General features: G+C 43.6%; 5 protein-coding genes across 7 annotated transcripts; 3 read left to right on the top strand and 2 right to left on the bottom strand.

Annotated features, from left to right (window-relative positions):
• Positions 1-80,681: 80,681 nt before the first annotated feature.
• TRNP1 (TMF1 regulated nuclear protein 1) lies at positions 80,682-82,548 on the bottom strand. Its single transcript, XM_082248577.1, has one exon. The coding sequence runs from the start codon at positions 81,976-81,978 to the stop codon at positions 80,776-80,778; it is 1,203 nt and encodes a 400-aa protein (XP_082104703.1). The 5' UTR covers positions 81,979-82,548; the 3' UTR covers positions 80,682-80,775.
• Positions 82,549-82,735: 187 nt separating this feature from the next.
• Positions 82,736-110,344, top strand: KDF1 (keratinocyte differentiation factor 1). 2 transcript variants are annotated; one of them, XM_082247408.1, is made up of 4 exons: positions 82,736-82,946; positions 88,310-89,263; positions 89,404-89,478; positions 110,054-110,344. In XM_082247408.1, exons 2-4 carry the CDS (start codon positions 88,327-88,329, stop codon positions 110,134-110,136), a joined length of 1,095 nt encoding a protein of 364 aa, XP_082103534.1. In that variant the 5' UTR covers positions 82,736-82,946; positions 88,310-88,326; the 3' UTR covers positions 110,137-110,344. The 2 variants fall into 2 exon arrangements, with proteins under 2 accessions (XP_082103534.1, XP_082103533.1); XM_082247407.1 differs by lacking the exon at positions 82,736-82,946 and adding an exon at positions 82,956-83,075.
• Positions 110,345-121,897: 11,553 nt separating this feature from the next.
• NUDC (nuclear distribution C, dynein complex regulator) lies at positions 121,898-180,038 on the bottom strand. 2 transcript variants are annotated; one of them, XM_082244700.1, is made up of 9 exons: positions 179,796-180,038; positions 164,592-164,669; positions 155,458-155,652; positions 150,957-151,037; positions 144,835-144,948; positions 130,979-131,173; positions 129,496-129,579; positions 129,234-129,352; positions 121,898-122,050 (listed from the first exon to the last, which is right to left on the bottom strand). In XM_082244700.1, the coding sequence occupies exons 1-9, from the start codon at positions 179,880-179,882 to the stop codon at positions 121,999-122,001; spliced, it is 1,005 nt and encodes a 334-aa protein (XP_082100826.1). In that variant the 5' UTR covers positions 179,883-180,038; the 3' UTR covers positions 121,898-121,998. The 2 variants fall into 2 exon arrangements, with proteins under 2 accessions (XP_082100826.1, XP_082100825.1); XM_082244699.1 differs by having other exon boundaries at positions 150,951-151,037; positions 179,796-180,037.
• Positions 180,039-180,280: 242 nt separating this feature from the next.
• On the top strand, positions 180,281-206,319 carry GPATCH3 (G-patch domain containing 3). Its single transcript, XM_082244701.1, is given in 7 exon segments — positions 180,281-180,376; positions 180,380-180,695; positions 189,877-190,304; positions 193,649-193,823; positions 196,022-196,207; positions 202,295-202,418; positions 206,103-206,319. Coding segments are annotated over 7 exon segments (1,464 nt in total). The 5' UTR covers positions 180,281-180,295; the 3' UTR covers positions 206,257-206,319.
• A 25,634-nt stretch (positions 206,320-231,953) lies between these two features.
• GPN2 (GPN-loop GTPase 2) lies at positions 231,954-245,724 on the top strand. The gene is made up of 5 exons (XM_082246535.1): positions 231,954-232,411; positions 235,916-236,072; positions 242,094-242,254; positions 245,123-245,250; positions 245,448-245,724. The coding sequence occupies exons 1-5, from the start codon at positions 231,989-231,991 to the stop codon at positions 245,518-245,520; spliced, it is 942 nt and encodes a 313-aa protein (XP_082102661.1). The 5' UTR covers positions 231,954-231,988; the 3' UTR covers positions 245,521-245,724.
• Positions 245,725-288,358: the final 42,634 nt, after the last annotated feature.

Raw genomic sequence — 288,358 nt, 5'->3', positions numbered from 1 at the left:
AAATAAACCTGTCTAACATAATAGGTTAAAAACAGGGGTTTAGTTAACACACATTTGCAAACGCATGTATAAGCTGCAGGCCACTCCACGGCACCCTGTGTATCCTGCAGTCCTAACACTTCCTAACACTACTCAACCTGAGTGTCTCAAACATGGAAGTACATGAATGCTGATGGATGGGAAACAGGTGAGCTTGGAGATGGCCCAATCCTCCCCCAACCTGCTCCCCTTCATGACTGGTATTGAAAAACGAATGGCTATGTAAAAGCCATAGGGTGCAAACTAAAAAATGACCAGCTGGGGAAACACACACCCCCAGCCCAACAGTATAGATGGCAAAGGCAAATTGGGACTTTATATGAGACACCAGCCTGTAAAGCAAGAGTCTCCATCCCTGATAACAAAGAAAATTTGGGCAGTTTTGGGACTTTAGATGAGACACCGGCGAGCACTGCTCAGCGTCTCCATCCCTGTATATAACAAAACTGAAGAGAAAAAGGGGATTAAAGAAGGTGTGTGTGTGTGTGTGTGTGTGTGTGTGGAAACCAACCGGCCTTTAGTTTGCTATACTTACCCACCAGTCTGCTGACAAACCAAATAATCCTGTCTAACATAATAGGTTAAAAACAGGGGTTTAGTTAACACACATTTGCAAACGCATGAATAAGCTGCAGGCCACTCCACAGGCACCCTGTGCATCCTGCAGTCCTAACACTTCCTAACACTACTCAACCTGAGTGTCTCTAACATTGAAAGTACATGAATGCTAATGGATGGATGGGAAACAGGTGAGCTTGGAGATGGCCCAATCCTCCCCCAACCTGCTCCCCTCTATGACTATTAACCAAATAATGCTGTCTAAGATAAAAGGTTAAAAACAGGGGTTTAGTTAACACACATTTGTATAAAGCTGGTGGTGCATTGGTGCACATGTAAATGGGCCCTAAAAGCAACCATTCAGAAATTGTATATTTCACTCTGGGTTTTTTTTTTTGTGCACAAATGACAATTAAAATTGATTTAAAAAAAAAAAACTGCATTATTTGGTATTAACCAAATAATGCTGTCTAAGATAAAAGGTTAAAAACAGGGGTTTAGTTAACACACATTTGTATAAAGCTGGTGGTGCATTGGTGCACATGTAAATGGGCCCTAAAAGCAACCATTCAGAAATTGTATATTTCACTCTGGTTTTTTTTTTTTTGTGCACAAATGACAATTAAAATTGATTAAAAAAAAAAAAACTGTATATTTCATAAATTAAAAAAAAAAGATGCAAATATTTTCTGTTATACATAATAGTGTCATGCTCTAGGTAAAAGGCGCTTTAAGAAAAAAAAAAGTTAACTTACTAAAAAGGATATTCCTAACCTCTCCCCCTTCAGGATTCCTTGCGTAGTATGTTAGTGAGTAAGACGATTATTATTGCATATGCAGTGGTGACAGGAGGAGAGTGTTTATATTCTGCAGAATGAACCTTATATGGCTGCTCACAGATCAAATGAACAATGCCAAAGTTTGGATTGGTATTTACTTTGCAAATTTTATATTACTGTAGATACAACTGTAAAAGTTTAGAAACACTCCTGTTTTAACAGATTGGTATATACGGTATATTTTAGCTAAAGTATTGTAATTCAGTGTCCGCTTTTATTCTTTGACAGTTCTTAATCACCGCCAGATAGACATTTAGGACGTCGTCACTCCAAACCGGTTGTAATACTGGTTTAATCAAAACTGATACACCCATTTGAAATGTGCAAGAACATGTTAACTACTTCCTCCTGCGCAAGATTGACAGGCATCTGACTGACAACAGTCTTGCTCATTAATATGTGCTATTAGGACCGGGTTTATCATTTCCCCAGGTCCACCTGTCTTGTGCCCCACCCCTCATACATTTCCCATACATATATGTTCTTAGTGCACAATGTGATTAATGGTGCTTTACAAAAGCACACCCCCAGGCTAGGCCATGCATTTTCACCTGCCAGTATGGGCCCTTTTCACAAAGGCTTAAATCAGGGGGCTTCAAACTATGGCCCTCCAGTTGTTCCGGAACCACGATTCCCATCATCCCTAGTCATGTCTGTGAATGTCAGTTTTACAATGCCTCATGCGATGTGTAGTTTTGCAACAGCTGGAGGGCCGTAGTTTCAAGATCCCTGGTTTAAATGCCTAAATTTGCCATTTCTGCATTCCATTTCACAAGTTGAGATATGAATGGTCTTATAAAAGACCAAATACAGCGCTTGCTGAAAATAGTAAATGCCAATATCTATACCACTCTCTGTGTTAAATGTACAATCTCAGTAAAACATAATACCTTTAAAGAATCGATTCAACATAAAATCATCAAAAAAACATAAAAAAATCTCCCAATGGTAATTAGTTGTGCAAATTAGTGCATAGTGAAAAAGCATATAGATATATAAAAACAAATCCAATAAAAATAGGAGGAATATAGAAAATTACTAAAAATATTAAAAATATTAATGGTATCAAAATAGTCCAAAATATATGGTGACTTCAGTGCTCAAAAATAGTAGTTAACGTCCTTAGTGACAGTGAATCTTCGAACTCGAAGGTGCAAGTGCTCTGACGTGATTGTCCGTGACATCAATTCCTTTGTAAGTAAGTAGATTGGATCACTTACCAGATCAAGTGGGTTCTATATGCCGTACAGCATTAGAACCATTTGTGCTTAGAAAGCACCCTGGGCTTAATGGGTTCCCCCTTTAAGTGGTCCTATGGGCTGCTGATGGCTCCTTTAGGCTCCGGGGTAATCGGCCATGCCTCTTACTAAATACTCTGGAATGTCTGCTTTCCAAAAAGGGGTAATTTGGGGGGTATTTTTACTGTCACAAGTTGACTTAGTTATAGGAAGTTGCTTTAGGAAAGGAGCGTCCAACCTGCGACCCACTGGTTGCTTGTGGCCCAAGACGGCTATGAATGTGGCCCAACACAAAATCGTAAACTTACTTGAATGTGGATTATTTTTTTGGAATTCTTTGTAAAAATGCATTTACACTTAGCGAACACATGCAGCCCAAGAACAATTTGACAGTGTCTGTTTACTGGACATTTATAAGTTTTAGCTTCCCAAAGAAATATCTCCCACTGTTCACAATCACGCCTTATTCATGTCATCAGTTTTCAGCAGCACCTATATTTGTGAGCAACTATTTTCAAGGGTGAAGCTCACAAAGAGCAAAATTTGAACCAAAACATCAGATGAGCACCCTGAGAATTCAATAGGAATTGCTAGTACATCCATCGAGCCAGATATTTATGTCTTAGTTTATCAAAAACAGTGTCAAATATCGCACTCGTTTTCTGTTGCCCTCCTTTACTTTTATAATAAAAAATATAAAAAAGAAAAAAATGAAGTTTTATTCCACAGATAAGTACATTATATCAGTGATCGTTACTTGTGGTCTGCCCGACTTTTTCTGCTCATCAGCTATCTCTATTGTTAGTATATTTTATGTGTGGCCCAAGACAATTCTTCTTCTTCCAATATGGCCCAGGAAGGTCAAAAGGTTGGAAAGCGCTGCTTTAGGAGGTCACAAATAATACTGTCAGGATCAGCAGGCCACTACATCAGGCATAAGGGATGAAATACACTATATTGTCAAAAGTATTGGGACACCTGCCTTTTACAAGCACATGAACTTTATTGGCATTCCAGTCTTAGTCCGTAGCAATCAATAATGAGTTTGCCCACCCATTGCAGCTATAATAGCTTTAAGTCTTCTGGGATGGCTGTTCACAAGTTTTATGAGTGTGTCTTTGGGAAGGGTTGACTATTCTTCCAGAAGTGCATTTGTGAGGTCGAGAGCAGAGATTGTGAGACAGGCCTTCTCGTCCTGACCTCACAAATGTGCTTCTGGAAGAATGGTCAAACATTCCTGTAGCCCTACTCCTAAACCTTGTGGAAAGCCTTCCCTGAAGAGTCGAAGCTGTTATTACTGCAAACGGTGGGCCATCTCAATATTGGACCCTACGGACTAAGACTGGGATGCCATTAAAGTTCATGTGCATGTAAAGGCAGATATGCCGTTTTCCACACCCTGTAGCTGTGGTTAAGCAGGGGCTATCATTGTCTTACATGTTAGCTACTATAGAAATATGCATGCCCTCTCTGTTGAAAGGTGGTATTTGTTCCTTGTTGTCTCCATGTTTCCATCTACAGGGGAGGCTATTTTTTTCTGCTTGAACTCTTGGCAGTATCATCTAAATGGCTCTCAAGTTACCATGTCTGCATGTGTATCATATTTAAGGGGTTTGTAAGTTGTGCTTACTAATACAGTACATTTTGGGCTGAACTGCATCCTATATCAAATATTTCAGTATCAAAATATCCAGTAAACAACCTTCCTTTAATTGCATTTAATCTGGGTAACTGCCAAATCCTTTGCAAAGAACCTGTCTTGAGTGACTAGGCAATGATGCCCATCTGCTAAAGGGTGTCTGTGTCAGCTCTTCTAATTATCCAGAGACACCCTGTGCAACACCCTTATCCATCATTTGTACAAGTGGATGTTTTAAAAAAATTGTAAACTCTTAATTACTTTTACCTATTTTATTTCTAACACAAATAAAATAAATAAATCAAATGTATATAAATATAAATTACGTGACAATTCATAACCAAATCGACTACATATACACATAAAGATGTGTGAATTCATCTAATTTCTAATCTATCTAATTCATAAGTGCACACACCAAGCAGCTATGGTGCTGTGTTTGCAGCATGGCCCAATTTTTTGCTGTTTTGCACAATTGTTAATTAGTCCCATTGATTGGTAAACTTTAAACCATGATATAAAAGTACAGTGCATTTGGAAAGTATTTATAGCGCTTCACTTTTTCCACATTTTGTTATGTTACAGCCTTATTCCAAAGTGGATTAAAGTCATTCTTTTCTTAAAAATTTTACAAACAATACCCCATAATGACAGTTTGTTTAAATCTTTGCAAATTTATTAAAAATAAAAAACGGAAAAAATAACATGTAATTACAGCCTTTGCTCAATACTTTGTTAATAGCACCTTTGGCACCGATTACACCTATTTTTAGACAGCTTCTCCCATTCTTCTTTGCAGTACCTCTCAAGCTCTATCCGGTTGGATGGGGAGTGTCAGTGCACAGCCATTTTCAGATCTCTCCAGAGATGTCCAATTGGGTTCAAGTCTGGGCTCTGGCTGGGCCACTCAAGGACATTGACAGAGTTGTCCAGTAGCTACTCCTTTGTTATCTTGGCTGTGTGCTTTGGTTCATTGTCCTGTTGGAAGATGAACCTTCCCCCAGTCTGAGATCCAGAGCACTCTGGAGCAGGTTTTCATCAAGGATGTCTCTGTACATTGCTGCATTCATCTTTCCCTCGATCCTGACTAGTCTCCCAGTTCCTGCCGCTGAAAAACATCCCCACAGCATGATGCTGCCACCACCATGCTTCACTGTAGGGATAGTATTGGCCAGGTGATGAGTAGTGCCTGTTTTAATCCAGGCATGATGCTTGCCATTCAGACCAAAGAGTTCAATCTTTATTTCATCAGACCAGGGAATTTTGTTTCTCATGGTCTCAGAGTACTTCAGGTGTCTTTTGGAAAACTCCAGACGGGCTGTCATGTAGCTTTTACTGAGGAGTGGCTTCCGTCTGGCCACTCTACCATTCAGGCCTTATTGGTGGAGTGCTTCAGAGATGGCTGTTCTTCTGGAAGGTTCTCCTCGCTCCACAGAGAAAGACTGGAGCTCTGTCTGGCCTGGCCCACGCTCTAGGAAGAGTCCTGGTGGTTCTAAATGTCTTCCATTTACAGATGATGGAGGTCACTGTGCTCATTGGGACCTTCAATGCAGCATACATTTTTCTGTACCCTTCCCCAGATCTGTGCCTCAATACAATCCTGTCTCAGAGGTCTACAGACAATTCCTTGGACTTCATGGCTTGGTTTGTGCTCTGACATGCACAGTTAACTGTGGGACCCCATATAGACAGGTGTGTGCCTTTCCAAATCATATCCAATCAACTGAATTTACCACAGGTGGACTCCAGTTAGGTTTTAGAAACATCTCAAGGATGATCAGTGGAAACAGAATGTACCTGAGCTAAATATGGTGTCATGGCAAAGGCTCTGAATACTTATGTACATGTGATTTTTTCGTTTTTTATTTTTAATAAATTTGCAAAAATTTCAAACAAACTTCTTTCACGTTGTCATTGTTTGTAGAATTTTGAGGAAAATAATGAATTTAATCAATTTTGGAATAAGGCTGTAACGTAATAAAATATAGAAAAAGTAAAGTGCTGTGAATACTTTCCGGATGCACTGTATGCATATATAAATTCCACTTCAGCATGGCCTCTGTAACCAGTACAGACTAAGTGCTTTAGGGTAAACACAAACATCTCCTACTGCTAGGAAAATTCAGCCATTAGTTCTACCATACATGCTCTCCACTCCAAAAGGACCTCAGACTTTGAAGGGTCACAATATTATCAAATGCACAGAGACACAAGAAGTCTTTAGCTGTGTCTTGCAAGTTGGTTGGTGTTTTATTCAAGCATAGAAGCACAGTATGCAGCCAGCATAATTTGAATATGCTAGACGCGTTTCGTACCCTTAGTGTTTACTCAGAATACCTTATGAGTAAAGGCTGAAGACTCCTCGTGTCTGTGTGCATTTTGCAGACTAATTCAGTGTTTCGCAACCTTATTCCAGAGAAGGCACCCTTTAACCACATAACGACCGCCCACCGCAGATATACTGCAGCAGGCAGCCGCTGCTGGGCAAAGTGATGTAGGGGTGCGTCACTCACTCAGCCGCCTGTGAGGGGGGGGGGGGGCGAGCGCGCGCCACCGCTCGTTCACCGAGATCCCTTTGTGAGTGACTGGCGGCTTCGATGTCTGCTGGTCACTCGCGATCTCCCACAGGAGAGGGAGAAAGACAGACGGCTGATGTAAACACAGTCGTCTGTCATTCTCCCTGATGTAAGTGCAGAGACTATACGATTCTGCTATGTAGGATCGTATGTCTCTGTGGTTACATCACAAGCCACGCCCCCCCCACAGTTAGAATCACACCCCTAGGGATACATTTAACCCACTGATCACCAATAAAATTAACCCCTTCCCTGCCAGTGTCATTTTTACAGTAACAGTGCATATTTATAGCACTGATTGCTGTAGTAATGTCACTGGTACTCCCCAAAGTGTCAAAAATGTCAGTCAGGGGTCCGATCTGTCCGCCGCAATGTCGCAGTCCCGCAAAAAAAAAAAAAAAATCGCAGATCGCCGCCATTACTAGTAAAAAAACAATAAAAATGACATAAATCTTTCCCGTAGTTACCAAAAATATGTAGCAGAAAACAAATTGGCCTAAAATGTTAAAAAAATTTGATTTTTACATTTTTTTTTGAGAATTTCATATAAATAAAGTGAAAAATATTGTTATTTTTTTCAAAATTGTCGCTCTTTTTTTGTTTATAGCGCAAAAAATAAAAATCGCACAGGTGATCAAATACCACCAAAAGAAAGCTCTGTTTGTGGGAAAAAAGGACGTCAATTGTCCGTTAAAGTCACGCAGTGCCGAATCGCAAAATAAGGCCTGGTCTTTGAGCAGCCAAACCCAATCTCGAGGCACCCCATTTTAAAAGGTAAAAAATGAAATGAACGGTATTACATTTGACAGCAGCATCCCTGTACATAGGATTCCCAACATTAGAGGTGATTTATTTTTACAATGCATACTGGTATTGACTAGTATCTCAGCATTTCTCCCCTCCCTCACTCAGCTAATGTGACCCCCAGTGCTGACAGAAAGGTGCAGGGAAGGGGGAAACAAAAATTCTGTACAGACGCCCGACATCCCCCTTATTCACCAATTACGTCATCAGTTTTGAGGATGCTGATGACTGGGCCACATGGTTCCCAAGGTTGTAATGCTGAGCAATAAAAAAATGTGGCTTTGTGCAACAATAAGGCAGATGTAATCCACCTGCAGGCTTGTTGACAATTTTTGGGCAATATATAGGCATTTTGCCAGGCACCCCTGAAGAACCCAAAAGGCGCCCTGGTTAAAAAAGGCTGGATTAACTGCTCTTAAGGTAGAAACATATTTTTATTTCCATTGCCTTGTATTCTTTGTTTACTGATGTGCAAACACGTTTTTTTCTGTAAGGCCTCTGGCTCTTTATACATGTCGTACAGCCAGCTGCGCATTCCTTCATTTTTTTTATTTTACCTCCTACCAACAACAAATTGAAAACCAAAAAGCTTTTAAACCTAAATGGTGTGTGTCAGTTCTACTTCTTCAATAGCACAGTCCAATCTTCTGGTCAGTTCAGTCACTTGCACTCATATGTAGGTATAACCAGCACTCAGGCTGTACACCTTGCTCCAGGGCCAGGACAAGGGGTGGGTAGGAGGGGGAGCTGCTCTGGGCGCAATGGTTTACTGGGGGCGCTTTCCTTCTGTTACATGGCTGACAGGTGTAGTGACAGAGGCAGTGGTTTTAACAAGTGAGTGACTGTTGTGTGTAGGATCCCCTAAGCTGGCACATAATGAATGGAGGAGGGGGGGTGCATTTTGGCATCTTTGCCCTTGGCGCTGGATGACCTTTAACCCCTTCACGCCTAAGGGTAAAACCAATGTTAATGCCTAAGCACAATTTTGACGTGTTAGTAAAACTGTACACATCATCACAACTACTTTGTGCATCCAGGTGGATTATACTTTTTTTTTTTTTTAAGGACAAATTGGGTAATTATTTGGTGATAAATGGTAACGGATATCTCTTGATTTTTTTATTATCAAAGGAAAACTGGCACAAAATAGTAAAAAAATAATAATCATTTCTTTCATATGTAGCTGTATATTTCTTGTTGCTACTATAACCTACAACCAAAGAACAACCTAAATTAGCATCTTCAGCTCCGGACGATCGCAATGATACCACATATGTGTATATTAGTTGTTGTATGTACCCGTAGTACAGCCCAAAATCAATGGTGACACTTATATTGATTTAAAAAATGCTCTTAAAAAAAAAATCCTGCCTAAAATATGCTGACCATGACCTTTGACCCTTACTTGATCCAAACACTAACTCTGGCACTGACCTAGATCAAATTTTCATCTAGCTATTTTTTAGTTTTATTTTTTTTTATTGTTATTTTTTTTTATTTTTTACACAGTTTTGTTTTTTTCTCTCTGCAAGGAGATAGAGAGGTACAATGTATCTTTCCTCTCTACTAACAGACAGAGTAACACAGGGGTGGGCTTCACAGTGACTGATCACTGTGATAGCCAATCAGAGGCTATCACAGCGATTAGGTGACCCAGAATCGGGAGTTCCAGGTACCGATCCTTGGGGGATTCCAATCTCTGTAAGATACACATATATGCGGTTCCCATGGAATAAAGCCCAGTCTAGTGGGGCCACATATGTATCACCTCTGTTGCCTCTAACACCCTAGGCTAGTGATGGTGAACCCTGGCACCCCAGATGTTTTGGAACTACATTTCCCATGACGCTCATGCACTCTGCAGTGTTGTCCTTTAGGTTTATTTCCTGTGCAAAATATATTGTGGAAAAATGTCTCATCTATCAGTATTATTAGCCATACGCATGGTTAAAAAAAAAAAAATTTTATATATACAGTGCTTTGCGAAAGTATTCGGCCCCCTTGAACTTTGCTACCTTTTGCCACATTTCAGGCTTCAAACATAAAGATATAAAACTGTAATTTTTTGTGAAGAATCAACAAGTGGGACACAATCATGAAGTGGAACGAAATTTATTGTATATTTCAAACTTTTTTAACAAATAAAAAGCTGAAAAATTGGGCGTGCAAAATTATTCAGCCCCCCTAAGTTAATACTTTGTAGCGCCACCTTTTGCTGCGATTCCAGCGGTATCAGGACAATATCACCCCGAACATTATCCCCCGGGACAATATCCCCACGGAAAACATCCCCCTGGACATAATCCCTCCGGGACAACATCCCCCCGGATAATATCCTCCCGGAAAACATCCCCCTGGACATAGGGTTAGGGTTAAAGGGGGGATATTGTCTAGGGGGATATTGTCCGGGGGGATGTTGTCCAGGGGGATGTTGTCCAGGGGGGATTATGTCCAGGGGGGATGTTTCCGGGGGGATATTGTCCGGGGGGATATTGTCCTAGAATCAATTACAGCTGTAAGTCGCTTGGGGTATGTCTCTATCAGTTTTGCACATCGAGAGACTGAAATTTTTGCCCATTCCTCCTTGCAAAACAGCTCAAGCTCAGTGAGGTTGGATGGAGAGCGTTTGTGAACAGCAGTTTTCAGTTCTTTCCACAGATTCTCGATTGGATTCAGGTCTGGACTTTGACTTGGCCATTCTAGCACCTGGATATGTTTATTTGTGAACCATTCCATTGTAGATTTTGCTTTAGGTTTTGGATCATTGTCTTGTTGGAAGACAAATCTCCATCCCAGTCTCAGGTCTTTTGCAGACTCCATCAGGTTTTCTTCCAGAATGGTCCTGTATTTGGCTCCATCCATCTTGCCATAAATTTTAACCATATTCCCTGTCCCTGCTGAAGAAAAGCAGGCACAAACCATGATGCTGCCACCACCATGTTTGACAGTGGGGAGGGTGTGTTCAGGGTGATGAGCTGTGTTGCTTTTACGCCAAACATAACATTTTGCATTGTTGCCAAAAAGTTTGATTTTGGTTTCATCTGACCAGAGCACCTTCTTCCACATGTTTGGTGTGTCTCCCAGGTGGCTTGTGGCAAACTTTAAACAACACTTTTTAGGGATATCTTTAAGAAATGGCTTTCTTCTTGCTACTCTTCCATAAAGGCCAGATTTGTGCAGTATACGACTGATTGTTGTCCTATGGACAGAGTCTCCCACCTCAGCTGTAGATCTCTGCAGTTCATCCAGAGTGATCATGGGCCTCTTGGCTGCATCTCTGATCAGTCTTCTCCTTGTATGAGCTGAAAGTTTAAAGGTCTTCGTAGATTTGCAGTGATCTGATACTCCTTCCATTTCAATATTATCACTTACACAGTGCTCCTTGGGATGTTTAAAGCTTGGGAAATCTTTTTGTATCCAAATCCGGCTTTAAACTTCTCCACAACAGTATCTTGGACCTGCCTGGTGTGTTCCTTGTTCTTCATGATGCTCTCTGTGCTTTAAACGGACCTCTGAGACTATCACAGTGCAGGTACTGAGACTGGATTACACACAGGGGGATTCTATTTATCATCATTAGTCATTTAGGTCAACATTGGATCATTCAGAGATCCTCACGGAACTTCTGGAGAGAGTTTGCTGCACTGAAAGTAAAGGGGCTGAATAATTTTGCACGCCCAATTTTTCAGTTTTTTATTTGTTAACAAAGTTTGAAATATCCAATACATTTCGTTCCACTGATTGTGTCCCACTTGTTGTTGATTCTTCACAATAAATTACAGTTTTATATCTTTATGTTTGAAGCCTGAAATGTGGCAGAAGGTCACAAAGTTCAAGGGGCCGAATACTTTCGCAAGGCACTGTATAGGGCAACAATTCTGCATACCCAACACAGACCAGGATCTGTGCCCGCATGGCTGCCAGGGTGGTAAACATCCACCTACACGTCATATTACCAACTGACAATAAAATATTTTTGTATATAAGAAAATATCCCAGACTGCCATTGTCCCTTCCAGTAGCAGTCGATCCAGCTGCTTGTGAGCAGACTGCCCTGCTCGTTCTCCATATGTGTGACCAGCACATGCAGCAGGGCCCACTTATAGACAGAGCTTCAGGCCAATAATTGGTTGGAGGCATGTTTTTTAACTTTGACTTAGAGTCGGGGTGTCCAACTCAATTCAATTGTGGGCCGCATCAGCGTTATGATTGCCCTCAATGGCCTGGTTGTATCTGCCATGGTGCTGTTTCTGAGCAGACTCTAACAAAGTTTCTTGTGGATGATATCAGCTTTGTGCGACCCTCCTTTTCAACTGGTATAGAGCCGTATACTAATATTAATTATAAGCAGATGTCCGGAGCAACTTCCCCTCTAGTATTAAACGAAACAACACCCAAATTAAAACACTTCTAAGGCAACAGCAGAGCCAAAAGGCTTCACCTTCTGGTCCCTGCAAATACCTATGTTAGTCCTAAAGCATATCCAAAGAACCTTTTCAGCAAGTACAGAAAATACCAATTGATCCTGTCAGAAATGCAGTTTCCTTGACACTTCCGAAGAAGTTTCTTAAAAGAAAACACGAATACCTTTATAATATTTTTTGTAAACTACTAATCTTATCATTGTAATAGAGATTAAAGCTGGGTACATACGGGCTGAAAATCATCCAAAAACGATTGTTTCGTCAGGAACGGGCCGACTTTCTGCCTATGTGTACAGCTCCCTTTCTGAGCAGAAAAAAAGTAAACTTTATGCAGCCACCATATTAAGGGTCCATTGGTCAGGTGGAATTACCACACTGTTCCCTTTTTATTTTTAAACAAATTTTATTAAATTGTCACACAGACATTTTATAAAGTTCAATTGGACACTGTGTGGTGCCTCGCACTGCGATGAAAGAAAGTAGTGCATGCATTATTTTTTTTTAGCACAACTTGCCTGCACACCACCACAATGCAGTGGTGTGAACGGGGTATACAGGAGATAAGGCATTTTGGCCTTGTCATGCGGTGGGACTGTGCTGGTGCAACAGTGTGTACACTACAATACAGAGCCCTGGAGTGGGTATCCAACATAATACTCGCAATGGTAAGTGCTCATTGGTGATCACAGCCATGTGACCATACTGACCAATGAGAGGTGCATCTGAGGCTTCTTCTTCTGATAAGGTGTCCAACAAAAAAAGGGGTATTCTCATTAGTCAGTGAAGTCATTGGTCGCACTGACCAATGAGTGTTTGCCATTAAGAGCATTATGACACCCGGAGTGGATCGTAAGGGCAGTGAGATTAAAAAACAGTGCAGAAAATGCACGCAGATTGCTGTTTTTCCCACACCTCATTACTGTGAGCCTAGCCTTAAAGTTTTACTAAACCCAGGAGTATATAGCAGTCTTGTGACTTCTATGAGTGTCTGGTTAAAGCTTGTAGGCAAAGTTTTCATTATGCACTGACTGCCCTATCAGGACGCAAGACCCCTGACCCTCTATGTGGACAGTATTGATTGGCCCTGTGCTGATCACGTGAACCCTCCGAGGAAAGAAAAAGAACTCTCTAGCAATACACACCAAACTGAGCATGTGCGGGGGTGGGGAGGGAGGGGATGTGAGATGTAGAAGACGCACCTGTGCTCTGTTCCTACTTCCTCTACTTCCTACTTCTATCCTGTAAGTTATCTGGGCTTCTTCTCTTCCTCCTCGGCATCTCATCTTGGTCACCCTTAGTTCCAGAAAGACGTGCGGCACCCCGCGGGCTTCTCCGTTGTCACCTGGAAAGCTGCGCTCTTCCAGAAATCACAGAGTATCTCCAACCCCCCCCCCCCCAGTCCCAGCGGCACCGCCGCAACCTTTTCTCCTCAAGTTGCTTAACTACCAGGATCGGGACACCTGGTAGCTGCTCGAGCGAATCAAGAGCTCAGATATGACAATGCCAATATCCTTTTCTTCCCCGATTTTTCGCCGGTGATCCAACAACGCTCCTTCACAAACGTTCACGAGCGGCTTCGGGATCAAGACCTCAAGTTTAGTCTCCTCTTCCCTATAATCTCCGGGTGGTGGATAGCAACCGCACCAAGTTCTTTGATACTCCAGGGTCTGCGGCCTCTTGGCTGGATGGCCGCTTAGTCTTCACAATGGTGGGTCCCTCGGGTGAGGTGTATCTCTGTTTCCCGAGGCACAGCAATTATCAGGGCCTAGAACCTTTTGGTTCCAAGTTTTTCCTGTTTTGATAAAAAAAATGTTATGTTTTTGTTTACCAGTTTTACACTCCCTCGAGAGACTGAGGTCTCAACGTACATGTTTGACTAAACCATCCTTCTGCCAAACTCAGTTTACAGTCTTGGACTCAAAATGTCCACTGTTTGGAGCCAGGCGGAGTAGTCACCCAATGCTAGTGTTTTTCAGCTCCCCTTTGCTGACTACTTACATGCGAGACTGTTCTCCTTTTCAAGGTATAACTTACCCCCCCTCCTATACAGGTTTTCTATGCCTGCACGAATTGCAGCTACCTGCTGCCAACTGGATTTTCCCATGTATCCCCCCTCTCCCTCTACTTATTGACCTATATGTATAGAGGGTTTACCTGCGCATTAAATGGCTGCGTGGTGGACTACTTGGACATCTAGCATTTAACACAGTGACCTGTCTCTCCAGGTTTAGCTTATAAATAATGGTTCTGTTTTTGGGTACAGACCGTTTCTTGACCCTCCCGATAAGTTTTTGGGGGGCGCCAGGTAATGGTAGGATAAGCACGTTGTGCTTGGGACGTTCAGTTAAAGTTCTGTTTTTGTTTTGGTTTTTCTTCTTATTTTTTGTTACATGTACATTGGCTCGTGCCCCGCTGCTACCCACCAGATGCTGTCCACCCTGGTGTCTACACTTTTCTTCAAAACTTTTTGTCACCAGGACCAAGGCATCACATAACCTATATACCCTTTCTGTGGTCTCCTGGAACGTGAGAGGCCTCAACCTAGATACCCTTTTTCTGTGGTCTCCTGGAACGTGAGAGGCCTCAATTCTAAGTTCAAGAGAGCACTCTTTTTCCAATACATCAAAACGTGTAACCCCTCTATCTTGATTCTACAGGAAACACATCTGGTGGGCAGTAAATTACTGGCTCTTAAAAAGCCTTAGGTACAAAAAAGCTTTTCATGCCTCCTATTCAACATACGCTAGAGGAGTCTCAGTATTAATACACAAATCTCTTCCATGTGTTATTAAGGCAGTCCATACAGACCCCCATGGCAGATATGTGCTATTGGTGCTCACATTATGGCAGCAGCGATATAATTTAGCTGGTATATACTGTATTCCCCCACCTTTTAAATCTGAGTTGTTGTACACTATTTTGGAGAGGATCACCCTCTATTGTCCTGCTAAAATATTATTACTGGGCGACTTTAACGTTATTCTCTTCCCGGAGTTGGATAAACCAACGCCACCCAAGTCCTTTACTTAGGAGTTAGCCAACTTGGCGCTCTCAGCTGGAGTGACAGAGGTCTAGAGGTGGAAGCATCCTTCCACGAAAACCTTTTCATGCTTTTCTACCTCCTACAAAACATTATCTAGAATTAACTATGCATTTGCTAATCACTCTATGCTAGCTTATGTTGTGGATGCTGCCTATTTACCTAGTGGTCTCTCCAACCACAGTCCCTTTACCATCAAGCTGCTCACTCACTCTTCCCGTAGCAGCTCCATGTGGCGTCTTGGCACCCGATGGATGTCTAAAAATTTATATTTCGGAGCAAACTTCACAAATCCTACGTGATTATTGGGAATCTAATATGGGGTCATCCTCTCCTTCTATAGTTTGGGATAGAAGGAGAGGAGAGGAAGGCATTTACAAGAGGCCATTACATCTCCGCAATTGAAGCAGTCAAAGTACAACAAACTGCCACCACTACCGAACTAAAGAGAGAGAAAGAGATGGCTTCTGACCGACATGGGTCAGACCCCTCTGTCTTGAACTTTGATGCACTGCAAGCATGCAAGCGTAACTTACATCTTCACTTAACTGAGGTCACAAGACTAGAACTTTATAACACAAAGCAAGGATTATTTGAGCAGGGGGACCGGAATAGAAAGCTGTTGGAAATGATGTCCCGCCATGATGCCCCTCTCACATTGATCCTTGTACTCATCTCTTCCAAAGGAGAACCCATCACTTCCCCAGAGGCAATATTACATGAATTCCAGAGCTCTTACCAAACCTTGTACACCACCACACTCCCATCCAGACAGTGCCCTGAGGGTTTGAAATCTCTCCTGGATCCAATAGCCTGTGGTTGGCTCTCTGATTCGGAAAGGTCTCATCTGGTCCGCCCGATCACCACCGAAGAGGTCCTCACTGTGATTCCACCGGTAAGGCTCCTGGACCCGATGGTCTGCCAGTAGAATTTTATAAAGCACATGCTGACCTACTGGCCTCTTTATATACCCACTGCCTTGAAGATGGTGCTCTCCCCTCCCCCCTCTATGGCGGAGGCACATGTTATACTCATTCATAAAGCCACTAAAGACCCAAAATGATGTGCCTCTTTTAGGCCTATGGCACTTCTTACTAACGACCTCAAAATACTGACCAAACTTCTAACCTCTAGATCTAATTCCATACTTCCTTCCATTATAGATCCACATCAGGGCCGCTGATAGGGCAGTACAGCCGATCTGTTGTACCAGGCCCAGCCCCATCAACTCTGCAGGAGGGCCAGTGCAGCTTTAGGTTTAATTTCATATTTAAAAAAAATAGAACTTTCTACACCTCACCCCCGCTTCTATAGGCTTAGAGAGAGGTGGGTGTAATTACATTTTACTGGGCCCCATCAGGTCAACAGAGGGGCCCAGGAGATGAGCGCTGTGGATGAACTATTTCTTCTTTTTCGGGGCGCATGTACATTATACTGCACCACATATTCCTGCTGCTTAATTAGTCCCTGCTGCCGCTGCGCACTGCCTTCACTGGCGGAGTGATACTACAATGCTCCTCTCAGCTCCTGCCTTTCGTCCCCAGATGCAGACTGCTGTGACTGACGTGAGGGCGACAGGCGGCTCAGCGGCTGGCAGGGAGAAGCATGGCTGCACTGAGGAGGATAGCATGGCTTCAAAGCACACAGTGAGTGGAGAAAAAAGTATAGAATCCTGTTAGCTCGTTCACGTCAGGAGGCAGTTGCAAGAGGATTTTGCATTTAGGTCCCGGACCTAAGACCCTTCAGTTCTGACTCCCTCGTGTAGTGAATTTTCCTTCTCTGGCCAGGAGATGTAAAAACATACAGCACTTAACCTTGATGAGAATACATCTGATTTATTTCATTTCAGCTCACATATTTATGGGCCATTTGAGCAGGAAAAAAATGTTTAAACTGGTGTACAATCCATGGGTCAGTTTAACAATAGAATATATCTACTAAAACAATACATGAAAAGGTTTTGTTATCCCTAACACATTGATGTAAATGTGAGATGTCTTCTGTCTGAAGTTGCTTTTGTGGATGGGCCTCCCCGTCTATGCTCAGCTGTCTGATGTGTTAATATGTAAGTAACTTATCAATGTGTTCAGGTGTCGTCCGTAATCTATATGCAAAAGTCTAACTGTTAAGTGTCCAGAAGGTATGAATGAGATGTGTTAATATGTCTGTACCTATCAATATATGACTTGTTAATGTAGAGACCACATTCCATTGTGGGTTGGGCACTAGCTGAAATGTATGTCTCTGGCACCGTGGGGTATCAATATTTAATTAAGGCACATTGATACACTCTTTCAAATCCTCACTGTCTGACTTATGCTTACACACAGCATAGCAGGTTATGATCATCAGCATTATAATCACACAGGCAGCACAGTCAGCATGTGCTCTGTCATGGATCTGTCACAGTGTGTCATATTGCTGTTCGGTGCTTGCTTTGTTATGGCTGTACTGGGTTACAGTTTGTAACACACAGTACAGCCATAAGGTAACAAAGTCAGCACACAAAAGCCATGTGACATTGTGACATATCCATGACAGAGCACATGCTGACTGTGCTGCCTGTGTAATTATCATAATGCTGATGATCATAAAACACACTGCAATGCGACTTTCCACTTGCGTTTGGGGATGGATTGGGGGGGGTGGTAAACATGTGCATCTGGGCAGTGCTCATCTCCAACCATTCTACTTTATCCACTTTATGCCATTTGCTGGATTGGAAGAGTGATATCTCTCTCGGTCATCTCTGCAGCAAAATTCGAGGTATTATTTTTTAGCCCCAGCAAATCTGCACAATGTAAAAGTAATCCTAGGGGCTAAGAAGCCCTTGGATTACTTTTACAGGCAGTAAGAGGGGGGTTCCACCACCACCTTTACTGGGCTCTCCTGTGCAATCAGGGAGCCTGGTAAGGATGTGAACAGCAGCATCAAGTTCCTGGGATACAGTGAGAGGAAATTATGTTGTTCCTCCCACTGTGACATCAAAAACTAGAAGTGATGAGAATTTCACCCCATTTTAGTCTCATGTAAACAGGCTGTTACTGGCTTAAACAAGCATCTGATCAAATCGATCACGGCTAGAGGATAGATATGGGGTCTAATACACCCCAGATCTGTCCATAAAGGGGACCTGTCAAGGCCCATGCTATTACAAGGGATGTTGTTCATCCCTTCTAATAACAATAAAAGAGATAAAAAAAATTAAATATACAGTGTAAATTTTTTTTTTTTATAAAATTGAAAAAATGTTTAAACTGCCTCATGTCCCTCTGTTCTCATGCACATTCATAAATGTGCACGTCGGTCCCATACGCATATGTAAACGGTGACAAATCTGCATTTTGTTTCAAAGTTGGGGCAGGGGAGGGGCCAGGGGTGGGGTCAAGGGCAGGATTAAAGGGGGCCCGTCAGGTAGGTTGTACAGGGCCCCATGATTTCTAACAGCAGCCTTGATCCAGATCAAACTGGCTTCATGGCCCACAAGCTAACGGACATTAACCTCCGCAGGTTATTTACCAATCTTCACGCGCAGCATGATAACCAAGGCACTAGAGTGATCGCCTCTCTCGATATCAAGAAGGCTTTCGATTCAATCGAATGGCCTTTCCTGTGGGAGATCCATAGGAGGATGGGATTTCCCCTGCTATTTATTCAGTGGCTAAAAACAATATACTATTTGCCAACAGCTGCCATCCACTTGGGAGGTCGTTTATCTCCTCCTTCCTTTCATGTTGTCGAGGGGTACACAGCAGGGCTTCCCTCTCTCTCCAGCACTTTTTGCCATAGCAATGGATCTGTGGCAGAAGCACTTCGGGTCTCGCCACATATTAAAGGGCTCAGACTAGCCTGGCTGAAGGAGAGGGTAGCCCTGCACGCAGACAATCTTTTGCTTTTTCTTGAATAATGCTGATTCCTCGTTGCAAGGAGAGTTATTGATCCTACGCTCTCTCTAGAGGTGCTTAATGAACTTCCTCTTGCTTTGCAGGAGACTCTACAGGTTCTATCCATGTAAATGCCCCCTTCATAGCCTTGACTAGAGGCGTCACAAGGGCAAAGTGACTCTCATCTCCCTCTGCCTCACTGTCAGACGTCTTCATAGATAGATGGCTTAGTTGGGACGGTTCCAGTTCTTCCTGGCCGACCTAGTGGGAGAATATGCCGTAACAGCTGTTAGACTTTGCTTGTGGCTTGTACCACACTCTTTAAGGGATTCTTGCACCACGCACCTCACCAGAGATTCCATTGCTGGAAATCACCATCCCCTTTTCCAACCGTCTGGGCTTAGCATAGCTCACACAGAGACTTGCCCTCTGGGACCTGAGTCCCGCATCCCCAGTAGGCTCCCTCCTTGGAGCGGCTGACATGGCAGTGGTTGCGGTGCCTAGAGGAAGATTTAAAGCCTCTGATATGAAAGGTGGGACTTGACGGTTACCTATGACGACTAAGTCTGGAAGATGAATGTTTATGTTTTGCCGGGTATTGTCAATCTGACCTAGAAGGACTCGCAAAAAAACCCAAAATAGGGTAGAAAGGAAAGGGTTAAAAACCCCACAAAAGTGCCCAGGCAATCGAGGAAAGGGTTAAACACACTCTCTCATACCTGCTACACAAGGGCTGGCCACAAGGTGGGGCGCAGTGATACATCCATAGTGTGGAAACTGCACAGACAGCCAACCTGCACAGGTAAAAGAACCATCAGGATCACATACACAGGCAGCACACAAGGCTGTTAATGCAGAGCATATACTGTGGATGTAAAAAGTCTAAACACCCCTGTTAAAATGTCAGGTTTCTGTGATGTAAAAAAATGAGATAGCATTGAGGACGGGATTATTAGCTCAATCTCAGTTTTTGCAAATATCACAAAATTGAGCAGGGTAATAACTTCACATCGTGAGGCAGAAATCTTACAGACTGACCTGAACAAACTAACAGAGTGGGCAACTACATGGCAAATGAGGTTTAATGTGGAGAAGTGTAAGGTATTGCACTTGGGGACTAAAAACATAAACACACAATACAATTTAGGGGGGGAACTTCTGGGGGAATCAAAAATGGAGAAAGATCTGGGAGTCTTAGTAGAAGAGAGACTTAGCAATAGCATGCGATGTCAAGCTGCCAAAACCGGCAGAATATTAGCATGCATAAAGAAAGGGATGTATTCCAGAGATAAAACTATAATCCTACCACTTTATAAAACTCTGGTCCGACCACATCTGGAGTATTCTGTCCAGTTCTGGTCGCCAATCCTCAGAAAAGATGTGTTGGAGCTGGAGAGAGTCCAGAGAAGAGCAACTAAACTAATTAGGGGATTGGAGGACCTCAATTATAAAGAGCGCTTACAAGCGCTTCATTTATTCTCCCTGGAAAGGAGACGCCTTAGAGGGGACATGATGGCGATTTACAAATACCTCAACGGTGATCTCAGCAAAGAAAAAAAACTATTCAGTCGCAACGAATGCATGAGGACACGAGGCCATACAATGCGATTAGAGGAGAAGCGATTTAACCTCAGGCTACGCAGGGGTTTTTTTTACAGTAAGGGCTACAAGACTGTGGAATTCTCTACCGCAAGTGGTAGTAACTGCAGGGAGTATGGCTACTTTTAAAAGACTCTTGGATGTATATCTCAAAGATCAAAACATTCAGGGGCATGTGAAATGATTACGTACACACACACACACACACACCCATACACAGGTTGAACTGGATGGACTATCGTCTTTATTCAACCTCAACTACTATGTAACTATGTAACTATGTAACAAAGATAAATAATTTCAGAACTTTTTCCACCTTAAAGTGACCTGACAAATTTAAATCTTTTAGGTAGAAGGAAGTAAAAATAAAAACTAAAATACTATGGTTGCATACGTGTGCACACCCTTAGACTTATACTTTGTTGAAGCACCTTTTGATTTTATTACAGCACTCTTTTTAGGTATGAGTCTATCAGCATGGCACATCTTGATTTGGCAATATTTGCCCACTCTTCTTTGCAAAAACCACTCCAATCTGTCAGATTGCGAGAGCATCTCCTGTACGCAGCCCTCTTCAGGTCACCCCACAGATTTACAATCCGATTCAGGTATGGACTCTGGCTGGGTCATTCCAAAACTTTAATCTTTTTCTGGTGAAGCCATTGCTCCAGCCGCCATAAGCTGGAAGACACTAGAGCAGGGAAGAAAACAGGCAAACACACAAAAACTGCTGCCATGGAATATGCAATATAAAAGTATATATCACTGCACACACGAATATACAGGGGCGCATAATGAGCTAGTGGATGCCCACTCTGAGGTGGAGGAGGAATTAAAATTGCTAAAGTTTAAATTGGCAGATATCGAGGACAGGTCCCGCAGAAATAATATCAAATTCAGGGGGATCCCAGAATCTATTAAGCCTGCTGACCTCACAACATTTCTGCAACAACAGATGATTAAAACCATCCCAGAGCTTACTCCAGCTGATGTGATTATTGGTCGGGCTCACCGGTTACCAAAACAAGCACATATTCCTGATACGGTCCCAAGGGATGTTATCGCAAGAATTCATTTTTACCACATCAAAGACCGGCTCATGCGTTACGCCAGACAAAATGCGGCCCTTCCTGATCCATATGCAGGCATTTCCCTCCATGCTGACTTATCACAAGCCACGCTCTCTGCACAGAAAAATATGGAAAATTTCAAGGGGAATTTAAAGTGGTATGAATACTTTTTCAAGGCATTGTACGGTCAATAAATGGAAGGATTTAGGCAATTAATTAATGCAGACACAATAATGCACAATAGAACACATTTTAACCTATTTTTGTTTTGTTAACCAGTTTTCCTGAAACACTAGCAAAAAAAAACAAAAAACATTTTTTGGTAATACAGTATAAACAATCTTTAAATACGTACATATGTACAGGTACAAAAAGTAACGCACGAAAACAACACACCAACTGTTCAGTAATTTTCAGACTTCATTAATTTTTGTAAACATAAACAGGACAAGAAAGAAACTCTCCAAAATCTCTTCATTCATCCCTATCACTTCCATTTCCATTTTCTGACCCTTGATGACTAGGGCCTCTTTCACACGGTCCGCCTCCGTAGGCGGATCCGTGTTGCTCAGCGGGGATCGATCCGCGATCCCCGCTGAGACGGCGGATGACAGTTCCGTCTCCGCTTGCAGAGCGGAGAGGGAGGTGTCTCAGCCCCCGCTGCCCTCTATGGGGGATCGGATGAGAGCGGACCGCCTGTCCGCTCTCATTCGATCCGATCCGATCACTGAACGGATGGAAAAATAGGGTTTCCATCCGTCCAGATTTCACGCACAGGATCGGATGCGGATGGCAGCGGGTGTCAGCGGAGGTGTCTCCGCTGACACCCGCTGCCCCATAGAGCTGCATGGAGGATCCGATGAAAAAGATGATCAGATCCTAAAAAACTGACAGGCGGATCTGATCGGATCGCCCGTGTAAAAGAGCCCTAACAGTCCGAAATACAATTTTATTCTGCTGCATTTTTTAATTGGCCAAATCATCCTGAACCACAAATATTCAAAATGCACCTTAGCCTACATAAACCAATCTTATTGTACTTAAAGTAGACCTAAACCCAATCATTAAAAGCTCATATTAGCTTTAACATGGTAATCACTTCCCGCCCAACCCCAACATCCCTTTAAGTGGGTCTTTAAGTGGTCACGTGCTCTTGACCATAACTATAAACCATAAGCTGTCTATGACAGCTCAGTCACTGTGCTGGGAGTGTGCATTAAGTATGGTCTCAGCACAGAAACCTTGGCTGTCCATGGATGCGTATGGGCAGCCTTTGAGTGTTACTAAAGCTGGATACACACTATACAATTTTCTTTAGATTTTTTCCTTTAGATTTACCAAAACCATATAATAGGTAAAACCTAAACACTTTCAATTTGTATGCAATCAGGCAGGCCCATGCACTACATAGTTGAAGGTAAATCTAAAGGAAATCTACCAACAAAAAGTTGTATAGTGTGTATCCAGCCTTAAGCCCCGTACACAAGCAATGATTATCGGCTGACCGATCGTCCGTCTTTTGTCCAGAGTGGTGTTTTGTTGGTTGGAATGTGCCTAGACTGCACACAAATATTCTCGCCCAACAAAAATCTGCTTCAGAAGTGATGTCATGTGTTGGTTTGCTTTCTTTGTGTTCTTTCTTCTCTGAGCATGCCCAGACTTGCTCATTAGATTTTTCCCTGTCGAAATCTGTACTGACTGCACGAAAATCAGCCGTGTTTTGACGGCGGACAAAAATTTTATAGCCTGCACACCAGATTTTTTTCGGCCGAAAAGTCGGAGTCGGTTGTCGGAAGCACCATACTAACAATCCGAAAATAGGCAGATCGGACGTTGGACGAAAATTCCCTGCCAATTTTCGACGCGTGTGTATTGGGCTTTAGGCAGCAAGAGGTTAATGTGGTTTCAAAAGTAGTTTTCAGTCTTTCAAAATCTGCAGTTTACATTAAATGAAATTCTTGTGATAGCTGGTGATCCTGCCATTAGGGTCCATGTTCAGTCACTGTCTCCTAAGTGTGCTCCTGCATTGTCTCCCTATGACATGCACCCCAGGTGGATACTATTGGAAACCATACTGACAAACATTGTTCAGGCGAGATCCACTGTTGCCATGATCAGAAGCTGGCCAAGAGCAATGATGTTCAGCTGATGGTGGATCAAATGCATGTAGACACGATGTGGCTGTAAACGAAAGGGGGAGATTAGCAGCACTGGGATGGAAAAAAGGATCTAACTTAAGAAAAAAAAAAGTAAATTTGGATTTTTTTAAACAAGGAGGTGGTTTATGATAATTCTTGTCCTGTGCAACTTTTGCTGATGAAAATACTGCCTTTGCATGCACTGTATCGAGAAGCAGCATGGTCACCCTTCTATGTGCACTTAATCAAGTCACTTTGCACTGTTTACCGCACCTGTGACTGGCTGTGGATATTGCTATGCAGTGGCACAAACTGGTACAGGAAATCATTGGAACTGTGCTGCAATACACTATTGGTGCTAGAACTGAGGTTTTTAAATCGTTTTTTGGAAAATGCAGTAGTCTTAAGGCCCGTACACACGATATGAAAATCGGAAGTAAAATTTTGTCCGACGAACGATCTGCCAATTTTTGGATTGTTAGAATGGTGCTTTCGACAGCCGATTATGAATTTTTGGATTACAAAATCTGGATGTGCAGGCTATAAAATTTTTATCGTACGTCAACACAATGTTGATTTTCGTTTAATTAGTACAGTTTTCGTCTGAACAAAAATCGTAAGAGCAAGACTAGGCATGCTCAGAAACAAAAGAACACATACAAAACAATTCAACGCATGACATCACTTCTGAAGTTGAATTCAACTTACGGGGAATTACGGTCGTACAGGAATATTCGTATGAAAGTAACCTCTTCACTTTCGATATGAGGCTAGCATACAACAAAAATCGGACGCAAGATCGTTCAATAATCTGATCGTGTGTACGAGGCTTTACATTTGGATGAAATAATAATTTTGTTCGTTTTCGTTTGGCGAAATGTTTTTTTTTTGGGCGAAATGCATCAGAGGGCGTGATCTGGCAGAGACTTATAGGCTGACTTTACTGTTAATTTACATGGGCTGTTCGGGAGTAGCGGAAATCCTTTCACTTACACTTGTTTGCTCTCCGGATTGGTATCAGGGCATGTCTGCACCCTGTCTTCTGGGATCCAGGGATACATTCCTACCTCTGCCTAGTATCATTCTTGGTCCGATTACTTGCTTGGGATTTAGTAATGATTTAAAGCTTCTTTCTAGGATAAAAATGTCCCCAAATCCAGTGTTGTCAACCTACCAGATTGAAATTAAGTCCCAGTTCACACTTATGTGATGCGGGAACCCTGCAAATCTACTGCGGGTTCCCGCATCGCATTCCCAGCGCAGGCAGTTCACACTGCCATATGCGAATCGCTGGGGGAGTCAATTCAAAGTTAACGACACCCCCAAATCAGTTCACATATCACAGTGCGAACTGACATTCAGACATGAATCGGATCGCATAAGTGTGAACCACCATGCGATCCGATTCTGGTGCAGACCCTGAAAGGGTCCTGTGCGTGTTTGTGCCGAATAAGATGTAAATTCAGCCATACTATCTGTATGACTCTCGTAGTGACACTGACAGCAATGTGCAGCACCTCACCGACTCAACATGTCCCCTCCTGTGTCACAGTGACTGTCTCTCTCCACGCCAGGTGGTCCCATCAGTCCTCTTCAGAACAAAGGCTCTTTTGCACCATGATATCACACAACATGTTTAGGCATTGTCTCTGCCAAACTTGTCCCCCGCTGTAGCAGGCACCTGGGTGCTCCCGGCCAGCTCCGGAGCCGAGCATTACAGCCATATTTTTTACTGGAAAACTTTTCTTGTCACTGGCATTTACTGACAGCAGAAAAGTGCCAGTAAAAATACTGACGGTTGCCAACACTGCCCCAATCCCGATTGTCCCTTCCAACTTCCCTGCTAAGTGCCCTTTTTAACTTGCCTGAAGCCATATTTACATGACAAAGCTGGCCTGAGTCTTCTCCTCCTCTGTTTATTTCTTGGAGGTGTCCTTCTTCAGATGTCCTTGTTACTACCTGTGAGACATTGACACTTCCTACTGCATGGCTTTCAGTGGGGTTCTCGCAGGGGAGAGAAGAGGACAATGTCATCAGGGGGAACAGCAAGGGAACATTGCAGAGCGGTCCCCCAGAACCAGGGGCAGTGAGGTGTCTATCAGGATGGGTTAAGCCCCGTACATGTTTTCCAGACCCACATACACATGGGCCGTATGTTGACCGTTCTTTTTTTCTGAACCCGACAATTCGGTCTGTGTGTATGTCTGTCTGGAAAACCAGCAGCCGACCAACTCCTGATCAGCGCACTCAGTCAATGGCAGAAAGCACTGATCGGAGTGTTCTGCCCCGGGGGGGGGGGGGGGCAGGGGCTGTCCATCTCTCAGAACTCAGAACACAACAGCTCAGCGGGGGAGATCGCTGCACTATCGGAGCTGTCAGTTTTCTTTCGGTCAACCTGCTTGGTTGACCATAAAAAAAAACTTGTAGTGTGTACTAGGCTTTAGAGGGAGTGGGAGGGAAGTAGAGCGATAAAATAGCTTTTCCCCAGAGTGGAGCTTTAATTATTTAATGCATGAGGGAATGATCACGTCAGCTTTTAAGGGCCAGGAGGGCAGTTTACAATGCTTTTCTTGACATCTTCCAGAAATGTCCCTGGGAAAGGATGATGACTGAGTAAGAGGTAATGCAATTTTTTACAGCATTTTTAGTTTCAGATATTCGGAAGAAATAACAGAAAATAATAAAGTAAAGTCAGCGCCTTACAAATATAGAACAGCAGCTAGCAAACAGTGTGAATATACAAACACCAAAATAACATGTAAAAAAAGGTTGCAGCGCTAAAAACGGTGATAAAGGTAACAAATAATCCAAAAATGTAAAATATTGTATGTGTGCAATTAAGTTGCAGCGTTAAGTTACAGCATTTAAACAAACAGTGATTTAAAGTGACAAAATAATAATAATTCAGTATATAGGAAGTCTTTTAAAAAAAAATCTACAATTGTGCCGATATTCAGTGCCGGTATAGCTAAATAAACACTCCTCCACCAGTGATTCTTCACCAAAAATAGGAATGCACACTCACCAGACCGATAATGCACACTCAACAGACCGATATGCTGCCTTATCAAGAGAGCTACTGCGTTTTAGTGTAATATTAGGTCTTGATTGGAGCCAGACATAAGGGGGATCACACCAGAGGATATCTCCTCCAATACAGCAGGTGTAAATCAGCAGACATAGGTGAACAAATCTTCCCATACTGTAGTATTTATTTAAAACAAAGGCATGACAACCATCTTTAAAACTTGGTAAAAACATCTGGTAATGATCCAAATAGTGCAAACATCTGAAGAGCACTTACATGAAAAGCCACCAGACTCACAATAGAACTGGTGGCCACGGACCTCTGTCATGTAGAACTGCTCTACGGCCGTTTCGCGTTGTACCAATGCTGCTCCTGAGGAAGCGTTCTAACGCAAAACGGCCTTAGAGCATTAATGTCACATTTATCACTGTTTTTAACTCTGCAACCTTTTTACATGAAGAAATAACAGGTTTACCTTAAATGCAGAAAATTGGTATATTCTGTAAGAAGGTCAAACATTTGACTTACAGAATAGAGGTAATTGCGTAATTTTGGATTATGTTTGGTTTCTTTAAAAAAAAAAAAAAGGCCATGACTATTCATGCTTATATTATTTAATATCATGCAACAGCAACTTTGCAGTATAAATAGTAAGAATCACTCTATTAGATAAAGCCAGGCGGTTTTGTGGTTACTAGGACAATGATGCGGTTGGACTTTTCATTTTCCATTATGAACTAATATATTTGGTAACAAAACATCACAGCACCAGACAGGTCGATCAGATGTTGAGGAAGGTGTCTGGTATTCAACAGCATCTGAAAGACAGGTTGATAGAATTATTTAATTACGTCCATCCTTTTATATCATAAAAAGAATGTCAGAGACCATCCTAATGATCTAATCTTAAATGTAGGTTTAGAAAACAAAGCAAAAAAAGCTGTTTAAGCAGTGTGATGCTAAAAGGCAATCTATTACATAACTGAGCAAAAAACGTACTTGATAACTTCAGTATTTGGTTAATTGGAGACTGGGTAGCTGGAGCCCCCTAGTGGTTATGGCTGGAAAAAGGCCAGATACAAGGAAGGCCACATTAAAGGAAAAGTAACAACTTCACCGCCATTCTGCAGCATCTGTGTGATGCTGCAGTTGTCCCACAGTGGCTCTAAGACCAAGAACTAATCGATCATATAACCGTTGAACGCTCAGTTCTCCATCTGCTCCAAGTGGATAGTGGTGATTTCAGCCACCACACTCCGCTCTGCTCCTGCAGTGTCCACTGGAGCCTCAGGCTGGGGTGGGGACAGGCTGGCTCAGGCTCTCAGCCACGCTCCGCAAGGTGGAACCCCCTGTCAATCAGGTAGCTAAGTGGATTCCAACTATTTTGTTGGGATCCATCCTGAGTCTGGTGTGTCTCTACCATGTCAGCTGACAGTGGACAGAAGCCAGCTATAAACTGACTCTAGTTCTCAGAGGAACAAAAGTAAATGTACTGTGAATAATAACAATAACAGTGAACCAGGCGGTAACCTTTGACTCCAGGTACAAGAGAGGGGAAGAAAATACTTTTTGCCAGTCAGCTACCTCCAAGCCCTAATGGCACAGATACAAGATATAACAAACACAATATGTGAAACCGGAGTACAAGCTCCCCTTTAAGATAAAAAGGTGTTGTAAACTGATTCCTTCGGGTGGAGGAGTCCTTGACGTAAAGGTGTCTGAGATCTTCAGCTAGCTATGAAGGGGTCCAAGATGTTGCTGTGCAATGGCGACTAGCAAAGGTGAATAGAACAAACAAGGTGTCTCTCTGTGAAAGGCCTTTAATGTAGGAAGTAGGAGAGTAAAGGTGTCTGCACGCAGTGTCTCTGAATGTAATGTTAAGGGTGGGCTTGTGCCCACTCACCAATCCTGAAGATGCAAAGGCTAGGGGAGAAAGGATATTCAGAACATGCTCTTGAAGGACCTGCAGTCAGATGAAAGATGCCCAACTAGCCACCTGAGGACCCAGGGATTCAACGACGTCTGTATGGACATAGGTGAAAGTGGCCCCTAATAGCCACTCCTGCCAATGGGAGGCAGGTAGCTGAGGATCTGCCTCCAGGGATAAGGCTCACTCACGGAAAGGCCCTCCATGCCGTCAAAGGGCGTGGCGCCCCCGCTCACACTAACCAGGGGATCCTAGCCTCTCGCTCCTGCAATCGTAGGTTTCCATGTCCCAGGAGGGCGAGCCCCTCCCTAGACCGTTCTATTTATTTGCTAACTCAGAATTCTTTCTCTCTCAAGCCAGCTGCAACCAGTAGTTTGCAGCAGCATTGGATCGATTGGAATCCTGGCTTTCCAGATTACATGTCCCACAATCCACTGCTTTCAGTATAGGACTCTCTCCCTCTGCAGTCAGGAAGTGATGGAATAGTCCCCATGTTGGGGATCTGAGAAAAGAAACTCAATGTGATCTTCGATAAAGAGTGTCCCATAATGGCAAAAGCGATATAGCCAGTACTTGGCTACAAAAGTAAAACCCTTCTGCTTGTCCGCAGCAGGAATAAATGTAAAAAAAAAAACACCAGCCAGGCGCCCAGAACTGCATGTCCCAGGCGTTGAGCAATATGATTTTATGATTTTCTAATCTCTGCTACTCTGTGCAATGGTTTTTCACAGAGCAGCCCCAATCCTCCTCTTCCGGGGTTCTCTGCTGGTGCTCCTGGCTTCTCCTTCCTGCCTAATGTCCCCATAGCAAGCTGCTTGCTTTGGGAACACTCGTGCGTGCTTGCTCCTGAGCCAGCTCTGTGTGTCCATTGACATAAACAGCGCGGCTCAGCCCCGACCCAGGTCTGTCCTCACTGGCTGTGATTAACAGCAGCGAAAGCGCTGCTGCCTCTCTGTCCAGTGAGGAGAGAGGAAGCCGTTCACATCACTGGTTCAAAATTGGGCTCATGTAAGTATTTGGGGGGGGGGGGGGGTTTAACCTTAATTGATTAGAGTAAAGAATCTTGTATCTTTAGAAGCACTTTAAAGTGCTGGTTTCATCACAGAAAAAAATGTAAAGGTGTATTAACACTGGACACCCTTCCCTATCCACCCGGTCCCCGCTTACCTCCAGGGTTGCCGAGCTGTCAGCACCCCCTGCTGATTCCTCCCAGAAGCACTGATGGAGAAGAGGGAAAAGAGTGGGGATTTGAAATTCCAGTAACATCACAAGCTCCATTTACTTACATCAGGGGTGCTCAAACCGTGGCCACATGTGGCTTGTGGAGCCCTCCAATGTGGCCCGTGACTTCCAACCAAGGAAGCATATGCCCATGCTCCGGTGGGTTGGCAAGCCCAGATCATAATCAATGGCCCCGATATTCCAGAGCATCAGAGCGCATGAAGCAGGCAGCTGCGGAGGGAGCCGCAAAAGCCGATTCTTCCTTTGTAGCTACGGCTCCTGTCCCAAGCGGAGTGATACCAAGTGCACTTTGCCTGGGCTCTTTCTATCAGCCTGGAGAGCGATGCCAGCTGAAGCTGCAAGAGGAAAAGGTCAATGTAATAAACATCATATACCCTACACTTTTGCAATGGACATATTAGCACTTACAAAAATGAGTTTAGGCTGCTTTCACACTTTCCTGTGGGTTGGCTGCACTGATCCATAGATTTCTATAATATCCTGCAGGTTTCAGGATATGCAGGAGAGTTGGTGTGCTTTCAGAAAGTACACCACACTCGCAAGATGTAATAGAAATCCATGGCTCAGTGCAGCTAACCCACGAGAAAGCTGCAGGAACATTGCGCTGCACCTACGGTGGGGGTAAACCGCTGGGAATCAGTGCGAAAGCAGCCTCAGAACAGTAAGTGCTCATTTAAATTGCGGTTTGGGGGGTAGTAAAACCCCATAGATCATTGTGGCTGGTGTCCAGTTACCAAATCACTGAAGTGGCCCTTGCTCTTCAAAAAGTTGAGTACCCCTGACTTACATGGTCAGACAGGGATATGGTGAAATCGCTGCCCAAATTTGGCCATGGACATATACCAAATATGGCCATGTTTATACTGTATTCGGTTAACGATATCACCACATCTCTGCTCCTTGTATAAAATCCAGTTGGAGCTCTGTCCCCCCCCCCCCCCCATGTGGAGAGCATCTGGCAGGCATGTGGCTTAGCATGCTTCAGGAGAGGCTGCATGCCCTAATTAAGGGTCTGGTATGGTTTTAGGGGGACCTCATGCCATTTTTTTGTTTTTTATTGTTTAAAGGTTCCCCATCAAAATCCATACCAGATCTGAAGGGTCTAGTATTGATTTGGGGGGAGCCTCATGTCATTTTTATTTTTTATGTGTGGGCCCCCCTAAAATCCATATCAGATCTAAAGCGTCTGGTATAGATTTTGGAGAGGACCCCATGTTTTCTCTACATGTATAGCAAGAGTGATTTATAAAAAAAAAAAAAAAAAAGAAAGCTGTTAATCCACTTCATTGACCTGCATTTGGGGCTTCATTAACATTGCACTGAAACCCACTGCATATTGCAAGATCAAGAAGTTTTAAAAAAGGTGCGGGAAATGCACATGGATCACAGGTTCTAGTGTAAACAGGGGCTTAGTTGTACAATCTCCATATATGATTTCAAAGTGTGTGGGAGTTAAGAGGGTAAAGGGTTGTAGGAGAGTAGAGGTGAAGTGGTGGATTTGTAGGTGTAAGTAGAGCATTTGCTGAGCGCTACAACAGACTTGAATGGGAGGCGTTGAAGGGCATCAAACTCCTCCTGACTCAACATGAGGCTTCAATTTGAAGTGAAGCAACACAACGCGACGCTTCATGTTTTTATGTTGAATCAGTTTTTATTAGAACAAACACAGAGAAAGGAACATAGTGTACATTGCTCACAATATCAACAAATCACACAATAAACCAATACCAGATAGGTAATGAACAGCTATAGGAACAGAAAGTTTAATCGATATAACCAGGATAGTGGCTTAAACAATAAAGTGTATTGCCTGATTCCAAGTTCTTAGTGTGACCGTGTTAGGGAATCAGAAGTGTTAATAAAGACCATATATAGAAATATGCAGATGGAGTTTAGGAAGGGAAAGCTGAAAGAGTTAAAGCAAAGAAAGAAAAAGGAGGAAAAAGGGGGGGGGGAACCTATGGGGGATCGCCCAGAGAGTCAGAAACAAAAGTATCAAATTCGCTGGAAAAGCGAAAGTGGAGCCAAACTGACCACGTGATAGTGTGAGAATCTGATTTACCATTCTCCCAAGACACCAGTCTTTTAATATGTTCAATCCGGTGGACTTCACATGCCCATTGAGCCATAGGGGGCGCCAGTGGTTGACGCCAATGTCTGGCAATCACTGATCGCGCCGCAGTGAGAAAGTGGCGGATGAGGCTTTTTTTAATCTGCTTATAAGATCCTGGCAGCATAGACAAGACTTTTATGGGGACCTCATTGGGGAACCTGTCACCGCTTCATGTTTTTATAATGTGAACAGCACTATGCGCTGTCCATTGTTTAATTTGCATAGGCTTTTGAGGGGCGTTCTTAACTCCCCTCAAACGCCTGCTTTTGATGCCAATGTAAACTTAGCCTAAGTTGTTTTTTTTAAAACAAGAAAAACTATGTTAAAAAAAAAAAACAACAACTGGAGTTCAGCTAAAGAAAAGAAAAGTTTTGAAAATGCTTTATAAATCCCCCCACCTTTTAAATATCTTGTTTACCCACCTCCCACCCGGTCATTGTACATATACGGCCGGGTGGGAGTCTCGTCCTTCTGAATGGACGTTCCGGAACGTCCTTCAGAAGGAGCGAGATCGCGCCGCCGCGGGCACGCGCAGCGGCGCAATCTCGATGTGCCTGTGTCCCTCGGACACGGCGCAACAAGATGCGTCAGGAGGGCCCTGTGATTGGCCCTCCTGATCACATGACGGCTGTGTCCAATCACAGCCGTCATGCAATGTAAATACAGCCGTTGTAACGGCTTCGATCTCTTCTCCTCCCTGACAGATCCTGTCAGGGAGGAGAAGAAGAGGATCGATACTGGAGCTGGGGTGATCAGTGAGTATTTCTAAGTACTCACTGATCACAGGGGGGGTCTGTGCTGGTAATCAGAACATTGATTACCAGTGCAGCCCTGGGGGGGGGGGGGTGCCACTAGAGCCACCAGGGATGCCCACCCATGACCACCAGGGATGCCCATCATGGCCACCAGGGATGGCAAACAGCCTGCCAGTGGTGCCCTCCTATCAGTGCTGCCCACCAATGCCATATATCAGTGCTGCCCACCAGTGCCCATTATTGCCATCCACCAGTGCCGCCCACCAGTGCCCATTATTGCCCACCAGTGCTGCCTATCAGTGCCCATCAGTGCCCCCCATCAGTGCCAATCAGTGCCGCCCATCAGTGCCAATCAGTGCCACCTATCAGTGCCCATCAGTGCTGCCTATCAGTGCCCATCAGCGCTGCCTATCAGTGCCCACCAATGCTACATATCAGTGCTATCTATCAGTGCCACATATCAGTGCCCATCAGTGCTGCATATCAGTGCTACCTATCAGTGCCCATCAGTGCTGCATATCAGTGCCACCCCATCAGTGCAACCCCATCAGTGCCACCCAATCAGTGTCTCCTCATCAGTGCCTGTCAGTGCAGCGTCATCAGTGCTCATCAGTGCAGGAAAAAACGTATCTATTCACAAAATTTTATAACCTAAACAAAAAAACTTTTTTTTTTTTTTTCAAACTTTTCGGTCTTTTTTTATTTGTGCACCAAAAAAGAAAAAACCTGTCAGTGATCAAATACCACTAAAAGAAAGCTCTATTTGTGGGGAAAAAATGACACAAATTTGGTTTAGGTACAGTGTTGCATGACTGCGCAATTGTCATTCAAAATGCAACAGCGTTAAAAGATGAAAATTGGTCTGGGAAGGAAGGGGGTTTAAGTGCCCAGTATTGAGGTAGTTCAGTAAAAGTGTACTGATCCTACAACTTTTTTTTAAGTTTGGTGAAGTTTGGTATAGAGGTTTTGGTATAGATATGGGAGGGTTAGAACCCTTCCTTTGTTTTGCTGTTCAGAAAGCTGTTACGAAGATTTTCCTTGACTCACTTTTATGAGTACAAGCTTTTCACCAGACAGGAAGTTGGAGTCAGTTTCTCACAGCAACAATAAAGCCAATTAAGAAGCTGATTCAGGCTCAGTTGCCCAATTTTGGAACACCTGTCAGCAATTTGTTGTTGTCCATCTACATGATGCATATTTCAAACCATTTCTTGTGTGTTCAAAAGTTTGGCCCTAAGACATGACTTGAGGGAAAATGTTGGTAATGGCCCCCTGGACAGCATTACAAAGTTAGAGGGGATGGCACCTATAAAAATACTGTCCTAAACTACACATTATTATATTGAAAGCTGATTAAATTAGTTAATTTTGTTTATATCCACTACAGCAGTAGCCTCCAAACTGTGGCACAGGGGCCAGATACGGCCCTTTGCTTGCCTTTAACGGGCCCTCTGGGGAATTTCCTCCCACTGATGCAAGGACACTATTCTTTTCACTGACACCAACAATGGGGCATATTTCCCTTTACCGACATCAACAACAGGACACTATTTCTCCCATTGACACCAATAACGAGGCAGTATTCCTCCCACTGACACCAACAATAAGGCACTATTCGTCCCATTGGCACCAATGATGGGACACTTTTCCTCTCACAGACACAAAAAATTGGTGCACTATTCCTGCCACTGACGATAACAAAAGGGCACTATTCTTCCACAGGCAACGATGAGGCATTATTCTTCCCACTGACACCAACAATGAGGCATAATTCATGTTACTGACATCAAGAGCATGGCACTATTTCTCCCCCTAATGCCAAAGATGCACTTTTTACTCCCACTGATGCCAGGAAAATTACTATTCCCAATGGCCACAGTCCATTGTTGGGATGTTGTATTTATTTCAGACTTTTGGATAGTTTGATGTCGGTGATACGTGGGCAATACTGGATCCTAACGGATGTAATGCAGTGAAGTGGGATGCGGTGAATATGCTGAGGTGGTAAGATATCCATCCAACCTATATACCTACACACCCAGACCTGTCACTCTCCACTATACATACCAGACTTTGTCCACTACCACTTTACCACCGGAGGATTTTGCTGTCTTACGTCTGGGCCACTTTTTGCGAATTCGGCACTGGGCGACTTTAACTGAAAATTGCGCGGTCGTGTGATACCGTACCCAAACAAAATTTACGTCCTTTTTTTCCCACAAACAGAGCTTTCTTTTAGTGGTATTTGATCACCTGTTCGATTTTTACTTTTTGCGCTATAAACAAAAAAAGAGCATAAATTTTGAAAAAATAACAATATTTTTCACATTTTTTTATATGAAATTCCCCCCAAAAAAAATTAAAAAATCAAATTTTTTTACATTTTTGGCCAATTTGTTTTCTGCTCCATATGTTTGGTAAAAAAATCACAATAAGTGTATTTTGATTGGTTTGCGCAAAAGTTATTGCGTTTACTAACTAAGGGAAAGATTTCTGTCATTTTTGGTGGGTTTTTTTTAACGAGTAATGGCGGCGATCTGCGACTTTTTTTGTGGAACTGCGACATTGCGGCGGACAGATCGGACCCTTGACTGACATTTTTGACACTTTTGGGGGTACCAGTGACATTACTACAGTAATCAGTGCTATAAATATGCACTGTTACTGTAAAAATGACACTGGCAGGGAAGGGGTTAATTTTATTGGAGAGGGAGGGGTTAATGTTTGCCTGGTGCTTACTGACGTGTGTGGGGGGAGGTGACTGTGTGACACAAGGACAGATCGCAGGTTCAGCTATGCTGAACCCTGCAATCTGACCCTGCCTGTCACTTAGGAGACAAGCGGCGGATCTCCACACTCGATTCCCCGACGATCGGGGAAGAGCAGCGGCGATCGCCGCCTCTCCTCCCCTGGCCCGACTCCCGCTGTGACCGAATACAGCGGGAGCGAGCCTCCGGCGGCGCGCACGAGCCGCCGAGAAAGGGGAGTGTCTGGCGACGTAGGTCTACGTCGTCAGACATTATCGAGCCACTTTGCCGCAGTAGTGCTCTAGTAAGCAGTCGGCAAGTGGTTATTGCACATAGGCTCCTATCCCAAGGATGTTCCAGCACACATCCACTGACATGCAGTAGCATTTATGCATTTTACATCTGCTCTTTAAGGAACTGCTCTCTTGCCAGAGTTTTTTCTTAGAATGTCTTCCTATTCAGTACCCTTATCCTCATTGTGAGTGCATCCAGGCATTGTCGTCTGCTAATCTGCTATAATCATCAGGCACGCAGCAGCAGCCCAATATTATTTTTTATTTGCTATGAAAAAAGACCAGCGGTATCAATGGAGTATTCCCTATTGGCTGGAGCATAGTCTCAACATATTTATACCTCCGCATTGGGAAGCATTATTTTGAGCTAGTAGAAGAGAAAGGAGGAGTGTGGGACTTTGAATGAGTATAGCTAGACATATATATCTACTATATGGTGTAATGGACATGTCCTACTGCTTAATGTCAGTCCGTGAAGGACTGACAATGCATAGGTTGGATTAATGTAGCATATATGACTATGTAAATCATATTATTAAATCATAATAGATGCCAATTATCTTCAAAACAAAGAAAGTATATCATGTCCAAAATCACAATAATAAAACATATTTATTGTGGAAATATTCTTTTTTTCTTTTTTACATTTTTTACAGGTAAGCACCTTTTAAAATATAAAACTTTATATGACCCAAACCATGGGGACCCCTCAGGGGTTAGCACACAATCGAACATTTAACTATTCTTTTTTTTTTAAATAATCTTTATTTAACAAATTCAAAACAACATACAGAAATATAAAATAGCAAAGAAGTGCATAAGTGCATGTAGGAGAAAAAGAACACAGAAAAGGCACAATCGGCATTATGTTCAGTCCGGACATCATGAGTGAAACAAAAAGAAAAAGTCCATAGGGATCAATTAATCAGTCATTGTGAAAGCGTGTGCCAATATCGGCCAAACAGCAAATACAATTATGGACCCCCAGGATGCGCTGTGTCTGTCAGTGCCACCCAAAAAAAGGGATCCCCGCAGAGGAGGCCGGAGGGCCCGACAGACACCACACACAATTCCAGCATCTGTACACATTAACGTCCGTGTTACAGTTTATACAGCCGCAGAATCGACTACTGGCCTCAGAGAGACAAGAAAAGAAAAGAAAAGGGAGAAAAGAAAAAAAAGGGGGGGGGGGAGAGATAGTATAGAGGAAAAGACAAACATGAAGGATAAAACAGGGAGGGAAAGGGAGGTTCAGGGAGGGGGCGCGGGCCCCAGGCTGGAGAAGACCAGGCAGGAGTCCTAGAGTTCAGCCGCTAATATCAGAAGTGTGTTCATCCGAGATCTCATCAGAGTAATACATCCACCCCGTCCAAGTGTCCTTAAAGCGTTCCTCCCTACCCTGTGACGTGAGAACACGTCTTTCGGCTTCCATCACTAGGTTGACCTCCTTTTTCCACTCAGAGAGCGTGGGGCAGGCGGAACTCCGCCAATGCCTCGGTATGAGGCACTTGGCGGCGTTCAGCAGGAAAGGAACTATACTACGTTTGTAGCGTTTAATCGAGGAGCGTGTATCATGGAACAGGTATTGAAGGGGAGCACGGGAAGGAGGGGTGAGCGACAGCTTGGATACCCACAGATGTACAGCGTCCCAGAAGGGCTGCAGCAGGGGACACTCCCACCAAATATGGAGGAAAGTGCCCACCTGACCGCAGCCCCTCCAACAATGGGGGTCCGAGCCCGGAAATATCCGAGCCAACTTGGCAGGGGTCCTGTACCAGCGGGCCACGAACATTTAACTATTCTAATCTGGCACGATATATTACCATAATAATACAGATTATACATACAGAACATATACAAGGAAAAACATACATAAATGTATATAAATTAGCAATAAAACCATACATATTCATATTGGAGATCAAAAACAGCTTGATATAAGAATGTGAATCTCATTGAAAAACATAATCTTAAAGTTAGATAGGATTTTCATGGAGTAACTTGGATGATTGTTAGTTTATTGTACCAGGTGTGAATAAGATGATGTAAATAGTATATCGGCTCGACGCGTTTCGTGGAGCTTTGTCCACTCATCAGGAGCAAAAAAGAAGAATTGGTTTCTGAAAGTGAAAATATGAATAAGGTTTTGGTATAGATGTAGGATATGGAAAAAAAAAAAATAATAATAAATAATTGATAATATTTTATATATAAGGGGATGAACACTACCTTAAATTAGTGTCATCGATCCATAAACAAAACCAGTCCGGTGCCGGCAAAACAGGGGCCGCTCCAGGAGAACGCCTGTCCCAGGGCTGAAGCATGGGTTGCACCCCACACACATGGAGGCAGCAGGAAAGAGAGGACCCAAGTGGAATTATATATTGATAAACGAACCAGAGAGGCTTTTGGGAGATTAATCCAAAAAGTATGGGTCAGCGATTGTTGGAACCTGAGGCAGTCTGAAAATATATGTATAGAATTGGGATAAATATCTAACATGAAAAAAATATATATAGTCTCACAAAATTCTATCTTGAATGTATTATATACGGGGTTCAAAAGAAATTTTTTGATCCCAAAGAAGAATCTGCCTGTGGGTGACCGAGCATTGGATAAAGGTTAGAAGAAGGGGGATTAGACGGTACGTATAGTTGAAAAGGTGTCTAGCAAGCGTGTCATATAGTTAAGTGAAGTGAGATGAGATAAGTGATAAAAATTGGATATACATGGAGAATGACCAGAAATCATGTACAGAATTACATGCACTGGAAACCAAAACGACCAGATAGAGGAACATATTGGGATGAAGATCACCAAGTGTGAGAGGATATATGAAAAAGTGATGGATTAATGATGTGGTGATATATAATTAAATAGGAGACCTGGAAAGGTTAAAGAAGGGACCAAATGGTCCAGACCGATGAAAGTGAAATGGTATAAAATACACAAGGGTCAGAAGGAAAAGAGGTGCCAGAGTGACAAGTACGTGAGGGCTTGTGCAAGGCGGAAAGCGTGGAAAGGTGACATAATTAACCAGTGAACCTAAATTAGGTGGATAAGGTGAAAAGTATATTGGAAAAATAAATCAGAGTGAGCAATAGCATGTAAAATGATTTACCAGAGAAAAAAATTTCCGGAGAACATAGGAGAGGTCCAGACAAACCAGCGCGTCCATAGTGAGCGGGAGTGAGGACCACGCTAACGCCATGTTGAGCGTCAGTATATATAGGCGGTTCACGTCTCCCGCCTACATCCGGTCGGTCAGACCGGATGACGGCGGGAACAGACCGCCCACTGACGTCACATGAGATGGAAAGAGTTGCCATAGCAGCGTGACGCCGACTGGAGTCACGTATCAGGCCACTCGGAAACATGGCGCCGATGGAGGGCGTGACGCTCCGCCCCCAGCCCCGGATGCCGAAGCAGAGACGGGCTCGGGAGGGGAGAAGTCCGGCCACCCATCGCAGCCCCGGACAGGAAACCCGAGGCAGCCCTGACAGCCAACTTGCGGACCAGATGTAAATGGATTAAAACACACTACATCTGTACTTAGTAAAAGTTGCTGATTGTGTGTCTAGGGAGTAGATTAATATTGGACATATTGTTGGATCTGAGGGAAAGGATGAATTAAGGTAAGGGGATAATAAAGAGTCTAAAGTAAACTACATATGGATGTCTAAAAAAGAACAAAAGGTTTATTATATGTATTAATGTCAGATGCTGGGTGTGGCAGACCTACAAAGCGGGTGTTTTCCTGGTTTTGTTTATGGATCGATGACACTAATTTAAGGTAGTGTTCATCCCCTTATATATAAAATATTATCAATTATTTATAATTTTTTTTTTTTTTTCCATATCCTACATCTATACCAAAACCTTATTCATATTTTCACTTTCAGAAACCAATTCTTCTTTTTTGCTCCTGATGAGTGGACAAAGCTCCACGAAACGCGTCGAGCCGATATACTATTTACATCATCTTATTCACACCTGGTACAATAAACTAACAATCATCCAAGTTACTCCATGAAAATCCTATCTAACTTTAAGATTATGTTTTTCAATGAGATTCACATTCTTATATCAAGCTGTTTTTGATCTCCAATATGAATATGTATGGTTTTATTGCTAATTTATATACATTTATGTATGTTTTTCCTTGTATATGTTCTGTATGTATAATCTGTATTATTATGGTAATATATCGTGCCAGATTAGAATAGTTAAATGTTCGATTGTGTGCTAACCCCTGAGGGGTCCCCATGGTTTGGGTCATATAAAGTTTTATATTTTAAAAGGTGCTTACCTGTAAAAAAGAAAAAAAGAATATTTCCACAATAAATATGTTTTATTATTGTGATTTTGGACATGATATACTTTCTTTGTTTTGAATATAATTGGCATCTATTATGATTTAATAATATGATTTACATAGTCATATATGCTACATTAATCCAACCTATGCATTGTCAGTCCTTCACGGACTGACATTAAGCAGTAGGACATGTCCATTACACCATATAGTAGATATATATGTCTAGCTATACTCATTCAAAGTCCCACACTCCTCCTTTCTCTTCTACTATGTTACTAGGGATGGAGTTAGCTAGACAATTATACTTCCGTGGCAGATCACTTTCCCTTGTTTGCTTTTCTACATTTTTGGGTGGAAAACACCCGCTTTGTAGGTCTGCCACACCCAGCATCTGACATTAATACATATAATAAACCTTTTGTTCTTTTTTAGACATCCATATGTAGTTTACTTTAGACTCTTTATTATCCCCTTACCTTAATTCATCCTTTCCCTCAGATCCAACAATATGTCCAATATTAATCTACTCCCTAGACACACAATCAGCAACTTTTACTAAGTACAGATGTAGTGTGTTTTAATCCATTTACATCCGGTCCGCAAGTTGGCTGTCAGGGCTGCCTCGGGTTTCCTGTCCGGGGCTGCGATGGGTGGCCGGACTTCTCCCCTCCCGAGCCCGTCTCTGCTTCGGCATCCGGGGCCGGGGGCGGAGCGTCACGCCCTCCATCGGCGCCATGTTTCCGAGTGGCCTGATACGTGACTCCAGTCGGCGTCACGCTGCTATGGCAACTCTTTCCATCTCATGTGACGTCAGTGGGCGGTCTGTTCCCGCCGTCATCCGGTCTGACCGACCGGATGTAGGCGGGAGACGTGAACCGCCTATATATACTGACGCTCAACATGGCGTTAGCGTGGTCCTCACTCCCGCTCACTATGGACGCGCTGGTTTGTCTGGACCTCTCCTATGTTCTCCGGAAATTTTTTTCTCTGGTAAATCATTTTACATGCTATTGCTCACTCTGATTTATTTTTCCAATATACTTTTCACCTTATCCACCTAATTTAGGTTCACTGGTTAATTATGTCACCTTTCCACGCTTTCCGCCTTGCACAAGCCCTCACGTACTTGTCACTCTGGCACCTCTTTTCCTTCTGACCCTTGTGTATTTTATACCATTTCACTTTCATCGGTCTGGACCATTTGGTCCCTTCTTTAACCTTTCCAGGTCTCCTATTTAATTATATATCACCACATCATTAATCCATCACTTTTTTATATATCCTCTCACACTTGGTGATCTTCATCCCAATATGTTCCTCTATCTGGTCGTTTTGGTTTCCAGTGCATGTAATTCTGTACATGATTTCTGGTCATTCTCCATGTATATCCAATTTTTATCACTTATCTCATCTCACTTCACTTAACTATATGACACGCTTGCTAGACACCTTTTCAACTATACGTACCGTCTAATCCCCCTTCTTCTAACCTTTATCCAATGCTCGGTCACCCACAGGCAGATTCTTCTTTGGGATCAAAAAATTTCTTTTGAACCCCGTATATAATACATTCAAGATAGAATTTTGTGAGACTATATATATTTTTTTCATGTTAGATATTTATCCCAATTCTATACATATATTTTCAGACTGCCTCAGGTTCCAACAATCGCTGACCCATACTTTTTGGATTAATCTCCCAAAAGCCTCTCTGTTTGGTTCGTTTATCAATATATAATTCCACTTGGGTCCTCTCTTTCCTGCTGCCTCCATGTGTGTGGGGTGCAACCCATGCTTCAGCCCCGGGACAGGCGTTCTCCTGGAGCGGCCCCTGTTTTGCCGGCACCGGACTGGTTTTGTTTATGGATCGATGACACTAATTTAAGGTAGTGTTCATCCCCTTATATATAAAATATTATCAATTATTTATTTATTTATTTTTTTTCCCATATCCTACATCTATACCAAAACCTTATTCATATTTTCACTTTCAGAAACCAATTCTTCTTTTTTGCTCCTGATGAGTGGACAAAGCTCCACGAAACGCGTCGAGCCGATATACTATTTACATCATCTTATTCACACCTGGTACAATAAACTAACAATCATCCAAGTTACTCCATGAAAATCCTATCTAACTTTAAGATTATGTTTTTCAATGAGATTCACATTCTTATATCAAGCTGTTTTTGATCTCCAATATGAATATGTATGGTTTTATTGCTAATTTATATACATTTATGTATGTTTTTCCTTGTATATGTTCTGTATGTATAATCTGTATTATTATGGTAATATATCGTGCCAGATTAGAATAGTTAAATGTTCGATTGTGTGCTAACCCCTGAGGGGTCCCCATGGTTTGGGTCATATAAAGTTTTATATTTTAAAAGGTGCTTACCTGTAAAAAATGTAAAAAAGAAAAAAAGAATATTTCCACAATAAATATGTTTTATTATTGTGATTTTGGACATGATATACTTTCTTTGTTTTGAATATAATTGGCATCTATTATGATTTAATAATATGATTTACATAGTCATATATGCTACATTAATCCAACCTATGCATTGTCAGTCCTTCACGGACTGACATTAAGCAGTAGGACATGTCCATTACACCATATAGTAGATATATATGTCTAGCTATACTCATTCAAAGTCCCACACTCCTCCTTTCTCTTCTACTATGTTACTAGGGATGGAGTTAGCTAGACAATTATACTTCCGTGGCAGATCACTTTCCCTTGTTTGCTTTTCATTATTTTGAGCTACACACTTCTTTCTGGTCCTACCAGTCAGCTAGTCCTTTTTCATTGATGGGTGAGTGGTTGCTTGTGTGCAGCTGCCAGTCCTGTTTTTAGACAACATTGTCTATTTTTAAATATTGATTGGGTAAAGGTAATCCTTTTTTTTTTTGTAATTTGCTAATTTTATTTAAATAAAGCTGTGAGTTTTTAATGTTCAACCAAGTGTTCCCTTATGTGACTTTCTTTGTAGACCAGGTGTCTTTAATTTTTACATGTACAGTATCTCATAAAAGTGAGTACACCCCCCACATTTTTGTAAATATTTTTTTCTATCTTTTCATGTGACAACACTGAAGAGATGACACTTTGCTACAATGTAAAGTAGTGATTGTACAGCTTGTATAACAGTATAAATGTGCTTTCCCCTCAAAATAACTCAACACACAGCCATTAATGTCTAAACTGCTGGCAACAAAAGTGAGTACACCCCTAAGTGAACATGTCCAAATTGGGCCCTATTAGCCATTTTCCCTCCCTGGTGTCATGTGACTCAGTAATGTTACAAGGTCTCAGGTGTGAATGGGGAACAGGTGTGTTAAATTTGGTGTTATCGCTCTCACTCTCTCGTACTGGTCACTGGAAGTTCAACATGGCACCTCATGGCAAAGAACTCGCTGAGGAGCTGAAAAGGAATTGTTGCTCTACATAAAGATGGCCTAAGCTAGAAGAAGATTGCCAAGACCCTTAAACTGAGGCAAAGACCATACAGCAGTTTTATTAGGACAGGTTCCATGCAGAACAGGCCATGGTCGACCAAAGAAGTTGAGTGCACGTGCTCAGCGTCATATCCAGAGGTTGTCTGTGGGAAATAGAGGTATAAGTGCTGTCAGTATTGCTGCAGAGGTTGAAGGGATGGGGGGTCAGCCTTTCAGTGCTCAGACCATACGCCGCACACTGCATCAACTTGGTCCTTTATACATTCAAGGGTTTAGGAGGATAAAGCCTGCCTTTTAGTTACACAAAATCACTGGTTTTCATTATGCACCATTACGACTTACCAGACACTGGCATCCTAACAACCAATGATGTCATCAGTTAATGAGGATGCCTGTTGCCTCCACAGCATCCTTGTTTGACCCTCCTGTGCCCCTCTCCCTCAGCACTGGGGTGACAATACAGTATCTGACTGATGGAGAGAAATTGAGGGAGAAGAGAAACATAGGAATACTAGTCAGTACCAGTGTACAAAAGTGTATTTGCTTTAAAAGAATAAATCATCTCTAACGTTAGGTGTCTTACGTGTGGATGTTGCTGCATTATGTAAAGCTATTAGAATAGTTTTTTTCATTTTAGAATGGGGTGCCTCGAAGGCCCTTCATATTTTTGAAGGGTGCGTTGAGATTGTCTATAATTTTAAAGGGTTCCTTGACTGAAAAAAAGTTGAGAAACACTGTGCTAGAGCATGTGTGTTGAACTAAGGCTTAGAAACCATAAGATTTGTTATATTTGTAAGGCTTCATGTACACAGGCGTATTTAAATACTCTTATCTGCACTGGATCTTTTTACCAGGAACTGGAAGAAAAATAATTTGTAAAAAATGCTGACGCATATATACAGGCATATGGCTTTTGGAACTGTATGAGCATAAACTCATTTTACTGGTCAGAATATTCATTTATTCTAGCACTGAATTAATTTATGGGTATAAGTGGGGAGGTGCAGCGTGTTGCTGCAACAGTAAACACTCAGAGTTCAGTGCAGAAACAGAACTGTATTGAAGTTAAAGTTCAACAAAGCACAGCTATCCGGCAGGAAAACAACCCGAGCAGGCGCACAATATAGAGTAAAGCAGTAGGTCTCGGGTGCAACGACAGTGTCTGTCTTGAGAGAGGGAATGCGGCCTGGCTGGTCCATACTAAAACAGGGAGGCTTCTAGAAAGGATGGCGTGTCCCTGCTCTTTCCCTACTCATCTTACAAATGGGTGACCTGTCCCTACACTACCCACACGCAAAATGCACGCCAAGCCTAGGGGCCAGGGTCTCAAATAGACTCAGCCCAACCCAAGATGGCTGCCAGAGCCACATCCATCCAGACAGCTCCACCAGTAACCCAGGAAACCACAGAGGAACCATGTCCATCTCGACCTCCTCTCCTTCTGCAATGCTGCTGCGGCCAAGCGCCACCTGCTGTGTAGAAAGCAGACTGCACCTGCCCAAGCATAGGTGCATGTTTTTGTGCATATGAGCGTAAATTATACAAGTAGCTTCCTTTTCAAAAACACAGGTTTGGGGCATTTTTTATCCTCTGAAAGCTGCTCTAAAATCGGAATCTAAACATCACAATGTGCAAGGACACTTTTGTTATAAGATTCTATTTTAACCAAATGAGGCAAAACAAAAAATACCTTTAACCACTTTATGTCTGCTCACAGTAATACTACTGCGGCAGAGTGGCTCGTTATCGTCTGACGACGTAGTATTAACGTCGTCAGACACTCCCCCTTCTGGGCGGCGCTTGCGCGCCGCCGGAGGCTCGCTCCCGCTGTTTTCATTCACAGCGGGAGTCGGGCCAGGGGAGGAGCAGCGGCGATCGCCGCTGCTCTTACCCGATCGTCGGGGATCGAGTCTGGAGATCCGCCCGCTGTGTGTAAACACAGCGGGCGGATCTCCATAGTGACAGGGAGTGACAGATCGGACTGTTCAGCATAGCTGGACATCCGATCTGTCCATGACTCACTCAGTCACCTCCCCCCCTACACATCAGTAAGCACCAGGCATACATTAACCCCTTCCTCTCCAATAAAATTAACCCCTTCCCTGCCAGTGTCATTTTTACAGTAACAGTGCATATATATAGCACTGATTACTGCAGTAATGTCACTGGTACCCCCAAAAGTGTCAAAAATGTCAGTCAAGGGTCCGATCTGTCCGCCGCAATGTCGCAGTCCCGCAAAAAAAATCGCAGATCGCAGCCATTACGCGTTAAAAAAAAAACACCAAAAATGACAGAAATCTTTCCCTTTGTTAGTAAACGCAATAACTTTTGCGCAAACCAATCAAAATACGCTTATTGCGATTTTTTTTTTACCAAACATATGTAGCATAAAACAAATTGGCCAAAAATTTTTAAAAAAATTGGTTTTTACATCTTTTTTGGGGGGAATTTCATATAAAAAAATGTTAAAAATGTTATTTTTTCAAAATAAACGCTCTTTTTTTGTTTATAGCGCAAAAAGTAAAAATCGCACAGGTGATCAAATACCACCAAAAGAAAGCTCTGTTTGTGGGAAAAAAAGGACGTAAATGTCGTTTGGGTACAGCGTCGCACGACCGCGCAATTGTCAGTTGAAGTCGCACAGCGCCGAATCGCAAAAAGTGGCTTGGACGGAAGACAGCAAAATCCTCCGGTGGTAAAGTGGTTAAAATCAGCATTTTTTTCTGTCCACGTGCATGAGGCCTAATACTTTGCTTGGTGTGCATCTGTTTTAAACAAGGTGTATGGGAATTGTCAATCACAAAGTAGAAGGAAAAACAAATTTGTTAGTGCATTTTTTACTTAATGTTTTCATTCATATCAGCATTCCCAGAGGGCAGCAGCAGGGGAACAACCTGGAGGAGACCCAATCCTCTAAAGAATATCCTGCTGGTGAACGTCCCTGACCCAATCCTCAAAAAAATATCCTGCTTGTGAACGTCCCCTATTATTGATTGCTTTACAACATTTTTTTGGGTCAAAGGTAGTCTTACATGCCTATATTCTAGCTCATGAGATGAAATAATAAGAGAAACATAAAAACCAGTTCCATAAACATCACAATGTTGGATGAATAAAAGGATGAATCTTTTCAGCTGGCTACAGTATTTAAACAGCAATCAGAACTGCTCATGAATCCCTATACAGTAGTTGCATATGATAGGATGCAGCAACTATTTAGGGAATGACTATAACATCCAACTCCTTAGCTTTTAATGCCTCCCTTTTTTGAGTCCGATAGTGATAACAGGGCCTCCAACATCTTGCTTTTGTGTCTAAACTATCTCAAAAGTTGAGGAAATTTTAGATATTTAGGTCTAGCTGGTGGGCACAGTATAATTCCAACTACGTCTACTAGTTGTTCTGGGAATATACAAGAAATACAAATTCTTGTTTTATGTAAAAATTAAAGGAAGGCTACTTAGTCAAGTAAATTATCATTTAAATGAATGAATCAGAGCAAGCTTTGTGCAAATCTAGTTGGTCAAGTTTTAAGACTCCTTTCTTGAATCCAAACCAGTATCAGTCAGTATTGTATGTTAATATCACCATTCCTAGTTGCTTTAAACGTGTGAAGAATGTTTTGTTAAACCGGTTTCACCATCCTAAATGGCTTTTAATTTTGGTTTTCTGTTTCTTAAACGGTGCTGACCAAAGAGTTAAAGCATCTAGCGCTATGGCAGCACCATAGGATCTCAGAGCTGGAAACTGCACATACTGTTGGACCTTCTTTTCTTTGTTTAGTTTTTTTTATGTTTAGTTTTGTTTCGTTCTTTTTTTTTTTAGTTATGTAAATAATTTTTTTTTTAGTGTTTTATCAGATTTCCTATATTTTGTAAAGTTTTTTTAAACATTTTAAAAAAATGTATTCATAAACAGTTTTACTTGTTTCCTTGTTTTTTTGTTGCTTTAAAGTGGTAGTAAACTCTACTTTTTATTTTGACCTACAGGTAAACCTATAGCTTACCTGTAGGTTAAATTACTATTGAAAAACAACAAAGGATAGCCTCCAGGGCTCCCTCTCTTTGTCCTCAAAGAAAAGTAAACTGGGAGTTCCTAGTCATAACAACCTGAATTACCTAAGAATATAAAAATATTAGTTATAGACTCAACCAGACATGGAAAGGGTATGTATATACACAACAATCTTGATAGTCAAATCACAGTATAGATCCACTTTTATTGTACACAAATATATTTAAAAAATCTTATAAAATGTACAATAGAATAAGGTTAATAGATTACAAAATATTCAGTTTTACTCAAATTAGTTGATGCAAAAATGAATACACCCTACAAGAAAAACTACTACATCTAGTATTTTGTATGACCTCCATTAATTGGAAACACAGCTTTAAGTCTTCTAAGCATGGAATGAAGAAGTTGGCGACATTGCAACATCTATCTTTTTACATTCTTCAAGAACGACCTCTTTTAGAGCCTGAATCCTGGATGGAGAGTGATGCTCCTTCAGAATTCCCCATAGGTGTTCCCTGATTGGGTTCAGATCAGCGCTAAATCAGTTTCACCCTGTTCTTCAGAAATGCATCAAGTGGCCTTTGATGTGTGTTTTGGATCATTATAATGATGGAAAAGTGCATGATGACCAAGGGCACAGAGTGATGGTAGTATCTTCTGTTTCAATATAGGAGCAGTACATCTGTGAATTTTATGATACCATTAATGAAATGCAGCTCCCCGACATCAGCAGCACTCATACAGCCCCACAGAAGGACACTGACACCACCATGTTTCACTGTAGGCACCATACATTTTTCTTTGTACTTCTCACGTTTGCGACATCGTACAGTTTTGAAGCCATCAGCTGAAGAAACATTTATCTTGGTCTCATCATGCTAGAGTACAGTACAGTCCCAGTAGTCTTCTTTTTCAACAGTGGCCCTGGCAAATTCTAGGCAGGCTTTTTTGTGCATGGGCTTTAGGAGAGGCTTCCTTCATGGATAACACCCATGCATGCACTTCCTCTGGAGTGTATGCTGCATTGTGTCACGGGCTTTCTACTTCTTTAGCTAACTGCAGTGAACTTGCATGGCGATATTCTTCAACCCTTCCCATCAGAAGACGCTCCTGTTGTGATGTTAACTTCCGTGGACGGCCAGGACGTCTCTGTGAGATGGTTGCAGTTCCATCTTTGTTATATTTTTGTATCACTTTTGCTACAGTATTCTATCTGATAAGTAAAGCTTTGCTTATCTTCTTGTAGCCTTCACCTTTCTTGTGTAAAGAAATTATTTTCTTTCTCAGGCCTTGTGAAATTTCTCTTCTATGTGGTGCTATTGCTGACAGCATGAAATGGGAAGGGGTTTTCTTTGTTAAGTAATACCATTTTATAATCAACTGTCTACTGGACACCTGTTTAATGAATAATTAGACTTACCTGTAGTTGAATTCTTGTTAATTAGAATTTTGTTGTCTAAGGCCGCTTTCACACGATCGGACCGACCAGGTCCGCCTGTCCGTTTTTCAGACAGACCTGATCGGGCCACACATTCTCCTCTATGGAGAGGCAGATGTCAGTGGACATGCATCTGCTGACACCCACCTGGCATTTGATTCGACAAGATCTGCTGAAAACAGACTAATGGCGATACGTTCGCCATTCCATCCAACGGGTCTGATCGGATAGGATCGGATGAAAATGGACAGGCTGTTTGTTTTCATCCGATCTCCCCATAGAGGTGAGTGGGACTCTGACAAGTCAGTCTCTGAACAGTGAGCGAACATGGACCTGTCATCAGCCTGCTCAGTGAGGCTCATCGGAGCGATTCCCGCTGAGCTAGCTGAGTCCGTCCAAACAGACCCCCCCCCCCCCCCCCGATGTGAAAGGGGCCTAAAGTTTAGCTTTGCTCCTAGATCTTTCATTATGGTGTATTCATTTTTGCAACATGGTTCTGAATTTATTTGTTAGCAAAAATACTTTTTTGTGTGTGCAAATTAACAAATCTTGGTTGCAATCAATGGGCCCCATTTGTGGGAATATTTTGTAGTATAGTGCCCCTTTGAAAATATTATTCTGAAAGGAAATTAAAGGTTTTCTGACAAATCTGTTGGGGTGTACTCATTTATGCTGAGCACTGTACATACCCTTTCCATGTCTGGTTGAGTCCATAGCTAGTATTTATTATATTCTTAGGTATTTCGGGTTAATTGAATATCTCCAAAATGTGCATCGTTTAGGAGATATTCTAGTGAGCAGCAGTTAGTGATGTCTCGGGCGAATGCACCCTGAAGGAATGGCATAACCGTGTCGTTCCTTTAGAGCTCTGTGCCACGGCCGCAACTCTCCCGAGCATGTGCAGGAGTGATGTAATTGCAGCTTGGCCACAGCCTGCGAACTTGAAAGGAAGACCCAGTGAAGACTGAAGCCTCTGCAGAGGGCTTCATTTCAAGTCTTTCATATTGTGCTAGTATGCAACGCTTTAAAATCGAAAATAAAAAAAAGTTAAATTCAAAGAAAATCTAAAAAAGATTTAAAACAAATTCAGAAAAAGAATTCCGAATATGAATTGAATGAATCAACCGAATTTAATGAAACTAAAGAACTATATTAGTGAATCCAAACGAAACTAATTTTTTCAACATGACCATGTCTACCTACAGCCCAGGCTCAGCTTGCACTCACAACCCCCCATAACACCACCCTGCACCCCTTGGAGAGGATGAACATCACAGCTCCACGGATGGCCATGTGTGTGCACAGGCAACTTCCCACATATGTAGTACTGAGCAGCTATGTGTACAGACAAGAGCAGGGTGATGCCCCCCTTTCAATGGCCATGGGAAAGAGCTTCCCAACGCTCCCCATGCAGAAAGCTGCTGACACAAACCTCCCTGTCTTGAGTGGCAGTGGCTCTGTGTACAGAGGAAACGGGACTACCCTCTCCCTCCCACCGACAGTAGAGGTAATGTGAGAGAGATGCTGCCACTCTGCTTAAGGGGTGGGTCATGAGAGATGGCGTGTGTCAACAGCAATCTGACTGTAAGCTTTCCCTTCCTATATATGTAGGCTCTGCTTGTGTAGGGTGTTCACTGCACAGGCAGAGAGATGTGTATTGCCTACTGGTAACGTTAAAAACAAGGTCCAGTCTGACACAAATCTGCATCAGTCTGCTATACTGAAAAATTCCAAAATCCTTCCATTAGTTAAGTTCAGTACCCGTTTCAGTTTTTAGTTAGCCCTGAAATAGAATAGGTGACACAGATAGACCTGAAACAGGTTTATCTGCTTTGTTAATGTGGCACATGTCACAGTTTCTCCATTATAATGGCACAGGAAGCTTGGTAAAAGGGTGCACAGATGTTGGACCACTGTATTGACTTGTTCAACAATTTCCTCCCAAAGCCTCATTATATAGTTGAAGAGATCCTGGAGGACATGACCACACAGATTTTGTCAACATATTTGTAATATTTATCTGTAAGGGCTTTGTTCTGCTGCGAAGAGAAGTAGTCTCTCCAGATTCTGAATTCTTTGGACCCCCTTGATATTCCTTCTCCTTGGCTGACAGGGCTGACTCCAGGGCCCAGACATGAAAGTGTAGAGTTCGGTTCTCCAGAGGTGACTATTTGGCTGGAGGAGTTGTCTTCAGGGCAGCCAATAAGGGGTACCGTTAGCACTCCTGTACAAGGCCCAGACCCCATCAGTTCAACAGGGAGGCTAAGCAGCTGAGATGAAGTAGGAGGAAGAGGTTCCTGGACAGGAAGGTTGATCGATGCAGCCTGGGGGGAAATTACTGGAACTAACCCATTTGCGTGGCTCTCCCTGCAGCAGCTGAAAATCAGCTTCTCCTCCACTCCCTCCTGTCAGCTTTCAGCTTCTGCAGGCAGAGCCACACAGGAGGATCAGATCCAGTAATTGCTCCCCCCTGCACTGATCACTATCCCTGTCCAGGATTCCCTTTCCCCTGCTGCCCGGGCCCACTGTTCTGTTTAGACCCCTGATATTTATTTAAAGCCCCGCGCATTAGCACTGTGAAAGAAAAATTGTAAGAATAATAAAAAATGTGTAAAAAAAAAAGAAAAAAGAAAATTGTAAAAATCTTTAAACAAATTACGGGCTCAGTCACAAAGGTTCTCTGGCCTATACAGTGTGAATGAGGGGTTTGCTTGTGAGGCTGGAGTCAACCATTACTCAACCATTTACTTACATTAGGGGGACGCAGCAGGGGTATGAACACAACCAAAGGTCCTAAATTGACAGATGTACAAGATCAAAAGTGAGCCCTAGGCATTGATAAACAAAACAAAAATTTGGCGTGCGAAAAGTGGGTGTGGTTTAAATTACACTAAATAGTGGGCATGGCTTAAAGGGGTGTGGTTAGAGTCCGAGATGACTTGCATAGTGCAGAATGTGGTAATGGTAAATAGCAAATGAACAACGCGGCGTGTATGGCAGTGGGTAGTATATGCAGGAGAGGAGTGCAGAGTGTATGGCGGCGGGTAGTATGTGCAGGAGAGGAGTGTATGGCAGCAGGTAGTATGTGCAGGAGGAGTGCAGAGTGTATGGCAGTGGGTAGCATGTGCCAGTAGGGCAGTTTACATTATCAGTAGTTCTTTATTTTTTTACAATTTAGTTTTTTTTTTTAAAATGCTTTTTGGGGCCAGTGGATGGTGTCAGTAGGGCAGTGTGGAAAGTGTAAAAAATAGTAAAAATAAAAAAATTCTGGCAATTTAATTTTCAAATGATCTTTTTCTATTTATTTGTGTATTATTTTTTTTACAATGATTTGGGGGGGGGGGGGGAGGGCTTTAGTGGGCCGGGTAATTAGAGTAGTGGATGGTGTTTTTTATTTTTATTGGTTTATTTTTTTATTATTTCTTACAGTGTAATTTTTTTATAATTTTTTTTATAATAAATGCTTTTTTTGGGGTGGGAGGGTGTAGTGGACGGTGGCAGTAGTTTTTTTATTTTATTTTGTACAAATTTTATTCCTCCGCTCTCTATCCTGACACATGCCCCGCAGCAGGCAACGGGTAAGGAGAGGAGGGAAGCGGTGGAGGGGGCAAGGGGATTCCATAAAGGAACAAAAACCTGATGGACAGTCGGGGATGATCGGTGTTGGCAGTGGGAACAGTTACAAGCACCAATCTCCCCCTATGGCTTTCCTTGAAGCAGCTGAAATCCATGGGAGGGAGAGAAGTGGCTTTCAGCTGCTTCATTGAAAGCCATACAGGGAGATCAGTGCTTGTAACTGTCCTCACTGCCGCACTGATCATTCCTGAATGTAATATTACATCTGCTGCAGAAGGTACCAACCAGAAACAGATCTTCTATGGGTGAAGTGTGGGTCAGAGCTACCCCCCCCCCCCCCTCGGGTGTGCTGTGAACACCCTGCACCCATGGATGATACACCACTGGGCCTGAAATCCCTGGACCTAGGTCATTGCAAAACTTTATCATTGCCATTGTTGCCTCCCTCCTGGATGCATTTTATTTCCCGCCTTCCCTTTCCCCTAAATTCTTTTTTTACCCATCTTTCAAACAGTGGTAATGTCCAACTTGTTATAGCTCTTATATCCTGTGGTCTATTTTATTTTTCTTGCTTAAAGTATTTGCACCTACAAGCATACTCAAGCACCTATTGGATTGGGGTACCTATCAACACTGTACTTAGGTAGGTCTTTAATCCTTGTGGACCATAACCATTATTTAGTGTCCATATGTTCTTATGCATCCTACAGCTCTGTGGGCTTCACTTCTTTCGGTACTACCATATTCCACATGATTTTATCTTAACTATTAACTCATTTAAGGTGCATTGTTTTGTTATACCTAACCTCTCATATGTAAGTTGTTATACTACTACTACTACAACAAAGAAAGGGACCACACATCAGCACACATGGCGTCCTTCCACATTAAGGCCTCCCTCTTATGCGCTTCACCCATCTGGGGTTAGTAATAAAGATGGTGAACAGTGAGGATTTTGGTTTTATTATGCCGCTGTTACTAATTTCTTATATCTGTTTATATAAAATATCATTATAAAAATATATAAAAAACCATGTGCCTGTGAAAAAAAAATGACCGTTATTTAAGTGAAAAGCTTAGAGTGCCGTTCTAAGCTAAAGAGAAGATCCTTCACTTGGTCCATAGGAGACAGGGCGCCGCCCTCTTGCTATACTTTTCCAGAAAGAAGGATGCAATGGAATGGAATAGGTTCCACTCTCCCAACCAGCCCATGTGAGGTAGAAATGAGAAACGACCTCAGCCTATGCTTCTCCACAAACCACGCCCCCTGAACCATTTTGTCTTGCCCACTGGGGCTTAGTCTTTAAATGTTGTCAAACTGATGACATCGACCAAAGCCTGTTGACACTGGCCCTAATAACCAATGAAATTATGTAGAATGTTTTTTTTGCTGACTCGGGACACACTGGAAGTCTGCAGCTGCCATTGTGCTGTACTGGGGTTCTGATGTGTTTCTTTTCCTTTCAGAAATGGGCATACCTGCCCTAATAAATTAATTGCTTTATATGTTCCTAGGTGGGAGCTCTATTAGACTAGAGTTTTTGGACCACACTTCACACAGAGGGGCCTTGATGAGTTGTGACTTCTACATACACTATATTGTCAAAAGTATTGGGCCTGCCTTTACACACACATGAACTTTAATGGCATCCCAGTCTTAGTCCGTAGGGTCCAATATTGAGCTATTACAGCTTCAACTCTTCTGGGAAGGCTGTCAACAAGGTTTAGGAATATGTCTATGGGAATTTTTGACCATTCTTCCAGAAGTGCATTTGTGAGGTCAGGCATTGACGCTGGATAAAACAAAGACATCATCCAGGTTCGACTATCCACCAAGCCTCGCTGTCAAGCAAATACACCGAGCCTACTTCCTGGTTCTAACCTTGCCGTACAAGCTGGCTACAGCAAAAGGATTTTGGCTCCAGTAGGACGGATGTACACTTCTCCACACTGGAACCTTGTTTTATGGGCATGAATATATGCTTACTAACGTGAGTGCATAATTTTATTCATTAAACCTGTTGCATAAAGTCTACACTTAGAGGCGCCTCTGTTTGTCTTTGTTTTAGCCCTGTGGAACCCCTGGCTTTGGTTTCTGGATGGCTACCCTACATGGTGGACTTTTTTCCCCCTGTGCCATTAATGACTTTTAACTCTATGGACTTTTGGTTCGATATGTGATAAAGCGCCTGTTAACATTGTGTATTACTGACGCTGGATAAGAAGGCCTGGCTCTCAGTCCTGGAGGTCAGGACTCTGTACAGGCCAGTAAAAGTTCCTCCACCCTAAACTCACTCATCCATGTATTTATGCACCTTGCTTTGTGCGCTGGTGCGCAGTCATGTTGGAACAGGAAGGGACCATTCCCAAACTGTTCCCACAAAGTTGGGAGCATGAAATTGTCCAAAATGTGTTGGTATGCTGTTGCCTGAAGAGTTCCCTTCACTGGAACTAAGGGGCCAAGCCCAATCCCTGAAAAACAGCCCCATACCATAAACCCCCTCCACCAAATGACTTGGATCAGTGCACAAAGCAAGGTCCATAAAGGCATGGATGAGCGAGTTTGGGGTGGAGGAACGTGACTGGCCTGCAAAGAGTTCTGACTTCGACCTAATAGAACACCTTTGGGATGAATTAGAGTGCAGGCTGCGAGCCAGGCCTTCTCGTCAACCATCAGTGCCTGACCTCACAAATGCGCTTCTGGAAGAATGGTCAAACATTCCCATAGACACACTCCTAAACCTTGTGGACAGTCTTCCGAGAAGAGTTGAAGTTCTTATAGCTGCAAAGGGTGGGCCAACTCAATATTGAACCCTACAGACTAAGACTGGGATGCCATTAAAGTTCATGTGCGTGTAAAGACAGGTTTCCCAATACTTTTGGCAATATAGTGTATATTTGCAAATGCATTCAACTAAAACATTTGAGGCAATACTGAATGTTTTATTTCTTTCTTTCTGACTAGCTGGTAAGCAGGCTGGGACATTTTTGTACATTTCTAAGGTAATCAAAGTTAATTGTTCCTGTGTGGAAGCTTTTTCTTCTTCTAAACTTCTGCTATTCAACCCCTTACACACACATGCAGTATACACACACACACACACACACACACACACACACACACACACACACACACACACACACAGACTTTTCAATTTATTACTAGGGTGCAAGGAAATGTGAGTGCTTTGTAATCCTTTCAAAATTACATAAACACATGGTAAAACTGATTATCTGATATAATAATCTGTACTCTGCTGATGCTGCCAATATTGCATAATGTTGCTTCTAGAGGGGACAACCTCTCTCCATAAGAAAAACTATAATCAATATTAAATAACTGCTGGAACTGAATTAACCACTTCTGGACTGGAAGGTTTCCCCCTCAATGAGCAGACCATTTTTTGCGATTCGGCACTGCATTACTTTAACTGACAAATGCGTGGTCGTGCGACGATGTACCCAAATAAAATTGATGTCCTTTTTTTTTCCCACAAATAGAGCTTTCTTTTAGTGGTATTTGATCACCTCTGCGATTTTTCTTTTTGCGCTAGAAACAATATAAGTGACAATTCTGAAAAAAAAAAAAAAAAAAATCACATTTTAGGCCAATTTGTATACTGCTACATATTTTTGGTAAAAAAAAATCTCAATAAGTCAGCACACAAGTACACCAATTTCTAATTTTTCTCTAATTTTTACCAATGCAACGTTTAGTTTGTGTGGTCAAAGATTTTCAACACAAAATGTCATGAAAAATCCTGCTGTTTAACCACTTTACCACCGGAGGATTTTCTTGCTTTACGTCCAGGCCACTTTTTGCGATTCGGCACTGTGCAAACTTAACTGACAATTGCGCGGTCATGCAACATCGTACCTAAACAAAATTTACGTCCTTTTTTTCCCACAAACAGAGCTTTCTTTTGGTGGTATTTGATCACCTCTGCGCTTTTCATTTTTTGCGATATTAATAAAAAAATCGACAATTTTGAAAAAATAACAATATTTTTCTACTTTGACAGTTAAAAAATATCCAATATATACAATTGTTGTCATATATTTAGGCCAAAATGTATTTAGCTACGTCTTTGACAAAAAAATTCTCAATGAGCGTATTCTTAACCACTTTAAGACCAGAAGATTTTACCCCATTCCTGACCAGGCCATATTTTGCGATTCGGCACTGCGTTATTTTAACGGACAATTGCGCGGTCATGCGATGCTGTATCCAAATTAAATGTATGTCCTTTTTTTCCCCACAAATAGAGCTTTCTTTTGGTGGTATTTGATTACCTGTGCGATTTTTACTTTTTGCGCTATAAACAAAAAAAGAGCGACAATTTTGAAATAATAATATTTTTCACATTTGTTTTATATGAAATCCCCCCCCCCCCCAAAAAAAAATGTAAAAATCAACATTTTTTAACATTTTAGGCCAATTTGTTTTCTGCTACATATTTTTGGTAAAAAAAAAAAATCGCAATAAGCGTATTTTGATTGGTTTGCGCAAAAGTTATCACAGCTACTAACTACAGGAAATTTATGTCATTTTTATTGTTTTTTTTTATAACTAATAATGGCGGCGATTTTTTTTCTGCGAGTAATCTGCGATTTTTTTTGCAGAACTGCGACATTGCAGTGGACAGATCGGACTCTTGACTGACATTTTTTACACTTTTGGGGGTACCAGTGACATTACTACAGTAATCAGTGCTATAAATATGCACTGTTACTGTAAAAATGACACTGGCAGGGAAGGGGTAACTTTTATTGGTGATCAAGGGGTTAATGTATGCCTGGTGCTTACTGACGTGTGTTGGGTGGAGGGGACTGAGTGACACAGGCACAGATCGCAGGTTCAGCTATGCTGAATCCTGCAATCTGTCCCTGCCTGTCACTTAGGAGATCCCCCCGCTTTGTTTACACAAGCAGGCGGATCTCCACACGTGATCCACGACGATCGGGGAAGAGCGGCGGCGATCACCGCCGCTCCTCCTCTGGCCCGACTCCCGCTGTGAAGGAATACAGCGGGAGCGAGCCTCTGGCGGCGCGCGCGCGCCGCCCACAAGGGGAGGAGTCAAGCGACGTAGACCTACGTCGCTGGACGATAAGGAACCACTTTGCCGCCGTACACTCAATGTGAGCGGTCGGCAAGTGGTTAAAAGGATATTGTTTAAGTTACATTTTTTGTAAACTAGGGGAATGGTTAAGGTCAAAGTAAAATGCTTGCAATTAGGAGAGCTGTATTGCTCCTTGGACACTACATTGTGACATCCACAGCAAAAAAAAAAAAAAGTCTCGGTAATTTTTAGCATAACATTATGATCAATTTGGATCAACAAAGGGTACAAATTAGCATGATTACTTTTTCACAGATTTTCGATTGCTACAGTTTCAAATGATGAAGGTCATCCAGATGAGGATGTCCTGATTGGGACACGGGAATTTTTTTTTAATTTACGTTTTTGATGTGTGTAATATACACACATGCAGCCACAAATCACTTCCAATAGTGATCTACTACCGCAAACCGAGTCAGGGCAGAACTGCAACTGCCCTGTTTAACCACTTCCTGCCCAGCCTTATTGTCAAATGATGGCTGGGCGGGCCATTCGTCGTTACAGGTGGACGTCATATGACGTCTTCCCAGAACAGACTGTGCTGCGGCACCATCTGTCACTGGCTATGTCAACTGGACACAACCAATGACTGATCAGTGTACTGACCCACTGCCAGTATCGTGATCACTGTGACCAATCACAGCAGATCACACTACAATTGCAAGCAATGAATGGCTTTGATTCATGTCACTCATTGTGTACAAGTGTGTTGCTGGCTGTAATTGGTCACAGTGATCACATGGTACAGACAGGGCAAATAACAGCTAATCACAATACACACTGAATGAATCAATTTCATTCAGTAAAAACGGTTGCTTATACCAGTGACATTTGTGTAATTTGGGGGTTATTTGCATTGTCCTGGCGTTTTCGGGCCTAAAGAAATTACATCGGCTGTTAGTACATCAAGATTGATCAATTTTCAGATTTACAGTATCTCACAAAAGTGAGTACACCCATCACATTTTTGTAAATATTTTATTATATCTTTTTATGTGACAACACTGAAGAAATGACACTACTACAATGTAAAGTTGTAAGTTTCCAGCTTGTATAACAGTGTAAATTTGCTGTCTCCTCAAAATAACTCAACACACAGCGGTGGGAGTGTCATGGTCTGGGGCTGCATGAGTGCTGTCGCCACTGTGGAGCTACAGTTCATTGAGGGAACCATGAATGCCAACATGTACTGTGACATATTGAAGCAGAGCATGATCCCCTCCCTTCGGAGACTGGCCTGCAAGGCAGTATTCCAACATGATAATGACCCCAAACACACCTCCAAGACGAGCACTGCCTTGCTAAAGAAGCTGAGGGTTCAGGGGGTGATAGACTGGCCAAGCATGTCTTCAGACCTAAACCCTATTGAGCATTTGTGGGGCATCCTCAAACAGAAGGTGGAGGAGCGCAAGGTCTCTAACATCCACCAGCTCTGTGATGTCATCATGGAGGAGTGGAAGAGGACTCCAGTGGCAACCTGTGAAGCTCTGGTGAACTCCATGGCCAAGAGGGTTAAGGTAGTGCTGGAAAATAATGGTGGCCACACAAAATATTGACACTTTGGGCCCAATTTTGACATTTCCACTTAGGGGTGTACTCACTTTTGTTGCCAGCGGTTTAGACATTAATGGCTGTGTGTTATTTTGAGGGGACAGCAAATTTACACTGTCATACAAGCTGTACACTCACTACTTTACATTGTAGCAAAGTGTTATTTCTTCAGTGTTGTCACATGAAAAGATATAATAAAATATTTACAAAAATTTGAGGGGTGTACTCACTTTTGTGAGATACTGTATACCATAGTTTGTGGACTCTACAACTTTCCTACAGACTAAATATTAAACACTGATTTGGGTTATTTTCACCAAATGTAGAAGAATACATTTTGGCCTAAATTTATAAATGTATAAAGAAAGATTATTTTTTTGCAAAATTTTATTAAAGAAACAAAGAAAAATACTTTCTAAAATGTCAATCTTCTTTCATTTGTTTAGGAAAAAATAGAAAACCCATTGGTGATTAAATACCACAAAAATAAAGCTCTATTTGAGTGAAAAAAAAAAAATGAAGTGGTTAGGCCACTGTAGTGAGAGAAAGTGTCTACAGCAGGATATAAAGCCCAGGGAGCGGCTTGCTAAAATGGCTTAAGCGGTTAACTGATTAAATATTTGCCATACATGTATCTCAATGTAAATTTTAGAAAGCAAGTAAACATATTTATATGAATATTAGAATTTACTGTAAAGAGGCATTTAACTTAAGCACTTTTTTATTTTTACCAATTTGTTTTCCAAGAATGCTTTTAAATAAGAAATCTTTTTACATACATTCATAGAATCATTTACAATACAGGAATTAATTAACAATAAATTCTAACATGAAACATTAGAACTATGTAAACGGACAATATTATGTGAGGTTGGACGTCTGAAAATGTGTTGCTGCTCTGGATAAAAGGGCCTTACTGCTGCTTTTTTAGGTGTGTTCAACAAATGAAAGCAGTGCTTCTGACCCATTACTATAGTTTACCTGTTTCTGTGTAACATGAATAGAATTTCAGGTTTGGTACAGATGGTACTGTTGTATGAGACCCATACTAGAGAAATTACATTCCCTGGACCTGGTGCATTACAGCTCCTTTAGGTCAATAACTATAAGAAAATTTATCTCCTGACATTTCTTATTTTTTCCTATAATTCTTAATGATTTTGACAGCAATAAAAGCATTTACCAACATTTTCATGTAAGTTAGCATAAAGTACAGGAATACATTGCCAGGAAATTGCTACCCTTTTCTAAAAAAAAAAAAATGTTTTATATATACAGTATCTCACAAATGTGAGTACACCCTCACATTTTTGTAAATATTTTATTATATCTTTTCATGTGACGACATGGAAGAAATTATACTTTGCTACAATGTAAAGTAGTGAGCCAAATTAGACACAAGGTGCCAATATTTTGTGTGGTCACCATTTTTTTTCCAGCACTGCCTTAACCCTCTTGGGCATGGAGTTCACCAGAGCTTCACAGGTTGCCACTGGAGTCCTCTTCCACTCCTCCATGACGACATCACAGAGCTGGTGGATGTTAGAGTCCTTGTGCTCCTCCTCCTTCCATTTGAGGATGCCCCGTTTGATGTAGTGTGCGGCGAAAAGTCTGAGCACTGACAGGCTGACCCCCATACCCCTTCAACCTCTGCAGCAATGCTGGCAGCACTCATGGGTCTATTTCCCAAAGAAAACCTCTGGATATGACACTGAGCAAGTGCACTCAACCCCTTTAGTCAACCATCGCGAGGCCTGTTCTGAGTGGAACCTGTTCTGTTAACTGCTGTATGGTCTTGGCCACCATGCTGCAGCTCAGTTTCAGGGTCTTGGCAATCTTCTTATAGCCTAGGCCATCTTTATGTAGAGCAAATTTTTTTTTTTTCAGATCCTAAGAGAATTTTTTGCCATAAGGTGCCATGTTGAACTTCCAGTTAACAAATTTGACAGAGTGAGAGAGAGATAACACCAAATTTAACACACCTGCTCCCCATTCACACCTGGGACCTTGTAACACTAATGAGTCACATGACACCGGGGAGGGAAAAGGGCTAATTGGGCCCAATTTGGACATTTTCACCTAGGGGTGTAATCACTTTTGTTGCCAGAGATTTAGAAATTATTGGCTGTGTGGTGTTATTTTTTTTTGCAGGGACAGCAAATTTACACTGTTATATACGCTGTACACTCACCAATTTACATTGTAGCAAAGTGTAATTTCTTCAGTGTTTTTACATGAACAGACATAATAAAATATTTACAAAAATGTAAGGGGTGTGCTCACTTTTGTGAGATTTTGAATGTGTGTGTGTATATATATATATATATATATATATATATATATATATACATATATATGTGAATATATTTTATCAGCATGAAGTATGATGGAATTAAATATTAATGGAAACTCCAACTGTTGAGAAAAACAGAAGTGGGCAACCTTAGAATTTTAAAGTGAAACAGCCAAGTGTTTACATTTTTGGAGAAAGGTATGTGAAATATTACGATTTGATTTTTGCTGTCCTTTATCCTAGTGGGGAAATTTTCTCTCACTTTCTTTCTCAGAAACACATTAGTAAACAATTAAAATATTTTCAAAGTGAGAGGAAATATCACTTTCGACATTGTCACGGTCACTGAATGAGTGTCTTCATTAGTAGAATCGTTGTTTTGGTGATTACCATGCTATTACCAATAACTCTGAAGAACAATTTGTATAACAAGTATAAACCTCCTATTTTTATTAAAAAAAAGGCTTTACAATCATTTTATTTCATATATCAATTAAGCCCCGATATTACCCAACCAATCAGGTTATTCCTTGCCTTTAGGGACATATAATCCAATGTTACTACCTCAGTTATCCACACTCTGGGGCCAAATTTGTGAGGTGCCAATTACTGTCCAATATGCTTTTGGAATATGGGTGGTAATTAGAGCACATGGAGGGAATGCACTTAAAGATGGGAAAACCATACAAATATAAGCAGTAAGCAGGGTTTTTTTTTTTTTTTAGCCAGAGCGATTTTCGGCACCTCTGGTAGCCTTTCCTCTCAAACCTGTCATTTAACACAGAAGCCAGTAGAGGAAGTTTTTTGTACAGCTCACTTCCTCTACTGGCTTCCTTGTGTTGGCGCTGGGCACCTAGGGCTGCTGCCCTTGAGCCCTTGTGAATGCTTTGGGTCCCAGCACTGCAACCTACAGTGATTAAGGAGGCAACTTCCATCTCCACTTGCCACCGCTAATTAGAGACTGTAGCATTGAGCCGGGGAGCCCTGAAACTCCTCTGTGCTACAGTAGGCAGAGCTCTCCGATCTACTGTACCGAGTTAACGAAAAAAAAAGCCTGCGCCTACTATAGATATTTGTACAGAAAGAAGAGCTGGGGGGGGGGGGTTGTGTAGAGAGAGCTGTGAAAGTGTGTGTGTGTGTGTGGGGGGGGGCATTTGTGCAGAGTGGAGAACTGTAAAAGTTAGGGGGGAGGGGGATTTGTGTAGAGAGAACTATGAAAGTGTGTGGGGGGGCATTTGTGCAGAGTGGAGAACTGTAAAAGTCTGGGGGCAGATTTGTGCAAAGAGAAGAGCTGGGGGGGGGGAATTTTTACAGAGAGGAGAGCTGGAGGAGGGATTTGTGCAGAGAGGAGAGTGGAATTGTGCAGAGAGGACAACTGGGGGGGGGGGGGGGGCAAAGGTGATTTCGGGATAGGGGTGCAGAGCGGAGCTGTGGAAGGGGGAAGAGGTGAGCTATGGCCGAGGGATGCATGTGTGAGTTGTGGATGGGGGACAGAGAGGTAAGCAAAGAGATTTGCAGAGGTGAGAATTTGATGGTTACTTTTAGGGGGGGGGATACTTGAGGGAAGGGCAACTTTTGCTTGGGGAAGACCAGAGAAATTTGCTGAGGGACAGTAAAGCACACAGAGTTCAGTGTCTACGAGTATGTAATGCATGGCTGTATGCAGTGGCGGCTGGTGCTCAAAATTTTTGGGGGGGCGCAAAAAGAAAAATGTAATAGGTATTGCTTCGCGCCAAAAAACACAGTAAAAAAATTGCGTGACTTTGAAGCTGTGCCCCCTTCAATGCAATGAACACTGTGCTGTGCCCCCTTCAATGCAATGAACACTGTGCTGTGCCCCCACAATGCAGAGTTCAGCGTGCATGCCCCTTTCAATTCAGAGCGCCACAGCATTGTCCCCAATCACTGCAGAGCGCCACAGCATTGTCCCCAATGATTGCAGAGTGCCCACAGCATTGTCCCCCAATGATTGCAGAGTGCCACAGCATTGTACCCCAATGATTGCAGAGTGCCACAGAATTGTACCCCAATGATTGCAGAGTGCCCACAGCATTGTACCCCAATAAATGCAGAGTGCCCACAGCATTGTACCCCAATGATTGCAGAGTGCCCACAGCATTGTACCCCAATGATTGCAGAGTGCCACAGAATTGTACCCCAATGATTACAGAGTGCCACAGAATTGTACCCCAATGATTGCAGAGTGCCACAGCATTGTACCCCAATGATTGCAGAGTGCCACAGAATTGTACCCCAATGATTGAAGAGTGCCACAGCATTGTACCCCAATGATTGCAGAGTGCCCACAGCATTGTACCCCAATAAATGCAGAGTGCCCACAGCATTGTACCCCAATGATTGCAGAGTGCTCACAGCATTGTACCCCAATAAATGCAGAGTGCCCACAGCATTGTACCCCAATAAATGCAGAGCGCCACAGCATTGTACCCCAATAAATACAGAGCGCCTCATAATTGTACCCCAATAAATGCAGAGCGCCACAGAATTGTACCCCAATGATTGCAGAGTGCCACAGAATTGTACCCCAATGATTGCAGAGTGCCACAGCATTGTACCCCAATGATTGCAGAGTGCCACAGCATTGTATCCCAATAAATGCAGAGCGCCACAGCATTGTACCCCAATAAATGCAGAGTGCCCACAGCATTGTCCCCCAATAAATGCAGAGTGCCCACAGCATTGTCCCCCAATAAATGCAGAGTGCCCACAGCATTGTCTTCCAATCAATGCAGAGTGCCCACAGCATTGTACCCCAATAAATGCAGAGTGCCCACAGCATTGTCCCCCAATCAATGCAGAGTGCCCACAGCATTGTCCCCCAATCAATGCAGAGTGCCCACAGCATTGTACCCCAATAAATGCAGAGTGCCACAGCAATGTACCCCAATAAATGCAGAGTGCCCACAGCATTGTCCCCCAATCAATGCAGAGTGCAGCGTGCGTGCTCCCTTCAATTTAATGCACTTACCTGGCGGCGGCGGGTTCTTCCCTCCTCGATCCAGTCCGTCCTGTCTGCGGCGGCGGGAAGGAGAGCGGCTTCTCCCTCGTCCTCCGAGCGGCGGTGAGTGACTGACTCACGCACCGGCACCGCCCCCATTGTGACGTCAGGGATCGGATGTCCTGGATGATGATTGGTCCAGGCTGGAGCCTGGACCAATCACAGCCAGGATATCCGAAAGTGGGGGTGTCCAATCGCAAGGACTTGTGATCGGGTTACGCCCCCAGAAGGCTGCCGATCGGCGCCTCTTCTGGGACGTAACCCCACCCCCCCCTAGCCACCACTTCCATTACAAAGGCCGGCGTGTGAAATGAACTTCTCAAAATTGCACAATACACAGCCCTCCTGAGCTCTGTGTGTTATGAACCCCTGAGTCCTGTACTTTGTGTGTTACACATTCCTGAACATACACCTTTTGTGATATGCAGTTCTAAGCCTTAACTTATTACAATTATTTGGCCCCACTGTACTTTTCTCCTCTAAGAAAGGTGGGGGCTGGGAGGCTGAGTTCCTGTACCTATTCTCTGAGAGAAAAAGCCCTGGCAGAAAGTGTCAATAGAAACCCAAAATTTGGTTGAACTTTTCTTTTTCATTTGAAATATAGTATGTCCGATTTGCTATGGGAAAAAGGGAACATCTATATGGCTCTGTGACCAAGCCCCAGGGGGCAGGGCCAGAGTGGCACTAGCTGAGGCCACAAAATCTTACATATTCTATGAGCACCGGGTTTGGTCTTGAGTGGCATCTTACGCCACATATGGCGGCACTCTTGGAATAGCGAATGGATGTCTGCTCCCAAGAGCCTGGATTCCGATAGGGAAACATTATAGCCTCTGTTTGGAGTGGTGCTCAAAGCTTTTTATCAAAATAAAAATCTGGGATGCACATCCTAGGTTACACAAAAACATAATTTCATGTAGGTGTAGTGCATAACTCACTTGTTAGGCCACATTTTGAATACAACTTATATTGATGGGGACTTCATTGAAACAAGGATGAAGGTCATTAACACTTTAATGTAATAAGCAATTTATCCAAGTAAATTGTATGAATTTAGGAAGCAGTTTCTCCCAGTGAAGATAAATTGACATCATTAGTATGGGTGTGTGTGTGGGGGGGGGGGGGGGGGTTGTGGATTTATTTAGCATAATTAGCATTCCTTTGCACTGACACTGCTAAATTTTGTAATTGTAAATTTTGTAATTTTGAACATTGTCCATATGCTTAAACCTCTATTGAGAAAATCTAAACTGTATCAACTTTCATGCATATTACAACAATTATATTATGCTGATATAACAGCCACTGCCTACAGGAATTTTATTTTTTTTTAACAAAGCTGGTTTTTAATTCTAGTAGTATCACAATTTCATAAGGCTGCCTATCATGAAAAGCACAAATTCCATTTTCAGAGCAATGCATAATGTGACATCCTGTATCATTCCCTGAAATTCTGCGTGCCTGCCTTAGCACCTTCTTCACTCCAGTGCAATCACTCTCTCCAGATTTCTCATTACAGCAAAAGGCAAGGAAGCCAGCTGTCAAACTGCTGATATAAAACAAGGATGATGGGTATTTATTGAAAAAGGAGAAGTATGGAAACTCTGGCTAGCACAGTTAAAAAGGTCAGTATGTAAGACCTTGGAATGTGTACAGCCCTGGCCAAAAGTTTTGAGAATGGCACAAATATTAATTTTCAGTCTACTGCCTCAGTTTTTATGATGGCAATTTGCATATACTCCAGAATGTTATGAAGAGTGATCAGATAAATTGCAAAGTCCCTCTTTGCTATGAAAATTAACCTAATCCCATAAAAAACATTTCCACTGCATTTGTGAGGAAGGCTTCAGGGTGCCCAAGAAAGTCCACCAAGCGCTAGGACCGTCTCCTACAGTGAATTAGGCTGCGGGATTGGGGCACCACCAGTGCAGAGCTTGCTTAGGAATGGGAGCAGGCACATGTGAGTGCATCTGCACACAAAGTGAGGCGAAGACTTTCGGCAGATGGCCTAGTGTCAAAAAGGGCAGCAAAAAGTCACTTCTCACATCAGGGACAGACTGATATTTAGTAAAAGGTATAGGGATTGGACTGCTGAGGACTGGGGTAAAGTCATTTTCCCAGATAAAATTATAAAATTTTATCTAAAAGAGAATATGCCTGTAAACTCCTGAAAAAGCCATAGTGTGCATGGACACATTGGCTAACATGAAGGGGAGTTTCCAGGCAGAAAAATATAAGAGCTCAAAAAAGTTCAAAAGCCTGTAGGAGCAGTTTCTTTGAGCTGCAGTGTGCCAGAGCCCTTAGTACCGTTTCTTGAATTACCAGGCTAACCCCACCCCCTGAATTAACTTGGATTACATTCATGACAGATACATGTTGAATTTGTTTCAGGGTTAAGGGGCTAGCTTTCTTTGCAATATTAGTGCTGCTTATGCTTACCCTTTCTGATTGTTGGGGGAATCCAGAAAAAACCTTGTCCAGAGAAGAAAAGGTGAGCGCGACCATCAGTCCTGTGTCATGCCAACAGTAAAGCATCCTGAGACCATTCGTGTGTGGGGTTGTTTCTCATCCAAGGAAGTGGGCTCACTCACAATTTTGCCTAAGGATACAGCCATGAATAAAGAATGGTACAAAAATATCCTCAGAGAGCAACTTCCTCCAACCATCCAAGAACAGTTTGGTGGAGAACAATGCCTTTTCCAGCATGATGGAGCACCTTGCCATAAGGCATATATATGTATATTCATAAGGCAAAAGTGATAACTAAGTGGCTTGGGGAACAAAACATCAAAATGTTGGGTCCATGGCCAGGAAACTCCCTAGAACTTAATCCCATTAAGAACTTGTGGTCAATCCTCCAGAAGCGGGTGAATAAAAACCCCACAAATTCGGACAAACTCCAATCATTGATTATGCAAGAATGGGCTGCCATCAGTCAGGATGTGGCCTAGAAGTTATTTGACAGCATGCCAGGGCGAATTGCAGAAAAAGAAGGGTCAACATTGCAAATATTGACTCTTTGCATAAACTTAATGTAATTGTCTATAAAAGCCTTTGACACTTATGAAATGCTTGTAATTATACTTCAGTATACCATAGTAACATCTGAGAAAAAGATCTAAAAACACTGAAGCAGCAGACTTTGACACAAATTAATTTTCATATTCTCAAAACTTTTGGCCACAGCTGTAGATGAAGATTTTTTTTGTCTTTAGCAGTTACATTTTAGATCAGACCAAATAATATTCTAATGCTTACAGTATAGAGAGGGAACCCCCAACAAAATTTTCAGCGGGTGGTATACAGTAATCCCCCGCTCCATCGCGGTTCAGTTTTTGCGGTCCCGGTAATTCGCGGCTTTTTTTGTAATGTTATTTTACTATATAAATCATTAAAAATGAAATATTTTTGTGTTTTTCATAGCTCTTGCTCTGTCTCTTAGTATATTTTGTGTGTTTAAATTAGTTTCTATTGTTTTAAAAGTGTGTTTAAAGACCTTAAAATGCTTTTACACGTACAGTGACAGTAAAAAATCATGCCTACAATGCATTTTAATAGGGTTTTTCTATTTCGCGGAATTTCACTTTTCGCGGCTGGGTCCGGAACGTAACCCCCGCAATGGAGGGGGGTTTACTGTAAACAGGCAGAGAATACAATCTTTAAGTTGTAAAAATAAGTCTGTGTGCAAAGTGCCCACATGCTTGGGATATTCTGCTCATGAAAGCCATCTGTATAATTTGTTTTTGCCGAGCTTCCGAAAACTGACCTACGCAAACAAGATATGGTAGTTTATGTTTTGCAGCACTAACACATTTATTTTCCAATCATTCCTTTAAACTGTACGTAAACACCATAAGGGGTCTATAAAACATCAGCAGCCTAGCTTCATTTTATAACCAAAGGTTTTATTCTTGATATCCATCCAGACAATCCATCTGAGGTTAAATTGTTCATGCCAAGATTTGGATTTCAGCTAGTCCTTCCTTCTTCAAATGCACAGAACAATGTAATTATAATGAATATGGAAACAATATGGTGGATAATAATTGACATTATTAGAACATGCAGTAGATCGGTCATTCAAACTAGCCTGTTACTTCCATATATACTACATAACATGTTTTTTTTTGAGAATGTTAAGAGACAGTGATAAGACAGAAAAATGGATATGTGTGCCAAGTCCCTTTCATGGGTTAAATGCTCATTTAGAAGGGGATGGGAAAATAAGTTTTTCTTACCTGATCCTCTGCCCCCCCAGAAGATGACACTTTTCTACACTGCAGCAGTGTTCATTTGGTCTACTAAATTAACACTATTTTAGTCGACTGATTTTAAAATACGACTAAAACAATTCAAATTCGGAGGACTAAAATACGACTAAAACTAAAATGACATTTTAGTCAAAAGACTATGACTAAAACTAAATCGAAAATTGACATCAAAATTAACACTACTCTGCTGGCCATTTCTAAATTCAGCAACACAATTCCATCCAAAGCCTGTAATAGCACATTTAAGTTAAAACATGTATTGCACTACTGCAAAAGCATAAGTAAGGACATCTACTAAGATGCTGAAAGAAAAAAAAAAAAATAAGAAAAAGGCTTTTACTATATTTTTTCTTAATATTTAATGTTGGTAATATATTCAGTTAATATGTGCAATAACAAAACATTACAGCCAATAGAGTTTACAGTTTTGGTTTTTTTTTGTATTTTAAAGTTGCATTTCTGTTTGTCAAAAAGCAATATTTTTGTTTTTTTATGAAACTTGGTTTTATTTATAAAGACATTTTATATCACAGTGGCTTAGGCTGGCCATACACTATACAATTTTCTTATTCAATTTCCTTTAGATTTACCTTAAACGATGTAGTGCAAGGGCCTGCCTGATTGCATACAAATTGAAAGTGTTTAGGTTTGACCCTACATTACATGGTTTTGGTAAATCTAAAGGAAAGTTGAACAAGAAAATTGTATAGTGTATGGCCAGCCTTAATCTGTGTCTGTAGTGCATGTTCAAACCTTAAAACCATAAATAATAAAAGTGTTATTAGATTTTTACTCCAGGTGTATATAACTTGTTTGAAAATTCTAGAGAAATGTTTAAATAATGCATTACAATTTATCTAAACCCATTTGAATTGTAGTTGACTAAAATGTATGAGGTTTTAGTCTACTAAAATCTACTGGAGATTTTAGTAGACTAAAACAACTCAAGATGACTAAAATAGGACTAAAACTAAAATAGCATTTTAGTCAAAAGACTGACTAAAACTAAATTGGAATTTGCTGCCAAAATTAACACTGCACTCCAGCAGTGGACAGTTCCTCAACATCCCTCACAAAGCCCTGAACCCTGCATCTTGAGGGCACCTGACTGTCTCAGCATGGGGACGCCAGTCTTGCAACATGGAGGAGCAAGCAGGAGCAGTGGACTGGGTATATAAAACTGCTTTTTCCAGTTCCCCAAACTTAAACATGCATTTAACCCTAGCAGTGCGGATGCAGCCCCAGTGCAAGGTAGGATTTTTACTTACTATGGAGATCAGCTTTAGGCATTTTTGCAATACATACAGTTAGGCTGATTTATTAAAGAAGCTGAGAATATTCACACAATAAACTGAGTAAAGATTCTCCAATCATGGGAAAATAAAATCCCTGTTAACTTTCATGGCTTGACAAATCCCAGGTCCCCATGGCGACTAGAAATAGAGTCCTGACGCCTGGGCTTTTGTTAGCTCATTCACTGTTGGCACCGGGCAGTGACAAAACTAGCAGGGTAGCACTTGCTTTGTCTGTCCTGTCCACACTCCCCGGCAGTGCTATGCCTTTAGAGAAGTTGATGTCTGGGTGGGAAGTTTAAAGCCCAGCAGCCAGAGGAGGAAAACTGCCAATAGCTGATGCCTCTACATCCATCCACTGTGAGTGAGGTCTCCTTCTTTCCTCCATTCTCTCTCCTGCCACCCAGTGAATACTCTAATCTAAGAGGGACTCAGATGTAAGGGTTGCTCTGTAGACTCTAATGTAAGGGGGTCCCAAATTCCCCCTTACATCAGAGTTCCCCTTAACACCAGAGTCCACAGAATTTTCCCTTACATGACAGCACCCCTTAAATCAGGGTTCCCAGAATGCACAGAGATCCTTCCTTACAGTGTAAGTGGAAATTCTGCAGACTCTGATGCACGTTCTTAGGGATCCTAAGAAGAATAAACAGACAAAAGCTGAGAGGCATGACTGTGTGCAAACCTGTAAAGATACACATCAGGGCTACATAAAAGAGAAAGGGTTTTGTCGTTGGGGAAAAAAAGTTTTGTTAGTTAAAAAAAAAAAAAACTGGCTAACTTTTTTAGCTGGCTCCTAGATTCAAAGCAAATTTGTCAAGCCCTGACTTATTTCATCTGGACATGATTGGGTAACCAAAGTGAGTCTTCACACAATGTTCCCAGATCTTTAAAGAAATCAACCTCATTATACAAGACTTCAGTGCTAAAGCATCACACAGTAGGTGACCCTACTAATTGAAAAAAAATATATAAATAAAAAGAAACGCCCCATTCTATAGCCTTCCCTAAGTGATATAGATGGCATGCAGACATGACGTTAAGAGTAGAAAGATGCAGAGATTCTAGAGAAGAATTCTGAGCCCAGGAGACTATGTGCTCCATTTTATCTACTGACTCTCCTCTCGTAGGCAGTGGCTGTGCACAGGAGGGTTGCCAGCTCTTGTAAGTCACAGAAAGGCAAACTTGTTGCTGCTATTAAAGTCAAATTTCTACCTTTCTCTAAAAAATGTAGAACTACAGTAGTATTTAACTTCAGAGAATATATATTATTTATATATTTTAAAAAAATGTGGGTGATCTTTAATCATTACATTCTTTAGCAAAGTATGTTACTGAAAATACATTTACCTTTTACACTACTCTAGGTTTTATAACAATAATAGTCATTTACAATATATATATATATATATTCATATATACTTAAAAATACCTGACTATAACTATACTTAAGCAGCCAATATTAAAAGTATATATGTTGAAATGTAATATCCTTGTGATTCTATTATAGAGAATATGTACTGGTAATAAAAAGCAGATTTCCTAACTGGTCTATTGTAAAGCTAAGATCTTCACTAGTTAATATGTAATATCCATTGTATAACAATCAATCCATATATTGTTCTCTACACAATACAGTTATAGACACAAATCCTGCAAACCATATTTTTAAAGTAGCCAGTTTCATTCGTACGGATTTTATTTTAGTCAATAGTGAAGTAAAAAAACAAAAAAAAAGCAAAACTGACAAAGTTTTTTTCCCCCCATTGTTGACTGAGCTTTATGTAGAGAGATATATTGAATATCAATGTATTATTTCTATTAGAATACATGAAATCTTCCTGAAGTGCACCTTTCATAATATGCAAGTTGCCAATGTTGGACTCCTGAAAAGGTTAGTTGCCTGGCTTTAGAATGCCACAGACCAAAAAAAGCATGAAGCATAGATATGCAATAATTGCACATAGTTGGTTTGATTTACTAAAACTGGAAAGTGCAAATCCTGGTGCAGCTCTGCACAAAAACCAATCAGCTTTTTTTTTTTTTTTTTTAATGCGTGTCTGTCTCTAGCCTAATACTTTGAGTCATCGACTTGAAACAAGCACGGAACTAATAAAGTTAGAAAGGTTCAATTAATCTGAATTCCCCATTTTCATTCATTCATAAAATCAGTATGACAATCAGTAGGTTAACGTTTTGAGAAGTGATAGCAACCTCCACATTCCATAAAAGTCCACCCAAAATTGCTGGTGGGTTAAAGCACCCTCAAGATTTTTGTATTGCCTTGCTCCTACAAAGCCAACACCATTTTTCTACATTTCCCATTTTTTGACAAAGTAAAGCCTAGTACACACGCAACGATTATCGGCCGACCGATCGTCCGTCTTTTGTCCAGAGGGGTGTTTTGTTGGTTGGAATGTGCCTAGACTGCACACGAATTTTCTCGCCCGACAAAATTCTACTTCAGAAGTGATATCATGTGTTGGTTTGCTCTCTTTGTGTTCTTTCTTCTCTGAGCATGCCCAGTCTTGCTCATTAGATTTTTCCCTGTCGAAATCTGTACTGACTGCACGAAAATAGGCAGTGTTTTGACAGTGCACAAAAATTTTATAGCCTGCACACCAGATTTTTTTCGGCCAAAAAGTTGGAGTCGGTTGTCGGAAGCATCATACATAAATCGGCAGATCGGTCATCGGACGAAAATTCCCTGTCGATTTTCGACGCGTGTGTACGAGGCTTAAGGATCCTTGTAAACAGAAGTCTTACTGCACAGGATGACCTGAGAAATATAAGAAATCTGTGCCTAACTCAACCACCCAAATCCAGGCGATATTTAAATATGTTTTGAGCATACCAAGTTTTTGCATTTATTAATGATATAGCTATAAGGCAGTGGTCTCCAAACTGCAGCCCTTGTCCTGCCTTTATTCGGCCCTTGGGGCACTATTCCTCTCAATATTATGAGACACTTTTCATCCAATTCACACCAATAATAGGGCATTATTCATCCCAATGATACCAAGGATGGGGCACTATTCCTTCCACTAATATGGTGATGTTTATGCCCACTGATGCCAGGAAAATTTCCACCGCCGTTAATCACAGTAAGCCCCCCTAGAGTCTGAAGGACAATAAATTGGCTCTTTGTTTAGAAAGTTTGGAGACCCCTACTATAGAGGATAGAAACTACAAGCACAAGGATTTATAAAACAGATTTTGCTACTAAAAAAAGATGGAATGCCCTGGCACATTTTAAACAAGATTTGCAACCTCAATCAAGCAAGAGACGAGAAAAGTGCAAAAACGCTAAATCACTGCTCTCAGCAGCTAAGAAAAGTCAGAAGCAGCAGTTTTAGGAGCTGTCTACTTTACCTAAATATCAGAGACAGTACAATATTTACAGGAATCCCCCCTCTAATCTGGATTAAAAGATTTAGGACCCATTCACACCAATGAGAGCTGGTTATGGTGCGCATAACCCATGCACACTGGTGTGCTTGTGCAAGCAGACTGCAATGTGTTGTTTCAATACGTGCCTTTTTTTTTTCCTTCATTTTTTTAAAAACTTTAAACTTTCAGATTCTTTTTAACTCAAGGCCCGTACACACGTACCGATCGTCGGCATACAAACGTCGGTGGACGAAGGATCTGCCGATTGTACGCGTGTTAGTATGGTGCCTCCGACAGATGTCTGCGCACAATCCGCGGACAAAAGTCTTTCTTGCAAACATGAAAATTTTTGTATGCCGACACCAGAACGGACGATTGTTCGCCTGTCAGTACACAATTCGGCCGACAGACCGCAGATTTGCAAGACTGGGCATGCTCAGAAAATAGAAAACACAGGGAAAGTTAACCATTACATGACATCACTTCTGCAGTCGGCGGACAAAATTCTTGTGCTGTCCTTGTGCTGTCTTTGCACTTTTCAGCAGACACCGACATCCCGGGGAGAAAAGAGGAACATTTGTATGCCGACCATCGGTACGTGTGTACGGGGCTTCACACAACGTTGTTGTGCTCTGCATTTTTTGCAGTACACTTGTGTGATGTGAACAGGGCAAAAAGCGAACAATTGTTTTTTAGGCTACAGTCACACAAGCAAATAGCCAGGATGAAAATGACAGCAGAAGGAATGACAGTGATGGTTGCCGCAACTATCTGTGGCTGTCCGCACAGCCAGCGGTTACCTGCGGTGGTCGCTACTGGATGCACTGTGTGTGTCTAGCTGCTATGTTCGCACAGATAATGATAACCTGGAGTGATTACTTTTGGTCACATGCAAAGTGCTTCCAGCAGCAAACACCGCAGGTAACTGCTGGCTGTGCGGACAGCCAAATCGCTGTGGCGACCACTGCTGTCATTTGCACCAGGGCTAGTAGCCCATGTGAATGTCGCCTAAAAAACAAATTTTCTCTATGTGCCCTGTTTACATAATACAAGTGCGCTGTAAAAAATGCAGAGCTCAACAATGTGCAACAATGCGCTGCTGTGCATAGAGTCACTGAAGTGTACAAGGTTTAGCGGCAAAAACAATTGCAAGAATCAGCAGATTCCTACCGCCATCATTCGAGCTAGGGCTAGTCGCCTGTAGCCTTAGAGTTCATGCGCAGATCAATGCACCCGGTGTGAACGACCCCTTACAGTGCTTTCCTTTCTGAGTGCTTATCACAATATAAAAATTAGCAGCTTACCATGATCTTTCTAAAAAAAACAAAAAAACTTACTAAATTGTCACAAATGTAGGGCCCTTTGCACATGCAGTGTCTGGCCCCTGTACATGCAATCCTCACGTTTTCACGAGCCTGGAAGGCACAAAAGCAGCGTCTAGCCCCCCTGCCTGTCAAAGTCTATGGCAGGCTGAAATAGGCTGTGTCTAGCAGGCAGCAGCGTGGACACTGCCCCTGTGGCTCTTGCGCACACTAAAACGCCATAATGGCATGCACAGGGGCTAAACACCCCGTGGGCAAGGGCCTAAATATTAAGCAATATCTTCAACTTAGCAACACCAGAAAATAAACTATAAAATATTTCTATATGTACATACAGGTTAATATGCTGAATTTTACACTGAATTTTTAGAGTAGCAGGATAGAATAAATATGCTGCAATAAGAGCTAAAAAGTAACCTTATTTTTAAGTGCATCTTAAAGCAGAACTTGACTTGAACCTTCCCCTACAGCAGTGAGAGACAAGTCAATTGTGAATGATGTAGCACTTATTGTATGCATTCTGCAGCTCTTCTTTTGCCTAGGTCCAATTATTCATACATTCCACAGTGCTTTATGGCTATGAGGCAGCCACCATATCAGCAGAGGAGCATGCTATCTCTAGGCAACTCTTTTTGTCCCCAAACCAGACCTCCTGATGACACAAAGAAGAGAATGTACCAAAACTGGAGCAGCTGTTCATGGTATCCAATCAGCTTTAAAGTTTCCTTTTCAAAGCTTAAAGGGTAACTCCCCTTTTGTGGGGAAAAAAGAAAAAAAAATCAGCAAATAAAGAAAAACAATATAGCATATACAATTGCGACACAAATCATATTGTGATTGAATGTTAATAAAAATGACCTTTCCTTTTTAATCTGCAGCTGTTGCAATTTTCTGAAAATGCAATGCAATATGGCTACCGGGAGCTGTTCTGTACACAGAATGTGTACTGACCACACCCCAGAAACAATTTCCTGCTTGTGTGATTGGCTCACCAATTTTCCCAGAAGTCTGCCTAAGATACAAGTAAGATTTCTGGCATCCCCTGCAACACAAATGTCATTTTTTGGGAGATACCCCCAATAGGAACATGTCTAAAGGGATGCAGGCCCAGCAGATTTCCTCATTAGAGCCCTGCAGCCGCCACAGCTGATAATTATGAAACCACTCCCATTAGACCCACATAGCACAGAGGAACAAACAAATGATTTATTCAGAATAACAAAAGGTAGGAATCTGCAACAAAGTTTGTTAAAATCACTGAAATGTACATAGATCACCCAGAGGGGAATTTTTTTTTTTTTCCGCAACAAAAGTGGAGTTACTCTGCGCCAGATTATGTCTGCTCCAGTTTTAATAAATCCCTCCTCAAAAAGTGTAATCAATTAATCAGAAATGGTCAGTGTAGTCCTTGGGGACGTAACACTCCTGATGCTATAGCAATAGTTCTTAACCAGAAGTAAGGGAACCAAAGGTGGCATGAGACTGCAGGCTCGATTCATAAAAAAATAAAAATAAACACAAGACTGACCAATTCCCTAAATAATATACGTACATACGTATAAAATATATTACATACACGCACACTGGATTCTTTGCATTGACATTTAAGTAACATTGTCAGTAACTATACCTCGATTACATGTTTTGGTTGCATGAAACAATATATAAGGTTATGTATTTGTGATTTGCTGCTTTTATATAAATATGATAAAATCCTTATACAATTCCTACAGTTCTGTTTCTAGCTTTGCATAAGTAAAGGAAACCAGGCTATTGAGAGCTTTTTAAAGTCGTAGTAGTACTTAATGTGACTTGTGATTTTTTCTACAAATACATTAGGGGTTCTAATTGTAAAAAGGTCATGGATTAACAGTGTGCCTAGGCACTGGTACGTGTACTTAGGTGCTGCTGCTTCTAATCAGTAATGATATGCTTAAGATACAATGGGGTTGATTTACTAAAACTGGAGAGTGCAAAACTTGGTGCAGCTGGGCATGGTAGCCAAACAGCTTCTAAGTTCAGCTTGTTCAATTAAAGTGGTTGTAAGCCCTCACATATACCCAGTGAAGTGAATAGCCTCTGATGATACACGGAGATTAAACAAATCCTCCTAGATACGTTTTACTTGTGTATCTGCAGTCTTGTCCTGTCTACAACCCTTCAAAAAAGCACAATTGTGATAAAAAATACTTCTGTATCTGCGAGGAGTACAGAGGAGGGGGTGGAGAGCTGCAGTTACAGCTCTTATACACTGTGTGAGAGCTGATTGGAGGAAAGGGACACTGCCCCCACCCCACACATAGGCAGAGGAATGAAGGAATATGCAGAGCTGTATTTTGAAAAGCCAAGCTGAGTGCTTATCTCCCTCCCCATCACAATTTTATCCTGTGTCGGGAAAACGTCTCAGAAGTGACTCTGATAACAGAGGAAAGAAGCACCAGAAAGAAATGACACTTAGGCTTCATGCACACTGGACATTATAAAAACATCAGTAGCTTTAGCTGTAGAATACCATATTTTGGCATTAGTTTTATTTTAGCAAAATTAAAGGCCTAATAACTGCGTTTTTCAGAGTTAGAGCATTTTTACAGCAAAAAAAAACTCTTCAAAACGGACTAGTTCTGGGGTTTTTCCTCTAGCCAGAAAACGCCCCTGCCAAAAAAACACTGATAAGAGCCTATGCGTGCTTGGACACATAGGATAACATGCTGGGGAGTTTACTGGCTGCAGAAAAAATTCCTGAAGCCAAAAACCGCAGCTGTAAAAATGTCCAGTGTGCATGAGGCCTTAAGCTAGGCTACACACTATACAATTTTCTATAGATTTTTTTCCTTTAAATTTACCAAAACCATATAATATGAGCTCAAACCTAAACAATTTAAATTTGTATGCAATCAGGCAGGCCCTTACACTACATAGTTGAAGGTAAATCTAAAGGAAATCTAATAACAAAAGTTGTATAGTGTGTATACGGCTTTACGCCCCATTTACACCTGAGCGATTTTCTGCTTGAAACTTATAGCTCTAAAACGCTCAAAAAGCCAAATCCCATTCATTTCAGAGGCCCCTGTTCACACCTGAGCGCTCTGTCGCCTGAAGCAAAACGCCTGTCGCTCAAAAAAGTACATGAGCTTCTTTTTGGCCTCATAGACTTTATTTGAAATACCTGACTTGAGTGTTTTACGAGCGTTTTGTTGCTCCTTTTCCGCTCAAATAGCAGCTCTCCACCCCTAATTTTCTCTCCCTCTCCTCCCCCTAGTGCTTTCTATTGGCTAAACAAAATCACCGGAAGCTGTAAAACACTTAATACGCTTTAAAATGCTTGTAAAAAGCTGCAAAAAGACTTTACATAAAATGGCCGAAAAAAAGCCAGTAAATCGCTACGCTCAGGTGTGAATGGAGCTGTTAACAAAAGTAATTGCCCTTAATAATAGGATGGCAGCTGGATTGGGATGGCGCTTACAAGTCCAATCTGGTCACCCAGTGGTTAATTGACTAGATGGGGGAGGTCCGATGAGGTGTACATAAGGAAACACAAGACAGCGTATGGGTGTCCTCAGTCGAAGTCCACGTGACGAAACGCGTCAGAATGTACATATGTTGCTTCCAGCAACCGGAGACGCTACTGCGGCTAGTTCCGGGAATCGCCGAGGCCAGCGGTAAGCACGGATCTGCATCTCACTCGCAGACGGCGAGCAGCGGTACTCTCGGTTACTATACACATACATGCTCTGTTGATTAAAATTGATGTAAGCAGATTTGGAGTGTTTTATACGGAATAAAGCTTTAAGCAATATTACACTATCCCTGTGCCTTTGTTTTTGCTTACATTGTATTGGAGGCTTATGGTCCCTGATCCTGGTACTGGGAGAAAACTTAAATATCCTGATCCGAAGCGCCTGGGATTATTGGATGTCCATTGGAAAAGGGCCCATGCAGCCAAAAGCATACAGGCATAAAAGATTTTGTTTCTGGTGAATGTCCATTTCTATGGGGAGCTCAGAAGGTGTGGTGATGGTGAAATTAGTATACGCCTGAAGAAACACCAGGGTGATTCACTGCAGTTTTGAAAACCATTTTGCAACCACCATTTAACCCTATATGCACACTTGTTTTTATGGACATTTAAAGATGAACTAATAGAAGCGCTGCTAAATGTGATTAAATGCTGCTAATTTGTGCAGGAGAGATTACATTTCAATACTGTTTGAGCTTTAGAGAGAGGCAAGTAAACGCTACAGATATATGTGCTTTGTTCACATTTCATGACTGAGGTTTACAGCCACTTTAAAGAGGTTGTAAACCCACTTTTTTTTTACATTTACCTATAGGTAAGCCTATATTAAGGCTTACCTATAGGTGCTATAAATATCTCCTAAACATGCACCGTTTAGGAGATATTTACAATGCATGCAGCCGATGACGTCATTGGCGCATGCGCTCTGAAGGAACGGCCACCCCTGCCGTTCCTTCAGAACCTTATGCTGTGAACGGCGGCTCTCTCGCGCATGCGCGGGAGTGATGTAATCACGCCTCCGGCCAATCAGATGGCCGGAGGACGCGGACAAGGAAGCAGGGCGGCCAGACTGTTGCTGAGCAGGCGACACTTCGGGGGCTTCGTTTTTAGGTAAGTATTTCATAATGAGCTAGTATGTGATGCATACTAGCTCATTATGCCTTTGTCTTTACAGGTTTTTTTTCACATGCATTTACTTCCTCTTTAAGCTTTGACAAAAAAAAAGGGGATTAGTTTCTATGCAGAGCTGCACCAGATTTAGCACTCTCCAGATTTTAGTAAATAAACCCCAATGTTTTACTAAATGCATGGTCATGTTATATTGCGCTAACGATTACCGGTTAGGACAATCTAACTTTAGACATCGATCCGCTTTAAAACACTATTTTTGGTTCCCCTGCTGAGTCGTTACTTTATATTCTGCAGAATGATGATCATGCTTCTATAAATATATTACATTTCGCATGGCCTCATTAATTCATTACATTAACTCCCCCATTACATTACAAATTCAGGACCTGATTCGAGAGCATTTCAAAAGACAAATCCATTCCATCAAGGATTGCGTGAAGAAAGTCTGTCCTGTAAACAGTAGCAATCGGTAAAAAAAAAAAAAAAAATGCATTATCATTTAACAGAGCATAGTTGGAGAAAATTTCATACTGTAGCAGCCTGTACTTTTTTTTTCATCACTACTTCACATTCAACCGCATAGCAGCTTTGTTCAGCATTACCTTTCCTAGCAGTCAGTTATGGAGAATGCCCGACATACATTGTACACAGTGAAAGATCAAGTCATTATATAATCAGAACAGCTTGTAATAACCTCAGTACAGATGCTGCAGAAATATGGTACTGTGGGCACGGAATGTCACTAGTGATTTTTTTTTTTCCTGTTAAGAAGCTAAGTGCTTTTAGGAACATGGAGTCATGTCAAACGATTACATAAAACATTGGTGCAGTTAATATTTTATGGTGTACGAGCATAATTCTTAGTTTTAGGGCCAAGCAGTACTATAATGAAAAAGCCTTAAAGTAAAAAGGAAACTGCCAAAATGTTGCATCAAGATGGATTAATCCTTTTTTGGTAGGAAGAGATGCAAGTCTTTTTTGGGGTATAGAATGGCAGCTTGTAATAAAAAAAAAAAAAAAAAACACTTGAGCAGCATAGCTTTTTAAAACGAGAAGCACATTCAAAAGACTACAAGGTCACAGGGAGCCCTGAATCTATATATTAATCTCTTGTAGCAAGTTCATCACTACCTATACAGCCTCTTAGCACTTGGATTCGACCCTGGAAAACTGCACAGCGTGAATGGCGAGGGTGCTGAACGCTGCGACGCTCGCTTTTTGAAGGCCAGGGTACGCACAGAGCACAAGCCAGCAATCGTGGTTTGTGATGGCGCAGAACTTTCCGAATTCTTTGCCCGTGAACTGCCGTCTGCACCTCAGCCCGACCCGCAGCCTCTACCAGTTTCACCAACCCCTCCTTCTGCCTTGCTACTCGCATTTCGGCTTGAAGAAAGACATAGTGCACCTGTTGGACTCTCATCTCCAAGGCACAGAGAGCCCGCCTGCGACATTCCACCGCCATCAACCTGCGTCGCGCCTCCATCAACTCTGACCAAGGGGGGTTAGGAGTCACTGGAAGCTGCTCCCCCTGCGTGGAGGCTCTTCGGGATGAATTAGGAGACTTCAATGGCGACTGGGCTGGAGAACTATGCGAGGAGCTGCACGATGCATGTCTACATGGGGTGGATGCGGCTGTTTTACGAAGAGAAAGGGACGGGCTACAGCGCGATGAATTCTGAAGGGCAGGGGAGTGATGCTGGGCAGAAAAACGTTCATCAGATGTTTTTTTAGAAGTCGGTTTTGGGGAAGACAATTTAGATGGTGAAGCTTTTGAGCTCAAGTCAGAAAGACCTGGACAGGGCTCCTGAGGCTTGGTGGGGGATATATTGGGGCAAGACCCCAAAGAGCGTGGGCTGAGGGAAGGTGACTGCGATGGAGAAGAGATATTTTGAGGAGAGCTCAGTGTACTATCAGAAGTAGAAGGCTGTTTAGGGGCCTGGTGTTTAGATCCAACAGGAATTTCAAGAACGTTGGGCTTTGAGGTAAAGGCGTGAGGCGCTGAAGTTGACTTACTGATGCTGGATTCGTTGGTGACCGCAGCTTCTGCAGGGGACGAGCTGCTGCAAGGACTCGGAGCTGACGTTTGAGGCAGTCCTTGCGGGGCAGAGGCTGACCTTTTTGGAGAATGGCAAGGGGTTGAGGAAAACCTAACAAAAAGGCTAGAAGCGTTAGCGGGCTTCCGAAACGAAGACACCTGGGAGGAAGGCACGGATTTGTCATCTTTGGTCTCAGTCTCTTTTGAAGACCTTGGATGGTTGAAGACCCTCTGGAGATTCCACAAGGCACTGCCCTGCACTATAGGCATGGTAGCAAAGACAATCGTAGTAGCGATGCCAAGGCTGGAAACGAGTCCTTTCCTGCAGCGTGCAAGCTCTTGTTCCCGGTGATGTAATCTTTAATTGAGGACATCAAACATACCTAACATGACACTCATCGACAAGGTGAACACGCACAAGGCATTAGTGGCTGAGATGCTGATGTTCCTCCAGGCATGACTTCACATCTGTCCCAAACGTCAGATGCAGAGACTGCTCTCCCCTGGCAATGAGAAGCTTAGTGCAGAGACTCTCCTCATATGCAGTTTGATGAATGCTGCAGAAGTCCCTTTCTCCTGAATACATACCATCAACCACAGCACAGATCACCCCAGCAGCCGTATGCCTGCTTCATTCATCATCAACCGTCCTTCTGCAGATCTCTTCTCTAGCAGCGACATGACGTCACCGCTCGAAGACTGAGGGGGCAGTGAATCGGCTAAGCGCTAGAGGCCAAAACCACCACAGCCCTGTGCGCTCTAGTGCTCGATAACCAATACAGGTGTGGCGCGGCGGCCATTTTTCCGGAGACCATAACTATTCCCAACGAATACACCTGTGTCCAGTAAGTTTGTAGAAGTGACTGCAGCGCTACCAGATTCCTCTGTTAACGCCAAAGTGCTATCTATGATAAAAGTAGACTGCAAAGTAAAAAACAAAATACATTTTTCAGACGAACGATGAAGTTTAAAGGAGAATAAATCAATTTTTTTCAGATGTTATGTTCGTTTCTAGGTCGTCTATTCAGACTCCATTGTTTGTCGCTGAGGAGTCCCGGTTGGCGAAAGCGTAGCCGATGACGTAGGCGCGCAGGTGGGGGCGTGGTCGCAGCACACACCTGGTGGGACAGGTAGAGGCGGTGGTGGCCGGAAACGGAAATTGGAGCTCGCGAGAAACCCGGAAAATACCGGAACCGACCCCCCTGGAGACTCCCGGGCTCTTTGCGAATCTCCTCAATGTGAGTTTGGAGACGGAGCGATGTGGAAGTCTGGAGAGAGAGCGGGTGGGAGCAGGAGCTCGCCGGAGGGGGGGAGGCGGCCGGGAGAGCTTGGTCAGAACGCCATGGGAATGGTGAGGAGCCACCGAGGTGGGTGTCCTGACTTGTACGGTGTTGTGTGTGTTCTGCTACTGAGGGATAGGCTTGTATGACTGGGGACATGGCTTCAGACTAGGAGATAGACCTATATCCCTAATTGTATATACAAGAGCTATGGACAGATACAATGGCTGTGTATAGCAAGAGCTCTATGTATCCAATACAAGCCAATAGGTGTGGGGGCAAGTCTACCCATTGCCAGAAACTGCTTTCTTATTCAGTCTGCATAGAGCAGACTAGGGATAAGCCCCCTGTTTTATTCTTTCTTGGCTGTGTCCCATAGTTAGGAATGCTGCCTGACTGGTATAAATGGAATTTATTATCAATTATATTCCAGCAGACCTTTACTCCTCTTATGTGGATTGCTTACGCCAAGCGCTCTCCTTTTAAACTGTTTGTTCACCTTTACCATAATTCTGCCTATACAGATAAGGGATGTGTAGACTAAAACTGTACGGCTTTAACTAAAGTTCAATAGTGCCCTTGCTATAGGAGTAGGCCATTTACGTACCTCTAAAAAGAAACATTCCTAGCTCATTTAGGGCTCGTTTACACTATACGTGAATGAAAACTGATGGGGAAACTGTGCAGATTTCACTGGCAGAGACGTCACTTTTTATGTGTGTTCCTCTCACTACTGTAGGCATCTCCTAAGAGGTTTCCACTCATGAGAATTAGGGGGTCGTTCACACCCTACATGCATGAAAACTAATAGGAGAACCGCGCAGATTTCACTTACTTGCAGAGACATCACTTTTTATGGATGTTCTCGCTACTGTAGGCATCTAAGAGGTTTCCAGTCAGTCTTCGTGAGAATTAGGGGGTCGTTCACACCCTACATGCATGAAAACTTATAGGAGAACCGCGCAGATTTCACTTACTTGCAGAGACATCACTTTTTATGGATGTTCTCGCTACTGTAGGCATCTCCTAGGAGGTTTCCACTCAGTCTTCATGAGAATTAGGGGGTCGTTCACACCCTACATGCATGAAAACTAATAGGAGAACCGCGCAGATTTCACTTACTTGCAGAGACATCACTTTTTATGGATGTTCTCGCTACTGTAGGCATCTAAGAGGTTTCCAGTCAGTCTTCGTGAGAATTAGGGGGTCGTTCATGCCCTACGTGCATGAAAACTAATAGGAGAACCGCGCACGTTTCATTTGCAGAGACCTCACTTTTTATGTGCGTGTTCTCGCTAGGGATGCACCGATCCGATATCGGCGCCGATATGGCCATTATAGCTGGATTGGGGGATCGGTGAAATTAACAGATCCACGGGCCGATCCGGATTTGCTCTTTACATAGCTGTGAGGGAGCAGAGAACAGCTGTCAAAGAAGAAAAAAGAAAAAAAGAGCCTCCTGAAAATGCCTGTCAGTCTCCCAGTCAGGGCTCTTTCACACGGTCCGCCTCCGTAGGCGGATCCGTGCTGCTCAGCGGATGACAGCTGAGCCGGTGGATGACGGCTCCGTCTCCGCTTGCAGTGCGGAGAGGGAGGTGTCACAGCCCCCGCTGCTCTCTATGGGGGATCGGATGAGAGCGGACCGTCTGTCCACTCTCATCCGATCCCTGAACGGATGGAAAAATGGGGTTTCCATCCGTCCAGATTTCATGGACAGGATCGGATACGGATGGCAGCGGGTGTCAGCGGAGGTGTCTCCGCTGCCCTATAGAGCTGCATGGAGGATCCGATCAGATCCGCCTAAAAAACTGACAGGCGGATCTGATCGGATCGCCGGTGTGAAAAAGCCCTTAAGTAAACACAATGATTACAATGTATCTTTTCGTTCCATCTGCCGGAGGAGGGAAGTTTAACCTCTTAAATGCACAATTGTTATAGCGTATCTGCCGATACAGATCCGGAAGTATTATTTTGTTATGAGCTCACAAAACAGTACTTCCGGATCGGACTCGGGATCGGCGATTTCACAAAGCAAAAGATTGAAATTGGCACCTAAAAAGGCGGATCGGTGCATCCCTAGTTCTCGCTACTGTAGGCATCTCTTAGGAGGTTTCCAGTCAGTCTTCAAAAGAATTGGGGGGTCGTTCACACCCTACGTGCATGAAAACTGATAGAACTGCGCAGATTTCATTTGCAGAGACATCACTTTTTATGTGTGTTTTCACTACGACCTCTCCTAGCAACCTCCCAGGAGATTTCCAGCCAGTCTTAATGAGATTTAGGGGATTGTTCACACCCTACGTGCATGAAAACTTTGCAGATTTCACTTGCAGAGACATCACTTTTTGAGTGATTTCAGTTCACTACTGTAGGCCTCGCCTAGCAACCTCATAGGAGATTTTCAGTCAGTCCTCATGAGATTCAGGCTCTCGTTCACACTTTACGTGCATTAACACTGTTAGGAGAACCGTGTAGGTTTCACTTGCATAGACATTGCTTTTTATGTGTGTTATCACTACTGTAGGCCTCTCCTAGCAACCTCGTAAGAGATTTCCAGCCAGTCTTTGAGATTTTGGGGGTCATTCACACCCTAGGTGCATGAAAACTATTCTGAAAACTGTGCAGATTTTGCTTACAGAGACATCAATTTTTATGTGTGTTCTTCCTACTGTAGGCATCTCCTTGCAACCTCCTAGGTTTCCAGCCAGTCTTCATCAATATTAGGGGGTCGCTCACACCCTATGTGCATGAAAACTGAAAGGAAAACTGTGCAGGTTTCAGTTGCAGAGACATCACTGTTTGTGTGTTCTCACTACTGTAGGCCTCTCCTAGCAACCTCCTAGGAGATTTTCAGCCAGTCTTCATGAGATTTATGGGGTTGTTTACACCCTACGTGCATGAAAACTGGTAGGAAAACCACGCAGATTTCACTTTCAGACACATCGCTTTTTATGTGCATTCTCACTACTGTAGGCCTCTTCTACCAACCTCTAGCAGATTTCCAGCCAGTCTTTATGAGATTTAGGGGCTCATTCACACCCTACGTGGATGAAAACTGATAGAACCGCACAGGTTTCACTTGCAGAGACATCAATTTTATATGTGCTTTCTCGCTACTGTAGGCCTCTCCTAGTAACCTCCTAGGAGATTTCCAATCGGCCTTTATGGGATTTAGGGGCTCATTAACACCCTATGTGGATGAAAACTGATAGGAAAACCATGCAAATTTCACTGGCAGGGACATCACTTTTAATGTGCGTTCTCACTACTGTAGGCTCCTCCTTGCAACCTCCTAGAACAGGGGTCTTCAAACTATGGCCCTCCAGTTGTTTAGGAACTACAATTCCCATCATGCCTAGTCATGTCTGTGAATGTCAGAGTTTTACAATGCCTCATGGGATGTGTAGTTCCACAACAGCTGGAGCGCCGTAGTTTGAGGATCCCTGTCCTAGGAGAGTTCCAGTCAGTCTTCATGAGATTTAGGGGCTCATTCACACCCTGCGCGCATGAAAACAGCGCAGATTTCACTTGTAGGGACGTCTCTTTTTATGTGCATTCTTACTACTGTAGGCCTCTCCTAACAACCTCCTAGGAGATTTCCAGCCAGCCTTCATGAGATTTAGGGGCTCATTTACACCATGGTGCAGAGATGTCAGTTTTTCTGCACACATTCTGCAGGGGCTTAAAGAAACTAATTGTCCTCTGTGCCCTGTTCAGACCACAATACTGGTATCATATGCTGATTTCTTTTTTTTTATTATTTTTTTCTGCGCAGGAATGTGCAACATGTATGCAGTTTTCTGTTTTGGGGAAAAAAACTGACATGACCTTAACATTGGTGTGAATGGAGCACATAACTGATGTCAGTGTGCATGGAAACTGATAATTCTGCTAATGAAATCTGCACGTTTTTTTTCCATCATTTTTTATGCACTTGTAGTCTGGCGCTTCTCTCCCTCTGAATCCTCTAAAGCTGCTTGCTCTGTGGGCATTAGTGTGTGTGTGTGTGTGTGTGTGTGTGTGTTTACTCCTGAGCTGCCTCTGTATCTGAGACACACAGTGTGGGTCACCCCCCCCCCCCCTCAAAATCCTTCCTCACTGGCTGTGATTGATGGCATCGAGAGCCAATATTGACACGTTGCTGTGTTTCAGCCAATAAGGGAGAGACCCAGGAGAGCTTCTGCTCTCGTGCACATCGCTGGATTGGGCTCAGGTGAGTATAAGGGGGAAGCTACACACTTAAGGTTTTTACCTTCATGCATAGAATTCATGAAGATAAACAACTTTAAACCTTTAGAACCACACACACACAGCAGTGTCCTAGATCCTAGTTTTGCTCTCCTACCTACACAGGTGTACAGGAGAGAGCAAAGCAGCACAGTTTTGCCCAGGGAGCAGGAGCTGTCATAGTTCATTTTTCATATGAGCTAGTGATTGCTTGCTAGGACAGCCCTGCATCTTGCAACCAATTACTTGCTGCTTATCTTGAAAAGTTAACTTGGGCTGCTCCCACTCCCGCCCTCCATCCAAAACTGTGCTGCCTCCCGCTCTCTGCTCTGCTGTGAGAATAAGAGCTGTGGAGGAGTGGCACAACTGCAGCAATCTGAACAAGACAGTGATCCGGTCCAGATCCCGACCACAGTCTATTTGGGGATCCCTGGACTTGAAGGTTGGCAAAGCAGGGAAATATTCACGATCCTCCTGTTGCCTGCCCATGGTCGACAGGTAGATCGCAATCAATGAGTTTCTGACCCTTGATTTGCAAAGTATTTTAGTGTAGCAGGTATTTTTTTTTTTTCCCATAAGGCACTTATTCTTCACCTAGGTAAGGGTGGCATCTGCTGGGGCCCCCTGCAGGCTCCTGGATAACATCAGGGGTGTGGAAATTCTTTAATAAAAATTACTTGTCCAAGGGGCTAAATTGAGGGGGGGGAGGGGTCCCAATCTACTTGTTCATCATGACAATCTTCTTGTCCTGGAAAATATGAAGCATTGAGGTTTTCTATTAGGCAGAAGTATTTTTAGGAATGTCTGGGGCTTTTAAAAACGAAAGGGGCTATAGGGCGACTTAAACTTTTAATGATTTTAACATTACGCTGTTTAGCTCTTACCGCCCTGCCTGTCCCCAGCATTGCACCCAGGGAAGAGCAAGGTGCTACATGGGGGGGGGGGGGGGGGGTCAGGGATTATTTATTTTTTTTAGTGTAACAGCAAAGTTTTCAGCTGTCATGAATGGGTTAACTGTACTGTGTAATGGATGAGAGTTAGGAAAAACTGTTTCCATTTGTGAAAACCTGACTATTTCTGGCCTTTATTTCCAGGACTTACTTGTGACGAAATGCCTCAACCCCAGCTCCAGCCAATGGCTGTTCCTCGTGCCAGGGGTTCCCCCCCAGCCCATCTTCCTGCTCAGCGTCACAGCTCCCCACCACAGATCTCAAGTGTTCCAAGTCCTCGACGCAGGAGCCCACCAGAAGACATTACTTTCATTTCAGGGTCTGCTGAAACACCACCAGAAGAGCAACCATGTTGCCCCCCACTCTCCCGTGCCTGGTCTGCATACAAAGCTGTGCTCTGTTACGTTGTGTCCTGCAGCTGTTGCCCACAGAAGGACCCTGAGGTTTATCTTCCCTGTTCAGTGGAGGGTACAGACTGTCCGCCTGGGAATGGGCACCCTGCAAATAGCCCTCGTATTACCCGTTTGGGTGAAAGAAAAACAAACCTGGGTAACAGTTTTAGTTACCCAGATCTTAAACTAATGGGGGTACCTGTGTATAACAGACAACCTGCTGTCACAGATATGGAAACTGTAAAGGAGCCCCCTGCCCCAGTGCCACCACCAACGCTCCATAGTTCTTCTGGGGATTACTACTCCTTGCGGGAGTCTGATCCAGAGCTGTCCCGGCTGAGTGGCTCCCTGTCCAGTGCAGAGATTGATGTGCTCATCTGGCATAAACTGACTGAGTTGTTTAGTCTCCATCAAATTGATGAACTGGCAAGGTGTACATCCGATACAGTCTTCCTGGAGAAAAGCAGTAAAATCACAGAATTAATCAGCAGTCTAACACAGGACTACCAACTGGAAGAGCAAGATGCTGAGTGCAGGCTAGTGAGAGGGATCATCCGCATCAGTACTCGTAAGGTCCGACAACGTGGAACCCCCACCCGCGGTGGGGAAAAGGGTGGAGGGCAACAGCATAACAGCCGCAACGGAGGCAAAGCACCTGACAGTGGCAACGAAAGCATGCAAGAATCTGGACTTACTAGTCAGGATGGTGGGCATCTTTAAAGGGAAATTGGTGGGGTACTTGTGTTATGCAGAAGATATACAATGAGACTTATTTTTGTTTCCTTTTTTTTCCCCTCTACCTTTTTCTGTGCTATCTCTTCTGGTCTGCTGTATTTTCTCTTTCAGATCTGGATGTAAAGATTTCACAAGAAACCTCATCAGATCTCGTGGCTCGAAATATGAGGAGATATAGCGCCCCAGGTAATCCCATGTTTATTTTTATTGTCGCTAAGAAGAGAACCTTCGTCAAGTTGTTACTGCTGCCTGCGCCCCTGCAGGTTGGCAGTTAAAACTTCATCTTGCCTCTCAGTATAGGTTTAATTTTGGTGTAGTTGGGGATGTTTTAGGGCCCCTATCAGATGCGTTTCAATTAGAGTTTTTCCTTCAATTTCCTGTTTCAGCCACAGTAGTTTCTGGAAACTGGGAGTAAGGCAATATCTCTCCACTAGAGATACGGAAAGCATTACAAATCTAACCCTTCCCTTCTCCCAAAATGGGGAACAAAAAAGCTTTCTTGAAACTTTGACGTTAAACTTAACACTGGATACAGATGTTATCTTATTTTCTTGATATGCACATGTATTGGTGTTTTTGCTATTATAAAAATGTTTGGTGCTGACCTATCCCATTACAACATTCTTTTGTCAAAAAGTTGCTCCTCAATTGTTGTGTTCAGGGTCCATTCACATTTCTCCAAGTCATTGTGGTGCGCTATTTAAAAGCAGTCTATTTATTATGAATATGTTGTCTTTACATGACCCAGTGATGGTGCAGTGGGTTGGGTACCAATGCATTGTTACTGTAACTCACACAATGTCAATATACCTTTAGTGCCGGTTCACACTACCGCGGCACGACTTCGGGGGCGACCTGTGAAGTCGCGTGCACCGCGACTTCAGCGGGACTTGCACGGACTTCATATAATGAATGTCTATGCAAGTCGCTCTGATGTCGCCCCGAAGTAGTACAGGAACTACTTTCTAAGTCGGAGCGACTTGAGTCGCTCCTATTAGAACGGTTCCCGCAGCAGTGCATGGACCGCTACATGTCAGGCTGACCAGTCGCCTTACAAGTCGTGGTAGTGTGAATGGGCACTTAATGTGCACCTGAGGGAAATATGGGATGGCCATTACTAGACTACAATCTTTGTAGCTTAGGAAAAAATATTATTGGCAAAAAGTCAGAATTCCTTATCCCTATAAATATTAAACTCTGATAATCATCTGACAGCCAGAAAACTAGCATTTTCAGAACGCAGCTCACATATTTTTCTCATGGCAGGTCTCCTTTAGCATGCATAGTTTGTTTCTCTAAATTGTAGTTTGTCTTCATTCTGCTGGGATAATCCCAAACACTCTTCAATTGTTGTATTTATTTTAATAGCTGGAGAATGAGACAACAAATCTGGTAGCTAAGGGTCAAAATAGGCACAAAATAGAGACAGTGCTTTCCTCAGAAACTTTAAAAAATGGGGCTAAATCTGATTTGTGCTGGTCAATATTAAAAGCCAGAAGAAACCTTGACATTCTTCCTCTGGCTGTAACTGAAACACAGCTGAGGTAATTTGATTTGTGCTGCTCTGTTTAGTTCACAGGGGTCTATGTAGAAAGGTCAACACTGGCGCTACAATTTTCCTGTGCCAATGAACTAGACAGAGGGGCAACAAAGGTCCAGACAGGCCCCGATATTAGGGGCCTTCATATTTGGAGGTATGAGGAAAGAATCCGATTAAATGCAGGTGAATTGCGCATCTATATCTTGTTCACCCTGGCCCTTTTTCTTTAAAAGACTTGGCTGACGATTATTTAATATTGGACTGCATCTCAACTCTCCCACCTTCACAGGTCCAGCTCCGAATTTCCTTGGTTCTTGCATTTATTTACTATTTTCAGACCCTCTCTACATAGTATCTTCTAAGTTAGAAGATTTCTAAAGCACCCCTAAGACAAAATTCTTACCTGTAGATAAACTGCAGATTAACCCTTCAAAAAGCAAATATCGCACAACTTAATTTTTGTTGCTCTGCTACCCTGAAAATCTAGTTAAGACTTTGAGTTATCAGTTATCGACCTAACTCAGTGTAAAATCCATCTCCCAAACACAATTTTCATTGCAGACTGAAGAATTTTATATATGGGGGTGTGTATGTATACATGCATACATGCATACATACATACCTGTATGTGGCAGTGTAGAAAAGGAAACCAATTTAATATAAAAGCAAATATTTTCATGTTTTTTATCTAAGTGGGCCCTTTGGAACCATAGCTGTGTAGACAGCCTGTTACATTGCATCAGATGGGTGAGTTGACCCCAGGACTGTATGTGACCCTCAGCTCGGAAACATCACTCAGACTCTGTTGCATATGCGCACCACTATTGATTGTATAAAGAAAGTTAGACTCCATAATGAGAGGGTATGTATTGGTCTAAAAATCAGCAACTAATATATTCTAAATTGGTTGTCTCCGAACTGCGGCCCAGGGGCCAGTTGTGGCCCTTAGCTCGCCTTTACCCGGCCCTTGGGATACTTTTCCTCCCAGTGATACAAGACCCTATTTCTCCCACTGATGCAAGACCATATTCCTCCCACTGGCGGGGCGCTATTCCTGATACTGACGCCAGGACAGTGTCTACTCCCAAGGGCCACGGTGAGGCCCTCCCTAAAGTCTAAAGGACAGTAAACTGGACCTTTGTTTTATAAAGTTTGGAGAACCTTGCTCTACATCCTAATTTAAGCTGAAAAATTGCGGTTTGAGAAAAGTACCTTTTTGAAATAAATCTGATCATTTCACAGTCAGGAAACTAGCCTTTCCAGAATATAGCCCACATCTTTCTCTCATGGCAGCTTTCCTTTGGCAAGTCTAGTTTGTTGCTCTACTTTATAGTGGTTCACACTAGTGCGATCCGATTCTGTGCGAACTTGCAGATTGCACTGCGATATGCGATCGCAACTGGGGGTGTCGTTAACTTTTAATTGACACCCCCTGCGTATCTCATATGGCAGTGTGAACTACCAGGGGTGTGGATGCGATGCGGGATCATGCTGCATATTTGCAGCGTTCCCGCATCGCACAAATGTGAACCGGGACTCGGAGAGAGTGCTTTCCTCAGAAATTTTAATAAGTTATATATCGTATTTTAAACATTTAATGGAAGCTTAAAATTTGCTGTTAGATAAAAAGTATTTTTGAAACTAACCTAAACCATAGGTTGGCCATACATTATATCATCTTCTTGTACAATTGTCCTTTAGATTTACCAAAGCCATATAATGAGGTCAAACCTTAAGGCTCCGTTCACATGTCAGCGTATGATCGCGGGCAGAACCGCCGCGGTTCCGCCCGCGATCCGGAGATTTATTGCAAATCGCGGGACGCCTAGCGTTGCCCGTTGATTTGCAATAGCCCCCCAAACGCCGAGCGATGTTGCCGCGATTTACGCCTGCCGAATCGCGGCAACATCGCGCAAACAAAATCGCGGGACGCAATACGCTCCAAAAAAGTACAAGAGCTTCTTTGGAGCGTATTGCGTCCCGCGATTTAGTTTGCGCGATGTTGCCGCGATTCGGCGGGCGTAAATCGCGGCAACATCGCTCGGCGTTTGGGGGGCTATTGCAAATCAACGGGCAACGCTAGGCGTCCCGCAATTGGCAATAAATCTCCGGATCGCGGGCGGAACCGCGGCGGTTTTGCCCGCGATCATACGCTGACATGTGAACGGAGCCTAACACTTTCCATTTGTATGCAGTCAGGCTGGCCCTTACACTAAAAATAAAGTAACAGTGTATCACTTTAAAAGTAGTTCTGTTTTAGAATATCAAAAAGAAACAATATTTATATCCAAAAAACCCATTAATATAAACGAAGTCCATAAATAAAAAAAAAAACACCCAGTGCTGCTCTCTGTGTTAAAGATTGATGAAAGCTCGATTATATTTGGGATTTCGTGAATCTCTTCCTTTTTCCAAATACTACTTTCAAACTGTCATTTCGTGTTCAATAAGTGATCCTACTCCCAGTGGATGACACTCACTTACCAGCTGTTTTTTGCTTCCATTCTCATGGTCAGCACACTCGCTTATTTGTTAAACGATTTCCAAGGCATATTTTAAAGGCACTTACTCTCCACAATATGGTAGATCAATTATCACGTGGAAACAAAAAAGAAAATTTCCAATGGCCATGTAACCAACCAATTCTAATTTTAATTAACAAAAAAAAAATTTATAAAAGAGCTGCTCACATTGTTTAAAAGCAAAGTAGGCGTTACACAATATGGATCACATATATAATTTGTTGAAACTGAATCCTTATCTCACCACCCTTTGATGCCAGCTGAACATCTCTGTGTCTGGGTTGCCGTGAAACATCCCGACATGTTTCATCACAGGAGGCCCTTACGCTACTTAGTTGGTCAATCTAAAGGAAATAAGAAAATTGCATAATCTATGACCAGCTTTAGTGATAACAGCAGACCAACAAAATATCTGTGTGTACCATTGCGGTTATTAGAAATTATGGATCACTTTAATATGCCTTTGTCACTTTTGGCTCCAAGGTTAGAGCTTTCACCTCCACATCACTCAGTTAACTAGTAAGGAGGCTTGTATTGCGGCCTTAGAGAAGGAGGGTGCCAGAGCTCAGAACAGCACTTTGCTTATGAGCCTCAAGTGCCAGTGGTCCCACAGAGCTCTTGAAGAGGAATGAAAGTACAGTATCTCACAAAAGTGAGTACACCCCTCACATTTGTGTAAATATTTTATTATAGCTTTTCATGTTACAACACTGAAGAAATGACACTTTGCTACAATGTAAAGTAGTGAGTGCACAGCTTGTATAACGGTGTAAATTTGCTGTCCCCCCTCAAAATAACTCAGTCATTTTTATCTAAACCACTGGCAACAAAAGTGAGTACACCCCGAAGTAAAAAATGTCCAAATTGGGACCAATCAGCAATTTTCCCTCCACGGTGTCATGTGACTCATTAGTGTTACAAGGTCTCAGCTGTAAATGGGGAGCCAGGTATGTTAAATTTGGTGTTATCGCTCACACTCTCTCATGAGAGAGCACTGCCCTAATCCTCTTTGACATGGAGTTCGCCAGAGCTTCACAGGTTGCCACTGGAGTCCTCTTCCACTCCTCCATGATGACATCACAGAGCTGGTGGATATTAAGAGACCTTGCGCTCCACCTTCGTTTGAGGATGCCCCACAGATGCTCAATAGGGTTTAGGTCTGGAGACATGCTTGGTCAGTCCATCACCTTTACCCTCAGCTTCTTTAGCAAGGAAGTGGTCATCTTGGAGGTGTGTTTGGGGTCCTTATCTTGGAATACTGCCCTGCGGCAGTCTCTGAAGGGAGAGGATCATGCTCTGCTTTAGTATGTCACAGTACATGTTGGCATGCATGGCTTCCTCAATGAACTGTAGCTCCCCAGTGCCAGCAGCAGTCATGCACTCCCACCACCATGCTTGACTGTAGGCAAGACACACTTGTCTTTGTACTCCTCACCTAGTTGCCGCCACACACGCTTGACACCATCTGAACCAAATAAGTTTATCTTGTCTCATCAGACCACAAGTCATGGTTCCAGTAATCCATGTCATTAGTCTTCTTGTCTTCAGCAAACTGTTTGCAGGCTTTCTTGTGCATCATCTTTTAAGAAGAGGCTTCCTTCTGGGATGACAGCCATGCAGACCAATTTGATGCAGTGTGCAGTATATGGTCTGAGCACTGACAGGCTGACCCCCCACCCCTTCAACCTCTGCAGCAATGCTGGCAGCACTCATACGTCTATTTCCCAAAGACAACCTCTGGATACGACGCTGAGAACGTGCACTCAACTTCTTTGGTTGACCACGCAAGGCTTGTTCTGAGTGAAACCTGTCCTGTTAACCCCCGGATGGTCTTGGCCACCATACTGCAGCTCAGTTTCATGGTCTTGCCAATCTTCTTTCAGCCTAGGCCATCTTTATGTAGAGCAAACTTTTTTTTTTTTTTTTTCAGATCCTCTGAGTTCTTTGCCATGAGGTACCATGTTGAACTTGTGTGTGATCGATAACACCAAATTTAACACACCTGCTCCCCATTCACAGCTGAGACCTTGTAACACTGAGTCACATGACACCGTGGAGGGAAAATTGCTGATTGGTCCCAATTTGGACATTTTTACTTGGGGGGTGTACTCACTTTTGTTGCCAGTGGTTTAGATTATAATGACCGTGTTGAGGTATTTTGAGGGGGCAGCAAATTTACACTGTTATACAAGCTGTACACTCACTACTTTACATTGTAGCAAAGTGTAATTTCTTCAGTGTTATCACATGAAAAGATAAATTTACAAAATTGTGAGGGGTGTACTCTTGTGAGATATACTGTATTTGCAGGTATGTTGTGACTTTATAACCAGTACACCTGAATGAACAGCTTAAGATCATCTGTATTGCCATCTCTGGCTTCTCTAATGCAGTCCCTGTTGCTGCCTACTGACTTAGTTACATTTTTTGGGAAAATAAATAAAGTGAGAGATGTCAAAATTGCAGGAATTGAAGGTGCCAACACATACGTATGCACCTAAAAACCGCCATCGGGATTGCCCAGATTCACTTTCCTCTTTAAAGGAGAAGTACAGCCAATGGCTGTACATATCGTTTGGCTGTACATCTCCTATGGATCAAAGGAGTGCAGATCTTTCTTCACTCCTGTTTTACGTTTTCAGCAGACAGCGGACTGAATCCTGCTGACGTCACAGAACCAGTCCAGGCTCCGGCAAGATCGTTGTAATGGTTTTGGGATCCACCCATATCCCTAGACCAGCACTGGCTGTGCTGCTGAGAGCCTGAGCTGACCGTTTCTGTCCCGCCCCCTCCATAGCCAGTGCTCAAGTGAGCGCGGGAAGGGGGGGGGGGGGGGAAGAGCAGAAAGCTGCTGACTGACAATCCCCAGCTCTCTGCTCGGGGAGCTCTGAGAACTCAGCGATTGGTGGTGTTAGATCGCTCTGTTCTCAGGTTTCTGTCTGGGGGACAGATGCAGCACCGGACTGATGCTGGCTCCACCTAAGTAAGTATGATCATAAAATAAAAAACCTTCCCATACTACTTTTAAGTTAGGAATTGACAGGCCTTCTGCATCCCAGCTGCTCCCAATAGCAGGATGTTGGGAGTTGCAACAGTCCTGCGGGCTTTTATGAGCTCATGGACTAATAGCACTTTTATAATGCCTTCATTTGAGACTTTTTTTTTTTTTTGTCAATTCATCAATTGTTTGAAATTTTCAAGTTACTAAATGTGAGTGCTCTTTTTCTGCATAAATCACATCATAACTAAGATTTGTAAAACTCATTTACCCCCATTTATTACAAAACTGTTTGAAGTTTTTTTTGTGTCACAACTACTAATGGGGGGGAATATAGCTTGATGTTTTATTTTGGTGTTAGGGTAGAAATGTGTACTTTTTGGTTTCAGATTATTATTAGTGTTAATTTGAAAACTTACATGTAATGCATGTGTTTGTTTGTTTTTTTTTTTTTTTTTAGGAATTTATAATATGTTCATGCTGTATTGATCTACAATCACATACTTAACTTTTTTTTCTCCTCCCACAAGAAACACTTGTGAGGTCTCTGTGATCCCCGCTATATAAAGGAACAGGTGACATATTGTAACATATGCACAAATGGAGCACATGGTGATTGTAAATGGGTGCTGCACTTGAGTTTACCTCTCTGATGGCGTTTCCTGTAGGACATTCCTTTTAGTCACCTGGTGATGTGGGGTTAAGTTGGTCACATAATGCTTTTTGTTTGAACACGCATAGTATTGGTTTTCTGTTTTAAAATGGATGTAAAACGAGACTGCAGATTAGTTGGCCTCAATTATAAAAACTAAAGTAGAACTATAGGCAAAATGTTTTTTTTTTTTTTTTTTTTTTTTTTTTTTGTCTCTCCTTAATTTTGGACAGAGTAAGGGAGGGTTAAAAACCCCTGGCAGTCCCCCCCCCCCCCCAACTGTCTGTGTCCCATAGCCAAACAATAGGAGGAAATCCCTGCAAATTAAGGGAATCCCTTGTGCCCCCCTGCCCCCCAGTCACCAGAACTAGTGTCCCATGGGAAGATCTCTCCTCTGACTTTTTAAGGGACATCCTAAAATGTGAGATTTTCTTTTACTTTTACTTTCACTTTCAATGATAATGGTAAACAGGACACAGAGAGGGTAAGACCCCGTTCACACTGGGGCGACCTGACTTGCCGGGGCGACCTGTGAAGTCGCGGTGCGCAGCTCGCACCGCGACCTCGGAGCGGGCGGTGTGGACTTCATATCATTGAAGTCAATGCAGGTCGCCCCAAAGAAGCCCTGGACCCTTTTTCTAAGTTGGAGCGACTTGTGTCGCTCCTATTAGAACGGGTCCACAGCTACTCTATGGCAGGCGGCCAGGTCGCCTGACAGGTCGCCCCAGTGTGAACGGGGTCTGATTCTCCTTAACAGGGACACAGACCGCAACAATAACCTGACAAGCACTCTTCCAAAAACTAGAAGAAAAAGTTTTGCTTTTAGTTATATTTTATTTAATCTGTAACACTAAGAATTGGCAGATATCTGCTTACTATAAGCAAATCTATTTACTTTCCTACCAGTTTTTTTTTTTTTTTCCTTTAACTGGGATCACTGTGTTTTAGGATTTCAGTTTGTCAGATTTCTATGTCATTTACCCTTAAGGATGAGTTTTCAGTTTTTGGTAGATGCTGTAGAATTAAACCACATTACAGTACATCTTATGTCATTCGGGGACTCTGAGGTGAGAATATCTTTGCTTGCCTTACTGGGTCGGATGAGATTGATCTCACAAAGGTGAGTAGAAGCAGAGTCTTGAATTGAAGAATTAGGCTCCTTTCACACACTCCGTCCGTTGGACGGAGTCCGTTTTTCTCAGCGGGGGATTGAGCCGCCGATCCCCCGCTGAGCAGCAGGAGGACAGCTGTGTCTCCGCGCTGTGTGCGGAGACACAGCTGACAGTTCCCCATGCATCTCTATGGGGGAAATCGGATGTCAACGGACCGTCAGTCCGTTCTCACTCGATCCCATCCGATCTGCTGGACGGATGGAAAATAGGGTTTCCATCCGTCCAGATTTGACGGATCGGATCGGGTCGGATGTCAGCGGACATGTCTCCGCTGACATCCGATGCCCCATAGGAATGCATGGGGGGACCGTTCAGATCCGCCAAAAAAACGGACAGGCGGATCTGAACGGTCCGCCTGTGTGAAAGGGGCCTTACTGTTGAGTGTCCAGTTTTTTTTTAATTTTATTTAGGGGCCTGCTTGGAAGGGTGGTGTTATATCCATGAGAAAAGGAAACAAATTGCTTGGAGTAAATTTAGGCCAGCAATAAAAATCTGTCTGAGCCTACCAGTGATGGCAACCCTTGGCACCCCAGATGTTTTGGAACTACATTTCCCACGATGCTCATGCACTCTGTGGTGTAGCTGATCTTAATGGGAAATGTAGTTCCAAAACATCTGGGGAGCCAATGTTTGCCATCACTGCTATAGACCTTCACCTCTTAACACTTGTACATTTTCAAATAGAAAGATCTCATTAACTTCTTAGTAGTTTTTTTTTTTTTTTTTTTTATATGTTTTAACTAATAGACATTTTAATCATGGAATCAGAATCTTGCCAAGCAACAACCACCCCAACAGTGATATTTGCTTAGAAACCAGTATGACTGTTTTTTTTGTTTAGGCTTTATGAAGTTCTGGGATGATATTTTCAACCTGAGCAGTGGCCTTGTCTTCATATTAGTGACGTGTTAGATGGCGAGCAAACCAGCTAATTGCTGTTACATGTACACGGCAGCTTGGCAGTCTTGCCTTTTTTTTTTTTTTTCAGCCAAAATAAAGTCTAAAGAATAGCATGAGGGTAAGGCAATAAGCAAGAGGTTTTTGCCCTCAATGATTAAAGTCGTTCTAAAGGCAGAATATTTTTTACCTTTTTTATACATTAAGGTAAAAAACCTTCTAGGTGAAGCTCCCCCCATGACCCTCCTGTATTTACCTGAGCCCCATCTTGATGCAGCGACATGCATGGGAGCAGCGGGTCTCTCTCATTGGCTCACTGGCTGTGATTGACAGCAACAGGAGCCAGTGGCTTCTGCTGTTGTGTGAGCCAATGAGGCGAACGAGTGGGGGCGGGGCTAACCTGTGTTCTATGTGTGAAAGGACATGCAGCGGGTGGCTCGGGAGTCCTCCTAAAAAGAGGCTTGCTATTGGGGCATGCGGCAGGGGGGAGGAGCCAGGACTGCCGACGGGGGACCTAAAAAGAGGATCGGGGCTGCTCTGTGCAAAACCATTGCACAGAGCTGGTAAATATGACATGTTTGTTTGTTTTTATTTAAAAAAAATTAAAGTTTCATTTTTTGAATCACCTTTTTAAGTTTTTTTTTTTTTTTTTTTTTTTTTTTTTTCTAAAGTTTGTTTTGACTTTACATGCATGTAACAACTTAGAATGAAGTAAGTTCTCTCATGATGCTGAAATAAAATGGTAATCCGTAACTTTCTTGCCTAGAAGCTATCCACACCTATATTGGATACCTTGAATCAGTGAATTTAGAACATAGACAAAAGTTCAAAGGGTATAGGCGAAAAAGAAAGACCCAATACATTGTGCTTCTAAACTCACTTTAAAACCACTAAGATGCACATTACAGAAGTGTGGTTTGTTAAAGGGTTCCTTATATAAATGTCTGCTCAATTTATTTCACAAATAGCAGAAAATGGCCACTGGTGCCAAATTTACAGCATGTTTACATGAGACTTGCAGTATTCAGAGATGCACACCCATCCCCAAGATTTGAAAGATTTTTTAATTGTTCAAGTATTAATAGGTTGATTCTTTGCCATGAAGTTCAAGCTGTCTTCCTTCACCCCCGCCCAAGATCTGTAATCTGTAAAGTACATGTTCGGATTTCACTTTAATATTGGCGGGTTCATTCCTTCCTCTCTAAAACATTTTTTGTTTTGTTTGATTTCCTAATCTCCTGCGATGGGACACCACAATAAAAACTGACAAAAGTTTCAGCAATTCATTGTTTCTGGGCCTGGTTCACACCTATGCATTTTTTTTTGTGCAATTTCAGTTTTTCAGAAACGCTACAGTCCATTTAACATGGTTTCCTATGGGTCATGTTTACATCTGTGCAATTTATTGAAAGGGTCAGAATTTTTTTCTGGTTTGATTCCATAGGCTTCAATGGATCAAAAACGTGTATTGAAAAATGCAAAATCCACCTGGAATATGCAAACTGCAACCTGCATCGGTGTGAACCAGGCCTAAAAAGCACACAGGCATTTTTCAGTCCAGTCCCCAAAGCTATTTGGCAAACAGGGAAAAGCGGTGTAATATCTGGGAAACCGTAAAGTGTGAATAAATTGTAACCAGTTAAGGAAACCTGTACCATGGACTCATGAAGGCAGCCAATTCTAGCCTCTCCTTTTGAAAATGCCAATACCTTGCTTTCATGCTGATCCAATGGGCTCCTTTTTCAATGACTTGGAGCGCATATACAAATCAAAGGTTCCAACTTTCCTAATCTGCAAACTTGTTTCAGGTCAGTGTCTCAAAGTACCAAAGCCAGAGATGGTTAGATGGTTTGGCAATTAGCATGTTGTAGTGTTTTTTTTTTTTTTTTTTTTAACAATGAGGCCAGGCCGGCAATGACCACCTCTGCAGTACCCTTGACCCAGGTTTCCTTTGAGTACAAACATCCTAGAAAATGAAGTGTGTAGATGTTGTTTTTTATTTTATTTTTTCACTCCAGCATGTAAATAGCATTAGTAGTATTGCTTTTTCCCTTCAGCAGACCTTGCCTTGACTCTGTAGGCAGTTTTTCTTTGCATATCCTGATATACATATCTAAAGAATGTGGAAGACAAACTGGGCTGTAAAGTACATAGGTCCTTCAAAGTCAAACTACATTTTTTTTTAAATTATTATTTTGGCATTCTTTCTTCTGGAAAAGAGTGTCTGTGTGTGTTTGTCACTGACATTTGCAGTTGAAAGATGTGTGATGTGATCAAAACAGCGAAATGTGGTTTACAGATGTCAAATTTTCCACTTTAGAGTGTGAACTAGTAAGAACAATTTAGTCACTTAGGGGTATTCCTGCTTGTTTTTGTTCCATTTTCCTGGAACTGTGGTTCAATATTACCGTAATTAGGGTTGAGTGCTTCTGAGATGTATAGCAATTCAAACATGTAGCAAAGGTTATTTATAATATAAGTTTGTTAAAAATTGAATTTATTTTTAATATTAGTAGAATGTAATTATGGTTAATGCCTATGTGCAATAGGCTATACTAAGTGTTTAAGCTCCAACTCCTACCTGGTATAGTAATTTGTTTAAAGAAAATGAGCTGTAGCTCCATATTAACGTAAACCTTGCACTAAAATAGCAATGGTAGCGTATAGCAGTGATGGCGAACCTTGGCACCCCAGATGTTTTCTAACTACATTTCCCATGATGCTCAGCTACACTGCAGAGTGTATGAGCATCATGGGAAAAGTAGTTCCAAAACATTTGGGGTGCCAAGGTTTTCCATCACTGGTATATAGTGAGGGAGAGCCATACCATTGCCAAAACGCTGCACTATACTAGAAAAAAAGGTGGTGGGAAAAAGTCAATATACTTAACCTTTCCCCTTCTTCTACCAGCAGCAGCTAGGTGATGGCACCAATCTTTCAATGAGATATTGGAGTATGCTGAGTAACTCCAATCTCACAAAACTACAATCCTGTACTATGCTGGCACAACTTCTCGAAAGGATTGGGCTACTTGACGTTCTCCAGAATCTTGTTGAAAGGACAGTGATCTGTAATAAATTTAAAGTTACAGAATAATGTTGCATGGTTAACCTTAGCAAAAAGTACAAAGTCAGAAATGTATGGAAGATGTGAAGTTGAGTGGTGGTATTGAGCACACTGCACCTTGCCTTCCAAATAAGCTTTTGGGGTTCCAAAGTTTGCCAGGTTTGGCATTTTGTTTTAGACGTATGTTTTTCAAAAATGACTGCATCTTTTCACATCAGGTTTGTTTACAGCTCAAGCTGTCTATGCCTCACATAGTGAGGTACAGTGGCAGCTGAAACCAGTAAGCTGCAGATGTCCAAGTGCATTATAGTGTGTAAAATATATTTAAAACATGTTTACAAGATTATTAAAAACGAAGTGTAAAAAGATTTGTTACATCTACATTTAAAATTTCTGCCTATAATTAACAGTGTATAACAAAAACCTTACTGACTGCTTAATTCTTTCTGGACATTGAGGATCAAATGGCCACTGTACAAGAGTGGGGTTAAAGCTGAATTCCAGGATTTGTATTTCTCTCCATCCAGTCCTGAGATTTACACAGCACTACGCCACATCTCTGCCTGGCAGTGGAGGAAACCTTTTACTTACAGGGTCTTTCCACACACCCATAATGTAACTGGTCAGTGAAAAGAGATGCAGCAGACTGATGAGCTTAGCTCTTTGTCTCACTGTCATCCTATTGGCATGTTGCTTGCAATTGAACACACCTGTTTGGCTCGTTGTGCTGCTTCTCACTTCCCAAGTCAAAGCTCTGCTGTACAGAAATTGCAAGAGTGATTTAAATCAAACCCGGGTACATGCACTGCCTGTAAAAAATATACATTTAATGATTACAGGTCTGCATTAATTTGGTCTTTTACTCTATATTCACCTGAACTTCCGCTTCAATACACAAACCCTCCAATGTTGGGGAAAAAAACTTGTTTGTTTTCTCTTTCGTTCATTGACGGACACAGCTCTTGATCTTCTTAACCCTTGGGTTATACCGGCCCCTAAAGGAGTAGGACACTAGGCAGAAAAAAAATTCTGGCTACACCTATGGGCAGTCCCAAGGGGTATACTCCCTCTCTCTGCTATAGGTACTCAGTTTTTTTTTTCTGCCTAGTCAGGATTAAGGACCTAAAACCCTGCTGGGATCTCTGGTCTTTGAATTTTTTTTCTTTTTAGATAGAAGATTATCCTGGTGGCTGCAGGTGCCAGTTTCTGCTGGGTGGTGAGTCTGGTAGGGTCCTCTCTGCTGAGGATTGATTAGGTGCTCTGTTAGTGGCAACAGGGTGGTGCTGCCGGAGCAGTGGGTGTATCCCTTGGCAGTGTTTTTACATATTTTCTTGTGGGGTCCCCCTATTTCCTCATGGAGTCTTTGGATCACATTTCCCCACCTGATGCCCTCTTAGAGTCTGTGGAGTCCCAATAGTCCATCAATGCACTGACAGCGGTCCTGGAGTCTTGTTGTCCTGGTTGGAGGTGGTTTTTGGGCGACGGGCTAGCAAAGGGCACCCCCTGCCTTATCTGTCTCCTCAGATCCTGAATCTGATTCGGACGTGGGACACTCTGCTGGGTCTGTAACCATGTTCCCTTTGTTCTCAGATAGTGAAAAATGTGCTGGTGGATGCACTGATTGTATCTGTGTGTGAGACCTTAAAAATGGAGGACGCAGCTGAAGCTGCAACGGAGGCATCGGTTTTCTTTGGCATCCACAAACCATCCAGAGCAACAAAGGCGTTTCCTTTCCTGGCCTATTTTGACAGAATTGTCGCTAAAGAGTGGAAACGGACAAAACGTCCCCTTGTGGTCCCTAAGCGATTTGCTATGGGGTACCCCTATGAGGAATCCCTTCTTAAAAAGTGGACTGTTCCACCACAGGTGAACCCTCCAGTCTCCAGATTGAACAAGGAGTCCCCGGCCTTTAAGGACCCAGCTGACAGGAAGGCTGAGGCCCGCAATATGTACACCCTGGTTTGTTCGGCACTGAGGCTGGTATTTACCATTGCACTGGTGTTGCAAACTCTGACCGAGTGGGCTAAGCTTTAACGCCGTTACCTGGAGGGGAATCAGCTACCCCCCTCCCGCCTTTGCTGAGCTGGCGGACCAGTTGGTCCAGGGGGGGGGGGGGAGTACCTTTCTTCCGCAGGCTTCTAAGGGCAAGGACCCTTGTTTTATATGTGGGCCATCCTTCTCGGCTCATACGTTTTTTGTTTTCTCCCTCAGGGTCGACTGTCAGGGGATCAAAGTCGTTCAGGGCCTCCTCTGGTGGACTTGCACCTGTTAGACTGCTTACAGGGTCTGTTTGATGCGGTACAAGACCTGTTACTTCAAGGGGCATTGGCCCGGTTCCGACCTCGGAATGTTTTCATGATTTTTACTCAAACCGGTTTACAGTTCCCAGAAAGGAAAGCAAGGTGCGTCCACTTCTTGACATCAAGGCGCTTAACTGCTTTGTGCGAGTGCAGAAGTTCAGAGTGGAGTCCATTCACACGGTGTTGGCATCCCTGCATCAGGGGGATTTTCTTGCCTCTATCGACATCAAGGATGCTACCTTCACATTCCAATATGTGCCGGTCACCAGGGCTTCCTCTGTTTTGCCGTGGGAGAGGAGTGTTAACAGTTTGTGGCGTTTACCTTTTTGGTCTCGCCTCTGCTCCTCGGATCTTTATGAAAGTGTTAGCCCTGGTGCTAGCATTTACACCAACCGGGGTTTGCGGTACTCGGTTACTTGGACGACCTTCTTCTGCAAGCGGAGTCTCCTACTGCTCTGAGGAAAAACCTGGAAATCCCCATACGAACTCTGAGGGAGTTTGGCTGGATTCTGAATTTGTAGAAGTCTGTTCTGGTCCCGTCCACAACGCTGGACTATCTGGGTCTGACACTGGACTCGGCTTTAGCCAGAGTGCTCCTTCCTCTGGAAAACTCCAGAAACTGCAGGCTGCAATTCGTCTCCTGCTGGCCAGCAGATAGTCACCCCTCCGGACTTGCATGCTGGTGTTAGGCCTGATGGTGTCTACCTTTTTGAGGCGGTTCCATTTGCACAGTTCCATATGAGGTCCCTGCAAAGGGAGATTCTGGCCAAATGGGGCAAGACTCCGCAGTCTCTGGACAATCAGATCTGGCTGAGCCGGGGAATGAAAGTCCCTGGCTTTGTTCTTGGGCTGGGCAAATCCTTCCTCCCCTTGTATTGGACAGTGGTCACCACGGATGCCAGCCTGTCCGGCATCTTGGTATCTGGACACTGGAAGAGTTTAGACTACTGATTAGTGTCTTGGAACTGCGAGCGATCAGACGGTGCCTTGAACATTGGACGGATCGTCCAATGCTCATTCAATTGGATAATGCTATGGCCATGGCTTATGTCAATCACCAGGGCGGATCTGGAGGTAGCTGGCATTCTAAGGTGGGCAGAACGGTTCGTTCCAGCTCTCTCCGCCGTACACATTCCCGGGATGGAAAACTGGCAGGCCGATTACCTCAGTTGGCAGGCCTTGGACCAAGGGGAGTTGTCCCTTTTTTTTTTTTTTTTTTTTTTTTTTAATCTGGAGGTGTTTCATCTGTTGTCTCCAGTGGGGCATTCCTGAGGTGGATCTGTTGGAGTCCTGGCTCAACAAAAAGGTGCAGAGGTTTGTGGCTCGGTCACAGGATCCTCTGGCGGATGCCACAGATGCGCTGGTGGCCCCTTGAGGTCAGTATCGTCTGATTTATGCCTTTCCTCCTCTTAAGCTTCTGCCAAGACTTCTACGCAGGATCGGGGCAGAAGGGATTCCAGTCATCTTAGTGGCCTCGCCGGGCTTGGTACGCCGATCTGGTGTGGCTGGTCGCCAACGTTCCTTGGAAGCTTCCTCTCAGGGAGGAACTCTGCCCCAAGGACCAATCTTCCATCCTGCTTTAGTCACTGGCTTTTGACAGCTTGGCTGTTGAACACCAAGTGCTGATGGATAGAGGTTGTCTGAGTCAGTGATTCCAATGCTGTTAAAAGCTAGGAAATCTACTTCTAGGAAGTTCTACTATCGTACGTGGAAGACGTACATTGCGTGGTATGAGTCTCTTGAGGTTTATTCTTGTTCCGTTTCGGTGGCTCGGATCTTGACCTTCCTTCAACAGGGGATTGAGCAGAAACTGCCCTGGAGTACTGTCAAGGGCCAGGTGTCGGCCCTAGCAGTCTTCTTTCAACCGCCCTTGGACACACACTCCCTGGCGCATATGTTTTTTTTTTTTTTTTAAGGGAGTTTGGCACTTGACTTCTCCAGTGCAGTCTCCGTTGCTGCCTTGGGACCTCAATTTGGGGCTCTCAGTCCTCCGGAAGCCTCTTTGAGAATCCCCTGTTTACGCTGTCCAAGAAGGTTGCTTTTTTTGGTGGCTATCACCTCTGCGCGCAGGGTGTCCGAATTGGCGACGTTATCCTGTCCATCTTACTTGGTGGTTCAGAGATAAGGTGGTTCTTCGCCTCTGTCTGTCCTTCCTTCCAAAGGTTGTCTCTGATTTTCATTTGAATGAAGACATTGTGTTGCCTTCCCTGTGTCCCAGGCCAAAACATCTGAAAGAAATTGCTTTGACAGCCTTGGATATGTTTCGGGTGATTAGGGTGTACCTGGCAGATGCAGAGTATTTTAGGAAATCAGACTTGTACTATTTGTGCTCACGGATGGTCCTTGGAAAGGTTTGTCCACTTCCTCTGCGACCATTTCCAAATGGATCAGCCAGACGGGGTGGTTCAGTCCTATTCCATCAAGGGTCATGTTCCTCCTTTCCTTATCAATGCGCATTCAACTCGGGGGCTCAGTGCCTCTTGGGCCTTCTGTCATCGGGCATCAGTGACGCAGGTTTGCAAGGTGGTTGTCGGTGCACACTTTAACAAAGTTCTATAAATTGGATGTGTTGGCATCTGCGGATGCTTCCTTTGGCTGCTAAATTTTGCAGGCTGCTGTTTAAATGACCTGGTCCTCTTTGAGGGTGTATTCTTTAAAGGTGGGCTCCACTTGTTTTGGTTGAGCTTTTGTTTACCTGGTTGCCTATAGTTTAGCCTTGGGAATTTCTTTTTCTCTGTTCCTACAACTCATGTTTAACATGGATTTGGGACGTCCCCGATGGTTAAAAAGATCAAGAGCTGTGTCCGTCAATGAACGAAAGAGAAAATGGGATTTTTTTTTGACTTACCGTAAAATCCATTTCTCTGATGTTTGACAGGCACAGCACCCACCCATCTGTGGAGTTGTGATTCTTCTGACACTGCTTGTAACAAAACCGAGTACCTATAGCAGAGAGAGGGAGTATACCCCCTGGGGACTGCCCATAGATGTAGCCAGACTTTTTTTTTTTTCCACCTAGTGTCCTACTCCTGTAGGGGGAAGTATAACCCAATGGTTATGAAGATCAAGAGCTGTCTGTCAATGAACATCAAAGAAATGGATTTTACGGTAAGTCAAAAAAAAAATCCCTCTTTCATTGCGATTTGTGTTTTAACCTCCCTAGTTGTATTCCCGAGTGGTGCTCGGGGTTGATAGAGTACCAAAAGCGGTAACCCCGAGCCACACTCGGGATTACCCCACAATAAAGCTCACCTTCCCCCTGCGATTCCCCCGCCATCCTCCGGCTGTGTGATCGGCACCTGTCTTCTGGTTCCCTTCCCTGCGAGCGTCGCGACGCGCGGGGGGGGGGGGGTGTAACCGGCGGCGATTTTAAAAAATGTAAAAAAAACAAATGACATGATACAAAGTTGTTATCCTACTGGATCACACTGTATCATGCCATTTCACCACAGGATTTCACCTGGTTGCTCCACTGCCCTGCCTGTGCTTTTCCAGTTTTGTGCCTGGAAAATTGAGAACGACCATGGCGTCTAAAAAGCGTTTTTGTGCAAAAGCGCTTTTAGATGAACTGGAAAACAGTGACAGCGAAACGGGAGTGACTTGAACTGAGCGATAGTGATTCGTGGGAAAATTTGTCATCCGCTATGAAAAGTGACAGCGACGATTCTGATGGCTCTTTCTGGCACATGGCTCCATTGGAAATTCTGAAGAATCATTTGATATACTTCCCAAATTTATTTTAGTTTTGGTGCAGGATGAGTAGTTTCATCAAATTCTTCATTATTTTCAAAGTGGAGATATTTCAATTTGAGGGAAAATCAGTTTGTCTAAAAGTGCTTTCATGCAAAAAGAATGCTTTTTGGATGCCATGGTCCTTAATTTTCTAGGCACAAAGAACTTGAAAAGCACAGGCAGGGCACTGGAAAAGCCACCAGGTGAAATGGCATGATACAGTGTAGTCTGTTAGGATAACAACTTTGTATCCTGTCATTTGGTTTATTTACATTTTTGAAATTGCCACCGGTTCCACACCCCCCCCCCCCCCTTGCGTTGTGATGCTCGCAAGGAAGGGAACTGGAAGACAGGTGCCGGCATCAGCTGAGCACACAGCTGGAGGATGGCGGGGGATCACAAGGGAAGGTGAGTTTTTTTGTGGGGTAATCCTGAGTGTGGCTCGGGGTTACTGCGTTTGGTACTCTATATTAACCGCTTGCCGACCGCCGCATGACTATTTACTGCGGCGGTCAACTGCTCCTGGGCAAACCGACAGAGGACTATGTCGCTCACCCAGGAGCCTGCAGGTGGCGAGCGCGCGATGCACATCGGAGCCGCCGGTCACTCGCGCAGGGATGTCAGGCAACGAGCGGGGGGGGGGGGAAGCGCGCCGGTGGCAATTTCAAATACGCAATCTCCCGCTGGAGAGGGAGAAAGGCAGGCGGCTGATGTAAACACAGCCGTCTGTCATTCTAACTGAAGTAACTGCAGAGACTATACGATCCTGCTATGTAGGATCGTATGTCTCTGGTTACATCACAAGCCACACCCCCCCCACAGTTAGAATCATGTCCCTAGGGATACATTTAACCCACTGATCACCAATAGTTAACCCCTTCCCTGCCAGTGTAATTTTTACAGTAACAGTGCATATTTATAGCACTGTTTACTGTAGTAATGTCACTGGTACTCCCAAAAGTGTCAAATGTCAGTCAGGAGTCCGATCTGTCCGCCGCAATGTCAGTCGCGCAAAAAAAAAATCGCAGATCGCCGCCATTACGAGTTAAAAAAGACACAAATCTTTCCCGTAGTTAGTAAATGCAATAATTTTTGCGCAAACCAATCGAAATACGCTTATTGCAATTTTTTTCTTTTTTTTTGTTACCAAAAATATGTAGCAGAAAACAAATTGGCCTAAAATGTAAAATCTTTGATTTTTACATTTTTTTTTTTTTTTTTTTTTTTTTTTTGAGAATTTCATATAAAAAAAATTTGAAAAATATTATTTTTCTCAAAATTGTCGCTCTTTTTTTGTTTATGGAGAAAAAAATTAAAAATCGCACAGGTGATCAAATACCACCAAAAGAAAGCTCTGTGGGAAAACAAAGACCTCCATTTCATTTGGGGACAGCGTTCCACGAGCCCGCAATTGTCCGTAAAGTCACGCAGTGCCGAATTGCAAAATAGAGCCTAGTCTTTGAGCAGCCAAATCCTCTGGGGCTTAAGTGGTTAACTCTGAGCCACACTCAGGAATACCGCTAGGGAGGTCATTATAATTTCGTGTTTCAAACCTTATCATACCCAGGATGTCTACTAGACTCTTGTTTGGACAGATGTAAGTGGGTTATTCCTAAGAATTGCAGGCCTAAAATATAAAACCTATTTCCATACAAAACAAGGTACCGCTTTTAGCACAAATATTCTGACATAATCAGACTGCCAGGGAGGTTAAACTGCCTTAAAAATCTGATTTTTTTTTTTTTTTTTTTTGCATAACCCTAGCCTTGTTTATGTGGCATGTGCTGCCACCAAATTGTCAGTATCTTAGCCTTTTTCTGGTAATTTCTTCGTGGACCACACTGTCTGATAGCATACTTAATACTATCCCTATTCTTTGCAGGATCTCCCTTCCAGAAAGATGACTCATTACCAGATACAGAGACAGACTCTTCAGGTACACCTCTACTCAAAGTTTATTGTTAATCTCTTGGAAAGTATCGTGCTCCAGAATTTTCTGGCCATTGGGTGGAGACGACTGTCATGGATTCTGGATTAACCACTGGAGTATTTACAGCTGAACATTCTAACTATTTTACACATTAAATACTGTTGGATTCTTCAGGGGAAGAACTTTTCAGCCTTTTGCACCATTTGCAATAATGAAGTTGGGGATTATGCGTGAAGAACGTGTTCTCTTTTTCAGACTCCATGGTTGGAACTTGTACTATATGTCATTTAAATAGTGATCATCTTTAAAATTTAATTTGTTCATTGGACATTTTGTAGGTCTTCAGTGCTTTGTTGCTTTATTTTCCTAACATGTTACATGAAAATGTGTTGGCTGTTTAAATGTTGTGACAGATCTGCACCTGTATATAAATGATATAAATATGTAATTAGGTGAACCAGCCTCTAAAATATATGATGTGATGGGGAAAAAGTAAGTTTGAGCCCTGGCTGTGCTTGTTTGTAATCAGTCATTGTATGGTCCAAGTATCTATATGAAAGCCAAAAGAACATGCAACAGCTAATCTGCCTGTGGTAGCAAGAAATTTTGTACCTACGGCGAGGGAAATTAGAAGTTCATTAGGGTACATATTAGACCACTGGGCTGTAGATATACTCTCCATCTCTGTATGGCCTTCTACTAAAAGGCAAGATGCTAAGAAGTTATATGCCTTGCTGCTTATCTGGATTACATAACCTCATGCAATCAGCCATCCCAGAGTTGCAGGCCTATTTAAGAACTTTAAATAGGCCTGACTACTACAGTAAGGAAAAACTTGTGCCTCCCAATGGAGTACTGAGAGAAAAAAAAAAGTAATTTTATGGAAAAATACAAACCTGCTGGATGTCTAACAGTCCCAAATTAAGGGGGAGGGGTAAAGTATAACAACAACTCAGGTAATGTTAGGTCCAACTATTCACACAGCTGCTTGCAAGACCTTTTGGCTAAAATCCATGTGATCGATCTGCATGGCTGGGAGGCAGACTTGTGATGTCAAACAAACCTAGATTTCCCTAATGCTATAGTTAGTGTTAGAAGATGCAGGCCCTATTCAGACTTGCAAATGGGGCCTTTACATTTACCAGTGGCAGACTCTGCAGTGCTAGCAGCTGTGGGCTGGAAACCCCATGGAAAACAGTCTGTTTCTAGGATTTCAATGCATAAGTGATTACATATTATGGGCCTGAAGAACTATGGGTGCTGTGAAGTTACCCTTGTTTTCAATGGTCTTCCTACTGGCAGCTAATTGCAGGAACCCTGCTGAGTCTTCCTAGAGCAATTTCAAACGGCCCAGTTTAAAGTTGCGAAAGGGAACGGAACAAGATACAATGCCATAGTTGTACTGAAGGCCACAAAGTGCCCCCATAAAGACCTCTTATATGACACATACATTTTAGCTTTTGTAAAGCAGTATTATAGCTTGGGTAGATCTTAACTACTACATCCAGAGAACGAAGAACAAAGTTATTTTGGCTGGGAAGGAGATGGGTGGAAAGATTTCCTCCCTGATGTGGAAGGGAGATACTTCCTACTGAAATGTCATTGTCTTTGTTGAAGTGATTGTGATCAGAAAAGTTACCTTCTGAGGTAAATTGTGACCAGCAGAGGTGGGATAAATATTCCACTTTCTAAGGACACTAAGCTGAATTGGTTTGCTGTGCAGGAGTGTGTAGCATAGAGAAGGAGCTAGGCCACCTTCTTTTTAGTTTCAAGGAGGAGGAGCAGGTCATATACCCCAACAGCGACTGCTGAGAGAAAAGCCATTTTGTATCAACCATAGGAACATATGGTTTTTCTATTTCCATAAAGTTTTATTCGGTTCTTTATGGCAGTGATTCTCAACTCTGGTCCTCGGAGCACACTAACAGGCCAGGTTTGCAAGAAAACTGAAATACATCATAGGTGATATCATTTGCTGCTCACTGATTGCAGTATTCTAGTCTGCATCTCCCCAAGGTAATACTTAAAATCTGGCCTGTTAGTGCGCTCTGTGGACTGGAGTTGAGAACACTGCTTTATGGTCAAGCTATAAGTGCCAATTCCTACAGCCCTTGGGTGTTCATGCTATCACTAAACTATACACTCACCAGCCACTTTATTAGGTACACCTTGCTAGTACTGGGCTGGACCCTCTTGTGCCTTCAGAATTGCCTTTAAATCTTCATGCCATAGATTCAACAAGGTGTTGGAAACATTCCTCAGAGATTTTGGTCTACATTGACATGATAGCAAAGGAGCTCTATTGGACTGAGATGTGGAGGCCATTGGAGTACAATGAATGCATTGTCATGTTCAAGAAACCAATGGTGAGCTTTGTGACATGGTGCATTATCCTGTGGGAAGTAGCCATCAGAAGATGGGTACAATTTAGTCATAAAGGGATGGACATGGACAGCAATAATACCCAGGCAGGCTGTGGTGTTTAAACAATGCCCAAAGTGTGCTAAAAAAATATCCCTCGCCCCATTACACCACAACCCTGAACTGTTAATACAAGGCAGGATGGATCAATGTTTTCATGTTGTTTACACCAAATTCTGACCCTACCGTTTAAATGTCGCATCTAAAGTCAAGACTCATCAGACCAGGAAACATTTTTTCTCTTACGTCCTCCGACAGTCGCCGCCCCTCATAAGTCATCACTATTGGGTATTGACTTCTGCTCCGCAGGAATAGCTAGGCATAAGAATTAGTCAAAAGAACAAAAGCATTTAGCATAGACACACCCATGGGGGCTGTCCCACTGGTCAATACCCCCCTGCAGTAATCCCTCCCAACTCAGTTTGTCTCTGCCTAGCGTCAGGAGTAGTCGGGCTCCCTTGTGCTGGGGCTTCAGTCTCAGCCTTTCTAATCTTCTTTTCTTTGATTTTTTTATTTGCAAAATGTCAAGTTTTTTTCTTTGCTTTACTAGCTGTTTATTTTGTCAGCTTTTAGTTTTGTCGGATCTTCGGATGAAGATGGATCATGCAGAGCTGGGAATCGGACTGGCCGCCCTGGCCTCTCCAGGGCAGAGGGTCAGATGGATCCCCAGCCCGCCATCGAGTGTTCGGCTATGGTTCGCCCTGGCGCTGTGAATGACCCATCCCTGCTCGCAGCAGGGATGCAGCCTGTGAGGTGGCTACCTCATTGGACACACCTGCGGTTCTGTGCTGCAGTGTCCTGCGTTTTTGGCTGACGGCATTCCCTGTCATCTGAGGACAGAGGCTTTCCGTTCATAGAGGCACCCCACGCCATTCGGTACAGGTAAGTACTTTCTGTGTGGGGACCTCTGTCTGGGGTGGCAGTCCTGTGTTGCTGTGTGTCCCCTCATGTCTGTGCGTTTTGTGGGGCGTGATTACCACGGATGCCAGCCTGTCGGGCTGGGGTGGAGTCCTGGGCAACCTGTCTGCCCAGGGCACTTGGTCGGAGGAGGAATCCTCCCTTCCGATCAACATATTGGAATTGAGAGCGATCAAACTCTCTTCCACTGGTCGGATCGACTTCGGGGCCGTCCTGTTCGGGTACAGATGGACAATGCTACCGCGGTGGCTTACATCAACCACCAAGGGGGCACCAGGAGTGCCCGGGCGGCCTGGGAGGTGACCGACATTCTATCTTGGGCCGAGACTCATGTCCCGCAATATCAGCAGTTCATATTCTGGGTGTGGAAAATTGGCAGGCCGACTATCTGAGCCGCCAGACCCTGGACCAGGGGGAATGGTCCCTACACCCGGAGGTCTTCCAAATGCTGTGTGCGAAGTGGGGAGGCTAGCCTCGGAACCGCACTTGGTGATCCTAGTGGCGCCGGACTGGCCACGCCGGTCCTGGTACGCGGACATCGTTCGCATGCCGGTCGGGCTTTCTTGGTGGCTGCCACTGCGGGAAGATCTACTGTCTCAGGGACCGATCTTCCATCCTTCTTTACAGTCGCTGGCTTTAACGGCATGGCTGTTGAAAGCCAGATCCTGAGAGACAGGGGTCTTTCCCCAGAGGTCATTCCTACTTTGATCAAGGCTAGGAAAGCCTTGTCTGGTAAAATGTATTACCGTACCTGGAAAGCTTATTTTGCCTGGTGTGAGTCCAGGGGGTTTTCTCCTCGCTCATGCTCGGTGACAAGAGCGTTGGCTTTCCTTCAGACTGGTGTGGACCAGCGCCTGGCGCTGGCCACGATCAAGGGCCAGGTTTCTGCACTGGCTGTTCTTTTTCAACGCCCTGTGGCGTCTCATTCCTTAATCCGCACTTTTATTCAAGGTGTGCGACATTTGGCTCCTCCCCTGAGGGAGCCTCTACCTCCATGGGACTTGAATTTGGTTCTGTCCGTATTGCAACGTTCTCCCTTTGAAAACATCTGGGAGATATCGTTGCCTCTGCTGTCTAAAAAGGTTACCTTTCTAGTGGCGATCACTTCGGCTCGCAGGGTGTCAGAGTTGGCGGCGTTGTCTTGCCGCTCTCCTTATTTCCTTATTTGGTGGTCACAAGGATAAAGTGGTCTTGCGACCTCATTCGTCTTTTCTCCCTAAGGTGGTCTCTGATTTTCACCTTAATGAGGACATTGTTTTGCCTTCGCTCTGTGCGAAGCCTAAGCATCCTAAGGAGGTTGCATTACATTCCCTGGATGTTGTCAGGGCGATCGGGCATACCTGTCGTCCACTGACTCCTTTCGGAAATCGGATTTCCTCTTTGTCCTTCCTGAGGGACCTTGGAAGGGCATGGCTGCATCTGCGGCGACCATTGCCAAATGGATCAGATAGACCATTGTACAGGCCTATGCTTTGAGGGAACGGGTTCCACCCTTTCCTGTTAAGGCGCACTCTACCAGATCATATATATATATTAAAAAAAATAGCGCACACATGCAAAAGAAATTACTGTCAAATATGAAGACAATCCATAAATAAAAAATGGGGGTTTGGTCCCACCATATGGCCATATCGTGCTCAAGCCACTACGTCAAAGTACTCCATTATCAGTGGGTCCTACACTATCCATAAAGGATGAATCCAGCCTCTCTAACCCTTGGAGACAACACTCCTTGCTGGGAGAGAAATGCTACTGCACTACAAGAGACTCCTCCTATATCTACTTGATAGTGGACTCTGATAGAGTACAGGTGTGTGTGTGTGTGTGTGGGCGCTCCAACCTCAGAAGTCTGGTCAGACCAAATACATAATAAACAAGCAAAAAGTTGGGGGAGCAAACCCTGAACATGTATTTCTAAAGCTAGTGCAGTCTACCAGATCGTTGAGTACGTCCTGGTCCTACCGGCATCAGGCCTCGGTGGCCCAGGTGTGCAAGGCTGCGACTTGGTCATTGGTGCACACCTTTTTCAAATTCTATAAGGTGGATGTTCTGGCATCAGCTGATGCCTCCTTTGGCCGCAAAGTTCTCAGTGCCTTGTTTTTTTTTTTTTGTGGGTCCCTGGCTGTTGGGGTGTTTATCCCCTGGGTTATTTGTTTTCCTGGGTTGTTGCTCCGGTTGAGCACTTTTCTGTTGCCCAGAAGGTTCTCTTACTGTGCGTGTAAGGTTCCTTTCTCTGATGTGGGTACTGCGTTGCCTTTTCTACGGTTGCGTCTCCCACCCCTCATGTCTACACTGCTTTGGGACATCCCAATAGTGATTATTATTATTATTATACAGGATTTATATAGCGCCAACAGTTTGCGCAGCGCTTAATTAGTGATGACTTATGAGGGGCGGCGACTGTCGGAGGACTTAAGAGAAAACTGAATTTTTGTAAAATCTTACCGTAAAATTACTTTCTCTGAGTCCTCCGACAGTCGCCGCCCCTCTTTTGGGGTTTCTTCTTGTACGCCTACTGCTATTCTACCAAACTGAGTTGGGAGGGATTACTGCAGGGGGGTATTGACCAGTGGGACAGCCCCCACGGGTGTGTCTATGCTAAATGCTTTTGTTCTTTTGACTAAGTCTTATGCCTAGCTACTCCTGCGAAGCGGCAGTCAATACCCAATAGTGATGACTTATGAGGGGCGGTGACTGTCGGAGGACTCGGAGAAAGGAATTTTATGGTAAGATTTTTCAAAAATTCAATTTTTTTTTTTCAATCTTCTATTGTCCAATTTTGGTGAGCCTGTGCAAATTGTAGCCTCGGTTTCCTGTTCCTAGCTGACAGGAGTGACACTCGGTGTCTTCTGCTTAAAGTTTCGATGTGTTGTGCTGTCAGAGATGGTATTCTGCATATCATGGTTGTACCGAGTGGGTATTTGATTTACTGTTGCCTTTCTATCATCTCGAACCAGTTTGCTCATTCTCCTCTGACATCAAGACATTTTTGGCCACACAACTGCCACTCGCTGGATATTGTCTTTTTCTGACCATTCTCTGTAAACCCTAGAAATGGTTGTGTGGAAAAAAAAAATCCCAGTAGATCAGCAATTTTTGAAATACTCAGACAAACCCGTCTGGAACCAACAACCATGCATTCAAAGTCACTTAAATCCCCTTTCTTTTTTTCCATTCTGATGCTCAGCTTGAACTTCAGCAAGTTGTCTTCACCACGTCTAAAGTTGCTGCCATGTGATTGGCTGATTAGCAATTGGTGTTACCAAGCAATTGAACCGGCCTACCCAATAAAGTGGCCAGTTAGTGTAGGTTAGCACTTTTTTTTTTAATGAGCTCAGAAAATGTTTATGGGGTTAATCACCGGTCTTCATGATGATTCAGCCCTATTTCCACAAGCCTGTTTGATTACAGAGGCAAAACCATTGTACTAAACTCACTATATAAAATGTAATGCCAAAAGTGACTTTTAAACCTTATACACACAGGCTTTGTTTTTTAGAAGAAATGTGTGTACAGCAAGAGCTTCTTGCAGATGTTGTTGTTTTTTTTTTTTTTAAGGTTATATAGAAACCTTTTAGCTGCATTTTGGGGATATTCAATACTTATTACAAGGGTGCTGACTTATCACTTTAAGCAGGGTGATAGACTTCAGAATTAATTGTCAAAGGTTTTTATAATGTAGCTCTAAGATCCCCCCCAACTACAGATGAAAGGGCATTTTAAAAGTGTCAAGAAAGTGCTTCTTGTAATTCTCCTTTGGTGAACTGGTGCTTTATTGAACATTATCAATATCAGTTTGTTACTTCTTTAACCACTTCTGGACCGGAAGGATTTGCTCCATTAATGACCAGGCCATTTTTTTGTGATTCTGCACTGCATTACTTTAAAGGACAACTGTGTGGTTGTGCGATGCTGTACCCAAATAAAATTGACGTTTTTATTTTTTTCCCCACAAACAGGGCTTTCTTTTGGTATTTGATCACCTCTGCGTTTTTTTTTTTTTTTTTGATTATAAATAAAAAAAAAAAGAGCGACAATTTTGAAAACAAAACAGTATTTTTCATTTTCTGCTATATAACATTCCCAATAAAAAAAATAAATCTAATTTTTTCATAATTTACCAATTTTCTATTTTGCCACATTTTTTGGTAAAATAAAATCCCAATAAGTGTATGTTGTTTTGGTTTGCGCAAAAGTTATCACATCTAAGAACGATTTGTAATTTTTATTTACTAGTAATGGTGGCAATCTGCAATTTTTAGGAAGGACTGCGACATTGCAGCGGACAGATCAGACCCGTGACATTTTTTTTGGGGGGGGGGGCGCGCTAGTGACATTACTACAGTAACCAGTGCTAAAAAAAATGCACTGTTACTGTAATAATGACACTGGCAGGGAAGGGGTTAACACCAGGGGGCAATCAAAGGGTTAATTGTGTATCTGGAGGGTGATCCTAACTGTGTGGGGGCCAGACTTGGTGGATGGACACAGGGTTCCTGTGTTCTGTGATAACAGGGACCCAGGATCCCTGCTTCAATCAGTGACAGATGAGCGGTGTGCCGTGTTTACAATGGCACACTGCCTTCTGTCAGTACCTGCAGCAATCGCGGCTGCCAGGTCCGTTGCTTGGCTGCAGGGCGAGAACAAGATCCGCTCCCGTGAACAGACGTACCCCTACGTCAGTTTGCGCAGGAGAGCCAGCCTGCCGCAGTAGATCTGCGGTGGCTGGTCTTTAAGCAGTTAAAAACAAACTTTTTTTTCTTAGCAGAATTCAGCCATAGAAATGTTTCATAGTGATCTTTCAGTGTGATGTCTGCTAGAAAGTGACAAAAGATGAACTGACATTTCAGTGTGGATATTTGCCCATTGCCTAATTAGGCCCCCAGTCATACCAGTATGATTTCAGGAAAGACCTGAAGTAGCATCTGTGTTTCTATAGCAGTGTCTTAATAGATATGATTTCAATAGGGACGTTGTTTCATGCCACAGGTGGAGCAATGTCTGCCAGCCACACACGATCGCTCCCCAGAGAGGTAGAACAGCGGTCTGCCTATGTAAACAAGGCATACTGCCAGGGATGAAAACTGATCATGTGTTCCTGCTAAGCAGGAACATGGATCTCTGTGTTGAGTCCATCCCCCACAGTTAGAAAGCATCCCCTAGGGACACCTTAACCCTTTGATCACCCCTGGGGTTAACCCCTTCCCTGCCAGTGTCATTAGTACAGTAATAGTGCATATTTTTTAGCACTGATTACTGTAATGTCACTGGTTTCCAAAAAAGCGTCAGGTGTCTGCCTCAATCATGCAAAAAAAAAAAAAATAAATCGCTGATCGCCGCAATTACTAGTAAAAAATAAAAATATGCCATATAAATATATCCCATAGTGTGTAGACACTAACTTTTGTGCAAACCAATCAATATACGCTTATGAGGTTTTTTTTTTTAAACCAAAAACGTATAGCAGAATGCATATTAGCCTGATTTGATGAAGAAATCTGACTTACATTTTTTTTTTTTTAGCTGAAATTACCGGCGTATAACATGCACTTTCCTCCTAAAAACAGCAGTGCGTGTTATACGCCAATATATATTAAAAAAAAAAAAAAGAGCAGAAAGAAGGATGAGAGGCCGCTGTCATAGGAAGTCCCACCTTCTATGATAGACAGCCCAGTGTGACATCTATCATAGGCGCCAGGACTGCAGATGACAGCGACAGCTCGTCCTTTTTTTTTTTTTTTTTTTTAAATTGATGCCAGATAGTATAGCTCTCGCTAAACTTTCAGCACAGAAGAAGCCCTTCTGCATTTAAACATGTTGATTTATATTGCCTTGCTGAATAAATAAAAATGCAGCACAATCCTGGTTGAATTGTTCCTGGGTGTCCCTGTTGTATGGATAATTTACCACTCATGATTAATCCTGAGGAGCGGTCAAGGGCGCTGGCCAGGTTGCAATACAGGACACTGCGCTTGCATTTATGGCCACTGCTCTGACGAGGCTGCATTTGATTTAAAAAAAAAAAAAAAAATCATTTTTTTTCCAATTTAAGCTTTTTTTTTTCCTGAAATTTCCCTCCTAAAATTGAGGTGTGTGTTACAGGCCTGATTAAATACGGTAAAAAATGTTTTTTCCTCATTGTCATGTTTGTTTTGCTTCTGGCGCAAATGCCACCAAAAAACGCTCTAGTTGCGAGAAAAGGACATTAATTATATTTGGCTACAGCGTCGTATGACTGTGCAATTCAGTTAAAATATCGCATTTCCGTATCGCAACAAATGGCCTGGTCATTAAGGGGGTAAAACCGGTTAAGCATTAACCCTTTGCTAGTTAACTTTTGTTTATAACATCACTGTTCTTCCCTGTGAAATGGACAGCCCCTTTCACTGAAGTCATATCAAATTATTACAAATGTCACTGAAGTAGTATTAAATCGTGGTTGCAGTCAGTCTTTAAAGTGTACCCGGTGTGACAGCAGGCTAAATAGGTTCGGTTGGAAAAAAAAAAAAAAAAATGTATCAAACACTTTAATGCCTCTGAAAAAGGGTGGTGAAATGTTAAAAGGCACAGCTGCTACAATACTTAAATACAGATACAAGATTTTCAGTCAATGAACATATGTGTACAAACGCTGAGGTTGGTGTAAAAACCATTTAAAAAAAAAAAAAAAAAGTCAAGTGACTAGTGCTGCAGACTGAGCTATAAAAAAAAAAAAAAAGTCAGGCTGAAAAGCATCTACGATAAAAAAAAAAAAAAAAAAAGCTACTACTACGTGCAGTACTAATAGGTCATAAGTGATTCCAGCACCATGTCTCCCAACATCAAGCACAACTAAAGCCTAGTACACACGCAACGATGTCTTTTGTCCAGAGTGGTGTTTTGTTGGTTGGAATGTGCCTAGACTGCACACGAATTTTCTTGCCCAACAAAAATCTACTTCAGAAGTGATGTCATGTGTTGGTTTGCTTTCTTCTCTGAGCATGCCCAGTCTTGCTCATAAGATTTTTCCCTGTCGAAATCTGTACTGACTGCACGAAAATCGGACGTGTTTTGACGGCCAACAAAAATTTTATAGTCTGCACACCAGATTTTTTTCGGCCGAAAAGTCGGAGTCGGTTGTCGGAAGCATCATACTAGCAAGCAGAAAATCGGACGTTGGATGAAAATTCCCTGCCGATTTTCGACGCGTGAGTACGGGGCTTTAGAGTTAGCTAGTTGCTTTTCTTGCTGTGTTTTTACATGTCTGACAGGTCAAGAAACTGTATTCATTACACTGAGACAAGCTTGTATTATAAAAAAAAAAAACCTTAGTATTCACACATTTGTTTGTGTTGTTCCGACCTAAAAAAAAACACATAAAAATTTAGCAGATTGCTTTATTTGATGTAATAACAGAGTGCTGCACATGCATATTGATCGCTAATGCATTAGAACAACTTTCATTTGGACAGATGCAACTTGCTCTTTCCCCAGAAGCCATTTTCAGATTCACCTTTGTGGGTGTTGTATTACTCGAACACATGTACCTCTAGCTCAACAATAGACATGAAGTAAGGATTTTAACCAATGTAATTGCAGACCCTTACCTTCTTGTTTTTCAAATATTCTATTACAGCACATCTTACAAGGCCTTTAAACATAACGTATGGTAATCACACTTTAAGTTGTAAAAAAGAAAACAGCACACTAACTTTTCTCTAGACATGCAAGAAACAAAAAGGAAATAAATAATGCTGGAGAGTCCGTATCTTATGACTCAGGCTGCCTGTAATTTGACCTCAAAGTGGAATTGAAGTTCCGCTGTTACAAACAGAGAGCAGGCAGACTTATTGCAGAAGAGACAAACAATGTCCCTACTGCAATAAAGTGCCCATACCTGCCTGCTCGCTGGTATGTGCAGCTTGGCTTACAACACAAGGCTGATCCCTGTGTGCCAGGATAAGTGGCGCTGGAGTGATGTCATCCAGCACCAGCCAATGAAGACTGGCACACAGAAGATGCTGGTGCCAGCGAGGGACAACTGGAAAAAGGTAGGTATTGACCGTTTTAGTTCTGCCCAGAATTTTAGGGAAGTAGGGGGATGAGCATTCTGGGAAATATTTATGCCACATCATGCTAGGTTCATCTTTATAACCAAGTGCTGGTGCAAGCATTAATTTACAACAGGGCAAACTTAATATCAAAAAGGCTTAAACTTGGTGCTCATTTTTAAAACGTTTCAGAAAGTGCTATAGCACTTTTTAGTTACACAAAGTCATGTGATACCTCACATGTGTGGATTGAATGTTGTTCACATATGTGGGTGCGACATACGTATGCTTTCCCTTCTGCGTGCGGGAACACTTTAAATGTATTCCAGTATTTATAGAACAGAAAAAACTTTGTTAAACAATAAAAAAAAAAACCCAACATAACAAAATCCTTGTAAATAGCTGACCAATAGGTACTGTATTTGTCACAACAAAATGGAGTTTTGCTTTAACCAAGGAGTACAACTGTCCTTAGGTCTTTTGCAATACTGACAGTGCCTTTCAAGCAAACATTGTGGATGAAGCAGATCAGCTGAATTTAGCTTTAGAGAAGTCCATTTCAGGGTGTTGTTCCATGAACCTGAAATACAAAACACAAGGGAATTTACTTCCTATCTGTCCATGCTGTTAGCTGCTATTTTAAATATGAATTTCCAAGGGGCACTGGTAATTCTCTCATGTATCCTTTGTTTAAGAAAATCCCCCCCTTTTTTTTTTACATCTATTTTAAATACACTGTTCAGCAACCCAAAATGACTCCCTAGCAACAGCATTATTACTGCATGGTAAGTCGCATTAATTTACATGCAATGCAACTGGTGACTGAGTTCTAGTCACTCATCAATAGGAATTAGTCACATGACATTAACCACTTTTTATTTTTTTAGCAGAGACCCTAGGGAATAAAATGGCAGTAATTTTTTGTGTAACGTGAAAGATGTTACGCTGAGTAAACAGATACCCAACATGTCAGGCTCTAAAATTGCGCACACTTGTGTAATGGCGCCAACCTTCGGTACCTAAAAGTCTCCATAGGAAATGCTTTAAACATTTTTTACAGTTACCCATTTAGAAATACAGAGGAGCTGTTAGGCTAAAATTATTGCTCTCGCTCTAATGTTCGCAGTGATACCTCACATGTGTGGATTGAATGTCGTTCACATATGTGGGTGCGACGTACGTTATGCGTTCACTTCTGCGTGCGGAATTTTATTTGCGGATATTAATGAAAAAAAGCGAAAATTTTGTGAAAAATTTACATTTCCTACTTTGACAGTTAAAAAATATCCAATATATTCAATTTTTGTCATATATTTAGGCCAAAATGTATTTAGCTACATGTCTTTGACAAAAAAAATTCTCAATGAGCATATTTTTAACTGCTTTAGGACTGGAAGATTTTACCCCATTCCTGACCAGGCCATATTTCGTGATTCGGCACTGCGTTACTTTAACGGACAATTGCGCGGTCGTGCGATGCTGTACCCAAATTAAATCTATGTCCTTTTTTCCCCACAAGTAGAGCTTTCTTTTGGTGGTATTTGATCACCTGTGCGATTCTTACTTTTTGCACTATATACAAAAAAAAGAGAGACAATTTTGAAAAAATAATATTTTTCACATTTTTTTTATATGAAATTCCCCCCCCCCCCCCCCCCAAAAATGTAAAAATCAAAAGGTTTTAACATTTTAGGCCAATTTGTTTTCTGCTACATATTTTTAGTATAAAAAAAAAAAAAATTGCAATATAAGCGCATTTTGATTGGTTTGCTCTAAAGTTATCGCAGCTACTAACTACGGGAAATTTGTCATTTTTATTTTTTAACTAGTAATGGTGGCAATCTGCGATTTTTTTTTTTTTTTGCGGGACTGCGACATTGCGGCGGACAGATCGGACCCTTGACTGACATTTTTGGGGGTACCAGTGACATTACTACAGTAATCTGTGCTATAAATATGCACCGTTACTGTAAAAATGACACTGGCAGGGAAGGGGTTAACTTTTATTAGTGATCAAGGGGTTAATGTATGCCTGGTGCTTACTAACGTGTGTGGGGGGAGGGGACTGTGTGACACAGGCACAGATCGCAGGTTCAGCTATGCTGAATCCTGCAATCTGTCACTGTTTGTGACTTAGGAGATCCGCCCGCTTTGTTTACACAAGCGTGCGGATCTCCACACTCGATCCCCGACGATCGACTCCCGCTGTGACTGAATACAGCGGGCGCGCGCCGCCCACAAGGGGAGGAGTCCAGCGACGTAGGTCTACGACGCTGGACGGAATCGAGCCACTTTGCCGCAGTACCAGCTCAGTGAGCGGTCGGCAAGTGGTTAAGCAGCCAAATCCTCTGAGGCTAAAGTGGTTAATAGGAATAGTGCATGACAAGTTCTCTTTATAGAGAGATCTAGGGTCAATAAGACCCTAGATTTCTCCTCCAGGCTGGAAAGAGCATGGACAACTTTTCTTCAGCTCTGCTTTTGTACAGGTTAAAGTGTTATTTTCTAGCAACTGTGCAAGGATAGCCTTGTAGTGACATTTGGGCACCATTTTCTTAATTCGATGTAGGGTGCCTTTCAGATTTTGTTCTGGTAAAAAGTTAGCTATGGTGTGCTTTCCAAGGTCCTGAGCCACTGGCATTGCCATCGCTGAAGATTCACTCAGTGAGTAGGCCTGGTTGGCAAGTCACTGGGTGCCATTATTCCCCACCAGCTTTGCTGTGAATTAAGTTAACACTGTAGGAATGAGTGGTGACATCCACTGGGAGTGACTTGACATACAGTCTCTGTTGCAAAGAGCCAAATATAACTTTAATCTGTTCCTATTGCCCACCTCTAACCATTCAGTCACTGACCCCTCCCTGCTACCAGCTGTCTGGGTTTCACAAGTACTTAAGGCCTCAACTCAAGCATGTATGCTGCTAATCCGCTTTGCAGTTTGGGAAAGGGGGGCGTGGTTTCAGTACCTCTGTACTGGATGAAGGATGCACCTACTTTTCACCAGTGGGTCCAACCTTGCCCCAGATTCCGGCTGTGATTGTATTTTGCCTGACTAAGCAAAAAACTCCATAAAAGGAATCTAGCCACTGCTGCCATTGACACGGTTTGTGAATAGTGCAGAAGATGGCTTACTGGAAACCTGGTTTCTTTAATAGATTTCCTGTTTAATATGAAAAAAGGAGTAAAATAACTCAGGTAGTTGCGCCAAAGATTAACTTGATAAATAATATATAAAATTAGAAAAATATATATTGGAGGAAACAAAAATGCTAGTGAGCTGCTAATCCAAACAACAAAGTTGAAACATAAGAAGCAAAAGGGTAGACAGCGCTCATAAGCAAAAAATCCCAAAACAAATTGTACGTATATAATATATATATATATATATATATATATATATATATATATATATATATATATATATATATATATATATATATATATATATATATATATATACACACACACACACACACACATAGTTTTAAAACACCAATTAGTACTTAAATAAAAGTGACTGTGCACAGAATGTATATATATATATATATATATATATATATACACCACTTTACACTACTTTAGTTGTGTGTAATGAATCTAAAATATATGAAAGTCTAATGTTTATCAGTACATTACAGAAAATAATGAACTTTATCACAATATGCTAATTTTTTGAGAAGGACCTGTGTGTATATATATATATATATATATATATATATATATATATATATACACATACACACACACACAGAATTATATACATATGTATGTATACAATTTGTTTTGGGATTTTTTGCTTATGAGCACTGTCTAACATTTTGCTTCTTAGGACACTTTAATGCATTAAGATAAAAAAAAACCCTGTGTGCAGTAGCCACCCTCCAGCACTTAACTGAGCCCCATCTTCCTCCAGCAATGTCCATGACTTCCTCGGACGTCAAGGACTCTCCTCCTGATTGACTGAGACACAGTAGTGGCGCCATTGGCTCCCACTGCTGCCAATCAAAGTGGGTTAGCCAATCAGAGAGAGGGGGCTCCGTGTCTGAATGGATACAGGAAGCTGTGACTCAGCTTGGGTGCCCCATAGCAAGCTGCTTGCTGTGGGGGCACTCAACAGGAGGGAGAGGCCAGGAGAGCCCAAGAGGAGGATCTGGGCTGCCCTGCGCAAAACCACTTTACAGAGGAGGCAAGTATAACATGTTTGTTATTTTAATTTTAAGAGAGGGAAAAAAAAAAAAAAAAAAAACAACTTTACAATCACTTTAAGGATAATGGCAGTGGAAACAGCACTGCTCTTCAGAAGAAGCGCCAAGGAGCAGACTGCAAAGTTGTCTACCTCTGACGGTCAAGATATGTCCTTTTTTAAATTTGCACTCCCCATCCCCCTGCAAAGTCAGCCAAATCATCAATTATGTCTTTCTCCCTGTGACGGTGAGCTCCACTTTCCAGAGTGGAGGTTGGGGTCTTGTACTGACCTTTTATGGAGTTTAGTTCCCTTCCCCTCCTCGCTTTCCCTGAAAAAATTCCTTTTGCCCAATTTAATTCCAGACCTCTGCAACGCAATGTTCTATCTCCGTTTCAGAAATAGCCATTTGAACCTGTTAGAGACTTTTTCTCACTTGCAGGGTTGCTTGCCTTGTAGCCATCACCTATGCGACATTAGTGTCTGAAATGGGGGCTTTATTATCCCTGTTTTCAACAGACAGCGGGCTGAAGTCACAGAATGGGTCCAGGCTTGATAGATTGCGACCATACGGTCGGGATCCGCCACCATGCCTGGAGCGGCACCTGGCTCAACCTCTTAGTGATTTGCTGAGAGCCTGAGCCGGATGTTCCCGCCCCCTCCACAGCCTAACACTTCAGTGAGCGTGGGGGTAGGGGCACATCTGAGGCCAGCTTCAGCTTTAAAGGTCCTTCAGACGACTCTTTGAGCTGCACACAATACTCTTTTGGAGTACAGTAGTTTTGGATACCTCGTTACTTTTGGCCTGTTAGCATTTGTTTGCTTTGTTTTTCTTGGAGTCCAATGAGGGACACAAGTCTCACCCCTCTGTATTTAGGAGCATATTCTTGGTGCTGCTTTGCTTAAAAATGAGTCATGTTTGTAGTAGGAGGGGTTATCCTGGGCCTGCAGTTCTTTTTTTTGGTGTTTGCTAGTGCAAAAACCTAAGGTAAAAAAAAACATCCTGTGTTCTTCAATGGACTCCAAGAAAAGGATTTTACGGTGAATACAAATATCTAGTTTATTGTTTGTTGCAGCAAAGGGGAAGCACTTGTTACACCCCCCCCCCCCCCCAAAACACTTTTTTTTTCATAGACAAGTGGGATTTAGGTAGATAATTTGGAATTTGAAATCCATAACTCTAAAAAAAAAAAATTTACTTACGCACATATACCCTTTATACTTGTAATTTTATCAAAGAATTGGCATCATTTTATAATAAGTATACTATGGCCAGGCTGCAATCAGCTTGCTCATTAGCATTACATAGATAAACATTTTACATTTCTTAACTTAAAAGAGAACCTATCAAAACGGGCATTTTAAAGTGGATTTTCACCCTCAGGAGAGACTTCCCTTCCATTGCTGCCAGAATAGGGCTGTTTTTTTTTGTTTTTTTTTCACTCCAATGAAAGTGCACATCATTCCCCTAGACAAATGATATGCACTATCTTCCCTTTACCTCCTTGAATTTGCACATCACATATGCCAGGAGGCATTGCGCTTCATTATCAGGAGGCGTGCTGGCTGAATCAGGAAGAGCCATTTGAACCTATTAGAGACTGGGCCTCTTTATGATGTCACAATCCTCATGACAATGCAGGACAGAGGTGGCAGAATCTTAGTGGGACAATGCTGGATCCTCTGGGTGGGTATCAGAAATTTGCTACCCAGACTACCCGGAGGGGAGGGGGGCGCAAAGATCTTCTTCAGGAATTAAACGCACGTAAAGCAAACCTATTTTTTTTCTGGCAGGTTCACTTTAATTCTGGACCCATCCGCTGTAGGAACTGCTCTGTTCAGCTGTTGGGAGATTGGGGAAGTGATCCTTGAGTAACAACTTTGAACTTACACAGGGCTGAGGATTCTTTCCCTGCCAAAGTGTGGCAGCATCAACTGCCAGAGAGGTCAATTACAAAGCACCTGCACTGTCATATGGATGGGAAGGGGGTACCTTATATTCTTCTTTACTACAGGATGTGGAATGAAAAGAACGGAAGCAGCCATCATTAAAGTGAACCTGTTGCTTTGTCTAGCATGTGCAGCATTGTTTTCCAGGTACCTCAAGGGTAGGTGTGTGCTGCTGTTCATTTATGCTCTCTGTGAAAGCAGAATTGTCAGCCCAGCATCATGCTGAAAGGCCCCCTATAGAGACTGACCATTCCCCTGCCACAGTTCATTCAGTGCTTTAGTGTTCTGTCATGCAATTCTGAATGCATCTTAGACATTTATTTTTCCTGTCTTCTTGGCAATGAGCTTTCAGCCTGACACTTCTATTCTGACAGGGACACAATGCCAATGAATAATTAAAAACCAGCGCTCTCTGGTAGGCAAGGATATTAGTATAACAATTCAAAGCAGAAGTTCTGGATTACCACAAATACTCAGTGGTGCCTAGTTCTCTATCAAAATTAGCCAAATATTCCTAGCACTGAGGTTTTAACCACTTGCCGACCGCCGCAAGTACATATACTGCGGCGGTCAGCCCCTCACAGGCAAAGTGACGTATGGGTATGTCACTAGCCTGTGAGGCTTTGGGTAGCGAGCGCATGCCACCGGAGGCGCGCTCCCACTCCGTCACGCACCCCCCCCCCGCGTGTGTGCCCGGCGGACCCGACGTCCACCAGGCACTCGCGATCGTCCGTGACAGCAGGAGAAAGGCAGGCGGCTGATGTAAACAAGCCGCCTGTCATTCTCCCCTGTGTAAGAACAGTGATCATACGGTTCTACCATGTAGGACCGTTGATCACTGTTCCTACACTTCAAGCCACAGCCAATCACAGTAAGAATCACGCCCCTAGGGACACATACCATCCCTCCCTCTCGAATAAAGTTAACCCCTTGACTACCAGTGTCATTTTACAGTAACAGTGCATATGTATAGCACCGATTACTGTAGTAATGTCACTGGTAACCCTAAAAGTGTAAAAAATGTCAGTCAAGGGTCCGATCTGTCCGCCGCAATGTCGCAGTCCCACAAAAAAAAAAAAAAAATCGCAGATTGCCGCCATTACGCGTAAAAAAAAAAAAAGAAAACAAAAATGACAAAAATCTTTCCCTTAGTTAGTAAACGCAATAACTTTTGCGCAAACTAATCAAAATACGCTTTTTGCGATTTTTTTGTACCAAAAATATGTAGCATAAAACAAATTGGCCTAGAATGTTAAAAATTTTTGATTTTTACATTTTTTTTTTTGGGAATTTCATATTAAAAAAATTTGAAAAATATTGTTATTTTTGCAAAATTGACGCTCTTTTTTTGTTTATAGCGCATGATCAAAAAAAAAAAAAATCGCACAGGTGATCAAATACCACCAAAAGAAAGCTCTGTTTATGGGAAAAAAAGGACGTCAAATTCGTTTAGGTACAGCGTTGCACGACCGCGCAATTGTCCGTTAAAGTCACGCAATGCCGAATCGCAAAATACCCCCTGGTCAGGAAGGGGGTAAAATCTTCCGGGGCTTAAGTGGTTAATAACGATAAACTATTCATCCATCAGCAGTTACCGGAGGTTCATTTTAAAAATGCACAAAACAACCCTTACTTTTTCAAAATGTCCTGCTTCTTCTGTTCATCTGAAGTTGGAAGGCCCATTGATTTCTGTCTTTGGTCATACATCATTTTTTCTACCATACTCCGGGTCTCTCCATCTAAATCAGAAAGCTTAAAGCAAACAGATATACAAGTGTTGAATAAAAAGAATAGCATTAATGCGCAAGAATAAGGATCTTATCTTGTTCCTCTTAAGTAATTCTTATACAAAAGTAGATCTGTGACACACAATTATCAAGTTCAATAAACCATACCTTAGAGTTTTCAGGATTAATTTTCTTTGTGTTAATTTCTGGTTCTGTTTTGATTACATGACTCCACCATTCCATTGTGTTGATCTATAAGGAACAGGAGTAAACTTAGTCTCTACCTTATATAGAATCCAGTCTTTGGACACAAGCAAATGATTGCAAAATCAGTATATGTCAGTGATACCCTGCACTGTATAGCAAGCTGTTTATATGTTTTTTTTATTTAAGCAGGAGGTGGGGGGGCTACAGTTTTTTTTTCCTTCTAGGGTTATAGGCTGCTTTAAATTTGCACGCACATCTCCAGCATTCTTGCACCACCTTTTCGCAAACCGCAGTGATGTGTTAAATTCCTGAGTGACTATTAGAACCAGGCTTGTGTTTTTAAAGGAAAAGCCTTACTCTAGAAGCGCCTATTAAAGTGGTTGTAAACCCACTTTAAAGTCTTTTGCCTATAGGTAAAAGCTTATATTAAGGCTTACCTATAGGTGCTGTAAATATCTCCTAAACATGCACAGTTTAGGAGATATTTACATGATGTCATCGGCGCATGCGCTCTGAAGGAACGGCCACCCGTGCCGTTCCTTCAGAGCCCTATGCCGTGAACGGCGGCTCCCGTGCGGGAGTGATGTAATCGTGCCTCGGCCAGTCAGATGGCCGGAGGCAGTGAACAAGGAAGCAGGACGGCCGGATATTTCGGCCGCTCTGTCACTGAGCCTTGCGGCACTGCGAGGGCTTCATTTTAAGGTAAGTATTTCATAATGAGCTAGTATGTGATGCATACTAGCTCATTATGACTTTTTTTTCCTCTTTTTTTTTTTAATGAGGGTTTACTGCCTCTTTAAATGCTTGAGAGCATGCTACCTGAATATCAGTCTAAGTGCCTGATGCTCAAGTCACTTTTTGTTAATCCCAAGAAAAGGCACTGCTCTAAAATAAAAGTTATTTAAAAAAAATAAAGTCTTTTCTAACAAACACCCCCAAGCCACTTGCTATGATGGGGAGCACTCAGGCATCCTTGCCTCCAAGCTCCATTCTGTGTGTACATAATCACCCCCCCTTGTCAGTGGCTGTGATTGACAGCGGCAGGAGCCAATGGATCCCGCTGCTGTATATCAGTCAAAGAGGAGGGCGAGAGCCGAGAGAGCCTCAGCTATCATGCACATCACTGGCTGTAGATTGGGCTCAGGTATGTATTTAGGGGGGCTGTGGGGGAAACTGCATGCAGGTGTTTTTCTTTTTATCTTACTACATAGAAGGTAAGGTGCAGCAAGGTTAAAATAAAAAAAATAAAAAAACACCTTCTGCCTTTACAACCAACTTTATTCTTCCTCCAATCAACTAACTTGTCTCGAATTGTAATCTTCAGTTTAAGTAATAATAGGATTAATAGGAGTACCAGTTGAAAGAATGTGAAATTATCTGCATAATATACAACTACACTATTGATAAAAAATAAAGCAATATAAATTCCACCTTTCCTCCTCACCTTTTCCAAATGAACTGTAACCACTTTGCCATCTTCTATTAGCCATGAGCACTCTTCCACCTTGATATCATTAAAAAGCTCTCCATCCAACACAGGATTCTGGCCCTTCAGCCCAACGCTAAGCTTTCTTCGCCGAAAGTCCACTACCACATCTTTACCTTTCAGACGAAAGGACACAGGAAATGGAATAACTAGCTATAAAGCAAAAAAAAAAAAGGAAATTTAATGCTCTAAATTAACTTACTTTCAAACCTAAAGATGTCTCAAATGAGAAATATGGTAGCTAACCACACACACCCACACATATTAGAGATCGACCGATTATCGGCAACACCGATATATCGGGGGCCGATGTGCACTTTCCCCGATATATCGGCAACACCGATATATCGGGGGCCGATGTGCACTTTCCCCGATATATCGGAATCGGTCTTTTGATTCACCAATATTTTCGTGACGTCATTCCGTATGTTGTGCGCACACGTTCTGCCTTCTAATACCACCTCCCACGCCTGCGCGCGGCCCGTACGTGACGCCATTTCACCACGCGCACTGCACTTAAGACCGCCTCACACAGCCTCTTGTTACAGCCAGCTGCAGTCTGGTCTGGTCACACTGCCAGCCATCCATCCACCCACAGGCCCTGGCCTCAGCCACCCACCACAACAGGGAGCAAGCAAGCAGCCACCCAGATGACACCAAGCCAGCCACCCGCCACCGTGATCAGTGTTCCAGCAAGCCAGCTACCCACCACAACAGGGTGACCCCAAGCCAGCGACCCACCACAGTGTTCCAGCAAGCCAGCCACCCACCAGTGTTCCTGCAAGCCAGCCACCCATAACAGGGTGACACCAAGCCAGCCAACCATGCACCACAGAGACTGTTCCTGAAAGCCAGCCACCCACCACAGTGTTCCTGCAAGCCAGAAACCCATAACAGGGTGACACCAAGCCAGCCAGCCACCACATTGTTCCTGCAAGCCAGCCACCCATAACAGGGCGACACCAAGCCAGCCAACCACCAGTGTTCCTGCAAGCCAGCCACCCATACCAAGCCAGCCACCCACTACAGTGTTCCTGCAAGCCAGCCAACCATAACAGGCCAGGTGACACCAAGCCAGCCAGCCACCCACCCACTACAGTGTTCCTGCAAGCCAGCCACCCATAACAGGCCAGGTGACACCAAGCCAGCCAGCCACTACAGTTTTCCTGCAAGCCAGCCACCCATAACAGGCCAGGTGACACCAAGCCATCCAACCAGCCACCACAGACAGTTCCTGAAAGCCAGCCACTAATAAGGTGACATCACTCACCAAGCCAGCCAGCAATAACAAGGGGACACCAGTCACCAAGCCAGCCATCCATCCATAACAGGGTGACACCAAGCCAGCCAGCCACCCACCACAGTGTTCCTGCAAGCCAGCCACCCATAACAGGGTAACACCAAGCCAGTCACCCACCCACCCACCACAGTGTTCCTGCAAGCCAGCCACCCATAACAGGGTGACACCAAGCCAGCCAGCGCCACCACAGTGTTCCTACAAGACAGCCAGCCATAACAGGGCGACACCAAGCCAGCCAGTGCCACCACAGTGTTCCTACAAGCCAGCCACCCAGAAAAGGGTGACGCCAGCCAGCCACCACAGTGTTCCAGCAAGCAAGCCACCCACAACAGGGTGACACCAAGCCAGCCACACTGTCAGGCGTCAGCCACCAACCCACAACAGGGTTCCAGTGCCAGCATGAGCAGCAACTTCAGCAAGCCATTTCTTTAATCTTTTTTGTGTCTTTCAAGTTGAAATGGAGATGGATGAGGAGAGAGAGTAAAAATGTGGTCTGGGACTATTTCTTGTCTCAACCATCTCCAGGAAAAGCAGCAGTGTGCAACACATGTACAAACAACATAAGCATTGGATCAGTACCTGAAAAAAACAAAAATACCTAGAATCTTTGGGCCCATCTAAGAGTTCATCATATTGAACTGTATCATGCAGCACAGAAAAAACAAAATGAATATCAATGCGATTTTGATTCAATACCTCCTCCACTATTCCAGGCAACAAGAACAGATATGTTTGTCGGGGGGGGGGCGTAGCAGGCAAGATGGCCGGCCGCATGTGATCAGAGCTCCGTCGGCCTCCACGTGAGCTCCGCGGCTATCCTGAACTAACCTGACCCGGACACTTTGAACGATACCTTGTAGACTTTGAACATCCGATTAAAGAACGTCCTGCTATGGCATCGGAACGCCTGAAGGAGTTTGTACGGTCTGAGAACCAGGCCGAAGCTCGCCAAACACTTGGAGCGGAGGAAGCAGCGGTAACACGCTGATCAGAGAGAAACCAGCAAAAAACAGGTACACGCAACTTATGGCTGCTATTACACCCAGAAGTACTTTGTTGACCGGGAAAATGGAAGAAATAAAAACAGATATAGGTCTATTGCGGAATGATGTACAAGTTATTAGAGAGCGGGTTATTGAAGGTGAAAACAGGATCTCCGAAATAGAGGATAATTATGCCCCACTACATAATCAGACATTGGCAGTTGAAAAGCAAACTTAAGGTTGATGATTTAGAGAATAGACTGAGACGTAATAATATCAGGATTTGTGGGTTTGCCGGAAAGGGCGAGGGGAAAAATCCTGGGGACTTTGTGGAGACATGGATTAAAACTTTATTTCCAGAGACTGCCTTCTCTACAGCCTTTGCAGTAGAAAGAGCCCATAGAAAATCACCAACACCTGGGGCTCAACCTAGACCCTTATTAGCACGTTTCTTGAACTGCAAAGACCGAGACCTTATACGGCGAAAAGCTAGACAAAAGAGCATCATTCAATATGAAAATGGAAAGTGTTTTTTTTTTACCTGACTTCTCAGTGGACTTACAAAAATTGAGAGCTACCTTTATCGAGGTTAAAAAGAAGGTAAGAGATCGCCATATTAACTACTCTATGATGTACCCTGCAAGGCTGTGGGTGGAAGAAGATGGAAGAGTACTTTTTTTCAATTCCCCACAAAGTGTGCAAGAATGGCTTTCCTCAAAAGGAACTATAAAGTGAAGAAAAAACAGATGTACTGCTTCCTCTTTTCCTTTCCTGCATAGATATTCTATACTGACTGACTCCTAGTCAGGGAGAAGATGCTGTTGTGGAAAGAGAAGATTGGGAAAAGGGGAACTTCCCTTCCTCCTTTTTTCTTCTTCTTTATGTCCCTCCCTTTTTTCCGCTCTTTTTCCTCCTCTCCCTCCGGTATCACTACGCTTTTTTTTTTTTTTTTTTTCTTAAGGGTCCAAGTTGAATTTGATTTTATACATGGGAGCTCGGGTGGACGCCGCGGTCACGAATTGCTTCGGCATACAAATGTTTGTATGCCTGAGCAATGTCCCAATAATTTTTCTTTATAAGATACTGGTTAAAAATTTGTCATATGTGCACAATGGTTTTTTTTTTTTTCTTTTTTCTTCTTACCTTGAAAGTTGTTGTTTCCAGTGTGCTCACTTAATTTTAGCATTGATATTAAAGCAAAATATAAATGCATTGTCCTTGGAGATGGATCAGATGGATGACCAGAGCAATGGACCCCCCTGGTAGGAGGGTTTTTTTATTATAATTTTCAGATTTAATTACAATGACTACTCAATGTAAATTTATATCCTGGAATGTCAGGGGCCTGGGTACCCCCCAAAAAAGATCTCCGGTAATCACAAATATAATACAATTAAAAGCGCAAATTATTTGCTTACAGGAGACGCATTTGACTTCAGATACGATAAATCAGTTGTGTAAACCCTGGATTCAGTGGTCAGCACATTCTGGTTACTCTACATATGCTAGAGGGGTCTCGCTGCTTGTTCAGAAATCTGTTTCATGGCAATGTCTTAGACAAAAAGTTGACTCTGAAGGGCGATATGTATTTGTGCGGCCCCAAATTTATGATATGCCATTTGTTATTTTGGGTATATATAATCCTCCACCTGCCACATTATCCGTGATCAAAGAAGCTATGATGTTTTCAAGTTTATATCCAGAAGCCTTAGTATTGTGTCTTGGAGACTTTAATCTTCTGTGGGATCCATTTATGGATTGACATGGCCCTCCTCTAAAAACGTGAAGGCCTTCTATGTTGCAGCAGTTAGTGGAGGAATTTGGGTGGAAAGATTTATAGCGAATATTAAATCCCCATACCAGAGACTATTCCTGGCCCACCCCAGGCAGGGGACGCCTGTCAAGAATAGACCTGGCTATGGGAAATTATAAAATTATTCCCAGGGTTAATTCTGTAGAGTATTTGACTTGAGGAATATCTGACCACTCACCATTGTTGGTGAGCATATCAACTGGAATTGAGGGTTTGAGGCAAAATTGGAAATTTCAATAATACTGGTTAACTCCGATTGGAACACATGATCGCATACCAGATCAACTGCAGTTGTTTTTGGAAGCACATGGACCATCAAGAGATTTGATTTTCTGGGATACCCTGAAGGCTTATCTCCGAGGTGCTCTTAGATCAACAATTTCATATATTATAAGAGCAACCAGATATGAGACAGAGGAATTGGAAGAGAAGTGCAGGAGTGCAGAGCGGGCATTTCTGATATTAACGTCTGAAACCAATAGGGATAAATGGGAAACCACAGTAAGGACGTATACTACACACATGGCTGCTAACGCTAAACGCCAACAATTTAAATTCCAGCAGAAATGTTTTGAACAAGGGAATATTTCAAGTCGTTTTTTTAGCACATATGGCGAAGCAACAAAAATATGAGCTTAGTTATATTATAACGAGTATACAACGTTCCGATGGGGTGTGCGTGAGAGACGTGGCAGGCATTTTGTCCTGTTTCCACACATTCTATACCAATATGTAAGCCACCTCTCTCAAGTACAACACAGATGAGATCTCAACTTATATAAATGAACTGCAATTTCCAACTTTAACTGAAGAACAAGTTAAAATATTAGAGGAAACTCCAACAGAGGAAGAAATAAGAAGAGCAATAGCAAGTTTGGCAGCAGGGAAGGCCTCTGGTCCCGATGGACTTCCAATAGAGGTCTATAGTAGATATGTTGATATCCTTGCCCTATTGTTGGCTCAGGTACTAAGAACCGCTTTTGGGGTAAGAAAGCTTCCAGAGACTATGTATTCTGCCACAGTGGTGCTTATTCCAAAACCAGTTAAAGACCCAAAATATTGTGCTTCTTATAGACCTATATCTCTGTTAAACACAGACTATAAAATTCTTGCAAAAATTTTGGCATATAGATTAAATACAGTAATTCTTAATATTATACATCCAGATCAAACTGGGTTCATGCCAGGGAAATCCACCTCTATAAACCTTCGGACGCAACTTTTAGCTCAGCTTAGAGACCAATTACCAGATTCGAGTGTATTGGCCTCCCTTGATACAGCAAAGGCATTCGATTCTATCGAGTGGCCTTTTTTGCAGGCCGCTCTGAAGGCTTCTGGCTTTGGAGAAAAATTCTGCACATGGGTGGCTATATTGTTTGCAGGTCCTTCTTCTCGACTTCTGGTGAATGGTCTCTTATCTGATTCTATACAATTAAACAGGGGTACCCGACAGGGATGCCCGCTGTCACTGCTTCTGTTTGCCGTAGCTATAGAAGCTTTGGCCCTCCGCCTACGGCAATCTCCCTCTATAAGGGGAATTACATTGGCAGAAAGGACAGATGTAGTTGGTCTATACGCTGATGATCTTATCCTATACTAATCGATGCTCACGGGTCTCTAGAAGCTGCTATGCATATTATAGAAGCATTTGGCCTTTACTCAGGCCTTAAGATTAACCGGCAAAAAATCTTCTCTTATGTTGTTGCAACCGCAACTACTTTTTTTGAGTGAGGTATTGTGTCATTTAAAGGTAGTTTCCTCATTTAAATATTTTAGGTATTGTTATTACAAGATCACCACCTGCAGCTTTACAAGCTAATTTGAACCCGCTTATGGAAGTGGTTAGAACAAAATTGGCCATTTGGGCTAAATTAACATTTTCAGTGGCAGGCAGAATAAACTTAATCAAGATGATTATATTACCTAAATGCTTGTATGTCTTTCTCATATGCCAGTCCATATCCCTAAAACCTTTTTCAAAAAAATAGATACTTTACTTACCACGTTTATTTGGGGGAAGGGCAGGCATAGACTTCAATTGACCACTCTTCAAAGAGCTAAAATGGAAGCAGGGATGGCACTGCCTAATATGTATAGGTATTGTTTAGCGGGACAGCTTAAGCATCTTACTAGTTGGGTAACAGCAGTAACACCACAGATGGTGGAGTCACACCTAGCTCAAGTATTACAAGTTGATCATTTACTTATAGCTTTGGAGGCACCTCTGAACATGCTGAAGTGTAAACATGTGCCAATACTAACATTGGCACGTACAGTGTGGAGAGAGGTAAAACGAGTAGAAGGAAACACCCAGATCAATATAGATCTCCCATTATGGCGGAATCCAATGTTTATACATTTAAAAACCAGTTAATGGATTACCAATTTTGGGAACATAAAGGGATTTATGCCCTGGCAGATATATATGATATAAATTACATGTATTCCTTTTCAGATATACAACTGAAACATGATATACCACACAACTCCCTATATACGTATTTGCAGTTGAGACATGCACTACAAGCACAATTTGGGGTCCTGGGAGCTAGATTTTCTAGATACCCCATGATTGGAATTCTGAGATCTCAAGGTCCCAAAGGGTTGGTATCTGAAATATATGCATATTTAGGCAAGATTAACTCACGTATGAACCCATTGATAATTAGAAATAAATGGCATGCTCCTCCCATCTATATGTGTCACCTGTTGTAAATAGGTTAATACAACTTTATATGATACATCAATCCTATCTCTCTCCTAGTAGACTATATGCAATGCATCACACAGCATCTCCTAAATGTCTGAGATGTAGTGCTCCTCGAGTAGATTTTATACACGTCACGTGGTAATGCCCTGAGATAAGTTTTTGGCAAGAGATTGTTTGTATATTGACATCGGTTTTATTTATGCCTGTACTTTTTGACTCCAGAGGTTTGTTTATTGGGTATCCCGGAACGAGACGGTGTGGTCTGTGCATTGTAGAATAATGGTTAGAGAAACACTGTTTTTGGCAAGGAAAACCATTACAATAAAGTGGATACAACCAGAACCCCCTACCATTAAAAATTGGTTAATAGCGGTTAACCAAATTTTGCCATATGAAAAAGTACTACTGTATTTTCTGGCGTATAAGACTACTTTTGTACCTCAAAAAAATCCCCCAAAAATAGGGGGTCGTCTTATACACCGAGTATAATATCTCCAAGGTAACCTAAGTATAAGTATTACCAGTAGATGAAAATTAGGGGGGGGTCGTCTTATACGCCCAGTCGTCTTATACGCCGGAAAATACGGTATATATGATTAGAGGATGTTTAAAGAAATACCATAGGATTTGGGATATCTGGTGCCATTTATTATTGACTAAATGCTAACTAAATGGGGATATGAGACAGAAATTAAAATAGCAATAGAAGTGGATGATGATTATCAATGTTTTCTTTAAGTTATAGTGAGCGGGAAACTGAGCACACCAAAACAACAATGATTATTTTTTTATGAAGCAAAGGTGCAACAGAATAGAAAATAATAATAAACTAGTTTGCGACACTAGCAGCGCTAAAACATAAGATCACATCAATCAAATAGGTCTAAACATCATGTTTAAAATTGGTTAATCACCAAACTTTAAAATGAATAAATGAACAGCTTCACAAATAAAAGTCCTTCAGTGGTCAAAACCTCCTGATGGGTATAACTGTAAGCTTTTCGGTCAAAGTACAATCCCAAGTACCAGTGCAAAAGGAAACGTGGGAGAATGTGTGGTTAATCAAAGATGTCCGTGTACCACCACCAGCATGCCGTGATCACCCGTCAGATAGGACACTCACCAACTCACGGATAAAAACAGGCCTTAAATCACACCGCTGGCTCCTCCTCCGAGACCCTTAGCATCAACCGTCTGGCTCTTAATGTAAAGCTTATCGCTCAGTTACCATGTGAATGTAAGCACAAAGGGGGACACATAGCGTAATTCTGCTAACCATTTATTGAAGCAAAGAATCCCCGTTCCCCACAGTCATATACTCACAAACAAAGCACAGTGTAAGGCATAAGCGAATGCATCAGCCAGAGAACGTCCGTCCACATCTGTTAACATGACAGCATTTGGCCTTTATTGAGGAGTGACACACATCGACCACTCAGTCATAAATTCCTGCAATTGTTTCTGAATTGCTGTAGGCCTCTTGGTAGCCCCTCTGACCAGTTTCATCCTGGCCCTTTCATCCAGTCTGGAGCACCGTCCAGGGAGGGTCTGTATTGTAATAAATACCTTCCACTTTTTAACTTAATAGACTTCACTGTGCTTCTAGGCATAATTAAAGCCTTTGAAATTTGTTTGTATCCATCTCCTGACTTGTGCCTTTCCACAACTCTATCTTTTGGCAGTGCCTTGCCACCCATAGTTGATTGTTTGCTTAAGTTTGATTAGCAGAGACTAAAATGCTCTAGGAAAGGATGCTTTTTATGCTGAGCTAATCAAAATGACCACAGCTGAAAGTCAAATGGTTTTGTGTGCCTTTGAGAAGGTGGTTAGCTACACCTGATTGAGTTTACAAGTCATTTTTAGGAGGAGGGGGGTAATCCTTTTTCCAACTCAGTGATTCTGTTTTTGATTCCGTTTTTGAATATTAAAAAAAGAAAAATAAGTAAATGAGTAAATACAGCTGAATAAAACAAAAAACGGTCTTCATTCCAGGCTGCAAAGCAACAAAATATGACTGTGTGGATGCGGAACTCTGTGCACGGGAGCACAGGATTATTATCCACACCTAAATCCACCTTTTCCCCTCATTGGGCCAAGGGGGAACCACATACCAACTTTTTATGGAGTGGTATTTAACAAACTAAAAAAGATTTGTAGCAGCCAGAGGAATAGGAGTAAGAATATATTTAAGAGAACAAAATGTGGATATCCCAGAAGGGATAAAAAGAAAAAAAAAATACTATAAAAACGTATCAGAAATAACGTGATCATCGGACAAGCAGACAAAGGGGGTGGACTAGTCATACAAGAAAGAGATATATATCTAGCAGAGACAATGAGACTATCTTGTATGACTAGTCCACCCCATTTGTCTGCTTGTCTGATGATCACGTTCGGTGGATCCCAATTGCCTGGTGTTCTTGGACTAGGAGTTGAGATCAGATGTGGCAGGAAACATCTATTCAAATATTCACTTCAAGCCAAATGCAGGGAACTCAGATCTACACGCAGCCAGTAACCATCATCCCATGGATCCGCAATGTCCTGTTTGGCCAATACTGTAGACTGAGACAAACGTGCACGAGAAGATTGGATTATGAGGAACAGGGTCTTATCCTCAAAGAGAAGTTTCTAGAGAAAGGTTATGATGAAATCCTTATTGAGGACATATTCCTCAAGTATTAGGTACAATATGGAGAAGGTTCTCCCCTAGGACTCCATGAGACAACTAAACAACCTAGATCTAGATTGAGGAACACTGAACAAGGAAATCATGTTAGGTTCTGCACCAGATCTAGTCCAAAGGCCTTCCAAATTGAACAAATATTTAAGTGAAATTGGAGTTTTCTTAACCACTTACCACGAATCGACGTAGCCCTACGTCAGCTCAGAGAAGTGGTTGTACCCAGGGCCGGACTGGGAATAAAATTCAGCCCTGGAAATAACTTCATACAGCCCCATAGCATTATTATACCAGCCCAACAGCATAACATTATTATCTTCTTGTCCATAAAAGGGAAAACTATGCATTTTAAAGCACATTTGAAAAGTGTATTATATACAGATAAGAAAGCATATAGGGCTTATATATATAAGCAAATTCTGGTTAAAAGTGCAGACGTGGTATGGGAGGTGGTCATAGGCTGCGGGCATGGTGCAGGAGATGCAGGGGCCGCGGGCATGGTGCAGGAGCGAATCAGGGGCTGCGAAGCGGTCTCACTTACCCTTTGGTGAGGCGCCTTACATTTAAAAATGGTGCCGCCCGGCGCCATCACGTCACCACACATGTGCTGTCTGCCCGGGAATAGCCGAGTGTTTACAGGCTTTCCCGAGCGGCGGCGGATGCCCAGTGTACATGTCGGGCCAGCCACAGCAGGTGTCCTTGACTTTTAGCCAGCCCCAGGGAAGGGGGACATGCCAGGGTAATGCCTGCAGCTAGAGGCATCACCCCGGTACCATTTTTTAGAGCCAGCGGTTGGCTTTCAGGAGAAAATGGCCAATGCGGCTCAGGAGCTGCTATCCCAGAGAGCAGGAGGGGATGCCCCCACTCCCGCCGGCCGGCCCGGGTCTTCCTTCCCACCGGGAGACCCGAGCAGCCAGCCGATACGTCCGCCGGCTGGTTGGAGTCTCAATCCAAGTCGAATTTGATCGGGTCTCCGATGTAGTAACCCAAAAGCGAGGTGATGACGCCATGTTCGGGTTACTCTGCAGGTAAAGGCGCCGAATTTAAAAAAGTGTCAGTATTCAAAATTGCCGATTTTGGCATTTTGAATACATTGAAGTGCAGTGGAGGGGTCTGGGGTCTTTTAGACCCCCGATCCCTCCATAAAGGAGTACCTGTCACTGCCTATTACTGTCACAAGGGATGTTTACATTGCTTGTGACAGCAATAAAAATAATCAAATTTTTTTTTTTTTGAAAGTGTGCTAAAATAAAAAAAATTAAATAAAATAAATAGGGGGGGGGGGGAATTTAAAAGCGCCCTCGTCGCCGTGAGCTCACGCACGAAAGAAAACGCATACGTGTCGCTCCCGCAAATAAAAGCGCTGTTCAAACCACACATGTGAGATATCGCCTCGATCGCCAGAGCGAGAGCAATAATTTAAAAAAAAAAAAAAAAAGAGCTACTCTAACTCTAAACTGGTAACCTTTAAAGTGTCGCCTATGGAGATTTTTATTGACCGAAGTTTGATGCCATTCCGCGGATGTGCGCAATTTTACACCGTAACATGTTAGGTATCCATTTACTTGGCGTGAAATCATCTTTCACAATATACAAAAAAAAAAAAATGGGCTAACTTTACTGTTGAGTTTTTTTAATGCAGTGAAATGTATTTTTTTCCCCAAAAAAATGGCGTTTGAAAGACCGCTGTGCAAATACCGCGTGACAAAAAAGTCTTTGTTAAAAAAAATTGCGAAAAAAAAAAAAAAAATACATATAATGTTTGGAGAGTTCTAAGTAATTTTCTAGCTAAAAATACAGATTTTAACTTGTAAACAATATGTGACAGTAATGGGCTCGGTCCAGAAGTGGTTAAACAGGACCCCTGTCTTAGGACAGCATTTAACCTGCAAACCTAAAGTGATCTTCAAGAAACCAAGGAACCTAAGCAGTAGGGTGCAGAAACCTGGTAAAGGGAGCAAGTTGACAAGGGGGCCTGGTCGACATTTTTCATCCAGAAAGGTAGCTATAGATGCGGGGTAAAGAACCGTGGAGCTTGTTCCTATATGTGGCACCATAAGAAGGAGGTGATTGGCACGGACAGTCACAAGCATGAGTTTAAGAAGTTTATTAACTGTGGGGTATCTTATGTTATTTACATCTGCCCACGTGGGATGCTATACATAGGAAGGACCACATGCACCCTTAGGGTTAGATTCAGTGAACACAAATGCAAGATTGTGAACAGTAAGGAGTATAAGAGGGAGGAGAAGAATAAAATTAATAACTATTCGGTTCCTCAACATTTTAGGCAAAACCACAATGCGGATCCATCAGGTATGAGGGTCTTTGGGATGGAGGCAATAGCCAAAGAATCCGATAGTGGTCAAAGACTTCAGCGGCTGTGCAGTAGAGAGACCTATTGGATCTTTATCTTGGGATCCATGGGGTAGTCATTTAAGGCCGGGCGGATTAAATGAAGATTTGGAGATCCATGGGGTAGTCCATTAACCTGTCAGCAAACCAGGTGGTGTCTGAGTCCAAATACAAGAGATGGTCAGCTGTTGGGTTAGCAGGTAGTTAGCTTTCCTACCAAACTAAAATAGCAAATGTAAAATCGGGAAGCTATACGAGGAGGATTTGTCGGAGTCTTCGTACGCGCAGTCCAATCGCACACAACCCAATGTATTGCTATGCAATGCATTACCATGCAGTGAATAGTAGTATTAATAATAATATTTTAATATTGGGGACAGTGAAGGTAGAACCTCCCTGTAGCCAATAAGAAGGATCTTTTATACTTAAAGAGGTCGTGTACTGAGTAAGTTTAGGCTTTGAGAAGATTACTCTACCCATAAAATAGACTGAGGCGGTAAGGTCAATATGAGGTAATCATTGAGTAAACAATCCTTTGGGGCATTAAAAAAAAGTACACACAGAGAGCGTGTGCGCATGTGTATCTATCTCTATGCTTTTTTTATCCAGCAACCGGATGGTTAATTTTAATGATAGATAGATAGATATATTTACACACACATTACATACATTTTATTCTTTATTATTATTAACAGTATATATTTTTTTATAATTTTACCATGTCGCATCTAGATATCAGCCATCTGAAGCAGAAACAAATATTATGCCCTGAATATGAAATATTACTGAGTATAAGTGGCCCCTGTTGAGATCTGCCCTCCCCCCATGTTAGGCTCTATAATAGTTATTGGGCATCTAGTATGTCTGGCCTAAGGAAAAAGTCATAACAGAAGTGGGAACGTTGCTATGTATATCTCTGGCCACTAGGGGCAGGGATGATATGGACTGGGGCTACTACTGTGCGCTCCAAGCTGAAACGCATCACATGACCAGAATGTCGGTCGGAGCCTGTGGTTACAGTGTGGGCTGGAACGCAGAGCATGACCACACTTCCGAGGTGGCAGTCATGGTGTGCATTCCAGCTGCAAATACAGGAAGAGAGTCTGCATTGTCTAGGGGTGCAACAATCGTGGGGCACTTGCGCCATGAGTCTGGGGAGTACTGCAGCGGGGGCGGGGGGGGAAACTATCACAGCCTAATGGCCTACAGGACTAGGTGGAAAACGTCAGCTAAGGTATCTCGGACATTAAAAATAAATGGTCTATGATTGCTGATTCGATGTTTGTATCCAGGACTCACATGATGTGTGGACTGTATTTGGATGGGGACTGATAATGTAGTGATGATATTTGGTTGTTGCTTATGTGCAAGTGTGGGTGTGCACATATACATGCACATATGTCTATACACACACACACACACACACACACACACACGAATGTGTTTTTCTTTTCCCTCCTACATACCATTGCGATGCTACTCTTGCCCAGAGGTTGTTAAGGTTAGTATTCACCCTGCCCAAAAACGGCAGGTCAATACCACCCACATCCAGGATGCCTATCTGCTCTGTATAAAAAAAAAAGGGTGCTGGTAGCGTTTTCATGTGGCTCTGAAGAAATGCGTCAGCCCAACGGGGGCCTTCAGTATCTGTTCTACATGTTGACACCATTTGGACGGAACTATGCTGAGATCTGCGATGCCCCTTTTAACAATTACAACTTTGTGAGTATAATACTTACCATGTTTTTAATACAATAAATTATCTGTCTCAGGATAATGCACTAGGTCGGTGCTCCCTCTGTGTGTCTTTGTATGGTTGCAGTGCTGTAGCCTTCCAAGTCTTTGAGGGCAGCAAGACTGACTATCCGCTTTCAAGTGTAATGAAGATATAAACATACCCACTTTCCTAAGCGCAGGAGGCATTGTGTTTGTGACTACTAAAAATTGTAATTCTGAAGCTCATCACTTACATCTACTTCTGACAGGGTTTGTGTCCAGCGGTAATTTGGAAGGTCAGCTCCATTGCCTGAATTTGGCTTAAGCTTTCCTTTGTCCTTCTCATCTTCTTCCTCATCATCACTACTCTGTAAAGAAGTAAGCAGTGTTTAAAAAGTATAAACTAAACATAACTAAACACATTTAAAGTGATACTAAAACACATACTGATTAATTTACATTGCCCCCTTCCATTTCTGTATATAGATGATGGCACTGAATATTTTTTTTGATATTAAAAACAAAAACATCCAAGTACCTTTTTTCAAATCAATATACAGCTGTCACATGACCCAGATCTTTCCCAGCTTGTCTGCAGGGAAAAATAAGCAGGAGGAGCTTCTAGTTCTCTGCTGCTGGTCACATTTTTTTTTTTCTGAACAACAGCCTTTGGAATACAGAGTAAAAATAAATAAATATCAATTAACTGTTGTAAATTGTCATACAAATACATATCTGAAATTAAATCTATTATTTTTGGCAATACCATGGTGTGGGTGGATTTCGGCCAGTCTGAGGCTGTGCCACACACGGCCAGCCCCTTACGGGGGTCCATCCGTAAGGACAAATAGAGAATCCGATTTACGGAACGACATGAAATGAGTCGCTGCCAGGTACACCCTGATTGTTTTACATTCCTTGGATGTGGTTCAGGCAATTTCTTTAGGATGCTTAGGCTTAAGACATAAGGAAGGCAACGCAATGTCTTCATTTAAATGGAAACCAGAGACAACTTTAGGAAGGAACGACTGGCAGGGACAAAGCACCACTTTGTCTTGATGAACCATCAGATAGGGTGAACGACAAGACAACGCAGCCAACTCCGACACCCAGCACGCAGAAGTAATAGCCACCAGGAAGGCTACCTTCTGTGACAGAGTAAGCAGAGAAATTTCACAAATATTTGAGGTCCCACGGAGGTAACTGAAACCTCACTTGGGGAGCCAGGTGACGGACCCCCTGAAGGAAGGTGTGAACCAAGGAATTTGTGGCCAAGAGGATCTGAAAGAAAAATCGCCAGGGTCGAAATCTGGCCTTTGATGGTACCCAAGGCCAAACGCTAAACTACACCTTTTTGGAGAGACTCCTAAACACAAGACACCGAAAAGGAACCACCCCCCCCCCCCCCCCCCCGAGACTCACACCAAGCATTGTACGCCCTCCAAGCTCGATGATAAATCTTCCTAGAAGTAGATTTTCTAGCTTTTATCAGAGTAGGAATCACCGATTCAGACACCCCTCTATCCTTCAGCACCTGGATTTCAACTGTCAAGCTGTCAAAGACAGCAACTGTAAAGAAGGATGGAAGATCGGTCCTTGAGCTAACAGATCTTCGCTGAGTGGGAGTCTTCAAGGGACATCGGTGACCAGCCGAACTAGGTCTGCATACCAGGACCTGCGAGGCCAGCCCGAAGCAACTAGGATGACCGGAATCCCTTCTGCCTCGATTCTTCGCAGGAGTCTTGGCAGAAGAGTTAATGGAGGAAATGCGTACATCAGACGATACTGGCCCCAAGGAGCCACCAGAGTGTCTGTGGCGTCGGCCAGAGGATCCCAAGACCTTGCTACTAACCTCTGCACCTTCCTGTTGAGACGAGAGGCCAATAGGTCCACATCTGGAGTCCCCACCAGCGACACAGTCGAAAAAACTTCTCCGTGATCCCACGTCTGCCGACTGAGGTAGTCCGCCTGCCAATTTTCTACCCCTGGAATATGCACAGCAGAGATGGCTGGAACGAACTGTTCTGCCCACCTTAGAATGCTGGCTACTTCCCAGCCAACTAGGACACTTTTGGTGCTCCCTTGATGATTGACATGTGCGACGGCCGTGTTATTGTCCGACTGAATTCTTACTAGTCGCCCCTGCCGACAAACTGTCCATTGGGTCAGGCAAAGCTTGATCGCCCGAATTTCCAGGATATGGATCGGCAGGCTGGATTCCTTCAGAGTCCAAACCCCCTGAGCACAATCCATGCCCAGGACACCTCCCCACAGGGACTGGCTAGCATCCGTGGTGACGACCAGCCCAGTACAGGGGAAGAAAGGATTTTCCCTGTTGAAGTGCTGGAGAGCAGAGTCACCAGAGCAGGGATCGACTCGTACGCCGGCTCAACAGGATCAGATTGTCTAGAGACTGTGGGTTCTTGTTCCATTTGGAAAGAAACTCCTTTGGCAGAGATCTGGTATGGAACTAAGCAAAACGGAAGCACATCAAAACGTGGAGACCATCAAGCCCAGTACTTGCATACAAGTCCTGAGAGATGACTGCCGGCTGGACAACAAGAGCCGTATCGCATCCTGCAACTTCTGGACTTTCACCTCTGGAAGAAACACCGGGGCTGAGGCCGTGTCCAGGGTCAGGCCCAGATAGTCTAGCTTGGTGGACGGGACCAGAACAGATTTTTGGAAATTCAGTTTCCATCCAAACTCTTGCAGAGTTTGCACCGAAATGTTCAGACTGTCTTAAGGCATTCTGAGATTCTGCTCGCAGAAGGAGGTCGTCCAAGTACCTCATCTAATCCCCTTCTGCATTAGCAATGGTAACACCGGGGCCAAAACTTTTGTGAACACCCGAGGAGCTGAGGTGAGACCAAAAGGTAAGGCCACAAACTGATAGTGCTCCTCGCCCTTGGCAAAGCGAAGGAAACGCTGATGCCGACATATATTGGGATATGAAGGTAAGCGTCCTTGATGTCGATAGAGGCCAGGAAATCCCCTTTATGAAGGGATGCCACCACCGCTTTCGACTTACCAGGCCAGGGCCTCTTGGAACCCCCTGTGGGGTTACGAGCAGATTTTGATCCCTGGTCCTTAGATCTCGAGGGATGAAAAGGACCGCTTATGGGCCGAGAAGAAAGGGCCACGTTTGCGACGAGACTCTTTGCTCCTGGTAGTCTGTGGAAGCAGAGTACTCTTACCTCCAGTAAGACCCTTGATGTTCTCTCCCATGGAAGCTCCGAACAAGCAGTCTCCTTAAAAAGGGAGATCGGTCAATACTTTCGTGGAAGCCTGGTCTGCAGACCAGTATTTCAGCCTTATCATGCAGCGAAGAGTCACCGCTGTCACGGACATCCTGCAGGCTAAGAGGGCTGCATCCAGAGAGGAATCACAGATATACTGCAACCCCTGGTCCAACTGGACCGCCAGGTCAGGAGGGGACTGTTCCCCCTCCTGGCGCAGGAGCTTAGCCCATTCCGTTAAGGTATGGGAAACCAAGGTTATGCCAAAATCCAGCCGCAGAATGGAAACGCCCATGGTAAAAAAGTATCAAACCAGAGATTCAGCTCTTGTCCTAAAAGGGTCCTTAAAGAACGGAGAGTCCTCCACCGGGAGAAGGGTGGCTTTATTCAATCTGGAAACTTGCGAGTCCACCACCGGTGGCACTATCATTTTCTTTAACAGGGACTCTTCAAAAGGATACCTTGAAGCAAAGAGCTTAGGGACCCCGACAGTGCGTTTGAGAGAACTCCACTGATTTGTGACAATGTTGTAAAAATAGGCGGGAAAGGGAGACACCTTTGCCGCTTTGGAAGCTCTGCGGGTACCAAATTGCACCTGCGCAGCCGACGGAGCTGTAGCTGCGTCCTCCAATTTCAAAGTTTCCCGCACTGATACAATCAGCACATCCACTAGCACTTTTTCACGTGCGGCTGTAGTGGAAAAGGACTCATCGTCACTATCAGAGCACTCAGGGTGAGTGGAAGCAGATCCAGTAGGGCAGTGTTTCTCAACTCCGGTCCTCAGGGCACACTAACAGGCCAGATTTTAAGTATTACCTTGGGGAGATGCAGACTAGAATACTGCAATCACTGAGCAGCAAATGATATAACCTGTGATGCATCAGTTTTCTTGCAAACCTGGCCTGTTAGTGTGCCCTGAGGACTGGTGTTGAGAAACACTGCAGTAGGGCGACTAGTGTTCGCAGCAGCCAAATCAACCTCAGAATCTGAGGAGGCAGAGAATGCAGGTGACGCTTTTTGCTCGCCCTAGTTTGGAGGGCCAGATCTACTTTGGACACCAGTAACTGCAGGACTGCCGTCATAGTAGACAAGGCAGACTGGGATCCGAGGGTTCCACTGCCTCTGAGAAGGGGTCAGGTGGTGACACATGCTCCAGGGACTCCATGGGTTAACCTTGGGACCGCCAGCATAAAGTGTAAAAATTGCTGTTAAAAGTCCCCCCACCGCTGCACAGCGGCACCACAAGTCCCAGTACACCAATTACCGCTATAGCAGAAAGAGGGAGCCATTTAGCCCCCACAGGGACTGACCAACCCTTCCTCAGATGCAGAGCCACAGAGCCAGACTACACGGCGTGCAGCGATCAAAGAGAAAGAGGAAGTTCAGAAACTGCCACTAGAGGCCCACCGCCGATTCACCGCTCCATAGGCTTCAAAAAACAAGGCCGCTGTGTGATAGCAATAGGAAACTACAAGAAAATGGCCGCCGGACTACAAAAACATGGTCGTTGATCATACAGCAGACATCCACAGCAAAATGGCAAGCACATGCAGCTCCTGGACCCCCAGGTATACTTGAACACTAAGGGGGGACCCTCACCAGGACCATTGCCCCAAAAACTGTGTTTTTCGCAGTTGGCAGCGCGCCCCCCCCAGCCCGAAAGGCCTGGTTTGGAACCTGGGGGTGACCCCCACGCCGTTTTTTTTCCCCATTTTGACGTGGAGTTCCCCCTCAAGATTCTCAGAGCCCAAGTCACACCGCAAGTCCGATCATCCTGATCCGACTTGCAATGCAACTTCCATTCAAATCAATAGGCTCCCATAGGGAACTATTGATTTTGAATGGAGGCAGAAAAAAACGCTGCTAAAAGTGATTAACGCCACTGGAAAAAGCTACTAAAAGCACATTTTTACAGCTGCTTTTTCCTGGCGTTAGAAGTGGCTCTGCAGCTCGTTTTTTTCTGACGCCCTGTGTGCATGGGGCCTAAAAGTCCCACATTATATTTGGTAATTATTTTTTTTTGTGTAGCTAGGAATAGTCAAATAGATTATCAAGCCAAAATTTCAGATTTAGCAGCAGGTTGCAAGTAAATTCTGTTACTGCAGCCTTGGGATAAATATGTAGGTTGCTACTGCTGACCTCTTCTCCTGAAATTCTAGTTGCCTGGCTCTTGTGGCACACCGAGTCTCTGGATCCAACACTATTGTAAATTGCCCAAAACAAGTACAAAGATAAAGACTTCTGACCTTACATTTAACTTTACTGATCTGCAATACTTATTCTGGGTCAATGACTCAAAGTAGCCAGAAACAACTAGCATTTTCAGGAAATGGTGAGCAATGGCAGCCCCATTTGGTTTCCTTTTACAGGCTTGATAAATCAGGAGCTTTAAGGGTAAGAAGCCCTTTGGGATTCCATACAACATGTCAGGGTCACGTGAGAAGTTTTCCTTTTCAGTAAGAAAAACCCTTACATCCCCCCCCCCCCCCCCCCTCCAAAGCTGGAATATTGCAAACTTAAGAGGAGCCATTTTTGTTGATTAAAGGTCAGCAGCCAAAAAAACTCTAGCTGCTGACTTTTATTAAACAGACACTCACCTGTCCCAGGATGTGCTCACCTGAGATGTCCCTTCCCTCCATCTGCTGTCCACGGCATCTTAACTTTGGACACCTGGCTGAGACAGCTTGCGGCTTCACAACCGGGTGCCCATTGTGCACGCATGATCAATGCTACGCATTGTGAATGGCCCCACAGTCTACACACACACGTACATACCATTAACTTGTTAAAGTTTAATCGCAGCCTACATACTGTGTACATGAATTCACTCTGGACTTTGTCACATTCTTGTTCTGAGTCCACTTACTCAGAAACTGTTGGAAGCCAGAGACAACCAAGTACCTAGTTTTTGCGAAAGGAAATAACCATTGTTTTAGTGCAGGGCTCCTGCAGTTTTCAAATTGGATTAACTATATACACATAACTAATATTTTGAGTACCCTGCATGTGTAAAACAGGTTCACTTTACATTAGCATAATTTGATAAGCAAAAAGATAGATGAGAAATAGACCATACATAGACCATACAAAGATACAGCTGAGTGAGAGAGAAGTAGCAATGCTCAAAATACTACTACCTTTTGAACATCCGATTTTTTATCTGTGCTAACAGCGGGCTTATTTTGCTCTTGCTCTTGCTCCAGCTCTTTGGCTTTATTCTATTAAAAAAAAAAAATAATAATACATGAATTCAACAAAAAACAACATCTCATATTCAATACAATTTAGTTGTCACATTTAAAATGGAATTGGTATAGTGTGTATGCTTTCTCTCTCATTTATAGATAATCTGATGGTCTGCAAATCCATTTAGCCCATCTATATAATACCCTGTACACTTTTCTGCCATTTCTCACACACAGAACAATAGAAATCAAAATATCCCTACTAAGACATACAGTGCCTTGCGAAAGTATTCGGCCCCCTTGAACTTTGCAACCTTTTGCCACATTTCAGGCTTCAAACATAAAGATATAAAACTGTAATTTTTTGTGAAGAATCAACAAGTGGGACACAATCATGAAGTGGAACGAAATTTGATGGATATTTCAAACTTTAACAAATAAAAAAATGAAAAATCGGGCGTGCAAAATTATTCAGCCCCCTTAAGTTAATACTTTGTATTAGGGATGCACCGAAATTTCGGCCACCGAAATTATCGACCGAAAATGAGCCTATCCCATTTCGGCCAATAATGGGTTAACATTGCCGAAATTAATATGGCCGCCGTGAGGAAGGAGGAGGGCGCAGCGCAGGGCAGGTTTTAAATGTCCCACCTCTTGCCGGCCGCCTGCCTCTCAATGACGTCCCTACTACTATGATCTGTTCATGAATATGAAGGGACATACCAGGCGGGAGGGCGGGGCGAGCGGCCACTAATAGATAGAACTATGTGATCCTTCCCTGTCAGCGGGACTGTGTGTGAATGAGAACTGACCTGACACCGGGCGGGGGGAGCGGCCGCTAATAACTATAACTATGTGAGCCCTTCACTTCCCTGTCAGGCATGCATCTTCTCTGACAGGGAAGTGAAGGGCTCACATAGTTATAGTTATAAGCGGCCGCTCCCCCCGCCCCGTGTCAGGTCAGTTCTCATTCACACACAGTCCCGCTGACAGGGAAGGATCACATAGTTCTATTAGCGGCCGCTCGCCCCGCCCCCCGACCGAAGTGTCAGTTAATACATGTACATCGTGCCGCTGACAGGGAATTGAAGAGAAGTGAAAGCTCACATAGTGACAGTTATTAGCGGCCGCTCTCCCGCCCGATGTGTCACTTCATTCATGGACAGATCGTAGGAGTAGCGACATCACCGGGAGGCCGGCCAGAGGCGGGACTTTTGAATAATGGACACCGTGACCGGAGGAGCTGAGTGAGTAGGAGAGGGACGCTCAGGCTGATGCTGGGGGGGGGAGCTGAGGTAGCTTACCATTGGTATTAGTATTAATTATGCAGCATGAAGGGGTTAATGTATTGCCACTGCTTGTCACTGCTGCATTAGTGACCGACCAGTGGCAGTTAATTAACCCCTTTGTGCTGGGTGCTTCCTCTTTACAAGGACACGTATACACATAGAGGCTGCCCGAAGAAGCATGACAGGGTGTGGAAGAAATGGCTCGCCGATCCCTCTACGGCTGCGAGCGGCTGATGCGGGCCTCGTCCCGTCGCCCTAAGGCGGCCGGGGATGCCCGCGTCGGTCTTATTTAAGGTATTGCCCTCTTGTGCCTATGTCACATGCCTTGTCACGAGATGGCCCCCTGGGCGAAGGTCGGGTTTCATGGGAGGGAAGTGTTTGCCTTTTATGATGTCTTTGCTGCTAATGTTTTTCCATTTGGACCCCTGCGTGGGTACCGTGCCTGAATGCCTGTACTGCCTAGTAGTTCGGGTCAGTGTGGACCCTGGCACCGTAGTTTGTTTTTGTTGTTTTGTTTTCTTTTCTCTGTTGAAAACTCAATAAAAAAGATTTTTAAAAAAAAAAAAATTAACCCCTTTGTGCTGCATTAGTGCAACCAGTATCAGTGCAACCAGTGTTAACACTGATACTGGTTGCACTAATGCAGCACAAAGGGGTTAATTAACTGCCACTGGTCGGTCACTAATGCAGCAGTGACCAGCAGTGACAATACAATAACCCCTCATGCTGCATAAAACAAATACCATTGGTAATTAAATTAATTAAATTAACCTATTGCCAACCCATCACAGTACATATACTGTGACAGCGACAAGTGTACATCGCTGCCTGTTTTTGGCGTATGCCCCTTTTCCATCTATTTTAAAATTTTTTGGGGGAAAAAGTCATTTTCGGTTTCGGTTTTCGGCCAAGGGCATCCTGCATTTTCGGTTTCGGCCCAAAATTTTCATTTCGGTGCATCCCTACTTTGTAGCGCCACCTTTTGCTGCGATTACAGCTGTAAGTCGCTTGGGGTATGTCTCTATCAGTTTTGCACATCGAGAGACTGAAATTTTTGCCCATTCCTCCTTGCAAAACAGCTCGAGCTCAGTGAGGTTGGATGGAGAGCGTTTGTGAACAGCAGTTTTCAGTTCTTTCCACAGATTCTCGACTGGATTCAGGTCTCGACTTTGACTTGGCCATTCTAACACCTGGATATGTTTATTTGTGAACCATTCCATTGTAGATTTTGCTTTATGTTTTGGATCATTGTCTTGTTGGAAGACAAATCTCCGTCCCAGTCTCAGGTCTTTTGCAGACTCCATCAGGTTTTCTTCCAGAATGGTCCTGTATTTGGCTCCATCCATCTTCCCATCAATTTTAACCATCTTCCCTGTCCCTGCTGAAGAAAAGCAGGCCCAAACCATGATGCTGCCACCACCATGTTTGACAGTGGGGATGGTGTGTTCAGGGTGATGAGCTGTGTTGATTTTACGCCAAACATAACGTTTTGCATTGTTGCCAAAAAGTTTGATTTCGGTTTCATCTGACCAGAGCACCTTCTTCCACATGTTTGGTGTGTCTTCCAGGTGGCTTGTGGCAAACTTTGAACGACACTTTTTATGGATATCTTTAAGAAATGGCTCTCTTCTTGCCACTCTTCCCTAAAGGCCAGATTTGTGCATTATACGACTGATTGTTGTCCTATGGACAGAGTCTCCCACCTCAGCTGTAGATCTCTGCAGTTCATCCAGAGTGATCATGGGCCTCTTGGCTGCATCTCTGATCAGTCTTCTCCTTGTATGAGCTGAAAGTTTAGAGGGACGGCCAGGTCTTCGTAGATTTGCAGTGGTCTGATACTCCTTCCATTTCAATATTATCGCTTGCACAGTGCTCCTTGGGATGTTTAAAGCTTGGGAAATCTTTTTGTATCCAAATCCGGCTTTAAACTTCTCCACAACAGTATCTCGGACCTGCCTGGTGTGTTCCTTGTTCTTCATGATGCTCTCTGCGCTTTAAACTGACCTCTGAGACTATCACAGTGCAGGTGCATTTATACGGAGACTTGATTACACACAGCTGGATTCTATTTATCATCATTAGTCATTTAGGTCAACATTGGATCATTCAGAGATCCTCACTTAAAGAGGAAGTAAAGTCGGAAAAAAAAAAAACGAGAAAAAAAAAGCCCTGTAAAGAGAAAGGCATAATGAGCTAGTATGCATCGCATACTAGCTCATTATGTAGTACTTACCTTAAAACGAAGCCCCCTCCGTGCTGCCACCTCAGCGACAGGACGGCGACATGTCCTGCCGTCCTGCTTCCGGGTTCGCGTCCTCCGGCCATCTGATTGGCCGGAGGCGCGATTACATCACTCCCGCGCCTGCGCGCGGGAGCCGCCGTTCACGGCACTGCGCTCTGGAGGAACGGCACGGGTGGCCGTTCCCTCAGAGCGCCTGCGCCGATGACGTCATCGGCAGTTTGCACTGTAAATATCTCCTAAACGGTGCAAGTTTGGGAGATATTTATAGCACCTATAGGTAAGCCTTAATATAAGCTTACCTATAGGTAAAAGTTATACAAGTGGGTTTACAACCTCTTTAACTTCTGGAGAGAGTTTGCTGCACTGAAAGTAAAGGGGCTGAATAATTTTGCACGCCCAATTTTTCAGTTTATTTGTTAACAAAGTTTGAAATATCCAATAAATTTCGTTCCACTTTGTGATTGTGTCCAACTTGTTGATTCTTCACAAAAAATTACAGTTTTATATCTTTATGTTTGAAGACTGAAATGTGGCAAAAGGTCGCAAAGTTCAAGGGGGCTGAATACTTTCGCAAGGCACTGTATCTCACATCCATCCATCAGATTTAACCCTTCATTGAAATACAAAATCTGATTTAGCAGGACAGCAAGAAAATAGAAAGAAGAAAAACAAAGAAGCCAACATTGGTAGCACAGTATAGGAAGGTGCAGTCAACCAGTAAAGACATTCCTGTAAATCGTACAGTTGTCTCCTATAAGGATGCATGTGTTCAATGTGCTCGAGATCCAGTGTTACTTTAATTTTTTACAGAAATCAGACAAAGTTGCCAGAAATTGTCACTGTTCCCCTAAATTGCAGATGCTACAAAATAGGCACCATACGTGGCTTTGATTTCCTTTACATTATTTCTACAGTTCCATACCTTATCAATTTCCTTTTGAAGTTTATCTGCTTCCTCATCAGTTAACTCTGTGATTCTTGGTTCCCCAGGCTCCATAGGCTTGTGCTTGGTAGCTTGCTCACGTTTTGCAGAATTTCGTTCTCGCTGCTCAGCCTCCTTCTGTTCCTTAACTGATTGGGCTAGTTTATTGTGGTGCTTGAAAGCATCACCGATTAGCTGGAATACAGAAGATAACAGTTTGTGGTTTATTCTTCTACTTAACCAATTCAAGACTGAACTGTTTACCCCCTTCCAATCCAGGCAATTTTTCATTTCTCAGCATGGTCACATTATGAATGCCAATTACTCTGTACACAAATTCATTTTGTATCATTTTTTTTTGCTCTATAAAAAAGGAAAAAAAGACATTTTTTTTGTAAAAAAAAAAAAAAAAAAAAGTGGGATTTTTGACTAGCCGTAAAATCCATTTCTCTGATGTTCATTGACGGACACAGCTCCTGATTCTTCTTAACCATGGAGTTATACTGCCCTTTACAGGAGTAAGACACTAGGCAGGAAATAGCTTGACTACACCTATGGGCAGTACCAGGGGGTATACACCTACACTCAGCTATAGGCACTCAGTTTTGTTACAAGCAAGGTCAGAAGAAAGTCAACTCCACAGAGGGGTGGGTGCTGTGTCCATCAATGAACATCAGAGAAATGGATTTTACGGTAAGTCAATCCCATTTTCTCTTTCGTTTATTGACGGACACAGCTCCTTATTCTCCTTAACCAATGGGACATCCCAAAGCAGTGTTAAACATGAGGTGTGGGAAAAACATCAGAAAAAAATATCCAAGGCTAATTATAGCTATAAATCGGGTAACATAGAGCTCTACCATAAACAACTAGAGCTCACCTGAAAAACAATACACCCTCAAAGAGGACCAGGTTCTCTAAACAGCCGCCTGCGAAACCTGAAGAAGCACCCGCAGATGCCAACACATCCACTTTAAAAAAAAACTTTTGTAAAAGTGTGCCCTGACAACCAGGTGGCCGCCTTGCAAACCTGTGTCACTGACACTTTATGACGGAAGCCCAGGAGGCACTAGGTGCCCTAATAGAGTGCGCCTTGACAGGGAAAGGAGAAACCTGACCCTAATGGAATAGGCCTAAACCACCGTCTGTCTGATCCATCTGGAAATGGTCGCAGAGGAAGCGGACAACCCTTTGTGAGGTCCGTCCGTGAGCACAATAGAGAGTCTGACTTCCTAAAAGACTCCGTGGCTGCCAGCTACACCCTAATTGCCCAGACCCCATCAAAGGCATGCAAGGCAATTTCCTTCAGATGTTTAGGCCTGGGACACAGGGAAGGCAACACCATGTCTTCAGTCAAATGAAAGTCAAAGACCACCTTAGGAAGGTATGACAGACAAGGACGAATCACCACCTCATACTTGTGAATAACCATGGAGGTGAACGACAGGATAACGCTGCCAGTTCCGACACCATGCACGCAGAGGTGAAATCCACCAAAAATGGCCACCTTAAATTAACTGAACCTGTCCAGAGGCATCTGACTCGGCAGCATGGCCTAGTAGGCCGCTGCCTAAAATTTTGTGGGTTCCCAGCTGCCTGGACGTGAGCTCCAGCGAAGCTGACCACCCAGGGAGGGCGAATGCTCAAACGGAAGGGCAGTGGCATCAGCCACCCTCATAGGAGCCGCCCCACATAGTTTCCGACCAGTAAGCCGCAGCCTAAATTTTTGACTGGATCCAGCCGCATGAGATGCGGACCCACAGATGCTAAACTATCCACTCCCCTAGCCCAACAGCCGCTGCAGGGAGCCCAGAGGACATCCCTTCACTAGTCATCAACCCCCAGGGTGGCAAGGAACTCTGCTCAACCCCCCCCCCCCCCCCGTTGTGCATCAGGAAAAACCCGGTCTGCAGCAACTCCAACATGCCCCCCTTTAGAGCATGTGGCAAAGGCCAGCTCATAACCTCACCTGGGGGGAAAGGGGCGAGTGACCACCGAAAGTTTACAGGGGCTGAGGGGAACCAGGGGGTCCCACCGTCCCAGGGAGGGGCCCACATCCACCCTAAAAACCTCCAGGAGTAGAGAGGGGGGGGGGAGAACAGCTACTTTCCATAACAGGAACAGAGTGGGCACCACTTCGGACAGACCACCACTTCGGAATGTGGGTGGCTGTCGGCCAGGAGGAAAGATTCGACTCAGACGGAGGCCAGGTTGTATGCACCCTCGTGAGACGTTTACCTTGTAGGTCAGCACCCGTCCAGTGGGACTATGTCGGGGCCAATCTAGCGCAGAGCTGAGGCCAGCGTGCGCTCGCTGGCCAGACTGGGAGGACCCTCTGGATCTGGATTATACAGTCTTGTAGCCCAATCCGGCATGTGATTGTAGAATCTCACAGGAACAGAACAAAAGACAGGAAAAAATTCCATTTAAAAAAGAGAAAAAAATATATAATTTAAAAAAAAAAAAAAAAAAAAAAAATCGCCAGGACCAGAGATCCCAGGAAGTAACTAGGTCCTTATTCCTGACTACGCAGAAAAAAAAACGAAGTGCCTATAGCTGAGAGTGGGTGTATACCTCCTGGGTCTGCCCATAGGCATAGTTAAGCTTTTTCCTGCCTAGTGTCCTACTCCTGTAGGGGCAGTATAACCCAATGGTTAAGAAAAATCAGGAGCTGTGTCCATCAATGAAAGAAAGAGAAAGGTTTTCTTGGTCTAGGTTATAAAACTATGCAAATAAATAATCTTTCTTCATAAATTTAGGCCAATGTATTCTGCTACATTTCTTTGGTGTATAAAAAAATATATATATATATTTAGTCTGTGTGAAAGTTATAGAGTCTACAAACTATGGTTTATACACTATAGTACCAAAAGTACTGGGATGCCTGCCTTTACACGCGCATGAACTTTAATGACATCCCAGTCTAATGCCTCGTACACACGTACCGATCGTCGGCCGAACGATCGGCCGTCTTTTGTCCAGGGCTGTCGTGTCTGTTGAAAACTGCAAAAGACTGCACACGAATTTTGTCGGCCAACAACAGCCGACTGCAGAAGTGATGTCATGTGATGGTTAACTTTCCGTGTGTTTTTTTCTTTTCTGAGCATGCCCAGTCTTGCAAATCTGCTGATTGTCGGCCGAATTCTGTACTGACTGGCAAACAATCGGCCGTTCTGGTGTTGGCCAACAAAAATTTTAATGCCTACACGACAGATTCTTTTCGGCCGAAAGTGCGCTGTCGGAAGCATCATACTAACAAGCCTACAATCGGCCGATCGGTCGTCGGCCGAATATTTACGGCCGACAATCGGTACGTGTGTACGAGGCATTAGTCTGTGGGGTTCAATATTGAGTTGGCCCAACCTTTGCAGCTATAACAGCTTCAACTCTTCTGGGAAGGCTGTCCACAAGGTTTAGGAGTGTGTCTATGGGAATGTTTGACCATTCTTTAAGAAGTGCATTTGTGAGGTCAGGCACTGATGTGGACAAGCAGGACTGGCTCGCAGTCTCTGCTCTGATTCATCCCAAAGGTGCGTGTTGAGGTGCAGGCCAGTCAAGTTCCTCCACCCCAAACTCGTTCAGCCATGTCTTTATGGACCTTGCTTTGCTCACCGGTGCACAGTCATGTAGGAACAGGAAGGGGCCATCCTCAAACGGTTTCCACAAAGATGGGAGCATGAAATTGTCCAAAATGTCTTGGTATGCTGATACCCTAAGAGTTCCCTTCACTGGAACTAAGGGGCCAAGCACAACCCCTGAAAAACAACCCCACACCATAATCCCCTCTCTACTAAATGATTTGGACCAGTGCACAAAGTAAGACATGGATGAGCGAGTTTGGGGTGGAGGAAATTTTATGGCCTGCACAGAGTCCTGACCTCAACCCAATAGAACAGGGATATGAAAACTGTGGCCCTTCAGCTGCTGCAAAACTAAAAGTCCCATCATGCCTCCACGTGTCATGCATGTGGCTGTAAGAGTCTTGCTATGCCCCATAGGACTTGTAGTGCTGCAACAACTGGAAGGCAAAAGTTTGCATATCTCTGCGATAGAACATCTTCGGGATGAATTAGAGCGGAGACTGCGAGCCAGGCCTTCTCGCCCACATCTGGGCCTGACCTCACAAATGCACTTCTGGAAGAATGGTCAAACATTCCCATAGATACACTCCTTCCCAGAAGAGTTGAAGCCATTATAGCTACAAAGGGTTGGCAAACTCAATATTGAACCCTATGGACTAAGACTGGGATGCCATTAAAGTTCATGTGCATGTAAACTTTTGGAAATCTAGTGTATATCTAATTTCTTGAACCCCTAAAATGCTATGGCAGTATAAATGCCCCCAAAATTACCTCTTTTTGGAAATTAGACAGTCCAAGGTATTTAGTTAGGAGGCATTGTGGGTGTGTTGTAGTTGTAATTTTAGTCACATTTTTTTGGAAAGTGAAGAAATTAAATAAATCCTCCCCGCCCAAAGTTATTTTAACAAGTTATTTCTCACAAACCGCAAAAGCATACACATTCGGGCTACTGCTTGCGAGTATGGGGATAACACGTGAGACTTTTTCACATGGAAAATTCAAAGAGCATAAATTGTGAATCTAGTTTCCCATCACATTTTTTGAGTCCCTGAAGTGCCAGAATGGGAGAAACGCCCACAAGAGGATCACATTGTGAAAAACAAACACCCCTAGGTATTTTCTGAAGGGCATAGTGAGTCTTTTGAAAAATTAAATTTTTTGCCACACAAAGTTGTCAGTTACTATGATATTTCTAACACACAGCATAGGCATACTTATGGGCCATACACACTATAAGATTTTCTGAAGACTTTTTCCTTTAGACTTACCAAACCATATAATATGAGGTCCAACCTAAACACTTTCAATTTGTATGCAATCAGGCAGGCCCTTGCACTACATAGAAAAGGTAAATCTGAAGGAAATCTAACCACAAAAGTTGGATAGTGTGTATCCAGCTTTAGTGTTTCACCTCAGAACACATTCTGCTAGACCACGTGTGAGACTTTTCATAGCTCAGCCACAGAAAGGCCCAAATTCAAAGGAGCACCTTCAGGCGTCCTAGAGGCATAAATTACATGTTTAATTTCCTTAATACATATCCCATTAATGGACTCTGTGACTGGTTGCACTATTAGGATCCATTCAGACATGAGGTGGGGGGGAGGGGGGACCTTGCAGTTGAGCTCTCCTGCATCAATACTTTTCCCTTCTAGCCATTTTAACACAATGGCTGAATGCACATGGATAGATCTTTAGAGATCACCGCACATGTGAACGTTGTCTTATGTTTCTGGGATTGGTGTGGTGGTGATTGGGTACACTGTGACTCTTTTCACTATTAGGGCTTATTCAAACATGATGTTGAGGGGCAGTAAAAACCTTACGGTTGAGCCAGGATTCTACCACCTTTTGAAATGCTCTCTCTTTAAAGGAGGCAGCAGCCATGAGTGTACACATGCCACAGCTGTGATGCTTTGCTTGGCAGCCATGGCAGGAATTATACTCCCTGTCACTTTTGGCAGGTGTAGCACCCGCCGATGGTGACCCATTCAAGTGAATGTGTGTGCTTGTGCAGAGTCTAAGGTTTTTAAACAGGCGATACACCATCTCCTCACCACCTGTCAAATGCTCTCTGAAGGGGAATCCAAACATGGATTGCTCTTCCGAAAGCACCCCACATGTGACAGGGTCTTATGGTGATACTAAGACTGGATGCACTGGTCTGGTGACATTTTACTGCTGTGGCAGTGATCTTGTGACACGGCTGGCTACACTGCCATACAGTGATATCAGAGCAGCCAGCCGTCACACATGATCACCACCATAGCACTACAATGTCACCTTAGTGACACTCTGGTAACTGCATGTATAAAAAAAAAAAAAAGCCCCCGCCTGCAACCTTTTGGGACACGTTCTAGGTCCCTGAATGCTGCGAGACCATTTACAAAAGGATAGTGGGCAGCCAGCTGTGAGGCTGCAAGGAATCATAGCTGGCTTCCCACAGTAAACACGCCGGTGCCAGGGATCTGAAGCCTGGCAAAGAACATGTTCAGGCGAGGACAGTGCTGGACCCCTAGACAGGTGATTGCCCTTTTAATTTTTTTCAAACAGGGTAAAGAACCACTTTAAGGTGTTAGTAAACCCAGGAGCCTGCATTCACTATATCTGGTCTCCCACAATACATAGAACATGGAAATGCAATTGTTTTAGTACATATAAACTGCTAAATAACTTTTCTCATCAGCAGTATATAGCAGCCCTGTGGCTTCTATAAGTGTCTGCTTAATCTTCTCCTCTGATCCTCTGTCTGGACAGCGCCGATTGGCCCTGTGCTGATCACATGCACTTTCCCATAAAAAAAATAAAAAAAACTCCAAGAATGCACACCAAACTGATCATGTGCAGCCTGACTCCTAATGCTCTGTTCTATCATGAGATGGGTTCGAGTCAGTTAAACAAGGGGAGGATCAGAGAGACAGTATCACACAGCCTTTATACACAATGCAGAGGATTAATCCCTTAGATTTTATAGTGAGTAGAACAAACATGCTTTACTGCATATACAGACTGATTTTACTTTTGTGGGTTTAGTAACACCTTAAGTACCACAATACCTACTGTTTAACCACACCTGCCCCTAGCCCCTAATGACTAGGCCATTTATTGCAGTACGGCACTGCGTTACTTTCACTGACAATTGCGTAAACGTGCGATGCTGTACCCAAATAAAATTAATGTTCTTTTTTTTTCCCCACAAACAGAGCTTTCTTTTAGTGGTATTTGATCACCTGTGCAATTTTTATTTTTTGAGCTATAAACAAAAAGAGAGCAACAATTCTGAAGAAAAAAAAAAAAAACACAATATTTTTTACTTTCTGCTATAATCCATTCCCAATAAAAAAAAAAAAAAAAAAAATTAAAATCCAATGTTGTCATCATTTTAGGCTAATATGTATTCCGTTACATATTTTTGGTTAAAAAAAATCCCAATAATTGTATATTGATTGGTTTGTGTAAAAGTGGAAAGATTTGTCATTTTATTTATTTTATATTTTTTTTACTAGTAAATGGCGGGGATCTGCGATTTTTAGCGGGACTGCGACATTGCAGCGCACAGATCGGACACCTAACAGACATTTTTGACACTTTTGGGGGGGGGGACCAGTGACATTACTACAGTAATTAGTGCTAAAAATATGCACTGTCACTACTAATGACACTGGCAAGGAAGGGGTTAACACCAGGGGCGATCAAAGGGTTAAATATGTCCCTAGGGGGTGCTATGTGGGGATGGGCTTGCTGAATGAACGCAGAGACCTGCGTTCCTAAATAAAAGGAACACAGGATCCCTGTGTTCATTACTGACAGAACAGCGCTCTGCTGTGTTTACAACAGCAGACCGTCATTCTGTCTCCATTAAGACCGATTGCGGGTGCCCGGCAGCGGTTGCATCTGCCTGACCCGCTGATTGGCTACCCCTGTGGCCAATCGGCGTGCGCGCCCCCCCACTAGTGGTTCACAGGAGAGAGCCGACCAGCCGCTGTAAAACTATGGCGTAGGGCTGAACGATAGTCGATATGATAATGACTATCGTTCTGCGGGCGTGGGCGATATTCATATCACCGAAGACGCGATATTTAGCATAGGCAGGGAGAAGTCGGGACTCGGGGGGAGGAGGAGGACTCACAGTGCTGGCAGCCGACACATCCATTTTGCTTTCGGCTGTGATCGGAACTCCGCCCCTCCACCCCGATGCAATCCAGCCCTCCCAGCTCTGCTTCTAGTCTCCAGCTGACCATTACTCCGCCCTGCTCTGCCCATTGTCTCTCCTGGCTGCATCGGAGGCGGGATCAGGCTGTAATGTATTGTAAATAGATTGGGACAATGGGCGGAGCAGGGCAGAGTAATGGTCGGCTGGAGACTAAGAGGCAGAGCTGGGAGGGCTGGATTGCATGGTGGCGGAGAGGCTGCAGAGCGCTACAGTGCAAAGCAGCAGGAGAGGGGGGGAGAGACGTCCGGAGCATGGCGGAGGAGCACCGGGGGATAAAGGCTGCTACCATAATACTGCTGGGACACTTCACTCAGCCCGCTTCCTCTACACTCCGGCTCCGACACAAGGCTCGGGGCTGTCCGGGCGGGAGAAGTTCTACAAGTGTGGCGGATCCCCTGGCGGAGAGCGGAGCTCTGCTCGCTGATCCCTCCTCCGGAGACTGTCCGGGAGAAATATCACGATGTATATCGTTAAAAACCAAATATCGCAATGTACTTTTTTCCCCCAATATCGTGCAGCCCTACGCTGGTCGGCAATGGTTTAAAGAGGAACTGCAGTCTGCCCACATAATTTGTTATAAAACATCTTTGCCATTCTGAAGCTTTCCTCGGACCACTTTGCATATTATTTTATATGTACTGTGATTCTGTACTTGCCAAACATGCTGCATAACTCTCCCTCCAAGTCTGGCTGCAGCCATTTTAACTAAGCTGAAGCTGCTGACTATTCACTTCCTGGAATTACACAGATACATACATACATGCACATAATATATATATATATATATATATATATATATATATATATATATATATATATATATAGACACATACACACACACATATATATATATATATATATATATATATACACACACAGTCACATTTTTCCTCATGGATCTTTGCAGTTTCCTGTTATCTCTGCCCTCATCCAGCCCCCTCCAGCTCTTTTTGGCTTTCCTTTGACTAATCTCTCCCTCCCTTGCTGATAAAATCTCAGGAGAGTTCGAGAGAGCTGTGCATGATGTCATTAGCCTAGGGCAGTGATGGCAAACCTTGGCACCCCGGAGGTTTTGGACCTATATTTCCCATGATGCTCCACTACACTGTAGAGTGCATAAGGATCATGGGAAATGTAGAGCCAAAACATCTGGGGTGCCAGGGTTCGCCATCACTGGCCTAGGCTAATGACCAGACAAGAAAGAGGAAGTGGGCTGTATAAGGCATTTACTGGCAGAAAAAAAATGTTTTACTATCCAAAGTTAAAAAACAACAAGGGCAGAAGATTTATTAGATGGAAAGATGAAAAATGGCTAAAGAGCAGCTTTAAAGTCCTCTTACCTTTTCAGCTGCTCCACCTTCACCTCCCACAAAGAAGTCCGTTTTTCTCCTTAGGAAACTGAAGAATGTATTTACAAGCTGTATAAGAGAAGAGAAATCTGTAAAATCGTATACACAAACATGCACTGGCATGACCAGCTTTTGTGGAATAAATTAGCTACAATACATTCAGTATACTACATTCTGAATCTTTGGTGGAAGAATAAAAATGTAACAGTTGAACAAATAAAAAGCTTTGTAACACAACAAACAGGTCATCTCAAAGTGAAACAAACAATAAGGAGTGTGATTGAGAGCCGGTTCACATAGGCGCGACCCGACTTTGCCGGGCGACCTGTGAAGTCAATGCAGGTCGCTCCAGGTCACCCCAAAGTAGTACAGGACCCTTTTTCTAAGTCGGAGCGACTTGTGTCGCTCCTATTAGAACGGGTCCTGTGCTAATCTATGGCAGGCGACCCACGACCTGACAAGTCGCCCCAGTGTGAACCGGCACATAATGTATGAAAGAAGAGCAGGCCTAGCTGCTAAGGCCTTGTTCACAGGGACATACTAAAAGCGTACACCCGTGCAGGGCCTTGTTTACCTGCACACGGATGCAGAGGTGTTCTATGCATCCCTGTGCAGGCAGTGCCACCAATGTAAATTGGGAGCATAGTCGGTGTCTGTGCAGCAATGGGACTGCCGGCATGAAACAACTGTGCCACCTCATGCAGGTAAACATAGCCCTCCACAGGCGTATGCCATTTCATGTTCTGGAAGTCCAAAAAAATTGTGACTCGTTATTATGGCAAATCAAAATTATTTAGATTTATACACAAAATCCAGAACCTTACTTAAGATGCCAGTGCCTGCACCCGAAGCCGAATGAAGAACCGCCTCAGGTGAGGACATCACTGGATCCCTGGACAGGTATGTGTCATTATTAGAAGTCAGCAGCTACAGTATTTGTGTCTGCTGACTCTATTTTTTGCGGGGAGCCTGGAGCTTTAACCAGAACATCAAAAAAAAAAAAAACAAAGACAAGGAAGATTCACTGCTCCAGGTGAATCAAGAAGCCTGATGATGTACAGGTGCAGGCCTCGGCTCGCCTCCGCAGACAATCAATATAGAAGAAATGGCTGCACTCCGGGTATCATTAAAATTCTGGTTTATTAACCACTTTACCACCGGAGGATTTTGCTGTCTTACGTCTGGGCCACTTTTTGCGATTCGGCGCTGTGCGACTAACTGACAATTGCGCGGTCATGCAACGCCATACCCAAACAAAATTTACGTCCTTTTTTTCCCACAAACAGAGCTTTCTTTTGGTGGTATTTGATCACCTGTGCGATTTTTACTTTTTGCGCTATAAACAAAAAAAAGAGCGTAAATTTTGAAAAAACAACAATATTTTTCACCTTTTATTATATGAAATTCCCCCCAAAAAAATGTAAAAATCAAAATTTTTTTAAATTTTTGGCCAATTTGTTTTCTGCTACCTATGTTTGGTAAAAAAATTCACAATAAGCGTATTTTGATTGGTTTGCGCAAAAGTTATTGCGTTTACTAACAAAGGGAAAGATTTCTGCCATTTTTGGTGTTTTTTTTAACGCGTAATGGCGCGATCTGCGGGACTGCGACATTGCGGCGGACAGATCGGACCCTTGACTGACATTTTTGACACTTTTGGGGGTACCAGTGACATTACTGCAGTAATCAGTGCTATACATATGCACTGTTACTGTAAAAATGACACTGGCAGGGAAGGGGTTAATGTATGCCTGGTGCTTACTGACGTGTGTGGGGGGAGGTGACTGTGTGACACAAGGACAGATCCAGGGTTCAGCTATGCTGAACCCTGCAATCTGACCCTGCCTGTCACTTGGGAGATCCGCCCGCTTGTGTTTACACAGGCGGGCGGATCTCCACACTAGATCCCAGACGATCGGGGATGAGCAGCGGCGATCGCCGCTGCTCCTCCCCTGGCCCGACTCCCGCTGTGACTGAATACAGCAGGAGCGATCCTCCGGCGGCGTGCGCGCGCGTCGCCGAGAAAGGGGAGTGTCTGACGACGTAGTACTACGTCGTCAGACGATAACGAGCCACTTTGCCGCAGTAGTACTACGGTACTCAGGCGGCAAGTGGTTAACTGAACATCCAAATGTGGCAAACAACAGGTAGACGCGTTTCACACACTAGCAAGTGTGCTTAAAAATTACTGTAATGATTAAGCACACTTGCTAGTGTGTGAAACGCGTCTACCTGTTTGCCACATTGGGATGTTCGGTTAATAAACCAAAATTTTGATGATACCTGGAGTGCAGCCATTTCTTTTATATTGATCTAAAAAAAAAAAAAACAAAGTACTAGGAAACTAGTATTTACACATTTTGTATATTACTACAAGTAGCAGATCTGGTTTGATTTGTTAAGCTGAACATGACTTCATTAGTATAAATTACGGCACATTTTAGGCCCTGTTCACACTTGAGCGTTTTTCAGGTTGCAAAACGCTCATCTCTAAAGTCTCAAAACACCCAACAAGCAAAATCCCATTCATTTCAATGGCCCCTGTTCAGATGAGCGTCTTGTCGCCTGAAGCTCAAAAAAGTACACAAGCTTCTTTTTTGGCAGATTACAAGCGTTTTTTTGTAAGATGTCAAGGCCTGCCTCCAAACACCTGCAAAAAATAGCCCAAAAAAAAAAAAAACGCCTGAAAATAGCCAAAAAAAAAAAAACGCCTGAAAAAAAAAAGCAAAGAAAAAGTGCCTGAACACGATACGCTCAGGTGTGAATGGATCCTTATGTCAAACCCATGACCTAAAAAGTACAGGAGCAGCAAGGTCTTTAGCAATGCTGCATCCAAAAATCTGGTTCTTGTGTTGTAATTTTACCATGATCTCGATGAATTACCTGTTGTAAGTGATGCACATCTTTCAAAGAGAACTATGGTATTTAAAGTAGTTGTAAACTATTTTCATATACCCACTGCAGTGACTATCCTCAGGTGATACACAGATAAAACAAATCCTTCTACATTAGTTGTACCTGTTTATCTGCAGTTTTTCTGTATCTTTTTAAAGCACTGAATTTATACACTACCGAGAGTTCAGAAGAAAAAAAAAAAAGGACAGAGAAGAGCTGAAGTTACACTCTGAAGAGCTCAGTGAGGAAAGCTCAGAGTTGATTGGAGGGGAGGGAAGGGGACACCCTCTTTCACACAGGAACAAAGCCAAGGCTGTCAATCTGCTGGAGCTCCCTCCCCTGTCACTATTTTTCTCTTGGTGTCAGGAAAACTTGTCAGAAGTGAGTCATGCTGATAGAGGAACAAAGCAGCACACAGAAACGACACACAGTGCTTTTATTGGAGACAAGTACTATAGAGGGATACGCTTTGTTCATATTTCATGTCTAAGGTTTACAACTGCTTTAAACAAAACTAACATACATATTTACCAAGGTGGATGCAGCATCGGTCTGATGCTGCATTTGTCCACCTGCCACCTCTAGACTGAGAATTGAGCAATCAAAGGCCGCTGACCGCTCAGTTCTCATTCTTCAGTGGACAAAAAACTGGCGATTCTCAGTTAACGCCTGAGAGTGTCGGGCTGTAGAGGAGGCGGGAGCAGCTGGCTCTGAGAGGCTGAGCCAGCTGCCAGTCAGGCATCTGGGTGGATCCCAACATTAAAGTCTGGATTTCTCCAAAGCCTGGACTGGCTGAGTGACATCAGCCAACAGCAGACTGCTGTCAGCTGAATACAAGTCACTGCAGCGCAAAACGAACTGTGCTCCTCTGATCCTTAGAAGTAGGACAAAAACAGCTCTGGCCCTACTTCTCCTTTTATTTTTAGATAGTGGTGTAATATGAATCACACTAATACAAAGGTGGAATGACATACAAGTACATGGCTAAATCAATTCTTTCTTTAACTACTTGCTGACCGCCAGCAGTACATGTACTGTGGCAGGTCGGCTCTGTCCCACAAAACCACGCAACTGGACATCTCTTCGTAGGAACGCAAATGGGGGCACGTGCCCCTTCGCCACAGGGGAAGCTGATCTGTGGGTCCGGCGGCCGCGATCGTTCTCCGTAGAGACAGAGTGGCGTCCTGTTGTAAACACGGCAGACCGCTATTCTGTCAGCAATGAACACAGGTCCCTGTGTTCATTCCATAAGTACATCCCCCACAAAGTTAGAAAGCACCCCCTGGGAACACATTTAACCCTTTGATCACCCCTGGTGTTAACCCCTTCCCTGCCAGTGTCATTATTACGGTAACAGTGCATATTTTTAGCACTGATTACAGTAGTGTCACTGGTCCCCCACAAAAGGGTAAAAAATGTCAGGTGTCCAATCTGTCTGCCGCAATCCCACTAAAAATTGCTGATTGCCACCATTACTAGTAAAAAAATAAAAAATAAATAAAAATGGCATAAATCTTTCCCCTAGTTTGTAGACACGATACCTTTTGCGCAAACCAATCAATATACACTTAATGGGGTATTTTTACCAAAATATGTAGCAGAATATAAACTGTAATAGTAGAAAGTGAAAAATATATTTTTTTTTTTTTCAGAATGGTTGCTCTTTTTTTTGTTTATAGTGCAAAAAAAATCAATAAATAATAAAAAAAAAAAAAAAAAAAAAAAAAAGAAAAAAAAAAAATCGCAGATGTGATCAAATACCACCAAAAGAAAGCTCTATTTGTGGGGAAAAAAGGACATCCATTTTATTTGGGCACAGCGTCGCACAACCGCAAAATTGTCAGTTAAAGTAACAGTGCCGAGTCACAAAAAATGGCCTGGTAATTAAATGCGGAAAAACCTTCCGGTCCAGAAGTGGTTAAAAGAGAAGTTTGGGGCTTTCCCTCCCCCCTGTATCATACAGATTATATAGATGTTTTGATCACTTTTATTGATGTAAACATCCCTTTTGACAGTAACAGGTACTCTTTATGGAAGGATCTAAACCCATGACCTAAAAAGTACAGGAGCAGCAAGGTGACGTCTTCAGAGGTCACCTCTGCAGACGTCACTACGCTCTGACGAAACGCGCGTCAGGTGGAACGCACGCCGTCAAACCCGGAAGCTAGCCTGGAACGCAAGCGCTCTCCACGCTACAGACATCCATCAGAGGGGTTGCACAGCGTCTTTTTTAATCTATACCAGTTTTTTGTCATCGATTTTATTCAATAAACGTGATTTAATGGTACTGCACTATCTGGAGCCTTCCTTCTTCTCCCTATAAACATTTCCGGAGGAACCGCACGGAATCCGCACACCCCATTTGGGGCACCCTGGCTGAGAGGAAGAGGAGCCCAGCAGCTGCCACTATCTAGACCTGGAGGGTCACTAAAGCTCTAATGGTCTCTTTGCCGTAAGGTAGTAGAGACCCACCTTATCTGGTGAGTTTACACCTTATCCCCAATATCTGCATGATCGGACATCTTGTCCTATTGGAGGAACCAGCACCAAGCACCAGCACTTTCTTCTTTCTTTATTTGGCTTTTTTGGAGTATCCACTAATGAGTCACCTATGAACTATTTTTTATCACTTTGCACTTTATTATTACAGTGAATTTTTGATTTTTGGACTTTATTTTGGCACATTAATTATTTATTATCCTATATATATATATATATATATATATATATATATATATATATATATATATATATATATATATATTATGTCTTAGGGGCTCAGCCCATTTTATGGTTTTAGAAATATTAGATTTTATATTAACTTCCTTAGTTTCCTGAATACATCAGCAAGCGCTATATTTTTCTCATTTAGGTGTCCTTTTATGAAACGGAGATGAGCAGTGATCCTGCTGATCACAGCTCATTTCCGATCATTCTCAGTTTATGAAACAGAAATGATCGCAGGAGAACATGTTCTCCACTGATCATCTCTTCACACAGGAATCTGTCATTGACAGACACAGAAATGGCCAGGCTATGAAGCTGCGATCCCCGCACTTCACTGGCGATCTGGGTCAGAATTCACACTCCCGGGTTCACCAGCCTGGAGCTTGTGAAGCGGGGAGTGAAGACAGAATCGGGTGAGAACTAAGGGGGGAAAAAGGAAGATTATTGACTTCCTTCTTCCTCGTTCAGACCCCCCAACACAGTAATCATGTCCCCCTGCCATATTTATGTATATATATACATGTATATATATATATATATACACACACATACATGTAGATATATATTTAATGTGTATATATATATATACAATGTATGTGTGTGTGTATTCAGTGTATATATATACATATTTATGTAAGGGGACTATTATTTATTAACCTCATGTACTCAGCAGTGATAATTTATCTCTGCTTGTTAAAGCGCGCGAGGGATTTTCATACTACTGTAATCTCGCTTTGTCTCACGAGATTACAGATGCTCCATTGACTTCTACACAGATCTCAGAGAAAACCGTTCTCCTCTGATCACCCTGGGCGAACTGAAGTTCTCCGATTCATAAAATGGGTGCCAGATGTGATCATTTTCCCCGGAGAACTGTAGAGAAGCCAACGGAGAAAAAAATTCACCCGTTCATAAAAGGACACCTGTGTTTGGGAATTCCTACTTACTTCTAGTATGTGTCCGCTGTACCATGTATAAGAAAGTCTCCAGTTCTCCTTCTGTTTCCTTTGTGTGAAATCTATGCAAAAATATTTTGCCTTTCATTTCTATTTTAAACTGAATGGGTCCTTTCACACGGCCGCTCCGTGTGTCCGCAAATCATCCTATTTTTTTGCGGATGATTTGCGGACATAATGTAAGTCAATGGCATTGCGGATGTCAGCGGAATACCATCCGCGGACATCCGATTTTCCTTCCTTTCAGTTCTGTTCCGTTTTTTGGAACGGAACAGAACCCTATTTTTTCATCCGTTCAAAAAATGGAAAGGAAGGAAAATCGGATGTCAGCAGTGTCATCCGCTGACATCCGCAATGCCATAGACTTACATTAGGTCCGCATATCATCCGCAAACGGATGGGATGATATGAGGACACACACATGATGAAATTTGTGTCATCCGCTCCGTGAAAAAAAAAAAAAAAAGCACCAGAGCGGAGAAGAAATCCGGAGCGGCCGTGTGAAAGAAGCCAATGGGTTGTTTTACAAGCTGATCGTTTACAATCACTTTAAGGGAATTCCTTGGGGACCCCAAAATCACCAGAACTAGTGTCCCCATTTGAAGATTTCCCCTTTATTACTTTTCTGGGGCCAACCCAACATTTGGGATTTTCTTTTACTTTCACTTTTAATATAATGGTAAACAGGACAAATAGAGAGGGTGAATCTCCCTAATGTGGGGACACAGAGAGTGATAAAAACTGACAGGTGATCTAATCCCTCTCCACTCCAAAACGAATAAAGCATTTTGATTTTAGTAATACTTTAACCACTTCAGCTCCGGAAGGTTTTACCCCCTTAACCACTTAAGCCCCGGAGGATTTTCCTATTTAAAGACCAGGGCCTATTTTGCGAATTCGGCACTGCGTGACTTTAACGGACAATTGCGCGGTCGTGCGATGCTGTACCCAAATGAAATTGACGTCCTTTTTTTCCCCACAGAGCTTTCTTTTGGTGGTATTTGATCACCTGTGTGATTTTTATTTTTTGCGCTATAAACAAAAAAGAGCTACAATTTTGAAAAATAACAATATTTTTCACGTTTTTATATGAAATTCCCCCCCCCCCCCAAAAAAAATGTAAAAAATTTTTAACATTTTAGGCCAATTTGTTCTCTGCAGTTACATCAGGGAGAATGACAGACGGCTGTGTTTACATCAGCCGCCTGCCTTTCTCCCTCTCCAGCGGGAGATCGCGAATGACCGGCGGACATCCGAGCCGCCGTGCAGGAGCGTGCCTACGGCGGCGCGCTTTTGCCCCCTGCAGGCTCCTGGGTGAGCGACGTAGTACTATGTCGATTTGCCCAGGAGGGGCTGACTGCTGCAGTAAATATACTGTGGGCAGTCAGCAAGCGGTTAATGACCAGGCCATTTTTTGTAATTCGGCACTGCGTTACTTTAACAAAAAATTGAGCGGTCGTGCGACGCTTTACCCAAATGAAATGAACGTCCTTTTTTCCCCACAAATAGAGCTTTCTTTTATTGGTATTTGATCACCTCTGCGGTTTCTGGATTTTGCGCTATAAACAAAAAAGCGACAATTTTCTACTATAAAACTGTCCCAATAAAAAAAAAAAATCTATTTTTTTTTTTTTTATCAGTTTTAGGCCAATTTGTTTTCTGCTGCATATTTTTGGTAAAAAAAATCCCAAAAAGCGTATTTTAATTTTTTTGCGCAAAAGTTATAGCGTTTAAACTACGAGATAGATTTTTTGACTTTTTTTTTTTTTATTAGTAACGGCAGCGATCTTTAGCGGGACTGTGACATTGCGGCAGACAGACATTTTTGACACTTTTTGGGGACCAGGGACATTAATACAGTAATCAGTGCTAAATAATATGCCGTTACTGTATATATATATATATATATATATATATATATATATATATATATATATACACACACACACACACACCACTGGCAGGGAAGGGGTTAATGTATGCCTAACTGTGCTTACTCACTGTGGGGGAAGAGGCAGGCACAGAGAGATCTGGGGTTTCAGCTTAGCTGAAACTCCTGATCTCTCTGTGCCTATGACACAGAAGACCCACCTGCTTTGTTTACATAAGCAGGCGGGTCTTCTGTCAGTTTCTCTGATGATTGTGGGAGGCCGGCGGCAATCCCCACCGCTCCTCCCACGGCTCGCTGGAGGCACGAGACTGCGTGCAAAAAAACATGTAGATCTACGCGATATTGCACAGCCAAGCCGCCCTGCTGCAGTATATCTGTGTAGGGCGGTCGGCAACTGGTTAAATTTTGTGACATGTAATCACTATGCCCTGTGAGTAGGCACTGCTGTGTCACATTTCACAGAATCTTCCTTTTGACCTACAGGAGGTGCTGAGAGGAAGAGTTTCAGGAGGCGGAGTCAGGAATCACTGCTTGCAGGCAGCAAGCTACCATGGGATATGGAAAGTAAGGAAATAAATGGAAAGTAAACAGCAGAGGAGAATCTGGAAAGCATGCAGGAAGTTCTGGTAAGAAGGCCAGCACAGGCAAAACTCACATTAAAGCCCCATTTACACTTTGTGTAGCGGGAACGCGCATGTCCGCTCACAACTTTTTGTGGGGTGATGCACACACCTTTCTGCGTATCACGCACAGGGCAGTCCTATGCATGTTTGCCACACAAAACATACCTTCCCAACTTTCTGAGATGGGAATAAGGGACACCTATTAGCAAATGTAGGCATGGGACACCCCCCATGCCACGTCCTCCTAAAGGAGAATTATATGAAAAAGGAATAAATTATAGGGTAGACCCAGAAGTGCTTTTTCATTTTCTTACAACTACTATTCCTTTATATTGTCTTTTGAAATTTACAGGTACAGCAATTTAGAAAATGGATGAAAGGTTAAGCCCTGTAAAACACTTTTTTAAATATAAATAGTGCATTTTATATGCAACCATATACACAATATTGTCAAAAGTATTGGGATGCCTGCCTTTACACGCACATGAACTTTAATGGCATCCCAGGCTTAAGGCCCGTACACACGAGTCGAAATTCGGCCGGGAATTTTCGTCCGACTACCGATCTGTCGATTTTCGGCTTGTTAGTATGATGCTTCCGACAACAGACTCCGACTTTTCGGCCGAAAAAAATCTGGTGTGCAGGCTATAAAACTTTTGTCCTCCGTCAAAACACGGCCGATTTTCGTGCAGTCAGTACAGATTTCAACAGGGAAAAATCTTATGAGCAAGACTGGGCATGCTCAGAGAAGAAAGAACACAAAGAAAGCAAACCAACACATGACATCACTTCTGAAGTAGAATTTTGTCGGGCGGTAAAATTCGCGTGCAGTCTAGAGTAGGGCTGGGCGATAAAACGATACCGATATGTATCGCGATAGTGACATTTTCGATAGCAATAAAAGACTTTGAACGATAAAACGAAAAGTCCGCTCCGACGGGTTTAAGCTTTAAAAATGGCGCTGCCCGTCGCATACATGTCACCGCGCGCGCACCGCCGCCGCTCGGGAGAGGTCGGGAATAGCCGAAATTACACGAGCGGTGGCGGCGCGTGCGCAATGACGTGGCGGCACCATTTTTAAAATGAAGGCGCCTCTGGAACAGGTAAGTGAAACAGCTTCACTACCTGCCATTATGCAGGGCTGCAGGCACACTACAAGGGATGCAGTGCTGCGGGCATGGTCTACCTGTACCATGCCCACAGCACTGCATCTCCTGTAGTAAGCCCACAACCCCGGATCCTCTTGTACCCTGCATTCTCCTGCACCATGCCAGTACCGTGCATTCTCCTGCACCATGCCAGTACCCTGCATTCTCCTGCACCATGCCAGTGCCCTGCATTCTCCTGCACCATGCCAGTGCCCTGCATTCTCCTGCACCATGCCAGTGCCCTGCATTCTCCTGCACCATGCCAGTGCCCTGCATTCTCCTGCACCATGCCAGTGCCCTGCATTCTCCTGCACCATGCCAGTGCCCTGCATTCTCCTGCACCATGCCAGTCACCCTGCATTCTCCTGTACCATGCCCGCCGCCCTGCATTCTCACCCTAGGGTCCTTATTTTAAATGGGTAATAAAAAATATCAATAATTATCGATATTGACCGATATGAAACACTGATATCGTGATACAGTTTTCAGCCATATCGCCCAGCCCTAGTCTAGAGCACATATCAACCAACAGACACCACTCTGGACAAAAAATGGACGACCGGTCGGCGGAAATTCGTTGCGTGTGTACTAGGCTTTAGTTAGTAGGGTTCAGTATTGAGTTGGCCCAACCTTTGCAGCTATAACAGCTTCAGCTCTTCTGGGAAGGCTGTCCACAAGGTTTAAGAGTGTGCCTATGGGAATGTTTGACCATTCTTCCAGAAGCACATTTGTGAGGTCAGGCACTGATGTTGGAAGAGAAGACCTGGCTAGCAGTCTCACCTCTAATTCACTCCAAAGGTGTTCTTTCGGGTTGTCAGGACTATGAGCAGGCCAGTCAAGTCCCTCCACCACAAACTTGCTCATCCATGTCCTTATGGACCTTGCTTTGTGCACTGATGCACAGTAATGTTGGAATAAGAAGGGGCCATCCCCAAATTGTTCCCACAAAGCTGGGATCATGAAATTGTCCAAAATGTCTTGATATGCTGACGCCTTAAGGGTTCCCTTCACCGGAACTAAGGGGCCAAGCCCAGCCCCTGAAAAACAACCCCACACCATAACCCCCCCCAATCGAATGATTTGGACCAGTGCACAAAGCAAGGTCCATAGACATGTGAATGCCTCGGGGGGGGGGGGGGCATCAGGAAGGAATTAGTTTTCCCCTGCTGCAGCAAATTGGATCATGATTTGCTGGAGTTTTTCACCTTCCTCTGGATCAACTGTGGGTATAGGATTGTGTATATGGGTTTGTATGATTTTTGTTTTGCCTTTTTCAACCAAACTACACTGCTCAAAAAATGTAAATGGAAAGGAAAATAAAGGATGCCACATCGTTTGATAGAAATTAAAATTATCAACTTAGAGGGCTGAATTCAAAGACACCCCAAAATCAAAGTGGAAAAAAATGCTGCAGCAGACTAGTCCATTTTGGTGAAATGTAATTCATTGCAGCAATTAAAAATGGTACTCAGTAGTTTGTATGGCCCCCACGTGGTTGTATGCATGCCTGACAAAGTTGGAGCATGCTCCTAATGAGACAATGGATGGTGCCCTGGGGTGTTTTCTCCCAGATCTGAACCAGGGCACCACTGAGCTCCTGAACAGCCTGAGGTGCAACCTGGTGGCATCAGATGGACCAAAACATAATGCAGGGTTCGAACACATTTTAACCAATAAAATTCCATGGCTTCAAGTAAATATTCATGACCTAATGTTTCATGAAATGTCTATGTATACATGTTAATAAGAAGAATCCATGTTACACCCATTTCCCTGGCATTGCTACACACTAACATTAGCTGAAACTGCGTTACCCCCATAAACTGTAAAAAGGGTTACCACACGCAGAGAACATCACGTGACAGATCGCGCAAAAGATAACTATTGTAATTTAACCAATATTATCAACTACATTTGAATATACTGGAGGAAGAAGAGGATTTGATGAGCGCTCTTGCTTGGGGATAAGACTTCAGTTCAGCCAGTCATGATGGATAAGGTGCAGCCGGACTGGTATGGATGGTACAAATGCGGATCACGCATGCTCCGAAACCGGTTACCCCTCCCCCCACCACATCATCACGTTTGTGCGGCCCTCCAGCAAGGTATGCGCTTCACCACTGCCTGATTGGTTCTCCCCTAGTGTCCACTCCCGGCTGCTGGCCAGCCTCAGGGACGGAAACACCGCAGACCCGGAAAGGACGCTGATCTATGAAGATAGACGCTTACACCTCCATGTAATTTCTTAACATGTGTCGATAAAATTATTTACATCTGCTACACTGAGTTGCGCCTTTCTCTCAAATTTCCATGACTTTTCCAAACCTTTGTGGGTTAAAATTATTTTCCAAAACTTATCCAGGCCTGGAGATTGCCATTTTAAAATTCCATAACTTTTCCAGGTTTTTCATGACCGTATGAACCCTGATAATGTCTCAGATTTGTTCTATTAGATTTAGGTCTGGACGAGCGTGAGGGCCATTCATTGGGGTCAATTTCTTCACCCTTCAAGGACTGGCTGCATACTCTCGCCATATGAGGCCGGAATTGTCGTGCACCAGGAGGAACCCAGGACCCACTGCACCAGCGTAGGGTCTGACAATGGGTCCAAGGATTTCAACTCCAAACCCAATGGTAGTCATGGTGCCATTGTCTAGCCTGTAGAGGTCTGTGCATCCCCCCCCATGGATATACCTTCCCAGACCATCACCGACCCACTACCAAACCAGTCATGCGGAATGATGTTACAGGCAGCATAACGTTCTCCACGGCTTCTCCAGACCCTTCATGTCTGTCACATGTGCTCAGGGTGAACCTGCTCTCATTTGTGAAAAGCACAGACTGGCCTGCGCAGAGTCCTAACCTCAACCCGATAACACCTTTGGGATGAATTAGAGCGGAGACTGTGAGCCAGGCCTTCTTGTCCAACATCAGTGCCTAATCTCACAAATGTGCTTATGGAAGAATGGTCAAACATTCCCATAGACACACTCCTAAACCTTGTGGACAGCCTTCCCAGAAGAGTTAAAGCTGTTATGGCTGCAAAGGGTGAGCCAACTCAATATTGAACCCTATGGACTAAGTTCATGTACGTATAAATGCAGCCGTCCCAATACTTTTGACAAAATAATGTCGATCAAACCTGAAGTGACAAATGAGAAAAGAGGGACTTCGTTGCAAATCAAGGACAGTCCCTCAAAATCAGGGACAGTTGAGAGCTATGCACAAAAGAAGCTTCTGCAACTCTCTGCTCAATTTACTTACAGGAAAATTGCATCAGGGTTGGGGTACTATTAAGAATAAACAGCACCTGAATGTGCGTCTCGCCACGGTTTGGAATCACGCCAATTCTACCTGTGATTGATAATTGCTACATGTGAATGGGGCCTAAAAGTGATTTTTCAAGTAAGTTTCTATTGAATGGTAAAAATCTCTATCGTTATTGCAATTCTGTCACCATGGATGTCTTTAAGAGGACGTAAAGTCGCTTTTATTTTTTTTCTTACCTGGAAAGTAAAGGCATAATGTGCTAGCATGCATCACATACTAGCACATTATGTGACACTTACCTCCAAACTAAGCCCTCGTTGGCTGCATCCATCGTCGCCAGTCTTCCTCCCAAGTCCACGGACTCAGGCTGTGCTACTGGCCGGAGACACGTTCCTGTCCATCCCGCGCATGCGCACGGTAGCCGCTGGTCACAGTACAGGGCTCTGAAGAAACGGCACGGGTGGCCGTTCCTTCAGAGGTCTTTCTTCTTAGTCCGCAGACTCAGGCTGTGCTACTGGCCGGAGCCACGTGACGTCTATCCCATGCATGTGCACAGGAGCCTCCGGTCACAGCACAGGGCTCTGAAGAAATGGCACGGGCAGCCATTCCTTCGGAGGTCTTTCTTCCGGGTCCACAGACTCAGGCTGTGCTACTGGCTGGAGGCGTGTGATGTCACTCCCACGCATGTGCGCGGGAAACGCTGGTCACGGCACAGGGCTCTGAAGTAAAGGCATGGGCGGCCGTTCCTTCAGGGGTTTTTCCTTCCGGGTCCGCAGACTCAGGCTGTGCTACTGGCTGGAGCCATGTGACGTCTTTCCCGCGCATGTGCACAGGAAACGCTGGTCACGGTGTTGTGTCGGATAATGCCTTCTGTCAGATAGTGCATCCGACGGACTGATGTCACTCCAGCTGACTGCTCCGACCAGCTGTGCTGGCGGTGACGACACTGGCATGCGCAGTTTGTCGGATGCACTATCCGATGGTAGATAGAGAGCGGAGGAGGGGAGAGAATCTATTGTCAGATTCTGCCTCGCTCTCTGCACATCTATCGGGATGGATCGGATTACAGTGCAGTGTATTCTTATGTGAGAAATGGCGGGAATATTGTCTGATAGAGAACACAATATTCCAGCCATTGCACACATAAGAATACACTGCACTGTAATCCGATCCATACCGATAGATGTGCAGAGAGCGAGGCAGAATCGAACAATAGATTCTCTCCCTTCCTCCGCTCTCTATGGGCGCGCATGCACAGATCGTGACTATTCTTCCCGCAGCCTTCCGCCGAAGAGTGCATCCGACGGACTGCGCATGCGCAATAATGACGTCAACCCAAGCTGAGCGGAGCAGTCAGCTGGAGTGACGTCATTTAGCCGCGCATGCGCAGTCCGTCGGATGCACTATCAGACGGAAGTCATTATCCGACGTGACACCGGCACAGGGCTCGGAAGAAAACAGCATGAGTGGCCATTCCTTCAAAGCGCATGCGCCAATAATGTCATCGGTGCAGTATAAATAAATATCTCCAAAACCGTGCACGTTTAGGAGATATTTACAGTACCTATAGGTAGAAACATTAGACAGGGTTTTACATACTGCAGCAGTGGATCAATGAGTTTATTGAGCTCTATGAGGCAAGGCGTCTGCCAGTGAGAGGAGTGCAGAATGTAGACAGCGCTCACCTCCTGCACGCCGCCCTCGTGTTGCTGAGCCATAGCCAGTAACATAGCGTCAAATCGCTCGTCATCCGCACACCCGCTCGCCGCCATCCTGTTCAGTCCAACACACGCTGTACAGCTTCCGCGAACCCCCAACACGCCCCTCCTACCACCAGCCTAACCAATGGCTGCTGCCACTTTACTACGCTATAGCCGTTGCTACAGTTACCCAACGGCGCGCTAGAAGCACAACCGGAAGTGTCGTTCCTATTACTCTATGGTCCGAAGTAAACGGTGATTGGCTAACAGCTGCCGCTGATGGGAATATTTTGCAGCCAATCATCAGAAAAATCTAGAATGTTCTTAGTTTGAGGGAGCGTCTCTTCTCCTGTTTAGCTCTGTATATCGGCGTGAGTGGCGATCTCTCACCCTCACCACTACGACTTCCTAGCTCTACCTATCTCCCTTACACTTCCAGTCAGTTGTAATAGAAAACAAAAAAGCCACGCCCTCTCCTCAGTAAGATGGCGGAAGGTCCAGTGACCATGGAGTTGGCTTCCGTAGCCAAGATGTCGGGCGGTCAGGTGACTTCCGCCAGCAGTTCCTGAAAGATGGAGGCGCCCGGTTGTCCGACGGTGTTTGTTGTCAGTGGGATTCCCCGGATTTTTCGGTCAGCCCAGCTCCGCCATTACTTTAGCCAGTTCACGGAGAGTGGTGGCTTTGTCTGCTTCCATTACCGGCATCGCCCGGAGCGGAGGGGCCCGGACGGTAAACCTGTCACTTTCTGCTGCCCGGTGACTGTCAAGCCGGAGAGAGCGAACAGTTTCCGTTCTATGTATCATGGCAAACCCTGGCTAGATACAGGGGGCAATCAGGTGCCCGGAAAGTGCCTGATCTATAAGGTGCGATCAGCTCCAGAAGGAGGTGAGTGTGTCTGTCTATAATCTATATACACTGGAAGATCTACATGTTTGGTCAGACACCACAATCTGATTGTACCATCTCCTTCACACCTAAAGTGGAACTAAACCCATCCATTCTAACAGTTTAACCACTTCAGCCCTAGTAGGTCCCCCCCCCCCCCCATGACCAGGCCATTATATGGCACTACGGTACTTTAACTGACAATTAGGGCTGCAACTAACGATTATTTTCATAATCAACTAGTTGGCTGATTTATTGTTTTGATCAGATAATAACCTTTAAAAAGTGTGGTGTATAATTTAGTTAAAGAGGTTGTAAACCTACCTTTATAACTTGTACCTAATAGGTAATTTTTATTAACCACATCCATACCGGCGCATAGTCATATGATACCGGCAGGATGGCTTTACCGTTCTGGGCGGCCGTCATATGACGTCCGTCCGTTCTAGCTGCTACTGCGCGCCCCAGGGGGCACGCAGCGCAGGGATGAGGCTCGTCCCTCGGACATAGCTCATCCTTGATCAAGGTATAGAAATTGGCTGTTTACCATGTGATCGGCTGTGTCAATCACAGCCGATCACATGAGCGGCTCCAGCACGAGCCGCTCGTTCTCTCTGCAATGCACGCCCCCGGGGGCGTGCAGAGCAGCGATCGGGGATGAGGCTATCCCCGATCTAGGTAAAGAGCCAATGAAATTGACTTTTTACCACGTGACTGGCTGTGTCCAATCACAGCCGGTCACAAATGTCAACAGAGAACACGGTAACTAGCTGTCATCGTGTTCTCCTCCTCACACTGATCCTGTGTGACGAGGAGATTGTGCTAACAGCTAGTTACCGATTACAGTGCACCCAAAACACACTGATTGCCCCCCCCCCCAAATAAAGAGCACCTGTCACTAACCCATCAAAGTACCTGTTACTAGCCCATCAAAGTGCCCGAGTACCTGTCACCAGCCCATCAGGTACTCTGATGACAGGTACTCGGGTGGGCTGATGACAGGTATTGGGGTACTCTGATGACGGGTACTATGGTGGGCTGGTGACAGGTACTCGGGTACTCTGGTGACGGGTACTCGGGTACTTTGAGTACCTGTCACCGGAGTACCCATCATCGGAGTACCCGAGTACCTGTCACCTACCCATCAGAGTACCCGAGTACCTGTCACCTACCCATCCGAGTACCTTCCACCTGCTCATCAGAGTACCTGACGCCTGAAGTACCCGAGTACTTGCCGCCTGCTCATCAGTACCCATCACTACTCATCGGTACTCATCAGTACATATCACCTATCAGTATCAGTACTGATCATCAGTACAGTATCTGTGTCACCTATCAGTATCATTACTACTCATCAGTACCCATCAATACCTGTCACCTGCCTATCGGAGTACCCGAGTACCTGCCACCTGCTCATCAGTACCAGAGTACCTGTCACCTGCCTTGCACCTGCCCAGCAAAGTACCCGAGTACCTGTCACCCTTCATACAGCCACCATGTCCAAGTCCAAAAAGGTTTATATACGTCCTCCGTTTAAACCTAAATACCGGTGTTGTGGCAGCAGATAGCTGCCATAACCCTGGTATTTTTTTAAACGGTGGACGGTTGGCTTTCCGATAAGGATGGTCCCAGCGGCAGAATCACCGTGGAATCACCCTTCCGGGATGGCGGAAGAGGTGCCCCCCTCCCGCCGCGTTCCGGTCCCTTTCCCCGCTTACCAGACCCGCCGGCAGCGGGGAAAACAATCCGGTCGCGGATCCTCACAGACAGGATGTCGAGTGAGGGCAAGCTTGCCTTCACTTGACTCTATGGTCTTGGAGGACCGGAGCTACAGCAAATGTCGTTGCCTAGCAACCGGTTTAAAGGTCCCTTTTTTTTTTTTTTTTTCATTTTATATAATTATTTTTTTTTTTTCTATTAGTGTACTTGTGAGATCTGAGGACTTTTTGACCCCAGATCTCACAAAAAAGAGGTCCTGTCGTGCCTTTTTCTATTACAAGGAATGTTTACATTCCTTGTAATAGAAATAAAAATTATAAATATTTTTTTTTTTTTATAAAAATGGTGTAAAAAAAAAAAAAAAATAATAAAAAAAAAATTAAAGCGCCCTGTCCCCGTGAGCTCGCGTGCAGAAGCGAACGCATACGAAAACCCCGCCCACATATGTAAACGGTGTTCAAACCACACATGTGAGGTATTGCCGCGATCGTTAGAGCAAGAGGAATAATTTGAGCCCTAGACCTCCTCTGTAACTCTAAGATGGCAACCTGTAAAATTTTTTAAATGTTGCCTATGGGGATTTTTAAGTAACAAAGTTTGTCGCCATTCCATGAGCGTGCACAATTTTGAAGCATGACATGTTGGGTATCTATTTACTCGGCGTAAAATTATCTTTCACATTATGGAAAATATTGGGCTAACTTTACTGGTTTCTTATTTTAATTAAAAAAAATGAATTTTTTCCCAAAAAATTGCGTTTGAAAGACCGCTGCGTAAATACAGTGTGATAAAAAATATTACAATAATCTCCATTTTATTCTCTAGGGTCTCTGCTAAAAACAAATATATAATGTTTGGGGGTTCTAAGTAGTTTACAAGCTAAATTCAGTTGTTTTTGCTAGAAAACACCAAATGTCAAAAATAGGCCTAGGCAAGTGGCTAGGATGCATGATGGTGCTCCTTGGATGTTGGGCCCCTCTATATGGCTAGGCTGTGAAAAAGTCTCACACATGTTGTATTGCCATATTCAGGAGGGTGTCATTTTTGCTGTGTACATGCTATGTGTTAGGAATATCCTATAAATTGACAAGTTTGTGTAAAAAAAAAAAAAACATTTTTTTTCCCACATTTTCCAAAAACTTGTGGCCTCAAGAAAGGAGATAGGCCGTCAGTACATCTGGTGTGATCAATTTTCAGCAATTGGTACCATAGCTTCTAGACTCAATAACTTTCACACAGACTAAATAATATACACCAATTTGGGTTAATTTTACCAGAGATATGTAGCAGTATAAATTTTGGCCCAAATGTATGAAGAAAAATTATTTTTTGCAAAATTTTATAATGGAAACTAAAAAAATGTGTTTTTTTTTTTTCAAAATTTTTGCGTTTTTTTTGCTTGTATCACGAAAAAAAAAAAGAAAAAACCCAGTTGTGATCAAATACCACCAAAAGAAAGCTCTATTTGTGTGAAAAAAAATGATAAAAATTTTGTTTGGTTACAGTGTAGCATGACAGCCATTGTCATTCAAAGTGTGAGTGCTGAAAATTGGTCTGGGAAGGAAGGGGGTCTAACTACTCTGTATGGAAGTGGTTAAAGGCTTACCTATAGGTACTGTAAATATCTCCTAAACTTGCACTGTTTAGGAGATATTTACATTGCATGCAGCCGATGACATCATTGGCACATACGCCGTCCGTGACATTCTTTCAGAGCCCTGTGCCGTGATCGGCGGCTCTCGCGCGCATGCGTGGGAGTGACGTCACGCGGCTCCGGCCAGCAATACAGCCAAAATCTGCACACCCGGAAGAAAGATGGATGCGATGCGGCCAGCAGTGGGGACAGCGTGGGTTTCGTTTGCAGGTAAGTGTCACATAATGTGCTAATATGTGATGCATACTAGCACATTATGCATTTACTTTGCAGGGAAGAAAAAAAAAATGGAAGACTTTACTCTTTAATATGTAAAGTTAAAAGAAAAAGCAATTTATTCATAAATATCTATATGCCGTGGTAAATATAAATAACCAACTATATGATTAGGGAACAAAATTTCTAATCTACTCTGAGAATAAGACAGAAGAGATATACTATAAGAGGTTCAATCTGGTAAACATCAGACTCGGGGATTTAAAAAAAAAATTGAAAGACTGTTTTGACGATTTTTTTTTTTTTTTTTGCCCTATAAACAAAAAAAAAAAAAATGAGCGTAAATTTTGCAAAAATAACTATTTTTCACATTTTTTTTATATGAAATTCCCCAAAAAAATGTAAAAATCAAAATTTTTTAACATTTTAGGCCAATTTGTTTTCTGCTACATATGTTTGGTAAAACAAATCGCAATAAGCGTATTTTGATTGGTTTGCGCAAAAGTTATTGTGTTTACTAACTAAGGGAAAGATTTGTCATTTTTATTGTTTTTTATATAACGAGTTTTTTGCGGGACTGCGACATTGCGGTGGACAGATTGGACCCTTGATTGACATTTTTGACACTTTTGGGGGTACCAGTGACATTACTACATTACTACAGTACTCAGTGCTATACATATGCACTGTTACTGTAAAAATGACACTGGCAGGGAAGGGGTTAACTTTATTAGACAGCCAGGGGTTAAGTGTGTCCCTAGGGGCATGCTTCTAACTGTAAAGGGGCGTGGCTAGTGGTGTAACAACAGAGACATACGATCCTACATAGCAGGGCCGTATGATCTCTGTTCTTACACAGGGGAGAATGACAGGCGGCTTTGTTTACATCAGCCGCCTGCCTTTCTCCCACTGCACCGGACGATCGCGAGTGACCGGCGGACATGGGGTCCGCCGGTCACACGAGCAGGGATGTGCGGGAGCGCGCCTCAAGCAGTGCGTGCTTGCCCCCTAGAGCCTTACAGGCTAGCGAAGTAGTCCTACGTCGCTTTGCCTGTGAGGGGCTGGCTGCCGCAGTAAATATACTGTGGGCGGTCAGGAAAGTGGTTAACATAGGCAGACCGCCGTTCTGCCTCTCGGAACGATTGCAGGTGACCAGCAGACATCGGGTCCGCTTGACCCACCGATTGGGGCCCCCCCCCCCTCTCCAATCAGCGTGTGATCGGGTCTCCGGCGGTGCACTCTCTCGTCACCTAGAGGCTATTGCACGAAATGAAGTAAAGGTTCATGATTTCGCGCAATAGAGCCAACCTTCCACAGTAAATATACGTTATGCGGTCAGCAAGTGGTTAAAAAAACAGTTAAGGCTCGTACACTCTATAAGATTTCTATAGATTTTAATCGGCGAACATTTTCATCAGAGGAACGACTATACCATTTTCGTATTTTGTGTATACAACTTTCGACAGCCGATTCTGAAGGAAAATTTCCAAAGGGACAAACTTGGGAACGTATGAGTAAAGACTGCTCATGATCAGAAACGATAAACACAAAAATAGGCTTTTTTTTTTGTATAGGGATTTTGGTACATTATTTTCTTCCTCGATTCTGGTTTGCTGTGAAACGAGGAAAATCGGATGATCGTTTGCCTGATTTTCTTATTGTGTGTACTTCACATTACGTTCACAGCACGTGCTATGAATGTAACTGTCACATTGCTTGTGCTCTCAACCAAACTATCAAACCATCAAGCCGCTGATCACATGTGCAGCACTATGGCAGTTGATTATCAAACTAAAGCCAAGATGGCAGCGTCTTTGGCTGTAAATAATAGGGGGGGGGGGGTTAGTTCTGCTTTAAGCTGGCCAACCATTGATTGAAATTCAGCCAGTTCAACAGGAACCAACCAAATTTTGATCCATCTATGGCCGTTCCTGTTAATGAGAAGTTGATCTATCGAGTGACTACTTTTTTTTTTTCCCCAATTCTTCATTTTAATTGACTAGGAAATTGAGATTACAAAGCAATACCTTATTACATTAAATTGCTTGTGGTGTACCACAGACACTATGCAGCTAACATAACCCGACTAATAAGTAAATAAATTGCTATCAATGGTACAAAGTCTAGGATGATAATAGTGTTGCTTGTCAAATTCCCAGAGGTCTTTACATATTTATATGTAAAACAGAAGAGTCTAGATTGTATACCAAGCCGAGGTGCTAGATGTACAAGAAAGAAACGGAGGGAAAAGTAGAAGAGACAGAAAAAAGAAAAAATAGAAGTGGAGGAGTAAACAAGATAGGGGGAAGGGGGGAGAAAAACAATGGGATACCATCCCATCTCTAAAAGGTCTCCCAAGAGACCTCTTTTCTTGGACTATCAGTCTCCCGGACATGCTGTTAAGTTTGGGAGGATCGCGTGACTTCTCATGGTGGAAAATTTCTATTCAGTCAGCACTTTCAGCACTTTCAGCCATTTGACTGCAACGTCGATCATATTCCGATTGTGGGGGGAGTCCCACTCTCAGAATACGACACAGCAGGAAGGATTCCATCCATAACAAATGTGTAGATGGGGTAATCGTGTTTTTATTTTTTGTTTTTTTTCATGCAGCCCGCTGGCTGAATGGAGAAAAAACTGACCCATATATAGCCAGCGTGCCACTTGCCTTCTGGGCCAGTTCTGACACCTCTGTAAAACTCAACATTTTATTGGTAGAAAATTAATTGGAACTTCCAAACATTATATATTGTATGAAAGTGAAGACGAGAAGCAGAGAGGATTCCTCCATCCACTTCACTTGTGGGCATAGGAGAATCCGAACACTTTTTTTTTTTTTTTTCTTTTTTTTTTTTTTCCGATCAGCCCTCTGGCTTATTGATTGATAAAACAGAGTCATCTGGCCACCCTTACTAAAACTGTATTACAGTGCCTTGAAGAAATATTCATACCCCTTGAAATTGTCCAGAGTTGTCACGTTAGAATTAAAAATGTATTTTATTTTATGTGATAGACCAACACATAATTGTGAAGTTCAAGGAAATCTGAAAAGTGTGGCATGCATTTGTGTTCAGCCTCCCTGAGTCAATACTTTGTAGAACCACCTTTTGCTGCAATTACAGCTGCAAGTTTTTTGGGTATGTCTCTACCAGCTTTGCACATCAAGAGTGAAATTTTTACCTGGTTTTTTTTTTTTTTGCAAAATGGCTCAAGCGCTGTCAGATTGGATGGAGAGCGTCTGTGAACAGCGATTTTCAAGTCTTGCCACAGATTCTCAATCCGATTTAGGTTTGGAACTTGACTGAGCCATTCTAACACATGAATATGCTTTGATCTAAACCATTTCATTGTAGCTCTGGCTGTATGTTTAGGGTCGTTGTCCTCCTCAACGGTGAACCTCTGCCCCAGTCTCAAGTCTTTTGCAGACTCTAACAGGTTTTCTTCTAATATTGCCCTCTATTTGGCTCCATCCATCTTCCCATTAACTCTGAACAACTTTCCTGTCCCTGCTGAAGAAAAGCATCTCCACACAACATGATGCTGCCACCACCATGTTTCACAGTAGGGATGGTGTGTTCAGGGTGATGTGCAGTGTTACTTTTCCTCCTCCCAAACTGCAAATGTCAGGACTTCTTATGAGATGTTCTACAAAGTATTGACTCAGGGGGGCTGAATACAAATGTACGCCACACTTTTCAGATATTTATTTGGAAAACAATTCTGAAAACCCATTTATCATTTTCCTTCCACTTCACAATTATGTGCCACTTTGTGTTGGTCTGTCACATAATAAAATATATTTCGGTTTTCGGTTATAACCTGACAAATGTAGGAAAATTCAAGAGGTATGAATACTTTTTCAATGCACTGTATAAGTAGGGTAGAAATGGGTGGGGGAGGGGCCGAGGGAATGTACGGTATATGTAAAAAGCAGGGTGGTGGGCACCGGTCTTGGGGTTCGCAACAATAAGTGTTCTAGTCAGATGTAGCATTTTCTATTTAAACAGCAGAAGTCTGGGTTTGAATGGAAAGAAGCAAGAAAAGGCTGTGTATGATCTACTCTGTCTGCAGTACAGACGCATGATAATAGGACATGCTGTGTGTAAGAAAACTTAGTGCAACTCAAAGCAGGTGAAATGCAGCCTCTGAACAGCTATGTGTACTGCTCAGTTAAAGTCCTAGGAATTTTGCTAATATGTGTTTGACGTACGTACCAGATGTATGTGAAATGCAGGAAAAGAATGCCTGGTAACCTAAGACCTTATGCTACATTCACACAGGCAGCTACTCCCGGTGCAAATGACAGCTGCGGGAATCTGCTGATTCATGCAATCTTTTCTGCCATCTGTAAGCGGCTAGCTGTGGCTGCTTATCCCTCAACAGTTAAGTGCCAGATCGATGGCAGCCATAGCTATCTGTGCCTGTCTGAACAGCCAGAGGTTACCTACGGTGGTCACTGCTTCACGAACTTTGCATGCATCCGACAGCATTTACAGCAGATAATCACTGGCTGTGCAGACAGCCACGACAGCAGGTAGGTGGACACAGGTGGCAGAAACAGCTGCAATATTCAGCAGATACGTGCCGCTGTCATTGGCACGGGGATAGTCGCCTGTGTGAAGGCTTAAGGGCTCATTTACACTTGCAGTGTCCTTTTAAGAAGTGATGCACAGTAGTTTGCTTTTCAAAGGGCATTTGACCGCCTTGCTAACACTTTAATACTTGCATCACCACACCACAACCCCGTGAAGTGCACATGGTTGCAGTGTGGCTCCATTCAGATGAACTGGTCACTTTCGGTGGGTGGTACTGCCCACTGAGCTCAACAGAGGGGATCAGTTTTGTCGCATTGGAATGGATCTCAGCCACATCATGTGCACACCCCTGGTTAAAACAAAGTTCAACCACATATTTTTCCTGTTCCGCGTTTGCTTTTGCTCACTACTTACGCGTTACGTCACGGTCACATGACTTCATCAGAGGGCGGTTGATCTTCACTGACCTGCTTTAGGTGGTTTTTGCATTCTACTTTATGCGCCCATTCCACCCGATCAGTGGAAATTTTGGCAGTAAGGTTCCTTTCGCCCCTCGTTGAATCTGTTGGCGCAGTTCTGTTTGTCTGCTTTTTGCTCAACCTTCTCATTCATTGCATGGGGATGTCCAGGGTCTATGAGTACTTTGTCTCTGTCCTGTGCTAAACATTTTAGATGAGAGTAATTGTGACTTGTGTGTCAATTTTGTCTTGGAGTACAGTACAGGCTGCTCTCCCTTCCATTCCTTGGTTACTCTGCATTGCTTGCTGCAAAACTGAGGATTTATGGAGTGGGGTAGGGTTATAGGAGAGATACTCAGGGGGCATGTCCTCAAAAACTTTTCCAGTCTTGCATCCTCAGGTGATTGGACAGTGGAAAAGGTTTTAAGGATATGCCCCCCTGAGTATCTCTCCTACAACTCAACCCAGGGTCTTTAAGTACTTTGCTTGTGTCCTGCACTGTACTCCAAAATATAAAATTTACAAGCATGTCAGAATTCTTTTTTATGTTGTAGAAGCTAATGTATTTTTTTTTTCTTTTGTTTTGAAAACTATAATAGAAATGCAAGACTTTCCATACAAGACACGTCGTGAAGCACGTATTGAAGCCCAGAAACATGCTACTGATGAGGAAAAACAAGTAACTTCAAAAGAGTTACTTAGGATGTCAGAATTCAACCCTCCAGCACTGATGGCTCAAGGAAATGTTGGAACACCAATATCCACATTTTTACAGTTAATAAGGTCTTGTCGCTTACCACCTAAACTTATACCTCGATTGGGTCTACAATTCCGTCGCTCAGGACGTCGCTATGGCAACGTTCCCTTTGACTATATAGGAACAGAGATTGCAAAGCAAGAAGAAGGTGTATATACAGCTACTGGACATGAGATAAAAGAAGGGGGAAGTATAGGATCTAAAGTGCTCAAAGATGAGGAGGACATTGTGGTGGAAGAAAACATTGTAGAGGAGTCACAGTCTGATGATGTAAGTATTGATTTGACTACTAGCAAAGAGGAGGAGTTGCCATTTATGTAAAAAATAGCATAAAGAAGGCATTATTAAAAAAAAAAAAAAAAAAAAAAAAAAAAAAACATACCTGAAACCCTTTGATTTATCCTATAAACCAGAGAGGGATCTTCTCTTAGAATTGATGCAGTATACAGATCCCCAGGCCTTTTGAAGATTATGAGCACCTGTTGCTTGTTGAGATGATTTATGAAGGGTGAACCTTTTTTTATTCTTTAAAGGAGAAGTCCAGGCAAAACCTAACTAACGCTAAACCTGCCCTGTGCGCTGAAGAAGTGTTTATAAATGGTTACTACAGTGACCTTATCAGACCCATTGAGTTGAATTGTTGTGCCACCTGTGTCCAACAGATTATAGAAGCCTCTGCTCACCCCCCATAACCCATGTCCTTGTTTATAAATATGCCCTAATTCCCACCTGTAAGAGCTGAAGCCCCCATTCACACCGGTGCGACTTGTCATGGGATTTGACCGTTCCAAACCGCATGACAAGTCGCACCCCATTGCTGGCAATGGAACTGTTTATATTGATGTGACTCCTGTCGCAGCGTTTATGAAAAATACTCCTGCACTACTTTTTTACTGATTTCATTTCAGCTTTTGTAAACTTCTGGTAAATTAAGTCATAAGCCGCAATTAAATTAGCAGTACAAATCACACTGCTGTGTGGCTTTGAAATCACGCTTAAGTAGTGCAATTTCAAAGCGGCACCCATGTGAACATGGGCTAAGGGCAGCCACAATTCCAATTACCTCCTCTTGACCTCTGAGTACTTGTATGGCCAGTGAAACTTCTCCTGGCTACCTGTTAGTCTACTGGCTCTCATTTTTAGAGAATGCTACTGGGGGCGGAAGTGTTTTTCTTTAAATCCCTTAAGGGCTGTACACACTTGACGAAAATTGGACGAAATATCCTCCGATTTTTCTCTGTCTTCTCAGCGTTCATAATCGTTTTTAGTTGACAGTGCATAAATGTTCACAAAATTTCTCATCCGATTTTTTTTTTTTTTTTTTCTTTTTTTTTGGCACATTTGTTCCTAGACTTCCGGGTTGTCAGCAACTTCAGATCATGTGCGGTCTTTCATATCCGATTTTTTTTACGGACGTACTGCATACACATTAAACGAAAATCGGTCATCTGGGGACGGACGAAAAAAATTTTGTTGTTTGTCCCTCCGTTTTTTTTTCGTTGAAAATGTCGGCATCGGCTGCTGAAAGTTGTGTACACACTAGGCGAAAATCGGACGAGAATTTTCTGCAGATTTTCTACTAGTGTGTACCCCACTTTAGACCCAGGGTCTGCCTGCTATAACTCACCACAGAGTTAAAGAAAAATGATAGACTTCTTGCAGTTGTCACTACGTTGTCCTGTTTGTTTACAAGTTGCTCTTTTAAGGCATTTAATACGATTACTAATTAAACAGTACTTTCCCTTACAAAGATGGCTGTCTCCAACTGTCCATTGTGTAGTATATGGTAGGTAGTTCTGTCCTCCCTTCTTAAGCTACGCTGCCCCCCAGGTGCAATGCTCATTTCTCCTTATGCTTGGTGTCCCTAAAATGGGACCATGTGGATAACGCATACTGTTGTCACTGAACTAGCCCTCAGTCCAGGATTACCTTTTATACTGTATTTCAGGGGTGAGCTAGTGTGGAATTAGTTTTCCAATAATCAATCCTTATAGCTAATATATTGTCTTGTTTGTAGATAGGTTGCCCTTAAGGCGTTTGACCTGGTTATTGACTGTTTTGGAACTATTGTATAGTATCTTAGGCAGTCCTGTCCCGACAAAGTAGGCTTTACCCACTCCATCGTGACAACACCATCAGAACCCTGAACATTATAGCGAAAGCTAAGAAATCCCAACATTCCCTCTATCTCTGTCAAAAGCCTTTTCTGTGTCAGACAGAGTTGATATGACCTTTCTTACCGAAACCCATAATCACATTGCGATGCCCACCCCTATCATATCCTGGATAGCTTCTCTCTATACTACTCTCTACCTAGGCCACTGTCTGGGTCAATGGCTTTGATTCCAGTCATTTTCGTGATTTCCCTTGGAACCAGACAGTCATGCCCCTCTATCGCCACTATTCTCTGTACTTACACTAGAGCCATTCCTCCAGCATATCAGAAATAATTGGATCATACTGGGGCGTACAGGCCAGCAACTACCGCCTCAAAGTAGCGGCTTACGCTGATCTCCTTTTCTACATCACAGAACCTCTCACCTCCTTGCCCTCCATATTACAGGAATTACCATATTCTGGATCTCTATCCAACATTTTATGGTCAACCTCCAAAAATCTGAGGCACTTAACATTTCTCTCCCAGACTCTGAAGTAACCAGGCTTCGTCAAAGTTTCCCATTCTGGTGGGCCACTCACTTTGTTAAATACCTGGGACCAATATTATTCCCTTAAGTCTAAATTTAAGTTTTTAAGCCTAATGCCAGCCTGAATAATCATCCTTGTCTGCTGACCCAATGAAATGGAATGCCTTGGCCCTATCCTGGTTTGGCAACATGCTTAAAATGAATGTGATGCCCAGACTTGTGTATTTGCTGCAAGCTCTACCTTTTAGAATATCTCAGGCCTACTTTAACTCTGTGCAGTCAGAAAGAAATGGATTTTAATTTGTCCCATCCTCCTCTTTCTCTTTCGCTCTTCCTTACTCACCAACCGCCCCCCCCCCCCCCCCCCCTCCATAAAAAATAAATTCTCTGACACTCTGGTGCTTGGCTTTTTTATAACAGACATTTACGTACTTGGGTTATCTGACTGCTATAACCCTGAATTGCTCAAACTAAACTTCAGCATGTAGTGTTGGTTTTTTCATAGTCTACATAGCAGGTTTTCATTAGTCAACTGTTACCTTATACCAGCTTCCTTTATCTTGTTTTGCACTGATATGCCTCCTAACTGGGTTCTGAGCTTATTTTGTAGGTACTAGGAATGACTGCTCTTTAAGCTGTTAGAAATAAAACTTTTTATTATCATCTAATGTGCACCTTTTAAATAAACAAACCAAAGGAATCAGTTGATTTACATGTCTTCCCACATGCACACAACAGCCTAAATTGTTATCGAATAAGATGCAATCAAAAGGAAATTTCACTGAGTAGGACTTTTGATAATCGTTCTCAAAGGGCAGGAAAACAAAGAGAATCTTTTAAATGGTCAAAAAATGAAATGTCTCTTTAGTCCATTATGTTGAGGTGTTGCTCCTCTACCCTACAAATTAGGAGAGCGGAATTGTATCTTATGGTATTTTAGCAGTGAAAGCATTTGTCGCTTTGTTTTAGGATGACGACACATGTGAGGAATGGGAACGCCATGAAGCTTTACACGAGGATGTCACATCACAGGAGCGTTGCAAGGAACGTTTGTTTGAAGAGGAAATTGAACTGAAATGGGAGAAGGGTGGATCAGGACTGGTGTTTTACACAGATGCTCAATTCTGGGAAGAGCAAGAAGGGGGTAAGTATTGATCTGTGAATAGGTGCAGATTAGGGAAATTATTGAATACACATTTAAAGTGCTTTTCTTCCATTATCTGTGTGTTTTGCCTCAAAACAATTCGTAAACAAAAAAATGCCGTGTAGGATAGGCCCTTACCCCTGTTGAGGATTAATGAAAAACATTGGGATAGAAAAAGGCGGGGCTTTGCGGGCCAGTGGGAGTAGAAGGATCAGAGCCAAAACCAATTGTAAAATCAAAAAAACATTTTATTGTAGTAAGTAAAAAGCAAGCATGGGTGACCATGCATGTATGATAGCAACAAGATAACACGCAAAATGGTTAAAATCAATTCTAACATCACTGTTTATATAGAAACATATCCCAAAAGGGATTAGAGCGAACAACAAAGCCTGTGTAGGTGGATGATGGGTCTCAAGCTGAATTCGGTCACGGTAGGTCCCCAGCAAGCCGACGCGTTTCGCTTAAGGCTTCCTCAGGGCCTGAGAGACCATAACAGACCGATGTTTCTATGAGTAACATAGATAAATAATTACATTTCAGTTTACATGTTCAATGATATAACATACATCATGCTGCTAAAAGTTTTCACATATAAGTTTTTGACTTAGGTTTTGTACTGACCCTTTTTGAACAGTGACTTGTGTTAGGCGGCAGGGCTATAGCGATGCATAGGCAGTTCGGAAGATAATACCTCCGTGTTCACCACATATACTTTATATAGGTATCAGAAAGAAATTCCTTGCATAAAATCCGACATATTAGGTCCCAGCTGTGTCATCAAGGTCAAAGCTGTGAATCAAAGTATCAATAGGTGTATATTTAAATTCACACAGTGGCTGCTAGTGATTTTAATGACGTCTGTGTTATATTCTGTACTATATAACCAACCTGTTGGATATGGCTCCACTTAAGCATCTTGGGGTATAGTCACCCCTCAGCAAATGGGTATCCTCTTCCTGGTTTGTTCATTCATATGTGCGTTCACCCCCAGATCCAATCAATCTAGGGACATAGGCACATATATTAAATATTGTTCGCCATATATCCATAGTTACTATATCTCCAACATCTGGGATTAGTCATCAGATGATGGTACATATTCCAAAGGATCATATCTGGCTGAACAAGGGGAGTAATATGAAATGCTGTTGATTATATAAGGGGTTGAAATAAGTAATACAGACACTCACCTAGTGTTTATATTGTTACAAATTAAACCAGGTTCAAAGGGCTCTTTTTTCTGTGCAGTTTGTGGGAGGGATATCCCCAAACTTGTCCTACAAGATAACACAGTTGACCTAAAATAAGAGGGTATAAATGGGAATTACTACCATAGTAGAGAACCAGAACTCTAAGGGAGCATCTAATATATTGAAGAATATTAACGGCAGGTAGGGGTCCATGTCATACTTACCTCTCCTCAGACCAAGAAACACTTCAGGCAGATAAATAAGGCCTATATGCACGGCTATCCACTTATATGGACCCGGAGTCCTGGGCTATCCAAGCCCTAAGAGACATAGGTAGATGGGTTAGTTCCAAAGTCACCACTATTTTATCCCACATATACATTTATTTGACTAAAATTCCTTGGGTAAATTCGCTGAACCCCCACCATCCCCCATCACTTACCTCTGTGTGGTCATATGCTCGCCGTCTGCCTACCTGTTATTGCCTGGCCTGAGTGTTATATAGGGGGGGGGGGGGGGGGAAGAAAAGGTCCGCCCATATCGTTTTGTTTGGCGCCTAAAACGTACATTTCCCAGGTGAGAGCGTTTGTGTCTCATTACGGTCGGCGATGGCGTCGCCTGACCGCACCATTTCCGGTCGCTCCGGAAGTGAGATCCATCTCCTCTCCTGGTAAGGATTCCGGAGATAGCGTCGCCCCACCGCGTCATTTCCGGCTGCGACCAGACGCACCGGAAGTGACGATACCGGTAGCACGTATACCTGCTTACATTTAGCCTTGCGTCATTCAGACTGCATCCTACAGTCAGATGCCTTCTGATCACCAGGATGTCAACACAATTGGGCTCCCTCTAGTGGATAAACTCCTCATTACATTATCTCTATTATGATTGCACAGGGGATATATGTCGATATTGAATGCAAGGTGATATTTAAGTTACAAGATTCGTATTCAATATCTGTATAGATACCATCCCTAAAAAACAATATTTTCATTTCTTTACCAGATTTTGATGAACAAACTGCTGATGATTGGGATGTAGATATGAGCGAATATTATGAACCTGGTGCTGGAGATAAGGATGCCAAAGATTATATTAAGATACGCTCCGAATCTAGAAGGCGGGATGGACTGGATGATGCAAAAGAAAAAAAAAATGGCCTTGGCTGTTTCGAGCAACATACAAAGGTTGGTGGTGGTGTTAATAAAATTATATATAGTGTATCTATCTATCTATACTACATTTTTCTCTTAGCTAAATGTTTTATATGGATGATACCAGTCACCTATGCCTATTGCACCAACATCCCTGAACATACATATAGAGGGAAGCAAAGGGGTATGGGATTTTTAAGGTGCATGGGAGAAAAATTTGTTATCAATTTCACAATTCAAGCTGGATATATTAAAAAAAAAATACAAATGTATTTATTGAAAAAGTTAAAAACAACATTCACATTGGAGAAAAATAATTTCTATATATACTGTGAGATTGTTACACCTATAATTCCTGTTTGCGCTCGTCATACAGCCCTGACGTCGTCAGGGCTGTATGACGAAACACGTCGGGATTGGCTGGCGCTTTGACTCATGCGCAGACCAGGGACGCGGCGGCCATCTTGCTGGTGGGATACCCATACGATCTAAACGCTGAATGCTGACCACGAACATCTCAAATGTAAGCTGCTCTCCTTTTTATTTCTTAATTAAACATTTGAAATACTACACCATGAGGGGATCATTTCTTTATGTTTCCTGAGTGCTTGAAGGAGTTTTTTTGGGGAATCCAATCCGGTCGCTACTGGGAGGAGGTGTACGGATATGATTAGTCTTTCCCTGCCACAGACTTCACTACGCTCTGGGCGTGTTTGACCCTGTGGGGTCTATCAAGTCGGTAAGAGTACCTTATGATTCTGCTCGGTGGTGGACTTTCCTGTTTGCACCCCTCCATCTCTACGATTTATGTAGACTCCATCATTGCACTTGGGACTTGTTTCTCTCTTTTGTCAGCATTGTTTGTGTATTTGGATTAGCGCGACACCATCTCCTAACATATACACATGATAGATAGTAGTTCATCAGAAGGGAGAAGAAACATGGGTCAAGGAAAATAATAGAGAGACATAGTAACGGCACCAAAAAAAGAGGGGGGGGGGAATAAAAGGAAGGGGGGGGGGAGAAACCAAACAATTATTTTATAAAAATATATAATAAATGAAAGAAATGGTTTGTAAATTATACCTTTTATTAAGTCCTGGGTATCTCGTACCGCGTAACGAGTATATCCATTTTGTTTCAATTTGTAACAATTTCTCATCAATGCCACCACCTCTTTCATGGACTGGGACACATTCAAGTGCAAAGAATCCAAAAGACCTAAGGTCAAATTGATGATATAGAGTAGACCAACGTGTCGACTTATAGGTGTTTTCCATTTTTTTGCTCTTGACCAGAGAAACATGGTCTCTGATTTTTATAAAAGGGACTTTTTGCTTTTCCTATGTAGAAGGCATTACATTTGCATTTAAAGATGTACATCACCCCCACTGTTTGGCACGTTGTTCTGTGTTTGGACCTCCATATGGAGTTGTTAGGAAGTATAGTCTCCTTACATAAAAGTGGTATAAAACCTGGGATATGAGGAGAATCATCAGACCTTACTGTATCAGTAGGTGTGAGCAATACCAACTAAACCTTGACGGTTAAATGAGACCGGGAACCTCAGGCAACCAAAAAATACTAATCAAAAAATAGGATGAGAGATGGAAGTGTCCATCTCAGAAAGGTTGCATAAATGCTAGGCTCACAAGGTTAAAGGTGCATCGTAACTTTATTAGGTGGTGGTGTACAAAAAGCATGCGAGTACAAACAAATGGCTAAAACGACTATACACTAGTGCGTTAGTCATTCATGATAATGGAGTGACCCTGGAGACCTGTGAAGGTAAAGGATTGCTGAATATCCGCACTATCCACGCCAAAACTCCACCTTCCCCCGCTATCCCTGATGGCACGGCTTCCACAAGTTGGGAGTGATCTGTCACCAAGAACTTGTGATCACTTCATCCAACCTTGGGGGCCAGGGTGCCTTGGCATGCCAGTGACTAGAACCAAATCTCCGTGGCTAGCAAGGTAATTGCCAAGATGCTACAGCTGTGGGTTCAATGGCAGGTGACTGTGCGGACTGTTGCCGCCTGGATTCCCTATGATATAGACTTAATAGAAAAACATCACGGTTCAAAGCTGTATGACTATCACAAGTACAGGATAAAGATGAAAACTTTGTAACCTGTGCGTTGGGGCCCATAAAACCTCGTTAGTGGACTCAAGGAATCAGTACGGTTAATCAACAGTCAGGACACCTCATGCTCTGTCAGGCATGCTCCTTTGGGAGTAAACTCAATGGCACTTGAAAACATCCAGTTCTCGGATCAACCAGAAGGTGACCGGGAAAGGAAAGAGGGGAGGAGGACTGCAGTGAAGTCAACTTGTGACAGTTCCAATAAGTGGGGACCGTGGATCCTGCTGGGCGGTAAGGATCGTGGCAAATTTGGCTTTCCAATGTGGGATAATGGGACTGATGGCAGATGTGACACCTTTCAATGGTGGCCAGGAAACTGTCCCGTTTTGTGGTTGGCAAATTTTCTTACCGACTACTTCTCCACAGTGCCAAAGACGATCCGCTTCCACGTCAGTTACCGCTCCTCCAGTAGATCCCAGGCAGGTATCCCTTGGTTGATCTTTAATCTGCGGACAATTTGTGATGTCCTCCACCTCGATGGCAGGGAAAAGAACTCCTTCCTGGTAGCTATGTTGCATACAGTTCCGGTACCCGGAAGTAAGCCTATCCGTTGTGACGTAGCGTGCAGAGCTACGGTGTCCTGATCAGTCCACACTAGATCAAGGGACGTATTGCAGGGTTGATGGATCGCTGGCGTATGACGTCGACGCGTTTCGCATGCTGACGCACGCTTCCTCCAGACGTCATGGCGCTGTGTGATCGTTGTTTAAATAGCCGGAATTGTACGTTGATTGGGCAAAAGCATGTGGAAGCCGCGCCATCAGGGATAGCGGGGAAGGTGGAGTTTTTTGGCGTGGATAGTGCTGATATTCAGCAATCCTTTACCTTCACAGGTCTTCAGGGTCACTCCATTATCATGGATGACTAACGCACTAGTGTATAGTCGTTTTAGCCATTTGTTTGTACTCCCATGCTTTTTTGTACACCACCACCTAATAAAGTTACGATGCACCTTTAACCTTGTGAGCCTAGCATTTATGCAACCTTTCTGAGATGGACACTTCCATCTCTCATCCTATTTTTTGTATAATCTCCTTACCCCTAATGATGAAGGGGTCACCAACATCCAGAAAGGATAACTCATACGGGTTTGTTCCTTTGTGGAAAGTGCAGCTACTGCCCCTTCATCATTAGGGATAAACAAAAATAGAAAATTCTGCTTTTTAGTTCAGTACATTACGCCTCATGCGTGCAAATGCGCACCCGATAGAACACCTTTGGGATTATTATTATACAAGATTTATATAGCGCCGACAGTTTGTGCAGCGCTTTACAATTAATTGGAGCGGAGACTGCGAACCAGGCCTTATCATCCAACATCGGTGCCTGACCTCACAAATGTGCTTCTGGAAGAAATGGTCAAACATAACGGAAGTCATATTCTCCATCTAGATTTGCTGATTGCAATGAAGATGCCACAATATAGTTATATTTCAAGCATGATACTGCCATTTTCTCATATTGTAGAAGGTACAAGATCATTAAACCTTAAAGACATATACGATTGTTTTCTAGCGCATAACAAGCTATTGTCTTGATGAAGACCTTACCATGAGTGGACATGCGTTGTTTGTGTTTTGATGTTATGTATAAATGATTTCTCATACTAAAACGAACGTAAAAAAAAGATCCTAAAAGAACTGGATTGTAGACTTGCCGGTAAATCTCTTTCTTGGAGTACATCAAAGGACACAGATCCCTCCCTTCTTTCACTCTGAAACTGCTTGCTATTTGCCAGGGACCAATTATATTAAGATAACTAAGAATGAACTCTCTTGTGTCCTGTGAAGTACTCCAAGAAAGGCATTTCAGAAGTAAGTTAAAAAATCCAATATTTGTCTTTTTTTTTTTTTCTTTCAAATGGTGACTTGATCACTTTTTATAAGCCTCTAACCACTTCTCGTCAGATTTGCCCACTGCACTATCGCAGTCCCATTTTATAAATCGCTGATCACCGCCATTAGTTACATAGAAATTTCAGTACATAATATACCATATTTTATAGGTGCTATAACTTTCACGCAAACCAAAGACATATTTTGGCCTAAATGTATGCAGAATTTTTTTTTTTTTTTCACTCTTTTCATTTTATACCAAAAAAAAAATAATAAACATAGTAGTGGTCAAATAACACCAAAAAAAACTCTTATTTATATAAAAAAAATATACATTTTTGTTTGGCTACAGCGTTGCATGACTGCACAATTACCAGTTAAAGAAGCGCAGTGCCACAGGTAATTAAACACAGCCAGAGGATGATACGGCTATATCTTTAGAGGCGGCTATTGTGGGTTTTTATGCGGTGCTATCCCACCTGGTATTTAGAGGGCGTAGGGTTCCATATCCCATTACAGTGTCCAAGCATGGGAGGTGACTAGTCAGGCAGAAATTGGGAAACGATCCGGTGGTGGTCCCTCATTTGCCGCTATGGAAAAACCCTCAGCTGCCCCATTTTTTTTTTTTTTTTTTTTTTCTTTTCCCAGACCCTTTAATTTGGACAAAGTTTTTAGGGTAAAGATAGTTGGAGCTGTAGTTAGGAATAGGCTGCTGTTACAATTGAATGCCAGTACCAGTTACCTAATTCCCACCTCTTTCAGTATTTACAGTTTCTACATGCCTTCTACACCCAGTTTACCTCCTCCAAGTTTTGAGTGTGTGAGTTGGAGACTTGAAAGCGCTATTGAGAGATGGTGATCTGACCAAAGCCTTTACCACTATATATATATATATATATATATATATATATATATATATATACAATAGTTTATCGACGTGTCTAAGGTTCTTCTATCTTGCCGTAATGCTTTGGTCAACAGATTTCCTTCAATTAGATGGTAATGACTGTGATAATTTGTGGAGGCCCCCCTTCACTGGACTTGTATCAGCAAGAGATCACCTCATTCAATTTAAGTTCCTACATAGTCTACCTCACCCCTGCCAGATTGGCAAAACATTTCTCCACGTAATCGGCCAAAAATTGGTGTGCTCTCCTCCAGGCTGATTACATGCAAATATTCTGGCATTGCACAGCGATTCAACTTTTGGTTGGAGATGGTGCAATGTTTACAGTCTGTTATGACAATCAGTGTTCGACTTGCTGTTGAAGTTTGTCTATTAGGTCTGATTGACCCGCTATCTGCCACGAAGGTGATACATACACTGCTCACTCTAGTTTAGTTAGTAGGAAACAAATTTATTCTTTTGTGAAAAGAAAACAAAAAAATCAGCGGCCCCCTCCATAAAGACCTGGAAGGCGTTCATAAAGTGTTGCCCCTATACAGAGCTAAATCTGCAACTAGAGGAGTACCAGCCAAATTCAATAGTGTTGGGTGAGTTGGTTGGTTTTATTTAGAAACCGTTGAGAAATATTTTGTTTAAAATTCATATTAGTTTATTTTTGTTATTTTTTAGATTCACCTTATCTTTACATTCTTGTATTATAACGTGAAGCCTTTTTCTTATGAGAAACTAAATGTATTCTATGGGAGCCGTTGCATACATGTTGCATTGTAGTGATGGTTGTCTGCTTGTACTTGTTACTAAAACTAATAGAAAAAAAATAAATATTTTTTTTTAAAAAAAAGTAGCGCAGTGCTAAATAGCAAAAATTGGCCTGATCCCAAAGCGGGTAAAATCTTCTGGAGCTCAAGTGGTTACAGTGTACCCAAAAACTTAATATATTGTAAGTTATCAATCATTGAATGTGTCTGCATTCCTTTATTTTCATCTGTTTATCAGCCAGTAACATGCCTCCTATCTTTGGCTGGCTAGATTAGCTGGATTTTACATAAGTGACTAACAATTTGAAAGCCAATTTCATTGTATCTTGGTCATAGTTGCACTTAAACAATTACTCCTGTTTTTTTACATAGTGTTATATGAAATGTGTTTGTTTGTGCTGTGTGAATAAGTACACACGCCCTCCAATTTGCCCATCCACTCATTCTTTATCTTATGCTCTTCTTCTTTTTACAGGGAGTTGGGCGAAGGTTATTAGAGCGTCATGGCTGGATGGAGGGAACAGGACTTGGTGCTAGTGGTTTAGGAATACCAGAGGCTTTGGAGAATGAAGGACAGAATCCAAAATGCAAGCGTGGCTTCGGGTATGGCCACAAATAAAATACATAAACATTCTTTGTTTATATTCTTAATGTTCCATAACTTTATATTTAAACCATTTTTATCTTTTTTTTTTTTTTTTTTTTTTTTTTTTTTTTATCTGAAACTCCAGTTTTGTTGAGAAAAACCACTTCTCTGAGATCTGTCTGTTCCACTATGTTCTTGTGAGACTGATTCCTGAATAGGGATGGGGTACTCCATTATAATCACCTGGTGCATGTTCAGTGTTCCAGTGAGAAAAGTTGTAGTATTGACATCCCTGTAGAAGCAATTTAACCCTTGGAGTATCTAACCAAAAATGAAATTTCTATAGCAGAAGATGCCCAAAATTTTACTTGCATCTTAGTGCAGAAAAGTACACACAAACTGTGTACAGGTTGCCATCTTGCATTGAATTTTTTGAGTTTTAAAAGATTAGAATGGTTTTTGATGGAAATGAAAAGGTAATTTGTAATAACCCTAAACTTAAAAAATGTCATGTATGGCAATTTTTATTTTTATTTTTTTTTTAAAGTAGTGGAATTCTCCTTTTTAAAAAGTCAATCCACTCAGAACTAGAAATACATTTTAAGACTGTGTGCTAGGGATCGACCGATTTTATTGGTTTGGCCGATTATCGGAGGCCTATATTAACTTTTTTGAAAGTATCGGTATAGGCCACAAACTTGCCTGATGTGACCGATTTTTTTATTTTCTTAAGGTAGGGCCTATTAGGCTGCCTCCGGAAGGGAATGGGGGGGATGGGGATTAGAGCGCCGCCTGATTACACAGAGCAAGGTACTTCTGCTTACCTGGGGCGGGCGCTGTCGTACGAAGTCCGGCCTCCTGGACCAGCTCCTATGATAGACGTCACCAGTGGCAGGACTTCGTATGGCAGCGGCTGCGCCGGGTAAGCAGAAGAACTGGTCATTTTGCATTGGAGATGGGGGCACTGGTCACTCTGCATTGGATGTGTGATTGAAAGTGCAGAATATCGGCCCATACCGATACTTTTGTGACCAAAATATCGGTATCGGTCTATCCCCACTGTGTGCTGACTAAAAAAATTTTATAAATAAATTTAAAAAAAAGAATTAATAATAATTCATGTAATTAGCATTTTGAAACGTCAACACATTCCAGCATTGAGATCTACCCACTAACATTTTATCTCTTCGTATCACTGTCTTGAAGATTTAGGCCTCTTACACACTAATGAACCAATCGGGTCCACCTATAGGTTTTTTTTTCATGCGGACCCGATCGGACCATCCATTGCTCTCTATGGAGCGGCAGAGGTCAATGAACATTTGTCCGTTGACACCCTCCGACATCCGATCCTGTCCACTAAAAAAAGATAGCCGGATAGGGAATGGATCCCTATTGGATTGCAGTCTGATGGAAATGGACAGGCAGTCCATTTCCATCCGTCAGCCCATAGAGGAAGGGGTAGGCTATGTCCGCTCTGCAGCAACGGAGCAGACACGGACCTTTGATCCACCTGTTCAGCGGGGATCAGCAGAGAGATCCCCTGCTGAGTGGGCAGATCTGCTGATTAATTCTGCCAATGCGGAAGGTGCCCTACTCCTTCCTGCTTCAGTAGGAGCATTTTTCATGTTACTACATTTCCATACGTCATAGGAATACAAAACCTGTAAAGTCACGCACTCATCAGTTCTAATATTTAATAGGCTGTTTCTTCAATCTTTCTTACCCTCCTGGCTCAAAAATCATATCAGAGCTGTTGTGTAAGTTATACTGATATTTGTCATGCAGAACCATGCATACTATGTGTCTCACTGAAGCGTTTTCTCCTACCAAGGAGCTTGCAGTTATAAAAAGTAAGGGCCCCATTTTATTCAGGCACTGTACAACATAAATACATGATATGTTTGGACTTTGTACTTGAAAGTGCAAGGGAGTATCAAAGGTATAAAAACGCACATACATGCTAAAGTACCAACTGTACATGCAGGCATGTAGATTAGGTTGCCCAATTATCCATGAAAGGGATAAGTGTAAAAGGCACAGTGGTTATCGGAAAGAATCAACGCCCTTTTAACCACTTCAGCTCTGAAAGGTTATCCCCCTCCTTCCTGACTAGACCATTTTTTTGCTATTCAGCAATGCGTTGCTTTAACTGACAATTGCGCAGTCGTTCAACGCTGTACCCAAAACAAAATGGATGTCCGTTTTTTTTGTTTCCCCCTAAAATAGAGCTTTCTTTTGGTGGTATTTGATTGAGTGTCGGCAGGCATCAGATCCCAAAGGAGAAAAAAAAAAAATCGTATACCTGTACGTGATTTTGCACTTAAGGGCCGCCCTGACGCAGTGTATGTATGTAAGGCCGGTCTTTAATCACATTCTGTTGCTTTGCAGCCTGCAGTGAAGACAGACCCAGTTTTTTTTATATCCATCTGTATTTACTAGTGCAACTTGTAACATCCAATCAATGGATCTGACCATAACATGTTTTTCCATGTGGCCTCAGAATCTTCAAGCGTTTTTTTTTTTTTTTTTTTTTTTGGTCAGATAAGACTAAAATTTAATTATTATTGCCTCAACACCAAACTATATGTCTGGCGGAAATCTAATACAGCTCACCATCCAAATAACACAATTTCTACAGTAAAGAATGGCGGTGGTAATATCCTGTTATGGCGGTGTTTCTCTGCAGCAGGGACTGGAGCACATGTCAGGATAAAAGAAAAATGGATGAGGCAAAATATTGTCAAATTCATGAGAAAAATTGGCTGCCCTCTGCCAGAAAATGGTCAATAGGAAGAAGGTTTACCTTCCAGCATGACAATGACCCAAAGCACAAAGCAAAAATGACCACACAGTCTTTGAAGGAGAAAAGGGTGAATGTCCTTGTATGACCTAGTCAGAGCCTGGACTTAAACCCTATTAGAAATTTGTGGATTGATTTGAAGCCTGCAGTCCACAAATGGTCACCATCAAATTTAACTGAACTTGAGCAATTCTGCCAAGTCTAGATGTGCAAAGTTAGTAAAGACCTATCCCAACAGACTAAAGGCTGTAATTTAAAGCAAAATGTGATCCAAAAATTTTTTCCAACTCAGTGATTCTGTTTTTTTTTTTTTTTTTTTTCTGACATGTTGGTGTTATATCTTTCACTCGGATGTAAAAAGTTGCACTAGTAAATACAGTTGGATAAAAAAAAAACTGTGTAGGTCTTTGTTTCAGGCTGCAAAGCAACAAAATGGGATTATTTTAAATGGGTATGAGTCTTTTCTATACCCACTGTAATTGTGGAAGGAATCTTGAAGCCAGAGCCACCAGAAGATAAAAAGACCTTGGAGGTATTGCTTTAAAGAGGACCTGGCAGCAAAAGGCATTTAGGGTGTAAAATGAACTCCTTAACAGCCAGTCATGCGAGGGAGAAAGCTACCTAGTGGCAATGAATGGTGGTTACAGCAACATCAAATGCAAAGAATCTGTCACAAACTCACATGCCGCATACTATTTACCAGAGAGTAAAACAGCCTATTCAGCTTCACATAAAAATGAATGTCCTGTAACTTGTATTGTGCTTAGGTCAAGAGATTTGCCACTTTGCAATAATCTTTCCCACACTTATTTATTTTGTGACTGATTCCTTATAAGTAGTTGGAATATAGGTATGAATGGATTGTAAATATAAATGTAATTTGTTCTGTTTTTCACAGGTATCATGGAGAAAAACTATCAACATTTAACCCAGCACCAAAAAAAACAAAATATTTAATTTCCACAATTTATGATGCACCAAAAGAAGAGGATACTGGTGACAAACTGCTGCGACGTATGCCCTCAACGTCTATGAAGTATCGTAACAGATGAACAATTAGAAAAAATCCTTGACTTTGTCTAGAACTTCATAAACTTAATATATCAGTCACAATGACTGCTTTTTATACCGTTGCAAAAATATCCTGTAGTGCCACGGGGGGATGAACCAGAGTCTTGTGGTTTTCAGGCCCACCACTGTGGATTTTTTGCACAAGCATTACAGTAATCTTGTGTGACTATTTTGTATAAGTTTTATATACACAACGTTTTTACTACTGCTAACATTATATTAATGTTTTGTATTGATTTAGGTATATTTATTAAAGTGTTAACCACTTGCCGACTTGCAGTAAATATACTGTGAGCAGTTGGCAGGTGCAGGCTCAGCAATGTACATGTATGACACCGCCTGTCTTCCGAGTTTTAGTGCCATCATGCACGTAACCCCTGCTGACCTGTACTGTGATTGGCTACAGTACAAGTTTGAGGTCCTACCTCATCATCGGGTACTAAACCCACTATATTTCGAGAAATCCTTCTGTGGTGGTGTTGAGGACAAGGGGATGCATATGGATTTTTTGTCGTGTAATTTTAAGCTTTATTTGGTTTAGTGTATATGCCTAAACTGTTTGTACATATCTATTCTTTTCTGTTTAGAAGGTTGGAAGATATTGCACATATTCCTGAAGAAGCCTATCCGGCGAAACATGTCGAATTGAGAGCACATAAAAACATCTTCCAATTTTCCAACTGTATCATGTTGTATAGTGATCTGTAATATGTCCTTGTTTTTATGGATTTATGTTTTTTATTTGATAAATAAATACTAAATTTTTTTAGTTACGATGTATGTCATAATCCTTACCTCTTACAATTCAGCACCTTTTTAAAGTATCTCGCTCTGTTTGGTTTTTAATAACACTGAGATGTTGGTGCTGTTATGTGTTAATATTCAGATTAATGTTAAAATTCAGTTTGTAAACACAGACACGGGATCTGGCTGGTTCTTCTCTCCCTGAGCTCTTTTCGTTCAAGGAAAGACAGACAGATTCTGTGTGAGTAAAACCAATACATACACTTTGTAGGCACATTTAACCCTTTGATTTCCCTAACACCAGTGTCATTAGTACAGAGTACATTATTTATTTATCACTGTATTAGTCAGCGTCAGTCCTTGATTGGCTTCCACACTATTAGTCACACCAATAAGCCGCTGATCACTGCTCTTACTAGTATAGTGTCTGTCTGGGTCCGTATCCTGGTTAGAACTATACTAGTGTCCCCATAAACGCAGTGTTGGCAGGATCAGCCCCGATCACTGCCAGTACTTGCATTTAGCCACCTCTTACTATCACCTCTGATACACTATCACGATCTCTGCAAGCACTAATAGTTTTATTTCTAGCGCGCAAGCAGTCCCCAATTGCTAGCCAGGACTTTTTTCCCTGAGCTGCCACTAAATAACTGTAGAGTTAGAAAAAAAAAAGGTTCACTAGTTAGGATGCATACAGGATTCTGAGCATGACAGATGAGAGCGAAGGGGAGGTCTCACTGTCAGAATCCAGCTCAGAATATGAACCTTTAGAAAGCAGCTGCACACTGACAGATGGCTCGGATGATGGCGAAGAGTTCCCTGCTAAAACCAGGCGTACTCAACCACATGCTGCTAAAGTGCTAAAAACACATAAATATGCTCTGATGAAGCAAGGTGCAAGTAGTAGCGCTGCACTACTTTTTTGTATTCTGGCAAGAACCAGCAGCGTAGTACATCCTGGTCTTTTAACCACTTAAGCCCCGGAGGATTTGGCTGCTCAAAGACCAGGGCCTATTTTGCGATTCGGCACTGCGTTAATTTAATGGACAATTGCGCGGTCATGCGACGCTGTACCCAAATGAAATTGATGTCCTTTTTTCCCCCACAAACCGAGCTTTCTTTTGGTGGTATTTGATCACCTGTGCAATTTTTACTTTTTGCGCTATAAACAAAGTGCGACAATTTTGAAAAAATAATATTTTTCACATTTTTTTAAATCCCCCCACCCCCCCAAAAAAAAATGTAAAAATCAAAATTTTTTAACATTTTAGGCCAATTTGTTTTCTGCTACATATTTTTGGTGAAAAAAATCGCAATAAGCGTATTTTGATTGGTTTGCGCAGAAGTTATTGCGTTTACTAACTACGGGAAAGATTTATGTCATTTCCATTGTTTTTTTTTTATTTTTTTGCTGGACTGCAACATTACGGCGGACAGACCGGACCCTTGACTGACATTTTTGACACTTTTTGGGGTACCAGTTAGGGATGCACCGAAATGAAATCCTTGGCCGAAGCCGAATAATAATGAAATGTTTGGCCGAAGGCCGAATACCTAACGCGGTGTTTCGCATTTTTTCCATTTATTTTGCCAATTTTTTGTCCTCTCTCTTGTCCTCTCGTGTCTCTCGTGTCTCTCTCTCTGTCCTCTCACTCTCTCTCTATCTCCTCTCATTTCTCTCTCCCTAAATGTTACTGTAGGGAATGGGATTCAGTGCACACTGCAGCCTTGTACCAAAGGGTTAATGTTAGTGACACTGTAGGGATTGGGAAGGATGCTGGGAATGGAAATCAGGAAGCATGCAGGCAGCCTTGTAAATTTTAATTGCAGATACAGGGCACTGGGCAGGTCAGGGTTAATGTGGTAACATCAATTACTCAGTGACAGTCAGTCAGTGTCAGTGTGGACTCGATCAGATTATACAGTGACAGACAGTCTCTCATAGTGGTGGTAGTAGGAGGCTGGAGGTGGACTAGTAGTAGCCTGGAAAGGAGCACAGCCGCATACATACATTACTCACTCGTGCACTGCAGCCCGCCCCACACATTCATTCTTACTCTCCTCCCTAGTTTTTTCAATGGCACATTCAGGAAGCCAATCACGCCGTGAGTAGCGGCACAGCGGAACCAATCAGGTGTGCAGGCACGCGTGATTGGTTCGCTGTGCAGCTAATCACGGCGTGATTGGCTTCCTGAATGTGCCATTGAAAAAACTAGGGAGGAGAGTAAGACTCACTGAATGTGTGGGGCGGGCTGCAGTGCACGAGTGAGTAATGTATGTATGCTCACCGCTGAAGTGTCCCGGCTTCACGGCAGTCTGTGAGTCCTCCTGTCCTCCTCCGAGTCCCTTCCCCCTGTAAATATCGTGACCTCGGCGATATGAATATCGCCTACGGCCACAGAACGATAGTCAATATCATATCGACTATCGTTCAGCCCTATTGTTCGGCACAAAATTATTCGGCCTTTTGACTTATTCGGCCGAACACCGAAAGTGCTATTTTTTCTATTTTCGGCCGAATAATGTTCGGCCGCCGAATATTCGGTGCATCCCTAGTACCAGTGACATTACTACAGTAATCAGTGCTATACATATGCACTGTTACTGTAAAAATGACACTGGCAGGGAAGGGGTTAACTTTATTAGACATCCAGGGGTTAAGTGTGTCCCTAGGGGCGTGCTTCTAACTGTAAAGGGGCGTGGCTTTTGATGTAACCACAGAGACATACGATCCTACATAGCAGGATCGTATGATCTCTGCAGTTACACCAGGGAGAATGACAGGCGGCTTTGTTTACAGCCGCTGGTCACTCGCGCTGGGATAGCAGTGAACGAGCGGGGGCGGGAGCGCACCTCCAGCGGCGCGCGCCTGCCCCCTATTGGCTCGCGGGCGAGTGACGTACCCATACGCCACTTTACCCAGGGGGGGGGGGGCTGACCGCCGCAGTATATGTACAGTGCCTTGCGAAAGTATTCGGCCCCCTTGAACTTTGCAACCTTTTACCACAGCTGAAAGTTTAGAGGGACGGCCAGGTCTTCGTAGATTTGCAGTGGTCTGATACTCCTTCCATTTCAATATTATCACTTGCACAGTGCTCCTTGGGATGTTTAAAGCTTGGGAAATCTTTTTGTATCCAAATCCGGCTTTAAACTTCTCCACAACAGTATCTCAGACCTTCCTGGTGTGTTCCTTGTTCTTCATGATGCTCTCTGCGCTTTCAGCGGACCTCTGAGACTATCACAGTGCAGGTGCATTTATACGGAGACTTGATTACACACAGGTGGATTCTATTTATCATCATTAGTCATTTAGGCCAACATTGGATCATTCAGAGATCCTCACTGAACTTCTGGAGAGAGTTTGCTGCACTGAAAGTAAAGGGGCTGAATAATTTTGCACGCCCAATTTTTCAGTTTTTTATTTGTTAAAAAAGTTTGAAATATCCAATAAATTTCGTTCCACTTCATGATTGTGTCCCACTTGTGGATTCTTCACAAAAAAATAGTTTTATATGTTTATGTTTGAAGCCTGAAATGTGGCAAAAGGTCGCAAAGTTCAAGGGGGCTGAATACTTTCGCAAGGCACTGTACTTGCGGCGGTCGGCAAGTGGTTAAACACCAGCACTGCAGTGTTTCATGGTGAAGTGGCGAGCACCAGCAGTGCAGTACAAGCTGGTGAGGTGGCTATCACTAGTAGCCTAATGCAACTGCAGCCACCAAAATTTGAGCACAGGCCTGTAGTGCCTTTAGTAACCTTCCAGAGCTCCTTGCAAACCCTAATTGACTTGATAACTTTTTATTTCAATTGGCTCTTTACAATGCTTTGGTATTTAGGAAGCTACTGGAATAATTGAATCCTTTCTTAAATTTCAGGAAGTGATCATCCCAGCCCTTTTGTCTCTTGAAGGCGCTGTGGCCCAAATCCCAATGCAGTTAGCTGGCTGCATGAGGCATTTCCCAGATATCCTCCCACCTACTCCAAAGCAAAGGACACCCTAAAAAAGATGTTCTATCTGTGGTAAGTGCAAAATACGGCGTAACACACACACTTTTTTTTTTTTTCCCCTTCTTTTCTGGCCAACCTGGCTTCTGCATCAAGGACTGCTTCCCTTGCTATCACACCATAGTGGACTATTAGTCTAAGGTACAGCACACACTTCTGCACAAGAAGGGTCTTGAAGGATGCTAGTCAGTCAGAAAATTCACACATTTTGAGAGATCCTTCAATCAAAGGCTGGAAAGATCATGGTTCTGAGAAATTAAGTTACAAAAAAAAAGTAAAATAAAAACAAACAAATAAAATGCTTTATTAGGTTGTTATATCGTTATACATTTATATATAGTATATTTCAAACCTTACAACAAAAAAATGAGAACTGCAAAATACTCACCATGCCTCTTATCAAATACCTTGGAATGTCTGCTTTCTAAAAAGGGGTAGTTTGGGGGATGTTTAGTGTTCTGACATTTTAGGGCCTCTGAAAATGTGATCAGTAGTCAGGATGAAATCCAATGCGTAATTAACACTTCTGCAAAGCCTGAATGTGGTCATTGGATTTTGGGCCCTGTACGTGGATAGGCTGCCAAAAAGTCTATCAGATATGGTAAAAGTAGCAGAATATGTTTTGGGGTGTAATTCCACATATACCCATCGCATGTGTGAGAAATATGTCATTAAAGTGACAACTTTTTGTAAAAAAAGTTATTTTTCAAAACCTTGTGGCAAAAATCCTAAAAACTCAAGATGACTCAGCAAATACCTTGGGGTGCCTACTAGGGATCGACTGATTATCAGCAAAGCCGATATATTGAGCGCCAATATGCACTTTTCCCGACATATCGGAATCTGCCCCGGTGGTTACCGATATTGCGGGAAAGTACATGTACCAGAGTGATGCCTGCAGCTAGAAGCATCACCCCGGTACCAACGTCCATAGCCAACGGTTGGCTGTCGTTACAAGGAGCGGGAGGGGACACCCCCCCCCCCCCCCGTCCTGCCTTCTTCTGTGGCTCGCCCGGGTCTCCCGCCCCACCAGGAGACCCGGGCAACCAGCCTGCACGGCCGCCAAAGACCTGATCAAAGCCGCAAAAACCCTGGCGCCAGATTAAAAATAATGACAGCATTCAAAACAGCCAAACTTGAATGATTGTAAGTGCAGAGGAGGGGTTTGGGGCCTTTTAGACCCCCAGCTCCCTCCACAAAAGTACCTGTCAAAAAAATAAAAAAATATATATTTCTTAAATACAATACAATAAATACAAAAATATCGGCCGATATGCATTGGCCAAAATATCAGTATCGGCAACTAATGATATCGGTTGATCACTAGTGTCTACTTTCCAAAAAGTGGTAATTTGGGGGGTGTCAGTACTGTTCTGGCAGTGATAGGCAGCCAAAAAATCAGAGTTAAATTACAGCATATACCATCATTTGTAGACGCTCTAACTTTCATACAAACCAATTAATATATACTTTTTGGGGTTTTTTTTTTTTTTTTTTTATCCAAAATTTAGCAGAATACATTTTGGCTTACATTTATGAAGAAATTCTATTTTATTGGATATGTTTAGAAAAGTAGAAAATGTTTGGTTTTTTCCACAAAATTTTCAGTCTTTTTTTTCATTTATGTTCAGGTCATAAAGGGGGTAAAAACTTCCAGTGGTTAATCTAAAGGCCTTCACTTTTATTTGGGGGAGAAAAAAAAATCCTTACACATTGCATTTTGTAAGCTCTACCTGGTGCGATGGTGGCAACAAGGCCCATACCTGGGTTCCATTCACTTTCTGCCGCTCTATTTCTCCTCCCCCCCCCCCCTTTTGGCAGGTTCCACTAGAAAGGCAATTTTTACCAAAGAACCTATAGTTCACTTAAAGGTTTTTGCCTTGTAGGACTTTCCAGACTTGTGTGCTGTGTAAGATGGCCACAGAATGCTCTCTAGGTTCAGAGCCCTGGTGTGACCCTGTCTCTAAAAATTCACGCAGTGATTTAGGCCAGTGGGGCTATAAAGTACCAGGAGCTACCTCGGTTTATAGCATTTGGTACCATTTTAAAATTCGTGCCACCACCATATTACAATATTAACAGTTAAGATTAGGGGAACGGAATGCTGCTAATGTCAGTTAGGTGGACCGTTGCATGCACATGCTCTTTCTTCCACCATTCAGCCTTATCCCACTGCTACTCCTGCTTCTGAAGCACCTCATGGATCATCTGGTCACGTTTATCTGCCCACCTACAGTGACTAGGTCACCTCTGGCCACCAACCACCAGCATAGTGCGATTTACCATGATCAGCGCATTGGCACTGTGTCTCCCAGTGCACACTAGCAGCTGTGTGTTTAGCACAGCTCTCCGATGTGAAGGAGCCCTTAGGGATTTCACTGACCGATATCTGGATTTCCTACTAGTCTCAGTTTGAATTAACTAGTCACTCTCTATTCTTTGTTGGTAGAGACTGCTTTGTGAAAGCATGCCACTTGCATTAAGGTTAAAAAAAAAAAAAAACCTGTGTGCACCTCCCCCCCTTATACTCACCTGAGCCCGAGGTCACTCCAGAGTTGTGCACTACAGCAGCACCTCTGCTCGCTCTCACCTCAGTAGCTCAGAAGCGTGTGTCAATGGACATACAGAGCATGGCTCGGGGGCAAGCCCACATGATTGTCCATATAGGAAGCAGGCCCTCGCAGGGGTAAGGCACACAGCGAAAAATACGGTTACCAAAACAGCAGTTAAAACATAGTAAGTCATGGAATATCACAGAGCTGGTGTGAGGCTCATGCAAAGCTGGTAGGATATATGAAAGTGATTTAAAAATGCATTCAGTGCCTTGAAAAAGTATTTATTATACCCCTTGAAATTTTCCACATTTTGTCATGTTACAACCAAAAATGTAAATGTATTTTATTGGGATTTTATGTGATAGACCAACACAAAGCGGCACATAATTGTGAAGTGGAAGGAAAATGATAAATGGTTTTCAACATTTGTTTACAAATATCTGAAAAGTGTGGCGTGCATTTGTATTCAACCCCTTTTACTCTGATACCCCTAAATAAATAAAATCCAGTGGAACCAATTGCCTTCAGAAGTTACCTAATTAGTAACTAGAGTCCACCTGTGTGTAAGTTAATCTCAGTATAAATACAGCTGTTCTGTGAAGCCCTCAGAGGTTTGTTAGAGAACCTTAGTGAACAAACAGCATCATGGAGGCCAAGCAACACACCAGTCAAGTCAAGAATAAAGGTGTGGAGAACGGACCGCCCGCTGCAGTTTTACGTCGCTACTTTGGGTTTGGCAGAAGATAGCTGCCATAACCCCAGTATTTTTTTACAGGGTGGGTGGTCCTCTTTCACATAAAAGTGGTCCCAGCGGCAGTTTCACCGCGGGATTACTTTTATGGGTGGCGGGAGAGGTGCCCCCTCCCACCGCTTCCCGGTCCTTTTCTCGCTTACCGGAGCCGTCGGTAGCGGGGAAAAACGATTCGGTCCTTTCCCCTCCTAGACAGGAAGTCGAGTGGGGGCAAGCTGGCCCCCCGCTCGACTCTTTGGCCTTTGGGGACGTCATATGTCGCTTCCTTCCAACGGCCTTAAAGGGTCTATTTTTTTCCTGATGAAAAAAAATTACTTTTTTTCCCTTTTGCTTTTTTAGTGTAGATGTGAGATCTGAGGTCTTTTTGACCACCAGATCTCACATTAAAGAGGACCTGTCCTGCTTATTTCTATTACAAGGGATGTTTACATTCCTTGTAATAGGAATAAAAGTGATCAAAAACATTCTTTTAAAGGGACAGTGTAAAAATAAAAGGTAAAATAAAAACAAATGTAAAGCACCACGTCCCCCCGAGCTCGCACACGGAAGCATACGCAATCTAAACCATAAGGTGTACAAATCACACGTGAGGTATCGCCGCAATCGTTCGAGAGAGAGCAATAATTCTAGCTCTAGACCTCCTCTGTAATGCTAAACTGGTAACCTGTAGAAATTTTTAAAGCGTCGCCTATGGAGATTTTTAAGTACCAATGTTAGTTGCCATTCCACAAGCGTGTACAATTTTAAAGCATGACATGTTGGGTATCTATTTAGTCGGCGTAACATTATCTTTCACATTATAGAAAAAAAATGGGCTAACTTTACTGTTTAACAGAATGTGTATCAGCGCTGCTCTTCCTGCGTCTATTATTACTGGTGTTGGCTTAATTCCCAATCATAGGCTGCTGCTGATATAAGGCAATATGAACCTTGGCTGAATGAAATAGTAAGGATATCAGCGCTATATCCAGGTACCGGAGAGAACCTTCCATTCCAGAAACCATTGAGTGGCAAAGCAAGACCCTGTACACACGCTTGATTTCCCTATTGTTTGGTGAGTGGGGACACAAGAGTTAAGCACGGAGTGGTCTGCACTACTAAAATCCAAGCACGAGCACTTTTATTTCACAAGAACTATCTATCTTCCCATTGTTCAGCTCTTTTGTATTTGAACCTCAGTTTAGTGGTTTAACAGCACAAGCACTTTATTTCACAAGTACTTTTTCTGATCAAATATAAGGATTTTATTATTTTTTATCATTATATATTTATTCTCATTATGAATTGTTGATGCACATTCAAGTTTTGATGCATATACACATATCCACTTGGAAACCAGAGCAGTGCTGATATCCTTACTATTTCATTAACTTTACTCTTTACTTATTTTTAATTGAAAAAAGTGTATTTTTTCCAAAACAAAATTGCATTTGTAAGACTGCTGTGCAAATACGGTGTGACAAAGTATTGCAATACTCTCCATTTGATTTTATAGGGTTTCTGCTAAAAAAAAATATATAATGTTTAGGGGTACTAAGCAATTTTCTAGCAAAAAATACTGATTTTAACTTGTAAACAACATGTGTCAGAAATAGGCCTGGTCCTTAAGTGGTTAAAGCAGGGTTAGGTTATAAAAAAAAAAAAAAATATCCCAAGCTTTGAACATCTCAAGGAGAACTGTTCAATCCATCATCCAAAAATTGAAAGCGTATGGCACAGCTGAAAACCTACCAAGACATGGCCTTCAAACTAAACTGACAGGCCGGGCAAGAAGAGACTTAATCAGAGAAGCAGCCAAGAGGCCCATGGTACCTCTGAAGGAGCTAGAAAAAAAAACAATATATCTCCTGCGCTCGAGTGGTATGCGGGAAGGTAAATGTTCTAGGTGGTTTTATGGCACAAATGAAGTGGTCTTGCTGCCCCCCTCAGGACCAAGGGTATCCAAAAGGCACAAGGGTAAGCCACACCAGGTTTTGAGGACGCCATCACGCTATCCAGCAGTAGAGAAGTGTTCTGGACTGGAAGCGAGCGGTGCCCATTTCCTACATGCTTGTTCATATCTTACATTTGTGAGTATATTGTACGCTACCCTTCTTTGATTTGAATAAACTTTTAAGTGGTAATGCACAAGGTCGGTGCGCCCTTCTCTTGTTGTTTTCTTGTAGTACCTTTGAAGGAGCTGCAGAGATCCACAACTTAGGGGGGAGAATCTGTCCACAGGACAACTATTAGTCGTGCACTTCACAAATCTGGCCTTTATGGAAGAGTGGCAAGAAGAAAGCCATTGTTGAAGGAAATCCATGAGAAGTCCCATTTGCAATTTGCAAGAAGCCATGTGGAGGACACAGCAAACATGTGGAAGAAGGTGCTCTGGTCAGATGAGACCAAAATTGAACTTTTTGGCCTAAAAGCAAAACGCTATGTGTGGCGGAAAACGAACACTGCACATCACCCTAAACACACCATCCCCACCGTGAAACATGGTGGTGGTAGCTTCATGTTGTGGGGATGCTTTTCCTCAGCAGGGAAAGGGAAGCTGGTCAGAGTTGATTGGAAGATTGGTGGAGTTAAATAGAAGATAAGAAGAAAATTTGAGTCTGCAAAAGACTTGAGACTGGGGCGGAGGTTCACCTTCCAGCAGGATAACGACCCTAAACATACAGCCAGAGCTACAATGGAATGGTTTAGATCAAAGCATATTCATGTATTAGAATGGCCCAGTCAAAGTCCAGACCTAAATTCAATTGAGAATCTGTGGCAGGACTTGAAAATTGTTGTTTACAGAGGTTCTCCATCCAATCTGACATAGCTATTATGCAAAGAAGAATGGGCAAAATTTTCACTCTCTAGATCTGCAAAGCTGCTAGAGACATACCCAAAAGGGCTTGCAGTTGTAATTGCAGCAAAAGGTGGTTCTACAAAGTATTGACTCAGGGGGGCTGAATATAAATGCACGCCACACTTTTCACAAAAAAAAGGAAAACCATTTATCATTTTGATAGTGAAGGGGGGGTTGCGACCGGAGAATCGACGGGGGGGGGGGGGGTTGTACCTGGTGGGGGGCTCCTGTATACCTTGTGGTGCCGCCATTTTGTTGTAGCCTGTGTATTTCTATACATGGCAGCCAAGTTTGTGTAGTCTGGCGGCCATTATCTTGTGGTTTGCATTGCAAATAGCGGCAGCCTTGACAGTGGAGCCCTGTGGGCGGCGATTTCGGCGGTGGGAGCCCCTTTTTATCCCATGGTGTTGACTCCTGGATCGTTTAGCTTCTTGATTGCCGCACATGTAGTGCGGCTTCTCCTGGTGATTGCAGGTGCCTGTTTCGGCAGGTGGTGAGTCTGGTGGGGTCCTCTCCCTCTCTCTGAGGATTGATCTGTGCCTTGTACTTTGCGACCAGGTTGTGCTGCCAGCGCGGAGGGGGTCGTCCCTTGGCAGTATGTTACACTTTTTGTGGGGTCCCCCTGGTGAATCATGGAGTCTTTGGAGAACATTTCCCCACCTGATCCCCTCTTTGAGGCTGCGGGCCCTTCGGGTCCCAACCAACCATCCATGCACTGGCGGCGGGCCTGGAGTCCCTTGAGTCCCGGATGGAGGGGGCTTGCGAGTGATGGGCTAGCAAAAAGCGCCACCCACCTTCCCCTGCCTCATCAGATCTTGAATCTGATTCGGCTGCCATGGACATGGGTCACCCTTCTGGGTCTGCAATTACGTGCCTGGAATCCTCTGATAGTGAGGATGATTCCTCCACATCTAAAACCGGGCTTGAAAAGGCGCTGGTGGATGCACTGATTGTATCTGTCCGTGAGACCCTGAAGATGGAGGACGCAGCTGAAGCTGCGATGGAGGCGCAGGTACCCTTTGGCACTCACAAGCCATCCAGAGCGGCAAAGGTGTTTCCTTTCCCTGCTTCTTTTGACAGAATTGTCGCAAAAGAGTGGGGACGACCAAAACGCCCCCGTGGGGTTCCTAAGCACTTTGCTAGGTGTTACCCAATTCTTAAGAAGTGGACTGTCCCACCGGTGGTGGACCCTTCAGTTTCCAGATTAAACAAGGCAACCATGATTCCAGTTAAAGAGTCCCCGGCTGACCGGAAGGTTGAGGCTGTGGCCCTCACAATGTACACCTTAGCTGGTTTGGCAATGAGGTCGGTATTTACCATTGCCCTCGTGTTGCAAACTCTGACCGCGTGGGTTAAGCTCCTACGCTGTGACCTGGAGGGAGAACAACTCTGCCCCTGCCTTTGCTGAGCTGGCGGACCAGCTGGTCCAGGGGCTGCAGTTTATTTGTGATGCCTGTTTTGGATGCGGCTCCTTTGATGGCTTGCCTCTCTGTTTTGGCGGTGGTTGTTCAGCGTGTCATTTGGCTTAAATGCTCGTCTGCAGACCAGGCTTATAAAAAGGCCTTGACTGATCTTCCCTTTCAAGAAGATCGCCTGTTTGGAGCTACCCTGGATGACATCATTAAAAGTCTCACAGGGGAAAAAAGTACCTTTCTTCCACTGGCTACTAAGGGCAAGGACCCTCGTGGAAGACGTGGGCCCTCCTTTTCGGCTCATAAGAAATGTTTTCGTCCATCGGGATCGACTGACATCAGCGTGCGTGACTGGAGAGGAGGCGGGAAAGGCAGCGCTGTGGCCGGGAATGAGAGAGAGCGAGATGAGTCACCTCACCTCACCACCTGCTGTGAGTGACCTGTGTGACCTGACAGTCTCTCAGAAAGTCTGACACCCACGACGAGTGTGCCCACTGACCAGTGCACTGACCACCTGAGCGGTGAAGAGAGAGTAAGTGAAAGTTTAACCACTTCTGGACCGCAACCCCCTTACCAGGCCATCGGATCGGAGCCGAGCGCCAGGACCAGTCACCAGAAAAGTGAGTACACATCCCATAAGAGATGTCATGAAATTCAGAAATACAGAACCCCAACCGCCAAGTCACTATAACATCCGAACCTCGAACCGAATCCAAAAAGAAGGTGGGTGGGCGATACATTACTGATGTCCAGTTCTCCACCCCTCCTGGATATTTAATTCCACCAATCGGGCTTGTGTGAAAACTGGCAAATTGAAGACCTTTAACAGGAGATGGTCAAAAGGACATCGGGGATGAATCTTTACCCACAGCAATAACCGTACATTAAGTGGAGAAGCAGTGTACAACAGCTCTTACATGCCTGATAACAATCATTTGGCGGTGAGTAGATAACCAAAGGGGGAAACCCCAACTAAAGCACAGATCGAGCACTTAAGCACCTGTATGATTTTAAGTGGAAAGATTCATCACAGCAATACGATGATTTAATGGACATTTATTTATACTTGCACTGATTCAACAGGAATTGATGTTTTGATTTAACAGCACTTTATGATCTTCATGCATTTCTTATGAAGTTGATGATTTTTCATACATTTATAAATTTCTTGATATCATTATTTATAAGTTTAAGCAGCGCTGCAATCACAGTTTTATATAGTCTTCTTCCAATGACCCTTGGCTACAGCTCTGGTGCGTACCTCTTTTCAGGGTGTTCGGCACTTGGTCCCTCCAGTGTGGTTTCCTTTGCCGCCTTGGGACCTTAATTTGGTACTTTCGGTTCTCCATCAGTCTCCCTTTGAGAACCTTCAGGAGTTTCCCCTGCTTACGCTGTCCCAGATGGTGGCCTTTTTGGTAGCTATCACCTCTGCGTGCAGGGTGTCGGACTTGGCGGCGATATCCTGCCGTTCACCTTATCTGGTGATTCACAGGGATATGGTGGTGCTTTGCCCCTGTCAATCATTCCTTCCTAAGGTGATCTCTGATTTTCATTTGAATGAAGACATTGTGTTGCCTTCCCTGTGTCCCAGGCTTAAACATCTGAAGGAAATTGTCTTGCATGCCTTGGATGCGGTCCGGGCAATTAGGGTGTACGTGGCAGCTACAGAGTCTTTTAGGAAGTTAGACTCTCTATTTGTGCTCATGGATGGACCTTGTAAAGGGTTGTCTGCTTCCTCTGCAACCATTTCTAGATAGATCAGAGAGACGTTGGCTCAGGTCTATTCCATTAGGGGCCAGGTTCCTCCTTTCCCTGTCAAGGCGCACTCTACTAGGGCGCTTAGTGCCTCCTGGGCCTTCCCTCATCAGGCATCAGTGACGCAGGTTTGCAAGGCGACCACCTGGTCATCTGTGCACTTTTTTTTTTTACAAAGTTTTATAAAGTGGCATCTGCGGATGCTTCCTTTGGCCTCCTGTAGGGGGCAGTCTAACCGAGTGGTTAGGAATACCAGAAGCTGTGTCGGTCAAAGAACATCAGAGAAATTGATTTTAAGGTAAGTCAAAAATCCCATTTTTAAGTTTTTGATTGTAACATGACAAAATGTGAAACATTTCAAGGGGTATAAATACTTTTTCAAGGCACTGTAACCTTTAGACAGTTACCACATGGTCCTCTTAAATGAAACCTCAAATAAAGGGGAAAAAGAGGCACATCATGTCAAAGGTTAACACAACCACAACTCAAGATGTCATTGAACAAAAGGGGACAAAGCCATAGAGGAGTTCTCAAACTTACCTACACTTTAGTGAATTTTTTTAAGCAACCCGTATTACTGTTGGTGGCTTGGTATAAAGGTAAAGCAGAATTCACTAAGTGCTACCAAAAATTAATAGAGGGAGGAGAGGGCTTTTTCCAATGTAGCATGATGGCTTTCCTGGGGTAAAACAGTAGAAGGCCAAGAAGTATATGTTCCACCTTGGTAGAGACCCGGTCTTCCACGCAGCCAAGCAGACAATTTCTGGGTGAGGAAGAAAAAGTGGTGTGACAACAGCATTTACAACGTTGTTCAGAAGATAAGTGAAAAGTCTCCCAGTGAATGATCATATGCCAGCAGGAGGAAGAGTTCGCTAGGCTAAGCTTGGGGAGCCTACATGGCGTAAAATAAGCACTGTGTGCTATTTTAAATTGAATTAATCGATCCCTGACGGAGACAAGTTGTTTGAACGGCCTATCCTGGATCTCTTTCCAATCTTCCTGGTTCAGGTTAGGGATATCCATCTGACATTTGTGTCTGAGGTTAGAGAGCTCAGGGGTGGTAAAGGATAGAAGCTGGTACAATGCAGAAGTTGGCTTTGAAAGGCGATCTTTCTAGAAAGCTGATCGGTGGCTGAAAAAAATGATACCAGGTGCAGCTGCAGCTATGATCCTGGTATAACCGCTTGCCTCCGAGGGTGTATATACTGTATATGGCCTCTGGAAAGCAAGCGTCTAAAGTATACCCCCACATCACAAGGTCAAACCCTTGTGTCCTGGAGCTTTTGGAACAAATTTATGAAGCCCTCTTTACAAACATTATTTGTGTCTTGCATGTAGGTGATGTGTGTTCCAATGTGTAGGGCACTTTGGCTATGTGTCTGGGACATTGGGGATACACCTAAGCAACATCTGATTCACTTGACCATTAAGGCTTCTCTTTGGACCTGCCCTTGACAATGTCATTCTTGATTCATCTGGTGCTAGGACTGCGCACCTGCCTCAAAGCAGGAGATCTGTGGACGAGGCAGAAGAACCCCAAACTTCATCAACTACTGCAGTAGCACCTCCTAGGTGACCAAGATCTACCTCCACTCCAGCCACACATTTCAAAGCCAGAAGCCCTCTGTTTCATCTCCTCAGCCTTCTGCGTAAAGGTGTGCCTCCAATTACATGGGGGACCTGTTCATCGTATTGGGTCTCTTCATAATTTTACCACTGCCACACTGGAGTCTGCATGCGGCACAGGCGGTCGGTCGGGAGAGTCGGGACAGAGATCTTCTACATCTAGTGAGTGCAGTGACCAACAGTCTGACACACGTTCTGTATTCTGTTCTGTGATAATTGATAACAGTGAGCAACAAGAAACACTCTCTCTGACACACATTCTGTATCTGTTCTGTTCTGTAACACAGCCACCGAGGCCAAAACCACAGCTGCCTGGTGCCAGCCAGCAACCCAGTCCCACACAGTCCACCGTGTAGTGTACCAGCCAGCCAGCCACAGGCCCTGCCTGAGTCCTCCTCTTGACTGTACCAGCTCTCCAGCCACAGGCCCTGGGCCTGTATGTGCCAGGCCAGCCATCACACAGGGTGCCTGCCAACCAGCCAGTCACAAAAGGGTGCAAGCCAGCCACCAAAGCTTGATGACTGCCAGCCACGAAAAGGTGCCAGCCAGCCACCCACCCACCACACAGGGTGCCAGCCAGCCAGCCACTACAGGGTGCCAGCCAGACAGTCACCCACCACAGGGTGCCAGCCAGAAACACGGTGCCTGCCAGCCAGCCAGACAGCCACCCACAACAGGGTGCCAGCCACAACAGGGTGTCAGCCAGCCACCACACAGTGCCAGGCAGGCAGCTAGCCACCACAGGGTGCCAGCCAGCCACCCACCCACAACACTGTGCCTGCCTGCCTGCTAGCCAGACAGCCACCCACAACAGGGTGCCAGCCAGCCATTTTGTGTAAGCCTAAATTAGTGTCTGACTCTTTCTTGTTTCAATGGAGATAGAAAAATTAAAAGTGTGGTCTGGGAGTATTTCTCTTCTCCGTCGCCAGGAAAATCAGTAGCACTGTGCAACACATGCAAAAAAAATGTGAGCATGGAATCAATAACTGCAAAAACCAAAAATACGTCTAATCTTTGGGCCCATCTAAGAATTCATCGTCTTGAATTGTATAATGCAGCACAGAAAAAACAAAATGAATCACAAGGTGAATCATTCCTATCCCAGGCAACAATAACAGATATGTTTCAGAAAAAAAACAGGTGGCAAAAATCTGATGGAAGATCACAACTGCTGGACAGAGTAATCATTGAGATGATGGTCACTGATAACCAGCCATTTATAATAGTGTCTGACTCTGGATTTAAGCGGTTGATGTCCATAGTTGAGCCAAGGTACACACTGAAGAGTGACAAGTTTTATCTAACTGAAATGCTGCAAAAGATTCACCAAAAGGTCGTTGACAAAGTTAAGACTATGCTGTAACCAGAGAATGCTGGCAACTCACTCTCATTCACGACGGACTGCTGGTCAGGACAAACAGAATCACTAATGAGTCTTACATGCCACTACATTGACAGCGGATGGACAAGAAGGCATTTGGTGTTAAATACAAAAGTGATGCAAGGATCCCACACTGGGGAGTACATTAAAGAAAGGTTTCTAGACATGCTAGAAGAATGGGGAATCAGCAAAGACCGAGTGATGCTTGTGCTGCGAGACAGTGGAGCGAACATGGTTAAAAGTATGAGACTTGCTGAAGGGTCAGACCTCAGTTGCATGGCAGACACCCTCCAACTGGTGGTAAATGATGGTCTGTTACACCAGAAAGCTTTGCTGGACATTATTACCATGCTGAATAAGTGCGCAGGCCATTTCCACCATTCTGTTCTTGGCAAGCAGCGACTGAGGTGCATTCAGGAAGACCTTGGCCTACCCAAAAACAACCTGATACAGGCTGTTCCAACACGATGGAACTCAACGCTACACATGTTACAGAGGATGCTGGAGCAGAAGCGAGCTCTCACTATATATTCTGGTGAATATGGACTTGGAGGACATTCTTGCCGTACTGCAGATCAGTGGGATATAGTAGCCAACATTATAGAGACGCTCGTACCCATTGAGGAAGTGACACTGGAGGTGAGTGATTACGATTCATCTGTTTCCTCTGTGATCCCATGTGTGAGAGTCCTGAAGATGCTTCTTCAACAGAATGAAGGACCCAAAACACGTGGCATCAAAGCATGTAGGCAGGCCATGAGGGCAGCCTTGTCAAAAGGTTTGAGAAGCATGAGGAGAATAAAACTGTTGTGCTTGCATGTCTTTTGGATCCTCGATACAAGAACCATCCTTTCTCTTCTGATCATGTATAGGCCAAGGCAAAGCAATGGCTGACAGAAGATATTCAACAGAAGGTGCAGGAGGTTCCTCCTGACGAAAAGAAAAGTCAAGGACAAGAAGAGAAGATTTCTGATGTGGAAGAGCAGGATGCAGGAGAAAAATTTCCTAAAAGACAACGGACAGAAGAGAAAATTCATCGTGGTCAAATAGATGCAATGTTCAGCGTTTTATTGGGGCCCCATGCAGAGGATTCATCAGAATCGGCAATAATGAGCCTGGATGATGAACTTCATCTCTAATTGAAGGAACCAGTAGTTGACAGAAGAAGTGATCCTCTTCAGTGGTGGAAAGAAAATGAGGCACGCTACAAAAGACTTGTTTCTCATGCTAGAAGTTACTTTTCTGCTCCTCCTTCCTCAGTACCAAGTGAGCGTGTTTTTAGTGAAGTGGCAGCAATTTATGAAAAGAAAAGAAGCCGTTTAACTGATGAACATGCTGAAATGTTATGCTTTCTGCACTATATTATTGTTCTACTTAACTGGGAGTATTGATTTGAAAGTGTAGCTAGTCTATAGTAGTGTCTGTCCACCAGTCAACTGAGTCTGTCCAATCCACTGTCTACCTTGTGTCTATCTATTTTTTTCTAACAGTTTTGCACTGATTGCGCTTCGCTGCAGTCAGTGCAAAAGTGATAGAAAAAAAAAATAGACATAGACAGTGGATTGGAGTCAGTACCAGTGGACTATTGCTGCAGTAGAACACCACTCACTGCTGCAATAATTTTAAATCACTGCAGTAGTGCAGTAGTGATTTAAATGTATTCCAATGAGTGAGTGCCCTACTGCAGCGGTAGTACACAGTCCAATCCCCTGTGTAGCTGTTGCCCTGCTTTTCTTCTAGCAGTATTGCACTGACTGCAGTAGTTGCAGTGAGTGCCATACTGCAGTGCAGATAGTCCTCCACTGACTCCAGTCCAATCCACTGTGACATGTGTAGCTGTTGCCTTGCTTTTTTTCTAGCAGTATTGCACTGACTGCAGTAGTTGCAGTGAGTGCCATACTGCAGTGCAGATAGTCCTCCGCTGACTCCAGTCCAATCCACTGTGACATGTGTAGCTTTTGCCTTGCTTTTCTTCTAGCAGTATTGCACTGACTGCAGTAGTTGCAGTGAGTGCCATACTGCAGTGCAGATAGTCCTCCGCTGACTCCAGTCCAATCCACTGTGACATGTGTAGCTTTTGCCTTGCTTTTCTTCTAGCAGTATTGCACTGACTGCAGTAGTTGCAGTGAGTGCCATACTGCAGTGCAGATAGTCCTCCGCTGACTCCAGTCCAATCCACTGTGACATGTGTAGCTTTTGCCTTGCTTTTCTTCTAGCAGTATTGCACTGACTGCAGTAGTTGCAGTGAGTGCCATACTGCACACAGAGGTAGTCCTCCACTTACTCAGAGTCCAGTCCAGTCCAATCCACTGTGACATGTGTAGCTGTTGCCTTGCTCTTTTTATAGCAGTTGTGCAGTGTGTATGTGTATTTTATTGTGTAGCTCTTGTTGTTGCCTAGTTTTTTTCCTAGCAGTTTTGTGCTGACTGCACTGCAGTAGTGAATTAAAATGTTTATATTGCAGTGAGTCCACTGCTGCAGCATTAACGCACAGATGATGTGAAATGCTAATGGCCAACTCCTTGCAATTGAAGTTTTCCTTTCAGTTTTTATGCAGTTAAGGTGTGAAGAACGAGCACTTAATATTAAAAATATTAATAAATAAAGATTAACATGTTTGTTAAGAGATTTGAGTCGAAATTTGTGTTTTTTTGGGAAAATTTTACATGTGTGAAAATATCGGCCAATATCGGCTGATACCGATATGCGACCGGCAAAATATCGGCAACGAAAAAACTATATCGGTTGATCACTAATTTAAACTATAAAAAGCGTCAAACACACTTGAGTCCAAATATATATACAGCGGGTAAAATAAGTATTGAACACGTCACCATCTTTCGGCCTCATGCACACTGAACGTTTTTACAGCTGCTGTTTTTGGTGTCAAATGTTTTTTTTCTGCAGCCAATAAACTCCCCAGCATTTTATCCTGTGTGTCCATGCACACATAGGCTGTTATCAGCAGTTTGTGGCAGGGGTGTTTTCTGGCTGGAAAAAAAACCCTCAGAACTAGTGGGTTTTAAAAGAGCTGTTTTTAATAAAAGCTTAACCACCTGCTTAACGTCCAGGCCACTTTTTTCAACTTGGCACTGCTCGAATTTAACTGACAATTGCGCGGTCATGCAACTCCGTACCCAAACGGAATTTACGTCCTTTTTTCCCACAAACAGAGCTTTCTTTTAGTGGTATTTGATCACCTCTGCGCTTTTCATTTTTTGCGATATTAATAAAAAAAGAACAAAAATTTGCGAAAAAATTGACATTTTCTACTTTGACAGTTAAAAAATATCCAATATATTCAATTTTTGTCATATATTTAGGCCAAAATGTATTTAGCTACATGTCTTTGACAAAAAAATTCTCAATGAGCGTATTTTTAACCACTTTAAGACCGGAAGATTTTACCCCATTCCTGACCAGGCTATTTTTTGCGATTCGGCACTGTGTTACTTTAACAGACAATTGCACGATCGTGCGACAGTGTGGGGAAAAAAAGGACAAAATTAAATTTATGTCCTTTTTTTTCCCCCACAAATAGAGCTTTCTTTTGGGGGTATTTGATCACCTGTGCGATTTTTAATTTTTGAAAAAAAAGCGACAATTTTGAAAAAAAAAAAACAATATTTTTCACATTCTGATGCAAGCTATACATCTAAAGAAAACAAAACAAATAAGTTCAGAAATTAAGTTATCCGTAATAAAATGGAATAACATAGGGAAAAAGTATTGGACACATAAAGAAAGGGAGGTACAAAAAGGCATGGAAAGCCAAGACACCATCTGAAATCTATCAGTAATTAGAAACAATCCTGCCTCTTGTCAGTGAAAATTAATATCTGCCTATCTGATAATGCACCAAACTGCCATCGCCTGTATGCACGCTCACCATGCAAGACTCCATTGCTGAAGAAAAAGAATATTGAAGCTTGTTTAACCACTTCCCGTCCGCCCTATAGGCGATTGACGTCGGGAAAGTGGTTGCATTATCCTGACCGGACGTCATATGACAGCGGCAGGATAATGCGATCGGTGATGCGGCATGTCACACTGACACACCGCATCTCCGATCTCGGTAAAGAGCCTACTGATGTAGGCTCTTTATCATGTGACCAGCCATGTCCAATCACGGCTGGTCACATAGTACACAGGAAGAGCCGTTGATCGGCTTTCCTCAGTACGTGCCTGACAGGCACGAGTAAAGGAGCGCCGATCTGCGGCTCTCCTGACAGGGGGGGGGGTCTGCACTGGTAATCAGATCATTGATTACCAGTGCAGACCCTCGGGGGGGGTGCCACTAGAACCACCAGGGATGCCCACCCATGACCCCAGGGATGCCCACCCATGACCCCAGGGATGCCCACTATGGCCACCAGGGATGGCAATCAGGGTTCAGGGAGCCCGCCAGTGCCCTCCCCATCAGTGCTGCCCGCCAGTGCCCTCCCCATCAGTGCTGCCCACCAGTGCCCATCATTGCCATCTATCAGTGCCGCCCACCAGTGCCCATTATTGCCCACCAGTGCCGCCTATCAGTGCCCATCAGTGCCGCCCGTCAGTGCCGATTAGTGCCCATCAGTGCCACATATCAGTGTCGCCTATCAGTGCCGCATATCAGTGCCACCCCATCAGTGCCACCTCATCAGTGCCTGTCAGTGCAGTCTCATCAGTGCTCATCAGTGCAGGAAAAAAAATATTTATTTACAAAATTGTATAACATAAACAAAAAGACTTTTTTTTTTTTCAGACTTTTCAGTCTTTTTTTTATTTGTTTAGCAAAAAAGAAAAAACCTTGCGGTGATCAAATACCACCAAAAGAAAGCTCTATTTGTGGGGGGAAAATGACATAAATTTGGTGTAGGTACAGTGTTGCATGACCGTGCAATTGTCATTCAAAATGCAACAGTGCTAAAAGCTGAAAATTGGCCTGGGCAGGAAGGGGTGAAAGTGCCCTGTATTGAAGTGGTTAAAGTTTGCTGCAAAACATTTAGACAAGCCTGTGAAATACTGGGAGAATATAGTCTGATCAGATGAGACTAAATTGAACTATTTGGATGCAATAACATGCACCATGTTTTGGCACTAAACATCTCCCTAAAAACACCTCCATGCCAACAGTGAAGTTTGGAGGTGGGAACATCATGGTGTGAGGCTGTTTTTCAGCATACGGTACTGGCAAACTTCATATCATTGAAGGAAAGATGAATGGAAAAATTACATTCTTAATAAAAATCTTCCGCCATCTACCAGGATGATGAAGATGAAATGAGGGTGGACATTGCAGCAAGGCAATTATCCCAAACACAAAGCCAAGGAAACTCAATTTGTTTCAAAGAAAGAAAACAAAGCTCCTAAAACGTCCCAGCCATTAGCCTGACTTGAATCCAATAGAAAATCTATGGCAAGAACTAAAGATCAGAGTTCATAGAAGAAGCCCACAGAACCTTCCAAATTTGAAAACTGTTTTTGGCGAAAAATCTGCCAAAATCACACCTGAGCAATGCATGCGAATAGTTTCTCCATAGAGGAGGTGTCTTGAAGCTGTCATTACCAACACAGGATTTTGTGCGAAGTATATACATTTCAGTTAACGTGTTCAATACTTTTTTCATGTGTCCTTCCATTTTATTACACACTAGACATTAAGCCCGTTAAATTAACGGGCGCTAGAACATATGACTGACTGAGCGGCTCTCGCTTATCTCTTTTTTTTTTCTAACAACGCGAGAGCCGCATGACATAGCCAGCTCTGCACATAGCGTCCCTGTTGCCCTGCCATTATGGCTGTGATGCTCGGCTCCAGCCGTTCGAGTCCGTGTGCCTGCTACAGTGTATTCAGGTGGCATTGGCGAGGGGTGGGTCTGGTGGAGGTGGTGCCCAAGTGTGATATCATGGTGCAAGTGTGCTGAGCTGAGCCTCATGTGCAGGTCTGCAGGACAGGAGCAAGGCAAGACGGGAGCGGGACTGTCAGGGTTGTTTGGACTGGAGTGAACTGAAGGGACCACCTAGAGTCTGTCACTGTGACTCAGGAGGGGAGGTGTCGGTGATCTGTGCTGCTGCACACTGCTGTCAGTCTCACTGTGAGAGTCAGTTTCATGTGTTTTTGCACCCATTCAAATTTCTTGCCCTCCTGAGTCCTGTCCCTGATATCGAAAATAAAACAAATATGTTTTTTTGACTTAAAGAGGAACTACAGTCTGCTCACATAAATTGTAATAAAAACATCTTTGCCATTATGAAGCTTCCCTCCAGCCACATTGCATATTTTTTTTAATATACAGTGATTCTGTACTTGCCAAATATGCTGCAGAAATCTCCCTCCACTAAGTTTGGCTGCAGCCATTTTAACTGTGGGCAGCTGAAACTGCTGCCTGTTCACTTCCTGGATTTTTCAATCAGCTCTCGGGTGCTGCCGCTGCTATCTCGGGTAAGGGTTACCAGCAATGAACTCTTGAAGCTTCACAGCCGGTTCCCTACTGTGCATGCGTGGTGTTCCCTGCGCTTTTTAAACGACCTGGCGGCGGGGGGGGGGACCGAATGTCTGAATGACTTTGCCGCAGCAAACTCAGTCGGAAGCGGGTGCATGTCAAAACGACGTAACCGCTCCCCCCCACAAATGTGGCAGTTAACTTTGGGTGGAGGAGTAATCAAACCTTTTGGATGGAGCTCCGCTTTAACCACTTCTGGACTGGAAGGATTTGCCCCCTTACTGACCAGAATATTTTTTGAGATTCGGCATTGCGTTATTTTAACTGACAATCGCGCGGCTGTGCGACGCTGTACCCAAATAAAATTGATGTCCTTTTTTTCCCACAAATAGAGCTTTCTATTGGTGCTATTTGATCACCTGTGTGATTTTTATTTTTTGCACTATAAACAAAAAGAGGGCGACAATTTTGAAAAAAAAAAATATATATATTGTTCACTTTCTGCTATATAACATTTCCCCCCCAAAAAAATTTAAAAATCAATTTTTTTTTTATCCTTTTAGGCCAATATGTATTCTGCCTCATATTTTTCATTATAAAAATCCCAATAAGCGTATTTTGATTGGTTTGCGCAAAAGTTATCATAAACTAGGGAAAAGATTTATATCATTTTAATTTTTTTTTACTAGTAATGGCGACCTGTGATTTTTAGCGGGACTGCGACATTGCGGCGGACAGATCGGACCCCTAACTGACATTTTTGACACTTTTGGGGGGACCAGTGACATTACTACAGTAATCAGTGCTAAAAATATGCACTGTTACTGTAACTGTTTTTTTTTTTTGTTACTGTAATAATGACACTTGGGAAGGGAAGGGGTTAACCCAGGGGTGATCAAAGGGTAAAATGTGTCCCTAGTGGGTGTTTTCTAACTGTATGGGGTAGGGGCTTGTGAAATAATAATAGAGACCTGTTATCCTATATAGAAGGATCACAGGCACTCTGTGATAATTTCAGAGAGAAGAACGGTCTGCTGTGTTTACATCAGCAGACCGTCCTTCTCTCTCAGCAGGGAGTGATTGCGAGTGGCCGGTGTTCTGTCAGAATACCATACCCTATCAGAATTCCATACCTACGTCATTTCCGGTTGCGGATCAGCTGTGGCTTCGTCATGAATCAGCTGTAGCCGCGTCACAAGTCATACTGCGCTTGCGCAGAATAGGTAGGGCATTTTGATAACATCGTAAGGGTCAGACAAAAGTCCTAGTGTGCATGCCCCAGCACATGCGCAGCAACGGGTCGGGCAGCGGGATCTCTGATAACAAACATCCATCCGATCTCCATGGCCCACACTGCGCTGACCCCACACTGCGCCGAGCCGACACTGCAGCGACCTGACAATCCGATCTCCATGCCCCACACTGCGACGACCCGACAATTAGACAGTGGGCATGCGCATGTGGGCAGGGAATAGGATAGTCCCATTGTCGGCTCGGCGCAGTGTATGCCATGGAGATCGGATGGATGTTTGTTATAAGAGAAGCTGCTACCCGATCCGTTGGTGCGCATGCGCCCTTCATGCGCAGTAGGACTTTTGCCTCTCCCCCTTACGTTGTTATCAAAATTCCCTACCTATTCGGCGCATGCGCAGTAGAACGCAGTACAACGTGTGACGCGGCTACAGCTGGTGCATGACGAGCCTGCACCAGAAATGACGTAGGTAGGGAAATATGATGGGGTAGGGTTTTCTGATAGAACACCGTCAGCAATCGGTGTCACCGGTTGCGTAGATTGGCATCCCTGCTGCCTAGTGGGGGCGGGCAGGCGCACGCTGCCACCCCCAAAAACCGCCATACAGGTATGGCTATTCGCGCAGCCGAGCCAGCCTGCCGCAGTATATACGGTATGTGGCGGGAGGTCAGCAAGTGGTTAAGTTCCACATTCAAACACGAGATTTCAAAATAGGGCACTTTATGGTAGTATTTCCTGCTATTATTTTAATGAAATGATTGAAACTGTCTTTAGAAATGATATACAATTGCAGTTGTTGCTTTACCAGCAGCCTGCCATGTAGCCAACCTCTTTACCAGTGAACGTCCTCCTCACATTCTGAGAGAAATTTTGGCGCGGCTGTTAAACGAATCAGCTCGGTCACGTGACAGTGACGCCATGAGCTCGCGCCGGAAGTTACAGCTCTGTGTACGCAGAGGCGGCTGGCAGCATGGAAGCCTCCAGCGGAGGGGAGAAGCAGCCGTTACTTGGATTCGGGCAGGCGGTGATCGGTCCCCCCGGATCTGGAAAGACTACCTATGTCCGAGCCATGCATGCCCTTCTCACCAGTATGGGCCGCCCAGCTTCTATTATTAACCTGGACCCAGCCGGAGAGGACGAGCCTGGGGCTGCAGTGACCCTGCGGGACCTCCTGGCTCTGAGTGAGGTGATGAGTGAGCTGCACCTGGGACCCAACGGCGCGCTTCTATACTGTATGGAGTACCTGCAGGGGAACCTGGATTGGCTGCGGGACAGGCTGCTCAGTGTGCGGGGCACTTACCTCCTGTTTGACTGCCCGGGACAGGTGGAGCTGTATACCCACCATCCGGCTCTGCCCAACATCCTGCGACAGCTGGGGGCCTGGGGCCTGCGGGTGAGATCATTGGGCACCTTTCACCTGAAGTCAGTTTTTCAGGCGTACCTTTTAAAGCGGAGTTCCGCCTCCTCCTCCAAAAATATATAGTATGTGTAGCTGCTGACTTTTAATATTAGGACACTTACCTTTCCTGGAGTCCAGCGATGTCAGCACCGCAGCTGATGTTTCCGCCGGGTGCTGCCGCCGCCATAGCCGCTAAGGGAACCTGGCAGTGAAGCCTTGCGGCTTCACCGCGGGTCCCTAATGCGCGAAGCGTGCTGCGCATTCCTAATGGCTCGGCGGCAGAGGAGGGGGCCAAACGTCCGAGGGAAGGTGCTGTATCCCGGAAGTGGGGAAGGGTACCTGTCAAAAACAGGTACCCGTTCTCCCCCTCAAAGGTTCCATATGTGGCACTGGAGGGGGGGGGGGGGGAAACACAAGAGTGGAAGTTCCACTCCGCTTTAATGGAAAGTCTATTTACTACTATGGACCGATTGGTGTAAACAGACTTGTGTCCGTTTACACCCACTTACCTCCGGTCTGCTAAAAACAAACCGGGATCTGTCCTCCGCCTAGGCAAATAAACTTGGGAGGCAGTCAGGTGTAAACAATCCCGGTGTAACGTTAAAAAAAACCCTACCTCGTGAAAATTCCCTACCCTCGTCACTTCCTGTCACATACGTCATGGAACAGCTAAACAGCTTACCACTGCGCATGCTCACAGCTCTGGATACGTCATGGAACAGCTGAGCAACTTAGTGCGCATGCTCAGAGCTCCGGAGCGTAGGGAATTTTCACAGAAGTGTGTTGTAACGTTACACCGCATCAGCTGTTGCCGCGGTTACATTAAAACATCTCGGCTGCAACATGAAATCATTTCCGCTCCTACCCCTGTCACTTCCCTGATCTCGGCTACTAAATGTAAAAGCGGCAGGGGTATGAAAATATAAATCACAGAGATCTCGGCTCCGTGATTTATATTTTCATAGACCCGCCACCGCTTTTACATTTAGTAGCCGAGATCAGGGAAGTGACGGGTAGGAGCGGAGATGATTTAATGTTGCAGCGGAGATGTTTTAATGTAACCGCGGCAACAGCAGATGCGGTGTAACATTACAACACACTATCGTGAAAATTCCCTACCCTCCGGAGCTCTGAGCATGCGCACTGCTAAGCTGCTCAGCTGTTCAATGACGTAGGTGCACCGGAAGTGACGAGGGTAGGGAATTTTCACGGGTATGGTTTTTTTCACGGGACACCGGCCCCCGTTTTCTTCCTTTGTCCGCACTCTAGAAACTGAGCGGACTCAGACCTGTCATTCTCTCGCATTGCTCTAAAGAAAGAGTCTCTGCTAATCGAAACAGTCCATACCGTATGAAAGGCTACATTCACATGGACAACTAGCACAATGGATTCATGCAGCTGTTTCTGCCACCTGTGAGTGATTAGCTGCAGCCACTGAGACCTGTACACAATGACAGGGCGGTGACCGCAGCTGTCCATGGTTGCCTTCCCAGCCAGCAATAGCTGCTGGATGCACTTTGTGTACTTCCAGCAGCAGCCACCACATGTAATCACTGGCTGGAAGGATAACTGCAGCTGCCGCAGCTATGCACTTGCTGGTGGCAGAGACAGAAACAGCTGCAGGAAATAGATTCCTGAAGCTTCCATTCACACTGATGATAGGTGTCCGTGCGAATGTAGCCTCAGACCCCTTTCTCATGGGGCAGACTCTGCTTGCTCAGCAGGGGATCTGTCAGCTGATGCCCGCTGAGCAGGCAGATGACAGGTCTGTGTCTGCTTCGCATATGCATAGGGGACACAGACACAACCTGTTCTCCTCTATAGGTGATTGGATGTAAACAGACCACCTGTCCATTTACACTCAACTGCTTGCTATCTGATCTTCTAGACCAGTGGTTCTCAACTAGAGGTTGCTAAGGGTTCCTTGAGCAATGAGCAATTTATGCCTCTCCTATAAGTTCCCCGGACACCATTGATCTTTTTAGCTATCTGGAAGAAGGTAATTCTTTCCAATGTCTACAAGTGTAATCATCCCACTGACCATCACATTAATGTATCATGAGTTGTAAATACAGTCATTTTTAGCAGGGGTTCCCTGAGACCTGAAAATTATTTCAAGGGTTCCTCTGTGTTGAAAAGGTTGCGAAAGGCTGTTCTAGACAGGGAACAGATCCCGATCCGTTTTTTATTGGATTGGGTATAAGCAGGTGTAAACGGACATCCGTTTACACCCGCCGCTCCGTATAAGAGAATTGAATGAAAAATGGACATGTAGACCTGGCAAAAAGGGGTTGAGCTGTTGTTTAACCTCCAACTTAAAAAAAAAAAAAAACACAATGACCAGATGAAGCTATACACGTCATGGTGCTTTGCTTCATGACCTGTTGTTCAACAGTACTGCCACTGAATTCAACCCATTTAGATGGTTGTGGCATAGTATTTTCATTCAGAAATCCTGGTCAGTAGAGATCGGCTTCTGCTTGGTCAGGATCCTAGTCCCCACCCACCTGCCTAATCCTGCCAGGAAGCCGAATCTGCACACCGCTAATCACAGGCATTGAGACCTTTCCCGATCTGTGGAGCTGCGGACCAGGAAATGTCTCACTGTTTCTGATTGGCGGTGTGCAGTGTCAGCTTCTCGGCGGGATCGGGCAGGTGAGTTGGGACTAGGATCAGGAAGACGCATGGGCCCATCTCTAATTTTCAGCTGTCAAAAAAAAAAAAAAAAAACATTCAGGAGGTGGCAGTATCACCTCCTGATCCTGAATACCTTTCAGCTGCTCCTGCGCTGCTCTGTGAAAGGTGGTCCACCGTGGATCAGTTTTCTGAGACCCAGACAAGTGTCAAGTGCTTGTCTGCCCTTCCTCACCACTATAAAAAAATATCATCTACTGGTAGGATTAACAGAATTAAAACTATGTTACAAGAGGGACTCAGAAAAACATCTGTGTTAATGCTAGTGTTAGACTGTCATTTTTTAGTTTGCCCATAGTTAATCCTGGGAGAAAGTTGCATGCTCCTCTCTATCCTAAAGGGCCATATATTTACTGAAGCTCAAAACTGAAAACCAATGGATTTGTGGGGGAGCATGTAAAGGCCAAGAGTTGGTAGGGAGAGTTTACCAGAGAACTTTTCACCTTGCTTACAGAAAGTGACAGATTCTCTTTCAGGCGTGGAAAGCTGTTTATCAGTATCTACTCAGAGGTGGACACAGTCTGTGTTTGCGTCAAATAACTTTTTATTCAGAAAACCAGGTTACAAACGCACACAGTCTGTTTGCGTCCACTTTTTATTCAGACAAACACCAGGGTACAAACACACAGTCTGTGTTCAAACAGCATTAGGTCTACCAGCAACCATGTAGTGTGAGGACCTACCCAAAACTGTCAGTTTTTGTAATCAAGGTGGTAAAATTCTTACTTCGTTGTAAATCTTAGGGAGATACTGTTGTTGGTAATCTTGATAACTGTTTTTTTTTTTGTCTTTTTTTCTTTTAAGTTGTGTGCAGTACATCTTGTGGATTCTCATTACTGTACTGACCCTGCCAAGTTCATCTCTATTCTGTGTACCTCTCTGAGCACCATGCTTCATATAGAACTGCCACACATTAACATTCTCTCAAAAATGGATCTGATTGAGCAGTATGGCCGGCTGGGTGAGTCTAAAAACCTTTTGGATGAAAGTAAACTTAATATTGGAAATTAGCTGTCAGATTTCATTGCTGCTCATCCTGACTGTCTAACCCAGCTTTTCTCAGCCAGGAAAACCCCCAGGGTTGCTCGGGGTCCCTTAAAGGGGACCTTGCCTTCAGGTCAGGGCCCTCCTACCAGGGTTTGGCATTCAAGATCTTTGGGCACATTATGGGCAGAAAGAGCAGGAGCATCGTGGAAAGAAATATCCAAGGCTGCGGTCTGGTCTTACTCCTCATAGGTTTATCAAGCATTACAGAGTCCAGATGCTCTCCAGCCAGGACCTCTCCTTTTTGAAGAAAAGTTTTACAGGCTGCTGTCCCTCCCTAAGGTGGTGTAGAATCTTGCTTCTCCTCTAAAAGTAGCTGTCCTGGAAAATGAAGAGGGAAAACCCCCGTTAGACTTACCGGTAACTGTATTTCCATGAATCTTCTAGGACAGCGTCTAGATTCCCACCCTATTCTTTTATGCACTGGTCTCCTTAATGGTGGTGGTGATTTGAGAGTGGTTCTGTTATACCTTTTGCTGGTACATGTTGGTGGAGGTTTACTTGATCTTCATAACAACTGAGGGTCGGAGGAAAGAAAGGTCTTTTTAAATTATGTCTGATTTGTGTTTCCTGTAGAGGGCAGAGTCAATCCTCTTTAAGTTGCTGTCCTGGAAGATTCATGGAAATACCGTTACTGGTAAGTCTAACAGGGGTTTTCCCTCGCCTATTCCCCTCCTTCTTTTACTATTAGATTTTTAACTTCCGTGGGCTCATTTTCACGAAAGGAGATGGCATGCGACATTTGGGTCACATGACACATTTGTTCCAGATATCACATGCGGTACAGTTCACTATCTCTATATGCGCTATTTAACGCAAAAAGCAAAAACGTTCAGTAAATACCGCATAAAAAGCATTAGTCTATTCACTAAAACAATCAAATGCATATATTAGGTAGTGCTCCACTCATGCGATATTAAAAGGAATATATGAAATTTCAGCAGGTTGTTAACCACTTCAGCTCTCACACCTGTTTTACTCCCTATGGTCCAGACCATTTTATACATTTCCACTATGTGTCTATTCATGAGTCTATAACTTTGTTATTCCTTATGCTACTGAAATGACATATATATATATATATATATATATATATATATATATATATATATATATATAAAATATATTTTATTTTTTTTGGGGGGGAGACACAAACAGGACCTTTTGTTATCCTAAAGTCCTCATAAAAATTTTTTTTAGATGTATTTGCATATTTTTATGGGTAAAAAATACATATTTAAAGAAAATGTAATTTTATCAAGTTTTATCAGCAATATCACAAGTACCATTACTGCGGGGGAAAACTACATTTTTTTTTTTTTTTTTTGTATAAAGCATGCTAAAGGTATTTACGAATGAAATAGTGTGTGTTTTTTTTTTTTTTTTTTTTTTGCATATGTTTTATTTTTGTCATAATGCATCAGCAATTTTAAAGTTCTTGCTGATTTAAAATAAAATGGATATAACCTAAACCACATGTTTTTTTCAACTGTAAACTCTTAAAGATAGCAATGTTTGTGTTGTACAATATTTTTTTTCTAACTAATTTAAAATAGAAACATGGAACGAGTGAGGAAACTATTAAATAGTGGTAATACATGGTGATCACTGATATGAGCAGTAAAATAAGGGCAGCCCTGGTTAATTAAGAGTTAAATAATTCCCTATGCACACAATAAACATTCTTCTGTTAGCTGCAGCTCTCTCCCTCACAGATACTCTGTCAAGGAACAGAGGAGATAAGATAGCTAGTGTGTTACTTTTGTTATTGTTTACACTGAATGATCATTGTAGTTGGTGGTCACAGTGATCATCTAATGAGGAAGATTTCTGAATGGCTCCCAATCAAAGGATTGAGAGCTCATCTTTCTACAGACACTAGGTCTCACAGGACTGCATGGAGGGGACAAGGGAGATAAGAAACTGCAGGCAGTCTGCTGGATGTACAGGAGACATCTTCTGTACAGGGGAGGGGATTTTATGTACATTTGTAATACACCGAAGGTGGGCAACTGGTTAAGGAGCCGGTGTTCTATCAGATTTCCCTACCCAATCAGTTTCCCTACCTACGTAATTTCCGGTTGAGATCAACTGTGGATTCGTCATGCAGCAGCTTGTAGCCGGGTCACACGTCCTATTGGGCATGCCCGGAATAGGTAGTGAATTTTAGTTCAATCACTCTTCTCTCTTAATAGGTAGTGAATTTTGATAACATCGTAAGGGGTCAGGCAAAAGTCCTAGTGTGCATGCGCACCAACGGGTCGGGCAGCGGGTTCTCTTATACCAAACATCCATCCGATCTCCATGGCCCACACTGCGCCGAGCCGACAGTGCACCGATCCGACAATCCGATCTCCATGCCTCACACTGCGCCGACCCGACAACCGACAATGAGACAGTGGGCGTGCGCGTGTGGGTAGGGAATAGGATTGTCCCATTGACAGCTCGGCGCAGTGTGTGCCATGGAGATCGGATGTTTGTTATAAGAGATGCCGCTGCCCGATCCGTTGGTGCGCATGCGCCCGCTCATGTGCAGTAGGACTTTTGCCTCACCCCTTACGATGTTATCAAAATTCCCTACCTATTCAGCGCATGCGCAGTAGGACGCGTGACGCGGCTACAGCTGGTGCATGGCGAACCCGCACCGGAAATGACGTAGGTAGGGGAAATCTGATGGGGTAGGAATTTCTGATAGAACACCGGCACCAGTCTGCCTCCTTTCCAACCAGTGATTAGCTGGTTATTAAGGAGCCGTTGGCACCTGCCGCATCCCTAACATCCAGTGACTCATCTGTTTTTTTCTTTTTTTGGGGAGGGGGGGTTCTCTGTGGGATGGTGGGCAGCGTTCATCATGATTGATGCTGGATTTACTTCAAGGACACTTTTTTTTTTTTTTTTTTTCCTTTTAATAATAAAGGACTGGCTTGAGGTTTTCACATGGGGGTGGGGGCAGGATCTGGGGCTCCCCTTGTTACAGGGGGGTTTTAGATTCCAAAAAGTCACCCCCCCCCCCCCAAACCGCAAGGACAGGGTTGTGGGGAAGAGGCACATATCCTCATTAACGCAGCCCCCAAAACCTCCTAATTTCCAATTTTGAGGGCATGTGGCCTAATATGATTCAGGGGAACCTCACACACACACCCCTTTCCTGGGCTGCATGCTTAAATAGGGTCTGGTATGTATTTTACCAGGAACTCCTCAAAATCCATACCAGATCTTTTTGAATTAGATGGGGATGCTGTTATGTGTGTGGTTTTTTTTTTCTCCTTATGCAAGCTCTTTGCTCATTTGCTTACATTCTGCTGTCAGTGGGAAGTCAGGCTTTAAAATACGTGACTTATGCGTTGAAAAACGTTATGACCAATTTTCCTGAAATGCAAGGAGAGAAGTTCCTCTTGAAGCAATGAGCATATTCTGCTTTTCAGAAAAGTAACTACTGAGACCGATTGAACTTTTTTGTTTTTTTGTAGAGGGGGGATTCTTCCCTCAGACATTCACACTAATGTATCGTGAGTTGTACATAGCAATTAGAAGCTGGGGTTCCTGAAACCAGGAAAGAATTTCAAGGGTACCTCCATGTTAAACAGATGGAGGTTAAGCTGGTCTAACCTGTAGGGCAACAACAAGCACAAGTGACTGCTGGAAAGGTTTGTAATCGTATGAATAATTGAATTTGTTGGGAAATCTCTTTTATACAGCTATTTTAAGCTTCATTTTTTTTCCACGGAGAAAAGGGATAAAAAAAGGGTTATGTCTGCATGTTCTACTACATAATCTGAACCAAGCTGAGTCACAAAGGATTGCAGTTTATTCGAAGACTAGCAGCTGTCTCACCACTGATCATGCTCTGTAACAAATATGTACCTCCTAATTATTATTTACACAGGTATATAGTGCCAACAGTTTGTGCAGCACTTTACAAAACAAGTGTGATTGATCCCCCCCTCAGACTTCAGCTGTAGTCATAGGAGTAGTTGCTTTGTACTAATATGCATTTTGAAAAAAAAAACTTGTGGTAATGCAGTATAAGGGGCAGCAGTTCTACCTTTTGATAAAAACCTTCCTAAGCCCTCAAACTACTAATGTAATAACCCCCCCCCCCCTCCCCACCCTAACTGCTTACTTACCTCCATATTAAACGTGTTCAAATCAAGGGCTTACCTCCTCTGTGATGAGATTCTCTTTAGTATTGGTCACCCCTGTGCTGTATCTATAGACGTTAATGAGGCTGTACGCTGAGGATCTCCAGTCATAGTACTTGGTTCCATTTAACCATTTCTGGACCGGAAGATTTTCCTGCTTAAGAACTAGGCCATATTTTGCGTTTCAACACTGCGTGAACTTAAGGGACAATTGCGCGGTCGTGCAACACTGTACTCAAATAAAATTGATGTCCTTTTTTTCCCACAAATAGAGCTTTCTTTTGGTGGTATTTGATCATCTGTGCGATTTTTATTTTTTGCGCTATAAACAAGAAAAGAGCGACAATTTTGAAAAGAAAAAAAACATTTTTCACATTCTGCTATATGCCATTCAAAAAAAAAAATTTAAAGTCAACATTTTTTAACATTGTAGGCCAATTTGTTTTCTGCTACATACTTTTGGTAAAAAAAATCGCAATTAGCATATTTTTATTACTTTGCGCGAAAGTTATTGCGTCTACTAACTACGGGAAAGATTTGTCATTTTTTATTTAGCAGGACTGCCACATTGCGGCGGACAGATTGGACCCCTAACTGCCATTTTTGACACTTTTGGGAGTACCAGTGACATTACACACAGTAATCAATGCTTAAAATATGCACTTACTGTAATAATGACACTGGCAGGGAAGGGGTTAATACTATTGGTGATCAAAGGGTTAAATGTTACCCTAGGGGAGTGATTCTAACTGGGGGGGGGTTGGGCTTTTGAAATGATCAGAGACGTGCGATCCTACATAGCAGGATCACATAGTCTCTGTGATCATTGCAGGCAGAAGGACGGACGGCTGTGTTTACATCAGCTGTCTGTCCTTTTCTCTCAGCGGGAAGAGATTGAGAGTGTCAGGTGGCAGTCGGAGCCGCCTGACACACGCACCAGCTTCCCCGCTGACGATTGGGGGCGGGAGCATGCCGCCCCCTGGCTCCTCCCAGGCAAATGACGTACCGATTCGTGGTTTTGCCTGGTTTTGCAAGTGGTTAAGCCACCATTGTGATACCAAGATACTTAAACAGCTGGAAGAGGCAGGGGGTTCAAAATAGATTATAAAGCCTGGGATCGTGATGTGGTTTAGTTTTATACAATGGAATACTTTTTCTTTAATTCTTTCTACTATTACTAAAATGTTTTGCATCTTTTTTGTACTGCGCTGTAAGACCCCTTTCACACGGGCAGACTCAGGCCTGCCTGTCAGGTTTTCAAGATGACCGGATTGGGCCTTGTATTGCTTTCTATGGAGCGGCAGATGTAAGCAGACGTGTCTGTTTACACCCGCCGACATCCAATCTATTCCTATCTGCTAAAAATGGATGAATAGGGGGTTTGTTCCTTATCCATCTATTGGATGACAGTCAGGTCTAAATGGACAGGTGGTCTATTTACATTTGACCGCCCGTAGAGAAGAGGACAGATTTCCCGCTGAGCAGGCGGACTCCTGGCAGAGTCTGCACTGTGTGAAAGGGGCCTTAGAGTCACTTAGCAAGTTTTTCTAACTTCTTTCTAGCTTTCCCAAAGCATGTCTGAATGTTGCTAAGCAGTTTACATTGGCAGGCTGAGAGTTGCAGCACAAATGGTACTAAAATATTTTCTGATAACTCTCCTGTTGCAAGAGCAGCAATAGACAGGATGCTACCTGAAAAACCGCATTGAAAGCTCTTCTGCATTCAAGGCAGTTTAAACAGTCTACCAGTAATGCATATAATATGGGTATTTCAACAGTTCTTCTTTTCTTTTGCAGCATTTAACATTGATTTCTACACTGAGGTTATGGACCTTTCATTTTTGGTGGAACATTTGACCTCTGACCCCTTTTTCCGTCGACACAAACGGCTTCATGAGAAACTGGCTGAGGTTATCGAAGATTATGGGCTGGTGTCATTCATGCCACTTAGCATCAAGGTCAGAAATGACTGTTGAGATGAGCACATTTTTCCTGAAGTGATTTTTTTGTTTAATAAGTGTTTATTGAGAATTTTGTACAAGCAATAGGTAGAAAGAGGTAGAAAGAGAAACATATCAACCAGTATGGGAGAGGAAAAACATACCATCTCCAACAGCATAGTCATGACCAGGAATATGAACAGTACATTCAAGTTGAAATGTGAGCAAACATTTTCCTGAAGTGATTATGATTAAAATGTTTTAAATGAGGAATTTTTAATGATTGCTGTGCATAGTGCAGGCTTTAGCAAATGGAGTAAAGCTGATAGGATAGTGGTATACAGATGATACAACAACCAGAAAAGTGTGTAAAACTAATAGTACCAAATGACCTCAGGACGCAAAATATTAGAAGGCGTGGGGTGAAACATTTTAGGTGAAAGGGGAACCTGTGCTGCAGTTCATCAAGTTGCTGGAATCTCTGCACTTCATGCTTTTTATATAGGACTCCTAGTGCAAGACGAAGTAAGCCAGCAGCAAAACAGCGCTGAACTATGTGGCATGTTGAGATTTAAAGGGAGAAGCTAAATGCTTATTTACCAGTTAAAACAGAATAGCACCCCACTATCCAATATAGCCAAGGAAGGTGCCATCCTGGCCTCTGTTTGATTTGTAGTTGCCATGATGCTGCATGTTATCAGTTATGACACCAGCTTTTTGACTGGATAGTGCAATGCTTTTCAGGCTTCTGCAGAAAAAAATAACAAATTCACTTTTTTTTTTCTGCAAAAATGTGTGCATTTATTTTTAAAAAGGTGAACGTATCCTTTAAGGTACAGTGGTATTAAAGTGGTTGTAACCCCTATACATACATACATACATATACCCAGTGAAATAACTGTCTTATGTGATGCACAGAGATGAAACAAATCCTCCTACATAAGTACCTGCTTATCTACAATCTCCTCTACATCCATTTAGATAAGGATTTATAAAGCTTCTCTGATCAGTCAGAAAAAAGGGGGCGAAGAGCTGAAGCCACATTCCACAGAGCTCAATAAGGAGAGCTCTGAGAGCTAGTTGGGGGGAGAAGGAGCACACACCTTCACACAACATGTGGGAACAGAGCTGAAGCTGTCAGTCAGCTGGAGATCTCTCCCCTGTCACATTTATTTTCTTTTGGTGTCAGAAAAACTTGTCAGAAGTGATTCATGCCGATGGCAGAGGAACAAAGCCGCAGACAGAAATTACACTTAAGGCCCGTACACACGTAGCGATTGTCGGCCGTAAATATTCGGCTGCCAAACGATCGGGCGATTGTCGGCTTGTTAGTATGATGCTTCCGACAACCGACAGCGAATTTTCGGCCGAACAGAATCTGGCGTGCAGACTTTAAAATTTTTGTTGGCCGTCACCAGAATGGCCAATTGTTCACCAGTCAGTACAGAATTCGGCCGACAAACAGCAGATTAGCAAGACTGGGCATGCTCAGAGAAGAAAAAACACACGGAAAGTTAACCATCACATGACATCACTTCTGCAGTCGGCTGTTGTTGGCCGACAAAATTCGTGTGCAGTCTTTAGCACTTTTCAGCCGACGGGACAGCACCGGACAAAAGACGGCCGACATTCGGTGTGTACGGGGCTTTAGGCCCCTTAACATGGGTCTGTTCTGTCCAGCAGGGGATCGATCCCCGCTGAGCAGGCAGATGACCGCTCCGTCTCCGCTCTGTGTGCAGAGACGGAGGTGTCAGATCCCCGCTTCCCTCTATGGGGGAATCGGATGAGAACAGGCCGCCTGTGTGTAACGCATCTATATAAAATATGAGTTTCACTTTTTTAATTCATCTGCTAAAATGAACTTATTGATGATCTAATTTTATGAGATGCACCTGTATATCTGAAAATCGATCAATCCAGATGTATCAGATGTCCTATCTCATTTCATGAGGCTCCAAAAATGCCAGAAAAGTACAAATATCTTCCAAATTGCCTATTTTTGGAAAGTAGACAGTCCAAAGTAATTTTAGTAAGAGGCATGGCAAATAGTATTTTTGTCAGTTTTTCAGAAATTTAAAAATGTATTACCTTTTTTACACACTGTGACCAGAGCATTAAAGTGTAACCATAGTAACACTGTACTAATCTGGAGAAGTGTTCAGGATTTTAGATTTTTTTTATACATTATAATTGTTTTAAACCAGTGAATTTCACTGGTATAAGCAACTATTTTTACTGAATGAAACTGATTTATTTATTTTTTGGTGTGTTTTGTTGTGATTAGCTGTGATTGACCACAGCTAATCAATTTTACAGATGGGTTGTGATTGGCCCTGTCTCTACCATGTGATCAGTGTGACCAATCACAGCTAGTGACACAATTCTACACAGTGAATGGCATAAAAAGAAGCCATCCATTGTTTACAATTGTCATGTGATCTGCTCTGATTGGTCACATCGATCACATGGTAATGGCAGCGGGCTGGTACACTGATCAGTCATTGTCGGTGTCTGGTTGGATGTCATATGCCAACCACCCAGATCAACAAAAGTCCCGCCTGGCCATCATTTTGTTATAGGCCAAGCGGGAAGTGTTAAGGTTTGGGGTTGAGATAAGGGTTTGTTTCTGACAAATATGCTGTATGCATAATGTCTTGTTGAAATTAAGAATCGCATACTACTCGGTTCATAATAGGCGCACAGGTATTGCTGTTCCATTCTTGCATAAAGAATAATTTTGTCTTTTTACAAAGTGTGTGATTTTTGCTGTTTTCTAAAAAAAAAAAAAAAAGTGACAAATTAAAAAGTTCACCTTCATATTTTGTGTTCAGAAAAAGAGTGGCTGTGTGTAGAGTTTGTAATTTTATTGCGTTCTTCCTTGCTCAGGATGAAAAAAGCCTAAGGAGCGTCATGGCAGCTGTGGATAAAGCTTGTGGTTTCTGCTTTGGAGAAGAAAACAGATCGCTTGGGTCCCTTATGTCTGTAGCGGTGGGTGCGGACTTCCATTTCACATCGTATCCTAATATATGGCTTTTAATCTTCTACGGTGTGGGTTTTTTTTTTTTTTTACATGTGTGTCAGCCTTGATAGTAAATGTACGCTTTGTGTGTGTGTAACATGAGAAATTTACAGTTGGCTTTTTAAAAATGTTTGATATTCAACGTCGGTACATTATTCACTGTAAAATAATCCTTAACATATACTGCGACAGAACTTTGGCATTTCAGGAGAAATATGTGCAAAAAGAGACTCGAACAGTGGAAGAAGAGGCATTAGAGTTGTGATTCTATCCATTTTGCTACAGACTCTGATGGTGACACAACCACATCTGTACCCCCTTAAAATTGGACATACCATCTCTTTTCTTATTATTGGAAGCTTTTTCCTTGGAAATCACTCATGCGAAGATCGAGCCTATGATGTGTACTCCAGAAAAGTTACATATTCAGGGAAGAGGTGCAAAGTGTGGCTGCCTATGTTATGTAGAAGTATGTACATGTCTAGACCAAAGTCACATGAAAAAGGTCTACAAAAAAGGAGGCTTTTGGACTGACTGTATATATTGCTTTCAGTATAATATCGGTTGTAAATTATTTTTATATATTAAAAATATTTGAATTGTATTTATCTGAGTGTGTGTGTGTGTGTGTATATATGTGTGTGTGTATGTATGTGTGTATGTGTATATATATATATATATATATATATATATATATATGTATATATGTATGTATGTATATGTGTGTAATATTTAAAGCTGAACTCACATGGTGCCAGCCAGCCAGCCACTGCCTCAGCTACACACTGGATTCAGTAGCGGGACGAGAACTCTATATTCCTTGAACAAAATCGAGTTGGGCTGAGCACTGCTCCAGCCATTAACCACTTAAGCCCCGGAAAATGTTACCTCCTTCCTGACCAGGACCTATTTTGCTATTTGGCACTGCGTGACTTTAACGAACAATTGCGCGATCGTGCGACGCTGTACCTAAACAAATTTGACGTCCTTTTTTCCCCACAAACAGAGCTTTCTTTTGGTGGTATTTGATTACCTGTGCGATTTTTTTTTTTTTTTTTTTTTTGAGATCATGCGCTATAAACAAAAAAAGAGCGTCAATTTTGCAAAAATAATATTTTTCACATTTTTTTTATATGAAATTCCCCCCAAAAAAATGTAAAAATCAATTTTTTAACATTTTAGGCCAATTTGTTTTATGCTACATATGTTTGGTTAAAAAAAAAAATTGCAAAAAGCTTATTTTGATTGGTTTGCGCAAAAGTTATTGCGTTTACTAACTAAGGGAAAGATTTGTCTTTTTTTTTGTTTGTTTTTTTTAACGAATAATGGCGACGATCTGCGATTTTTTTTTTTTTTTTTTTTTTTTTTTTTTTTCGGGACTTCGACATTGCGGCGGACAGAACGGACCCTTGACTGACATTTTTGACACTTTTGGGGTTACCAGTGACATTACTACAGTAATCAGTGCTATACATATGCACTGTTACTGTAAAAATGACACTGGCAGTGAAGGGGTTAACTTTTTTTGAGAGGGAGGGGTTAAGTGTGTCCCTAGGGGCATGCTTCTAACTGTGATTGGATGTAGCTTGAGGTGTAAGAACATAGATCAACGGTCCTACATAGCAGAACCGTATGATCTCCATTCTTACACAGGGGAGAATGACAGGCGGCTTTGTTTACATTAGCCGCCTGCCTTTCTCCCGCTGTAACGGACAATCGCGAGTGCCCGGTGGACATCGGGTCCGCCGGGCACACGCGCAGGGGGGTCCGTGAGCGTGCGGGAGCGCGCCTCCGGCGGCGCGCGCTAGCTCCCTAGAGCCTCGCAGGCTAGCGAAGTAGTCCTACGTCACTTTGCCTGTGAGGGGCTGACCGCCGCAGTAAATAGGTCAGCAAGTGGTTAAAGAAAACTATCTATAAAAGAAAAATATAACTATGAATGTTTTTTGAGTTTGTGAATCCCATTTATGAATAAAGCTTCCTCTAATTGGCTGTGGTAGAGAGGTGGGCTGATGTCACAAACTCCACCCCACCCAATCAGAGGAGGCCTTTTTTTTTTTTTTTTCTTCAGTCATGGCATATAAAGCTTCTTCTAAATGGCAGGGCAGCACTCGCTCCTTGTTGTGACAGGAGGTTTTCAAGCCGCTGCACAGTGCTGAGGCTGCACACAATTAATACGTTCCATGCGCAGCTTCTGGGCTGATGAATGCAAATTTTCCACCAGTATGTTTTGATTACATACTGCATTCATCTTGCCATCAATTCTGAATAAATTTCCTGTGCCTTTTTTAGCTCACACATCCTCAAAACATCAGCGATCCACCTCCGTGTTTTACAGTAGGAATGGTGTACCACCTTTCTTTATAGGCCTTGTTGACTCCTCTCCAAATGTAGCATTTATTGTTGTGGCCAAAAAGCTAAATGTTGGTCTCATCACTCCAAATGGCTTTGTGCCAGAAGGTTTGAGGCTTGTCTCTGTGCTGCTTTGCGTAGTAATGGCTTACGCCTGGCGACTCGACCATGTAGCCCATTTTTCTTCAAGTGCTACCTTATTGTGCATCTTGAAACAGCCACACCACATGTATTCAGAAAGTCCTGTATTTCATCTAAATTTATTTGTGGGTTTTTCTTTGCATCCCGAATAATTTTCCTGGCAGCTGTGGCTGAAATTTTAGTTGGTCTACCTGACCGTGGTTTGGTTTCAACAGAACCCCACATTTTCCACTTTTTGATTAAAGTTTGAACACTGCTGATTGGCATTCTCAATTCCTTGGATATCTTTTTATATCCCTTTCCTGTTTTATATGGTTCAACTACCTTTTCTCTAGCGTTCATTGACAGACGCAGTCTCTGTTCTTCATAACAGTAGGGTTATACTGCCCCCTACAGAAGTAGGACACTAGGCAGAAAGAAAATTCTGGCTACGCCTTTGGACAGGAAGGGGATGCGCCGCCGGCGACCAGACGATCAATGCGGGGGTAATTTACCTGTCACTTCCAGGGCCTCCTTCCTGTCAATCCCGTCCAGGAGGCTGGGGGGGGGGGGGGGAGTCTCCACAGGCCGCCATTTTCTTGTAGCCCATGTGCTGAGAAAGATCGGTGGCCGTCTTGGTACACCCAGAGGCCATTTTGCGGTGGATTCCCATTGAAAATCACTGGTGGCCATGTTCTTGGGGAGTCCCTAGAGGCGTTTTTTTGTTGATGGAGCCCCTCCCTTTACCCTGGTGCTGACACTCAGGTTTTTCTCTGCTGATCGAGATCGCTGCAGACACGTGCTGTACAGACGTTCTGGGCCTTCCTGGTGCGGGTGGTGAGTCTGGGGGATCTCTCTCTCTGCTGGGGGTATTCAGTGAGTTCTGCCTGACCTTTTGGGGGAGCTATAGCTCAGTGGGACGTTTAAAAAAAAATAAATAAATTAATTTTTCTTTTTTTGCAACTTTTTGCTGAGGGGTTCCCCTGGTGCAACATGGACCCTGTGGGACTTTCTTCCCCACCTGACCCCCTCAAGGAGACCGCGGGACCCTCCGGATCCCAGCTATCCATAGATGCACTGTTGGCGGTCTTGGAATCCTTTGTGTCCTGGGTGGAGGTGGCCTGTTAGGGGCGAGATGCCAAAAACACCCCCCACCTACCCCTGCCTCATCTGATGTATCCGATTCTGATTCAGCCACTGCAGATGTGGGTCTCCCTGCTGGGTCTACTACCTCGCACCCTGCCTCCTCTGATAGTGAGGATGACACCTCTAACTCCGCCACCGCACAAGAAAAGGTGCTGGTGGACACACTGGTCGTTTCCGTGCATGAGACCCTAAGAATGGAGGATGCAGCAGCGACTGAGGCATAGATTACATTTGGCGCTCACAAGCCATCTGGAGCGGCAAAGGTTTTCCCCCTTCCCGTGTATTTTGACAACCTGGTCAAAAAAGAATGGGACCGCCCAAAGTGTCCCCCTGGTGTGCCTAAGCGGATTGCTAGATGCTACCCCTTTGAGGAGTCCTTTATTAAAATGTGGATTGTGCCACCTACAGTGGACCCGCCGGTCTCCAGACTGAATAAAGCTACCATGATCCCAGTGGAGGATTCCCTGTCCTTTAAGGATCCGGCAGATAGAAAGGTGGAGTCTGTGGCCAGCAATATGTACTCCCTGGTGGGATCTGCACTAAGACCGGTGTTTATGGTTGCCCTTGTGTCACAAACCTTGACTAAATGGGCAAAGTTACTATGCCGTGACCTGGAGGGGGTACAACTCCCCTCTGCCTTTGCAGATCTGACGGACCAGTTGGTGCAGGGGCTGATCTTCCATCCTGCTTTACAGTTGCTGGCTTTGACGGCTTGGCTGTTGAAAGCCAGGTGCTGAAGGACAGGGGATTGTCTGCTTCATTGATTCCCACTCTGCTTAAATTGAGAAAAGGGGACTTATAGAAAGATTTATCAACTTACGTGGAAGTCGTATATTGCATGGTGTGAGTTTATTGGGGTTTCCCTTGCTCTTACTTGATGGCTCGGATCTTGGCCTTCCTTCAAAAAGTGATCAAAAATTGGCCTCGAGTACTATCAAGGGTCAGGTCTCAGCTTTGGCACTTTTCTTCCAGAGGCTATTAGCCACCCATTCCCTGGTGCGTAACTTTATCCAGGGGGTGCGGCACTTGGCACTGCCGGTGCGACCTCCGTTGCCACCTTGGGACCTTAATTTGGTGCTGTCGGTTCTCCAGAAGCCTCCCTTTGGAAATATTCAGGAGATTCCCCTGCTTACTGTAACCCAGAAGATGGCCTTTGTGGTGGCTATTACTTCTGTGTGCAGGGTGTCGGAACTGGCAAACGTTGTCCTGTCGTTGTCCTGTTCTCCCTATCTGGTGGTTCATAGGGATAAAGTGGTGCTTCATCTCTTCCTTTTGGTTTCCAGCTTCCACTTAAATGAGGACATTGTGTTGCCCTCCTTGTGTCCTAAGCCTCAACATCCCAAGGAATTTGCACTACATACTTTGGATGTGGTTCAGGCAATCGGGGTGTACTTGGCGACTACTGAATCTTTTTGGAAATCGGATTTGCTCTTTGTACTCATGTATGGATCAAGAAAAGGGCTACCTGCGTCTGCTGCGACTATTGCCAGATGGATCAGACAAAAATTTGTGCAGGCTTATTCAATTCAGGGTCAGGTTCCACCTTTCCCTGTTGAGGTGCATTCTACTCGGGCGCTTAGTGTTTCCTGGGCCTTTTGCCATCAGGCATCTGTGGTTCAGGTTTGCAAGGCGGCTACCGGGTCGTCTGTTCATAACTTTACAAAGTTTTATGCGGTGGATGTGCTGGCATCTGCAGATGCCTCCTTTGGCCGCAAAGTTCTGCAGGCTGCTGTTTAAGGGTGATTTTTAGTCTTCCTTGAGGGTGTTTTAATGTTTTTTTTCCAGGTGGGTCTCATCTTGTTGTTCTGATGAGTCCTATGTTGCCTGTTTGGCTATGTTTCAGCCTTGGGGAATTATTTTCTGCTATTCCCACCCCTCATCTTTAAGGCACTGCTTTTGGGATGTTCCTATTGTTCATTGACAGACGCAGTGCAGTCTCTGTTCTTCTTAATGATAGAGAAAATTTGATTTTTTTTTTTCTTACCATAAAATCTTTTTTTCTCTGTTCATTGGCGGACGCAGTATCTGCCCCTCTATATTGAGTTGGTATTGTTTTCTCGGACACTGCTTTGATACAAAACTGACATTCTATAGCAGGGAGAGAGGGTATACCCCCTGGGACTGCCCATAGGCGTAGCCAGAACTTTTTTTCTGCCTAGTGTTCTACTCCTGTAGGGGGCAGTATAACCCTACTGTTATGAAGAACAGAGACTGTATCTGTCAATAAACTTCAGAGAAAAGGATTTTATAGTAAGTCAAAAATCCAATTTTTCCCACCGATCCTGTGCCAATTCTGTTGCTTTCCCCATGACTCAGAATCCAGAAACTTCAGTGCAGCACTGGATGAAAGATGCAAAGGTCTGTCAGGAGTCCAGAAACTCATTGATACACACACTAATTACAAGCAAACAGATCCCAGGTGACCCCCTTTGTGTCAACTTGTGTGCATGTTATCGGGCCAAAATCACCAGGGTCTGTAAACGTTTGATCAGGGTCATTTGAGTAGTTTCTGCCGTCATTATGATTTAAAAAGAGTAAACACAGTTGATTGATAATAAATGGTTTCAGCCAAACACTAACCACGAGTGAAAGAAAAGTTTGTGTTATCATTCAGATTCTCAGAAAAATGGCCAAGAAATCTAATTCTGCCAGGGTATGTAAACTTATGAGCACAACTATAACAATGTTTATTTGAGTTACTGCCTTTCTGTCATCTCAAACCAGTCTACCACGTCTCCTCTGAAATTAACAAGGCATTTCCATTCGCACAACTGCAGCTCACTGGATATTTTCTCTTTTTTTTTTTTGACCATTCTCTGTAAACCCTAGAGTTGGTTGTGCGTGAAAATCCCAGTAGATCGGTATTTGAAATACTCAGAACAGCCTATCTGGCACTAACAATTATGCAATGTTCAAAGTCACTTAAATCTCCTTTCTTCTCCATTCTAATGCTTGGTTTGAACTTCAGCAAGTCATCTTCACCATGACTAAATGCATTGCTGCTATGTGATTGGCTGAGCAGCAATTTGTGTTCCCAAGCAATTGAACAGGTGTACCTAATAAAGGGGGTCCGGTGAGTGTATACATAAACACTTCTGTAATTGCACAAGACCTTTATCGCAAGGTCTGAAATGTTTTATTCTACCAACAAAATTAGTTTTCCAGCTCATTTCACAGAAATATTCAAAATCTAGAGAAACAAGGAATGGGGAGATTCCATCCTAATCCTCAAAACCCTTATGTTCGATCAACCTTAAAGTCTTCATGTCTAAAGGAGCTAGCTGCATGTTTAATAATTCTTGCCTTCCACAGTTTCTAAGGATTAAGGAGGCAGGAGCCCTATCAAAGTGTGAGCTGTTAATCGGCCCAGAGGAACAAATGTAATGTTTAGCAGATATGAAGAGACATTTTATGTGGTAGGTTTTTACTAGCACTGGGCTTGGTTCATGTCAGCCCAATGAGCTGCCGGGGAGGGCTGCTTGTGACATCGATAACCTAATGTCATTATCCTGATATGGCCATATTAGGATAATGACGTTACAAGCATCCCCACTCGTTTTTTATATTTGCAGGGCAGGGAATCGCCTGCCTACAGCTAATTGACCCAACAACACAGCTAACTTCCTGGTTCAAACTGGACCCAAGCTAAACCCTGGCCCTTGCCTTTCTCATGCTGGCACCAGTTGGCTTCCTACAAGGCGTAAATGCAGCAAAGCTCTTTTGGTCATTTGATGGTCCAACCAACCTTCAAGCCAACATATGCCAATTTTAACCACTTTTGGACTGCTCACTGTGCTGCTACTGCGGCACAGTGGCAGCCCTGTGTCCAGCGACGTAGACTTATGTCGCTGGACTCCTAGCTGTCTCACCCCTAGGGGCTCGCTGCCGCTGTGTTTAGACACAGCGGGAGTCAAGCCGATCGTCAGGGAAAGTGTGAGAAGATCCACCCGCTTATGTAAACAAAGCAGGCGGATCTTCTCTGTGACAGATGGGGAGAGATCACAGGATTCAGCATAGCTGAACCTGCGATCTCTGTCACAGAAACCCCTCCCCCACACACACACACGTCAGTAAGCATGAGGCATACATTTAACCCCTTGATCACCAACAGCGTTAACCCCTTCCCTGCCAGTGTCATTATTACAGTAACAGTGCATATTTTTAGCACTGATTACTGTATTAATGTCACTGGTCCCCCTAAAAGTGTCAAAACTGTCAGGAGTCCGATCTGTCCGCCGCAATGTCGCAGTCCCGCAAAAAAAAAAAAACCGCAGATCACCGCCATTACTAGTAAAAAAAAAAAAAAAAATTACAAATCTTTCCCGTAGTTGGTAAACATGATAACTTTTGCACAAACCAATCAAAATATGCTTATTGCAAATTTTTTTTTTTTACCAAAAATATGTAGCAGAAAACAAATTGGCCTAAAATGTTAAATTCTGATTTATAAATTTTTTTGGGGGGGGAATGTTATATAGCAGAATGTGAAAAATATATATTTTTTTTTCAAAATTGTTGCTCTTTTTTTCAAAAATGTAAAATCGCACAGGTGATCAAATACCACCAAAAGAAAGCTCCATTTGTGGGGGAAAAAAGGGCATAAATTTCATTTGGGTACAGCACGACCGCGCAATTGTCCGTTAAAGTAACGCAGTGCCGAATCGCAAAATATGGCCTGGTCAGGAAGGGGGTAAAATCTTCCGGTCTTAGTGTAGATAAAAATACGCTCAATGAGAATTTTTTAGTCAAAGACATGTAGCTAAATACATTTTGGCCTAAATATATGGCAAAAATTGAATATATTGGATATTTTTTAACAGTCAAAGTAGAAAATGTAAATTTTTGGCAAAATTTTTTTGCTTTTTTTATTTTATTAAATAAAAAGCACACAGGTGATCAAATACCACCAAAAGAAAGCTCTGTTTGTGGGGGAAAAAAAAAACGTAAATTTCGTTTGGGTACAGCATTGCATGACCGCGCAATTGTCAGTTAAAGGCCCCTTTCACACTATTGCAACGCAATTTTGCCGCGATTTCGCGGCCGCGATTTTTGCCGCGATTTTGAAAGCATGGGCAAGGCTATATGCCTCAAAATGCATTAAAATCGTGGCAAAGTAGTGCAGGAACTACTTTGAAGTCGGTGCGACTTCAAAACGCACTGATATGAATGGGGCTCATTGAAAATAATGGAAAACGACTTGTCATGCGATTTTGCGGTCCAAAATCGCGGGACAAGTCGCACTAGTGTGAATGGGGCCAAAGTCGCACAGTGCCAAGTTGAAAAAAGTGGCCTGGTCATTGAGCACCCAAATCTTCCGGGGCTAAAGTAGTTAAGCTGAAAAGACACTGAAGCATTAGAAAACATGCCTTGTGTGCATCGCTGTGTCTCACTTGAAACCAACCACCCAATATGCACTTATTGGGATTTTTATTTATTTTATTTATTTTTTTACCAGACATGTAGCAGAAATTCGATTTTTTTTTTTTTTTTTTTTTATTGGATATACTTTTCAACAGAAAGTAAAAAAATATTGTTTTTCAAAATGTTTTTTTTGTTTATATTGCAAAAAACAAAAACCCAGTCGTGATCAAATACCAACAAAAGAAAGCTCTATTTATGGGGGGGGAATTATATAAATTTAGTTTGGGTACAGTGTTGCATGACAATGCAATTATCAGTTAAAGTAGCACAGTGCCAAATAGCAAAAAAATACCTGGTCATGAAGGGGATAAAACCCTCTGGAGCTGAAATGGTTAACTAGCACTCAGTGTCCCCATGCAGCGACTAGAATGCACAATAATCGACCCTGGCAAATTTCAGTTTGTGAATTCAAAAAGTCTAGTGCTTAAATATATGCAGTTGTTTGTTCAATTAATCAATAGGTAAGTATATCCAGTAGGTTCAGTCTCAAAGATTCTTACCAGATTTTCCGATGAGTGACTTCATGGGCACAAGAAAGTGTAAGCACAAACTATTAAAAATTTGGATAACAAGTGGAGTTTTGAATATATTGCACTATTGAATGTTCCTTTTTATATTTGACAGGGAGTGTGAAGAGGATTTGAATACGAGGGGTGATCCATGGGAGGAAGAGGAGATTTAGATTAATAATAATTATTATTTTTTTCTGTTTAGGAAGAATGTAGGCAAAAGGAGAATCACAAAGTCACTGATCACTGACAGATATACATGCACGATGGTATGCACGCATGTGAGCATGAGTGAAAAGTGTTTTATAGTTTGGAAGATAAATGCACTAAGATTTTTTTCTTTTTTTGGGGATGTACTGGAGAGAATATGAAGAGGCTTAAAAAAAGGCAGATAGAGTGGGAAAAAAAACGGAATTTTTGTAAAATCTTACCTGTAAAATTCCTTTCTCTGAGTCCTCCGACAGTCGCCGCCTCTTCATATTCGTCACATATGGGGGTATTAGACTTTGCTCCGAAGGAGTAGCTAGGCAACAGAATATGTTAACAATAAAGCTTTTAACATATCCCACCCTCAAGGGGTGGTCCCCTCAGTCAATACCCTCCTACTTCCTGCAACCATATCTCAGTTTTAGTGGAATAGCAGTAGAGTATACAACCAAACCCCAAAAGAGGGGCGGGGCGGCGACTGTCGGAGGACTCAGAGAAAGGAATTTTACAGGTAAGATTTTACAAAAATTCCGTTTTCTCTTACGTCCTCCGACAGTCGCCGCCTCTTCATATTCGTCACATATGGGGACGTCCCAAAGCAGTGCAAACATGAGGGGTGGGAAACGCATCCGCGCCGAAAGGCAACGCAGTCTCCGCATCAAAGAAAGGAACCTTACCAAAGGAAGGAAACCAGCTGGGCAACAGCAAAAAACAAGTGCTCAACAGGAGCAACAACCCAGGAAAAGACAAAAAACCAGGGGATACAAAACTTATCCCAACAGCCAGGAGTCCCCAACAAGGGACCCTAGGGAACAGCCGCACTAAGAACCTTGCGGCCAAAGGAAGCATCCGCCGATGCCTGAACATCTACTTTGTAGAATTTTGTGAAAGTGTGCACGGTCGACCAAGTCGCTGCCTTACACACCTGGGCTACAGAAGCCCCATGACGACAGGCCCAAGACGTACTCAGAGATCTAGTAGAGTGCGCCTTCACAGGCACAGGGGGAACCTTCCCCTGCAAAGCATAGGCCTGTTCAATGGTCTGCCTGATCCATTTGGCGATGGTAGAGGCCGAAGCCGCCATGCCCTTCCGAGGACCCTCTGGAAGAACAAACAAGGAGTCCGTCTTTCGAAAAGACTCAGTCAATTTAAGGTAAACCCTTATCGCCCGAACAACATCCAGAGAATGCAATCTCACCTCCTTTGGATGTTTAGGCTTCGCGCACAACGAAGGCAAGACAATATCCTCATTAAGATGGAATTCCGAAACTCGTTTCGGAAGAAACGAAGGATTAGGTCGCAAGACCACCTTATCCAAATGAATAACCAGGTACGGAGACTTGCAGGACAAAGCCGCCAGCTCCGACACTCTGCGAGCCGAAGTGATCGCCACCAAAAAGGCGACCTTTTTGGACAACATAGACAACGAGATCTCCCTGATCTGTTCAAAAGGAGCACGTTGTAACACAGAGAGAACGAGATTCAAGTCCCAAGGGGGCAGAGGATCCCGCCTAGGGGGGACCAGATGCCGCACACCCTGAACAAAGGTGCCAACCAAGGAGTTGGAAGCCACGGGACGTTGAAACAGAACGGCCAGTGCAGACACCTGACCCTTTATCGTAGCCAGCACCAAACGCTGATCAACACCCGTTTGAAGGAAAGACAGCACACGGGAAACCGAGTACGTGCGGGGTGAAAACCCCCTGGACTCACACCAGGCAAAATAGGCCTTCCAAGTACGGTAATAAACCTTCCCTGAGGAAGACTTCTCGCGTTGATTAAAGTATGAACGACCTCTGGAGAGAGACCCCTCTCCTTCAGGACCTCGGTCTCAACAGCCAGGCCGTCAAAGCCAGCGACTGTAAAGCAGGATGGTATATCGGTCCTTGAGACAGTAGATCGTCTCGAAGAGGCAGACGCCATGGAGCGTCGACCGCCAGATTCACGAGGTCTGCGTACCAGGACCGGCGAGGCCAGTCCGGTGCCACAAGAATCACCGTGCTGCGTTCCGAGTGTAACCTGCGAAGGAACCTGGACAGCAACTGAATCGGTGGAAACGCGTACATCAGCCTGTACTGATGCCACGGGGCCACTAACGCGTCCGACGCGTCTGCCCGAGGGTGGCGCGTCCTTGCCACGAACCTCTTCACCTTGTTGTTGAGACGAGACGCGAACAGGTCCACATCTGGAAGACCCCACTTCGCGCACAACATCTGGAAGAAAGCCGGGTGGAGAGACCATTCCCCCTGATCCAGGGTCTGGCGACTCAGATAGTCCGCCTGCCAGTTCTCCACTCCCGGAATGTGAACCGCCGTTATCGCCGGGACATGAGTCTCGGGCCAAGACAGAATGTCGGCCACTTCTCGAGCCGCTCGGGCACTCCTGGTGCCCCCTTGGTGGTTGATGTAGGCCACCGCCGTGGCATTGTCCGTCTGCACCCGAACCGGGCAGCCCTGCAGCCGGTCCGTCCAGCGATGAAGACAGAGACTTATCGCACGCAATTCCAGAATGTTGATCGGAAGGGAAGACTCCCCCTCCGACCAAGTTCCCTGGGCGGATAGAACGCCCAGAACTCCACCCCAGCCCGACAGGCTGGCATCCGTGGTGATTACCGTCCACGAGATCGGACGAAACGACTTGCCCCCGGACACCAACGGGGACTGGAGCCACCACAGAAGGTTTCCTCTGGTGCGATGACTCAACGAGATTTGAAGATCCAGAGATTGAGGTCGCCCGTCCCACCTGGACAGGATCTCCGCTTGGAAACCCCGCGTGTGAAACTGGGCGAATGGAATCGCCTCGAAGGCCGAGACCATCAATCCCAGACATCTCATACACGTCCGCAGAGACGAGTGCGGAACGTCCCTGAGGGACCTGACTTCCTCCTGGAGAGTCCTGAGTTTGTCTTCCGGCAGGAAGACCTTCGCCTGCACCGAGTCCAGAATCATTCCCAGATAGGGAAGACGAACCGACGGACTCAGTGTCGACTTTGGAAAATTTATCGTCCAACCAAACTCCTGCAGAGTTTGCATCGTGACAGACAGGTCCTTCTCCAGACCCTGGCTGGTCGCAGACCAAACCAGAATGTCGTCCAGATACCCCAGGACAGAAACGCCCTGGGCCCTCAATAATGCCAGAACCGGTGCAAGCACCTTGGTGAAGACCCGCGGAGCCGAGGCTAGACCAAAGGGCAACGCCACGAACTGGTAGTGATCCTCCGCAATGGCAAAACGAAGGTATCTCTGGTGACCCTCGAAAATGGGGATGTGAAGATACGCATCCTTCAAATCGATGGAGGCCATGAATTCCCCCGGAACCAGGGCAGCCACCACCGACCGCAGGGATTCCATGCGGAACTTGCGAACCCGCACAGAGCGGTTCAGAGCCTTCAAGTCCAGAATTGGACGAACCTTGCCCTCCTTTCTGGGCACGGTGAACAGATTGGAATAAAACCCCCGAAACCTGTCCCGATGAGGCACCGGAACCACCACTCCCTGAGCCCTCAGGTCCCGCACCGCCAGGTGCAGGTCCCGCAAGCGCTCTGGAGACAGTTGAAGATTTGAGGGAAAAAATCTGCTCTCCGGCCGAGAGAGAAACTCGATCTTGTAACCAGATCGAACGATTTCCTGAACCCATCTGTCCCGCACACGGGCCAACCAGGGCTGAAGAAAACCGAGCAAGCGTCCCCCCACCCCAAAACTGGGTGAGGGCGCCCCTTCAGGCCGAACTGTTATGGGCTGCAGATCCGGATTGGCCGGACTTCTGTTTACCAGACCAGGGCTTCTTCTGAGAACCTTGACCTTTGAACGGTTTGCCCTTGTAGTGCGGCCGAAAGGCACGAAAGGACCCCTGAGGGGGCCGAAAATTAGCATGCTTCTTCCCAGAAGCCCCCTTAGCCTTGGGGAAATGGGGCAAGAGAGTGCTCTTACCCCCGGTGATCCCCTTAATCAACACATCCAGGGACTCCCCAAAAAGGCGAGACCCATCATAAGGTAGATTGGCTAAGGTCTTACGTGAAGATTGGTCCACCGACCAACATTTTAACCAAACCAGGCGGCGAGACAACACCGCCACGCTGTGCACACGTGCAGCCAACGGAACCAGGTCCAGGTCCGCATCACACAGATACATGACACCCTGGTGGATTTGATCCACCATATCCAGGGTCGCCGGCGAGGCCGAGTCGGCCACTAGGACGCGCCTAAGCATCTGCGTCCAACTTGCGATCGCCTGGGCCGCCATGAGAGAAGCAAACAGAGCCTTAAGCATAGAACCCGTAACAGAATAAGTATGATGGGCAAGAGACTCCAGTCTCCTATCCGTGGCATCACGGAACACAGGGGAATCCTCTGCAGGAATCGCAGTGGCTTTGTTCAAAACCGCAATTGCGTGATCCACTGGGGGAGGCACACACCACCTTTCATCAGTGGAAAGCGAAAAAGGATAACGCAGCTTGAATCTACTTGGTACCGCAAAAGGTTTGCGCAGATTGCGCCATTGATCCTTAACAGCGCGCTGAAAATCATCATTGCAGGGAAAAACCTGCGGCGTCCTGCGTTTTCTCTGCGTCCCATAAGCCGCCAAGGCAGCGGGGGGACACACTTCGTCCTGCAAACGCAGCGTTTGCTTTATGGAAGCAATCAACTCATCCATGATTGCAAGCTCTTCAGGCGAGCCAGGGGGAGAATTATCAACCCCCTCAACTTCAGCCTCCACCTCAGACCCCACTAGATCAAGAGAGGAGCGGGACCCCGATAAGGAGGCCCCCGCCATAACAGCCCCATCACCTTCACCCTCAGAATCAGAGGAAAGAGCAACTCTGGGCCTTTTAGTAGATTGAGCAGCCACCAGCATCTGCACCTGAGCAGCAAGGCCAGCCACAATAGTGGCTAAATCCCCCCCTGGGGGGGAAACAGCGGTCCCCTGGCTTTCCACCAATGCTGTAGGAAATTTGCCCTCCTGAGAATCCATTGCCCCTGTAATGCCAGACAACAAAGGGTTAACTGCCCCTTTTAAGCAAGCGCGGAAAGCGCAGCCCACCGCACCACACTCAAGCACAATAAGACCCCCACAGGGAATATGCAAACTGAACACAGGCAATGGATAGCAAGAACAGAAGGATAAAACCTGAGGAGACCCTCGCCGCTGCTGCTGCCTCGATCGGTGTTCCTGGAAAGAGGAAGTGATGCTGCCAGGGCGCTCTATGTAAGCCTATGGAGGCTACAAGAAAATGGCCGCCATGCATGTAAAACATGCGGCCGGAGCGAGTGTAGGCAAAATGGCGTCGTTTGGCGCCGAAACCGCCGCTCCACAGTGCATTAAAACACACATTACATTCCAAAATCAGAATACATGTCAGATCGCCGCAGCGATCGCTGTATATGCCCAAACATGCCCCACAGCACACAGCTTCTCACACTGACCAGTCTGACACACACAGTGTCATACAGCTCCCCCCCCCCCCTTGCAGCCCACAGCATGCAGCCGAGAGATAGGGAGACAAGCAGTGTGAATAGAGGCAGGTTACACAGTCCCAGACTGACACCCCCCCAGACAGACAGGTCCCCACATAAATACACTTACCTCACATGGCGTGGGGGACCCGCACAGGCGAACAAGCCGCTGCACATGAGGCAGGGAGAGTCGCATTCAAGACGCACACAATGGGGGTTAAGAAACCGCACAGCGTCCAGTGAGGTAGCCACCTCACCAATCATCCCTGCACCGAACAGGGATGGGTCGTTCACTGTGCCAGGAGCGTTACCTGGCTGAACGCTCGATGGCAGACTGGGAAGCCACTGACCCACGACCTGCGACCAGGGGGATCAGCCCGAGACCCAGTCCGCATGATCCTCTTCATCAGAAGAACTAACTAACGCTGACAAAATAACAGCTAAGTAAAGGTAGAGAGAAAACTCAAACAAAATTTTAAAAAGAAGAAAGAGTCTGGGACAGAAAGTCCCAGTACAGAGAGAGCCAGCCACTCCTGACAAGCTAGACATTAAAACTGAGATATGGTTGCAGGAAGTAGGAGGGTATTGACTGAGGGGACCACCCCTTGAGGGTGGGATATGTTAAAAGCTTTATTGTTAACATATTCTGTTGCCTAGCTACTCCTTCGGAGCAAAGTCTAATACCCCCATATGTGACGTATATGAAGAGGCGGCGACTGTCGGAGGACGTAAGAGAAAAAAGCTTTATTGGACCCATTGATGTATGGGTCGGAAAACTGGAGTTAGACAGAAGCCTCGTACACACACACACAACGATTATCGGCCGTCTTTTGTCCAGTGTTGGTTGAAATGTGCTCTAGACTGCACACAAATTTTCTCGGCCAAAAAAAACCAACTTCAGAAGTGATGTCATGTGCTGGTTAACTTTCCGTGTGTTTTTTCTTCTCTGAGCATGCCCAGTCTTGTTCATCTGATTTTTGTCTGCCGAAATCTGTACTGACCGACGGCAAATCGGCCATTCTGTTGACGGCCAACAAAAATTTTATAGCATGCACACCAGATTTTGTTCGGCCGAAAAGTCGGAGTCGGTTGTCGGAAGCATCATACTAACAAGCCGAAAATCGGCCTATCGGACGTTGGCCGAAAATTCACGGCCAACATTCGTTGCGTGTGGACGAGGCTTTACCAGTAACACTGTTTCCAGGAGTCTTCCAGGACAGCCCATGAGAGAAGCACCTCCTCCAACTGGAACAGGAAACGCAGCACCAATACACGGCAGGCCCTCTGCTGAACTGGTCAGTTTTAACCACTTAAGCCCTGGAAGATTTTACCCCCTTCCTGACCAGGGCCTATTTTGCGATTCGGCACTGCGTGAATTTAACAGACAATTGCGCGGTCGTGCGACGCTGTACCCAAATGAAATTGACGTCCTTTTTTTCCCCACAAACAGCTTTCTTTTGGTGGTATTTGATCACCTTTTGAGATTTTTACTTTTTTCGCTATAAACAAAAAATAAGAGCGACAAATTTGAAAAAAATATTTTTCACATTTATTATATGAAATTTCCCAAAAAAAAAAATGTAAAAATCAACATTTTTTAACATTTTAGGCCAATTTGTTTTCTGCTACATATGTTTGGTAAAAAAAATTGCAATAAGCGTATTTTGAGTGGTTTGTGCAAAAGTTATTGCGTTTACTAACTAAGGGAAAGATTTCTGTCATTTTTGGTGGTTTTTTTTTTTTTTTTTTAACGAGTAATGGCGGCGATCTGCGATTTTTTTTTTTTTTTTTTTTTTTTTTTTGCGGGACTACGATATTGCGGCGGACAGATCGGACCCTTGAATGACATTTTTGACACTTTTGGGGGTACCAGTGACATTACTACAGTAATCAGTGCTATACATATGCACTGTTAAAATGACACTGGCAGGGAAGGGGTTAACTTTATTGGTGATGCAGGGGTTAAGTGTGTCCCTAGGGGCGTGCTTCTAACTGTAAAGGGGTGTGGCTAGTGATGTAAGCACAGAGACATACGATCCTACATAGCAGGATCGTATGATCTCTGTTCTTACATCAGGGAGAATGACAGGCGGCTTTGTGTACATCAGCCGCCTGCCTTTCTCCCTCTGCACAGGGAGATCGCGAGTGGCCGGCGGACACGGTGTCCGCCGGTCACATGCGCGGACTTCTTAGGGAACGAGCAGGGGTGTGCGCAGCTCGCCCCCTAGAGGCTCACAGGCTAGCGACGTAGTCCTACGTCACTTTGCCTGTACGGGGCTGACCGCCGCAGTAAATAGTCGTGTGGCGGTCAGCAAGTGGTTAAACAAGAACCAAAGTACAAAGCCTTAAAGCATATACAAACCTAAAAACAACCATTAACATAAGGGCGGGAACCTGGCTGTCCTGGAAACAGAGTTACCGGTAAGTTAATCTCTGGTTTTCCCCAGTCGTCTTCCAGGACAGCCCTTGAAAAGACTAGGAAGAACTTAATATATTAGGGAGGGTCATTAAAAGTCCCATAATTATCATAGATATGGTGGACCCAGTTATCTTTAAATTCTCAATAGAGACTAGCCCCAACAGACACTACATGGAATGAGTAGGGCTGAACTATGGTGGAGATATAAAAACCGCCATCCTATTTAGAAAATAAACATAAGGAGACAGCGTTGATACCCTAAGCAATGCTGATACTCTGAGCTATTGTGCACCCACTGCCACCTGAAAAAACTAAGCAGTAGGAGGTTGGCTTAAAATGCAGACATGACTACCGTACTTACAGAAAATTGTGGGATGTCAAAAATCCACTTGAACAAAACTCCAAATGCACCCCCCCCCTTCTGCTAATTGGAGCACATACACAACTAGTTGCACATGCACATATTTATTTGCGCTTGCAACCTCTACCACCTCACTTTTTGCAGTCGTTATTGAAGATGAGGAGATGCTGCTGCTGGCTGTGTTTGTCAGAGCCTTATGTAAAGCGGCAGAGAAGGCATGCAACCAAGTTGCTGCCCTTATGTTCCACCTTTACCAGCCAGAGCTTTTACCACCACTTGCATACTTGGAAACCATGCAGGATTCTGATGTCATGGTTGGAGCTGAACGGATGGCAGAAGCGCCATCCACTGTACTGCCAATGCAATATATGGCTATACCCCTGTACTAACATTTCTAGTAATACAAGGACATACACTACATAAATGCAGCAATATAAACCATCATATTATCTACACATGAAGCCATGGAAGAGGTATAACATTTTGATACAGGGTAGATACCACCCCAAAATGCAATAAGTACAACGCATGACCTGCAAATGGACTTAGTGTGGAGTGTTGCAACAAATTTATATTTGCAACCCTAAGTGAAGCAAAGTCAAGAGACATTCCATAAAATGCCCTAAGAAATAGTTTCTATCCATGTGCAAGGAAGCTATGAAGAGGGAACCACTATAGTACAAGATAGATACCCCCAGCATATATAAGTAAAGCATACCGTATATACTCGAGTATAAGCCGACCCGAGTATAAGCCGAGGCTCCTACTTTTACCACAAAAAGATGGGAAAAATGATTGACTCGAGTATAAGCCTAGGGTGAGAATGCATGGTACAGGAGAATGCAGGGTGACTGGCATGGTACAGGAGAATGCAGGGTGACTGGCATGGTGCAGGAGAATGCAGGGTACTGGCATGGTACAGGAGAATGCAGCGTGACTGGTATGGTGCAGGAGAATGCAGGGTGACTGGCATGGTGCAGGAGAATGTAGGGTACTGGCATGGTACAGGAGAATGCAGGGTGACTGGCATGGTACAAGAGGATCCGGGGTTGTGGGCTTACTACAGGAGATGCAGTGCTGTGGGCATGGTACAGGTGGACCATGCCCCCAGCACTGCATCCCTTGTAGTATGCCCACAGCCCTGCATAATGGCAGGTAGTGCAGCTGTTTCACTTACCTGTTCCAGAGGCGCCTTCATTTTAAAAATGGCGCCACCACGTCATTGCGCACGCGCCGCCGCCCGTATACTTTCGGCTATTCCCGACCTACATGTCATTGCGGCGGCGGTGTGTGCGCAATGACATGTATGCGCCGGGCGGCGCCATTTTTAAAGCTTAAGCACGTCGGAGCGGCCAGGGATTTTTTTTTTTTCTTGACTCGAGTATAAGCCAAGGGGGACGTTTTCAGCACAAAAAAATGTGCTGAAAAACTCTGCTTATACTAGAGTATATACGGTATGTAGTTTTAATGGTTCTAGCATTACACTAGTGCTGCAGAGCAAGCCCAGGACATTCTCTATATGTTCTAAATAGATGACACATGCACTACAAGGAAGCCATGTAGAGGTCTAAAACTGTGATATAGGAAGGATAACACCAAAAGAGCACAAGAAACACACATGGCCTGTCGGTCCTGGTGTTAAAACACGAATTGGCTGCACAACTCTGCAAAACAGGTGTTACCAAACTGCATAAGATATTACCTAGATGGTTAACACCGTGGAATGGGATGGACATCAGAAGTACATGAGTACAACACATATCCTGACAAGGGCTTATAGTGTAACTGGATGCAACACCAGACCTAACATGCAGTATGAGACATTACATAAATGTATAACTATGCAATATATCACAACATACATAAATAAAAGGTAAATATCTACTGCTGACACTTAAAAGCCATGCAGGAGACCCCTTCTGCTGCCCCATTGAAGACAGAACCTCTTCTGCTGCCTTAGCTATGACAGATTATCCAGAGAAACATCCAATCTTTGGAGTACCTCTAGAGCAGTGGTTCTCAACTCCGGTCCTCGGGACCCACCAACAGGCCAGGTTTGCAAGATAACTAAATTACATCACAGGTGATCTCATTTGCTGCTCAGTGATTGCAGTATTCTAGTCTGCATCCCCCAAGGTAATACTTAAAATCTGGCCTGTTAGTGGGTCCCGAGGACCGGAATTGAGAACCACTGCTCTAGAGGTTACAGGTGACAGTAAGCAGGGGTGACATATAGCAGCAGGATGTATAAATAAACCTTGGACCTGAATTTATTTTTTTCTCTTCTCCTGGATCTCCTTCCTTGTAATGAAATACTGACAGTCCTTATATATAATATTCAGGGTGGGGCACTTGAACATACTCCCCTTGTTCATTCTTGACCCGGACGGACCAAGCGTGTCTTGAGCCATCGGGGCGGCGGACCTCCACCCAATCTATATAAATAGAGCGCCCGTAGTACCATTGAGTTTTTTACTTTGTTAAACTTGTCTTTAAGCCCTTCCTCAGGAGATCTCGATAAGGTTTTGGGACAAACAGAAAGTCCCAAATGAGTTAATCGCACCAGAAGTCCCTGAACTTTTCCACCAATAGCATTACCTTCCTTGTTGCGTAGGGGTAGTCATAACTGTACTCCAGTGCAACCTTCTTCTGCATCCACCGTTGCATCCTGGACAACCGGGGGAAGGTTTTCTGGTTTCCTCTCCCTGGTGGAGAAAATTAGGTACATAACCTATGTAGCTGTATTTTGGTCCCTGGCCCTAGCAAGGTTTCCATGAGGGGTGAGGTCTGGGACCCTTGTGACATAGGCGTCGCAGAACCCCAATTTCTGGGCCAGTTCCCCCCTTTCAATAGCCTCCTGTGCTTCCTGGTCTAATGGTACAGTCACTTCGGGACCTGGGGAGCTGTTCCCAGCTTCTGACCCCATTCCCACTCAGTTTCCTCAATTGATCCCCAGTCATCCATACTTCATGTAGATGGGGAATCAACTTTTACAAGGCCCTTCTCACCCTCACTACTGGTAGGCGACGCTTGAACTGCATCTAGTTTTACAGGCTGTGGGATACTGATGGAGGTGGATCCTTCTATGGCCCTTGAGGTAGTTTTCTCTGGCCACTCTCCAACTCTTTGGGTGGATACGGATCCCCTCCCTAGGGAGCTCTGCAACCGAACTCCCCTCCTGCAGACTATAGGCCCACCGACTGCTGGTGGGGCCTCCCGCTGCATCATGAGCCTGAACAGGCCCCTCCCGGTTCTGCGGAGGAACTTTGACTCGTTCCCAGCCAACCTCCTGAGTGAGGCTTGTCTCCCACATAACGGTAAGCTTCTTGGGACGGCCCTCACTTTTCTCTGCCCTGAGCAGCAGATAGCCACATTGCCCACATTGGACCCATGCCTGCACCCTCAGTAACAGTGGCACACTGGGGACATACCACTCCAAGGAACTCCCGACCACCTCCGGTGCACAACGTGAGTCCGCCGTCCGGCACCATCCAGATACCAGTATCTCAAACTAGAGGGGGATCGGGCTGGGGGGATCTGCTCCTGGCTCTGCTCCGCAGGACTTTCGCCCATGGTCGCAGTAACAGCGGGAACACTCTTCGCTCCTTTCATGAACGGCGTGTCTCTCTCCCCTGCACGTGTCTCCCGCAAGGCCACACCCGAAGGAGGGGGTATTAATAGGGTCTCCTGGATCACTGATTGGCAGGATGTTCCCGCTGTCTCCACCTTTTCGCCATATCGTGCGGTTACTCCTCCCACTGGGCAGACCTGCATGTGGCGCGCTTTCCTGTGCGGTACTGTAAATCTTCCCCTGCCATGCTTCTTCACTCCAAGCCTTTGGGAAATAGCTGCTAAGCGGATCAGGTCACTTGTTAGACATACATCCGCCCACCTCAATTGAACTAGGGGCACAACTGCGCTTTCCTGTACTGAAGCCAGCTGTCCCTTCTTGCTCGGCAAGAGTAGCATCCCGCTGTCAGTCGCACGGCCGATACTTCTCTTACTTGCCACACACGTGCAATCCTCATCTTCTATATGTGCTCTGAGACTAGCCCCACTGCCCATGTCGGCATGGCCGACTACGATCCCCACAATATAAGTGCAGCAACTATACAGAATAAATGTCCTGCTGTCAAATGCACGGTGGACATCCTTCCACATAGCATGCACAATCCCCAGGCCCCTGGCACCTCTCTTCCCATGCCCCTGGCCTCCATCTTCACTGTCCACACTAGGACTTCCAGCATCCTCTTCTCCGTTCTCCCTGGGACCCCCAACGCCATCTTCCAGGCCCACCCTGGGACTTCTTTCTCACTGTTAAGCAGTTGCAGCATTCATACACACTGACACTTTTACCCCCTGCTCTCCATTTCTTGATTGCAGAGTACATTTCATAGTCCATACAGAAGATCTTCCTCACATTACAATTTTTCTTAGAAGCATTGCGCTCCCATAAACATCCTCCCATGTGTACTTCAAACTTCAACCCCCTCTCCCTACCTCCCGCTGCTGCAGTCTCACACCCGGCCTGGCATTTAAATAACAGTTCTGGGCACAAAAATTGATTTTTTTGGACGTTTCCTTTTGCCGTTTCCAGGGGCAACTGGCCCAGTAACTAATGGCAAAATCCCGGACAAGCCCCCAAATGTAGCAATGTTTCCAGGCCTGTGGCCTGATGTGGGTCTGCCATTGTTACCGGTTAGCTCTCCGGCCCATGTGAGCTGCGGCCCTAGGTGTGAGAACTGACACATTGACAAGTCCGGCATCTTTGGTTGTTTTATTGTAGTTTTAAGGGATGGGAGAAGGGAATGAGTGGGATACTACTTTGGCTCGACTATGTGCAATTCTGGGACTTTTGTAACAAAAATGCCCGTTAGCGCTGTCTTGACGCCAGCCGGCGCTAGCCAACCCTTACTGACAATAAGTGAACAGTCCAAAATTAATTCATAAAGTGCCAAGTGCTTCTTCCTTTTTCCTTAAACAAACCCTTCGCTGTAGAAATGTATAAATTGCCAACTCACCAGACGGTGTGGGTCCTTTGTACCTTACGGCACTAGGACCGATCGTGCTTGAAAGGAACCTTTCCTAGGTTCTAGTAGACTCTCCCTGGGGATGGAAGGCGCCCCTCTGTAGTATCACTCCACTACGTCTAGGCTCCAACTGTAAGTGTATATCCTCCAGCCTCAGTGCGCTTCCTTGGGATAAACTCCCCCTGCAAATCACCTCCAACCACGGGTGTAGGCAAGAAAATAAGACCTGGATAGTGCAGTTTTGTTTTAAAGGATTTTTATATATTGCACACACCCCGTACACTCCAAAATGAAAATGGATAAAAACTTATACAGTCCCGGTGAGGTGATAAAAACAGGTGGCAAAAACACTTCCAAAATTCAAAGAAACACAGTCTAGTGAAATAAGCGTGATGAAAAGTCCATAAATCCAGTGAAATCCGAAAGAAAAAGACAAAGCAAGACCGTCATACACACTGAGCAACGAGTGGAGAGCGGAAGTACCGGTATGCGTTCCACTCAGGCCCGTATGACGTCACGACGTGCGTTCCATCTAACGCGTTTCGTCATTGGCTTAGACGTCTTCAGAGGTGGAGTCTCACGTCTGCCCAGATCTTTTATATTGGAGCTGCCGCTCTCCACTCCGCCCATAATTTACCCGGAAACCGAACAAAAGTCCGTGTCCCCGCAGCAGTCTTTCTACATTGGTGAGCTTTATTAATCCTACGCTGCAAAACGTAGCATATTCCAACACTTCATTCATAATTCAAATTTTGCATTTTTATAATATCATAATACCGGCTCTATCGTGGCATATCCGATGCTAGTTAAACCGCTATTTTTAACACTATCATGTCTGCAGTGTCCGGACCTTAAAACTTTAAAAATTTACATTTTATTAGATACATTAAAATGAAAACTGCACATACTTATGTATTATAAAAAGTATTAAATAGATATGAGAAATATTATAAATAGGCTTCGGGGGTGGCTAATAGATCATTTTTATTTTTTAATTTTAATTATAATTTTATAAAATATTATATTTTATGAAATATTATATATAAAAGTATTCGTGGACATACAATTAAATAATTTTATAAATAATCAAAGTAGATTTGAAACTTCTATTGTATACTAAAAATAAATATAAGTCAAATCTCTTCTTATGTAAACTCAACATAGGTGTGAGTAAAAGGAATATAATGATATTAGTTATTAAAAAGTAGATAATATGTTATGGATTAGATATAAAACAATTAATATCCATGTCAATGTTCATACCCTTGGGCTGCAAGGTAGACAATTCATAAATCCACCTAGATTCGTTTTGGGAGACTGCGATTCGCATGTTCCCTCTCCAATGTTGTTCAATTCTGTCACTGCCTTGGAAAGATAAAAATGTGGGATCTCTGTTGTGTACTATTCTAAAATGTAGGGATACGCTATGTTTTCTAAATCCTTTCTTAATATTAGCGATATGCTCCCCGATTCGCACCCTCAGTTCTCTTGTGGTGCGGCCTACGTACTGTAGCCCACAGGGGCAGGTAAGGAGATAGGTGGCATGTGTACTTTTGCATGTGATTAATTTCTTTATTTTGTATTTCTTTTTGGTCACATTGGACTGGAATTCAAGTACTTGACGTTTCCTGGTTTTTAAGGTTCTACAGGGTTTGCACCTTCCACACGAATAAAAGCCTTTGTAGTCTAAAAAGTTAAAGTCGTTTTGGAGGGTCTGGCACATTCTTCACCAATTTGTCCCGGAGATTAGGTCCTCTCCGGTATATGAACTTGGGATGGTTCGGAATGACCTCTTAACTTTTCGTCCCTCAAAAGGAGGTGCCAGTGCTTTTTTATGATGTCTTCCACTTCCTTGTATCTTACATTGTATTGTGTAATACAATTTAAAGAGTAATCCTTATTGTCCTTTGGTTTATCTTTTAAAAACATTTTACTATCCATACTAGTAACATCTTCTCTGATTTTTTTGCAATGCATTCAATTTGTATCCTTTTTCTTGAAACCTGTTGATCATATCAGATTGGGTAATAAAATCTTGTTCATTGCTACAGTTTCTCTTTAGACGCATAAGTTGTCCCTTAGGTATTCCTTTTATCCAACTAGGATGGTGTCCACTGTGGGTGGGGATATATCCATTCCTATCTGTTGGTTTAAAGTGCGTTTTTGTGCATAGTCCTTCTCCCTTGAAAATTGTAAGGTCTAGATAGGGTATTTCGTTCCTATCCCATGTCCCGCTGAATTTTATCTTGTAATTATTTTTGTTCATTTCTTCTATGTATTCCTTTAGAGTTCCTTTAGAGTTTCTTCCGAGCCTTTCCACACGACACCATCCTAGTTGGATAAAAGGAATACCTAAGGGACAACTTATGCGTCTAAAGAGAAACTGTAGCAATGAACAAGATTTTACTACCCAATCGGATATGATCATCAACAGGTTTCAAGAAAAAGGATACAAAGGGAATGCATTGCAAAAAATCAGAGAAGATGTTACTAGTATGGATAGGAAAATGCTTTTAAAAGATAAACCAAAGGACAATAAGGATTACTCTTTAAATTTTATTACACAATACAATGTAAGATACAAGGAAGTGGAAGACATCATAAAAAGCACTGGCACCTCCTTTTGAGGGACGAAAAGTTAAAAGAGGTCATTCCGAACCATCCCAAGTTCATATACCGGAGAGGACCTAATCTCCGGGACAAATTGGTGAAGAATGTGCCAGACCCTCCAAAACGACTTTAACTTTTTAGACTACAAAGGCTTTTATTCGTGTGGAAGGTGCAAACCCTGTAGAACCTTAAAAACCAGGAAACGTCAAGTACTTGGAATTCCAGTCCAATGTGACCAAAAAGAAATACAAAATAAATAAATGAATCACATGCAAAAGTACACGTCACCTATCTCCTTACCTGCCCCTGTGGGCTACAGTACGTAGGCCGCACCACAAGAGAACTGAGGGTGCGAATCGGGGAGCATATCACTAATATTAAGAAAGGATTTAGAAAACATAGCGTATCCCTACATTTTAGAATGGTACACAACAGAGATCCCACTTTTTTATCTTTCCAAGGCATTGACAGAATTGAACAACATTGGAGAGGGAACAACATGCGAATCGCAGTCTCCCAAAACTAATCTAGGTGGATTTATGAATTGTCTACCTTGTAGCCCAAGGGTATGAACATTGACATGGATATTAATTGTTTTATATCTAATCCATAACATATTATCCACTTTTTAATAACTAATATCATTATATTCCTTTTACTCACACCTATGTTGAGTTTACATAAGAAGAGATTTGACTTATATTTATTTTTAGTATACAATAGAAGTTTCAAATCTACTTTGATTATTTATAAAATTATTTAATTGTATGTCCATGAATACTTTTATATATAATATTTCATAAAATATAATATTTTATAAAATTATAATTAAAATTAAAAAATAAAAATTATCTATTAGCCACCCCCCGGAGCCTATTTATAATATTTCTCATATCTATTTAATACTTTTTATAAGTATGTGCAGTTTTAATTTTAATGTATCTAATAAAATGTACATTTTAAAGTTTTAAGGTCCGGACACTGCAGACATGATAGTGTTAAAAATAGCGGTTTAACTAGCATCGGATATGCCACGATAGAGCCGGTATTACGATATTATAAAAATGCAAAATTTGAAGTATGAATGAAGTGTTGGAATATGGTACGTTTTTCAGCGTAGGATTAATAATAGGGATGTAACGATATCAAAATCTCACGGTACGATACAATTTCGATATTGACCTCACGGTACGATATTTATTGCGATATTGTGGAAAAGCTCATGGTATTGTTAAATAGCTCATGATAGTGTTTGTGATGATAATAGCGAAAAAATACCGACATTTATTCTGCTTTTGCCAGTCAACAGGCAACTTATTGTTGTATTTATGGATCCATGACAACATAAAACACTGATCACATAGTGCATTTTAAAGTGCAAGTTGTAGTCAGGAACATCAATATTCTGTATAGTAATATTTGGTTGCATAACTGATTCTTCTGTGCAATGTTCAAGTTAAGAAGCAGCTAGAACAATTGGAAACAAACAATAGGCAATTCCCTTTGAGTGCAAACAAAGATCAAGTTAAGTCAGGTTTAAATGTGCAAGGCAAATAAAGGCAGCCTTTTAAAACTGGTATTTAGGAACATAACTTAAACTTAAATAAAATAGTCAGTCAAAAAGCCTTTAAAAAAAACACTGACCTATCATTTAGCTTATGTTCACATTTTTCATCAGAAAGATCAAAATATCTACATTGCAAGAAAAAAAAAAAAAAAACAGTAAAAAAAAATCCTTAAACTCTGGTCTATGTAGTTAACAATGATTTGTTCCGCGGGACTGTGTTTATTCCTCTTGCTTTTTGACGGACACCTGTCCTTTTAATATTGTAACCCAACCACGACGATATCGAGACACGACCACGACGATATTGAGACGACCACGACGATACGATATCGCGATATCTTCGATATCGTTACATCCCTAATTAATAAAGCCCACCAATGTAGAAAGACTGCTGCTGTGTCCGGTTTCCGGGTAAAATATGGGCGGAGTGGGGCGGAGTGGAGAGCGGCAGCTCCAATATAAAAGATCTGGGCAGACGTGAGACTCCACCTCTGAAGACGTCTAAGCCAATGACGAAACGCGTTAGATGGAACGCACGTCGTGACGTCATACGGGCCTGAGTGGAACGCATACCGGTACTTCCGCTCTCCACTCGTTGCTCAGTGTGTATGACGGTCCTGGTTTGTCTTTTTCTTTCGGATTTCACTGGATTTATGGACTTTTCATCACGCTTATTTCACTAGACTGTGTTTCTTTGAATTTTGGAAGTGTTTTTGCCACCTGTTTTTATCACCTCACCGGGACTGTATAAGTTTTTATCCATTTTCATTTTGGAGTGTACGGGGTGTGTGCAATATATAAAAATCCTTTAAAACAATACTGCACTATCCAGGTCTTATTTTCTTGCCTACACCCGTGGTTGGAGGGGATTTGCAGGGGGAGTTTATCCCAAGGAAGCGCACTGAGGCTGGAGGATATACACCTACAGTTGGAGCCTATTCGTAGTGGAGTGATACTACAGAGGGGCGCCTTCCATCCCCAGGGAGAGTCTACTAGAACCTAGGAAAGGTTCCTTTCAAGCACGATCGGTCCTAGTGCCGTAAGGTACATAGGACCCACACCGTCTGGTGAGTTGGCAATTTATACATTTCTACAGCGAAGGGATTGTTTAAGGAAAAAGGAAGAAGCACTTGGCACTTTATGAATTAATTTTGGACTGTTCACTTATAAATTGTTCACAGTTTTTATAGATTTATCACCAATCACTTGAGGGCAGTGGCGTCGGCAGGGGGAGGCTGACCTGGGCTATAGCCCCGAGTGTGCTCCCCAAAAGCCCTGGGTCTCCTGTTGCTTTTTTAAAATGATTAGCCCCGAGTCCCAAAGCCTGGGTTTGGCCGAGAACTCGGGCTACATACCTCAGCAGTGTAAGATTTATAAAGCACATCCAATGATTGGTGGGCAATCCGGGGCAGCCGCAAGGAGAGTGAATGCAGCTGTCAAGTTTCAGCATTGATGTCGGGTGTGGGCGGGGCCGGTATGCCACACCCACCTTCCTCCCCAGACAGCTTCTGTTTCTCTATGCACGGAACAATGGGCGGAGCCCCGCATACCGGTCCCGCCCACACCCGAAATCAATGCTACTTGACAGCGGCAATCACTCTCCTTCCTTGCGGCTGCCCCAGATCGCCCACCAATCACTGGATGCAGTGGCGTAAAGGGCACTGTGTAATGGGCAGGCAGTGGCAGCTCCTTCAGTCCGGGGACTAGCGGGGGCGGAGCTGCGGCAGGAAGGGGCGGGGCCTCGGCGGGAAGAAGGGGACGGGGCCTCGGCGGGAAGAAGGTGAGTGCTCATTGCCCAAGTGTGTGTGCTGGGTAGTAGAGGGATGGGGAAGCTGCATATAGAGGAATTCATCTTTCCCTATTCTTTCTGCAGCTGCTGAATAACTTATTCTCCTCCTCTCCCTCCTGCAGGAAGAATAGGGAAAGATCAATTCCTCTATATGCAGCTGCCCCATCCCCTCCTATACAACTTCTTTTGCTGGCTCACCAGTGCTCTTAACCCCCCCCTCCAGTGTTCTAATCCCCCCTCAGTGCTCTTATCCCCCCCCTTGGTGCTCTTATTCCCCCCCCCCCCACCCTCAGTGCACTTATCCCCGCCTCAGTGCTCTTATCCCCCCCCTCAGTGCACTGGACTGCCCCCTGTTCTTTAGCCCTCCCCGATGCTCTTCAGCTCCCCACTGTGCTTTTCATCTCCCTCCCCCCTATGCTCCCTGTCCCCCCCAGTGCTCTCCACCCCCTGCGCCTTCCAACCCCCCTGCAATGCTTTCCAAACCCCCTCTTAATACTCTCCAGTCCCCCACCCCCACCCCACCGTGCCCTTCAGCTCCTCCAGTGCTCTCTGCTTCGCCTGTGCTCTCCGGCCCCCCTAGTGCTCTTCTATCATGTCCTCAGTCTCTGAGCATCTCCTGTATCATGTCTGCAGTCTCTGACCATCTTCTGTATCATGCCCTCAGTCTCTTACCCTCTCCTGTTTAATGTCTGCAGTCTCTGACCATCTCTTGTATCATGTCTGCAGTCTCTGACCATCTCCTGTATCATGTCTGCAGTCTCTGACCATCTCCTGTATCATGTCTGCAGTCTCTGACCATCTCCTGTATCATGCCTTCAGTCTCTGACCCTCTCCTGTTTAATGTCTGCAGTCTCTGACCATCTCTTGTATCATGTCTGCAGTCTCTGACCATCTCTTGTATCATGTCTGCAGTCTCTGACCACCTCTTGTATCATGTCTGTAGTCTCTGACCATCTCCTGTACCATGTCTGCAGTCTCTGACCGTCTCCTGTACTATGTCTGCAGTCTCTGACCGTCTCTTGTATCATGTCCGCAGTCTCTGACCATCTCCTGTACCATGTCTGCAGTCTCTGACCATCTCCTGTACCATGTCTGCAGTCTCTGACCATCTCCTGTACTATGTCTGCAGTCTCTGGCCATCTCCTTTAGCAAGTCTCCAATCTCATACTCAAACTTAAACACATTGCTAATAGTATTAGCTATCTATTTATGCTGAAGGTAGGACTATGCAGGGGAGGGAGGCAGAGAGTGCAAAAGGGGGAACTGTGATTAGAGAGACGGAGGGCAGACTGCAAGGGGCACTGTGATGGGGGGCTGTGAAATGTGTGAAATAAATATTCTTGAAAACATTACACTTTTAAAGTTGGGGGGTGCCAGATATAGGATCCGCCCCGGGTGCCAAATGCTCTAGGTATGCCACTGACTGGATGTGCTGTAATACATTTTCTTTCTAAAAAACCCCAGTGAGTCGGCGCACAATAGAAGAGATCTCAGAAGAAACTCAGACCGAGTCAACCAAACGCAGCAAGACCTCCCAAACTAAAATAAGAAAGGGGTCTCACCATAAATATGTACCAATGTTTAAGAATGACCAAATAAATAATCTATAAGCAGCTAAAAAATCAACTGATTGAAGCAAACAACATATAAAATCCAACTCTTGTAGGCTGATCCGATTCCTTAAAAAAATTCCTATATTCGCCTAGGATATATGAAGATAGGAAAATATATCCAACTTATAGACAACTCCCAATCTATATTAAAAGACGTGTATGATGCGAATCCTAAAATTGATCCAATTCCTTAACACTAATCATAAATAAGTAATCTAAATATCTGTTCCCAGTGGAATTATGGCTTCTTTTCCTAAAACAATATGAGATGAAAACAGGCTAAATAGTCGCAACAGCCGACTGGATCGCAATACTAGTTCGTAATTCACAAATATAGCCAATATTCTCACAAATGAATCAGTGATGATGCATGTGTACCCAAAGATCGTAAAGCTGTTGCAACTATTTAGCCTGTTTTCATCTCATATTGTTTTAGAAAAAGAAGCCATAATTCCACTGGGAACAGATATTTAGATTACCTATTTATGATTAGTGTTAAGGAATTGGATCAATTTTAGGATTCGCATCATACACGTCTTTTAATATAGATTGGGAGTGGTTTACAAGTTGGATATATTTTCCTATCTTCATATATCCTAGGCGGATATAGGAATTTTTTTAAGGATTTTTTAAGAATTTTTTTAAGGAATCGGATCAGCCTACAAGAGTTGGATTTTATATGTTGTTTGCTTCAATCAGTTGACTTTTTAGCTGCTTATAGATTATTTATTTGGTCATTCTTAAACATTGGTACATATTTATGGTGAGACCCCTTTCTTTTAGTTTGGGAGGTCTCACTGCGATTGGTTGACTCGGTCTAAGTTTCTTCTGAGATATCTTCTATTGTTCTCTAGTGAGAAATACTAGAGTTGGCTGCATGTAGAATCGGATTGAATCCGAATCTCAGAGTTATATATTTGTCACCAGCTGCAAAAAAACACATTAGAGGAATCCTCCTACTCGGATACACACGTGACAGCGCATATATCACCCTATACTTTTTTAATACATTTACTTTAAAGCAGTCCTAAACACTAAGATATACTCTGAATGTCTTTCAAACATTATTATTGCTTCTGAAAGCATTAAAATCTCTTATTGGGCATCTGCAGGTTTCTTTGGGCTCTAGAGCTGGTAGAGCAGGGGTGGTATCAGTTTGTAGGCAGAGCTATTGATTGGCTGCGAAAAGATATCTAATTATTGGCTGCAGCTGCACACAGATCCCACCCTCCTGCACCAGATTGTTGAGCTGCCCAAAGAAAGTATTACAGTTGTCTTCATCGATCTGGGTTAGACAGCATCAGAGGGAATTTAAAATAGATTTAGTGCATATTAGGGCTCTGGTAAACTTTAAACTACACTCCAAAGCTCATTGAGCACAGTCACATTTCCCATGCAAACATGTATGTGCAAGTACTGGATGTTGAGTAAGTGAACATGAAGGGAGATTGAACATTAAAATCTCTGGCAGTTTGCCTTTACTAATCACTAGTGGCCCAAAGTCTGACACCTGACGATCATACTTATGGTATATGAGATTGTTGGACATCCCTTTTAAAAACTATGGGCAAGAAAGTAGACTTTCACCCTCTGAATGCACTTGGCATCGTTATTTTTTTCTCTGGTTTGTTCTCCTTTTTTCATTTTTTTTTTGTACACCCTGTCTTGCGGCTGCCATTCTTGTCTAGGTGAGAATGACGTCTCTAAGACTTTGAAATGTGTTCACCACATATACCGGGATGCTTCGCTTTCCATTCACAGGCCTATGGAAGAGGTGCTGCAAATCACAGCAGGACAATGCTTGCTGGATCTGTTGGGTTGGGCAGGTGAGTGTTCCCACGTATAACATGTAAGAGGAGGGAAAAAAAATGATGGGACAATGGTCAGACATGGGGTGGTATGGAGAGGAGTACAGGGGGTCAGACATGGGGTGGTATGGAGAGGAGTACAGGCGGTCAGTCATAGGGTGGTATGGAGAGGAGAGGAGTACAGGGGGTCAGACATGGGGTGGTATGGAGAGGAGTACAGGGGGTCAGACATGGGTTGGTATGGAGAGGAGTACAGGGGGTCAGACATGGGGTGGTATGGAGAGGAGAGGAGTACAGGGGGTCAGTCATGGGGTGGTATGGAGAGGAGAGGAGTACAGGGGGTCAGTCATGGGGTGGTATGGAGAGGAGAGGAGTACAGGGGGTCAGACATGGGGTGGTATGAAGAGGAGTACAGGGGGTCAGACATGGGGTGGTATGGAGAGGAGTACAGGCGGTCAGTCATGGGGTGGTATGGAGAGGAGAGGAGTACAGGGGGTCAGACATGGGGTGGTATGGAGAGGAGTACAGGGGGTCAGACATGGGTTGGTATGGAGAGGAGTACAGGGGGTCAGACATGGGGTGGTATGGAGAGTAGAGGAGTACAGGGGGTCAGTCATGGGGTGGTATGGAGAGGAGAGGAGTACAGGGGGTCAGACATGGGGTGGTATGAAGAGGAGTACAGGGGGTCAGACATGGGGTGATATGGAGAGGAGTACAGGGGGGCAGATATAGGGTGGTATGGAGAGGAGCGGAGTACAGGGGGTCAGTCATGGGGTTGTATATTGAGTTGGTCTCACCTTTGCATCTGTAAACAGCTTCCACTTTTCTGGGAAGGCTTTCCACAAGATTTTGTATTGAGCTTGTGAGAACTTGTGCATTTTTGAGGTCAGGTACTGATGTTGGACAAGAAGACCTGGCTGTTTACATTTACGCCAAAGGAGTTTAATAGGATTGAGTTTAGGCTGCATTAATTTATGTTCCATCTGATGCCGGCAGTACTCCTCTCCATACCACCCCATGTCTGACCCCCTGTACTCCTCTCCATACCACCCCATGTCTGACCCCCTGTACTCCTCTCCATACCACCCCATGTCTGACCCCCTGTACTCCTCTCCATACCACCCCATGTCTGACCCCCTGTATTCCTCTTCATACCACCCCATGTCTGACCCCCTGTACTCCTCTCCATACCACCCCATGTCTGACCCCCTGTACTCCTCTCCATACCACCCCATGTCTGACTCCCTGTACTCCTCTCCTCTCCATACCACCCCATGTCTGACCCCCTGTACTCCTCTCCATACCACCCCATGTCTGACTCCCTGTACTCCTCTCCTCTCCATACCACCCCATGTCTGACCCCCTGTACTCCTCTCCATACCACCCCATGTCTGACCCCCTGTACTCCTCTCCATACCACCCCATGTCTGACCCCCTGTACTTCTCTCCATACCACCCCATGTCTGACCCCCTGTACTCCTCTCCATACCACCCCATGTCTGACCCCCTGTACTCCTCTCCATACCACCCCATGTCTGACTCCCTGTACTCCTCTCCTCTCCATACCACCCCATGACTGACCTCCTGTACTCCTCTCCATACCACCACATGACTGACCCCCTTTACTTCTCTCTTCTCCATACCACCCAATTTCTCACCCCCTGTACTCCTCTCCATACCACCCCTTGACTGACCCTTGACTGAGGGGGCCATTGGGTGGAGCTTGGGCGGTACTTACTTTTAAATATGGGAGGAGCTTGGGCGGGGCTTACTTTAAAATGTGGGAGGGGGTTATCAAATTTATCTTCGGGCTGAAGCCCCTGGTCTATTTCCCACCTAGCAACGCCCCTGCTTGAGGGGTACATTGATTGTTATTTATTTATATGTTTATGCACAGTAACCTTATTGAATTATTTTTATATGTATATTAATTCTTTATTAATTGTGCCTAATAGGGTTACAACCATTTCACCTGGTTTATACTTAGCAAGCGCTATACGTTATCACAATTTGTGATCACATCTCCTTCACATTAGCACTCGCACCTTCATATAGCAGCTGCATTAATAATATAACACTTAGCACCTTAATCTAATTTATTAAGTTATTAATTTATATACACAAGGTCTTAATATAGACCCTCCTTTGGCGCGTGAAATATACCCTGTATATTTTCTCCTCTCAACCCTTACTGACGCTTTGAACACACTGTATCTCTGAAAGCTGTGCTGGAACTCCGACTTAAGTCTAGAAGATCCAGGACTGTGGAACATTGAACATCTGACACTGCCTGCACTGCAAAGTCAATGACTACTCTCTCCTGCCTTGCCCTGGCTTGAGGTAGCTTGCTGTGTATTCCTGTATGGCTGCAACTCTCAACTGATGCACTCACACTGTGCATTAACTCTTAAGGGCCCAAACTGCAGGCGCCCCCTTTACCGCTTCAGGGTCCTCAACCTAGGTAACCTAGGTACCCCCTCTATCTCCCTCAAACTTATACCCATTCCCAGAATCCTTTGCAGCAGAATCTGCCTTCTGGGGTAGTTACAAGCCTGAATGTGCAAAAAGGTAAATCAGCACAATTAAATATAAAGTGGTATAGTGTTAAGACCCAATAATTTGGGACACAAAGAAAATACAGCAGCTATATAGAACCTCCTTCACTAACGGGAGAAATGAACTATAGACAAATATGTATACAGCGCTATATAAAATCAAATAAAGTGACAATGTGCATCATATAAATCAATAAACTCGCTTACAGTGCAATATATATTCCTCTTAGGTGCAATATATAATGTCCATGAAGTGCATTCAAAGTGCATAAGAGTCCACTAAAATATAAATATAACCGTGGTTTAAAATTCAATAAAGTGCTTGATAGATGTTTCCATATAAAAGTGAAACCACCACCGTTTAGCCACCAGATGGCCTCTCACCTCACTGAAGCATTAAACCAGCATTGAATCCTCAATAAAAAATGCCACTTCCTGGATCGATCTCTCACCATCCCATGGACATGATATGTGAATAAAGATAATGAGGCATCTAAGTGGACACTGCTATTATCCTTTAATTGATTCACATTCAAAGTGGAATTGCACTCACATGAATCGGCACAATGGGCTTGTGCGGACCGTACATGCCAAAAACAGTAGCTGTCGGGAGCCGTGCTGGTGGGTCGCCGCTCGTCCTTCCAGGTCTCCGTCCCCCGATAGGGGATGTCCGCCGGTCACTCGCAATCGTCCAATGCAGAGGGAGAAAGGCAGACGGCTAATGTAAACAAAGCCGCCTGTCATTCTCCCTATAACTGCAGAGATCATACGGTCCTGCTATGTAGGATCGAATATCTCTGTGGTTACACGAAAAGCCACGCCCCTTTACAGTTAGAAACACACCCCTAGGGACACATTTAACCCCTTCCCTGCCAGTGTCATTTTTACAGTAACAGTGCATATGTATAGCATATGTATAGCACTGATTACTGTTGTAATGTTACTGGTACCCCCAAAAATGTCAGTCAAGGGTCCGATCTGTCTGCCGCAATGTCGCAGCTCCGCAAAAAAAAATAAAAAAATTGCAGATCGCCGACATTACTAAAATGACAGAAATCTTTCCCTTAGTTAGTAAACGCAATAATTTTTGTGCAAACCAATCAAAATACGCTTATTGCGATTTTTTTTACCAAACATATGTAGCAGAAAACAAATTGGCCAAAAATGTTAAAACATTTTGATTTTTACATTTTTTTGGGGGGGAATTTCTGATAAAAAAAGTTTGAAAAAATATTGTTATTTTTTCAAAATTGTCGCTCTTTTTTTGTTTATAGCGCAAAAAGTAAAAATCGCACAGGTGATCAAATGCCACCAAAAGAAAGCTCTGTTTGTGGGAAAAAAAGGACGTAAATTTCATTTGGGTACAGCGTCGCACAACTGCGCAATTGTCTATTAAAACTCACTAAGTGCCGAATCAAAAAATAGGACCTGGTCAGGAAGAGGGTAAAATCTTCCTGGGGCTTAAGTGGTTAATGAATGTCAATTGACAGCGTGAGTTGCAAACAAATGGTAATATTGTGAAAACTATCAGGACTATGGCTTAGCCGTGGACATTTTTAGTAGCAGCAGGGATAGCTGAACGTTTTGATATAAGATTTGTGTAGGTGGGCTTGAAAATGCAGTAATGGTGGCAGTTGAGAAATCATGTCCTGATTTTTCAGCTCACACTCCAGCTTTTGTCACTCTGCTGGCTGCTCACACACCTGGGTTCTTATGGGAACTCACTCTACAGCAAGGGCAGAGAAGAGCATTTAAAAACAAACTGCTCCAACTTGCTCACTTTACTGGTGGTTGCCATGTTCAAACGGTTGTAGTTTCAAAACTATAAATCCTATAGCGAAGAGCATTATATTGTGAGAATCACAAGACCCAGGCCTACATTTTGATGTATAGTAGGTCTCTGAAATATTAAAAATGAAGGCACAGTCGCAGTTTAGAAATTGCCCTTCAAATCTGAGGTGGCTAGAGTGGAGTTTCAATGAATGTCAATAGGCGGCGTGAGTTGCAAACCAATGGTCATATTGTAAAAACTATCAGGACTATGGCTTAGCCGTGAACATTTTTAGTGGCAGCAGAGATAGCTGAACGTTTTGATATAAGATTTGTGTAGGTGGGCTTGAAAATGAGGGAGTGCTGGCAGTTTAGAAATCATGTCCTGATTTTTCAGCTCCCACTCTAGTTTTGAACATTCTGCCATTCATTCCTATGGGACCAATTTTGCCACAAAAACGCCGATATTTTGCGAACCATTTGGCAAAACGTTCCACAAAGTTATAGCACACCAATAGGGAACAATCCGCACGTTTCGGTATATTACTGTCTATGTAGTGTAAAAACTGTGGGAGGAGTTAGGGTGGTAAATTTGGCTATAACAACAAGAATATATATGTGAGATAACAGTAAGTGGTCTTGCCATACCAGAACACTTAACCGCTTGCCGACCGCCGCAAGTTGATATACTGCGGCGGTCAGCCCCGGCCAGGCAAATTGACATATATATACGTCACTAGCCTGTGACCGGTTCGTGAGCCAATAGCGGGCGAGCGCACGCCTGCCGCGGCTCGTTCACGGAGGAGTCCACGCGTGTGACCGGCGGACCCGATGTCCGCCGGTCACACTACGATCGTCGATAGAGCGGGAGAAAGGCGGGCGGCTTATGTAAACAAGCCGCCTATCATTCTCCCCTGTGTAAAAATGGAGATCAGACGGTTCTACTATGTAGAACCGTTGATCTCTGTTTTTACAATAGGAGACCTGTCCCACTACAGTTAGAAACACGCCCCTAGGACACACTTAACCCCTCCCTCTCCAATACAGTTAACCCCTTCCCTGCCAGTGTCATTTTTACAGTAACAGCGCATATTTTTCTCAGAAACGTCTTCCAGGACAGCCCATGAGACCTTAGGGCTCCTCCCCCAGGACAGGAAACACATTCCAAAATTTAAATAAAAAGGCGGTCCCTTGGTCCTCACCTTCAGTATTTAGTGTTTCCTCCGGACAGGGGGTAACATGTTCCTGGAACTGAAGCTCCCGGTCTCCTGGACTGTCCGTGGAAAGACTTGGGAATAAACATCTTCTCCTGCCCATAGCGGTACCCCTTAGTGCCGCAATAGGGGCTGACCGCTGTCTCCTGTCCTCGAGGCCACATTGGCAAGACCGCGGATGAAGTCAGGTGGAGCGCAGGGGGAGTCCGCTCCGTTTCTGGCAGGGCCCTTGGAGCAGCACACGCTGTGTACCCGTGGCACCGCCGACTTCGAAAAAGTTTGAATTTGGCGCCAAAACGGAGGGGGCGGAACTCAGGCGCTTCCACTCTGGCCTCACAGGAAGTGACACACGTTGCTTCCGGCGCAGTGACGTCATCCGCGGGCGCCAGGAAACCCTCGTTCCAGTTTCCGGAGGCGTGAACAGAGAGACAAATGGGCGACCGGTGTTAGGTGAAACAGCACACGCTGTGACCACCAGACAGAGCGATGGATCCCGCGGCAGCAACCACACAGGCGGTAGAAGTCGGCTCTGGCATCGGCACCTCACAGGTAAGCAAGGGGGGATGTGTGGACCCTATTTGCATATACCTGTTAGGGACTCCGTATTTATTTCCCTTCCTCTGCTTTTTAAAAGGGATCGGTTAAAGAGCACTATTTCCTTACCTGTCCACGAGGTGGAGGGGGGAGGGGGGGCACAAAATCCCCAACTAAAAATGTGTGTTTTGTTTCCTATCTTTAGACCAAGGCTCAGGACAAGGTCCAACCACAGGCCCCCAAAAAGAAATGTGCAGTATGCGGAGCAAAATTAAGTTCCACTTGGAACAAAACAGTGTGCCGTACTTGTATAGAGAATTTGGTCAGGGATGACCCTACGGTCTCCACTCAGAGGCTGCTGTCCTTGGTTAGAGATGAACTGACTAGTACTTTCAGTTCATTTAGAACCCTCATAGAAAAAATGCAGGCACCAACCCAGGTTCCTACCCAAGCTCAGATCCCTGCAACTATGACCAAGCCAGCACAGGGCCTTGAGGAAGAGGAATCAGAGTCCTCCCATTCCTCTTTGGAAGGATCCGGGTCAGGGGGAGGAACCTAAAGAAAGGATTTCATATGGAAAAATTGATTTTTGTAAAATCTTACCGTAAAATCCTTTTCTCTTAAGCTCATTGACAGACGTAGTCCTTGTTGATTAATAACAACTCGGGTTATACTGCCCTCTACAGGAGTAGGACTAGACAGGAAAGAAAACGTTCTGGCCACACCCTAGGGGCAGTCCCAGAGGGTATATCCTCTCACTTCCTGCTACAGCAAATCAGTTATGTCACAAAGCAGTGTTTAGAGAATTTAACCCAACCCAAATCAAAAACAGAGGGGCGGGTACTACGTCTGTCAATGAGCTTAAGAGAAAAGGATTTTACGGTAAGATTTTACAAAAATCCATTTTTCTCTGTCGCTCATTGACAGACGTAGTCCTCGTTGATTAATAACAACTCGGGACGTCCCAAAGCAGTACCACAAATGAGGGGTGGGAAAATGGAAATCAAAATCCAGAAGGCCCAACCGGAGCCAACCAGAAGCATCAAGGACTCATCGAGCAAAAAGATGAGACCTAAGTGAAAAACCCAACAAACCCTTGAGGTAGACCAACAGTCTCCTCAGATTGCGGCCTGCAGAACCTTGCGGCCAAAAGGAGGCATCTGACGATGCCATCACATCAACTTTATAAAATGATGGAAAGGTATGAACCGACGATCAAGTCATCGCCTTGAAAACCTGGATCGCTGACGCCTGATGGCGGAAGACCCAGGAAACACTAGGCGCCCGAGTAGAGTGCGCCTTAACAGGGAACGGAGGATTCCGACCCTTAATAGAATAAGCCTGTACCACCGTCTGACTGGTCCATCTAGATATGGTCGCGGCAGACACAGGCAACCCCCTTCTAGGGCTATCCGTGATCACAAAAAGTGAGTCCGTCTTACGAAACAAGTTCGTAGTAGTCAAGTGTACCCTGATTGTCTGAACCCCATCCAAGGAGTGTAATGCAAACTCCCAAGGATGGCTAGTCTTAGGACACGGGGAAGGTAACACAATATTTTTATTCAGATGAAAACTCTGAAAACCACTTTAGGAAGGAAGGATGGATTCGGAAGAAGAACCACCTTATCCCTATGAACCACCAGATATGGGGAACGGCAAGATAATGCGGCCAGTTCTGACACCCTGCGTGCAGAAGTAATGGCCACCAAGAAGGCCACCTTCTGGGATAATGTAAGCAAGGGAATTTCCCTAATATCTTCAAAGAGAAGTTTCTGAAGAACCGACCACACTAAATTAAGATCCCAGGCGGTAAGGGTGCACGCACTGGCGGAGCCAGATGTCGCACCCCCTGGATGAAATTCCGCACCAAGGAATGATTAGCCAAAGGTTTCTGAAAGAAGATTGCCAACGCTGAAACCTGACCCTTGATCGTGCTCAAGGACAGTTTCTGCTCAACCCCTTGTTGCAGACAGACCAAGATTCGGGTCACCGAATAGGTATGTGGGGGAAATCCAAGAGATTCACACCACGCAACAGGGGCGTAACTACAGGGGTTGCAGGGGTTGCGATTGCTACCGGGCCCCATGCTCCAGGGGGCCCAGTAGCAAACCAGTGGGTGAACTTCCAGGATTGCAAAAGTCACACTTGCGACCGGGCCCTGGCATTGCACCACTGTGGGGAGGCCCCAAGATTGCAGGAAGGGAGCCCACTGCAGAACTTGTGAAAGGATCCTGCTGCGGGACCGTAATAAAAGGCCATGCAACGAGAGTAAAGAGCCCCAGGATTAGTGGGAAGAGCCCTGGGCTTGAAGGGAAGGGCCCCGGCCAGGGATCTGGGGGGGCCCTTCATGGTTTCTTGCATCGGGGCCCTGAAGGTTCTAGTTACGCCTCTGCCACGCAATATAAGACTTCCACGTGCTGGAAGTCGCTTTCCTTGCTTTAACTAGAGGTAGGAATAACTGAAGCTGACACTCCCTTGCCCTTCAGTACCTGGGTCTCAATGGCCAGGCCATTAAGCCAGCGATTGTAAAGCAAGATGGAAGATCGGTCCCTGAGACCGCAAATCCTCCCTGAGAGGAAGTCTCCAAGGAGCGTCCGCGACTAGCCTCACCAAGTCGGCGTACCAGGCTCGACGAGGTCAGTCCGGAATTTACAGAATAACTGGAATTCCCTCCACCTCTATCCTGCGCAGAAGTTCCCGCAGTAACTTGAGAGGATGGAAGGTATGCCGTAGCTGATACTGCCCCCACGGGGCGATCAGCATTTCTGCTGCGTCCGCTAGAGGATCACGGGTGCGAGCTACAAACCTCCGCACCTTCCTGTTGAGCCAAGGTGCCAACAGATCCACATCCGGGGTGCCCCAATGAAGGGACAGTTAGTGAAAAACCTCTGGATGAAGAGGCCATACCCCTTGATCCAGAATCTGATGGCTGAAATAATCTGCCTGCCGATTTCCCACCCCCGGAGTGAACACTGCGGGGAGATCCGGAACAACCCGTTCCGTCCAACGAAAGATGGTAGTTGTTTCGATGGCCACCAGGACACTCTAAGTGCCCTTTTCTTGACATAAGTCACTACCATGGCATTGTGCGATTGGATCCGAATCGGGCTGCTCTAGAGCTGCTCGGTCCAGTAAATCAGACAAAATCTGATCGCTCTCAGTTCCGATACCCTTATTGGTAACCTAGATACTATCGGAAGGAATGACTTCCCCTGGTTGAGCATCGGAGACTCCCTGGTCCGCTCGCTCAACCGGATCCGATTGTCCAGGGAATCGGAATTCTGATTCCATTAGAAAAGAATCTCCTTCAGGAGAATTCGGGTATGAGACTGGGTATACGGTACTGCCTCTAAGAAGGCCACCATCAGTCCCAGCCAATTGACGGACAGCAACATCCGAATCGTTGACTGAACCTTCTGGAGTTTCTCCGCAAGGAGAAACTCTCTTGCCCAGGATGTATCCAACATTAGGCCCAGATAGTTCAGTCTCCTGGTGGGAACCAGGGATGATCTTTGGGAAAGCGAAGAAAACGCTGATGTCCTGCGATGATGGGGATCTAAAGATAGGCATCCTAAATGTCTATGGACGCCAGGAAATCCCCCTGATGCAGGGAGGACACCACTGTTCGGATGGACTCCATTTTTCCCCAAGTCCAGAAATTGGACGCACCTTGCCCTCTTTCTTGGGCATTGTGAACAGGTTCGAATAGAACCCCTGAAACCGTTCAATGTTAGAAGGGAAGAATCGCACCGGTGGAAGTGATCGAAACTCGATCCTGTATCCTGACCGTATGACCTCGCGAACCCCTTAGTCCGGGGTTCTGGCAAGCCATGGATCCGGAAACCGGTGAAGACATCCCCCCACCCCAGAGATGGGTAGGGGCGCATCAGGCTGTATTCTTCAGGCTTGGCTGAGCCGGACTTTTTGTTTAGCCGACCAGCGCCCTTTGAAAACCCTCTGAAGGGGCTTTGGAGGGTTTCGCCTTATCGCCCGCCCTCGCGGAACAAACAAACTCTTCATGAGCAGAAAAGGAAGGTCCTCGTTAGTTACGAGGTCCTCTATCCTAACAGTCTGTGGCAAGACAGTGCTCTTGCCCCCAGTGAGATCCTTTATAATCTCAACCAAACTAAATGGCAACCACTGACCTAAGGGTTGACCCTATCAGGGAAAAAATGACGCGGGATTCCGATTCCACTTTTTCGATCCACCGGATCCCTAAAGGACGCAGCGTCCTCCAACGGGATAACGGTGGCTTTATTTGGAAATTGGTGAGTCCACTACAGGTGGTACCATCTATCCTTTAAAGAGGGATTCCTCAAACAGATAGCGCCTAGCCATGCGTTTACCCAAATGGGGTCGTTTTGAAACGAACCCCTGCTATTTCCAAAGGAAAATCCTTCTCCCTTTTGGTAGGCTAACAAGTACCAAAAAGGAATCTCAGTCTCAGCTACCTCTGCCGGTGTAACCTCAAGACTAAAGGTTTCCCGGACGGACACAACTAGTGCATCCACCACTCTTGTGCTATGGCGGAGGCAGAAACGTTCTCCTCACTGCTGAGGAGACATTACCTGAGACAACAGCCCCATAAGAGGGACCTGCAGCTGCATTGACCAGCTCCGAATCCGTAT

This window comes from Pelophylax lessonae (genome assembly GCF_965119305.1).
Source record: "Pelophylax lessonae genome assembly, chromosome: 2".
Taxonomy (NCBI): domain Eukaryota; kingdom Metazoa; phylum Chordata; class Amphibia; order Anura; family Ranidae; genus Pelophylax; species Pelophylax lessonae.
Note: the sequence above shows the minus strand (reverse complement) of the source record. Positions and strands in the feature narration are given on the sequence as shown.

Coding starts and splice junctions, on each gene's coding strand:
- TRNP1 (XM_082248577.1), bottom strand. CDS start 81,978: ATGCCTATAGTGCAGGGCAGTGCCTTGTGGAATCTCCAGAGGGTCTTC.
- KDF1 (XM_082247407.1), top strand. CDS start 82,967: ATGTGGAAGTCTGGAGAGAGAGCGGGTGGGAGCAGGAGCTCGCCGGAG. Junction 83,076..88,309: donor AATGGTGAGGAGCCACCGAG/GTGGGTGTCCTG, acceptor CTTTATTTCCAG/GACTTACTTGTGACGAAATG. Junction 89,479..110,053: donor GAGGAGATATAGCGCCCCAG/GTAATCCCATGT, acceptor TATTCTTTGCAG/GATCTCCCTTCCAGAAAGAT.
- NUDC (XM_082244699.1), bottom strand. CDS start 179,882: ATGGCGGCGAGCGGGTGTGCGGATGACGAGCGATTTGACGCTATGTTA. Junction 129,580..130,978: donor TTACAGTTCATTTGGAAAAG/GTGAGGAGGAAA, acceptor TGTTCCTTATAG/ATCAACACAATGGAATGGTG. Junction 129,353..129,495: donor TTAATCCTGAAAACTCTAAG/GTATGGTTTATT, acceptor GTTTGCTTTAAG/CTTTCTGATTTAGATGGAGA.
- GPN2 (XM_082246535.1), top strand. CDS start 231,989: ATGGAAGCCTCCAGCGGAGGGGAGAAGCAGCCGTTACTTGGATTCGGG. Junction 236,073..242,093: donor TGAGCAGTATGGCCGGCTGG/GTGAGTCTAAAA, acceptor TTTCTTTTGCAG/CATTTAACATTGATTTCTAC. Junction 245,251..245,447: donor GCGGACTTCCATTTCACATC/GTATCCTAATAT, acceptor ATACTGCGACAG/AACTTTGGCATTTCAGGAGA.